A 288358-nucleotide genomic window follows, 5' to 3' on the forward strand; every position below is an offset into this window, starting at 1 on the left:
CCCCTCCCCCAGAGCACAGGCTCGGCGTCTAGAGCGGGAGCCCACCCTGCAGGGGCTCTGGGTGGAGCGTGGAGAGGCAGCTGGGGAAGCAAGGGAGACAGGAGGGAGGGCTCCCCCACAAGGGGCTCCTGCGGGCTGCATGACCAGAGGGAGTGAGTATATGTAAGAGACAATAACAAAAACACATTAGAAGAGAAGATGAAAGCATTCTTCATACATTCTTCCTAACACCAAAGTACAAAAGTAAAATAAAGACTGCTGAGAGCAAAAAAGGAAAAGAAAATGTTCCTGACGTCCAAGCTGGATCACAGAAAGGTTTCCCTTGAGTAAATCGCCACCTTGTGGCAATGAATGTGACTTGCAGGATAAAGAATAAGGGTTTGTTTTTTCAATCTTTGGATTCCAAAAGCAAAATTAACGATGAAAAGGATCTCCCTTACGGTAAGCCTAATTGAAGCAGATGTCTTTTTAAAAGACATCTGACATCTAACCCTTTTCAAAAAGAAAAAAAAGTGTTTATCTTTTAGTGTGCTGACAGGAAGAGTTTAGTGCCTGGTTTAAATTTTATTTGGGGAACTAAGTTCAAAGAGAGATGTCAAACCATTCAAGAGCTTAAGTAACCATCATGTAACCACCGTGTGGTGACAAACACCACTTGCATCTAGGAGACCCACTTTGCGATGCTGTGTCTTATAGACATTATTACATGTGCCACAGTTTGATTATTCATTGACCACTGAAGGACATCTTGATTACTTCCAATTTTTGGTGATTGTGGATAAAGCTTTTATAAATGTTTACATGCAGGTTTTCATGTGCACATAAGTTTTCAGATCAACTGGGTAAAGATGCAGGAGCATGACCACAGATCAGATGGTAAGACTATGTTTAGCTTTGTAAGAAACTGCCAAACCGTCTTCCGCAGCGGCTGCACCATTTTTGCATTCCCACCAATGATAAATGAGAGTGCCCTCTGCTCTGTGCCTTTACCAGCATTTAACATGTCAGTTCGGGGGCATTCAGACACTCTTACAGGTGCGTAGAAATATCCTGTTATTGTTTTGATTTCTAATTCCCCAGTGACAAATGAGGTTGAACATGTTTTTCATTTGTTTACTTCTCATCTGTATATCTTCTTTGGTAAAGTGTCTGTTCAGATCTTTTGACCGTTTTTAAATTTGGGTGGTTTGTTTTCATTTTGTTGAGTTTTGTATACTTTGGATAGAAGTCCTTTGTCAGATATGTGTTTTGTAAACATTGCTCCCAGTTTATGGCTTGTCCTTTCATTCACTTACATCTTTTGCAAGGCACAAGTATTTAATTCTAATAAAGTCTAACATCATTTTTTTTTCCTGGATCATGCTTTCGGTGTTGTGTTTACAAAGTCATTGCCAAACCCAAGGATTGCCTAGATTTTCTCCTATGTTTTTTCCTGGAACTTTTGTACTTTTGCATTTTACGTTTATATCTATGATCCATTTTGAGTTAATTTCTGTGAAAGGTGCAAGGTCTCTGTCCTTATTTATTTATTTATTTATAGCAAATCGATGTTCAATTATTCCAGCACTACTTCTTAAAAGATTTTCCTTTCTCCACTGACTTCTCTCTGTCCCTTCGTCAAAGCTGAGTTAACAACATTTGTGTGGGTCTACTACTGGATTCTCTATTCTGGTCCATTGATCTATGTAACTATTCTTTCACTAATATCACGCTCTTGCTTATTGTAGCTTTATAGGAAGTCTTGAAGTCCACTAGTGTGAGTTTTCCAACTTCGTTACCCTTCCTCAGCCTCGTGTTGGCTGTACTGCATCTCTTACCATTTCATATAAACTCTAGATTCAGTTTGTTGGTTTTTACAAAATAGCTTGTTGAAATTTTGACTGAAATTGTGTTTAATCTATAATCATGGTGAGAAGAATTAACATCTTAACACTATTGATTCTTCTTATCCACAAACATGGAATCTCTCTCCATTTATTTAAATCTTTTCCCTTCCTTTTATCAGCCGTTGTTGACTTCTAATTTAATTGTATTGTGATCTGAGAACATACTCTGTATTATTTTTATTCTTTTAAATTTGTTAAGATATGTTTTTATGACCTAGAATTTGGTCTGACTTGGTGAATGCTCCATGTGACCTGAGAAGAATCTGTCTTCTGCTGTTGTTGGATGAAGTATTTCTTAAATGTGGATTATATCAAGTTTATTGATGTTGTTGCTCAGTTCAATGATATCCTTGCTCATTATCTGCCTGCCGAAACTGTTCTGGACTGAAAAAGTGGTGCAAAGTCTTTGATTATAATAGTGGACGTGTCTGTTTTTCCTTGCCATTCTATCAGGTTTTGCCACATGTATTTTGATGCTTTGTTAAGTGCATACACATTAAGTATTGTGTCTTCCTGCAGAACTGACCCCTTTAGTATTATGTAATGCAGTCTCTTCATTCCTGATACATTTCCTGCTTTGCCTGAATTAATGTAGCCATTCCAGCTTTTTTAAAAAATCAGTGTTAGTATGGCATAGCTTTCCCTACCCCTTTACTTTTTACTTATATGTATCTCTCTATTTAAAGTGGATTTCTTACAAACAACACACAGTTGGGACTAGTTTTTATCCACTGACAATCTCTACCTTTTAATTTGTGTAGACTATTCACACCATGTTTGTAACTGTTTTCTATTTGTTTCACTTGACTTTCAGACCTAATTTTGAATTTGTAATTTTGTATTCTCTCTCTTAAAGGGAGGCCCTTAAAAACTGAAGTCACCCTGCCTGGTATGCACTAAATAACTGTAAAAAAAAAAAAAAAGTGCAAAGTGCACACCAGCCCTGGGGGCACAGGAGGGATGCAGGGATTCAGGGACAAAGCTGTGTTATACCTCCTGCACTGGGTCTCTGCTGGGTGGGTCCAAATCCCAGTTACTGACAAATACTTCAGCCAATGAAAATGTTCCTTTAGTCCAATTCTGAGGGCAGGGGGTGGGACTCCCACCTGCCCTTTCACTGGGCCCAGAGTGGGCGTGGCTTACATGTATGAATGTTTGTTGTCTGGCTCACTTCACTTTGGTCTGTGTTGCCATGACGACCGTGGCTGGGTCGCTGAAGACTGGGTTGGAAACTCTCGCTGCACATTGAAGACTTCGCAACCCCCGAGAGATCGTTCGCGGTGGTTCAATTTTCCAGGAATACGTTTTAACAGTAGGAATAACAGTGTTCTGTGGCCTTTTTTTCTTCTTTTTTTGCACAAATTCTCTGGCTGGCACCCCAACTCAGGCCTCCGCAGCTAGGAAGGATTTCATGAATCCGCAGTAAATGCATCCTGACCGCGGCCAGCCACGAGAGTCCCGTGGGCTGCAGGCTCCGCTTCCACTGTGGGGTGTTCATTTTGCATTGGTGCATTTATTTGCTGTCACTTAGATTTACCTTAAAGGGCGCGGGGGTGGGGGTATTGGGGCGGGGGTCTTTGTCTGAAGCAGGCTTGTTGATCCCGACAGCAGTTTGTCATGAATCTGCGAAGGGGGCAGGCCCCAGCCATTAGTAACAGGGCTTCTGTCTTTGCAGAGCCATGGGCAGCAAGAAGAAGGAAACTGCCCTGCAGGTAAGCCTCAAGGGGCGCATGCTTCCAGCACTTGGCTGGGGTTGGAGGATGAGGAGGATGGTACGGAGCAGGAAGTGCAGTATAGACGTGATATTCTGTTTGCCAACTGTGTATGACAGGCATGTTCTCAAACGTGAATATAGATCTCAGATTCCGAGTGTTGACAATGTTTTTGTGCACCTAAATATAAACAAACATAACATTCGATTTAAGCTCTCTATGTTTATAGTGCTTATGCAGCCTTGAAACTCTAACATGAATTAAAATAAAAGTACAAAACCAAGCAAATGTTGATCAATATAATGCAATGTGAAGTATTTTTTTAATTGAAATATAATTGCAACTTGCTGCACAAATATGACATAGATTCTTCTGCATTTGGGCATGCCTCTATAACTGTGCTCTGGAGACGCAGTTCTCCCATGACTGATCTATTCAATCATTAGCTTATTCAGTGGTGTATTTGATATATTTATGTGCTATGCATTTGTCATATAGAGTGCTTCACTTCACTTGCACCTAAGGCAAGTGAATCCATAGCCAGCATCTGCTCTTTCTTCCTGGTCTTGGACAGTAAGTTGTGGGTGACTGTAAGATGATGGTAAAAACTTACAGGCATGGGCTGTGGAATGGAGAGGAGAGTGCTGTGTCATAAGGGATGTAGGGGATCCAGGAGGCAGATGATCTGCAATATGGGGATGTGTCTCATAGTCAGCACTGCCCATCAGGATAAATGCTCAGGCTATAGGCACCCCCTAGAGAGGCAGGGTATTGAGATGCATAACTTCACTTCCATTGTTCTCAGTAGCACCAGCATTTTGCATGTGAATTTCAAAAGCCTAGTGATTTTAAAAAAAGGAAAAAGCATTGTCACCTGAGGGTAGTACATGGATGGGGTGGGTGTAGGGGAGGGAAGAGCTTCAGACTGGAAGCCTAAAGACTTGATGTATTTCTTGACTCTCAGCCAACTCTGGGACTTTGGATGAACCACATAACTGCCTATCTGTAGAATCGGGATGTTGGGGCAATTATCCCTCAGGGACTTCCATCTTTAATGTTCTAGTAGTCTATAGTTAGGAAACTTGCCATCTGCGTATATTTTACCTGTAAATAAATACTAAGTACCTGTTCCTAGCACCTGCTGTAGCACATACCATGTCCTCAGCCTCTCTGTGCCTCTATAACCTTTATGTAAATGGAAGGGGGGGGGATAATCCATAACCCGCAGAGGGAGCTGTTGTGACAAAACTTCTCTGGACACTTCCAAGCTGGTCTGAACACCGCCTGTGGTAGCTGTAAGATTTGTGCCTCATATGATCCTTTTCATGGGTCTATATCTAGAGAGATAAGTCCCTGTATCCTCTTTGGGACTAATAACATTTTTTTTTCATTGAGAATTTTATTTTCATTTATTTATAATTTTAAGATTTTCTTATTCATTCATCCATCCATTCATTTTTAAATATTTTATTTATTTATTTTTAGACAGAGAGGAAGGGAGAAAGAGAGGGAGAGAAACATCAATGTATGGTTGCCTCTTGTGTGCCCCCTATTGGGGACCTGGCCCACAATCCAGGCATGTGCCTTGACTGGGAATTGAACTGCCAACCCTTTGGTTTGCGGGCTGACGCTCAATCCACTGAGCCACACCAGACAGGGCCTAATAACATTTTTTTAAGCAATTTTTTCATGTGTTTTTCCAGAACTCTTGGGTTGAATGCAGTGCTCATATTCTGAGGAAGGGGGCAGGGGCGTGCCCTGAGGCATCTGTGCTGACTCTCCACCTGGTCAGCACCTTAAAAGCAATGCTCTCGGGTCTGCCGACCCAAAAACCCTGTTCTCTCTCTGGGTAAGACTATGTAGAGTCCCTTCTGTGGCTGAGACAGAAATGACAGGACACCCAGTGACAGTGTAGTTGAAAGGTGCCACACATTCCCCATTCATTCCCTACCAAATGTAGGGAGGGCTTAATGGAGTCTGGCTGTTCCTCATACTGTTCTGCTCCTGCCCTGCTCCTAGGAGGGAGAGTCTTCAAGTGTCCAGAGAGTCCGGCTGCACTGCTAGTGCGGCTCACTCCCTCACAGGGGTGCTCCACAGAGAGTTGCCCCTGAGGACAGCCGAGCCTCTGAAAGTGACTGTGATGAGAGACAGGGTGGGGGTGGCTCTTCGGAACCCTTCTATCACTTTCCTCAGGACTGTAGTTGTCGACCCAGCAGACAATCTACTCATTACAAAGGGAAAGAGAATAACTTCACAGTGGAGGAGCCTGACAGGCCACTTTAACCAAGCGGTCAAAGTGAACATCAGCAGTAATGAGGCAGATGGAAATTGTATGTCACCTGATAGGAGGAACACGCTTCCACCCAGTTCCAACCAATTCCAACAGGTTCTAACCAGCTCCAACCAATCCAAAGATGCACAGCCTGACTGTGATCAGGAGGAAACAGCAGACACACCCAGACTGAGGAACATTCTACAAAATAACCAGTATGCACTCTTCAAGTGTCAAGGTCATGCAAAATCAAAGAAAGACTAAAGGATTTTTTCCAGACTGAAGAAGACTAAAGAGACCCAACAAATCTGGCACATGGTGCTGATTAGAGCTTTTGCTACCAGGACTTTATTGGGAGGACTGGTAAGACTTGAATGGAGTCTAAGGATTACATAGTAACAATATATGTATTTACATTCTGATTTTGATGGTTGTACTGTAGTTACGTAGGGTAATGTATTCAAGAATAATGGAGTAGTATGTTGGCAGTTTACTTTCAAATAATTCAAGAGAAAAAGTTCTTTATATTGTACTTGCAAATTTTCTTTAAGTATGAATTTTTTTCAAAATAAAAACATTATACAAAATATATACTATTTATAAAGAAAGATAATATGTATTTCTCCTTGCATTTAATTTTTGATGTAAAACAGAATACTTTGTAGATTAGAGAAAAACATGAAGAAATGGCAATAAATTCAACTGTCAATGATTTTTGATGTGGATGCTTGCATATAGTTTTTAAAAGATGTGCAAAATGTATGCACCAGCTCCATCCAATCCAACCAGTTCCAAACAACACAACCAGCTCCAAGGAATTCCAATCAACTGCTGAGAAAATTAAGGAAGATTTAATGGATGATGAGAAACATCACATTCATGGACTGGAAGACTTGCGCTAATGTTTCACTTGTTTGTTAAATTGATCCATAGACTCAGTGCAATCTCAATTCAAATCTCTGCAGGAGTTTGTGCAGAAATGGCCAAGCTGGTGCTAAATTGTTTATGGAAATGCAAAGGACCTAGAATAGCCAATACAATCTTGAAAAAGAAAAAATATGGAGGCCTTACACTGCCTGATTCAAGACCTATTGTAAAGCTATAATGATCAGAATAGGGTGGTATTGGCATAAAAATAGACAAATAAGGTCAATGAAACAGAACTGACTCCAAAGTAAAGCCATACTTATGCTGTTAGTTGGTTTCCAACAAAAGTGCCAAAGCAATATAGTTAGGAAATAAATCTTCTGAACAAATTTTGCAGAAACAACTGTAAGTCTACATGGGAAAAAATAACAACAATCCTTCCCTTGCAACACACACAGAAATTAATTTCAGATGGATCACAGACTTAAATGTAAAAATTTAAATTATAAAGCTTTTAAAAGAAAATAGGAGAACATCTTTGTGATTTTGAGGATTCTTTTTGAGGCAATAGAAAGCACTAACCATAAAACTAAAATTTCATAAATTAGACTTTGTCAATATTAAAAACTTCTGTTCAACAAAAGACACTGTTAAGAAAATGAATAGGCAAACCACAATATTGTATCTGACAGAGAATTTTTACCTAAAATATATTAAGGAACCCTCTATGATCTAGTAAAAAGGCCAACTATCCAGTAAGGAAAATGGACAGACCAATGGGTACCTCTCAAAGAAGATATGCAAATGGCTCATTAGTACATTAAATATGTTGAACACTATTATTCACCATGGAAATGAAATTAAAGTCACAATAAGATACCACTATATTACTGTCAATGTGGCTAAAACAAGACTTACGTCACCCAATTTTCGTGTGAATGTGGACCATTCGGAACTGTTAACCTTTGCTGATGGAAGTTACAATGGTACAACCACTGTAGGAAAAGCACTGGAAGTTTCTTGTTCAACTGAACATACATTTACCCTATGTCCCAGCAGTTCCACTCCTAGGTACTTACTCACCAAATAGAAAGGAAAATGTGAACACAGTAAGATTTAACAAGAATGTTCATAAATCTTTATTCATAATAGCCCAAACTGGAAGTAACCTAAATATCTATCAAGCAAATTATGATAGTCATACAATGGAATATGCTCAGGAATAAAAATGAACAAACTACGTAACACGCAGCTACACCAATGGATCCCAATGGATCATATGCTGGTGAAAGTAGCCAAAACGATATGTATATTATTTCATTTATGTGAAGTTTTAGATGAAGCAGAATGAGTCTGTTGTGGCAGGAAGCAGGTGAGGGTTTACCTGGAGTGGGGGGTGACCAGGAGGGGACCCGAGGAAATGCTCTGGGGTGATGAAAGTGCTCTGGATTGTGACGGGCGTGTGGGCACACGGGTGTGTGCACCTGCCCAGGGTCACTGAACTGTAACACTTCAGTTCTGTGTACGTCACTACACATAATTTATATCTCAGTAAAATGTATAAGAAGACAAAGAAAAAAGGAAATGAGTACCACTCTGTGCACAAATATAGATGAATGTCAAAAGTTAATGTTGAATGAAAACAGAAATTGTAAAAAATATCCACCGTATGTTACTATTTACTTATACTTACAGGCACAAGACTATTTTAAATATTGCTTTTGAACAAGTAACAAGTAAAAAATATTTTCTTAAAAATACCTGAGATTTTCTTAGTATAGGGGTTATTCCTAGAAGAGGAGGTAGGAAAAGAAGGAAGGAGAAAAGGGGATTGGGAACAGAGGACAGTTTGAGTTGTGTTTGTGACTATTTCACTGACACAGAGAATGAATATGAATGAAAATGAAGATGAATCTGAAGCAAATATACCAAAGTGCCCTCAGTAATACAGTCCTTGTTCCTCTTTGATGTTAGGTCAACATCAACACCCAGGAGCTTTGGGAGGAAATGCTCAGTTCCAAAGGATTAACTGGTAATTTCAGATAATTGTTGAGATCCATCCATTTCAGAATTGCGAAATGACAGATCTACTATGAAGAGAAAACCTATAATGACCACCATTTTCCTATAACCTTGAATTTTATGAATAAAGAGCTGGGGGATTTCTTTGTATGTATAGATCTGGCCTGATCATCTGCTGGTCAGTTCGGATCAGGACACTAGTCGGTACCGTTGGAGAGCAGGCCGTGGGGTCGCATGCAGGAGAAACAGGTGCCCTCGCACCCCACCCTGGCTCATGCCACTGACCAGACCGAAGAAGACAAGGGCATCCGAGTTCCACCTAGGTCTCTATCAGATTCACTTTCCAGGGGAACAATGTTGACTTTATAAAGTAAATAAAACTCTCCTTTACCAAAGCAAGTCATTTTTAATTCACAGGGGAAAAGGTCAAAGCTGTGTTTATTATCAAGGTAGCTAAGAATTGACTGTCTGCTGACAGGTCACCTTCAGTGACTTCTTCCTTTTAGAATAGGTGGTCTCAGTACAATTGAACTATTTATTGAAGGCTACTCATTATGGTAAAGGGTCCATGTTATGTACATGATTTCCTACCGTCCCTACTTTGTTGTTTTGAACTCAGACCACTGAATTGCTAAGAAGGAGGGATAGCTGTGTTTCCACACTTGCTCATACTCTGATGGGATAACAAATCCTTATAACCATTAATATCCCTGCAAACAGACATCCATCTGAGGGAGGTAGAATGTGCAGGTATAAATTTTGCCTAACATGGAAGATGCTGGCACTCACTGAACCTTCCTGCTCCCCGGTTCTACACAGTTGTCGATGTCTATCAAGGCTGGTGTGGCCCCTGCAAACCCGTGGTGAGCCTCTTCCAGAAGATGAGGATGGAAGTTGGCCTGGACCTTCTGCACTTTGCATTGGTAAGACCCTCTCTTAGCAGAATGTCAGACTATATCATAATAAGAATTAAACATTTAGCCCTGGCGGGTGTGGCTCAGTGGATTGAAGACTGGCCTGCGAACCGAGGGGTCGCCTGTTCCATTCCTGGTCAGGGCACATGCCTGGGTTGTGGGCCAGGTCCCCCTTTGAAGTGTATGAGGGGCAACCGATCTGTGGGAGGCAACCAATGTTTCTCTCCCACATCGATGTTTCTTTCTCTCCCTCTCTTTCTTCCTCCCTTTCCCCTTTTCTAAACATAAATAAATAAAACCTTTAAAAAAAGAATTAACCATTTAAAAACAGGAACAGGAAGAGTAAGCTCCCTTTTTCAGATCATTGACAAGGCATCAGCTGTGGATTTCATATCGGTCAGGATGCTTCCCGGTTTGTCGGGGGATGAAGATTGCTCCCCTGCCCCCCACCTCACGGACAGCCATTCCGGGCCCTGCCGGTCAGGGTGCTGTGCGCAGGGAAGGAAGACGTGCCGCTCCAATGCGTGCTCCTTCCTGGCTCACCAACACCGTGAACTCTGAAGTTTCAGTTTCAGAGTGCAGGTTTTCAAGATTTCTATCCTCTGCTCCACAAAGGGGAACTGTTAGTAAACATTTACTTGGATTCATGTGTGGAGATGAAGATGCAAATCCAAAGAAGTGTGCAAGAGACACTCCAGGGGTTTGAGGTTCACAGACTGAACACAGGAGAAAATACACCTCATGCTAACTTCCCAACGAGTTTGACTTCGAGGACTTTGCGCTCCCTGCCTCCCTGGGGAGTCAGTCGGAGGCTTCTGCAGGGTGTGTGGGGGGAACGCCTGCACTGCACCGCCGGGCGCTGCAGGCGGTCGCAGCACCTTCCGCCTCGGAGCTTGGCCGCGGTGGCGGCCGCGGGATTTAGGCCGTGAGCTTCCTTGTGCTGGAGGAGAGGCTGGGTGCAGAGCAGGAGACACCCTTGTTTCCCTCTCCTTTGTTCCTCAAAAAAGTATATTGCCAACAATTTTTGCCAATATGTTGACAGAATAGTTGTTATGATTCCAATGAAAAAACAACTGGAGAAGCATGAAAGCATGTCAGGGCTTCATCTGGGGAGAGGCAGTTACGGGACGTGTGATGCATGTGCGTGGTGTGTGCATGCATGTGGTGTGTGGCATGGCAGCATGTGTGCTGTGTGCTGTATGTAGTCCTATATGTATGTGATGTGTGGTTGTGATACGCGGTATGGTGTGTGTGGTGTGTCAGTCTGTGATATGCGATGTGGTGTGTGCTGTGCGTGTGTGTATGTGGTATGTGAGGTATGGTGTATGTGGTGTGATATGCATGCATGTGATGTGTATGTGATGCCTGGTGTGTGGTGTGAACATGTGAGTATATAATGTGTGGTATGGTGTGTGTGTGTGAGATGTGTGGTGTGTGAGTGTGTGTGATGCAGGGTGTGTGTGGTGTGTGTGGACTGCCTGTGTGGTTTCTGGCCTGGTTCCTGCTGTGCCCAGGGTCCTGCTGACAGCTGGTTTTCGTTAGGCAGAGGCAGACTGTCTTGACGTCCTGGAAAAGTACCGCGGGAGGTGTGAGCCAACCTTTCTGTTTTACGCAGTAAGTACACTTTCAGAACCAGGACTGTTTGATGGTTGCTTATCATTAGAGTTCAGACAGATGAGTATTCCTGGCCTTCATTCTCGCTGGGAGCCGCCAAGGGGCCACATTGATGCAAACAAGTGTTCTCCTTGACTGTCTTTATTATTTTGACTAAGGACAATGTCCTTAAGTCAAGGCCTGGTGGCCTGAGGGCACTGCCCACTGTCCCAGCAGGGAGCGGTCCCTTTGAGCAGGGCAGCTTCCTGACTGGCAGTACAGGGGAGAGGATAGGAGTCACTGAAGTGCTCCTGGCTCACGAACACCCTTATCTGAGGTTTCACTCTCAGAACAGAGTTTCAAGCGTTCTGTCCTCCGCTCCGTAGAGGTGATCTTACAGCAAACACGAACACTCCTTTATGGGGTGGACGAGCTCTGCATTCACTGTTACTTAATCATAAGATGTGAAGGTTGCTTACAGAAAGTCAGGAATGAGGAAAACTATTCAGACTGAAGATAATTTGGACGTCTTCAGGTGTGACATCCCCACTCCATAGCCTTAGGGCCACTGTCACACCTGGATTCCTGAAGGCAGCTGACTGACCTTCCTCCTAACCCAGTCCAGCCCCCTCATCATACATCAGGGAAACTGAGGCCTATCTTCCCAGGCCTCCTGACAGCCAGGCCAGGTTTGTTGAGTTTGGAAGCCTTTGGGCCACTGCCCTTAACACCACAAGGACTGCAGGTTGGGAGCTTATGGTAAAACAGTATTTGAGCCTTGAGTTTTAATAAGGAGACTGAAGGCACATGATGAAACATGGGTGGGGTAGGAAGGAGAAGTGGGAAGCAGCTGAGGTGAACATGCCCCCAGCCAAACTGACATTGGGGTGATTCGCAGCAAAGCGGGCATCACCACAGTGGTCTTCTTGCTTGAGCCCCTGGGGATGGAAGCACCATCACAATCAGCCATGTTGGTACCTGTGACCAGCTGGCGGGCAACTTTACAGGCTCTCGCCCTGTGGTGGTCCACTGAGGGGCAGGTGGAAATGGAGGCGGACCCACTCTGTGTGAGCTTCTCCCTCCCCAGGTCACTCCTTCGTGAGCAATATGCATAGAGACTGCTGAACAAGAGACAGCAGGACACACCCCAAACGCCACCTCCGCCCTGAAGTGCCCCTGACCACCCAGACGGAGTAGGGAATTACATCTCCCCCGAATTCCGAGCATCCCGCACATCCCCTATTAAAGCAATGATCTTATTTTATCGTAATTACTTGTTTGGCACGATCACCTTTCTGCCTCCACTTGGCTCCCCATTCACTGAGGGCACGACTGTGTCTTTTGACGGTTAGGGTTCATATTCTTTGCCTCGGTCTCGGTACTTGGCAGAGTAAGTGCTTAATAGGTGTAAGTTGAGTAAATGGGCCATGTATAGGCAACGCACATCCTATGTGGCCCTGTCCCTTCCTGAGCTAACTCCCCATTGCCCTGAAGGAAACTCTGAAAGGAGCAGTGTGGGGTAAAAGGCAGAGAAATGGACGGAGGCTGTGGGCCTGGGGTTGGTGGCCCTTGACCTTGGGCACACTCCTGAACAAAGCACTTGGACACTCTTGCTGGCTCTTGAAAGAGATTAGTACCTGGGAAGAAGGTTTCGTGTGGTTTGAGCAGCACATGTGTCCTGTCCCAGGGAGGAAAACTGGTGGCTGTGGTCAGAGGAGCCAACGCCCCACTGCTGCAGAAAACCATCCTAGACCAACTAGAGGCTGAAAGGAAGGTGCTGGCTGAAGGCGGAGAACGGAAAGCGGTAAGGAGGTCACTCGTGCACACAGCAAATTCATGGGTGTGCTCGAGGCCAGCCATTCCCTCCCCTTCCCCCTAATGTTCCTGCAGCTGTCAGCTAGAAGCTTCATTAAATGCCCACCCGGGTCCTCACTGAGAGCTCAGGGGACAGCGCTGTGCCCACTATGACGTGTGCATTTTGAAGTCTTTAAAGAGTTGTCCCCTTCATCCAGAACACTTTAGCTTCTTTTATCCATGTCCCTTTCCTCCCCCACTTCAACTTGTCACAGGGCTTTCTGGGTCACTGACAATGAATTCAGAAATGAAAATAAAGTTATGAAATCAAGAAGTGGTCGGTGGAGTCCACCCTCAGGGTGAAATCTATCCTGGTGACCTACTCCCATCACCCCACATTCCTGAAAGTTTTACTTATGATCCCCGAGGGCTCCTGTCTTGATTTTAGGCATTAACTCTGTCAGGACCATGAGAAACGGGGTCATAACTTGTGGTTTTGATACATTATTGCCATGATAACACAGGCTGAGTTTTTCATAAATAACTGACTTTGAAAAACAATGCACCTTAGGTAGAAGGAGGTATTTCCTGGTGCTTTGAGCATCTGCCAAGGGAGCTTTCCTGTTCAGTGTTCATTGTCAAGGTCTCATATTCAATGCCAAAGAGCAAAGCCCTGTTTTCATAGAATGGATTAGAATCAAATCATACCCCCCACCCCAAGAAAACTGGCAATTTCCCCCCAAGAAAGTCCATCACAAATGCTGGTTCCTCCTCCAGGGAAAACGAGCTCCCTCTGTCCTATGTCCCTGGACTGTGTGGCCAGTCGCTCAATATTTACTTGCATTTCAATTCTTCCTTTGTCTTCTGGCCAACTCCGTGTCTGTATCTGTGCCTGTGAAAACAGGCAGAATCTAAGCCTTAAGATCAGCACGGATTTCCTTGTCTTCAGACACACTCACCACCCTGCCCCCACCGCACAACTACTAAAAAGGGATCTCGTGGTTTCCCAGACTGAAAATCCTGACCCCCTTTTTTTCCTCTGTATTTTGAACCTTTATTGTTTTGGCTTCTGCAGGAAGGATTTGTGGTAATTTCAATTAGTGCTAACTACCTTCTGTTGATGACCAATTTGTATTAGATTAAAGATGAGGTGCTTTCTGAGGAAGAGGAATGTTTCTCCCACGAAAAGGACGATGGTGAAGATGAGGACGTGGGTGAGTGCAGAACCAACGGGCAGGGCGAAAAGGCAAAGCAGACTGAGATTTGATGTTTTTTAAAAAATGTGAGCAGTCAGTTTACCAGTCAATCTGAACTCTGGGAAGATTAACCGTAAAACAGTTTGTCTCTAGTCACCTGACTTCAAACATCATATCAGACCTCCCTGCTGTCCTTTAATGGCATCTGGGGCACTTTTCACAGCTTTCTGATCATGTTTAAATATAACAAGTGTGACTTTCACAGCAGTTACTGGGCATCAAGAAAAGCGCCATTTAATAAAATGGAGGACAGCGACATTAGTATTGCAAATTAATGATGCTGGTGTCTCCTTAGTCCTTATTTGAGCTAAAGAACTCAAGTTTCTTTTTTTTTTACCTTTTTTTTCTGAAGTGTCAGAAAGTCAGCTACACTGAACACCTTCCCTCCCCTAGCCCTGTACCCTCTACTTCTTACTCCCCATGTATCAGCTCACGATTCAACACTGCTGGGCATGGCAGTTCCTCCTGAACTTCCACTAGGAGAAGAACTTGACCTGGCAGTGCGAAGAGAAGCCAGAAGTTGGCAAGGCTATGGCAGGAAGGAGGGAGAGTCAGCGAGGCTCCAGAGGAAACCAGGACTAAGTTCAGGAACCCACCTGGAAAGAGAAGGGAGATTCTGATTATCACGTGAAGTAGTAGGGCTGCTTATTTGTGTGTGGATAATGAGGACAGTTTGAGGTCGGTTCTAACAAGGAAAGAAGCCCAGTTTAGGAGAGCAAGAAAGGTCAAGTGTGCAAGGAAAGATCATTGATTTGGATTTTGCAGGAAATATTTGTTGCCTCCTTTTTCAGGTGATCTCCCGTTTATGCACCCTCTCCCCGCACTTCATTATTGCCTCTCAAATCAAGTCTCTCCACCTAGAAAACAACGCAAAACCCTACCATTGCCCTTAGCCTTCCTCTCCATCACGCTGAGCTTCCTGAACACTGCCCACACTCCTTGGGCCACCCCACCTGCTGCTGCTGCTTTGACCTGCTGATCTGGCCTCTGAGCCTGCTCCTCCTTGAACTGGTTCCTCACCAGGGCACCAGGGACCTTCTTTATGTCAAATCCAAGGGACAGTTTCCAGTCATGTTCTTTTTTTAGAGATGTTATTATTTACTTTCAGAAAGATGGGAAGGGAGGGAGAAAGAGAGGGTGAGAAGCATTGATGTAGGAGAGAAGCATTGATTAGTTGCCTCTCACATGCCCCCAACCAAGGACTTGGCCAGCAACCCAGGCATGTGCCCTGACTGGGAATAGAAGGGGCGACTTTTCAGTTTGCAGGATGACGTCCAACCAAGTGAGCCACGCCAGTCAGGGCCCAGTCATCTTCTGCTGCATCTTTCTGTAGACTTGGATGCCATTCACCATGTCTTCCTTCTCAAAATCCCCTTCTGTCTTGGTTTCTGAGACAGCATGACCTTCCTTGTTCTCCTCCCTCATTGCTGGCCTCTCCTCAGCCTCCTCTTCACACTGGCTTCTTTTCTTTTGCTCCCTTTTCAAACTGGAGTTCTCCAGGCCCCTGCTCTGGCCAATTCTCTTCTCACTGTACACTCCAAGCTGATCTCACTCACTGGTCAATTTAGAAGGACTTTTATTGTAAGAGTCCCTCAAAGTCTGAGTGCTCATAGGATGTTATAGATAGTATGCACAGAAAAATGAAGTTGTTACTTAAAATAACTCACACCTTTGCAGTACACATTTTTAAGATTTTCAAATATTGTCAAGTTTCATCACAAAAGAACTGTAAAAGTTGAGAACAGAAGGTAGATAGGGGGATACAGAGTCTGTGCAGAGTGGAGGTTGTTCACCAAGGTCAAGTTCATACAAACAGGAGTACAACCGGGATGGACTCAAGGACTGGACATGGGCTGCCTCCAGCTTGTGTGGGCCTGAGCAGTGGACTGTGATTATGTGGCATCTCTCTCAGCGCCACAGCTGATGGGACCTAAGTAAAGGACAGCCAGTCAGGAGACTGGTCAGTGAGCTATGACAGGCGTCTTGGCTCCAAACAAGCTGGCCAATACAGTCCTCTCTCGGGAATCTGAACGAAGACAGCGAAGACTGGAGTTGCAACTCAGTCAATGTGCTGGCACTGGAAGCTCATGTCAACTCAGGCCTCAGGCAGGCATCGCTGGCCACATGCCAGGAAAGTTAAAAAGAAGCTTTGACAAAGGAGCCCATAGAGTGAGAGGAGAACACAGTAGTCAGCAGCTAGAGGTCAAGAGTCATGGGAGGGCGATAGGAAGGAACAGAGTAGCCAGGCCTGCCTTGCTTTTGCTCCTGCTCCCCACTCCCCACCCCGCAGGCCTGCTCTTTCGGCTGTTTCTGGGTTCCCAGAGAATCTCTGATCTGCTGGCTACCCCCGCTCTCCCCACTCCCTACTCCCTCCCTCCCAGGTTTGGGTCCCTTGCATGTCTCTGTCCCTTGCAGCCAGGTTGAGGTTCAGGTTTGGAGCCAGACCTGTGCTTACACACAGGTCCAGGTCTGCAGGGGCACAGCTAGGAGGCCCAGGGAGGGAGCCCCAGGAGCTGTGTGCAGAGGCTGTATGGCCCCAGCAGAAGGCCTCCTGAGAGCCTCAAAGATGGGTGCTGTGAGCCCAGCATCTAAAGCACCATCCTTGTCTTGTTGCAGTTTCGTCAGAGAAGACCTGCACCTTGGCAATCATTAAACCAGATGCAGTGGTCCATGGAAAGACTGCTGAGATTATTATGAAGGTAAGGAAGACACTTACCCCGCAGTCTGTCCTCACTCTTCTCTGGTGGAAAAATAGATGGGGCATTGTGCACCCTGTCCTTCTTAGTAGGCAGAGAAAGCTGTGAAGGAGCTTAAACCAAAATTTCACTTGAGTGAGTTTAAATTTTAAATCTAATCAGGAAAGAGAGAGACTTCTGCCAAAATGGAGGCGTAGGTGGAAACACTGTACCTCCTCGCACAACCAAGTTTAAAGACAACAAAGTTTTAGTAACAAAAATGCAACCAAACACAGAAAATTGAACTAAAAGGAAGTCTGACAACAACAAACCATTCAGTCAGACTGGTAAGGGGGCAGAGCCAGCAGTGGAGCAGGGTCGGGCAGGAAAGATCCCCTGGACCGACATGGGTGCGGGCGGCATTTGGCGGATCCCAGGTGTGGGGTAGCAATGGGTGGACCCAGTGAGGGGGCAAGGCAGCAGGCTGACTTTGATCACACATTCATGCACACATAAACCAGCGAAGGAGTGAGCAGTGAGACAGACCGCACAGGCCCCAGCAGCAGGAAGCAGCAGAGGGGGCCGCTATTACCCCTCTCTGACCCCACCCCCACATACAGCATCACAACCCAGTGACTGAGTTGCCCTGCCCTAGTGAACACATAGGGCTCTGCGCTTCATACGTAACAGGTGTGAACAAACCAAAACATGGCTCAAGAAGAACTCAAAGCCCCAGAGCCAATAACTCTAAGTGATCAAGAAATAGCCAACCTATCAGATGCACAGTTCAAAACACTGGTGATCAGGATGCTCACAGAACTGGTCAATTTTACTCACAAATTAGATGAAAAAATGAAGGCTAAACTAATTGAAATGAAGGGAAATGTACAGGGAACCAATACTGATGGAAAGGAAACTGGGACTCAAATCAAGGGAGTGGACCAGAAGGAAGAAAAAAATGGCCAAATAGAAAAGGATGAAGAAACAAGAATTCAAAAAAAATGAGGAGAGGCTTAGGAACCTCTAAGACATCTTTAAATGCCCCAACATCTGAATTATAGGGGTACCAGAAGGGGAAGAGAAAAAGCAAGTGGAAAAGTTATTTGAACAAATAATAAAGAAGAACTGGCAAAGGAAATAGACTTCCAGGAAATCCAGGAAGCTCAGAGAGTCCCACAGAAGTTGGACCCAAAAGGAACACACCAAGGCACATCATAATTACATTACCCAAGATAAAAATGAAGGAGAGAATCCTAGAAGCAGCAAGAGATAAGGGGACAGTCACCACAAAGGAGTTCCCATCAGATTGTCAGCAGATTTCTCCAAAGAGACCTTACAGGCAAGAAAGGGTTAGAAAGAAGTATTCCAAGTCATGAAATCCAAAGACCTACAACCAAGACTGCTCTATCCAGCAAAACTTTCATTTAGAATGGAAGGGCAGATAAAGTGCTTCTCAGATAAGATCAAATTCAAGGAGTTCATCATCACCAAGCCCTTATTATATGAAATGTTAAAGGGACTTATCTAAGAAAAAGAAGATAAAAAAGACGAACAGTGAAAGGACAGCAAACACAGTTATTAACAACCACACCTACAACAAAAGCAAACTAAGAGGACAGCTAGATCAGGAGCAGAACCATAGAAATGAAGATCACATGGAGGGTTAGCAACAGGGGAGTGAGAAGAGGAGAAGGTACAAAAAATAAGTAGCATAGATGGCAGGTAGAAAATAGGGGGTGGGCAAGAATAGTAGGGGAAACACAGAATCTACAGACCTTGAAACATGTGGACATAAACTATAGGGGGAGATTGGTGGGGGAGGGGGGTGCAGCATGGAGGGGAATGAAGGGGGGGAATAGAACAACTGTAATGGCATAATCAATAAAATATATTTTAAAAAATCTAACCAGGAAAAATATGCTGAAGATGAGGTTGCCACTGCTTTTTAAAAAATATACTTTATTGATTATGCTATTACAATTGTCCCACTCCCCTCTTCATTCCCTTCCACCCTGCACACCCCTTTCCACCCACATTCCCTGGCTTTAGTTCATGTCCATGTGTCACAGGTTCTTTAGCTTCTACATAACCCACACTATTCTTACCCTCCCCACTGTCTATTTTCTACCTACTGTCTATGCTACTTATTCTCTGTACCTTCTCCCCACTTCTCCTTCTCCCACTCCCCTATTGCTAACCCTCCATGAGATCTCCATTTCTGTGGTTCTGTTCCTGTTCTAGTTGTTTGCGTAGTTTGTTTTAGGTGTGGTTGTTAATAATTGTGAGTTTGCTGTCATTTTACTATATGTGTTTTTTATCTTCTTTTTCTTAAATAAGTCCCTTTAACATTTCATATAATAAGGGCTTGGTGATGATGAACTCCTTGAATTTGATCTTATCTGAGAAGCACTTTATCTGCCCCTCCATTCTAAATGAAAGCTTTGCTGGATAGAACACTCTTGGTTGTAGGTCTTTGGATTTCATGACTTGGAATACTTCTTTCTAACCCTTTCTTGCCTGTAAAGTCTCTTTGGAGAAATCTGCTGACAGTCTGATGGGAACTCCTTTGTAGGTGACTGTCCCCTTATCTCTTGATGCTTCTAGAATTCTCTCCATTTTTATCTTGGCTAATGTAATGATGATGTGCCTTGGTGTGTTCCTCCTTGGGTCCAACTTCTTTGGGACTCTCTGAGCTTCCTGAATTTCCTAGAAGTCCATTTCCTTTGCCAGATTGGGGAAGTTCTCCCCTATTATTTGTTCAAATAAGTTTTGTAGTTGTTGCTCTTCCTCTTCCCCTTCTGGTACCCCTATAATTTGGATGTTTTAACATTTAAAAATGTCTCAAAGGTTCCTAAGTTTCTCCTCATTTTTTTTCATTCTTGTTTTTTCATTCTTTTCTGTTTGGTTGTTTCTTTCTTCCTTCTGGTCCACTCCATTGATTTGAGTCCCAGTTTTCTTCCCATCACTATTGGTTCCCTGTACATTTTCCTTTATTTCACTTAGCATGGTCTTCATTTTTTCATCTAATTTGCAACCAAAGTCAATCCTGTGAGCATCCTGATCACCAGTGCTTTGAACTGTGCATCTGATAGGTTGGCTATCTCTTGGTCACTTAGTTGTATTATTTCTGAAGCTTTGATCTGCTGTTTGTGCCTTTTTTTTTTTGTCTTGACGTGCCTGTTATGTGGTGAGGGGCAGAGCCTTAGGTGTTTACCAGGGTGGGACAACCACAGTTCACTGGGTTGTGATGCTGTATGTGGGGTGGAGGGTCCAAGAGGAAACAATGGCGCTTGCTCTGCTCTCTGCCAGATTTCAGTCCCTTCCACTTCCCCCAAGGAAATTGGGCCTTTCTGGTGCTAATTTCCATGTGGGTGGGGATTGTGTTTGTTCTAGGTTACTGTGGGTCTCCCCAGCAAACTCTCCTGTGAGACTGGGAGTCTCTCCCAGCACCTCAACCCCCAGAGGTGTTTTCAATGGGCCTTTTAAGGCTTTATTTCCCCGAGCTGGAGCTCTGGATTGTGTGGTCTGTCTCACTCCCCAGTTTCAACTGGTTTATCTGCGTTAATGTGGGACTGCTGGTCAGCCAGCTGCCTTGTGTGCCGTGTCCTGCTTCACAATCGCTGCCTCACTGGGTCTGCTTGCTGCCATCTTGTGCACCCGAGGTGCCTTGCACACCCAGTGCCACTGCTTTTTGTGCCACAACCCCTCTCTGCTCAGCCACTGGACTCCGCCCTACCTACCGGTTTGGATGAATGTGTCTATTTTAACTCCTTGGTTGTCTGACCTCCATACAGTTCAAGTTTCTGTCAGTTCTGGTTGTTACTTTGTTTCTAAATTGTTGTTGTCCTTATTTTGGTTGTGTGAGGAGGCACAGTGTGTCCACCTACGCCTCCATCTTGGCCAGAAGTTGCAATGCTTTTAATGTTGCTTTTCCCATGATCTTCTTTTCTTTTCCAACTCATTTCAATGTGAATTTGAGCTCCATTTACCCTTTTGTTCTGAATTTGTGTATATATATCCTGCAGATCCAGGAAGCTGGGTTTGACATTTTAACAAGTGAAGAGAGAACCATGACAGAGGCAGAAGTACGACTCTTCTACCAACACAGAGCCGGGAAGGTCAGCTCACCTGCTCCTGCACGTCCAATGCACTCACATTCCTTTCTCTTTTGAGTGTTTGTAGGTTGCTATTAGTTTGGGAGAAATAGAGTATTATGAAGAATAAGAATATGAACAGCTGTGAATTGGCTCCCAGAATAATATTATAGGCTGTATCAGGTAAAAGTTCTTTGGTTGCAGGAGGAGATTTTGATTCTACCTTAAGTAATGAAATAAGGAATATCATGAAATGATACTCCATGGCTCCCAGAAACGAAGGAGGAGTCAAGCAAGGAGGTTCTGGGGAGAAGATAAACCAGGACAGTTGCAGGGATCTCAGGAGCAAAACCTCACAGCAGTCACTTTAGCTGCCACTGTTGGAGAACTCAGGTTCAGCCACTCTCCGTTTGTGTCTGCTTGACTCACCTACTTGGGGGGTGGTCTGGTGGGCCTGGCGTGGGTCATAGCCCCCCTCTCCGGTGACATGGGTGTGTGGGAGGTGTGGGTAGACGTTACAGTTGTCAGTCAGACTCGGACCAAGTGATGGGGGAGGGGCTGCTCCCTAAAGGAAAACCGGAGGCCTGCTCCTTGACGAAGGGGAAAGGATTGCAAGGTACTACCAAAAAAAATGATAATAAGTAAATAAATGAAGTCTCAATTACACCTAGCCCTTGGTTATCCAGTGTCCACATGATTTTTATATATGTGGCCTTTTTAACACCCCTACCCAATTTATTATGGTCTCATGTTCAATCCCAAACAAATCAACTCAAAATCTCATCGTCCTGCCTGCAGCTTACATTTGGCTTCTCCGAGTATGATAGGGTGTCGAGAACACCCTTCCCAGCCCCCCTCCCTGGGCATGCTGGCTGCTAGCAGGGCTGCTCACTGACCCCCCACCCATCCTGTGGGTGGTATGGGCCCTGCTCACTCTGCAGGCCCAGGGTCCCTGTCCTGGATCCCTGCTTCCCCTCCCTGTTTCCAGGAGTCATTTGAAAGGCTGGTACATCACATGTGCAGCGGACCGAGCCACCTCCTGATCCTGGCCAGGACTGAGGGCACTGAGGATGCTGTCACTGCCTGGCGAAACTTCATGGGACCCTGTGACCCCGACATGGCAAGGAGGGAGCAACCTGACAGGTGGTATCACAAGCTGGACTCCTTTCATCCATCTCATTACCTGCATCCAAGGAAGCTGAGAACCTTACTTGATGCTAAGCCCAGAATTGTGGGTAACACAGAGGGCTCTCTGATGGCCGCAACCCCCCTCTGTTATGTATTTGGGGAAACCCTGACAGCTTCACCTCTGATCCAGTCCCCAGCCCTTCACTGAGTGTCTCCTGTGGCCTGCCTCCTTGCTGCCTCCTCTGTCCTCTTCTGAAGGCTGCGGCTGGACCCAGGCCTCCTGTCTACTCTGCAGCCAGAGGGCCCCATAGTGTGGTCTCAGGACCACCTGCAACACTCACTCCAGACATACAGATTCCAGGACCCCCGGCCTGCCAAGTCAGACTCTGGGTGGGGCCTAGGAATACGCACTGGACTCAAGGCCCTCCACCCCTACTCCCCACCCTGGGTGTCCTGAGCATAAGCACACTGCTCCATATACTGTGCCGAGCTGCCTTGGTCTGTACCTTGTCCCTGTGCGTTTCCAGCCTGGCACCACCAATGCCAAAGCCACTGTGTCTTCCCTCCCTTAAAGCTTAGAGAGGCCCAGCCAACAGGAAATAAATGAACAAGAGGTTAAGTAACGGAGGCTGTACTTTGTAGTTGAAGGGGCCAGGAACATTCATACATAAGTAGGCCTGGGCTAGTGAAGGGCAGCCCAGTGCTCAGAGCCTATTCACCACAGACTTAGGCAACCCCTTCTCTGAGCCTCTGTTATCTCATCTGTAAAATGGGGATATGAGCATGTATCATGGGAGGCCCTAGAGTGTCGTGGTTGAGATGATTTCAGAATTTCTTCCTCTGTGTAACCTTGGGCCATGCTTTGATCTCTGCCTCAATTTCCTCATCTGAAAAAATGGGTACTAGTGTGGGACCTACGTCAGATGTTGATGGAAGATTAAGTGGACACATGTATATGTATGAAGCATGTAGAACAGTGCTTGACACACTGGAAGTCCTAGCGATGTTGGCATTAGTGGTGGGTACTGGGGGATTAACTGTGCAAACCTATACGAAGCCCGCTGTGGTTGTAGCTTCAATAAAATGGCAGCTCCTGGGCTGATGCCATGACTCATGCCGTTTTAAAACTGGGACTCAGGACGGTCTCCCTCCTGGGGCTGGGGCACAGATGAAATGAGAGCGTGTATGTGAAGCCCCCGGCACTATGCCCAGAATGCTGCCGTGACAGGTTAGATGTCAGCTAGTATCGTCCTGGCTGTTGTTCTTGGCATTGCCAACAGAGAGAAAGCCATTCCACAGAAATGCAGGGTGCTGATTGGTAGCTGGAGACCATGTTGCCAGAGAGCAAAACATTTCTTTTGAAATGAAACAATTGTGTCTTGTACATTTTGCCAATGCTCCCAGTCTCCGCGCTCAGTACGGCACAGAACTGCCCTTCAACGCGGTCCATGGAAGCCAGGACGGAGAAGACGCCCGCCGGGAACTGGCTTTGCTCTTCCCTGGTTTTAAGTTTTCAGACCAAGTTGCAGAAGCCCCCCTGGGTAAGTCATCGAGGCAGGTTTGGCCTTTATTAAATCTTTAGTGAATATGGGGAGGGGTTGGGGGACTGATAATAGCTACATGGTGATCAAGTTTTCAGTGTAATAAGAAATTGTTCCTGCTCAGAAACAGGAGCCATTATATAACTTCAGTAGCAGTCCTGATCAGTGTGGTCTTTTCATAGAGCAACAGTGGTGTTTTTAAATCGCATTACATTTTTTTCCTGCCTTCTTACTTCTGAAGCCATGTTTTCGTTGCAAAGTCACTTTGCATTTTCCTGTGGGAATCACTGGGAAAATTTAACTTACTGAAAGCCTTCGTCGAAGCCAGTCAGAGGCCAGACACCATTCCCTCCCTTCCTCTGTGCCCTGCAGAGCCCACGCGGAGCCTTCGGCCAGTCCCTGAGCAGAGGGTTACACAGAAGGGCCTCTGCCTGGAGCCTGCCGTCACCCTCACATTCCTTAGCCAATCATTGCCAATTCCAATCTTGCTGGCTCATTCCTTCCCAGCCTGGGTGAGAAACCTAAGGAGTCCAAAGTGCATGTGACCTTCCCCATTCCACAAGTGGGAGAACCAGGCCCGGCCCTGCTCCTGCTGCGGAGGTCGCCCGCGTTTCTTGTTTGAGCCTGAGGTGAAGTGGAAGGAGACAGAGGGTGAATATCCTGAGCAAAGCAAAGGATGTAGGGGGAAGGGGAGAGATTTTTGGTAGAACTCTAGAAGCAGATCTGAAATAGTAATAATCTGTGGTGCCCAAATGTTTGGGTTTTAACCAATTTATTTACCTAAATGTTTGGTATGTTCATGGTTTTCTCAAGATCTGAATCCAGCCAAGGAAGACGAGGTGTCCTGAGGGCAGGGTAGGGCTGGACAGGTGCTGGCCCTCATTTCATCCTTGTCACTGCCACCTGAGGGACTAGCCGAGAGTGCAATGGCTTAGGGAGCTGAGAAATCATGGGAGATATGAAGTGTACACACCCAAGTGCACGCTGTGGTTCTTTAAAGCCGGGAGGAACTCTCACTTTGGCGGTGGTGGCACTGCTGTGGCTGGCTTTCCGCTGAGCACCTGCCCTCAGCGAGCCCACGATGCATTTCCTATGTACGCAGGGTCATGGCACATGTGCTTCCTTTTCAGAAGAGTGATTGGAAACAAGTAGGTCTGACTCAGATCCAAGGCTGAGGAACAAGAGTGGATTGGCTGGGGAATACTCGTCATCAGGGCCACTGAGTTGAGCGTTGGGAGATCATGAGGTTGGCTTTGGGCCTCAGGTGACAATGGCACAGGGCACAGACTTTCAGAAGGGTCTGAGCCCAAACCCCATCCCAGGAGTAAGTGCGCAGCCTTCTGCGGGCATGACTTTGAAGCAGCCTCCCAGTGGAGTTGATGTTCTGCCCGTCTGTTTGCTGTGCCCTGCCCTCCCAGTGGGCAGGGGCAGAGTGTGCTTTCAACTGACCCGGCACTTTCTCTGCTAAGGGGCAGGGACCAAGGACACTGGAGACACGCAATCCTGGGTCTGAATCCTGGCTCTGCTATCTACCAGCTGAATAGCCTCTGCAAAGTTAATTTACCTTTTAACCTCAGTTTCCTCATCTGAGAAATGGAAATAATGACAGACCCATTATAGCCCCATAATAATACCTCTGTGATAGTAATCTTCCTCAGAGGGCTGTTGTGAAGACAAAAGATGTCAAGTTCTTAGCTTCGTGCCTGGTGCATATTAAGTGCTCAACAAATGTTACTCGTTCTCTTACTTGTTTAATTTCTAGTCCCTGACGCATGTATCAGGACCTCTCTTTGCTGTCCCTTCGACCCTGACCCCTAATTTTATTGTCTGTGTTGTGGTTAGATCTGCTTTGCCTGTTTCTTTGTGGGTGCTGTGTGGGACGCAGGACTGGGGCAGGGCTCTTTCAGAAGTCCTACAGAGCGTCTGTCACCCCACAGACCACGAGGAAGAATGAGCGGTGAGCCCCATCGAGGTGCTTCCCTTCCCTGAGGATGTGGACTGAATGGATGTGCTGCCTCCAGAGCACCTGAGCCAGGGTGAGGCCCCCACATGAAATGTCGGTGCATCTGCATCTGCTGCACAGAAGGAAACTTCTAGGACTGCATGGAACCCTTCTGAGTGCTGAAACTTTTTTAGCTTAGCTATCTTTCACAAACAATAAAATACATAGTTTCCTGCCTTGTTAAACAGTCTATAAACATACACTTTATACTTTTGGGGGGCTATTTCTAGGATTTCACTGAAATAAGTGGGTATCAAGTTATTACACTCTGCTCAGTCAATTGAGGGGGACACTGAGTTACATAGAACAGTGTTTCCCCAATAATAAATCTACTTTATGAATAAACAGTTTTAGAGCTTAACTTGCTGGAAACTATGAGCTTAACTATGAGCTTGAAAACAGTGCACAGGATTGGCTGTGACGCACCAGGGCACACTGACTTGGAGGCAGGTGAAGATGGGCTGGAAATCCAAGCCGCACACACAGCCCTGTGGTGCCGCCAGACCTGCGTCTCTGCAGAAAACCAGGGTGTGTTCATGAAGCAGTGCCTGGGATCCCACTGGGAACCAGGGTCCACCGAATTTTCGTGACACTCCCTACCCCCATCTTTTTGGGTCCTCATTTTGGCTAAAGCCTAGTTTTAAAAGCTGAGAGCTCCTCACGGACCCACGGACCCAGGTTGTTGCCTCCAGCTTTCACCAAATCACTTGGTTTTGTTGCCCCTCCATGGTCGCGTCCTTGAGAGATACAGGTTTCCAGTACAAAGTGACCACTCTCGCCCCATGAGCATCAACATGCACGGCCATTCCCTCTTCCCAGTGTGCTCTTCCGTCTGGTTGTAAGTTCACTGAGCCCAGGCAGAACCTTTCCTCTCTGACTGAGCAAAAGGCTGTGGTTTTCTACATCACGAGGTGAATGTCAGCAATTTTTCTTCTCCTTTGCTGGCTTTCTCCAAAGAACTTTGCTCCTCTGACTTGAAGTTCTTTAAATGGGGAGTGAGCGCCCAGAAGACCACTCTTGTCAGGGGCATTACTCTTTCCGCGGCCCAGAGCGTAAGGCACTCTGCTGGCGCTGGAGATGGGGTGGGGCGAGTTGGGCTTCACGAAAGTGGAGACCAGAGCCCCCTTGTGATGGGAACACTCGTGCCCATTGCACGCAGACCCCCGTGTGAAACAATGGAGCCCACCCCCAGCAGGATGGTAGGGAAGTCGACTCCACTGTTTCCCACCCCTGGACTCCAGCCCACCATGGGGCTGTGCTTTCCCCTTTGTGAGTGAGCTCAAGAGGGGGAACTCAACTGCTCTGTGCCCACCTCAGAGCTGGCAAACGCTAGAGCCCTACGCCTGGTCTTCCACACCACGGGTGATGTGTGGCTCTGAATAAGCTGCACTGGGGGTGGGGGCACCCAGCTGACAGCTGCCTGATCTTCCCAGAAGCTGGAAGGCCAGGATCTGCCATCACTGGAGAGAGGAATGGAGTGACCAAAGCCTCTGAAAGCAGGCAGGGAGGGGGGATAGGTGAGAGAAGTGGGCCTGGGGTTGGGGATGATGGGTGCTGGTATGTGGGGCAGGGCAGGACAGAGAACTTGGGGGGCACTAGGCGAGAGGCCAGAGTAGGAGTGTTGACATACCCTTCCTTCTTTTAGAGTGGGGTGTTTTTCTCAGAACCCAGAAGGTTCACAACAGGAGTGGGGGTGGTGATGGTGGAGCAGGGTCCGTTTTGGACAGTGGCTAGAATGTCAGCCCAGTCTCTGAGGATGGGACCCGCTGGCAGTGAAGCCACCACTTGGTGTTAAAGCCTCTCAGCTCCTGGTGTGAGTACCTGACAGGGCGGAGGGCAGGCCCAGCCCCAGGAAGTTAAGGAAGGTGGCTCCTTTTAAGAGCTCTGGCCCTCCGCTGGGCAGGAGGGTGGCCTGCCTGGCAAACAAGGTCAGGAGCCGGAGGCTGCAGAGACGGGGGGAAAGGCAGATGGCTCAGGTAGGCCACACATGGCCCTTGACCGGGCGCGGGTGGTGTCCCTCAGCTTTCTCTCAAGCTAGGTCATGGACTACAACTTTTCTCAAGCTGGGAACTGACATGTGCCTCTTCACTCAGCAATGAGGGAAAGTCAGTACAAAGGGGCTGGGGCAACACTAGCCTCCACCCCAGGTGCCAGGTGTTGGGACTGCTCCCTGTCGGATCTCTGTCAGGGCCTCCGTCAGGGCCAGCCCCCCTTTCCTCTCCTTTCTCAGGCATCAATTCCAAGTTTCCCCCATGACAGGGGAATTCCCTCTCCTGCCAATCACCTCACCGTCCCTACCCCGCCCCTGCCTCTGTGCTCTGGGGCAGGGATCCTGGGCTTTCTCTCTATTTTTAGTGAGACCAAGAGACAGGAGATGTGTGTCTGCATTTTAGAGACCAGGAAAAGAAGGCAGCACAGTGTGTAAAGGGGCTGTGGATCCTTGCAGAGGGACAGCTGCTGCACATTCAGGGGAAGAGGAGAGGTCGGGGGGGGGGGGCACAACTTTGGGGAGATCCTGGTGGCTGGGAGTGGCCACCGGGAAAGGGTCTTCGGGCCTTCAGGAGGCCAGGAAGAGAGGGGCCACCAGACTGCCACAGAGGCCCCCAGAAACTATACTGACCCTTGGGCACCAGCCACCCCCTCTGAAATGCAAAGCCACTTTCTGGCTTCTTATTCACCAAAAATCACAGGTTGCAGAAGCCAGTACACACTACCTTCTAATGTTTCCTAATGTTCTAGATATTTGGAAAACAGACTCCTTTATAGAAATTGCCATGGTCTTTCTTGGCTTTTATTAGCATGTGTTAAAATCATATCATCCAAACACTACCAGAAGAACATGTGTTGTTCTGCATAAAGTGCTCAAGGAAAAAAATGCAACTTATGAAATTGGACATTCTTTTCTAGTTCATAAATTTTGGGTTACAATCAGGGCACAAAAGGAGAAACAGAATGCAGTATTAGACAGAGCGAGAAGCTTAGTTACGAACTCGGGTGAAGACACAAGATCACGCCCCATTCCTCCCTCCTCCTTGCTGACTGAACACTGCACCTGTGTAGAGCAGCAAACAGCTTTGTTTTAATAAATACATTTTCCTTCATTCAAATCAGAGAAGTTAATTATAGTAAAGCACTTTTTCTTTGACCATCTGTTTATAGCCACAGGCAAGATTTATCCACAGAGTTGAAGTGTGAAAGTATTCATTGGGCCTTTAGCTTTCTGATGCTATCTGGGTTCAGGATTGTCTCAGCAATTCATTATTGGTTTCCTTGTATTTATTACCTGGTACTTTGAAATACCAACTCTATAGTGTTTTGTGTCTCAAATGCCAACCAAGGGTGTTCTCGCACACTGATAGCTGCACAAAACCCAAGTGCCAGTTGTGATCGATTTTTAAATTAAAATTGGTCTGAAAAAAGAACAACTTAGAAATCTCTGTGTTTGAATCTTGGGTGGTCATGTTGAGAACAGGAAGAACTGCATTAAATACATTTAAAAACATTCATTTGCAACCAGACACATTGGAGTCTTCCAAGGAAGGTACAGGGTGGTGATGTGGCAGGCACTCATGGCCAGCTTCTGGGCCACAGACCACACTTCCTGACCACAGTGCCTTTGACTTTCTTTAACAAAGGGAAAGGAAGGCTGGTTCTATCTTCAAACAGTCAAGAGCAACCTCTGTTGAGTTCACCTTGAAGCTGACCCAGTGGCTGGAGCAGACGCCAAGCTAAGGGGTGCAGAAGGGCTAAGCAGTACTCGCCGTGAAAAGAGCTTATCTTCAGTCCTCCTGGGGAGAGTCCCTGTCTTTCTTTCAAACTTCAGTGCTTTTGGCTTCTTGCAGGAAACAGTCTTAGCCACATCTCTCACTATAATTTCTATTATCATTTTCCAAAAGGGCACTCAACAGCAGTCCTGAGTGACTAGTATGGAATTTGCCACATCTCGCAGAGAAAAACAGCTTTCTAAACTATCCTGCTTTTGGCTTCTTTCCAGAAATGGGTGTGTAGAACATTTTTAAATCTCATAGTGATATATGCTGCTTCAGGAAGCACGAGGCGACCCGACACTGTTTCCAGGATGTGATAAGCTTGAGCATAAGGTTCTATGACTGGTTCTAACTCTTGCCAGATAACTGCTACACCCATGACAGAATTGAGGGCAGTTGAGAGGCTCTGGGTGCCCAGTTCCTGCCAAGGAACCAGGGTTATGGCTGGGCTTTCACTATCAGTAGTTAATATTTCCCTTTGATGCTTCAAAAGACCTAAGCTGAATCTGTCCCCTTACTGTACTCCACCCCGTACGTCTGACTTGAAGTCGGAGAGCTTATTGAGCCAGGCCGATACTGACGGCAGTAAGAGGCTAGCTTACTATTTTGCACAGCACCATGTATTATGCCTGTTACTCAGGCCAACGATAGCCAACCTTTCCTTTTTCTTTTTTTTTTAAATTTTTTTGTTCTTTTATAAAGAAAATCTATGTAAATTGAGGTTCAGAAATGCATATATTTTTTTACTTACAAATATTCATCTGACCAAAATTCAACATAACTTTTATGGAACACTTAACAACTGTTTTGTTTTTAAAATAACATTTCATTCAAACTGTATATAATTCAGTAAAGTTTTTTTTTTTTTTTATACAGCAAGCAATGCTTAAACCCTGGAAAATCTGTAGAAAAGAGATTTTCACACAAAATAAGAAAAGAAAATTTTAAGATACCCCCCTCACACATCCATTCATCCTGACCCACATGCACACGCACACACACAACCGTGTGCACACAGACACATTCATTCTCACTCCCAAAGTGGCTGCAGCATAGGCAAAAAATTGTAGGTCCAAAGGAAAACGATCGATTGTTCTAATAAAGAGTCCAGGTAGTTCGGGAAAAAAACCAAACCAAAACAAAACACAATAGTCCTCTGAGGAAATTACTACCTCAAAAATATGTTCTCAAGATGAATTTGAGATCTAAGCCTACCAAATTGCTTTTGCAAAACAGCTCCCTGCAGTCCAAGGTGACTTGTGCAAATAGAAGGAATCAAATGAGGCTAGTTCCTGTACTTCCTTTAACAAGGACGTGGGATGCTCACAGGTGCCCAGGGTGCTCGAGTCACGCCAGGTACTGCTGCAGTGCCGTCTTGGCCCTGAAATCACAAAGTTCCTTTGGTCATCATCTCAGAAGTATAAATGAGGGGAAAAACCTGGGGCTTAAAGATGGTAGTGGGGAAAGTCTAAAACGTTAGATTTCCCAAAGTGCACTGGGGTGAGGCCAGCCGGGCACCTGCCCTATGGGGCAGAAGTCTGCAGTCAGAGGACACGTCCAACCCAGCTGGCTGCATCCCCCTTCCTGGGGTTCTCAGAAAGGGCTGCACTCATTCTCAGATCTGCTGCAGCCCAGTGACACTGTAGTTTTCCTCTGTCACTGGCATATAGTTGTCGCGGATCTGGAATCATGGCCTATTGCCATGCAGCTTTTATCTAGTGCTACAGAACACTGCAAAGGACACCGAAGGTTTGTGAAACTAAAAACTGACCCAGGAAGGTGTTTAGGTGCTGATTAGAAGGTGCGTGGAAGGGCTAAGAGCTCATGGGAAGGGGCAGCATCATGGTTCCAATGCCTCAAAACTGGTTACAGTCTCATCGCATCTTCTCCTGACGATGACACTGATCGACATGGGGTGTGTGTTTATTATGGTGCCTGAACACTCACGCTCACTAGTTGCAGAGGATCAGGTATGACGTGGGCAGTGACTGGAGCTAGGGCTGAGGAGGCCTCCCTTACTACTCCTGTTATGAGCTTAGCAAAGTTTCTAAAGACACAGCAATTGTGGGAATTAGGAAGTCAGGTTTTAGTAATGGCTTTCCCTTCTATGTTAACTAGGAAAGGCTAACATTTTCAGTTACTATTAGCTGTTGAAAGCAAGTAGATTGGGCATGCAATAAGCTGGACTCACATGCGGTTTCTATACGGCAAAGTAATAGATATGATCTACAGTTTTAAAAGTAGTATACTTAGGGATATTCTTGCAATTATCTAAGACTCTATAAAGATAATAGTTATAATAGTTCAACCCATCAGAAGACTGTCTCCAAGTTATGAGTGAGTTGGGTTCTATAAGGAAATCTTCCTACAGAAAGGAGTTTATGATTGATGTCATGTTACCCCGAATGACCATCCACTTCTCCCCCAAAAACCTGATGCCCTCTGGGCCTGGGGTGGAGAGGGCTGGTCAGCAACAGTTCCTCACCTGTGTTTGAAAGTCAAAGGCTCCCGAAGCCTTAACAACAGAAGAAACCTGAGACATGTCTACTTTAGATAATAGGCTTTACTGTGGCACAGGGTGGGAATATCCACAAGAGGGTTTTGATCAAAACTCTGTATTACTCTTTAAAACTGCCAATTCAGACACCTGGATCTTTCTCAAAGGTTAGCTGAGACTGTGCCCTTATTGTTTGTGCTATCTATTAGTATCTAAGGAAGCAAGGTCATCTTTCCTTAGATGAACTTAGGTAGGGTAGTCCAGGCCTTTATTCTAGAGGTTTAAGTTTAGCAACTGTTGAAAACTTATGTGCCATACAAATTTGAACAATACCAGACTGGTCTAAGCCATGTAGGCCAGGGCTCAAACCTATCCTACATCATGCTGGTGAGGCCTCTTGTAGTGTTCCAGGTCATCCCAAAGGTGACTGAAAGCAGAACTGCAATCATTTCTGAACAAACGTAACAGTGCTACTCAGGGAATAATCTGGTTCTTGGCTGGCAGGGATGGACTGATAGAGCCCATCATTTAAGCCTGCGACTATTACTACTGCTGTGGAGGTAGAAGTGGAGGCCCTCAAGGTACAGCTCAAGTCTAGCCTTCACTTCACGGCTGGCTTTGACTTGCCTTTGATGAGACCCTCGGCAGCCTTGAGCTATAGTTAGTTACTCAGGGATGTCTCCCTCTTCCTTAATGCACTGGACTATAAGCTTCAGGAAGGCACAGGCCCAGCTCTGTGTGCTCCAGTCTGGCACAGACATTCATTCAAGGAAGAGTTATTACCAAGTGCCTCTTCCCTTTGGTGGATCAGACAAGCAGGCTGTCAACTATGACACAGTGTGATATGTTCTATGGGAGCAATGGGAGCACAGAAGGGGTCCCTGGCACAGGCTGGGGGTTAGAGTGGAAAATAGATCAGGCAAGACTTACTGGAGTTTTGAAGGATAAATGGCCATTGTTTAGGCATTCTCTTCTGCTTCCAGGACACCTATGCACCTGATCTCTCTGCCTGCCTCATGGGTACTTCTTCCATTCCTGTGCTGATCTTGCACATCTTTTCCTACATGTTCAAGGACCCCAGAACATGGTCCTTAGCTCTCCTATCTTCTCTCCTCTCTTATTCTCCCTCCATGACCTCATCAAGCTCTGTGGTTTTATATACCATCCAAACTTGTATGTGCAGCCCCACTCTTCCAAGTCCCTTGTTTATTTAACAGGCATCTCAAAGCTGGCATGCCCAAACAAGAATTCTTGATTCTCTCTACCCCCATCCACTTCTCTTATAGTCCTCACCGTCTTGGTAAATGACAACTCCTTATGCAATTGCTCAGGCTAAAACTATAGGTATTTTTCTTTCCTCTCGTTCTTAAACATCTTACATCAAATCCCTGAACAAACCTTGTTGGCTCTACCTTTAGATTAAATCCTGAATCTGACCATTTCTTGGAACTTCTACCACCATCACCCTCATTTTTTATGTACATGACAATAGCCTTGAACTGTTCTCCCCGTTTCCATTCTTGCCCTATTACAGATGATTCTCTACACAGCCCCCAGAGAGATCCTCTAAAAATTCAGATCAGATGTCTCTTTTGCTCAAAACTCTCCAATGACTCCCTATTAAACTCTGAATAAAATCCAAAGTCCTTACTGTTGGCTACGAGGCTCCTTACTTGCTCCCTACCACCTCCCTGAGCCCACTTCTCTCACTTTCCCCCTTTCTCTTTTTCTCCAACCCCTGTGGTCTTGCTGCTATTCCTTGAACATGCCAAGCTCATTACTGCCTCAAGCCCTTGAACTTACTGCCCCTCTGCCTGGAACACTCTTCCTCTAAACATCTGTCTGGCAGACTTGCATTTCATCCAGGTCTTTGATCAAATGTCACATCCTCAGATACGCCTTTACTGACTAATCTGTATGAAAAGAACTTTTCTTATTCTCCAGTCCCTCAACTTGCTTTCTAGTCATAGTGCATCTCATTACCTGCTAGCGCATTACACAGTTGTTTGCTTATTGTCTGTCTTTTGTACCAGAATGTAAGTGCCACGAAGACAAGGACTTACACTAATTTTATTTATATCATTGATGCCTAAGATGGTGCCTGTAGAGCTTAGTATTACAAAACGAACAAATGTCTGTTGAATAAATGGGGGATTCTGAAGAGAGGGGACTGAGATGGCAAATCAAGATGGAACATGAAAGTGTCATACTGGAAGAGGGCAGGTAGGATGGACACAAGGTAGGAAGGGGAACGTAGGGGAGGGGAAAGGCAGAGCCAAACCACAGTGGGCTTCTGAGTAAGAGAATAAAAGAGTGGATGTTTCTTGTATCATCACTGTATGCACAGAAGTGAGTTGAACAGTGAAGGCTGTGTTACAGAGGAGTGTACACAGCAAGGAAGAAACTTCGGCTATTTCGAGGTTAGAGGAATCTCTGGAGATGACTCTTGCCTCCCACATTAAAGGGTGAGCGCTTTGACAACAGGGACTCCGTAGTTGTCACTGCTGTATCCCCAGCAGCCAAGCCAGCACATGACAGGTGCACAGTGAGGTTTTGAGTCAATGCTTTATTAATTAATAACTTCCTTTCTGCTTTCCCAAAGGCCACATGCATGTCTACTCTGATGATTACAGGGATGGAAAGGAGTAGCTTCTGGATCCTCCCAGATACCTACTAAGCTGGCCCAGTCTCGTGTTAATTCAGAGTAACATGAGCATCTTTATTAATTTGCTAATTATTAGTTTAGCTCTTACTCAAACGTCATAGTTGGTTCATGGAAAATTAAAAAAGGAATCCAAGAAGCTAAAAGATTTTAAGTTTGGCCATGTTAATTACTAAACAATTCAAATTCTTCATAAAAGAATCCAATGTGCCCCAAAGCAAGGCCCTTTTGATACTCACTTGTCACAAAGGTTTGAATCTGGTGACTGACTCAGTTTGTGTAGAATATCTACAATGCCCATGTCTCGTAATTTATCCTGGCGTTCTTGTGAACCTAAGAGATTAAAGCTAACAGGTTACTGGGCACATGACCCGGGCAGCTGCTCTCCTTGGTGTACAGTCAACCATCTAGAGCCTGCTAGTGTCCTTCGCTCTCCACCCTCCCACCCGCCTGGCCTCCCCCTCGTTGTGTAGTCAGAACCCCTCCTGCTCGGATGCTCCAACAGTGTTCCTTCCGACCAGTCTCTCTGCCTCTAGACCCTCCCTCCTGCAATCCACCCCGTGTTCTGCTCCTTGATAATTTTCTCCACGGACTGTCAGGTTCAGGTCAGATTCTCCAGCCTGGCATAAGGTCCTCTGTCATCAGACTCCAGCTTTATCATTTCTTTCTGAACTTACCAAGCAAGGTTCTTCCAACCCCACACAGATCTTGTTCTCCTCTTTATTTTCTCTTCCCTCCACTCCACTAACCTCCCAGTGCTTTGTGCTGCATCTCATTAGTACGTGGTAGTTCCAACTTAACTATCTGGTAGAACAGATACAGCTCTGTTCTATCTTCCAACTAGATTAGAACCTTCTGAGCAGAGCCTTGTTTCCCTGGTGCCTGGATGGTACTTGGACTCTAGGGCCTGTACTTAAGAGTCCAGTTTCTCCTCCTCCTCCTTTGTTCTGGATACAGTTGCTCAGCAGGGTAATCCGCCTGGAGTCTTTCCTCCCCACTGAAGAGCTACGGTGACTCACTCACGTACTGACCCCCTCTAGACCCAGTGAACCAGAAGCTCTAGGGGTGGAACCCAGAAGTCCGCATTCTAAAAAGTTCCACCAAGTGACTTCTGTGCAGCCAACCCAGCACTGAGGCCCAGTGCTCTCCTGTATCTGGGGGTTGGAATCATCTGCGGAGTTTTAAAAAACTTATGCCTGGAGCCCACTCCTCAGATTCTGAACTAACTGGTTTGATGCCAAAATACCCCAGGAGATTCTAATATCCAGCCAACATGGAGAACCTCTGACCAACAGAAGCCTCCTGACAGGATGGCGCCTCGCAGCCACACTGCGGTTCTCATTTCTCACCACGGTACCCTCTTCTCCACTCAGCTGATTTGCCCCTGGTCCTTATAAGTGTTCCTCTGCACACAGCGAAAGGCCTATCCTCTCACTCACTCTCACCTCTCGTCTTCTCCAAGTGCGCCTCACTGTCCTCCTCCTCAGCTCTCTCACGGGCAGGGACTGCCACTTCTACAGTGTAGACTCTAAGGTGGGGGCTCAGTGTTAACTGTCGGCTGACTCAGGCTCCTCCCACAGTTTCCCAAGGTGACGCTGTTGGATGCCTGGGACTGGTGAGCCGCACCTCTACACCCAGGATCTCAGGGGTGGCTGCTGCCTTCCCTGAGCGGGACTTTCTTCCCATAATTTTCTTCAGAAGAAATTTCACTAATCTCTTACCTTCTTCTTCATTCCATATGAGGTTTGATATACAAAACATAGCGGCAAGCTGCAGTTTAACATGTGAATGACCCTATTTGATGCAAAAAAGAAAAATAAAAATGGAGGTAATCTCATTTTAGATTATTTTCGTGTGTGTGACATACTATAAATAATCCCAACAGCCTAAAAGTTTGAAGCAGGAGGTTCAAATTCAAATGTCTTGAGGGGCCACAAAGTTAGCAATGATGAGTGACTGGATTAGACTCAAGACAATAAAAAATGATGGAGGACCTGGCAAACTTGAAAGTGAAGCCTTGCCACGACATTTACCTTCAAATTTTGGACACGCTCTGGCTGGCCACATGAAACATCTCTAAGGCCATAGCTGCCATTTGTAATTTACCATTCAGGCCACACTGACGAGGCAATTCTAAGCTTGTGGCTAAAGCTATGGTTTACGTCTATTAGGAAACATTCAGGTCACTAGCAGCCAATAATTGGATAGGTAGACATTTTGTATTTGTCCCTTCAACTACTGATTATCTGATTTAAATTACTCTTATTTTTATAGGAACATCTCCAAAAATAACAAGACTGAGTCTTGCTATTCCCTACAAAGCAAAAGGCTGCTGGCTGGATTCCCAGTCAGGGCACATGCCTAGGTTTCTTGTTAGGTCCTCGGTCAGGGCACATATGAGAGGCAATGGATTGATGTTCCTCAGATTGATGTTTATCTCCCTCTTTCTCCCTCCCTTCCCTTCTCTCTAAAAATAAGTACATAAAATCTTAAAAAAATAAAACAGAATGGAAGGTAAGAACCTATTCTTGTGGAGAATGAGGGCGCTGGCTTGCTGGAGAATCACAGGAGGGAGCCAGGCAGTACTGAGTGCCTCTCCAGGTTGTAAATGTGAATTTAGCACGAACCAGTCGGCCTGGCTCTGTGCCATTCTCTACAGCTGCTGGCTCTGACATGGCAAGCAAAGAGCACACAGGTTCACCCACAGTCAGGGCTTTGCTACACCACATCGACAGACTGAAAAGAGGATGAGTGGTTGATATCCACATTTTGGCAACTAGCAATTCCTGGTGATACAATCAAGGGTATTGTCATAAGAGTTGGTGGCTGAAGTATTTGTAAGTAAGTGGCAAAATGTATTTGGTAGTAACCAGATCAAGGAACAGGTGCCAGAGGGCTAGAGGGTTCACCCACATAAAATCAAAGCCTCGAGGGAAGGCAGGGATTGGGGGATTCTGGGAGAAAGCCGAATGTCCAAGTCTTCACTGAGTAAGAGAGAGGCAATTAGATGACAAGGGCGGGAAGTAGGGTGGATGATAATACTGCCAATGGCAGAAGCTTCTAGGACTTGCTCTTATTTCTTTTTCTTTAAGACAGAAGAGAGTTCCTTGAATCTGTTAGAAGTCCCTGCCTTCTAATGCAAAGCTGGTGCAGAGCAGTGAAAGGAAACCAAGGCCTACCATGTAATACTTGATTTTCTGCAGGATGTCGTCATTGGTCATAATGAGTTCTTTTGCCGTTGTCCCATCTGCTATGTTGGCTAGGATGCACAGTGTCTGGAAAAGAACAAAGGGCCAGCGATCAGGAAAACTCTGAAGTCCCAAGACAGCTCTCTCAGGAATCTGGGCAGTTTCCCAGATTGGATTCTTACAGGTTCCAGTCTGAATGCCCTGACTTCTCACCCCTGGCCGCACTGCCAACAAGAGTAACAATGCCTGAGGAACCCGAACATTTCAGTGTTGTATTTCTGGGCATAAGACATTGCTGGGCAAAGGCACACATGTCTTAAAGTTCATGCTATCACATAAATAAAAGGGAAAACAATTTATTATTATTTTCTCAAACACTCCATTCCTAAAAGAAGCTCCTGTGACTGTCCCACAAGGTTTCTTCAAAGAGGCAGTGTCTTTGGGGCAAGCTTCTGAAGTGTTCCAAGTCCCCTCCCTCTCTTTCCAAATGCTACTTGCTCACAAGCACATGCTCTTCTGGGGAAAGGCCTGAACCCTGCCCACTAGCCATGCACTCGACTTTTCTGAAACCTATTACAGGAAAAGAAGGAAAACAAACTGTGGACTGAAGTTGGAGAAAATTATGTGAATTCAGACTCCCCCGCCCCACCTCTCATCTCTTTCTTTGCGTGATTCCTGACTGATGCTGATCTGGGCTCAGTGTCACTCCCTCCAAGAAGCTTCCCTGACTTGCAGTTCAAGCAAGTGTGCTTACTTTGTGCTTTCTTGGGTCTGTTTTTATCTCAGTCACACCACAGTGAGTGAAATGTAATTGTGTGGAGCCTTCCAAGATCGGGCTCGCGTCTTATTCGTGTTTCGTCTCGATGCCCTGGGGAGTGCCTGCACACTATAGGTGCCTAGTAATGTCTGTTGAATTGCTAAGGCCGGCACTGGCTCAGTATCCCTACTGCAGTCCTCCGCCTGTACTTTAATCCTGCCTCCTGTGGGTCTGGCTGTGAGAGTGGAAGGACAGCTAATGCGGCCAGTCTCTTCCTCTGAGAGTGGGCTTGACGTGGAGACCGGAGCCTGTGCCAGCTGGCAGGACACACATCTTGAGGACAACCACCGCATTGGTACTAGAGGAAGACACCCTCAGAGGCAAATAAATCATGACAAAGAGACCTTGATATGCCCCAGAAGTGGGAGAGAGATGACCTGGGGAAGGTGCTAGATGTCCAAGTGATCTGGTACCTGGTCTGTCAGAAGTCTTGGCAGGTACGACACCCTTGAATTTCTCAGGACAGATGAAGCAGTAGGGGGAATAAACAGGTTGGGACTATTTTCTTCCCTTTTTATTATTAAAAATCACTAAATTTTGAGAAATTTAGAACAGTACGATGAACACCTATGCATACATTACTACCTAGATTCAACATCATAAACACCGCACCATATTTGTTCTAAAGAGTGTGGGTATGTGCATGCATGTGTTTGTTTGTGGAAGTGCTTATTTTTTTACTTTTTTCTGAACCATTCCAAAGAAAGTTGAAAATTATCATGATACTTAACCTCTAAGTACTTTAGAATATACTAAGAATAATGACATTTTCCTACATACTACAATCCTATCATTACGCCTAAGAAAATTAATAATAATGGGTACACACTCTTGGTGAGTCTCTTATGGGAACAATCCTATGAGGGGACAAACATGAGCATAACAAATGGAATTCACAGGAGTAATTAGTTTGGAAAAGAGCTGACAGTCAACTGTTTTTAGGAGGTTCAAGTTCAAGATGATATCAGACTCATGTAACTGATGATTGCTCATCCTACATTCTAGTCCCGTTGGGTGATTGCATACAGTGAGTATCCACTCCTCTCTCCCTCCTTCCCAGCCTATGTCCTAACATTCTTGCAGTCCATGCCTGGCACGATCGGCCTCAGTGATGAAGGCAAAATAAAGACTCTTCTAGTTCTGCTCTCTCTTCATGTGATTATAGAAAGGCTCAGAAAAGGAAGCTTTACAGTAATCCCACCTTCCAAGAAAAAGCCAGCAGGATGATCCTCATCAGTGAGGTGCTACCAGACTTGATTAACACAAAACCAAACTGCAGAGAGTGCAGGCAAGTGATGGGAACAGAAGGAAAGCCTGGCTGAGAGGTGGGCAGGGCGGCATGTGGAAGAATCATAACTACTTTCTCTCCTGTTCTCAATTTTCCACCTATCTCTCACCAGAAAGACTCAGCCCTGTGAGTTGGCCAGAGCACCTGAGAGGAAATAATAGAAATGACTCTAACCATGGATAAGAATTTTAAGGGCTTCATGACTTGGGTATTCCTAGGAAGAGGACAAAATGAATGATAAACACCTTTTTGAACTACCCCACTCTTACCCAGTTAAGACAGAATATAAGGGGGGATTTATGGACATATTCCTCAGAAAAGGCTGGGTCAGCAAAATAAGTGAGTGAGTCCCCTTCTCAGAGTGTTAAAATATACCCACACATACTCAGGCTTGTATAGTATGGCAGAGTGAACTACAGTTCTACTTTGAAGCCTACACACCCCCTACTGTAAATATTCCTATGGAGACAAGAAATCAAATCTTAAAGAGATCTATCAGTTTGTAGGCCAAGCCAGTTTTACATGATACAGACAGCAGAGATAAAAGCTATATACAGGAGACTTCCACCAGATGGAGGCGTAGGTGGAAACACTGTACCTTCTTGCACAACCAAGTTTAAAAACAACAAAGTTTTAGTAACAAAAACGCAGCCAAAACACAGAAAATTGAACTATACTGAAGTCTGACAACAACGAACCACTCAGCCAGAATGGTAAGAGGAGCAGAGCCAGCAGCGGAGCAGGGTTGGGCAGGAAAGACCCACTGGACTGACCCAGGCATGCAACCCAGGCAGCCAAGGATGAATCCCATGTGTGGAGAAGCAACGGGTGGACCCACTGAGGGCGCAAGGCAGCAGGCTGATCTCGATCACACATTCACGCGCAAATAAACCAGGTGAAGGAGCAAGCAGTGAGACAGATCGTGCAGGGCCCAGCAGCGAGAAGCAGCAGAAGGGACTGCTATCACCCCTCTCTGACCCCGCCCCCACATACAGCATCACAACCCAGCAACCTGGGTGGCCCACGCACTGGTGAACACCTAAGGCTCCGCTTCTCATACATAACAGGCGCGAACAGATCAAAACATGGCTCAAGAAGAACTCAGAGCCCCAGAGCCGATAAATCTAAGTGAACAAGAAATTGCCAACCTATCAGATGCACAGTTCAAAACACTCGTGATCAGGATGCTCACAGAACTGGTTGATTTTAGTCACAAATTAGAGGAACATATGAAGGCTAAACTAATTGAAATGAAGGGAAATGCACAGAAAAACAATAGCGATGGAAAGGAAACTGGGACTCAAATCAAGAGAGTGGACCAGAAGGAAGGAAAAAATGACCAAACAGAAAAGGATGAAGAAACAAGAATTCAAAAAAAATGAGGAGAGGCTTAGAAACCTCCAGGACATCTTTAAACATTCCAACATCCAAATTATAGGGGTACCAGAAGGGGAAGAGGAAGAGCAACAAGTGGAACACTTATTTGAACAAATAATAAAGGAGAATTTCCCCAATCTGGCAAAGGCAATAGACTTCCAGGAAATCCAGGAAGCTCAGAGAGTCCCAAAGAAGTTGGACCCAAGAAGGAACACACCATGGCACATCATCATTACATTAGCCAAGATTAAAATAAAGGAGAGAATCCTAGAAGCAGCAAGAGATAAGGGGACAGTCACCTACAAAAGAGTTCCCATCAGATTGTCAGCAGATTTCTCAAAAGAGACCTTACAGGCAAGAAGGGGCTAGAAAGAAGTATTCCAAGTCATGAAATCCAAAGACCTACAACCAAGATTGCTCTATCCAGCAAAGCTTTCATTTAGAATGGAAGGACAGATAAAGTGTTTCTCAGATAAGATCAAATTCAAGGAGTTCATCACCACCAAGCCCTTATTATATAAAATATTAAAGGGACTTATCTAAGAAAAAGAAGATAAAAAATATGAACAGTGAAAGGACAGCAAACTCACAGTTATTAAGAACCACACCTAAAACAAAAGCAAACTAAGAGGACAGCTAGATCAGGAGCAGAACCATAGAAATGAAGATCACATGGAGGGGTAGCATCAGGGGAGTGGAAGGAGAAGAAAGAGACAGAAGGTACAGAAAATAAGTAGCATAGATGGTAGGCAGAAAATAGACAGGGGGGAGGGCAAGAATAGTAGGGGAAATATAGAATCTAAGAACTTGAGACACATGGACATAAACTAAAGGGGGGGATGGTGGAGGAGGGGTGTGCAGGGCGGAGGGGAATGAAGGGGGACATAGAACAACTGTAATGGCATAATCAATAAAATATATATTAAAAAAACTATACACACACACACACACACACACGAACAACTGAAAATCAAAGATATAGAGTATGAACTGACAAACTATGGCCTGTGGGCCAAATCCAACCTATGGCCTGTTTTTGTAAATAAAATTTTATTGGAAGACAGTCATGTCTACTTGCTTACGTATTGGCTATAGCTGTTTTCAGGCCAGATCAGCTGAACAGTTGCTACAGAGACTGAATAGCCCGCAAAACTTAAAATACCTGTCTTGCTCTTTGTAGAAACAGTTTGCCAACCCCTGAAAGAGAGAATAGAAAAATAACGGGAGAAAAAAAAATCAATGAAACCAAAAGCTGCTTCTTTGAGAAAATTTATAGATTGATAAACCTCTAGTCAGACTTATCATGAAAAAAGGAATCACCAATAAAGAATAAAAGATGAGACACTGCAAAGAATACTACAAACTTTAAAAAGATAGTAAGACAATATTACGAACAATTTTATGCTAACAAATTTTAAAATGTAGATGAAATGGACAAATTTCTTCAAAGACACATAATACCTAAGCTCACTCAAGAAGAAAGAGATAACCTGGGTAGTCCTATATAGAGAGAGAAACAGAATTTACAGGTAAATACCTATCCACAAAAGAAATGCCAGGCCCAGATGGCTTCACTAGTATATTTTACCAACATTTTAAATAGAAAGAATAGCAATTCTTCACAAATTCTTGCAGAAAACTGAAGGAGCATCTCTACCTTATCCCTGGGGAAAGTATTACCCCATGATCAAAACCAGGCAAAGACATCACAAGAAAACTCTGTTGTGAACAGAGATGTGAACCATTCCTTACCAAATTTCAGTAAATTGAATCCAACAATATATGTAAGGGATGAAACATAATGACCAAGTGGGAGTCGTTCGAGATTAGTTTTATAGCTAAAACCCAGTAAGTAGAATTCACCATATTATTCAAACTAAAACAAAACAAAAACATATCAATAGATGCCAAAAAAGTAATTGACTGAAAAAAATCTAAGATCCACTCATGATATAAACTCTCAACTAATTAGGAAGAGAAAGGAATTTCTTCTACCTAATAAAGGTATGAAAGATCACACCTTACATATTTAATGATAAACAACTGAATGCCTTTCCTTTAACTTTGGGAATAAGGCAAACATGTCCAATTTCACCACCTCTACTCACTGTATAGAAGTTGTACTAGAGCAATAACACAAGAGAAATGATGCAATAGCATATAGATTATAAGTAGTAAGTAAAATTGTCTTTACTCACGTATGACATCATTTGTAAAAAATTCTAAGTAATCCACAAAAAAGATGAAAAGTGAGTTTAGCCAGACTGCAGGATCAAAGGTGAGTATACAAAAGCTGTATTTCTATATACTGGCAATGTGTGATTGGAAATAAATTTTTAAAAAATACCACTTTCAGCCCTGGCTGGCGTAGCTCAGTGGATTGAGCGTGGGCCTGAGAACCAAAGGATCACAGTTCGATTCCCAGTCAGGGTTGCAGGCAAGTTTCCAGCAGGGGACACACAAGAGGCAACCATACATTGATATTTCTCTCCCTCTCTCCTTTCCTTTCCCTCTAAAGATAAAGAAATAAAATCTTTTAAAAAATACCACTTTCAATAGCATCAAGAATATGGTATACTTAGGAGTAATTTGACCAAAGAAGTGTAATACCTACATACTACGAATACCTGAAAACTACAAAACACTGCTAAGAAAAATTACAGAAAACTTAAATTGATAGGATACTATATTCATAAATTGGAAGACTCAATACTAAGATATCACTTCTCCTCCAATTGATCTACAAATTCAATATAACCACAATCCCAACAAAATTTTTTCTTGTAAAAACCAACAATACAATTATTAAATATAGTAAAATTCACTCTTTCAGTGTTAGTTTTACTTGAAAAAATGTATGGAGTCTTAAAATGACCATTACAATCTGCATTCAACATACACAGCAGTTCTACCTCTTCTCTCCCCGCAATTTTCCTACGCTGTCCCTTGACAGTCAAATTCTTCCCCGGCCTTCAAGCCCTGGAACCCTGTATCAGCATCTGTCCGTTTTTACTGCTGACTGATATTCCATTCTGTAGGTATACCAGTTTGTATTGTCGTTACCCACTGAAGGGATGTTTGGTTTGTTTCTAGTTTTCAGTAATTACAAATAAAGTTGCTATAAACTTTTACATACGGGTTTTTGTGTGAACACAGATTTTCATTTTGCATGAATGAATGTCTAGGGATGGGATTGCTAGGTTGTCTACTAAGTACATGCTTAACTTTCTAAGAAAGTGCCAAACTATTTTCCAAAATGTATCATTTTGCATTCCCATCAGCTGTCTTCATCCTTGCTAGTACTTGTGTTGTCTATTGTTTTAAAAATTATAGCCATACCAAGTGATGTGTAGAAAAATTTCACTGGGGAGTGTCTGTTCATATCTTTTGCTCAGTTTTTATGTTTGGTAGACTGTCTTTTCTATTGTTGAGTTTTCAGAGTTCTTTATATCTTCTGAACACAAGCCATTGGTCAGGTAAATGATCTCCAGTGGAGGGCTTGTCATTTCATTCCCTGAATAGTGCCTTTCACACAGTAGAAGCTTTAGATTTTGATGAAGTCCATTTGCCTTTACTAGATGATATTTTTAGTGTCACATCTAAGAACTCTTTGCCTAATCTAAGATCTCCAAGATTTTCTCCTGCATTTCTTTCTAAAAGTTTATAGTTTTACCTTTTATATTAGGTCTATGACTCATTTTGAGTTAATTTTTGTCTAAGGTATGAAATAGAGTTAAAAGTAATTTTTTGGCAACTGTTACCATGCCAAAAATTAAAAAAAAATTTTAATTGAATTTATTGGGGTGATGCTGGTTAATACTTATATAGGTTTCAGGTGTCCAGTTCTATCACACATCATCTGTACACTGAATTGTGTGTTCACCACCCAAAGTCAAGTCTCCTTTCATCACCATTTATTTCCCCTTTGCCCTCTTCTACCTGCCCCCACCCCCTACACCACCACTTGTTGAACAGACCATTTTCCTCCACTGGACTGCATTTGCATCTTTATTAATAAACTGGCCATTTCGGTGTGAGTCTATTTCTAGATTCTATTTGGTTCTATTCACGTACATGTGCTATCCTTTTGCTAACAGCACACTGTCATGATTGCATTACTTTTATCGTTAAGTCTTAAAAGCAGGTATTGTGAATCTTCCAACCTTGTTTTCTCCCCCCCCCCCAAACTGCTTTGGTTATTCTAGTTCCCTTGCCTTTCCAAGAGATTTTACGATCTATATCTAAAGAAAGAGGTTTCAGATATTTACACCTGTACTCATATTTACCAAAAGTCATGCTGGAATTTTGATTAGGACTGTATTGAGTCTGTAAACAACTTGGGGAAAACTGACATTTCAACATAATATATACCTCTTCATTTACTTAGGTCCTGGGTTGCTTTCATTATCAGTGTTTTGTAGTTTTCAACATATAGATCCTGCACCTATTTTCAGAGATTTCTACATATTTCATTTTTTTCTGAGCTCCTGCAAATGGTAGTTTTTAAAATTGCAATTTCCACTTGATCACTGCTACTATCTAAAAATGCAGTTCATTCTTCTATAATATCTTGTGGCGCTGCTTAACTCACTGATTAGCTCTAGCTTTTCTGATGAGTCCACAGCATTTTCCACATAGAAATTCATGTCTTTGGGAATAGTTTTCCTTCTTTCCAACCTGCGTGCCTTTTCTTTTCCCTTTTTCCTTGCCGTGCTTGGTAGGAATTCCTGCACCATGTTGAATCGGGTTGGTAAGAACTGTCTTGTCCCTGATCTGAAGGCAGTGGTCATTTCACAGTGTGTGCATATCAATTTATCACATTCTACATTTTAAAAACATGCAGCTAATTTTATATCAACACACCTTAATATAAAAGAAAACAAAATTTATCAGATGCTTTTGGGAGGAGTTAAACTTCCAGCTAACAACCAAACACTTTAAGCCTTCCATAGCTGCCTACTTTTAAACCATCACCAAAATCTGTAAGCGTATTATTTGTGTTCTGCCAAAACACATTACTGTTGATGTTGTTGGTCTTTTCTTTTGACCTCACCCAACTCTTGCCTAACCTTGCTTTTACTTTTCAAGTTAGTGGAACTCTATCTAGATGAGTGGTCTTTAATACACGATATTCACTCCTATGCTCTCCAGGTAGAAAATTTCTTTTGAACAATGTGTGTTAACCTCGTTGTTGTATTCCAGTAATAAATCTCAATCGACTTAATTTCAGTGATGCTTAAGAAATTGTACTTTTTCTGTGTTAAATTTTTGTTCACCAACAAACAGTTGTTATTGAATTTAAAGAGAAATCATCTAAAGTATCTGTCTTAAAACAACTTTGTCAAATATACCACCTTTTTTTGTCCCCAAATTCAATCTCAGCTCCTAAGTCCTACCACTCTGACTTTCTGGGTTGTTCTTTAAAGCCTGCTGAATGACTCTAACTCCAGAACTGTCGAACTTGGCAAGTTTCTTCCGTACATGTAAGTGAACAGCTCAATGAATTTTGAAAGTGAACACACCCACAGTCAACACCTATGCTAGATATTTGAACATTATCTCTACCTTAGGTCTTGTGTTAAAATTTTAAGTATGCAGGTGACTTTTAAAATTATAAAATATGTACTATGTTAAAATTATAATAAATTCCAGGAAATTCCAGAAAAGTATTTCCCAAATTGTCCTCTCACAAATACACAGCTTCTGTTTTTTATTTGGTTGTTTTTTTGCCTACCCTAAACCTAACCTACCAAAATTCAGTAAAAAGTAGGGGTAAGGGATACAAACGAAGAACAGAAACGTATAAGAATAAAGAAACAAAAACTTTTTTCAGCATAAGGGATTATTTTATCAGGGAGCTGCAGGAATTTGAGGTCGGAGCATGGTGGTAGAAAGGACTAGAAATGGTGAACCTAAAGAGAGGGTTCACTCTAGAATGATGGGAGGCGGCTGTCCCTGCGGAGACCGAGACAGTGTGTACAGCACATGACAGGGGGAGTGAAACTATACACTCTGGTCATGTTCTCTGTTTCAGAGGGAAGAGTTCTTAAAGAGAGTTTAACGGGTGGCAGAAAACCTTTCTTGGTATAATCAGAAGATATTCCTCAGCCCTGGCTGGTGTGTGGCTCAGTGGATTGAATGTGGGCCTGAGAACCAAAGGATTGCGGTTTGATTCCCAGTCAGGGCACATGCCTGGGTTGCAGGCCAGTTCCCAGGCAGGAGACACACGAGAGGCAACCATACATTGATGTTTCTCTCCCTCTCTTCTTCCCTTCCCCTCTAAAGATAAATAAATAATTTTTTTAAATCTTAAAAAAAAGATATTCCTCAAAAAAAGGGAACACGTACCTGTTCTTTGACTTCAATGTTATGTTCTCCTTCCAGAATAAGAGTGACGGCTTGCATAATCTGCTTTCCATGAGTACTCATTATTTTATCTATATGCTGCAAAACAATGGGAAATCCACAATTATCATCTGGGGAACAAAGGAACAAACCATAGGATATAACAGAAGGCTTCTAAATACACAACTACTTCAAAGAGAACAACACAGCATATAGAACCAGATACCAAAGAACAGGGTGTATTACATTTTAAAGCTATATTTCGCCTTCAACATTTTTTTTTTTGATGACTCGAAAATGAAGAGAGCATAGACTTGTCTTGAGAGAACATAGAATTATAATCACATGGGATCCTCAAGCCCAAACATATGAAAGATGAAAGAAAACAGGCATAAAAATGGGTGAAGGAGATGCGGGAAGCCAGAGACACGGACAGTATGGTATAGTTATACTTGCTATCTGGGGCATAAATGTACAAAGACGACTCAAGAAACAAGTGATATATAAATAATAATACATAATAACATATACAAATATTTTTATAGAAATTAGAAATTTAAGCTCATGAATACAGATACAGTTTTGTGGTTGTTAGAGGTAAGGGGTATGGCATGGGGTGGGGGAAATGAGTGAACTGTTTTTTTTCTTTTTAGTTTATATAATAAACTGAATAAAAGCAACAACAAATGAGGCACAGAGAAGGGACCATTCATGTTCTTTCATCTACATGAATGGCCACCGACTATGCTGCTCAGGGCCCATTAGGGAACAATGAGAGGGACCCCAGAGCAAGGCTCGGCTTCCCCTGCTCCTCCATATACCCACTGTTCTCCACAATGACATCTTCTGAGGTCAATCCAGTACATGTGGGCTGGGGTGTGTGTGTGTGTGTGGGGTTTGGGGATGTATGTCTACAGAATGCCACTGAGGGAGATTCTCTAAAGTGAAAGAATCAGAGGCCTCAGAGATAACTGATTAGGCCATAAGAAAACTCTCCATGGTCAGCAAACCAGGTAAGAATAAAGTAACGAATTAGGACAGGCTTGTACGCAGCAAGGAGGAAGGGGAAGGAGACAGGACAGGCAGTGCAGGAATGAAGGGTCAGGTGGCACTTTGGTGAAGCAGCTTCTAGCACATCTATGCAGGTGACAGGTCTAGACATCAAGTCCTTGCTTCTCTGGGAAGGAGTTTTTCGATCATACTTGGAGAGGAAAGGGAGGGCAATGTCTCACAATGGATATGTAGGGGAAGCTAATCTGGAAACCTCAGTGATTTTACTTACAGGCCGAGTAGAGAGGAGATTTCTAAGAAGTCCCAGTGTTTTCATCAGCACATTCAAATCTGAATCTGATAACAACCGGAATAGCTGTTCAGTACTCAAGCTTCGTAAAATATCTGCTTTTATTTTTTGTTCAGCCTGAAATGCCATATTCTGAAAGGGTTAAAGAAATTTCAAGAATCATGTTTACATTTGCTTTATTAAATTATATAGTAACACTGATTATTTTCAAGGTACTAATAGAATCTGCAAAAACCCCTTAAGTATAAGTCACATTATTTTTCTGATTCCTGTTAATTATCTATAATTGTATCTGTCAAGGGAAAAACAACGGTCACTTCAGTATTTACTCCTTTATTAGGAATATGACTGCTTCCTGACACTGACATTGGAGTGTCTTAAGATTTCTCAAATAAATTGAAAATCCATGACTAGGATACTCTCCAAGAGTATCCATAGTTGCCTGCTGTGTACTTTAATAACAAAATGACCATTAACAACTATGTATATACTGTGCCGTGCATTTTGAGGATGACTTAAAATTAAGGTTTATTATGGAAGAAAATAAGCAGTGGGTCTTGTTAAACTCCACTGGCATGAAACCTGTTGTGTTCACAATCCTATGCTGGGTGTTGACACGGCTGGGCCATGTCACGCAGGAGGCAGGGGCTGTATCCAAGCAACCCACCAGCAAACCCAGATGGCCAGTAGCTATTTTCTCTTTTCTGGATACATTATGGACTATCTCAGCTTCACCTGAAGTTATAATTCCATGTCTGAAGGAAAAAAAGTGGTATATTCCAAATAAGTTGTAAATCAACTTTGGGTACAAAAATCTCTTGTAAACTAGAGACTTATTATAGTACGTGGGTACTGCCCTCCAGGAACTTATTTTTAACTAAAGAGTTAAGATGTATGAAAGATCAAGATACCTAATGATGCAAGGTGGCATGGAAGAGCAAGAACAGTACTGAGCAAGATGTCAACAGACCAGGCCAAAGATGATTCCAAGGTTCTACAGTAAGTGGAGAGAGAACACGTTGGCTGGTAATATGGAGATTGATGAGAATGAGAATAGTCAATGTGGATTTGGGGAATAGGATGATAAATTCAATTTTTAATACTAAAACCGTACACGTCAGAGAGTCCTCAAATGTAGTCTCATGGATTAAGTGATAGAACTGGGAACAGGGAGTCATGTCTGGCTACGTATGTTCCACAGTAACCTCATCTGTTAGTGGAAGTTGAAACCGTGAGAGTGGATGAAGTGCCTGAAACCAAAGTGTAAAGGGAATTGGAAACCGGGAACTGAAATTCTGAGAATGTCCCCTGAGAAAACTGTTAAAGAGGAAGCTAGGTAGAAAAGAAATTAACTCCTAGGAAGGAGTTTCAACAAGAAAAAGTGCTAAAAGCTGGTGCAAGGTTAAGGAGAGAAATAAGTGTGAAGCTACTGGATTCAGTACTTTCTTAGATGATTTTTTTCCATCCCAAAGTTCATGTGGAAAGACAGTGGACATAACCTGGAACGGGGAGAACAGTATGGGCCTGGGACAGGTTCGAGCCCATTTTCAACACTGACTGGCTCTGAGGCCTTGGGCAACTCACTCACCCTCCCTATGTCCCAGTGTCCTTGCTGTAAGGTGGATACATACCAGCGTAACTTAGTGTAAGAAGAAGAGATAAGTATAAAACACCTGCCTAGTGTCTGGTACATGGCAGTTAAACTGTAATTACTATAAATGTGTTTTTAAAAAATCTAGATAGGATTTCAACAAATTTTACTTTATTAATCTTAAGGATAAATGGTTCTTTGGCTTCATAGTTATAAATTTTAAAAATTTATATTATAAATCATTTCCTAGAAACAGTTTATACACAAATTTTATTACCATGGACAGGTTATTCAATCACTCTGTGCCTTAGTTTACTTACCTGTAAAATATACACACTCCCTAGCTTATTTAATAAAGTTGCTATAAAAAGCAAAGGAGACACATACAAAATAGCCATGGGGGTGTGAAGTACAGCACAGATATACAGTCAATAATATTGTAATAACTATGTACGGTGCCAGGTGGGTACTTAAAATATCAGGGGTGGGAGTGGGATCACTATGTAAAGTATATGATTATCTAACCACTATTCTACATACCTGAAACTAATACAAAATAATATTAAATGTAAACTGTAATTTAAAAATAAAATTTTAAAAAACAAAGGAGACACAAAAGTGCTTTGTAAAGTAGGTAGCCCTATACATACATCAGTATGTTCATGATAAGGAAAATTTGTTTTCCAAAATTAGGTATGTCAAGTTAAAACATCTGTCCACTTTCCTTAATAATAAGTAGGACAACAGAGACACACAGTGGCCTAGTAAGTTGCTTATATTTGAATCTGAAAGCTGAATATGGAGTCTTCTAGGTCCTAGGTCATTAGAAAGCTGGACTAAAATAGCAAGATTAAGAAAAACATCCAGATGTTTCAAATAATACATTCTTTAGTTTTACCTTTGAAAAAGCTCTATTCTCTTTGTAAATGATGACATACATAAAAGAGTGAAACATACCATAAGAGCCCAAATTCCATTCACTCGTAAAGCAGGATTTTCACTTTGGGTTAATCCACAAAGTAGCTCTACAGCTCCTGATTCTAAAATTGGCTGCCATTGGAAAGGGAAAAAACAAACACAAAAACACAACAACACAGCTTAATTCAGGTTTGCAAACTAAATGTGCACACACAGTGGCACTCTGCTTATGATTTTGTTCCCACTCTTACCCAAATCCAAGCAACTTTCACAGAGCAGGGAGTGAGGTGGCCATAAAAATCACCTTGAGAGGGGCAAAAACGCTTATTCTCTCTCAAATCTAAAAATACAAATAATCCCGCTTTTCTGGGAGTCCTGAAAGACGCAGGACATAGCCTAATCACCTGTCCATTCTACACACACTCTTTACGATTCCATGATCCAGTTCCACACCCTCCTTCTCAGCATCTTCTGAGAGCCCGTGCTCCTGCTTTGTGTAGGCATGTTAACCCGCTAGGTCGAGAGCTGTTTACAAGCTGGGACTATGAAGCAACTGGCTGATTTAGAATGGAACTTAATATAACCCATCTTCCTTCCAAATTGTCAATCTTCCTCCAAACAGAATTCGACTTTTAGAGCTACTTGCAAGACTACTTCTCAATAATACAAGCAGAACAGTCTTACACTTAACAGTCATACCACGTTTTACACCTAAAATAGCATGCTTTAGCCCAATCACTTAATTTATGACACTTAGCTGAAAATGAGTTTTGTTAATTTTGTAAAAGTTCAAATCCTAGAAGACTGATTCACATCACCAATGAACGCTTAAAAGGCTTAAAATGCTTAAAAGGCCATTTGTCAAGAGGATTCTAGAAAATGTCTTAAACAATTGAGACTTATATACCAAGAAACAGGGCAGTGCGTTTCATGATGACATTTTCAAAGGATACACATTCCTCTACTTGTACAAATTGTGTTATAATTTTCTTTTTATTTTCAGCTAAGGTCAAACTTACAAAGTAGAAAGACTGATACATGGAACTTACATAAATTCTTTTCCCAGATTAACCAATTTTTAATATTTTTCCATATCATTTTGCTTATTCATTATCTCTTTCATTCTATACACCTATATTTGCATTTTTGCTTTTTCAAATGTTTTATTGTTTATACTATTACAGTTGTCCCACTTTTTCCTCCTTCACCTCTCCTCCCCCCACTTCCATAATCAGTCCCCTCCTGGTTGTCCATGTCCATCCATGGGTCCTTCATACATGTTCTCTGACTAATCCCTTCACCTGCTTTCGGTCAGTCCCCACCTCCCCTTCCCTTCTTACAGCTGTCAGTATATTTGCCTTTTTCATCTTTTCTGAACCACCTGAAAGTAGAGTGAATACATCATGCCTTTACCCTTACTACTTCAAAGTGTATTTCCTAAGAACAAGAATCTTCTCCTTACCAAATTCAGAGAAGTTAACATTAAAACAGTACTTTTATTGAATCTACAGTCAATATTCCAATTTAGTCACCTGGCCCAATAATGCTGTTATAGCACTTCCTTACCTTCCAGTTCAAAATCCAGTTTATTATTTATTTATTGAAATATAACTGACAAAATATTATATTCGTTTCAGGTGTAAAACATTCCTCAATATAAGTATGTATTGCAAAATGATCATCAGAGTAGGTCTAGTTAAAATTCATTTTTACACATAGCTACAATTTTGTCCCTTGTGATAAGAACTTTCAAGATCTACTGCCTTAACAACTTTCAAATATACAATACAGTACTGCTAACTATAAGCCAGCTACTTTTAATATGAAAAACCCATTGTATTAATGATCCTATGCCTGCCTTCATCTACCTTACTTTGTAACTAGACCCTCACTATTCTGAAGGTGGATCTGAGGCTTCATGATAGCTATGCAGGATGACCAACGGTGTCACACTGGCTGCGCCTGACTGTCATCAGACCAAGATCCCCACCAACAGGGCAGAGAAGAACTGATGGAAGTGCTGGCATCCTATCTCGCCTTTGTCTCCTTCAGAATAATGATCAGTCTCTCCCCTTTTGTTCCAAGATTATTACTGCTTGTTGAACGGCTGTCTCTGAACTGCCACCCATTACTAATGCCTTCCCGATTACCAGTCAGAAGTCTGTAGGTATTATAATGCAGAAAAGAAGTCCAACAAAAATGGGACTGCTCGGTGCACAATAAGGACAATGTCTAAACCTCATCACGACTGGGCACACCAGAGACACTTCCGCACGACAAAATTAACTCTGTAGGGTTTCCTCCTTCCTTTATTACAGTTGATTTAAATTTTCCCTGTTAGAATAATACACGCTCAAATAACTTACAAAATGGACAAAATAAGGGAAAATATCTCATTTAATCCTTGTCTAAACAACTACCATTAATACTAAACATTAAAAAGATTATTTTCTGATGCCAGCAGTTATCTCCTTGAAATTACTTATAATCTTGGTTTACAAATTGAGTCTTAATTTACTCTTTAGTAAATGTAATTTGAAAATAGTCTATTATTTTTGTAATTAATTTCTTGCATTTGCAGTTGCAGGCAGTTTAGTTACTGTAAACTGTAATATTTTAAAAATAATCTGAATATGCCAGGCAGAATAAAAGGCATAACAGAAAATAATAACCATATTTAAAAATGATTTATTTTGCTGCCCTCCTCCTTGTAGCATCAAACAACTCAGAAGTAGGTTTCTAAAACCAAAGTTCAAATTCCAATGTCAACTACTGTGAAGATTATTTGACTAAGGTTTGTCTTGGTAGGACCGAGCAAGGTCTAGGAAGAGAAAAATCAATACTAACCTCTTTGCTTGGAGAAAATTCAAGAAGAAGATTACATAGCATGGACGATGCTACGACTAGGATTTCATCTGGTGCATTTTGTAAAACCTAGGAAATTTAAAAAAAAGGGGATGCTATTAATGGTTTGGAGACATGGAGGTGAGATCTTAGGAATAAATGAGGAAGAAAAGCCCAATTTATCTCTCACCCTGATTTCCCATATTAGAGAGCTGGTTAGGAAAGACCCACGTGACACCGTGTGAGCCTTTACCTAGTGCTGGAGTTATGACCCTCACATCCATCTTGCTGGAGAAGCCACAGCTCCACCACCAGGGTGGGGTTGTTGCACAGAAAAGCAGACAGACACAAGACAGGCAGCGGTGCCCTATGTAAATAGTCTGAAAACTATGGCACTGGTTTAGGGAAAGTTAGCTCATTCTACTGTAACGAATCAGGCCAATTATGAAACCACAAAATTGTCCTAGGGCCCAGCACTTTCTGAAGTGTCCCTAGAAAGACTTATTTGACCAGGAGCACGGGTGGAACAAGCTGCTGCACAGACAGGGTATGTGGGGAGCTGGTCCTGGAGACTGGAATCACTTAGTCTGGTTCCAACTCTTACCCCGCACTTCTGAGATGTGTGCACGTGAGTACATTTCCTAACTCTCTGCGCTTTTGAGTTGAATTAAACACCACTTCCTTGATAGAACTATCAGGATAAAATGTGACAGAGTGAATAACAAGAGATGCATCATGGCACAAAAGATAAGAACACAGGCTACCGGAATGCCAATTTCAGTTCGGCCACTGAATAGGTATATGAACTCTTTGGCTGTCAAATGGGGATAATAATTGTATCTACTTCATAAGGTTGTTGTGAGAATTAATAAATGAAAAGATTTTTAGAACGTTTTCATTCACAGTACCTACTACATAAGTAAGGTTTTTAGAAAGGTAATGTGTTGCCATAGTTTGTGCTGTCACCAAGCACAATACCAGGCATGTGGCAGGCATCAAGTAAAGTAAATGCCACAGACTCACACTGAACTGAGAAGACAACACAGCATGATGACAAATGTTGGTCACCTTGAGCTTTAATCAGAACCCATTCTTTCTAGATTCTAAGACAGAGGGCTTCATACAGTATCACTTACATGCAATAACCATTCCACCTAAATCCTTTGCATTTGGGACCAGATCTGGATAAGGCTTGTGATCCCAAACCAGTCCTAGGAGCTCTAGCTATGCAAATTGGAAATGGAGAATCACAAAAAACATTTAGAGTTAAACATATCATCTGCTTCTTTAAATATGTATTTGGCTACTTCAGCTAAATCAAATCTGAATTTCTAAAGTTAAGAAAAAGCAAGAATTACAAAACAGAAGCAGTTTTCCTAAGATACTGTTTTAACTTGCCTGTGAATTGTTAGCTAGTTGATAAAGATCAAATCTTATGCATTATGCTGATCTCTGTGTGTGCCACCACCCTCTCTAAGACCCTGGTCACCGTCCCTTGCCTTTCCATGACCTTCCTACATCTCTCCAGCACACCCCGTAGCCGTGCTGTAAGGCCATCTCCTTCCAGAAGCCTCCATGGAGCCCTCCCAGGCAGAAGGCATTCTATCCTCCAAGCAACCACTACCACTGTCTGTGGCCTCTCTTAAGAGCCTTATTACTGTCCACACTGCTCAAATTCTGTGTGGCCATGCCAGTCTCATTTTCTATTAACAAATTTAAGCTTCTAAAGGAATAATCTATATACCTATGGCCTAATTTATCCTGGCCGATATCAACCAAATGTCACAGTACAAAATGGGTGTGAGAATTTCTGTAAAATAAGAGCAGTAATCATTTCCAAAATCACACTACTTAGAATCACTGGTTTAAATATGTGAGTACATAAGAGGCTTTAAAAAGCTGCTTTGCTTGATATGATTCACTTTTTAAAGTATTTATTACTTTATAGAAATTAATGTGCTTTTATCAAGTTTTATTTTCAAATTAGGTAACACCAAATGATAAACTAAAACAAGATAGTCTATGAAATTCTTAAAAGCATTTGCTCCGTGTAGGATAAGATAGAACCTGTGAAACTCAGAAGCTGACATCTAACTTTGACCAAATCGAGTTTCACAAAATATTGACAAAAAATGATCACAGGTACAAATTTTAATTGAAATCAAATGGCTACTCTCCTGTGGTTTGCTAACCAAGACATAAAACATGGAAATGAAAAAGGGTAAAAATCAATAGACATGCAGTCTCTGAAGTAAGAGGAACCAAAATATCAAAAATAAATTACTGACCTACTTCCCAGCTTCTAATGCTATCCATACTTTAAATGTACAACAGAGCAGCAGTTTGATAGTAAATACACCCACATGTACCCAAGTGCACAAAAGCCCTCCAGATTGCTCACCAAACCTTTCGCAGGTAAAAGGGGTGAGAAACCACACATTACTCACTTCTGATTCACATGAGAGAGGGGTACTGAGCTGAGCTATTAGGGAGGAAAACAGGGAATACTTAAAAAATTTTGAATGGACAGAATCAATAAACCAAGATTAAGCTGCTATGAAAAAGGTGTAATCTAAGGTAAAGTGGCAACAGGAAAATCACCCGACTGAAGACAGCACCGTCCGACTCTTCGCCGGTGCTCACACCCCGACCCTGCACTGCAGCCCCGGAGGCCCCATATGCTTTCTGCACAAACCCTAATGTAACATTTCTGCTCATGCTGCTCCTCTCTTTCCACAGTCTTGCTGCCCGAAGCCTCCTGTTTCTACCACACTGATGCTTCCGACTGCAACCTGATGCTTTAAGCTGAAGGCAACCTGATGCTTTAAGCTGAAGGCAAGAGCTCTACAGTAAAAAAGCTGTGGTAGCTTTACTGTGCCCTGAGGCTTTCTTAGCAGGTACTAAAAAAAAACAAAACAAAAAACATAAACAAAAAATTCTGTTGATTGAATGCAAGGTGTTTGGTCACTTAAAGATAAAAGAATGGGCCAGAGGCCAAGTTGACCCATGGTTCTGTAATGTATCAGGAATAATACTATTTAGCAACTTGATATATATTCTGAGTCTCAATTCAGATTTGACATGAACAACCTCCCCCTGCACCAAGAAAAGACCTAAAACCAAAAGAAGTTATTTTGAAGTAGAGAAGCAGGAGGCAACAGCTGTGTTAAAAAATATCAAGGGAGTTCCAAAGACTAAGAACAGATTATATCTGTAAATGGCTGATTCGCCTCCTTTTATAACTAAAAATTACAAAGATGACTGGATATAAGTCCAAAGTGTAATACTAAACACACAGGGAGATCAGATAAAATAACTAAAGTTTTATTTAGTAAAAGAAAACCAGGCAGGCACGTCCCTGTCACACATGAGATGCTGACCTCAGAAACGCATTCTGCAGGTCTAGAACCTGAGACTTGGGGAAATGGAAGTAACTGTTTGACACGGTCTGCACAAAAATCACGTGTACTCCTAGACCACGGAACGCCATCAGCCGGCTACCTCGACAAGGCTCCGTGGGAATGGGTGCCGCGTGCGGACCCTTTCTTTCCTTACCTTCATCAAGGGTTTCCACACGGCGTGGTCCTGGAAACTGGTTCGAAGCTGCTGCACAGATCTAGATAAACTGTGCAAACATCTACAAAGAATAATCAAAATTAGCCTCACAGGAAGCTGAAACTCATACTTTTCAAACACACTGCTTGGCATTTCACAATTACTAACATCCACTTCAAGTATATCCAGACATTACTAATTCTACTACATCAGAAATCTTCATGGGCTTTTTAGACTAGCTTCTGTTTAAAATGTCACACACTGAATTCACCTGAGTAGACTTTCGAGTAACGCCTGGATTCTGTGCTGACTTGGTGAAGGTCCAGAAAGGAAACAGGTTAAACACATGGCAGGGGATTTTTATTCAGACCATTTAAAGCTCATACCTGACAGCAGCTAACCGCACCTTGACACTAGACTCAGACAAGCCAGTCACAATTCGGTCCATCATATTTTCAGTCTCAATGATCTGGAGAAAAAGGTTAATGCTGCATAAATAACAACACAAAGATGACAAATTTCACTGCTTGTAAATGCAAGTAAGATACGTCATTAGAAGTTTAATGGTGTTTTGAGCAAGAGTTTTTACCTCTGGAACCATCATTTTGCGGTGGGGGCAGGAATCTCAGAAAGGCTGGGCTACCCCTAAGGACCTACCAGGCTGAATGAATGACAGGTATAAGGGGCAGATTCTTTGATTATTTAAAAAAAAACACTTGAAACAACAATTACATGGCATAAACAGTGCAGAGATGTTGCATAAACAGTCTTGAGAAAGAGGGAAAGACATAACTGAACTACTTACTGGCTCCTGCCAGCCTGAGATTCTAGGAAGATCAGAGTCCACACTCAGCCTTTATGAAATGAAATCTGTGGATTTCTGACAGAGTCACTCTCTGGCTACTTTCTTACCAAGCAAATGGAACCTAAGTTAAATATTTAGAAAAGTAATCCTTGCCATTTTTCACTATAGCACTAAGCCCTGCTACATGCAATCACAAAGCTTTTTTGAACATTTAAAAACAAGGTAGCCTACAATTTTCCTTCAATAAACAATGTGTACATACAAAATAAATAGTGTGGTGAAGAAATTAAGTTTTTAACTTGTGTGGTCCTAGGGAAAGGCAACATATTAAAAATGCTCGTACAATCAATACAAATATTAACAAGACTTAGTATTTGTTGAGTACTTCTTTGTGCCAGGTGTGGTGTGAATGAGTACATTATCTGATTTGTCCTTTTTTTGGGGCATAATCATGATTCTTCCCACCAGCATATTAAGAAACCGAGGACTTAGGTAATACAAGGATTGCCTGGAATCACAGAGCTGAGACTGGGACCCAGGCAGCTGACTCCAGCTGAAGTCTGGCAGCTGAATCCTTATGCTTAGCCATGCTTATAATATGGTCCTGGTTAGAGGAGTCCTGTGCTCACCAGGTAGTTCCTGATATGGACAACACATTAGTGGGAGTCACTGCTCCCATGGGAAGATCACCTGGGAGCTTTAAAAAACAAACCCCAGGCCAATTAAATCAGAGTCTCCGGGATGGGGAGGTCCAGGGACCTATATGATTTTTTTTTTAAAAGCTCAGGTAGAGTCCAGGATGCCACCAAGATTGAGGATCACTGACCTATTCTAAAATGAAAGGAGTTAGAAGGCTGACCTCAGAGTAGGAGGGTGGGAAATCTGAGGATGTTCAAACCAAATGGGAAGAGAAAAAAAGGAGCTGAAATTAAGGTGATGGGGAGAACACAAACTACTAAGTTCAGGGAACCACACTGTAGCCATAGGGTAGTAATGGTAATTTTTATACAGTGATTTGCAGATTTGTAAGTGGCTAAAGAAAACATACTATCTTGATCTATTCTCACCCAAGACCAAACTTAACCCCATCCTCACCTTTCCGCACATCTGCCCCTTATTCCCATTGTCCCTTCTAGCCCCCCTAAACTCCTCCCTTTCTCACTGCCTACTTTTTTTGACCCTCATATAGCTTTCTCCCTGACCTGGATTTCTCGCTCAGATACTCCACTTAATATAAACACCTTCCTTTCACTATCCTCCCACCAATCATTCCTGTTTCACATCCCAAACTGCTGACAGATGCTACAGTAGAAAATCACCAAACCCAGCCGCCTGGTCTCTCAGTGCATGCCGCCCCGTCTCGGCGGGACCCTCCCTCTGCTCCCCAAGCCTTGCACTCACCTGCAGGAGACTCCCACATGCCCTAGGATGTTTAATTCCTATCTCAAATTCTTCCTACCCCTTTCACGCCCGCAGACTTCTGCATCTACCTCATTTTTGCAGGCACACAGCTTTCTGTTTGGGACACAGTTGTCTAAACATTCTTCTCATTAAAATGACTCCATACTTTTCGTCTTCATTCTTGTTACACTGAAGCTGGGTGCTTCAAATACTTCAAGCTCAAAGCCCTTGCACCTTGATCCAGAAATTACTTCCCCACACCTCTCTTGCATCTTTACTCTGCCCCACCCCTCTGGGTCCTTTCCCTTGGCCTGTGCCACCGCTCACTTTCGCCCCTATTTAAAAGACATACATGGCCCAACATTAAACTCTTAGAGTCCTCTTTCCCATACCTTCCTTAAATGGGTGTTTCAAGGTTCCCTTCATCTCTCACTCTACACATATAACAATGTGACTTCAACATTAGCTTGATATGGACAGTCCTCTGCATTTTAATCTGCAGTTCTGTCCCAGAGTTCTTCCCTGACCTCTGGCTCCATATTTCCAACTGCTTGCTAAACACGATCTGGATGTTTGATGCTCTCTATGTCCCATGTTGAGTTTACCTTCTCTCTCTAACCCTGCACTGTGCCTGCGTGTCTGTTTCTCTCTCTGCTGATGTGTTCATTTCCCCAGTCATCCAAGTGCTAAAATGATGTTAACTCTGATTCCATCTCTTCCAGAATGCCCAGTCAAGTGACTTCGTACTGTACCATCTGTTTATTCCATCACCATTCTCACTCCAATAAACCAGTTAGGACCTGTTACTATTTCCTTGGGGTAACAGTAAAGACTGGTTGGCTGACAGCTTACTTCAGTCAAGCATTAGTCACTGTTCTGGAAACTGTCAAGGCCAAATCAGGACCTTCAGCATGGAAAGGACACTAACCTGGGACAAAAGTCGCAGACACTGGGTAGCACATACTGAAGCCTGAATGCTCCTTCCTAATGGCTTGAGAAATTATTTGTACTTAGGAATGAGAAGTGATAACTTGGGAGAGAGTTGGCTGTACTGCATGTAACTGTATTATCAGAGAATGAAATGGGGATGGGCACACATGGTTCCTCTCCAGGGGGCTCCGGGACTTAGGACATAAGCAAGATTAGAAAGAAGCTTTTGAATAACGTTTACTGGCCACATTCAACCAAAGACGTGAATCTGCCAAGGAAGAGGGGAGGTGCAGCAATCACGTAGGCATGTAAGATGTGCTCTATAAGCTTCAGCAACTCACTGTAGCTCCCGGGGTCTTCAGTAAAATGGAAGGATACAGCCATGATCATTTTACCTCCAATCCTCTGCAATCAGTAGGCAAATGAAAATGACAGTCTGAGCCAAACTATAATGCTTTTCAGAAAGAGCATGGGAAGAAAGGTATTAAAAGAGATGAGATAATGCAGGTCTAGTCAGGGGCTCAAAACCAGAGAGGCAAGGAAGGGCAAACAGGGCACAGCCCCCACCTGCATGCCCACTTATTTATTCAGTGAATATCTGAGCCCCTGCTGACCGCGAGGCATGGTTTCGAAACGTGAAGACACAGTGGGTGAGGGAGAGAGCTGTGCTCCCACCAGACTTCCAGTATTGGAGAGGTGCATGCAATCACCTGTTAATGAGTGCTGCCGCACTCCCTGCTCCGTCAGCGAGAGCACTGTAGGAACACCACGTGCCGTGGGGCTCACAGCTGACAGAGTGAAGTAAGTATCTAGAAACATCTGCTCTCAAGAATGGGAGTTTTACTAGCATTTGGTAAAAGGCCACTAATGGCCTCACTAAAGGCTATTCCAGCTCAGGACAGAGGAGGGCGGAGAACTACATTAGTAACCAATCACGGTAATGTGACAGCGGAGCTCTCAAACTTTCTTGGGGTGTGGTGGCTGACACTCTGAGGAAGTACAGCTGTAATGTGGCTGGTAACCCTCCCCTGAATTAGGCTGTAAAACAGGAGAATTATATGGAGGTCTGCTTTCTTCAGGCACTAGGTCACCCTTCTTAGGTCACAGTCTCATCAAAATGTCTACAGCAGGAGGCCTGGACTTGTAACCCTGCTGGGGTTGCAGAAAGCACACTCCTTGGGTGTCTGGTCCACTTCCATATCAAAATCAAAATACCAGCCTAGGAGCAAAAGAATAAATATATGAAAAATCAGAATGTGAACCTAGGGTTCCAATCCACATAGATCTCCTGAGAGGCCACGTGAATGAGCAACATGACCTAACAGTGGTTTTATATGCTTGAGGACATTGAGACCATCTCAGCAGGGATAAAAGGAGCATTGTGAAATATATACACTGACCAAAATGAGGATAAAAATGTGATTACAAGACAGGGAAAAGTTTGGAACTGAATCCAGAGACAACTTTCAGGTCAGCCAGGAGGTGCTGGCAGTGGCTGCCATCCCAGCTCTTTGACTCAAGTGAAGGACTAACAGAGCCCCAGATGGTTTTTCAAATCTGGGGTTGGAAAGCAGAGAGCAATATAACACGATCTCCATAGTGCCTTTCAATGACCCTGATACTGTGCTGCACAGCCTTGGTAATGACAGAGAGCCAAGTCCTAGTGCCTGCAAAGGATCTTAGGTCCTTCTAGGATGTACGAGCAATGCCAAATGGAGCCAGAAGTTGTTCTGCCTCATTCGAGGTTCTTGGAGACTTCTCAGCCACAGCCCAACACATATGCCCCACGGCACAGCTTGCTGGCTGGCTCTGCTTTGAGAGAAATGGAGACCCTCTATCACACAGACGGTGACAGACTGAACCCTAACAGTGGAGGAGGACATCGCTTTCTCTGCTTTTCCAGGGACCTGGGCTATAAATTTACAGAATTAAATCACATTAAAAACAAAAGCAACTTCCTAAACTGAGCCAGTTTTAGGTTAATGGACCAGATGTTTGTCCATCTCTGCTGGTGTCTGTAGTCTTCGTGACTACACACTTTTGCTATGCTTTTTGTCTCTGACAGTGCAGTTTGTCTCTGACATTGCAGCTTTTGCACGGGCAGATGAGGATCTTTTGGGACAGAAACAAAGACCACTGTCATTGGGACAGGAGATCCCTGTGGTCTGTGGGAGAGAAGTGAAGTCAGCCTAGAGGGTGATGGAGAAAACACAAAACTTAAGATAATCTGAATGCAGAGAGATCCATTGCATACATAGGATATTAACAAGATGGCTTTGGCTTATGAGGGAATTCCCCAACATGCCATGAGCTCTGGTGGACCCACAACTTGTTTGTGACCAAATCAGTCACTATCTTTTCCTTGGAGCATGTGAAGAATTAAGACAGTCAGAGATGATGTCTTTGAAAAAAATAAACAAAAACTATTCTTCCAGTATGATCCACAATAAAGCATTTTTCAGGTACTAGAAACTTCAGCTTGGACTTTGAACCAAGTCCAGAAGAGGATGTGAAAACTGAAACCAGATTCTTGGTGGTGCCACCAAACTTCTCAGAAAATTGAAAGTGGGTTGACACAGAGGTAAGGGAACTGGACAGCAAAGCTGGCATTCTGTTAGTATCAACTATTTATGCTAATGTATACAATGGCCAGGCAAATACAATTTAATTCCAAATGGGCTTTTGTGAAAAGTGCTCAGAAACAGGGTAACAGTTAGGTAGAAGATAACAATTCAGAAGAGGGGGAAAGAATGAAGACTTAAAATCAAACTGTGTATGTTAGAACAGGCAGCCATGTAACATCTAGGAGAATGAGGTATTGAATTCGGAAAGTCTAGTTAAAGCAACAGGGACTAAGCAGCCAAGAAGGATGCAGCACAAGGAGGTCAGGGAGAAAGACTAGGTCTGGAGAGAAAAAAGGATCTACAATAGAGACTGAACCTGTAGGGGTAGGTAGCAATGCTTCAGTCTCATTAGTGCCAATGCAGACGAGTCCAGGGCACACTGAATCTTCCCTCTGAGGGCCCACTTATTTAAGGTGCAGCCCCTCATCTCAACTTTTTCAAGAAAATAAGCCCTATGAACACAGTTCTGATGTCAATGCAATCAAGAGACTGGTTTTGGAAACAGGGTAGAGATGAGGAGGAAGAAGAGGAATAACGGGGTAACATGTCAGACATAAGAGCAAGATAAGCATGTACACCCAACTTATCTGGTAGACTGAGTAGATATCGGTAGGGGTCTGCAAAGGATCCATTCCTAAAAATGGAAAACCAAACTTCTCCTAGGTTTCAGGAAGCGACCAGAGTGATTCTGCCACAAAGTAATTAACTAAAGGACATGATGCTGTGCGTATCATGGAAACGCTTGGCCACCTAAATTATAATTCCTATTATAATGGGAAATGGGAAGGACATTTCCCATTTAGCAAAATGAAGCAAAACCACCACCAACAACACTCCAATAGCACATGGCCTTCCAAGCATCAAGCAAGGGCAGCTGCAGAGCTTGCTTTTAAACAGGTTCAACTGGTTTCTCAGTTTTCCTGCACGGTATTGATGGCAGCAGATGTAACTATCTGAAAGAACTAAACACACTTATGGCTGTTATTTTGGCTGAATAATGTTAAAATCTGAAGGAGTCTTAGAAATAAACTCATCCAACTTCTTGCATTATTCAAGGAAGTCTCTGAAGTCCAGAAAGATTAAGTTGCTGGTCCAGGTTCTCTTAAGCACACTGGGAGAGCTGGGGCTCCATTGTCTTACTTCCCATGTGAGATCCTTTCTACTCACTATGCTGTAAGACAGATTTTTGCTTGGCCTTAGTAACTAAATTGAGATTTGACTTTTAATACTGGGAAAGAAGAGAACTTAAAAATTCTAGGCCAATCAAGATTGGTTACCATAAGAAGCCAAGAGAGGTTATCTTTAATAAACTGAACTGACAAAAAGAAAAAGATACTTATAACAGGACCTCCAAGAGAGGAAGTGACAAATTCTGCCTGGGTTATGGGTACAAATGCCAAGAGTCAGAGAGGATGCAAGCCAATGATAAAAAGATTAGCCAAGAAAACACTGTGAAGAAACCAAGAGAGTAAGATCCACTCACTTTTCTATTTAAATCCCTGATGATATGCATTCTAGAATCAGGATCTAGTTTCAACAGATACTACTAAATGGAACTAATATTCTACTATTCACAGGCCACAGACCACACCTGTTCTAAATGAGAACTGCAGACTTCCCAACCACAGCTTACTCTGTATCTTCGTTAATACTCCAATGTAAGATTTTTTGACATTTTCTTTATTTATTTTTTAAATAAAGGACAGTTTTTCCAAAGGCTTTTCCCCCTCTAAAAGATACACAGCTTCTCTTGAAACAGACAGGTTACATTGTAGAGTTTAAGCAAACGTTTTACGAAGTATTTCTTCCCCTTTTCTCATTCTTCCATTGCTATTTACATCCACATTCATACCAAATTTCTCTAACTCCACAATCTTGGGAGGCAAGAGGTAGGAGAAATAGTGTCTCTCTTTTTAGCCAGAGAACTAGAAGACAAAACCTCCTAAGTGTTATCTGCAGGGCCTCCTTTGGTCCTTTCTCTTGAAGGCACTGAACTAAATTAACATGAGGTTTCTCCTGGGCCTGACGGGGCCTGGGAGCAGTGTTACACGTCACTTTAGAGTGAAGAACGAGGAGGGGGTGCTTATGGTGGGACTATTCTTAAACTTCCACGTTTTTCTTGTGTTTAAGCCTTGTTAGGTGGTATTTTGCAATTTCTACATCAGGATCTGTTCAACTCAATAGATGGGAAACTTTCATTTAATGTTAACTGTGTAGAAGAGCATTCCAAGTTCTAAACTTTTCTACATTTGGGGGAAAAAATGGGGGCTCTCTTGGCCTGACTTTTCCTTCCCCCAAAACCAAAAATATGAACACACTGTGTCAGAAATACTTATAATGTCTAAAACAGATCAATACTTCCTCTATAAAAATATTTCTCTACATATACAAGTTCAATTTTTAAAAAAAGACTACTTATTTTTAGACAGAGGGGAAAGGTGGGAGAGAGAAAGAAACACCAATTTGTGGTTGCCTCTAGCACACCCTCTACTGGGGATCTGGCCTGCGACTCAGGCATGTGCTCTGACTGGGAATTGAGCCAGAGATCCTTTCTTTGGTTGAAAGGCTGGCACTCAATCCACTGAAGCACACCATCCAGGGCAAAAGTTCAATAATTAATTTAGTGGCAGAACAGAACCTAAACAGTCACTGAATTATCCTTTCATTTTAGCACAGAAATAAAAACATTGTAAATTACTACTCCAATGGGAGAACTAGAAACTTCCCCTCTATCTCTGACTGCTTTCCACGGATGGGAACAATGCGCTGAGCAAGAGCTGTGCGACACAAAGGCCCTGCTCAGTCCCTGCTCCTCTACCCTGCCAGTAGGCTGGCTGAATTTTAACATCCAGACATACACGATTTACTCAATAAATACAAACTACTGTGTGCTAAATACTGCTTCCATGGAGCTTAACTCCTAGTTATGAATGTTACACAGTTTGACAAGGAAAGGGTAACAACTATCAAAAGAAGTTCCAAGTTTTTTAAAATGTTGCCTCATGTTTAAATCTATTGCATACAGAAGCTGTCTACAAAGTAAAATGCTGAAATAGCACCTCCATGACATCATTTACTCTGGAAGCCTCCTTCCTTTATAAAATATCAATTTACGATGTAATCACATTTAGGCAGATCCCTTAGAAAAATGTTTTCAATTGACACAGAAGTAGCACAAATTTTGTGGTCAAAACTTCTGAAACAATTTTCATGTTTTGGAAGAAGAAATCAAGAATGCTTTCAAATGAACTTCTTTATAGGGATGGACTCTTTCAGATTCGTTTATATAGACTATTTTAATTATAGTCGCATCTTAATCATACCTAGGTCTAACAGTCATGGCAAAACTGGCTTTTAGTGCAGACAAGACATTTTATACACACGAGGCCTTGGAATTACTACATAGCAATTTAATGTCTCCTCTCTTAGCTACTTTAAATTGTAAGCTCCTACAAGGTACACACCAGTCTTCTGCTTTATTATTGGGCACATAGAAGGTATATCATAAATGCCAGATGAATAAACAGATGTACTTAAAGCATCTCATTACCCACTTTGTACCAAAAAGTATGTGAGATGAATGATGTATTTTTTCTGGTTCTGATGCTTTGTAACCAGATAACAAAATAACCAACCTGTACTTAATACTTTAAAATAAGAACAGGAATTGTAATCAAATGGTTTATGCAACTAGAAGATCACAATAGTGTAACACTCAATGTTATGTCTCCATTTAACGAAACTCTGAAATTAATATTCATTACTTATTTTATAAATACCTCTGTTATGTATCTAGCATTATCACTCCCCAGGTTTGCTTCTTTCAGCTTGCAGAAGACCAAGGGTCTCAATACTGTGGGCAATGGCCAAACGTGGTCCTGCCACGGTTAACGCGTTAAAAATACTTACCAGCATGAACGAATGCTGCAGAGCTCACTTAGAATTCCTTGGTAGACTGGCTTTAAGACGATAACTAACAATTTTACCAAAGATTAAGTCAATGGATTCTGAATTTTGAATGAATTTGTTGTTATTCAGTAACAGAGCCAAGTCCTGAAGGGGTGCTACTTCTGTGGTACCGTCGAAAACCTTCAAAATGTTCAAGGTGTTTGTGTCAACTTGCAGGCTAAGGCTCAGAAATAATTCCTTGCATCTGCCTGATTTCACGGCAGAAACAAAATGCAAAATTTTGACACTGTGCTTTTTAAATGACCACTTAGAATTACTGAACTTTGCAAATATTAAAAAATATAAAGTCATGGTATAATTGTACTGTTGCGTAAAAGTGTAATTAGTAATAAAATCAAGGTATAACAAATGATTACAATGTTCAAAGTGAAATGCTTATTAGCAAGTTTCTGAGATGGCAGAAAACATTTTAAAAAATGGAACTAAATTTTAAAATATACCAGTACTTTAAAATCTTGTAACTTAAAAAATAGAGAAGAATTTACATTTGTTTAAAATTTGAACATACATATTTAAGAGTTTCATATAAATAATAACTCTTTGAAGAAATAGTATTTATGGCAACCAAAAGTCAGATGATCAATACTTGGATGATCAAAGTTAGAATTTGGCTTCCATATTTTCATAACACAGCTATTACCTATGAATTGAACACATCATTGATTTACACTGTGTATTCTATTTAACTTCCAACCACTCCTCCTCCAAGTTTTATGTGGTGCTTTGAAGGACATGCTATAAGCACACAGAACATTTTGAAAACTAAAATTTTAAATATATTCTAAATTTTAAGAGTAAGAAGATGTCTTGTCATTAATAAGAGATAAGCGAAAGAGCGAGCCTCCATACTTCTGAAATACAAATATTCTTTTTACTATAAAGAATAAATAACAGTACTGGAAATTTATAACATAAACTCACTGTATTCATTGCAAACCATTTTTATTTATGCCCCAATGTTATTCAGTTTTTCTAACAGACTTTAAAATATATATTTATTTTTAATTTTCTAATGGAGTCATTTAAGATATTCTAAAAAATGCTTCCATTTACTAAGTACTAACAGGCACCATGCTAAGTATTTTAAATACACTGTATCGTCATCTTCACAGTGACCTTGCAGATATAACTTCTGCAGATAGAAGACAAATTCTCATTCTTGTTTTTTTTTCCCTTTTATTTTTCTCTGCCTATACTTATTTTTAAAAACTGTTCAGTTTAAAAGAAAAAAAATATCCATCCTTGGCTACCTTCTTGATATGTCATATAAAACCAGCATGACTGGATGATCCCCTCAAGGAACAAAACTTAAATTTTTATGTTTTCAATTCTTGAAAATATAAAATAAATGGCAGTTAGAAAACATTAAAACTGACAAAAATATTAAATGATAAATTATTGGTTCAAAGATAACCCCACTGATATCACTGTGTCCATTTTAACTGTTTCCAAATAATCCCTTCAGCCCTGACCAAATTTTTACTGGCCGTTCTTTACTCTTCTCTGACTTACAGGTTTTATTATAAATGTGGCATTTTTAGGCTGTGTCTTACTGCTCTGCATCTCACCGCAATACTTCCTCTCCTCCCATCAGATAATGTTTACACAATGTAGGCACTTCAATCAATCTATGTAGAATTGAATTAAATTACAGACCTTAAAAACCTGACATTCATTAATTGGGAAGATAATTATTTTATACAGACGTATTTTACAGAACAGGTTGATTCCTGAGTCAGGCTAATTTCTACAAACCAAATCATACTTTTATCCCTAGAAAACAAATGGGCCCAGATTCACACTTGTGAATAATATACATTATTTTAAAATGACACATTTAGAAAGGAAAAAAAACCTAAGAAATTATTAAAATTATTTCAAAATTAAACAAGTATCATACCATAAAAAATATTCTCTTTTATCTATATCAAATAAGAAGACGACATGTTCTTGGGATTTTCTGCCTCTTGAAAAAATGGGAATTTCCTGCATTTTCATTATGCTAAGTATAGTGAAACCCCTTGCCTATATGATCAGACTTTATTTCTATTTTTAATTTTCTCCCTTTACATATCCATAGAACTGCTAGTAAAATGATAAAAGTTCTTAATGTAAGGAAGCCCATATACAATCAATCGACAGGTGTTTAATAATGTAATTGAGTGCCGACTATGTATCTGGCAGTGTTGCAGATGCTGAGAATACAGTGATGAACAAAACATAAAAACCCCTGCCCTCACGGAGCTTACACCCTACTCCCTCAAAAGGGATCTCCAGCTAGAATATTAAGTACTCAAAATCTAAGAGGAAAGCTTCCTGAAAGGCTCCATTAGTCAGATACCTCAAAGGAGCAAAGGCTACACTAAGTACTATATTTAAGATTTGTAATGTATATTATTTTTTATCAAAGATAAAAATAACATCCTGTTATGTTTATTCATTTCCTTGAATTTTAATTTATATTTACTATTTCTAATGTCCCTCAAATTATACTTTCTAAGAAATTCCACTAGTTTCTTAAAGAGGGTAGAGAGACAAGCGTTTAAAATTTCCAGCCTCTTTTATGATTGACAGGTACCAACCAAGTGATGCTCTTCAGAGGAACAATTTTCTCTCATAAGAGACTCAGCTTCACAATTACAGGACTGTTTGCCACCGCTGCCTCTGCATGACTTAACCACTGACTGGGGTTTAAACTGAAATGCCAGTACTTGAAATAATTTGTTAGGTACCTCAACTTCTTTTTCACTGTCCTATTAATTGAACTTATGCTTCCCAGTCAGCATTAATATGTGGTAAAAACTATTCAAAACTAGGCTTTCCCCACAGCAGAGATCACAGTGAATTTTTACCTTGCATTGCTGGCAGTATAGTTACTGCTAATGTGCTCTGGACCCTTCTTCCACTGAGCTCGCCATTCCTGCCTCCACCCTTGCTTACCTTAACCAAAATTCTTGATATTCTAACCTGAATATGGCCAGGCCACATCTATTGTCAAGCTCAGTGGTCCACCTTTTCTTGGGCTTCTGCCTCTTCATGGCACAGCCAATGGTAATGTTTTCTATTCTCACCTGCAGAACTCTTCACCCTCCTTCACTCTGACAGGACATCACAGGAAGTGAGGAAATCTGTAACTACGCCACAGAGCGATAAAGGATGTAACGCTAGAAATTGGAATGCCAACTTTGCTCTGCACAGGACACACAGAGATCCAGGCATATTGAAGGAAATGTCACTCTGTATGATTTCTGCATTTTCATTTCTATATTTATTCAACAAATACTTACTGGGTGCTTATTAGGTTTCAGGAATTATTCTATACTTGGTATCTTTTAACGGGAATACACTAACACTGCTCCAGAGCAGGACTGTTATCTCTGACCTGTAGGTCATATCTCAGTCTTCAGTTTAATTTTGTCTGGCCCAGAAAGAAGATGTTGAGAAATGAAATCACAGCGGGCCTTTAGAGGTCTTTAGAAGCAGTAAGATAGAGACATAATTCTACAAAGAGGGAAGGCCTGTATCTTCTCCTTTACAGCTGTGTCCAGTTCTCATTGTCTCTACCTCTTGCTTAGCTTTAGTTTTTTCTTCTTCTTCATTCTGCCTCATTTCCTGAACTGATCATAATAGGGCAATGGAATATATGTTACTTTCTGTATTTACTGAATTACAGTTCCATTTTCAGTTAAAAGGCAGATCAACTGAACATTTCATATTTTTATCCTGCAATGAAGTATTTTTGTAGCTTTTTTGGTTTTTGTGGGTGGGGGCGGTGGGTGGGTCTACAGCCCTTGAAATCTCTTTCAGAGATTCTCCATTCATTAACTCAGTGAACTGAAATTCTATCTTGATAAGCATAAAAATTGTAGTAAAACATAAAATAATACACACTGTACTTCAAAATAAAATAAATATAATCAAAGTTAATAAGGTTTAAGTATAAAAGGTAAAGGTAAATAAAAATCTATCCAAATAATTATGTTAACAAAAAATTAAATAGAAATAAAGGCATTCAAAGGAAAAGTTATCATCATTTTTTATGCATTGAAAATAAGGATTCTCCACTCCTAAGAACATTTTCATGTAGACTTTATCGCAAAATTATTTATATTTCCCATTTTACAATTTCTCTTCAGTAAATGTTATGAATTATAAATTATTCAAACACTTAATTTTCCAGAAATTAAATATCTTCCTAAAAACTGTATATAATCCCCATTATATAAAAATATTACAGTATCTTTTCTTCATCACACAAAAATTATAATAATTATAACTTATTCTTTATTTGTCATCTTTCTACAGAAATTATCCAGGATTTAGACTTACCAGGAAATTATACACATTATAAATACAACTTTTAATAGACTACTAATCATCAGACTATTGTGTTGTATTTCTAGAACATGATATCACAGATTAAGTCATTAATTCCAAAACAACAGTTTATTAACAAAAAAGTACAAAGAAGTACAATGGACATCCTATTCTCCCCAGCCCCCCATTATGGTCCATCTATCTATCTCCCTTTCAGTCCATGGCATGACCTTCTTGAGCTAGGGAATGGGTAAAACACTTCTAACGAGCCCTAATAACCATCCCAAAACAAATCATTATGTATGTTATACAGTCCATGTCAATTTTTAGAAATGTTTTATATGAGTTACCATAAAAGCCTCTTCCTTTGCAATATACCATATACCTACACTGAATGAAACATATCCGAACCAACATCCAGAAATCATGTTTGTCAGACACAGGGAATACCATATGACTAGTATGTTTGCCTTTAAGTAACAGTTTACAGATGAAAGCTTAGAGGTGTCAAGAAAAATTTTCATAGATATTTACTAGAGAACACTTCAAGTCAAAAATATCTTGTTAACTGAACTAAACTGAGGTACATGGAAAATATTCAGCATAGCTGTTTTTTGCACTAATTTTAAATGAAAGCTATTCGTATATCTAATCTTACTGCTTATTTCAATTTTCTTCAAGAATGGGTCCTTTTCAATTTATTTCATTAAACCTATGGTTATTCCATACTTCCTGTCTACAAGCCTGAGAACTTCTCTAATCATGGTAAATTTCCAGTACTTTGTGATTTCTCTTACAAATATCAACCCAGATGGAAAAATTTAGTACTTGCCATGTTCGGTAAATAATTCCCAATTTATTCTTCTTCTATGGCTCATCAAGACAGAACATGTGGGATTACTTTACTGGTGGTTCCTAAAAGCCATGTGTTAAATTTATTAGATTATATATTTTTTTGAGTGGTAGGTTCAGTCTTTTGGTTTGAGGAGGGAGCCACGTCAGAGCTTACCACTATAATTTATTTTTTGCTTAACACTATTCTCATCAAGAACATGAGTTCAGTGTAGGACTAGGCTGTAATAACATAAGGTGCTATACCAGTGATACATTTTGGGGGGACCTAGAAATTCACATGACCACTCACTAAACATAAAATCATCATTCCACAAAGATTTTATTCACATCAAACTTGCACAGTAGCAAAAAAATCAAAACATAACTAAGCCACATATCAAAGAACAATATACAATAGATTTAAATTTCTCAATAGTATTGGAAAGTATTTCCATAAATAACATTTACAATTCTAGTGTTAGGTATTTCAAGGTGTCTGAAGCTTCACAGTGCTAGAATTGATTTTTATCAGAACACATGCAAAAAGGTGCAACACAATAATCCATATTAATGACACAAAAAAGCACACCAGTTATTTGTCATTCCAGCACGGCCATGCCACTCTATGTTCTAAAAACAAACAAACAAACAACCCCCCAAATCCGGGTCCCATTCATTCTTCAATTATGCCTTTAGTCACTCTGCTTTATTATATTCAAACAGTCACTGTTAGTGCTCTTCACCACGACTTTCAGGTTGACGTCACTCCCTGCCTGCTGGCTGTCAGGACTGGGGGACGCCCCTCTCCCAGACTCACCTTCTTCCGGATGTCTTCATCATTTGCTCCGAGAGAAGCATAGAGCTTGAATGCAGCCTGGCGGAGTTCGTGAGCATGTTTTAAGTCATGATCAAGCTATGGGAGGGGAGAAGAAGATATGTTCCTAATCAGTCCACAAATTAAATTTTCAATAAAACCAATCGAGCAGAGTTGAAGGAAAAAAACGTTTAACACCTACTGACATTCTAGTGCTCGCACTGAATTCCTGATTATTTCTGTGTCCTGCTCACACGACTGAGACCTAGCTGTGTTTGTGTCACCATGATCTGGAATACATGCTGCTTCTGTCTAAAAGTGAATGCCACCATATTGGACACTAATATATGCAAAACTTTTGTGAACCTCTGAGCCATAAAAATCCAGTGATCCTAGATGGTAGCTTCAGTGGCACTAATGTTGCTTGCACTGGCTCTCTGAAATGCCCTCCTCAAAAACAAGGCACGCTCAGGCTGTGCTGGCCCTGGAGTATAGCTGACAGCTTGACTGCTGCTACCACAGTGTCTTTGGCGCGTTTCCCAAACATTAAGAGCGGTGCCAACCTAATTTCACTATGTAAATGCCTTTTAGAAACAGTAAAAACTTTTGTGAAAATCCTTAATAAACAATGTATCGCAATAATCATTATTATCTATTACAATTATCTGTGATTTATGTTCAGGGGACTTTTTTGGATAAATTTATTAAAATTACTGGAATGATACAATTAATGCTATCTTTCCATGTGTATAACTGGCTTCTAAGGTATCAATTTTCCATACACCTGACTTATCACCAAACTATCACTAATAAGAAAATAGAAGCATCTTCCCAGGACAATTTTAGTGACTAAGAACCAGTACATATACTACAAGGCATATTAATAATGTAAATAATTTTATAACTAAGAGAGAGAACTTCCTCCAACTGAGTACCACTTTCTTCAAATGATCTGCCTTCCAGAGGCTCACCCTTGTGAAAATACACAGGTGTTACTGAACACAGTCTGAAACCCTCTTTCAAAACCTCCTTAAGAGCTAACTGTCATATTAGCTACAAACCCCTAATTGTAATATAGAGAGTTTGAAGTTAACCATCACTGATTGTGGTGTACGAAGATGGGGAAATCCAGTTGGATGATATTTACAGTAACAAACAAAAGAAAATAAAACAATCCTGAAACTTCAGGGGACTTCTGGCCAAGACGGGTGGTGTAGGTAGATACACTGTACCTCTTTGCACAACCAAAAGGAGGACAACAAATAATTTTTAAAAAAAACCATCCAGAACTGCCAGAAAATCAAACTGTAAGAAAGTCCAAAAACCAAGGAATTAAAGAAGAAACATTCGTCCAGACCAGTAGGAGGGGCAGAGACAGGCAGCTGGCAGACTGGGTGACCCCACATTTGTGTGCAGATAAACGGTGAGGAACAACAACTGGGGGAGTGAGACAGATCACACAGCAAGGGTTCCAGCACAAGAAAATAAAGCCTCCAAGCCTCTCACTGAAAACACCTGTGGGAGTTGTGGTGGTGGGAGGAACTCCTGCCCTCACAGGACAGTTTGTTGGAGAGACTCACAGGGTCCTAGAAAGTACACAAACCCACTCACATGGGAATCAGCACCAGAAGGGCCCAATTTGCTTGTGGGTAACAAGAGAAGTGACTGAAAGCCAGTGAGAGCTAAGCAAGCAGCACTGTTGCCTCTTGGAACCCTCCCCCACACAGGACACCACAATACAGCAGTGTGGGTTGTCCCGTCCTGGAGAATATCTAAAGCTCCACCCCTTACCACATAACAGGTGCACTGAGGAAAAAAATACGATCCAAATGAAAGAACAGATCAAAGCTCCTAAAAAAATACAACTAAGTAAAGAGATAGCCAACCTTATCAGATGCAGAGTTTAAAACACTGGTGATCAGGATGCTCACAGAAATGGCTGAGTATGGTTGTAAAATAGAGGGAAAAGTGCAGGCTATGCAAAGTGAAATAAAGGAAAATGTACAGGGAACCAACAGTGAAGGGAAGGAACTGGGACTCAAATCAATGGTTTGGAACAAAAGGAAGAAATAAACATTCAACCAGGACAGAATGAAGAAATGAGAATTCAAAAAAATGAGGAGAGGCTTAGGAACCTCCAGGACAACTTCAAATGTTCCACCATCCAATTCATAGGAGTGCCAGAAAAAGAAAAAAAAAGAGAAAGAAATTGAGACTTATTTGAACAAATATTGAAGGAAAACTTCCCCCATCTGGCAAAGGAAATAGACTTCCAGGAAGCTAAGAGAGTCCCAAAGAAGTTAGACCCAAGGAAGCACACACCAAGGCACATCATAATTACATTACACAAAATAAAAAACAAGGAGAGAATCTTAAATGCAACAAGAGAAAAGGAGACAGTTACCTATAAAGGAGTTCCCATAAGGACTGACAGCTGATTTCTCAAAAGAAACCTTGCAGGCAAGAAGGGGCTGGAAAGTATTCCAAGTCATGAAAGGCAAGGACCTACATCCAAGATTACTCTATCCTGCAAAGCTATCATTTAGAAAGGAAGGGCATATAAAGAGTTTCCCAGATAAGGTCAAGTTAAAGAGTTCATTATCACCCAGCCATTATTATATGAAATATTAAAGGGACTTTTCTAAGAAAAACAAGATGAACAGTAAAATGACAACAAACTCACAACTATCAACAACCAAACCTGAAAAAACTAAAACTAAAACAAAGTAAGCAACTAGAACAGGAACAGAAATCACAGAAATGGAGATCACATGGAGGGTTAGCAGAGGGGAGGGGACATGGGGAGAATGGAGGGGAAAGGTACAGGGAATAAGAAGCATAAATAGTAGGTACAAAATAGACAGCGAGGTTAAGAATAGTATAGGAAATGGAGAAGCCAAAGAACTGATATGTACGACCCATGAATATGAACTAAGGAAGGTGAATGTGGGTGGGAGAGGGGGTGTGCAGGGCGAAGGAGAAGAAAGGGGGAGGGAATGGGACAACTGTAGTAGCATAATCAGTAAAATATATTAAAAAAACAAACCCTGAAACTCATTTAGGGTAGTTTTGAAGGAAATTCTTAAAAGTAGTTCCAAAAATATTCTTAAAAAATACTTTTTATTTTTTTATTTATTTACTTTTAGAGAGAGGGGAAAGGAGGGAGAAAGAGAGGAAGAGAAACATCCATGTGTGGTTGCCTCTCATGTGGTCCCCACTGGGGACCTGGCCTGCAACCCAGGCATGTGCCCCGACCGGGAATCAAACCGGTTATGCTTTGGTTCGTGGCCTGCATTCAATCCACTGGGCTACACTGGCCAGGGCCAAAAATATTCTGATCAAAGCCATCATTGATAGATTATGGGAGGAACCTCCCAATACATAACGAAGAATACTCATTTTGATGGGTAAGTCCTAAAATACTTATTCTTAACGTTTTAACTACTTTCTAGTCATAACAGATATTAGAATACTGACTGAGACTGGTACACCATGAAAATCATGCATTATTAGCATGTAAGAATTTCTCTGTCTGGATCAATTATTTATCCTTTCATGGTCAGAAAGCACTAGATAATCCATCATCAAAAATAAAGATGACAAAACAAACTAATATTCAAGTTTGGCATAAGGAGATAATTTTTTAAAATTATTATTCTAGTTTTACTGTAATGAAAATAAGATGGCAGAACCTTAATAGAAAGGATAATCTATACAGTAGTTAAATGATTTGCATGTGCATAGGCTAGAAGTTCTCATAACTGTTCCCTCACTCTCAGGTCCTACAAGGTGTTCTATTTGCTTTGCTGGGATGGTCAACTAAGGCTGTTCACGAGGCCACAGTTAGGACCTGCACATGTAAATCTGTACCAGTGAGACACTCTCAGTGTGGGCAAGTAACCAGAGGGTAAATAGATAAGACAAAGAGTTCAATGTCACCAATCAACTCTACTGGGAAAACAATCGTACTGAAGGATGAGCACACACACCACTTTAATACATAAAGGGCAGTATACGTTAATATAAATACCAGTGAAGGTATGCCAGGCCCTTCCTGAGACAGGGAAAAGATATACCCTTGACAGTTTATTTATTTTCAATGTTAAATGCCAAAGGAATGGTTACCTGCCAGATGAATTTTTTTGGAACTCAGGGGCATGGAAGAGGTCAAGAAAATCATTTTTAAAAGTTTACCGTTGGGACCACTGGTATAAAAAATAGTCACATTCATGAAATAGTACTGGTTACTAATTAGGAGGCAATGCTTTGTCTATCATGACCTTCTTAAATACACATTCCCTAACATAATATTTATATCTTTTGCTTAGAGAAACAGGTATGACAAACAGGCTCAGAAAAACAAAGTCAAAGAAATATCTACCTATCCTAAGGAACTTAACAGCTTAGAAAAAGCACAATTTGGTTCTTTGGTCTCAGTCTAAAGATTAAATGGTGGTTTAGCTGTCACTAGCAGACCCAAAGGACAGTATGAAACTGCAAAAAGTAAAGAGAGGAAGATGGCAAAATTTAGAAGAGGCGGCAAAAGAGGAAGACAGTGGTGAACAGTAAAACAAGGCCACTCAATCATACATAACGAGAGATCACCCTTGACTTAAAGAATGACAACAATGCAAGAGAGGTAACTGGGAACTTGAACAGGATGACATAAATATTGATACAATATCAGTAACCAGTTCAGAGACCAGACCCCACTATTTTGGGGTTTTAGTTGGGGATTAGGGATCCAATGTTCTGCTTTCCTAATTATCTTCTTAATAAAAATTTTCTGACAATAAATATGAAACAAACTGGACTCAAAAACTCATAAAGCAACATTATCTATGTTACCAAAGGTAAAAGATTCCTTTATTTAAAAGGGCTTTGAACTATAATTATCAATTGGTTCAAAGTAGTGAACAGTTAAGTAAAAGTTTTACAAAGGCCTTTCTTTAGCCACTGAAAAGGAAAAGAGAACATACCCTTTTAATGTCAGTGATGGCACTCACTGAGCTGGGATACTTGAAATAATCAGCAAGCATGGCAATGAGGTGATCAGTAATGCTAGCAATTCTCTGTAGCTCAACATCTGGTTCAATCAGATAGGCGAGTGTCTCAGCTCCTTCAACTCTCTCCTCTAGTAATCTCTCCTTACTGCACATTCGAACCAAACAAGGCAATGTCTGAAAGGTAGTGAAATTAATTATTTGCTTTTTGGTAAAGGCAAAAGATTGATGGAGAGCATATAGTGACTGAGTCAACTCAATGGTTTTTTTGAGGGAGTCATACTTGTGATCAAATTCTCAATAAAGACTTACAGAGAATAAAAGTTTTTTTTATGTAAAAATATATAAAATTCAGTGCAATTGAATCATTTATGCTAGCACAATAAACTCTAATCATATAATCACAGAACAATAATATAAATTCTAATTAGGCTTTGGGATCAATTAAGACTAAAGTGTTACTCTACAACTTTATAAAAGACATTTCAGAATCCTTAATAAATCATGTCTGATGCTCCTGTACCACATATTTATTTATTTACCTAACTGTCATGCAGCAATTTAATCAGGAACAGTTTTGTCTTAGAAAAAGAATGCTATTTTTTTCTTAGTAAGTAATTTAGCTGGGCCAACTTTTATATTTTGTTTGAGGATTAATACCTACAGTTACAAAAAAATTATCTCTTTAATAATTCAGTGATCTTACCACTACTCAGATTCCATTGGTTCTCCTATAATGCAAGTGAAATGCATTAATTACAGTTCCTATGTTTCCCACAGACCTCCTTGGAAAGACTAATATCTAGTCGTCCAATTTTGTTTCTGAAGTCCTCCAAAAACCTTGGTACTAGTCTTGGGTGGTTATTTATCTACATTAGATTCCCAGTAAAAATACCCCATGTGGAAGTAAAAAACCGAAATGTTATAGTTATAGGAAGACTTCCTCAACTACCATAGTCAACTGTGCTTTGCTCTTTTTTAAGTTCCCATTCTAGCTTTACCACAGTTTAGCACTTTACTGCTTACTATTGATTTCAGGCTCATTCAATCTTTTCAATACAGGCCTGGGCTTCCAAGAGGACGCCTTATTCTTATTTTCCTTTGAACAGTTACTAACATTTATCAATACCAGAAATTCTGGGATTACTGAATTTCGTGCTCATGACTACTACACAAAGAAGATACTATTAACCTAGTTGACCAATGTGGAAGAAAAGGACGAGTAAAGCAGTTATGAAAATAAATTAAGGTCCTTGCACAGAAGTGCTTAGCACTGTATGCAGAATTGTTTACTAAAGCAAACATTGATCTTCTTTTACCCTTGGATCAATTTTGAATGCTGATAGTGAGAGATCCCACATTCATAAAAATGACACATAAGCAATTTATTTATACTTGTTTTGTTCTTTCTAGCTAGTAAGACATTTAATATGTTTAAAATATTGTTATTCTCACAATAACTTTGTGGGAAATATGAGCAGGAGTTGTTGCCTCCATTTTGACAATTAGGAGTCTGAAGCACCAAAATACTAAGGGGTGTGCCCAAGGTTATCAAGCTAGGCAGTGGTGGCAGCGTGAAAATCAGATTCCAGGTCTTGGGACTTCTAGGGCTAGTCTCTTATCTAGGTATTTTTGACTTCTAGATGATTTGGACATCAATAATAATAATTGTATTCACGTGTTATTTTCTCATTCTTTCTCATTATGCCTTTTGATTAATCTGCCATTAGGGTGACATAAAGTCTTTATCTACAGAGCTAGTGAACTATTTCCTACAAAACAATGAAAATTAAAGGTGAAATATATTTTCTGTTTTACCTGAATTTTACATATTTTTACAATTTTTACATCTTCATTATCATAAAAATGAAAAAGGTATGACAAGAAAATAATTATTTCACTTTGACCTTCAAAACATATCTAAAACTAATTTTTAAAAACTACATGGCATTTCATTGAAAAGTAAAGGCACGGTATTTACTATTATTTTATTCTATGCACACATATTATAGTGACAAATGTGTAAAAAAAAAAGGAACGCCCAAACTTATTTTCAACATGTATATGACTGGATAATTTTCACATGTTGTAGAGAATTAATCAGCTCACCTTCAACACAATACAGTTGTCATCTGTCCGAATTGCACCAGCTCTACACATGTAAGTTAAACTGGAATAAAATGGCAGAAAGTTAGTTTTCTTTTGTGTTTTAAAACTTTAAAAGGAAAATTACTTGCCTTTAAGATTTTATGGGCCAAAAATGGGACAATTACTCTCATTTATTTTGAGGGAGGTTTCGACATTTTCTTATTTGAGGTTCTGATAATTTAATAGTCAAAGAAAACTAACTGATATACAGATAGTAAGCCAGATATTTAAAAAAAACACTACAAAATTGTTTTTAAATAAATGGTCTAATAGGTGAATAAATTTTGAAGCTAGGTGCTTGGCACCTTAGAGTTCTTTACACTTTTCTCTACATGATTTTAGGTTTTAATTTTTCCATAATAAAAAGGAAAAACATTACAATATAAAGCTAACAAAGTAAGTTTAAAAGAAGTTGAGATAGTCCAACTTCAACAGCAAAAGTACTACTGAAGAAGCATTTAACTTTTAACATGTATAGGTAGGTATCCTTCAGAAATTAACTATTCAGAAGTTACTAGTGGCTTTAAAAATTAGCCAATGACTTGGTTCTACTGAAAAGCAATTTACCTTCACAATTATATCTGGCTTTGAATAAGCATATAATTACTTTGCATTCCCTAAATAGGTAGTAAACATTAAGCACTTCAGAAACTTGACGTATGAATTTCCTTTTTCAATTAGATTCCTTTAGTAAGCTGGGTGGAAAAAACAAAAACAAACAAACAAAAGAAAATGTCCTAGCTTCTAGGGAATGCAATAAACAAATCAATAAAAATTCTTTACTTATATTGTAGACAGTTGAAGTATTTATAGCTATTACCACTACCTTAAGGTTTGTTACACTACTTATTTTTTTAAGTCAGTTCCATGACAGGACTACCTTACTAATAAAAAATCAAATACTCAGAAGAATCCAACAAAAAATGCAAGTAATATAAAAACATAAAATAAAAATAATTCATGGTTCATGAGTAATTAGCTGAAAATTCCTCATTCTTACCAAAATATTAGAGCCACAGCTTCTTAAATGTTGAAACAAAATCATTTATTTAGCACAGAACCTTAAACAACAGGTATTCAACCTAACTGTTCATGTACTGATAATTAGAGAATTAGCATATATTAAAGGCTTACATGAGCTAGGAGTTATGCTAGTAAGAACTTTATGTAACTATCTTATAAACTGTTACATCTCTATAAGGATTTGTTCTGTTTTGTTTCTTCTAAAATGAGAAAATGGCATTCTCCGAAATCATGCCTTGGTTATCGACGTCAATTAATTCTCACTCCGTATTTCTGTATCTTTACATTTTCGTGGCTTAATACTTTTAATATTTAGCATAATATGTGTTGGTTACTTCTCATCTAATTCTGTATTATTTCAACTGAAATACAGAAGGGGAATATAATAAAGTGATTTTATGTAGACAATCTTAGATGTTATAGGAGAATTCCTGTTCTGCATGCTACTGAGTAAATGAAGTAAAAACTCACATCCATTTAAGGAAATGTGAGACAACTCTATGACTTTCAAATTTCAAAATCCCCAAACAAGACAGGGATTGAGACTGAACTAATCAATCTGTCCAAAAATTCTCTAATATATTGACAAAGCCCTATCTTTCTTTCCACATTGTCTTGTCTTTTACCATTTTGCTGATGTGAGTTGCATCTCAATAGGCTTATCCCTCTGTAACATCTTCACAAAAATTTGTGGTAACAATTCTCCATCAACCAAAACTAGAAATAAAACAAACAACAAGAATTAAGGAATTCTTTAAATCTACAAAGTTTACAAATTAAATCATGTAGGTGCCACTGAAAGTACCAGCCTACCATTTACCAGGGTCATCGATACCTGGGGGTTTTCAAAAGCTAAAACTGAGAAGCATTTCAGTGCTTGCATTCGAACCTGTAAAAGTAAATGAACAATTTATTTAAATTTTGTAAATATGGATTTTAATATCTTATAATCTAAACTCTTCTGAAGAAATAACTATTTAAATCTGCTAGAGTATTAAAGGAAGGACTCAAGGGAATAGAAATAAGACTGGTATATCAGAAGAATGCAGTAAGTTCAAATTAATTTTGAAGTAATGAAAAAGTAAAAGCACTAAAGTTGCACTAAATTTGAACTAGGTAAATCCCTAATCAAATTTAAAAGGACACTGTACAAGATACAATGTTGGTAAAGCAAAGGAAACTTAATAACAATTACCGACTGCCTTTCAAGTGGGACATTTCTTCCCAAACTACAAAAGACAGAACCGAAGAAGGAAAAAAAAGAGTACTCTTGTAGTTGTACATGGGATGGGGATGAGGAAGAAAAGGAAACAAAGTTACAACAAAAGTTTGAAAAGAACTAAACTAATTTAACTTTTAACTAAAACATCTATAAACTTTGCTACCATTCCTCAAAACCAGGTCTGGTCAGGTCTGGGATGAGACCAAGGGTCCAAATTCTTGGCCACATACAACACATTTTACAATCTGCTGGGGCTTCTATGAGAGCTGTTATTTTTTTAGCCTTTCTATTCAGTTTGCACCAGATGATCTAATCCTTACTTCCTCAGCTGAGTCCACATCTGATATTCTTATGTGAAAGCTGGGACTGACAGGACAGGTGGATGAGGTGTACAGAAACATGTCCCTCACTTGGGCAACACTCCTATCCTTGTGAGCTCTTCACCAAGAGCAAACTTTGGGCATCTGAGGTAGGGACAACATACACAGTAGCAAGCTGTAATAAAGCTAAGGACCAAAAGAGCAAACCAGAATCAGTACAAATGGAGAGAAGACAAAAGGAGGACTTCTCTGTTCTGCAGGAAACTCTTGGTATACCCAGCTCTAATGTGACACAGTAAGGACAATGTCCCAGTGTTTGCTATAATTTGCTAGCTGAACAACAATGAAATGACTACAGTTTTACCTAAATGTCTGATAATATATCATGATGATACTTACCTATATATAAGAAAAAGGTAGTAAAAAATTTAATTAACAAATCTGAAAACTCTTGACTTTTTAACTCAAAATACAAAACAATATATTTTATGTTGATATATATGATGCATATGTGCTATAAGACTGAGTGAGTCACTGCGGATAAATAAACATCTCAAATATGAAATCCAAAGTCTTTCCTGACATAGCAAGCCATTGCTCCAATACACTTCAAGGCATCAGCTTTGGCACAGACACCTTAACTGGAAGAGATTATTAATGATCACAGGTGAAAATCAATAGCAACTCATGCCACAACCATATACTGAAAAAAAAAGAGGAAAGACAATACTGATCACAATATCTATCAAGAAATAAAATATGTAATTTTCTACAGCAATATTCTAGCAATCAAATAAAGTATAAAAATCTGGACATAAGCCCTGGCTGGTATAGCTCAGTGGATTGAGCACGGGCCTGCGAATCAAAGGGTCCAGGTTTGATTCCCAGTCAGTGCACATGCCTGGGTTGCAGGCCAGTTCCCAGCAGGAGACCCACGAGAGGCAACCACACATTGATGTTTCTCTCCTTCCCCTCCCCTCTAAAGATAACTAAATAAAATCTTAAAAAAAAAACAAACTGGACATAATGTTTAACATCTTACTTTGTAAGATACTGAGGTTAGTAGGTGAGCAATATTCTGAACTGCACCATGGTTAAATAAAATTGTTTGATGATCTGGGCCCTATAAGAAAAGAGAATACAGTAATATATTAAAAAGAGCAATGATTCATTCCAATAAAACATTTACTTCAATGTAGAAAACCATATTCCATTCAAGGCAGAATTCTCAGTTACCCTTCCTTCTCTTGCATAAACACATTCCCCAAAAAGGAAGGTAGACACTATTTTTAGTCTTGCAAGGGGCTGCCATATCTTACTTCATCCCAGTTATGTAAAATTATTGCCTCCTTCCCTCCTCCCCACAAGGAAGGGAGAACAGAAGCTATCCTGGTACAGGCCCCATGCAATTCTTAAATAGAATTGCAGCAACTATCACAGCAACAGAACTACGAATTCTGCATTTCATGTGCACACCCTCAGTCACAATGGTAGTCTTTCCTACAACTTAAGGCTGATGAACTAGTGAGAATTCTAAAACTAAATAATTGCAAGAGGAACTGGAGCAGGGGCTAACCGGTATCAACACATCAGGCAGTCTGAGCAATGGATGGCGGGAAACACAATACTCCATAACTGAGAAGTGAACATGCTTTGGTTTCTGTTTCTATCTCATTTCTCTTCTTAAAATTACCGCTTCTTAGGGTAGATAGGTGTAGAATAGAGAAGTTCAAGTATTTTATTTTTCATCAACTGTTTTCTACTAATATATTTATTGAAGGTCTTTAAAGTGGCGGAAGCTACAGATTAAAGCAAGGCTTCGAATTTGCCTCAGTTTTTACTCACTGATTTTATGTTCTACCCACTCAAATAATGAAAAGTCAATTAAAGCCAGGACAAAGGTGGTATGTTATACTTATCATTATTCAGAAGAGAAAAACGTAGCTCTGAAAGGTAGACTGCATGTTTGGGTTTATACTGGAAACCAGATACTTACTACTCTGGAAAAAAGCTCCTAGACCAATTTCTCCAACCCACTATTCAGCCAAGTAACAACTATTTTAAGGTGCTCATTCCATCTTAGATCAAAATACCCGTCATTTGAAGTGAGGAGATTAGCATTCATACTTCTGAATAACAAAAGTGCCATATTCTATTTTATGAATAATAATTCTCTAAATATTTTGTATACTATCAAAGAGTCCTTTAAAAAAACTTCAGCAATCTATCTCTTAATTTCTATACATTTCTAACTTCTAATTTCTTATTTTTAATCAGTGCATGATATTCCATGGTTTACTCAGACAAACCCCAATTACATATTTTAGGTAGTTTCTAATGTCTCACTATTATAAGCAATGTTTTGTTGACTTTTATGAAAGCTGTATCTCAGTGAAGATCATTAGGGAATGAGGACAAATTCCCACAGTACAATTGCTCGATATATTTATCACTATACATCCGTTCAGAACAGTGCAAACCTGCCCTTGTAACTGAAAATACTGGCATTCTTAGGACACAGGCTGAAAGTGTGCTCTGTCTTCCTACCTCATTCTCATCCCCGCACCCACAATTATAATTACAGGTACTTATTTACTTGCTATGTGCCAGGCACTGTTCTAAATGCTTTACTTTGAACTGTCTCATTTGCAACACTGGAGAAGCTGGCTGATTCATTATAAAGACAGTGGTGAAAGCAAAATAGAAGCAGACTCACAGAGAGAAAGCAGGCTGACCGTTCTGGGGGAGGGGGCAAAGAGGTGATGGAGGGGTCAAGCAAATAAGAAAAAGAAAGAAAAAACTCATGAGCATGGACAACAACAGTGTGGTGATTACAGAAGGAGAGAAGGGATGGAGGTAAGAGCAGGGAATGGGGGATACGTGGTAATGGAAAACATTCGATAAAAAGTAATAGCAAACAGAAAGGTGGTGGAGACTGTAATCGGGGAACCAAGGAAAAGAAGGGTCTCTTAAGAATCTGAGCCATTTTTTTTCTTACTTAGTAACAAGTAAGTAAGTAGAATAAACTGTGAAGATAAGTCTAAATTAGCCTTGGCTGACATGTCAGAATACTAAAATTTTTTTGCCTTCCTTATATATTTTAACATCCCAATTTAAATACTATTCTACAATGTTTGTAGAATAGCTAAACAGGCAGGGTATTGCCTCTGCGCCTGTACATCATTGTTTTTCTACCTTTGTATTCAGCCACCCTGTTCCCCTGCTTTGGGATAACTTAATATTAAAAGACTTTTATATTCATCAAGATATCTTATACATATACAAATACATAAGTATATTCTTTCCCACTTTAACTCAAATGATTATGCTTATGTATACTATATATGAAGTATTTATATATATAGTACTATATAAATTACATTTACTGCCCTAAACTTTTATTTATTTTACTTTTTCTTATACTATATCTCAGAGATCATTCATATCAGTACATAAGAGCTTTCTCATTTCTTTTCCTTTTTTTTTTGGCCTTATTCCATTGTATGAATGCCCCATACTTTAGTACTCTGTAGTGAGACACTTAGATTGTTTTCAGTTTTATTACAAACATCATGTCAATGAATATCCATGTGTAAGCATCTTCCCTTCCGCCCTCAGAGCTGGATCACTTATGGAATATCTTTACTGATGGAGTTACAAGCACAATGCAATTCTCTGAACAAAACTGTTCCCTGCTGTTACCAATATGAACTATATTTTTTTAATCCTTCAAACTCTTTGCCCCAAAGATTGCAGCAAATATTTATTACGAAAGCTGTTCCTCCTCTTTGTGGCCTTACACAGGATTGTGTAAAAATAACTGCAAGGAAGGAATTAGTGGCTGCAGCAACTAGAAAGGAGGAGCTGTTGTTCGATTCTCAGCAAGTCTCTCTAGTCTCTCCAAATCAACCTGCATGAGCCTGGGATTACGAAGGCAGCATCCACAGGGTATGAGGCACATAAGCCCTCGTGATCTAAAACTCCAAAACACACGAGTCAGGGATTTGAGTAAATGCTTAAGAAATGACAATTAAGAAGTTAGAACTCCACGTAATATTACTACTAGTCTTTTTTGCTTCTTAATGAGATAAAATTTCAAAGATATAAGTATGATTAGCTTCTCATAAAAACACTTTAGTAAACTTTTTCTTTTTCTGTCTCCTCTCCCCAAACTATGTAAATTTATTTAATATTGATACCAGTATATGTAAATTCATAAATCAGTCTTAAAATTCTATTATGAATCTTATATGTAAACTGAACAAATAGAAAATGACATGTTTTTATAATGACAATATAGAAATCATCAGATCAGTTGTTTTAAAAGACATATTGTTAATATCTCAGTAGAGAAATTAATATTGTATTTTAGGCTATTTCTGTTGTCACTGGGTTTATGTTTCCTGAGGTCTAGTTATATCTCAGAATACTTGAATTTGGTCATTTAACTACACTGGCAAATGCTCTTATGAGGCTAAAAGCAAGCTGAGTTAAGATGAATTTCTCTGTTATCTTTAGTTCTATTAGTGGCATAAGGGTTCTATTTAGTTCTATTAGTGAGCATAAATTCCTGCTCAGCCTAAGTTTCTCTCTAGCACAAGAACTTGTGATTTAATGGTTTTCCTTTATCTATGATTTTAGCTAAAACAGCACTGATAAGTTTCAGATGAGCAAGCTTAGAAGTGGTGAGAAGTTTCTAATGAATAATTCTAGAAGTGATTTGGGTAACTTCAGGATTGGGATTTTTTAAACTTCTCATAATTTAGCATAATTTGACATGTAGTAGTTACATACATACATCCTGGTCCAATTTTCAGTGCCCTTTTGGGATTACTGTAGTTATAACTAGTAGATGCTGCGTTCTCAAACACTCAGGTATCAATGCTCAAAGATTTTTAATGAGGCATAGAGTTCTGGAGTATCCTTTTCACCTGCCAGTGCTGGCTACAAGACATCAGTTCATTGTTGGAAGATTCTAGACCCTTTTAAATTTGCCTCATTTTCAGTAAATGAATTGCAACAAAAATGATGTTTTCTCAAAGCCTTTCTTTGCCCACCTCAAAAGATTAAGGAATCATCTGACATCCTTGGTCCTCTGAGTCAGAGCAACCTGAGAAGAGAAACCTAAAAAATGTTTGACAAAAATCTTAAATTCTACATGTCTTAAACAGAATTATGTAGGCTGTGATATTCCTCTAAGATATGAGAAATGGTTTAAACATTTAAATTATAATCAACAGATAATTTTTCTGGAACAAAATTATTTAATTTTCATTTATCTGGGAAACTTCTAAAATGTGATCTGTGATACTCCTAGTTTAGTATATAGGTGTTCACTTCTCTTTCCCTTCTCTTTTATAGCTCCTCAAACTCCTCATTTTGTATTTGGATTCTAAATGATAGGTGAGTAATGTCTTGAACAACTTACAGCATCTTCAGATGATAAACTATTTGGTTAAAAGTTAGAAAATGTATAGAAATTATGAAAGATCTTAAATAATCACCCATTGCTAGCAAAAGAATAACGAGTGTAAACTATGAGGCAGAGTACATCTTAGCACTTCACAGCACTCTTCAGGTTGGGTTCAGGCCCTTTTAATAACAGAAATTTCTTCAACAAAGAGCAGAAGAACCTCCTAGTTCTCCTTGTATGAGATCACTTAAAATAATTTCTAACAATGTGGAAACCGAGGGGGTGGGGAAACCCTCACACACTGCTGGTAGGAGTATAAAATGGCACAACATCTGTATAAGACAACACATGGTAAAGTTACAAATGCACACTCTTTGAGTCGGCAATTCCATTTCTTATGAAACATGTTTCACACAAGGTATTGTTTTGTAATAACATAAGACAGGAGACAAGCTAAATGTCCAACAATAGAGGAGTGGTTAAATAGATTATTGCATATCTATACAGTAAAATATTATATGGCTGTTTATAAAAAATGAATGAGCGAGCTCCTTATGTACTGATACGCAGTAGCCTTCAAAATATGTTAAGTAAAAAAATGCATGGTGCAGAAAGTATGTATGGTATACTTTATGTCAAAAAAGGGGGAAGGAAATAGATACATAGTCTGCTTATATGCATAGATTACCTCTGACAAGATACACAAAGAAGGCACATCTCCTGAAGGCATATAAAGTTTTACATTACAGAGAATATTTATTCCAGTTCTTACTTTACAGCAGTGTGAGAAGATCTGACAGATGTACTCTTGGGTGTAACGGGACCTGCTCAGCAGTGCCATGAGGTGTGGTATCACCGTAGCATCCTGGAATTAAAGGGAAGGAGAGCACAGCAACAAGGAACTTAAGACACTGTGGAGTACATCTAACACATTATTTCTATGAGCAGGTACTGTGCAAGCCTCTTAATAACAGTAAATCAAGTCTGCTTAAGGAATACAGGAAAACAAAAGCAACATGGCCACCAAAACTGTCTGGGCAAAGAAAAAGGAAAAGGGCTTTAATATTTAACCTTAAGGCCCTGGCTGGTGTAGCTCAGTGGATTGAGCACGGGCCTGCGAATCAAAGGGTCACAGGCTCAATTCCCAGTCAGGGCACATGCCTGGGTTGCAAGCCAGGTCCCAGCAGGGGACGCACAAGAGGCAACCATACATTGATATTTCTCTCCTTCTCTCCTTCCCTTCCCCTCTAAAAATAAATAAATGAAATCTTAAAAAAAAAATTTAACCTTAAGAACAGAAAATTCTCAATTTCTTTCCCCAAAATAGCCTACATCCCCATAATAAAACAAAATCATTTTAGTAAGACTTGACAGAAATTTGTTCTGAAACCAAGTGTGAGGTAACTAGTAAGATATAGAATAATAGATAGCTTCTAGGGAGGAATCAGTGTATAAAAATAAAACTTGGCAATTATAACCTCTGAGACATTATAAGTATCAGTGATCAGTAACAATCTCTCATGACTACAGTTAGCTAATTTCAATCTTCACAACAGCAACTTCTCTCTCAGCATACACTCTACCTACTGTTGAAACAACAACATACATGATGGTACGGAAGAAAAAAGAATCCACCCAACCTGCTAAAAGTTTCTCAAGAATTCTTTTTCTTTTCTCAGAATGCAAAAGAAATGAAAAGTTGAAAGGAGATTTGAAATGAATCAGAGATGGAAAGGAGACTATGCTCAAGCATCCTTACCAATGCTGTCAAGAGTCCTAGAGCTGTGCTTCTAAAGTATGAACGTGCATGCCAATTCCAAGATTTTCTGTGTGTGTGCACATTATGACTCTGTAGGTTTAGAGTAGGACCTAAGACCATCCATTATAACTAGCTCCCAAATGAGGCCAATATAGCTGGTCCACAGACCACACTTTGACAAAAGAAAACAGAAGGCAGCCCTAGCTGGTGTGGCTCAGTGGACCGAGGGCCGGCCTGCGAACCAAAGGGTAGCTGGTTTGATTCCCAATCTCAGGCACATGTCTGGGTCGCAGGCCAGATCCTCAGTAAGGGGCGGCCCTGAACACTGATGATGTTTTTCCTCTCTTCCTCCTTTCCCCTCTCTCTAAAAATAAACAAATAAAATATAAAAAGAATAAAAGAAAACAGAAGGCAAGGACAGAAACTTAAAAGAATAGCACTGTTGAGATGAACAAGCTTAGAGTTTCTCTGAGAAAGAAAAGAATGTCCAAGATATATAAAAACTAAGTAGAAAAAGAGGCTGTTGATTCCCAAGTAGAATCTTCCCCCTTCCCTTGTTAAGTATAATCCTGTGTGTTGCCACAAGTAGTTTAAAAACAAAGAAAAACTAAGAAAAACCTCAAAGAAAGTCAGGTACTAAATGCATAGAAAGAAGAGAAAGAAAGCCCTGGCTGGTGTGGCTCAATGGGTTGGACATCATCCCACGACCCGGTCAATTCAACTCCCCGTCAGGGAACATGGCTGCATTATGGGCCAGATCCCTGGTTAAGGGTGTGCAAGAGACAACTGATCGACAATTCTTTCGCACATCAGTGTTTCTCCCCCTTTCTTTCCTCCTCCCTTCCCCCCTTTAAAAATAAGTCAAATCTTTTTAAAAAGGAAGAGAGAATATGGGGGCTGGAAGCAGAAGATGGGGATGTAGGTAGCAGCTAAGATAGATCAGGCAATCTAGAGGAAGATAAAAAAAAAAGCCTCTATTAGGCTCCTAAAACCACTTCCACCTCTTTCCTTTCCTCCATTGCTCCTCTCTCTGTTTTCCTGTTACAACAACCCCTATACTATTCTTCACACCGGGCCCACTTTCTGCCCATTCTGTTATATACCTGCAGTTTATAGGTGAGTAAACAGGAAAAGAATAGTTATAATTTGCCCATTGGATAAATGGAATTTCAAACTAGACATCCTGCCCTTTTCCAATTCAACTGCTATCTTCAGTTTAGTGCCTGAGTTACAACGCAGCTGACCTCTTCAGTATCCAACTCACAGATCACAGTTAGTTACATTGAAAACTTCACTCTGTCGTTATTCCACCCAACACTTTTCATGAATTCCCCATTATCTCTGAGGCATAAAACTGAGATGCTTTGCTCTGCCATGGTTGCTCAGTTGGTTGGAGCATCAGCCCCTGCACCAAAAGGTTGTGAGTTTGATCTCTGGTCAGGGCATATACCTAGGTTACGGGTTCAATACCCAGTTGAGGTGTGTAAGGGAGGCTACCAATCAATGTTTCTTTCACTCATTCTCTCCCCCACCCCCTCCTCTTGCTCTAAAATCAGTAAATATACCCTTGAGTGAAGATTTTTTTTAAACTACAAAAAAAGAGAAAAGAAAAAAAAATTGAGATGTTTCATAATTTACATGTCCTTACTGTGAAAGTCACTCGATGCCCCTGAGTCTTAATTTTTCTCATGTAAAAAAGTTAGGATGGCGTCAACCAGAGTCTTCCAAATTATGCACCATGATTCATTAGTAAGTTATGAAATCAGTTTCGAATGTGAGGAAGATGAAGTTAAAAACAGCTGGCCATGATAAATTTCTCCCTCTGTTATTGGGTTGGGGGTTTAGAAGAAATTTCTAGGGGAGTGATTTTCAACCTTTTTCATCTCATGGCACACATAAACTAACCACTAAAATTCCACAGCACACCCCCCAATATAGGTATAATTTTGATTCATTCACACCAGATGGCTACTGTTGTGTTGGCTGTCATTTTTTATTTGACAATCTAAGGAAGAAGAGGCCAGCGCCCATATGAAACAGTCATGTTTATTCAGAATTGCATGTTTTAAAGATTTTTGAGGCATATCTCTGTGCCTCTTGTGGCACATGGGCTGAAAACCCTGTTCTAGGGTAAAGACCAGTGGCTGTTCAACCTCTTTGTAATCGGGACAATAGGAACTTAGGAAGACGAACTGATGGAATGCTTTGAGGAGGATGTTTCCAATTTATAACTGCTTACAGTATCAGTGGTTCTCAAAGAGTGGTCCAACGACCAGCAGCATGTAAGCTACCTGTAAACTTGTTAGAAATCCAAATTCTGAGGCTCCACCCCAGACTTAGTGAATCAGAAACTCTACAGGTAAGGTCCAGCAATCTATGCTTAGCAAACCCTCCAGGCAATTCTGGTGCATGTTCCAGTTTGAGAACCACTGTAGTAAATGATTTACAGATTTATAAGAAATGGCTCCCTGAAGAATGTCACACAAATCCCTGAGGTATAAAATTACTATGTTTCATCATTCAGAGCCTCCTTGCTGTATGAGGTGACTGACAAATCTCCCTTACAATACTTATGTATCATTGCCGGCCAGAAGAACACATGCCTGATGCGGGAATCACAGATTATGAGGCTACGTGACATGTCCCCTCTTCCTGATTGTTTCCTTTTGCCTCCTGATTCCTTATGTTCTTGAAATATTTGTAAAGCATGATTCTCAGCAAGATCTGATTCATATGTGTCTGATTTGACATTCTGATTCTTTGTGTTAGCTTAGAGAATCACAACCAGCATGTTTTAAAAATGAAAAAGGATATAATAGGAATCAGAGGGCATCACATTTATGGAACTGCTTTGTGAAAACTGCCTCAGGATTCTCACTCACATTCTACCTCACACCCAAATTCACAATATGCACAGTGTAGCAATGGAAAATATATTTCTTACTGTGGATTGTGGATAAGAATATTTGAAAAATATTAGTCTGGATAATTTTCATTAAAAAAGCCCTGCCCTGGCTGGTTTAGCTCGGTGGTTTGGGCTCGGGCCCATGAACCAAACAACTGTGGTTCGATTCCCGGTCAGGGCACATGCCTGGGTTGCAGGCCAGTTCCCGGCAGGGGTCATAAGAGAGGCAGCCACACATTGATGTTTCTCTCCCTCTCTCCTTCCCTTCCCCTCTGAAAATAGATAAAATCTTTAAAAAAAAAAAGCCCAAAGTTATCAGATAAAAAATACTCTCCTCCCAATAAACCCCAAGGTTTTTGAAAACTACTGAATGATTCCACAGATCTTTGAATACTCGCATGCGATTCTAGCCTTGCAAGTAAGCCTCTTGCAAACTGATTCTGCTTCATCTCTCCAAGTGAAGCTAATACTCATGCCCTTCCCACATAAGACTATCCTGCCCACAATCCTGCATATTCTCTTACACAGATTTTCTTAGACTGGCCTCTTTACTCTCTTAATCTTATGCATTATTCAAGACCCAGGTCAGTTTCTAGCTTCTCTATAAAGTTTTCTCTCCTGGATTTAGCCTAGAGTGAACAAAACGCCCTATCACTCATTTAGCATTACATAAATTGTCTTACCTTGTATATATTAAGAGATCAAAATGGGTCTTTTTAAAAAAAACAAATAAAGCAAGCCTGTAAATTCTTCAAGTTCTGAGACTATCTTTTACTTCTTTACAAAGCCTAGATCATTTGACATTTGCAAATTAGCAAGAACTCAAGTATTTTTTGAGATTTTTTAATAATATAACACTGCTGAGTCTTGAGATGCTAAGTAAATCAGAAGTAAGATGTTAGTGAAATATAATAGATGATTCAAAAACAACTAAAACTCACTGTATACAATAACTCCTCTGGAGTGACGGGACTGGTGAAGATGGTGCGCAGGCATCGGAGGCAAGCTTCAATGAACTTCAGGTCTGGGGACAATAGTCCTATTAATAGGAAATAGATTTGAGACATCTTTTCAATCCATATTTAAAACTGCAAACTGTTTCTAAGTTTTACTTGAATAAAAATGACTTCCCTACATACCTTGCAGTAAGGCAGGGATAATATGGCAATCTAATAGAGACTTGACGTTGTTTTCAGTACCCATAGCAAGACTTCCCAATACCACTGCACATTCAGTTTTCAGCTCTGTACTTGAGGTTTCTTGCTGAAGCAAGTATAACAATCTAAAAAGAATGAACTTGATAAACAGAAGAGACTAAAAAACTTAAAAGTGAATTAGCTGAAAGTAATGTGACAGAAAAAGGCTACGAATACATTGTATATACTAAAAATATGGTTGGTAAGTTTATAAAGGGTAGGAAATGGTCATTTGTTTTATCAGCTGCTAATTTAATAAAGAAATATCTGGGGAAAACCTAAAAGAGATTTTTCTTCATTCTGAGCAAAAAGAACTATCATATATTCTTAAGAGTTTATCAGAACTATAAATCTGAGAGTTGTCCAAAGTGGCCTCTGTAGAAACAGCAACATCACAAGTTCATGTTACCTGCCACTTCAGAATGTGAAGACAACCAATGCCAAGTGCTGCTGGGTCTTCCATTCAGACTTGAAATGGACCTTAAATAACCAGAGCTATAGTTCAGAGATCACAGAGGTCTAGTCTAGAGGGACTACTCAGAGTCCTTGTGCAGCTCTTCAAGCAAGGGAAGCTCTCTTCTTTCTCCAGTTCTCCCATTTGGGGAATCAGGGGATCCTCCCATTTCCATTCCAGCCCAGCCTGACAAATAACTACTCTCCAGATTTCAATCATCCACCACGTGTGACTACCTCTCTTGTTCTAAGACAGAACTCTCATGCTCCCTAAAGCATATTTATATAATGACCACTAATTTCCTAAAAAAGGTTACTGACTGCTTTATGGTTACCAAAGTATATATTTGAAGTTGGTTATGATGAAAACAATACAACCATTAATCCCATATCAAAAGATAAAAAAGAACAGGAAAAACCCAAAATACTAAAAATTCTAAATGAAAACTTACAACAACTGCACATAAAACTTAGTTCTGAATAGCAAAGGCAAACAGAAAGTTATACAACTGTCATTATCCACCAAAAGGAAGCTTATTAGGTCATCAGAAGAAATAAACTTTATGTTAACTTAAAAAACAGCAAATTTTATTAGAAGTCAAATAAAGAAGAGAAGAATAAAAAACCAACCAACTCTCTCTCTCTCTTTTAATTTACAAAAAGATTTTGAGAAACCTGAGAAGTCAAAAACTGCCAGGGCTCTGAGTAGATAGGGAAGAATGAATCAGGCTGGTGCAACACATTCTTCTATTGCAGGGTCAATGATCTTGAATTTCTAAGAAGTATTCACACATTCACTTCATAGTCCATTCTCTGGTACTTGGACTTGTTTTATTTCTTACAAATGCTTCATGAAACTCATGAAATTTGAGGCTTTCCAAAAATAGAATAGGCAATACAGGAAAAAGATCATTCTTATGGTTGAGAATGAGAAATACATTAGAATTAGTGTGAACAGCAAAAAAGAAAATGATACCAAACATACCTTGGAACAGCTCCTAAAACAATGAGGTTGGCTTTCTGCTTGTTGTTTCCAATTACGGCATTTTTCATGTCTCTGAATTGAGGGGAAGAGAAAGGGAAGAGAAAACATACATTTTTTGTATGTTGAGACATCACACAAAAAAAATCAAAGATCAATCATTCCCCTTTATCTTTACTATGTAACATCTTGGATTGGCAAGTACAGAAGTCGGTGACAAAGTCAAAAGCATTGACCCTTTTCCCCCTGGAATGCCAAAGACAAGAGAGTGAAGCTGAGGGATGTAAAATAGGTAATGGAGTGGGGGAAGTGGGAAATAGATCCTGAGTACTGGGCAAAAGACTCCCAATGAAAACAAAACCAAACCAAGTTTTTTTTAAAAGGCCACTGAACTTTTGAATATAAAGAAATATATAAAGAATATACACATCCTCATTCACAGATCTGGGAGTACAAAGTAAAAGCAACCAGCCCACAGAACATCTCTGACCTTGTTTAAAGGAGAATGACTTTGTTCACTCTTTCTTGTGACTTCTTATGGACTGAGTATTTCTTATGATTCTATTTTATCTCCTTTATCATTTTATTAACTGTAGCTTTTTGGGTTTTTCATGTTTGCCTTACAATCTATAATGTGCATGTTTCAACAATCTTCAAGGGATATCACCCCCGTTTCATGGGTATTGTAAGAACATTGCAGGTATAATACTTCCATTTCCCCATCCATTCTTTGTGCTGCTACCGTTACACATTTTATTTTTAAAGTAATTAGAAACAACCTAATATAGTGTTACTATGCTTGTTTAAGCAGCCAATTGTCTTTTAAGGAGATTTAAATTTTAAAAAAATCTTTGATATTTCTTTCATATTCACCAGTAATTTTTATTCCAGCTACACTCAGATCTTTACTTCACCAGGAATTAAAATTTTGTTAACAGAGTACCTCTATCAATGACCAATTGGTTCACAAACCCGGGTGGTTTCAAAGGACAGGCAGGGGAAAAAATAGCTCGAAATAAACCTAGTATTACTAATAAAATGTTTAATAAAAAATAATACATTTAATAATTTTTTTAAAATACCCTAATCAGTCAGCAGTCTTATCTTAATATAAAATGCTGGAACACTATGTGATCTCCATACCAGTGGTTCTCAAAGTGGGAAAGAGGGCAGTACAACCCCTTAGGAACATTTCAAAAGTTTGTGAGGTATCTGGAAATTTCTGGTCATAGTTTTACAAATATAAAGCATATTTTACAGTTTAAAAATTATAATTTTTCAGTACTGTACCCACCCTGGAAATAAAAGGAAGTATATACTCTTTGTTAAGAGTTACTTCACTTTGGAAAATCAGATCACTAGCACAGTGGCACTCCTGGTTCATGAGTCATCAATACCATATCCCTACATCAGTCTACATCTGCAGCACCTGCATTTACACTACTTCACTGAAGTTTTCTAATATAGTCACACCTAAGCATTTATATATTGAAACATTATATATTACCTTTTAAAAAATTTCCTTTATATTACAAGGAGGGGAAAGCATTCTTTTTAGAATTATGTATGAGAGTAGGTTATATTATTATGGATTTAATTTCAGCATACTACAGGGGATGTTACAAAATATTTATAAGGGGAAGTTAGGTCTGATAGCACAAGGCCATTGCTATAGAGTCTCAAAGTTCTTAACTCACCCATTTCTTTCTAACCCTAACTAAGCTCCCCTAGATACTTGACCAACATTTCTTTGACCTCCCCTCTTTGAGGTGGCAGGGCAGAACACTACAATATACAAGAATTTTTTGCCAACATTGAACATGAAAATCCTAAAAGAATTCTATAGTTGGCAAACCATGATCTTGTAGAAAAGCGGAGTAGAAAACAGAGGGAGAAAAAGTTACTTTAAAGAAATCAACAAGTAATCATTATAGTCACTATATACTTATAAAACCGACGAAATCTGCTGGCATTAAAAGCCCTGGTATTAATTATATCCTTCTCCTCAATTACCTTCTTAGATTATTGCAGAAATACACTACTATGGTATAGTGCTCTGCTGAAAGCTTATTCTCCTTACAAGTTTGGAATAGCATTTGCACAAGTCGTGAGGCAAACACTGCATACCTGCCCAGTCTTCTTCCACTAGCTCAGTACCTGAGGATAGGTCTATTTTTCAGGACCAGATCTCTCTGTAAACTATTCATCAGACCTTCTGTATGGTCCACAGGGGATAGTAGGAATATTTTTTGTTTATGGGTACTAAACTGAATGAATTTACTGAGGTTTTTACTGAGTTCTGACACATGATGTTAAAATTATGTGATATCAAAGCCTCATTTAGCAAAGCACAGTTGTGGCAGACTGTACATCTAGGCTCCTGCCTCCCTACATAGACTTACTTTGCAATCATCAGCTTATAGACCCTAACCCAGCAGTTTGCCATTTACTCTCATTTATTCCCTTTTCTCAATATGTTCTGCCTGTGGCACTGCAGCACATTCATTTATCCAGCAGCTATCTACAGAGGGTCTCTTTTGTGCCAGGTTCCATTCTCGATGCTCTCTCTATTCTGAAACTCCCAACCATAATGTTTCCCCAGATTTCTCCCATTCTTGCTAAACTAAGCAGAAATGAAGTATTCCCACATTACCATATAAACAATCTTAAATATCTGAAATCATGTCAGAGTAAATGTTTTTACAGATAAAAGCAAATAATAACCCTCCCAAGATCAACTGTCCAGTTTTCTTAATAGTTTGCAAAAAAAGACATGGAGGACCCAGCTAATAGTTACAGAGTAAATCTAAACTAGAGAGAACACAATTAATAAGACGGACCAATGTCTAAAGAAAGCAAGTCTTGTCCTGGCTCTAATAAGTAAAATATGTCTATGCTAGGTAAGGAAGAAGAAATGTTAATGCCCAGCAAATAAATTCTATTCTGCTACTACTATAAAGGAATACTACTATAAGGTCATTTCTATAAAAGAGTTAAACCAAAAAAGATGACAATTATCACATATACCCATCTTCAGCAGTTCTAAGTACAGTATAGGATTCCATTTCAGAGCCAGCCAGATGCAGGTTCTTGTTATCAGATTACAGCTACTCTTCTCTCATCTCTTTATCCCCTCCCTCATACTTTTATACCCTTCCCAGGCTAACTACTCATTTTTCAGGTCTGAACATTGATATCATGTCCTCTTAGAAACATGCCGCAACAACCCCCAGGTCTGGGTTAGGTGCCCCCCCGGTGCCCTCTATCATAGCACACTCATTACTTTGTTAGGATAGAAATCTGTCTTGAGAGGCAACAAAGCCAGCTGACCTGGAACTATCAGAGAAGTTACTATCAGTGGATCATAAAATATGCCAAACAGAAATCCATATTTTTGTAAAACTCAAACTTACAACTATTACCCAAGATGGAAGCACAGGTAAACTATGCAAGACTTATATACTACTTAGAAGTTTACAGAGCATTCCATATTTATTAAAAATAAAATAAGGTATTTTATTTCATATTCATCACAACCTTGAGTAAGATTACACTTTACAGATGAGGAAGTTAGACTCAGCTTTGGGGCTTTTCTCAGAGCTCCACATTAAATGAGAGAGCTGGTCTAAACCCATATTTTTTATGCCAAGTATTATTTCCACTGCCTCTGGTATATCAAGCATTTAGAACAGTCTAATAAAAAAAGAAGTTAGGAAATAGGTTTCCCCTTTTCCTCCTGTGTTTCAATTTTATATTTTTATACAAAATAAGAGTATTTCTAACTATCAGTAAAAGACATACTTTTCCCACTAAATCAAAGAAATATAATCTCATGTCTACCATCTTTTAATGTTGGGGGGAAATGCCCTACTTATATACTATTGAAATTCAACAGTTAGTTTTGTGCTTACCATGTGCTAACCTCTATGAAGGATACAAAAGCAGTATATAATGGAATGCCTGATCTAAAAGAGTTTACAATTTCCTTGGAGAGACCAAAATAGCACTAACAATGTAAGGCTATATTATTAGATGAGTGCTTATAAGGCTGAGGAAAGTAGATGAAAAGGATAAGCTTAACAGGTTTTGAGACAATGGTGAGAACTAAGATGAACTAAGAAAATGGCAAGGATTTTGACAAATGGATAGGGAAAGCAAAAAGAAAAGCCATTCATAGAAGATCATACTGAAAATAAAAACGGCGTATTTCTGGGGCTGAACCAGGAGCCTGGATTGAAAAGAGTGTCCCCTTTAAGATGGCATGAAACATAAAATTAGAAAAGTGATAGGGAGAACAGACAAACTAAAGGGAGGTAGATTAAGGAGCAATCATGTTTTTGATCAAAAAACAAGAGTGAAGAAGGCAGTAACTAAGGAAGATAAGCTGAATGTGGAATGGATTAGAATGTAGATAATACTAAAGTCAAGAGAGACAATGGCCCTTCCTTTGTGGTCCCAAGACTCTCTACACTTATCATTATCATAACATTCACAATCAAACTATGGTGGACTGTCTCTTTAGCTGTCTCCTCCTTCAGACTTTTGGATCCTCCAGAGCAGTGAGTACATTGTTCATCCTTATTAATTCCCACACTAGCATGATGCCTAGCACCTGGTAGGCACACAACAAATGTTTGTTGAAGAAATTAGTCAGTCTATCCAGGTATCTGGTTCTGTGACACTGGTTAGGGTGGCAACCAGAGGAATCATTAATACAAAGGATGTTTGAGGAAGCACTTAAAAAGGTGAGTTGAAGATACAGGAAATGTGTTATGTGACATATCTTGAGTGAGTACTTCAAGTCTGGGTACCTGGGTATAGAGAACACTAAAAGTTTGGAGAATAAATCCAATAGGAAGACAAAGATCTCTCTTAATTTTGGACACACTGAATTATCTCTGAGGATGAGATAAGACTATCCAGATAGAAATGCTAAAAAGTAAGCCTTGGGGATATCCCATTCTTTGAGTACTAGAAAAGAAGAGACATGAATTTGTCAGGGAACATTTTTTTAAAGCTAAAATCTAGCTAGAATCTTAAATTTGCCCACTAATGTGAGGGGGACCCCCAAGAAAAAGAACAGAATTATCTGCTGGAGGGTGGGCCCTTTGTATAACTGGCTTCCACTGCTAGGTGAGTGTACCAGTGTACCAGCTGGCATTGTGAGAGGCAGCATTTGGCTTCAGTGAATTTTTTTGGAAGATTCTCTCAATAAATTTGCTTATTTCATGATGGGGATTTATGAGCACACTGGCCCATACCAGACTGAGTGTTCAGCAGTTTATGACCAAAACACAACATAACCCCTGTGCCCCACTCTCCCTATTCACTCAATCTCACCCTGAGTGACTGTTTTTGTTTCACGTGACGAAAAAAGTACTCAAAGGGAAACGTTTTGCTGATGTGGAAGAGGAGGTGAACCAAAAAACAGCAGAAGCACCAAAAGCCATCAAAATCGACAAGTTCAGAAACTGTTTCAAGCAATGGAAATGTTTCAATAGATCTACTGCATCAATTGGAGGGTACTTTGAAGGTGACTGAAGTTTTAAACATGTAAGAATAAATATACAATTTTTGATAAATAAATTCCATTTAGGGGGCAATTTCCCCTCATATATGAACTCAAGGCACCTAATTTTACATGGAAGCTAACCTTTCTGCTTCCTTTCTTTGCTCTGAAAGAGATGAAGCATAGTGAAGAGAAAGGACTCAGATATTGAAACAATATATACAGTGTCTGCAACAGCATATGTCTAAATTAAGAGTATAATGATAGTGATCAAAACCAAGAAAGAAAGTATACATTGCACAGTGCCATTAAAACAGTAGAAAGAGTAAGAAAAAAATTAAGATCTAGATCTGCAGGAAAAACATAGTTTCATTCAATCAGGTATAAGCATATTTATTCCTAAACAATCAAAATAGTATAAGTTTTACATGAAAACACACTATTATCTAAAACCAGAAAATTACTGAAGATGGGAACCTATAGCTAAAAGGTCCATTACGTCACTTTCACTTTGAATCAGTATTATTTTTTGCTTACCTGAAGAAGCTCTTATTTGTAATACTGTACATTTATTCTTGATCTAATAGATATCAAGTAGCCAAAATATAAACCGGATACTGAAAACTACCATCTAAGTATAAATAAAAGTCTGGCCTACTTATGAACTCACTGTTCATTTAAACATCCATAAAATAAGGAAAAAATACATACTTGTGACTAGCTAGAACAAGGCAAGGTGGTAAATCAACAACTTACTAAATTATTGGGACTTGACAAATTACAAACATAGTCACTGCTCTGTCCCCTTAATTATAATTATTATAATGTTATTTTTGATGAATATAATATTCAAACATCCAAGTACAGTAGGTTTTCTATCATCCAGCATGGTTAGGAAATGAAATATAGTCATATTCCAATTAAAGTTACTATTTCCATATGTGAACTGCCAATTTTAAAAGAACTTGATAATGATGATCAGTAGATCATCAAAATAAGTAAAACAGATGATCAAAAATAACTAAAGTTATGTTTAACAAAGGCTTTAATCTAAGAGGTACCTGAGAAATTTATAGTGAAGTTCAACTCAACTTGGCTATTTATTGTGCACCTACTATATGTATAAATTGAACAGAACTGAGAATTGGCAATATTTTAGTTCATTATAAATGAATGATTCTTATAAATTATTCTATGGTGTAGATTTCTGGAATGTATGTAGTATCAGATACAGTTGCAATTTGTATACATCCCTGCTCAGAAATTAGGAGTTACTGTATTTCACTCCTTAGTTTACCAATATATGATTATAAAGCACCTGATATTTTCTAATAATGAGTGACATTTAATAATTGCATTAAAAATGCCAAAATAATAATAAATAATTTGAATACATGTAATCATTCCAAAGAACATAAAAAATGTGTTTGAGCACTGTGGAATAATATGGCTATATACATTATATATACATAATATGTTACATATAACTATATATATTAAATGGTTTAGAAATATAAAAAGATACATGCAATTACAAACACAGATATTCTAGATATCGAAGTTAATTCCACATATGCAAATAGCTTATCTAAACTATATGTAAAAACTATGTCGGTCTGATCTAGTAATTTTTGAAGACTCTTTCGAGCCTTTAAATCCTAATTCTCTGAATGAACTGTCTCGGAATACACAGTTTCAAACAAGACTCAGAATCACTTCATTTCATTTGGTATTAAAGCCATCTTTGTTTATGTTTACCTATAACACTTTTTAATCAGCTTAACCTATAACACTTTTTAAAAGTAACTGACTAAAAAGTATTAAGGGAATAAATACATGTAAATATATGTATATATTTCTTTATGAGGATATTTGTTTTGAATTATTCTAAAACTTACCCTTTAATTTAAAATTTCTTAAAAACCAAATGCTTAATTTTATGGGAGCTCATATCTTCAGCTCATGTAAGAAAATGGAACCTCCCTGTATCATACTGAAACCAGAGGCACATAATTTCCTGAAAGTAACCACTACTAAAATAACCTTATTTGATCAGTACATCAAAATATACTTCAGAAGACACTTTTTAGTAATGGCCAGTTGGTGAAAACTACAGAATAATTCTACAGTATCCACAACTGTCTGCCTGAGTTTACCAGAGAGATTTGGTCTAATTTTCTGCCTCCACTTCTATTACCTACTTACTGAGTAGGTAAAATGGTCCTTTAATGATGTTATCTACAAAGAACTTCCCTATTATTTTAGGTTAAGGCTATATGCCTGTAACTCAGCCGAACAGATTAGTTATAAACCATAATGAAAACTCACTATTCACCTTGAACTTCTTCAATTTGTTTTTCCTGCTAGTATGTTTTATATGTTCACGATCTTATTGGGAAAAATCAGTTCAATATAGCTATAAAAATAATAAAAACTCTTGTTGTCTTGCAGCTAAAGCTAACTGTCAATTCTTTTATATCTTTCTCATGGGATATTTTGGATTCAAAGCCTATTACTTCAGCCTCTGTCTTCTCCTTCTCTATATTTCATAGGCCACCATGGTTCTTTATACTCAGTGGCCACCTCCCTTCTACCTACCTATTTTGGTCTAGTAATGGTCTCTGGTTGACTCAATAGTGTCTGTGTAATGTGCATAAAAAGAAAGAAACTGGTCAACTCTCTTTTCCTAAACCTCATTTTGATTCCCCCTTTCCTCTATCAACATTGCACTATTCCAATATTAGACAAGATTACTTAAAATTAAAAATATAATTCACTTATTCTCTTGACTTTACTAGGTCCAGCAGAAGTAACACCTGCTTGAGTGTGGATGGCAGGGTAATTAATATTGGTATAATAATTCATAGCTTTAATTTGAACATTTCACCTAAAATGTCATATGGTGTATGCTTTAAGTGTGATATTGTTGTAACAGAATAACATGCTTATGATTTCATAATGGAAGATTCTGTAATGAAAAAGGGGGCGTTATTTGTGTTGGACCCTGCATATAAATTAATTTTCAGACAGTTCCAAAATTCAGAAAAGAATTAAGTCAGAAAAAATAAATATTTCTCTCTGAGGAAAAGAAAGCTTTACCAAATCACACTACAGACAGCCCTATAAGGCCAGCTCTGTTCTGACATAAAATAGAATGATTCTGGGTGATCTGTCTCTTTGAAACTATAAATAGATTTTAGTATTATAAGTAGCAATAATGTTTGCCAGAATGTGTTATCACCCACATTCTCTTCCCTGAATCAAGAATTCTAGCTCTTCTCTCTCTTCTTCAGTTTGAATTGTTTCATCTGTTTGATTTTTTTATTTGCATTTTCCTTCCTCTTCTTTGAGGAAAATCACCTAATTTTTGAAGTTGTTTTAAATTGGGGCCAATACTGACTAACCATTTAAGTGCTCATCTGTAATTTCCACAACATACCAAGTACTGAATTTTGTAAGCCTGGTTTAATTCTTACAACTTGGCACTACAGGCAGTATTACTCTCCCTTTATAGATGATGAGGTTAAGGCTAAAGGAAATTAAGTAACTTGCCTAGGCACACAGACAGTAAATGAGGGCACCAAAAAATGTCAGAACCAGGAGTTCAACATACTGTTGTCCATCTCCATATTCTTTCTACTCCACCAGCCCTTCACAAAAAACCTTTCTTACCTGTCTTAGCTGACAGCTATATGTCTGAAACTTGGTATGTTTTTACGAGGCACTAAGGGTAGAAAACTACACTTGAACTGGTTGTTATAATGCACTCTTTCGAATTTTATATGCTTTACTTGATATTTTATCAATTTTCAAGAAGCTACAGTGTTCTTTAGTAAATAGAGTTTCTGAAATAGACAAGTAACACTAGAATTAGCTACTCATATCAGATACAACTCAAGGTACAAGTCTTTTACACAAAATCCTTGATTGATAAATTTAGTTATTAACCTTGATTGATAAATGCTACTATGGTTATAGCAGCAGTGATAAAAATAATATCATCTTCTACTATCAATCACTGAGCACTTAATGAGCCTGGCATTTTCAACTGTTTATTGAGCAGTCTTAAGTGATTCTTAATCTAGGTGATTCGATTAAATCACTTAGTTATTTCCAGGATTATCAATCTGTACCATCTGATTGCGTGTGGAGTGCCTGCCTATCTAAGGAGAAGTATTAAATTAAACCTATCCCCTCAACTAATTTGTGTATGTAAGTACAACCCAAACTGATTTAACAGATTCATTTAATACTACATTTCCTGGTAATAATCAAACTAGTCTCAAAGAGGCTCATGAAATCATTATAAAGTCTCCTAGTTAAGGAGACAAAAGCAAAGTTAACATATTGAGAAAACATGAAGTACCATCTCCTGTTTCTGTAATCCGAGAGGTTGTGAAGATAAGGTGGGTGTCAAGTATCCCAGATGGGTGTCCATCCAGCTCTTAACTTTTCTTTCCAGTTCAACTTGAACAAACAGCTTTATTCACTTGTATTCAATATTTTGCCTCCGCTTTACAAATCCACATCCCCAAGGTATCCCTTCTACAATGTCTTAGTGGTCAGGGGTGAGAGAAGGGAGATTGGGGTGTGAATAAGAACTGCAGTCAGTAGAAATTTCTATACCATGGTTGAGCAAGAGTCAACCTGAAGGTACTATTGGCTAACACCAGCAGAATGAGAAGAAGAAAGGGACTCATTTGTGCCTTTGCCGCTGTCCCAAATGTATCTCATCCTGACCCTTTTTTGGCTTCTTCCTCTGGACAGCGTGCAGGCCTGCAGGTGCTACGTGGTTTCCGACCCTGTGAAGAGTTTCGGGCTGGACCTTATCCCTTAGAAGTGAGGTGTGGAGAGCAGGATAATCTGCTCTTTAGAAAATTCATTTTTCAATCAGCTGAAATCTTATACTTGTCCCACTTAATTTTTTAAAGCATAATCACCTCAAGTATGTTGCTTAAAAATGTTTCCTCTCATTCAACACAGGGGAATTTTGGAGAAGGGCATTTATGTTATCAAAAGTTTATTTAAATTTTGTAATGAGTGCTTTCTAACTTCTGATATTTAAAACATTACCATGATATTCAAACCTTAGAGACAGTCAATGAATTAACCAAAATCAAAACAAGCAAACAAAAAATCCTCTGAGCTACCCTCCTAATCCTTTCCAATGATAAAAGATCAATTTTATTCTCTTGCTTTTGCTGGACTTTAAAGTCACAAAAGCATTCACCAAAGAAAACATTCTTTAAAAAGTAAAACAAGTACTCTACAAAAAAAAAAAATGAAGCTCACCATGTCAGTTAACAACTATAAAAAGGCAATTTTAACAGTATAATATTAAAGTCATGACTGTTAAGGGGTCTTTCCAAAACAGCAGAGGAAAAGTTATAATCCTGCATTTTCGGAATTATAATATTCGGCAGATTCAAACATGAAAACAAACAAGACTTTTGATAGACTCTTAAATACATACTACTTACATGACACCTTGTAGAACTTTCTGGGGATCAGGGTCAAATAGCCTGTCAACATAGTGGCGACTGCTAGCTGTTACTTCCTAGAAAGTGGGGGGAAAAATTATGACATCTGAAGCCATGCAAATCACAAATTCACAGCATCACCCACATCAATAGCTATATAATCTAACTTAAGGTAGATGCATTAGAATTTCTATAAAATACTTATATTAAATCATTCCGAGAAAAAGCATGTGACAAGATAAATAAGACAAGGAAGCAAGACACCTGGTTCTCGGTGAAAACGTAACTGAACAGTAGGACCTTTGTGGTGAGCCCTGCGAGCTTTGCCAACAGAAGAACAGGGTTAAGTGTTATGAAGCAGTTAAGTTTCTTAAGTAACTGTTGGATGTCACCTACTTATGAATAAGAGATAGGAATGTTGCTTCTGTTTAGTACCCACTAAAAGGAAAGAAAATCTGGCTTTCAGCAAGGAAAAAGGATAAGAAGTTCATGAATGGTCTACCAGGAATAGCCTAGGTGCAAGAGGAAAACTCGCAGACTGATGCACTGTAGCTGGGCTGCTAGGACACATACACATGTAAAAATAAAAAGGAAAACAAAGGAGTTGTCACACTTTCTGTGAGGGGAAGACAACTAAGAATTAGAGTGATTTTTCAGGTCTGAGACAGTTAGCTAGTCTGAAATGGCTAAGGCTGGATAGAAGGGGGAGAGTTAGGGCATAAAGGGCAAGGGGAGACACTTACCTCCTTTAAATTGTATCGTGGGGCTTGCTCTATATGTTATTTCTTGTAATATTTATTTTGGGGAGGTAACAGTGATTTTCTTACATTTAATTTTCAATACTTAACATAATTTAAAACAAAGAGCATTATTATTAGTCCAAGAACCAGAGAAAAAGCATTTTTGTCCCTTGGTTTTTCTTTCTGATGCCTGATGGAATAAGCTCATATACCCATTAGCAAAAAATGATTATAGTGAGGAGAAAATACTTTTCCAGTTTACCCAGAACCCTATCAATAAAAAGTTCACTGCCAAGACACAATGCCAGCTTACGCTCTGAGTCACCAAAAGCAACTCTTAAGAAAAACTACACATATTCTAATTTCCTGACAATATAGTTAATCCAAAATCAAAGCATATTTTCATATTATAAGCTTGCAACCAAAATATACTCATAGTTTACCCAAATACCCACTTTAAAATGTATTCCACTTATAAAGAACAAAGCTGGAGGTATCACACTACCCAATATAGAGCTACAATAATCAAATTATTCTACAGAGCTACAATAACCAAAACAGCATGGTAATGGTAGGAGAACAGATACACAGACCAATGGAATGGAACTGAGAGTTCAGAAATAAAACCACACGTATATGAGCAAAAAAATTTGGACAAAGGAGCCAAAAACACACAACGCAGAAAAGAAAGCCTCTTCAATAAAGAATGCTGGGAGAACTGGAAAGCCACAGGCAAAAAAGTGCATCTAGATTAGTTTGTCATCTTGTAAAAAAATTAACTGAAATGGATCAAAGACCTAAACATAAGAATGAAAACAATGAAGTACACAGAAGAAAACAGAAGTACTAAACTTACAGACCTGGGTCATAGAAAACATATTATGAATTTGACCCCAAAGGCAAGGGAATTAAAGGCAAAAATGAATGGGACTCTACCAAACTAAAAAGCCTCTGTACAGAAAAAGAAACCAACAACAAAACAAAAAGGCAACCAACTGAATGGGAGATGATATCTGCAAACGGCTCCAACAAAGAATTAATATTCAGAATACATAAGACCTCATACAACTCAACACCAAACAAATGAACAATCCATTTAAAAATGGGCAAAGGACCTGACACGCACCTCTCCCAAAAAGTAATACAAATGACCACAGATACATGAAAAGATGCTCAACTTCACTATCTTTAGGGAAATGCAAATCAAAACTATAATGAGATACCGCCTCACCCCTGTTAGAATGGTTACTATCAATAAAACAGGTAGTAAGTGTTGGGGAGGTTATGGGGAAGAAGGAACCTCATTCACTGCTGGTGGGAATGTAAACTACTATAGCCACTATAGAAAACAGTATGGCAGTTCCTCAAAAAACTTAAAATAAGAGTTACCACATGACCCAGCAATCCCTCTTCTGGGTGTCTACCTGAAAAATCTGAAAACATTTATTTGCAAAGATTTGGGCACCCCTATGTTTACTGCAGCATAATTCACAGTGGCCAAGACAGAGAGACAACCAAAGCCTCCTTTAATAGAGGACTGAATAAAGCAGATGTGCTACATATATTCTATGGAATACTACAGCCATGAGAAAAGATAAAATACTGCCATTTGTGACAACATGGATGGACCTTAAGAATATTATGCTAAGTGAAAGAAGTCAGCCAGTCAAAGTTAAGAACCACATTATTTCACTCATTTGTGAGATATAAACTCACAGACACACAAAGACAACAGTATGGTGGTGACTAGAGGGGGTAGTAAAGGACAAAGGGGGCCAAATATATGGTGACAGAAGATGATTCGTTTGACTTTGGGTGACGGGCATACAGTGCAATCTACAGATCATGTACCATAGAAATGTACACTTGAGTTCTGATCAGTTGGTTGGTGTTGCCCTGCAAAGTAAAAAGGTTGCTATTTGATTCCCAGTCGGGGCACTTGCCTGGGTTGTGGGCCCAGTCCCCAGTCGGGGTGTGTGTGAGAGGCAACCAATAGGTGTTTCTCTCCCTCTTTTTCTCTTTCCCTTACCCCTCCCTCTAAGAATACATAAAATCCTTTCTAAAAAAAGGAAAGGGAAGAAATATACACTAGAAACCTATATGAAACTATTAACCAAGGTCACTTCAATAAATTAGAAAAAAAAGTGGCAGCAAAAGCAAGACTGATGAAAATTCTTGTGCCTAACAGGATACCATGAAAATACCTGCTAACTGGGTCTGGTTTCCTCAAAATCACAGAATCACAGAGTCAGAAGGACAAATCCCTTGGTTAACAAATGAGGGAAGATCTTTATCTAGAAGTCAGACTGTCAAATGTGAAATAGGGATGCAAACAACTGTACAAATACATCAAGAGCAACATCCAGGATTAAAATGTGATAAAAACAGGTAACTTTTGTTACTCCATTTGAGCACATGTGTTTTCCTGGCTTTCTAATATGGTAAGTTCTTCTGAGCACCTCAGCCCCTTAGCCTCCCTCCTACTTGGGTGTAATCTTTGATTTTACTGCTCCTCTCAAATATATTTTCCCACAGCTTCTACATCTCTTACCTCTCACTGTGGTTTTTAAAAAGGTATTTGAGTTGGAAATCTATATCTTAAAAAACACAAATTTTGCCCATTAATAGCTATTTTCTTTAGTGTTCTGTGCCTAGTTCATTCAACTTAAAAAGCAGTGAGTACCTACTATGTGTAAGGCACTGAAGGAGACATTAAAGATTGAAAAAATTAGTAAGGCTTGGTCTCTGCCCTCAATAATGCATATTCTATTGTAATTGTGTTTACGTATTTATATTCCCTACTTGAACACAAAACAGATGTATACAAACATAAAGGCAGCACTGAGGAGGGAGTTAATAAACCAGGAGATTCAGTGAGGCCTTTTTAGAGGAGCTGGTTTTGGGAAATGAGTAAGACTGCACAAGAATGGGCAAGGAAAGAAAAAACCAGTGTCATAATCATAGCCATTGGACAAGCAAAGCCAACACCCATATAACATCAGCAAGTATACCAGGTGCTGGAATTGAAAAAGGAGGGAACGTAGACAGGTGACCACAGAATGTAAAACACAAAAGGCCAACCAAGACGTGACCCATCAGTGCAGAGTTCAGATCGGCTTTTGGTTTAAAAGTTCTGTGCTAGGTGCCAAAGAAAGTAAGAGAATTTTATGGCAGAGCTTTGCATTTTAGGAGCTTATAGTCTATAAGGAGGTCAGTCATGTACACAAAAACTAATCCTCTGAGCCACAAAAACTAATCTGGTATTAGTAAGTTGGGCAATACAGTCACTTTTTCATGTTTATCTTACTTTGTGCTTCTGCCTAAAATATTCATTTATTTGTCTGTATGGGACAATTCCTATTATTTTATTGTTTTCTGTTGTAAATCAGGTCATCTCTCCCCTCTCAGCTCTCTTTTCTCCTTTCAAAAGACAGCCTGGATTTGTAAAAATTTGAGAGAGAAGGCAATTGGTACAGATATTAAATAGGTTGCTCAGGAAAAGCCACACCCTTCTCCCAAGGACCCTTTTCTTTTGCCTCTGTAACTTGTTTCCTTAACCAATTTCTTCTATGGCTCACTTTTAATTGCCCCCGTAACTTTCTAAATAAAATTTCTCAATAAACTTCTCTTATAATTTGGGGAAAAATAAAAGAAGGTAACATCTGAACAAAGACCTGAAGAAGGTAGAGGACTAAGTCTTGCAGCTATCTGGGAGCAAAGCTTTTAAGCAAAAAGAATAGCAAATGCAAAGGCTCTGAAATGGGAAGTGTCTGCTGTGCTCAAACAACAGAGACCATCATGGCTGGAGCAGAATGAGCAAAGGAGAAAGCAGGAGACTTTCTGGTCAAAGATGGGCCAGCTGGTAAAGAGCTGTGTTGTCCAATATAATTACCACTACCCTATATGGCTACTGAGCATTTGAAATGTGGCTAGGAACCGAACTTAAAAAACTGTTAACTTTAATAATTAAATATAACTCTAAAAACCAACACTGGCTCTTTCCAGGTGGCACCAAGCCATGGGCATCTCTCGGGACAACTGGCACAAGTACCGCAAGACTAGGGACATGAGAAAGCCATATCACAAGAAGCAAAAATATGAGCTGGCACACCCTGCTGCCAACACTAAGACTGGCCCACACGGCACACATACAGTCCATGTACCAGAAGGTAACAAGAAGTACCGTGCCTTGAGGCTGGATGTGGAAAATTTCTCCTGGGGTATGGAGTGTTACACAGGCAAATTAAAGATTATTGAGGTTATCTACAATGTATCCAACAACAAACTGGTCCACACCAACACTAGTAAAAAACTGCAGCGTACTGAACAACAGCATACTGCTGACAGTGGTGAGTCCCACTACGCACTGCCCCTGGGCTGCATGATGAGGGCCAAACTGACTCCTGAGGAGGAAGAGATTTTAAACAAAAAATGATCAAAGGAAATTCACATGAAACATGATAAAAGGAAAAGGAATGCCAAAATTAGCAGTCTAGAGGAGCAGTTCCAGCAGGGCAAGCTCCTGGCCTGCACTGCTTCAAGACCAGGCCAATGTAGCTGAGCGGACAATGGTGTGCTAAGGAGTTGGGAGTTCTGTTTGAAGAAAACCAAAGTTCAGAAAGGCAAATTAAGTCCTCCTCCCTCCTATCTTAGCTCATGTAAAAAAGGTGTTTGCCGCTCTAGAAAACAAGGAAACAAAAGCAAATGAACAAACACACATTGGATTCATATATTAGAAAACTTTTAAGAGTATTTAGAACTACTTAGGTATGTAAATCTACTTTCTCAACAGCAAACTTTATGAAGCCTAAGTACCAAAGAAGTATTTCCAAACAAAATTCAATATCCAAATTGTGTAAGATACACCCCAGATTTTGAAGACTTGCTATAAAAAAAGCAAAATAATTTCATCAATTATTCCTTGTATCAATTATCTGTGTAAATACTATTTTGATACATAGGTTTAAATAAGACATATTAAATTAATTCCTTCTATTTTCTTTTTACTTTTACAGTACAGCTACTAGAAAATTTAAAATTACATGTGTGGCTTGCACTGTTTTTCCACTGCACAGCACTGGTAAGAGTCCTATTGGTAACTGCAAGAATTTTTATTTTTATGGTATGAGTTGGAAAGCAATTAGAATTTTGGGAAAATAGAGACATGATCTGACTTGTTTTAAAAGGATCTCTCTGGCTGCAATTTTAGGAACAGACAAATGTGTGAAGGGAGTCGGAGAACAAAAAGCAGGGAGGCTAGGTAGGAGGCTATTTCAATAATCAGAAATGCTCTTACTTCAGAGACATGATAGTAGCCTGGACTAGGCAAGAGTTTTGGAGGTAATAAGATTCACTCAGAGGCCAGATAAATGTTGAAGCTGAAATGACTGTCAAATTGGATATGCTGTCAGACTAGATGTGAAATGTAAAAGAGAGAAACTAAGGATAAAACCTAAGGTTCTTGAGTGAGAACCTGTAAAGATTGAGTGAGTTGCCAGTTAATGAGATGAGGAAAATTGTGGGTGGTTCAGGCTTGAGTGAGAAGATCAAAAGTTCAGTTTGGGACATGTTAAATTAAGAATTTTATTAGACATGCAAATGAGAATGTCAAGTTGGCAGTTGGATACATAAGTCTAGAGTTTAGGAGAGAGTTGCGGGCTGGAGACACAAAATCAAGGAGTTGTCAGCATATAAATGGAATGAGTTCACTTAGGGAGTGACCACGGATAAAGCAACCCTTGAAGACTGAATTTTAGAGAACTTGAAGCAGCAGCCAGTGTGGTGGAAGGAAATCCAAGAAGCCAAATGAGAGAATGTTTCGAGGAGGAAGTAATCACAGATGCCAAATACTACTGATATGTAGCTTAAGATGATAACTAAAACCTGACCACTGGATTTAGGAACGTGAAGGCTATGGGTGATCTTGACAATAACAGTATGGGTACAGTGGTGGGGCCAAAGCTTGCTTCGAGAAGATTTAAGAGAGAATGGGAAAAGAGGAATTAGAAAAAGGATATACAAACAGATCTTTCAGGGAGATTCATTATAAAGGGGAATGAGGAAATAGAAGAGTGGCTAGAAGGAGCAGTGGAGTCAGGAGAGTTTTTTTTTTTTAAGATGAATACATTAGAGCATGCTTATTCATTGGTGGAAAAAATTTTAATAGAGAAGAAAAACTGATGGTGCAATGGGGTAGGGGAGAACTTCTGGAACAATGTTCATGGATAATTCAGAGGGAAGGGAATTAACTAACCAAATACAGCATGAAAAGTACAATAACCAAAGGAATTTAATTAGGTGATTATGGTAGTTGAGGGCTTGTGGACATTCTCTGATCAATTCTATTTTTTTAGAGTGAAAATGTAAGGGTGGAGATGGGGCAGGATAGGGAGGTTACTGGTTTGAAGAAAGAGAAGGAATAAGACACTGAATGGGCCAGAAATATGTACTAGGATTGCCAGGCAGCACTAACTCTCTAAGGGGGTCATGATTATAAATGTAAAGTGAGACTAAGTAAGCATGGCTATGTTTTCCTCCAGATACACTAAAATATACAGATGTAAACATAAATAAGAGTTAAATTTAGCCAGGGTTGGATATTCACACTGAGGTTCCTTTCTGCCCATGGAAAAAAACTTAGGAGGGTTTCCAATATTCTGATCTTTCAAGATATGGCTTTATTCTCACTTCGAAAAACCAATGCCCTTTTAAATTACTTTGTGTATAGCCCTGGCTGGTGTAGCTCAGTGGACTGAGCACAGGCCTGTGAACCAGACAGGGCACATGCCTGGGTTGCAGACCAGTTCCCTGCAGGCCAGTTCCCAGCAGGGGACGCACGAAAGGCAACCATACATTGATGTTTCTCTCCCTCTCTCCTACCCTTCCCATCTAAAGATAAATAAATAAAATATTTTAAAAAACAAACAAACAAATAAATAAATAAATTACTTTGTGTATATAGGTTCTAGTAGCTGGAAGGAACTGTATACATGGTGATTCCTCCATCTTCCCAACCAACAGAGTGAACGTGTCAAGTAATCAGCTAAAAACTCAGGGCACACTATGTGCCCACAAAAAAAAAAAAGCTAGCCAGGGTCAGACTATATGACCTCTGCCTTTTGGCAGAAGGTTTCAAACAAATGACCTAGCAAGCCTTCAAAACCCAAACTCATTTTACACATTGAAAACTGTAACAGAGCCACCACATAGGTTGAGGGGCAAAAGCAGGTTTACAGTTGAGAGTATGCAAGACTGTCTATTCTTATACTAGTATTTATCTATGAAGCATTGTATTACTTGTGTTATCTGTCTTACTATTTTGTATCTTTACTTACAATTTATCTTTTAGGTAATGATGGCTGGTAATTTAAGCAACAATCAACAGAAGTAGATACTTAAACCTAGTTTTGCCCACCCTTGTATATTAAAAACCTATTACATTTTATTCTTAATAGCAGTCACCCAAATTATACTATGTGAAAATGTACATGGATCCCTTCAGCATAAAGTTTGTAGACAGCACATTTATGAATTAGCTTCTTCTAAGAGTTGAATCTATCGTGTGCACAAACAAGTAATCATTAAAAAAGAAGTTGGAAATAAATTTCTTCTTGCAAGAAAAAACAGAAACAGGTAATTAATTGCATTCCACTGTATGGAAGCAATTTCCCTTTTATTAGAGTGACCATCTGCAACAGGCAGCCTCTGAGTTGGTCCCCAATGATCCCCACCTCCTGGTACTAATCAAGCCCTGTGTAATCTCACCTTGAGTGGGGACTGGATGCAGTGACTTGATTCTAGCAAATGCAGAGAATGCAGCAGATGCGATGGGATGTCATCTCAGTTCTCTCTGACAAAGCCAGCAGCCATGCTGTGAGATGCCCTCTATGAAGAGGCCCACATGACATGGAACTGAGAGAAGCCTCTCCCTGGCCAAGAGCTGGCAAGGTACTGAGGCCCTCCTCAGTTCAACAGCCCACATGGAACTAAACCCTGCCAGTAACTTGGAATTGGATTCTAACTCAACTGAGCCTTTAAGTGAGATGCAACTCATGATGACACCCTGACTGCAGCCTCACAAAACTTTGGGAGAGAGGCACCAGCTAAGCCACACCTGAATTCCTGACCTATAAAAGCTATGACACAATAAATGTTGTGTTAAGGCAGCTAAGTTTGGGGGTAATTTGTTACACAACAACAGATAAACAGACATTCAAGTTTATCATAGTGAAGGGGCACTGTAATAACTGTCACAAAATAATACACATAAACCAAGAGCTTTGGGCTGCAGGATAACCCTCCCTGTCATCCTTCTTTAGTAATACAAAAGAAAAGAGGAAAAACTTAGATAGTCAGAAAACTGGTCAGACATCCTGAAAAGGCAAACTAGAATAGTCTCCATTTGCCCTTCTAAATAAACTGCCCATGACTGGGGTGAATTAAGACCTTGCATTTTGCAAAACAAATTTTTCAGGAAGGGTTTTGAATGCAAAATTACTAAGTCCCAGACTTACCACGAATAAGCTTTAACTCAAAAAGAGAAGAAGTGTGTTCAACAGAAATTTGGGGGTGAAACAATGAGTGTATTAGACAATGAAAAATTACAATTTAAGATTAATAAGAAAATATCAAACTACTTTTTATTTCATTAAAGTCTTATTTTAAGTATATCTGATTACAGTATGTTCTTTATTTTGAACATACTCAGGCATTACGTGGTAGAAAGAACAAATGATTTGGCATTTATGACTTAGGTTTGAGTCCTACTTTTACCACTTAACAAGCTTTATGACTTAGGGCCAAAATAAAATTCTGAGACTGTTTCTTCGGTTATAAAATGGTAATGTTACCACATAGCTCACAGTGTGGATCAAATGAGATAACATAAGAGAAACCCTTTATAAACTGTAAAAATACCATACAAATACTGATTTCATGGAAATTCTATTTTTGTACAAAAAAGATAAATGGCTTTAACAAGTGTGCTAATTTTCCTCTTGGTTATTCATATTCATGATTAAATCCTATTATTCAGACAAAAATATCTTTTCTCACCTACTACCAACTTTCTCAAAGAGAAAGCTATGTACTTAATACACATTTGAGTGCTAACCTTAAAAACCTAAACTTTTCATTACTTGGGATTTCTAAAAACCACTAAAAATGTATAAAGTAATAATATGTGCAGTTTTTATCACTAACTGTAGGTGTTACACCATGGACACTGAGACAATATAAGATCACAGTTAAGAATACCAATGCATAGTTTAAGTGTAATTGTTTTATATATAGTGTTCTCTCTCCTATACAACCAACACCCCAAGAAGAGACACACAACACCCCAAAAAGAGAAAGGTAAGTATTTTTATAATACTTGACACTTGTTTAGTATGTTACTGTTTGCAAAGCATTATCCTATCCATTTTCTCCCTTAATTCATATCTGTCTGAAGTGTAGAAATTAAAATATTACAAGGGGAAATTGTGACCCCTAAGAAATGAAACTTTAAACTAATAATTGCCAATCAAATTTTAATATCAATTATTTCACAAACTACTAGGGACTTCAAGAAAAAATTGTTATAATGTTCATCATGCAGCACATAAAATCTTGGTTGGGGGAAAAATGAAAGGAATACAACCAAAAAATAGGAAGTTTAAGATCTATTACAGACAAATTCAACATGTGAATATCTTTAATTTACCAGGTGTTATGCTAGGCCCTGGTAATAGAGAGATAAGATAGTCTCTTATTCTCAAGGCATTCACAGCACAGAAAAGAAGCTGATATGTAAGCAAGTTACAATTATAACCTGTAAACACATGATTAGTGTAACCATAAAAGTATGACTGTAAGTAACCATAAGACATAGAAACTCAAAGATACAACCAAAAGAAGTACTGAAATTAGGGGTGGAATGGGAGGTGATGTGTAAGCAGCAAGGATGAATAATTTGAAAGACTAGTATTAACTTGCCAGGTGAAAAGGGAAGGAAGGGAAAAAAAAGACAAGGACTCTAGGTGGAAAGCACAACACATGCAAAAGAGAATTCTGAAGCAATGTGGCGTGTCTGAGAAATGCAATTTAGTATTATTAACGATATGGTATGCACTTAGAAATACAAAACAAAGTTGAAGTGTCAGTCAACAAACATTTAAACAGCTATGAGGCACTGTTCTAGGTAATTAACAAAGATCCTGTCCCTTAAGGAAAAAAGAAAAGCCCACACTTGCAGAGTTTACCTTTTAGCATGGGCAGAAAAATAAAAAGCAATAAACATAATAAAAGTAATATAGCCCTGGCTGGTGTGGCTCAGTGGATTGAGTGCCAGCCTGCGAAACCAAGGGGTTGCTGGTTTGATTCTCAGTCCAGGGCATATGCCTGGATTGTGGGCCAGGTCCCCAGTGGGGGGTACACAAAAGAGAACCACAATTGATGTTTCTCCTCTTCTTCTCCCTCCCTCTAAAAAAATAAATAAAATCTTTTTTAAAAAGTAATACAGAATATTAGAGCGCTATACATACTGATGGGAAAAATGTTTAATCAAAACACTTTTTTCCTTTGTCTTTATACTACAGGGTCCAGCAGAAGGAACACCTGCCTGAGTCTGGTTGGTAGCATACATGAGTATCTTGCATGAGATGGACAATGACTTAAACATTTTACCTAAAATGTCATATGGTGTGCTTAAGTGTGACACTGTTATGTTACAGAATTACATGCTTATAATTTTGTAATAAAAAGGTGGCGTTATCTGTGCAGGATCCTGTATACACACTGTCACAAACTGGGGAAAGGGAGAGTGCAGGAGAGAAAGAGGGAAGGACACTAAGATACACACACTGCTCAGAAAGTTGCATGCTCCCAGAATCTCAGCAGTCCTAAACATGGGCAGCACTACTCTCTAACATACATTTTGTAAGTCCACAGCAGTGGTTTGGCTGTTAAAATGACAGTAGGTGCGACTGCTATCCAGTGGGCAAGGACTAAGGATACTAGGTGTTCTACAATACGTGGGACAACAGGGCAGTATTTCCAAAATACTTGCCACCATGCAGTCATGTAGGAAAAAAAACATTTTTAATTATCCGAGCTTACAATTTAACTCCATTTTTGCATATAAACACAAAATATGTTCCATATTGTTTTACTATACAATTTTCCAAGAATGGAACTCCCATGTGAATAAAGTTGTACTTTATCTTATTAGGAACTTTATCAAACATTGTTCATTTCAGAAAGTCACATTAAAAAAGCCCACTTATTGTATACAAGTAACCATTACATCATACCTATATCAGTCTGTAGTGTAGCAGTCATATTCATAGCCAAATTACATATATTTGCAAATATATCACTAATTATTCTTTCTAGAAGACTAGTACCTGCATATTTATTTATTTAAATGATATATATTAGTTTCCTGCTCTTTCTTCCTTAATACAGCTGGGACATTATGCCAATTCTTAAAAAGTTTTAAGAATTTAGAAGTTTTAAGAATTCATAGTTAACTTATCTATGAATTTCACTTCAGGAAAGACAAGCTGCTGCCACAAAATATGTTTCAAGATAAGGGAGTTAAGTTTGTTACATTTGCGAACCACTAATAAAACAGTTCATGTTCCAGTCTGCCGGGAGCCCCCCAAAACCTGTCTCCATCCCCTAAATGATTTGAAATCAAAATTTGATTTTCCAATGTCTCCAAAACTCTGTCAAAAAAAAAATAATGCTTCCTTTGGTTACTTTGACAATTTTATGAAATGCCAAATTCACAATTATTCATTTTCAAGCCCAGTGATATTCGATGTGTTTGTATTTGCCCCTAAAGAGATTAGGGCTGCCATAATCCAGTATATCAGAAATCAGCATTTACTAACTTTGATATCAGCATTTTACTAACCTGTGCCTTAATTTCAAATCATATGTCTTCCTCTTTGGTTCTGGTGAGATAGTTAAACTCACAACAATCTAAATATTGCTGCCTAAATACTGTTACTTTGAAGAGTTTAATAGTTTATTATACTATTAAACCAAAATAACTACTACACAGTTCTTCCCTAATTTTGAAAATATCTGCCTCCTTCTGGAACAATACAATAAGGATAATACCATCAACAAAGACTGATCTTTTCTTAAAGACAGCCATCATGGCCTTCTAATGTACTCCAAAATTCCCACTTGCCTCCAAAAGGAAGAAAAATAGAACAAAATGCCCAAGTACTATTTAAAACCCAGGATTTGGGGGTTGTTTTCTTTTCTTTTAGTTCTTGTATTCTGGTACACTTTGGGTCCCATTAGAACTCAATCAGATTCTCATTCAATTATTTTAAATGCATCACATAGTATTGCAATTATTTTTATCCTTAAAATTTTTAAATCATGAATTCATTCTTTGGTGTTTCTAGAGGCTCACAGCACCTTCTCTGCACCCCCATTAATAAAGTCCTGCTTTTCCGTAGTGTCTAGCAACTCTGAAAAGTTTATAAATGGCACTTCACAGTCGGCTGGGTCCCATCAGTATATAAGTAATTTGCTTATGACAATCAGGATGCCTGGAGTATAATCTGCTTCAGTTTCACAAACATGATCATGAAAATACTTATCTTCTCCGATAAGAGGCAACCCTGACCTCTCAATAAATAACTGACTGAAAATCAGGCTTTACATGTTAAGAGAACATATTTTTTTAATTATTTGATTTGTTGTTTCTTTATTTTTTCAAAGATTTTATTTATTTATCTTTAGAGGGGAAGGAAAGGAGAGAGGGAGAGAAATATCAATGTATGGTTGCCTCCCGTGTGTCCCTTGCCAGGAACTGGCCTACAACCCAGGCATGTGCCCTGACTGGGAATTTTTGGTTCACAGGCCCACGCTCAATCCACTGAGCTACACAAGCCAGGGCAAGAGAACATATTTTAAAATAAATAATAAATAAGTGCTCATAAAGTCTGACAAAATTCTAAAGTGTAAGGCTGTGCACACAATTTTTCTTTTAATTTAGGTGTTTGGCAATCTGACTCTGGCAATTATATAATGGCACATGACAGTGGGCAATTCAACCTCTTTGATTCTGTTTTCTCCAATTGAAAATCAAATGACAAGAATGAACTAGAGATTATCTGCAGGTTTCTTCCAGGCAAAAATTCCATAATTTTACACCCACACAAAAAGGGATTTTAACAATAGAAAACCCAGGCACAACTAGATTAAAAGGAACATGAAGAGCAGCCTTTACTTTACCTGTAGTGAGTTTTTATTTTATTCATTATTATTTTCTATTTTAATTGTCCAAGTAGAGTTTTCTGCCTTTTACAGTAGTGAGTTTTTAAAGTAATGAAATATTAATATAGTCCTTACATAATATTAACAACTGTTATAAACGTACTTTGGGTGGTCACAAGAACTGAAAGCAATTTAGTATTCATGCCTCTTTCTAATCAGGTACAACCAGACACTGTTTATCCTTTTAAGGTATGGTACAAACCATAAATAGTCATATGCATCCAGATAACATCCACTATTAAATTCTATTTGTTCACTCTTCAGTGTAGACAGGAATGTTGGAAGACTGAGGGCCAAGAAGACATCCCCCCAGACAGAGTAAATAAACTAAATAAGGGTGTATGGTACAAAACAGCATAACCTGGAAGTCTAAGAGAGCAACAACCATCTCTAGGGCATAAGAGTGAGAATGGTTGTGAGGAGTTTTACGAAGACTGACTGACATGTTCTCTGAGTTGGCTGGGGTTCATTTAAATGCCTCCAAAAATAGTAAGCAACTTCAGGGAACCTACTAGGATGCATTCAAATGCCTGTGTCTCAATCCTGAATGAGTGAGGCTTCTCAGACGCATGTGGTGTTGTCCTGGACCATAAGAATAGTTTAAATTATTATTCAAGATTGCAATCATGTAATGACTTGGAGATTCTGGGTACCATCTCTCACGGTATACCTCAGAAGTAGTACTGTCCAGACAGGCTAACTGTCTGCTGATTTTAAAAAGGCCTTATTTGCTTCAGATTCTTAGAGGCATTAAACATCCTTGCCTCGGAGCTATCCATGGTGCTTGACTCAGAGTCAGTCCACCACTTTCAGCAAGTGGTGCATTAGCTTTCCTATCATAATACCATTCAGGAGCTGTCTGATTCATCACCCACATTGTGGCCTGTGACAATCATGCCAATAATTATGAGCCACTTGTGACCTCCATCTAGTCCACTCTGCCTGTGCCCAAACTCACATGTCTGCAGCTAACCTAGTTCTGCCTCCCAGGTCTGCTACACTATCAGCTACACAAAGCCCTTCTGTAGATACAGTACACTTTTGGAAGATCACTAACATACTCCGGGCAACACATTATGGTTCTTCAGAGCCAAGAATCCCACATAATATCTTACATGAGTTTGAAAATGATTTTAAATGACTTTAACATTTTGCTATATATGATTTTGTGACTGACTTTAGGATGAGTAAAGAATAGGAATTGTAAACTCAATTGATGTGAGTTTCAGGGAATCCCTGAACCTCTTGAAAATACGTGATTCCTTGGGCAGATGTATGTTTTTCTGGGAAAGAGGATGTTGAGACTGTTACCCTTAAAAGGTTAAGAACCACTGATAAATATGCAGGTAACTTCCAAATAATGATCACCCCAGTTTCAAGCACTAGACCTTTGTATCTGTGGTATAACAAATATATTGGGTTTTTGTCCCAGTTCCTGGCACAGATCTCATAAAACTATTGGAATTTCCTGACTCATGTGAGTGTCTTTGGTTATTCAGAAGGACCCCTTTTGAGCACATGAGCTAATGCTAATGAAGGATTATGCTGAGGCCCCAAGATAGTGTCAGGATGGAACTCATTACCAGGAAGACCTAGTAATTACAGGGTTGGAACTTTCAATCTCACCCACCAACCTCTGGGAAGGGGAAGAGTGAGGGTGTGCAGATCAAAGTTCTATATAAATTCCTGAATAAAATTTGATGAGCTTCCAGGTTGGTGAACGCACCCACATGCCAGGAGGGTGGTAGACCCGTTTCACAGGAACAGGAGTTCCAACACTTGGGACCCTTTCAGATCTTGCCCTATATATTTGTACTGCTCATCTGTATCCTTTACAATAAACTAGTAAACAGAAGTAAATGTTTTCCTGAGCTTTGTGAACTGTGGTTACAAATGATCGACTCTGAGGAGGCTCTGATTTTAGCTGGTCAGTCAGAAGTACAGAAGAACAACCTGTATTTGCAACTGGTGTCTGAAACGGGAGCAGTCTTGTAGGACTGAACCTTTAACCTGGGGATCTGACATGATGACCTCCAGGTAGATGGGGTCAGAGTTGAGTTAAACTGATTTACAGGAACTAGTATAGAGGACACATGGACAAAGCTGGGGGGGTGGAAATGGGAAGGAGGTGGGGAGCACTGGGGGCTGGGATGGGAGTAGAAGGCAGAAAACTGTACTTGAACAACAATTAAATAAATTTCAAAAAACAAACAAACAAGAATTGAGTTAAATTGTAGAACACCCGGCTGGTGTCCACAGAAAATTTGAGAATTGCTTGGTTGTACTGAAAACACTCCAGAATATGCAACTGTTTATTGGACAACTCTAAATGGATGTCCAGAAAACACTTGCAACTCAGAATGTCTAAAATAAAATTCATTTTTTCTCCTTATTACCCTAACACATTCCTCTCCTAACCCTCACATCTCAGTTGATGATACCACCTAGTCGTAAAGGTGAAAACCCTGTGAATTACCCTTGATCTTAATTATGACACTTTTGTTTTCCTCATTCCCCTCATCCAGTCAGTCACCCCTTACAACTTTTTGAAAGCCAAATAAATTCTTAAAACACTCCTAAAACAAAAGAATCAGGTGTTCTATGATCCTTTTCCAGGTGGTAAAGATTTCCAAATATTAATAGATCCCAGAGGCTAGAAATTCTTCCCAATAGACCACAACTTTATATTTTTTACAGAAAGCATGCCAAGCTCATCATTCCCTCTGGTCCTGTATTATGAACATACTAGAGGGTATTCTAGTATATTTACAATAGAGGATAACAGTATTATGTATATACTACAGGATAAAGCTAATTCCTGATTCTTCTGATGGAAGAATCTTCATTTATGGAATCAGGTCAAAACAGTTTCCTTTATCAAAGAGACAAGCGGAGGCTGTTTCTGAAAAACAGCTCTTAAGTTGAGACACCTTTTCTTCCTATCTAAATGGTTCCAATGATCACAGTAACACTGTTCAATGAAGGCAGCTATTCTCCAATTTCCAAAAAGTAACAAGTTTTCCTTTGTCAGTAATTCCTTATCTTTACCCAGAAGCCAGCATGACAGATGGCACTGCAAAACAACTGCCAACTCAGACATCAAAAAGATATGTCAAAATTGCTGAAATTCCTAGCCCATGACACTATTTTAAAATTCTTAAAGAGAATGAGGATACAGGAAGGCTAGATCTCCAAGTGAAATTGAAGGGACCCAACATGAAGATATGCCTAATTCTTGGTAAAGCTTAAAGGACCTCTTGAGCACTCATTTTCTTAGGTAACAATCTTTCCTTAAAGAGACAGCGAGACATCTGGAAACAATGGACATTAAGCATCTCCCATTCTTCACACATTGCCAATACAGATTAGGAAATCCATACCACCTCCAGATATACCCAGTGCCTATTGGTGCTTTGTAAACTAATGGCAAACTTTAAAATGTGCTGACCATATACTACTTTGCATTTATTAAAAGGCCAAATTTGTGCATATAAGATACCTGGGCTTAAAACCCCACAGAAAACTTTTTTCCTAACTATTGTCAGTTGTCCATGTAAGAGAGCAAATCAATATGCAACATGCGACCAACAGAATACTTACAGACATTAGGAACAGAACAAAATCAAGGAATATCTAGACATGGAATACACGATACAGTTCTAATAGCTGCTTATCAAAAAGGTGTTAACAGTATACTGGGGAAAGATTGTAAAGATGACAATCACAATTAATAAGTGCCTCAGCTGTCTATATCAGCTATACTCTGATTCAAAAGCATTTTATTACCTTGTCTCTTTCAAATAATTACAAAGGGATCAAAGCAAAATGCAATCATCCTTTCAACAAGGTCTTTTAACAATGTACATAAAGTGTATTTTCATTTTAAGTCCAATTATCAACCTTTTAAATTAAAAATATGTCATGCTTTTGGTGTTATGTCTAAGAATTCTTCACCAAACCTAAGGTTCTGCAGATTTTCTCCTTTTTTTTTTTCCTTTAAAGCTGTATTTATTTTTACAATTAAATCTATGATCCATTTTGAGTTAGTTTTTGTACAAAGTGTGAAGTTCAGATCAAAGTTAATTTTTTAACCTATGATTAAGAGGATAAAAAGATAAGCTACAGGCTGAGAGAAAATATTTGCAAAGCACTTGACAAAGGACTCTTACCTAGAATATGTAGAGAGCTTTCAAAACTCAACAGGCAAAAGAAAGTCCAATTATAAACTGGACAAAGACATGAAGAAATACTTCACTGAAATATTTCATTCATATTTCAATAGACTACAGATGGCAAATAAATAATGAAAATACTTTTTACACTACTAATTATTAGGGACATGCAAATTAAGACCATGATAAAAATTACTACACATCTATTAAAACTGCTAAAAAATAATGACAATGTCAAATGCTGGTGAGGGTGCAAAGAAACTGGATCTCTTATACATTAATGGTGGGAATATAAAATGGTATAGCTACTCTAAAAAAATTTGTTGGTTTAAGAACTAAACCATACCATTTAGCAACTGCACTCCTGGCCATTTATCTCAGAGATACCAAAAGTTATGTCCACACAAAAACCTGTGTATGACCATTCACAGCAGGTTGTAATAGCCCAAAACTGTAAACAACCAAAATGTTATTGTGCGCTGGTCTCATCCTATCAATAAGGGATGCTGTGGTTGAACAGGCCTTTGTGGTACTTCTCATGTTTGCAAGACGCCCTTTGGCAACAACCATCAGAAAGCTACCCAAGGGTTTATTCCTTGCAGGACCATGGGGTGAGGGAATGGGAAGCACATGTGCACATGGGGCCTGGGGTTCTGCTTTTATTGAGGTTGAGGCTGGAAGCCTAGGGTTTCACTGGCTCTCTCTTTATTGGTGAATTTAAAACACAAAAACCAGAATTTGAATCTTGGGAAGAGTAAAAACAAATGACCCAAAGGGCCCAATATTGAAATCAACCAAAATCTCTAAAACAAAGGCACCTCAGAGGAGGGAGATGGCCTGGCTCTTTATCTAGTCTGGTGGCTGGCAATGTTTTTTGGAGATAGCCATCCTTGAAGTGAATGCTTCTTCGATGTGGATGCCTCAGCAACGAAAACTGGAGTCAGGCACTTAGGTTACCAAAAAAAAAAAACTGTCAAAGTTTACAGTACAAAGGCCTAAGAGCTGAATGGCCAAACAAATCACAGGACATTCATACTATGAAATACTACCTAGCAATAAAAAGGAACAAACTACTGATACACACAACAACTTGGGTGAATCTCAAGAGTATTATGTTGAGTGACAAAGCCAAACTCAAAAAAAGTCACATACTGTATAAGTTTATTTATGTACCATCATAAAAAGTGACATGATAGACATAAAGAAGAGATTAGTGGTTGCCAGGGATTAGACAGGAGGGGAGAGGGAGTAGAAAGGTGTGACTACGAAGAGGTTGCGTCATCTTTGGGATGATAGACTAGTTGTGCATCTTGATGGTGGTAAGGGTCACACAAATATACACATGTGATAAAATGATACAGATCTATACACATGCTTTTATCAATATCAATTTCCTGGCTTCAATATGTACTACAGTTATACCAAATATAAGCAATGGGGGAAACTGAGTGAAGTGTACACCGGAATCTATACCATCTTTGCAACTTTCCTGTGAATCTATAATTATTTCAAAATAAAGTTTTTTAAAAATGCAATTAATATTAAGTCATCCAAAAGTTTGGGAAACATGAGAGAACTTATAAATTTGTTGTGAAGTGCTAAGTGAATCCCAAGAGCAATATAAATGATCACGGTGCGGCCTAGAAAGAGCTGGAGATTTTGTTCAATTCTCTAAAACAGACAGTTCAAACATTTATTGAGTACCCAGTGTATACAACCTGGTGCCATAAACAGTCGTGGGATTAAGAAAGAGAAATCAATCTACTAAGAAGATATGATAGAATAACTATTAAAAGCATAAGGGCCTCTGCAAAAGCAGTTCCCATTTGCCTGGAATACTCTTCCACTTTTCTGGTTTGTTCTTACTCATCCTTAACTCTCAGCTCATTGTCACTTCAGGAAATCTCCCTAACTCTCCTCATTGCCCTCCACATTAGATCAGATTTCCCTACCACAGGCTTATAACAGCATCCTGTATTTTTCATTTATATACTAACCTCCATTTGCAAACAAAGAACTGTGTGACAACTTGGTATCTACTCCCCCCAACCCACCCCATTAGGCTAAAATCACCAAAAGGGCAAAAAAAGATCTGTGTAGCTTGCCACTGTAATCCTAAACCAACACAATGCCTGGTAAATGACAAAAGCTCAAAGTATATCACATGAATAAATCTATACAAAGCTGTAATTCATATGTTGAGATGATTAAGCAGACAGTAAGTTACTGGGGTTTAGAAGAACCCTAGATCACTTCATCTTGGGAAAGCTAGTTTATATGGGATAGAAGGTTTATGAAGAAGAATAAGCAATCTTATATCCAAAGCTGAAAATGAAATGTCAGCCCTTTGACAATAAAAACCCACTAAAAATTGAAGCAGAGACGTGGCATGTCCAATGAGTTCTACAGGAAAATTAATGTGAAGAATGAACTTGAACTGAGAGGGTAAGACATTAGAGGCAGTAAAAATACTTGAGAGGTCACTGTATGAATGCAGGCACAAAATGTTAAGGCCCTGAATGAGACAGTGACCATGGGAACAGACAGATGTGTGAAATACTAAGAATAAAGAGCCAACAGAACTTAAGAACTAATCAGACATAAGGGCATAAAAGGGGAAAGAGTCTATGATAACTGAAGGGGTTTACAGTGAGTAATCAGTTAAAGAGAGTACCATTAATAAAAATGGGAAGTCATGACCAAGTCCTTTTAGGAGATGAACTGTACTTTATTGGAAGCCATGGATAACATCCACACTGAAGACGTGAGACCAAATGGAGAAAAGTCAAGGTTGGTAGTGTACATGTGTGAGCTGATCACAGTTAAGGTTAAAGGATGAATAAGATCGTTCAGAGAAGAGAAGGTAAAAAGGGCTTTGAATAAAATCCTTTAAAACAACATGATTTGCCCCTGGCTTAAATTATATTTATCAAACTACAGAGTCACTCAGACTGTGAGCTCCGTTGGGGGCATACCCTTGCATTCTCTAAAGTACACATTACAGGGGGTTGTACCTAACTGGCGCACAGTAAGTAACCCATTAAAGGAATCAGTTATTTTCAAGACACCTGCTGATTAATATTTCCTGTTCCACCTTACTTTGTGTTTCAAAAACTTGAAAGGAATGGGCTTCACTTTAAATTAGTATAATCAGTGACTTTAGACCATTTAAGTCACTTATCCAAAGATATGACTTCCCAAAGCTGTAGGACTAAAGAACAGAGAAACCAGACTTGGGGACTGTAAAAATCTTTAAAAAAAAAAGTTTCCAATGAGATTAGAGCTAAAGCAAATCTCCACTCAAGCAGGGAATACTTTTCAAGAAGTTTCTGAATAAAAGTAATCAAGTAATATTTACTGAGGAAGTGAAGTAAATCAAAATGTTCAATTGTATGTACTATACGAGTTGACAATGTACAAAAAGTAAATAAGCTTCAGGTGAAGTGAAAGATAAACAAGATAATAAAAGGGAATTGAGAACAGTGGAGATGCATACTCTCTTAAAAACATATGAGAGAAAAGTCACTGGCCTGCTCTCCCACAAAACATTCCTGGATATTGCAGTCAAAGGTGGAGTAATGGGCTAATCTGATTCAATATTTAGATGAACAGTATTTCCCAGATGCAGTTTAAAAATAAGACAAAGGACTACTAAAATGGATTAGGGGAGAAAACTGCTAACAGCCTACCCCTCAAAAATAAATGACCAAGGCTGCAATATGCGATTATACTCTAACCCTGAATCATAAGCAAATGTCTGTTTTAGGTGCTTCCTGATAGCTGAGTGTATTTGTGGGAGAAGCCAGGGAAGAGAAAAGAAACCAGTTGGAGTCACAGACCCTAGGAACCTGACAAGTCATCTATAATCCAATTACCCTCTTAATATCAGAGTGCCTTCCGCAAGTCTAAAAGATGGTCAACCAGTGTACGCCTGCTTGTTTCCAGCAATAGCAGAGCAAATGGCCTAATTCTGACCATTCAGAATTAGACGGATCTAATTTGTTGCAAAACCCTTCGAAGTTATCGCAAAGAAACTTTCACCTCTGGTCCTGGATCTCTCAAGAGCAACAAAATGAAAGTCGTGTTTTGTTTTTGTTTAAGCTTAACAACAACTAGGTATTACTTCCTGGCGTGTCGATATGTTCTCTTCTTTCAATAATAGGAAAACTGGATTTTCCCTCCCAAGGTCTCCCCTTAAAGAAAAAGGAATGCCAAGCACATTTTCCTTTAGATTCAGGGCTGCAACCTCCCCAGTAGGGAAAAGGGTCTTAACTAACTACACACACTAGATGTTGTAACTGATATGTAATCCCCATTGCCAGGAAAGAAGCTGCTCCAGCCAGTGGCCAAGTGCTGGGACGCGATAGAAGCCACAGACCTGGCCTGGTAGCTCTGAGGCTGTGGAGAACAAGAAGCCCGAATCCCTTCTTGCCAAAGCCGCGAAGGGCAGGGTACGCGCTCCTTCCCAGGCCACCGGCAAGCCCCGCGCCTCACTGGACAGAGCCCTCGGCCCCGTAGAATTGGCATTGCTGAGAGGAATGCTCAGTGAAGCACCTGGCGAATCCCAAACAGTGAGGCCAAACCAGCTGCCCGTTCGCCCAACCACCCGGCCCGCTGGATGCGTACTGAGAACCGGCATCGGTGGGAGCTCCGCGAGTAGACGACTGTGGCTCGGCCCGCGTTCCGTCTATCACATTCGCCCACCCTCTTTCGTTCCCCGGCCCAAAGCTGAGCCGCGGGTGACCCTAGGCGGCGATGCCCCAAAGGCACACCGCGTTTGGGGTAAGTGCTGAGGACCGGGCCGAGCTCCTAGGCTGGCGGCTGCAGCAGGTCACTCACCGAGAGGACGCTCATGCGGATTGGGGTCTCCAACAGGCACGCCATCTTGAGCCTTCCCACCCGGCTGCGGCGGACGCCGGCGCGGGGGCCGGCACTTTCGACAACAAACTGCTGGGCCAACAACAAACACTTCTACAGAAAGTCAGGCAGGTAGAGGACGATAGATCACACTCTAGACACCGCTGAAATACCGCCAGAGCCCGCGGAAGGGAGAACAAAGGGAGACAGTGCCTGGGGCCTCCTTACGAATCGTCGGCTAATAAACAGCAACTACTCTCAGCCTGGGTTAGAGGTGGGAGCGGACAGCAGTCTCCGCATGCGCAAAGAATAGCTGGCGGCCCCACCTGCCGCTCACTGTGGGCGGGGCCTCGGGGGCGGAGTCTCGCTCCGCCTCTACTAGCTTCAAGACGGATTCGTAGCAATTTTCGCGTATTCGTATTCCGAAAAACTGGAGTGCGAAGCCACGCATATAATTTGAAGTTCATTTGCACATTTTTCTCCTTTTTTGCACGAAACTTGTAGCGTCATTATCTCCATTTTACCGATGGAGAAACCGCGATCTCAGTACAGTCTTCTGCCACGAATAAGAGTATTGCACAATCCAACGCTGAAGTGTAACCTGCTTTATATTGTCTGCCCTACCCGCTTATTCTAATCTTTTGTTAAGAATACATACTCTCGAGTCAGAACAGTTGCGTTTAATCTTTGCTACTTCATGTAGCAGCTGCAGTACCTCTGGCAAGCTTAACGTCTTTAAGTCAGTTTTCTCTTCTGTTAAATAAGAGTTATGAGGATGAAGAACTCAAAGGTCTTAGAACGTGCCTGGAACGTAGAAAGCGTTATATAAGTATTAGTATTTCTTCAGCCTCTGGGTCAAGTAGGGGAAAATGGCGGCAAATAGCTGAATAATTCATGCTAAAACGCTCTGACAACTGAAGCCAAATAAAAAATACATATATATTTCTAATTACAGTATTTCTGATTGATTAACTCCACTTCGCCACTGTGCGTGTGCCTGTGTCTACGTACCTACAAAACTGCCCTGGACTTGGCCGGACCGGTTTCACCTTCGTGATGCTCGCAATTAGTCAGGTTTTTACAGGATGGTTGTAATGAGCCTGTTATGTTACTTGTTCTTCCATTTCCATAGCCATTCTCTAACTCAGACTGTTATCACTTCTCCCCTGGACTACAGCAATAGCTTTCCAACTAATCTTGCAGCCTCTCGCCTCTCCTTTGCTTTGCTCCTCACTGCTTCCCTATCTTCTCTGGTACTTGGTTTCTAAATTTATTCTAGCATTACTCATCCTTGCTTATGGGTCTGTGTGTCCCTAACACACTGTCGAGTTTCTGGAAAGCAGGAACTTCATTTTAGATTTTCCTTCTGCTACCACACTATGCCCCAAACTTTAATAATCTGCGTACCATCCCCAGAATCTTTGCCAACCTGTATCCAGGTACTATTATTCACCCCATATTTTTCTAAAGCCAATTTCAATTCATGAAATAGTTTTAGCTTCATCCTAAACTATAACACTCTGTAAAATCAAGTTTATTGTACTCTTTATTCTTATTCTGGTAACATTAACATAATAACCACAAAGAAGTCTAAATGACCATCCATGTATCACTTAAAATCATGTCACATGTCACATACCACATACCACAACAGTGCAGAGCATAACCATTACACAGAGATATCAATTCAATGTTCAGTTGATATTTGCATGATATAAAATTGTTATAGGTGTGTTTGATCCACACTTCATCTATTATCTCAAGCCATACATCCTGCAGGAAGCCTCCCCCCAAGTTTAGGTTAGGTGACTCCTCTCTCACGTCTTCCTTAATCTCTATATTCTTGCCAATAACACAGCGTCTCTAACAATACACTGTGGGTTTTTAAAAATAATTCTTTACTTGTTTGTCTCCCCTCTATACATTTCATGACAGGGACTAGAAATTTTATCTTCTAGGTCTTCTATCTCACTGACTATCATGGAATAGTCACTCACTAAATGTTTGTTGAATGAATTTTGGCCTTAGTTTAGGCACCCCAAAAGGCAGATCCTGGGACAAAGATTTGGGTACTGGTAGTTTATTTGAGAAGAATTTCCAGGGAACAGAATTGATGGATCAGGGAGAGGGAGAAAAAAAAAAAAAGAAGAAAAAGACAATATAAGCATCCATTATTGAAGGCACTGCTTATTTCTGGAGGACCTTTAAGAAACATGCAACATGCCCATATACATCTTGAGGTTGGAACATTTATTTACTACTTTTGTCCTGTACAAACTTGTTGACAGGTTTTTCTCTGGGGCTGTTAACTCTGTATCCTCCTGAATTGTCCTTGTGCACAGAATAGAGAGGACTTCTTTACCTGATGCAAAAAAAGCGCAATCTGTGAGCAGAAGTGTTTCATAATGGAGAAACAAAGATAATTTAAGCAGTTGTAAATCTGATCTTTTCACCATTTTCATTTCAGTAATGGAATCTAGAAGTCATAAAACCTATAAAGGAGAGATATTGTGTGTGTGTGTTTTCTGAAATTAGAAAGTCTAATGAAATGTTTGATGATTTTAAGATTCAGAGGCTAGAGACACCATACAGAACTCTTTCATCCTTCTGAGTTTTGCTTATATTTAGTGGGATCACTTCAGATGAGCACTCCTTAGTTTTTCTGAGTGTGCTGCCATCTGATGGTGGTAGGTGTCATAATCACCTGGTTCAATCATAAGATGCAGGTAGCAAGGATAGATGTTTTTTCCTGATGTTTATAACCTTTTACAAACTAATTGAAGACTCATTGCTCAGAAATCTCCATGGCTCATTCATTTACTTAGGAAAGTTTCTTCCCAATATGTCACCATATCAGCATGGTCTTCCAGAACCATCCTACATTTATTCATAAGTATCCTACCACCCTCACCACAACATTTCCAACCTCCTTTCGCTGCTGTTTTCAATCATCCATCTTTTAAACACAACTCTTCCTTTCTGTGTCCTTTATTTTTCTTCAACTCTTGTTTGACTGTATTTTATTGTCAAGTCAATTTGTTTTTCCAGAAAAGGCCTGTGGATATTTTCCTTCCTGGACTTTCGTTTTGTTTGTTTTTTTTAAGTGGTTGGAAACACCAGCTTATTGCTTCTTCCTTGAACAGCATCTTGCCTAATTACAATGTATAAGAAAACAAAACACATTCTAGATATTTTCAACAAAAAGCTTACAAAATGGCTGGAAAGACTAAAGATGCAAACAGGGAGGGAGAATTGTATTTGGAGTCAGGGACATCAGGAAGTTCACCACCACGGAAGGAGGCTGGGGTGCTAACCTGCCACCATCATTGCCAAAACCAGAAGAGAAAGAAACCTTCCTTCTGTCTTCTAATCTCTGACAAGAAGAAAAAAGTGAGATGTTGTAAACTTTTAAAAAAAATGCTGCTGGAGAATGGGAGAAAGAAATGTTAGGCTGTTAATAGTTGTGGACAAGTGATGACAATTCCTGTAATCCCAGAAGTCTCTGCTTCTTATTTACATATGAACTTTCTGATCTATTGCCCAAAACTAATCCACAGGAGTGTACATTTTAAAAAATATATTTATTTATTTTTAGAGGGAGGGAAAGGGAAGGAGAAAGAGTGGGAGAGAAACATCAGTATGTGGTTGCCTCTCATGTGTCCCATACTGGGGACCTGGCCCGCAACCCAGGCATGTGCCCTGACTGGAAATTGAACCGGCGACCCTTTGCTTCACCTGCCTGTGTTCAATCCACTGAGCTACACCAGGCAGGAGGACATTTTTTTTGAGGACGCCGATGCACCTATCCCAGAACTAGCCCCACTTCACCTTCTTCCATTCCCTTTGTCTATAGCTAATCTAAATCCTTTCAGAAAGATTAACATCTTTCTGCCCCCTATTTGATGTACTAAAAACACTTGGAAAATTCTGGGACAAAGGACATATCTTTCCTGCCTAGCCATGCTGTGGGTAGTTTAGGCCTTATACCCCAAGCCAGATCTTTTTCCCTTTGTTAGAAATGTTCCTTAGTAAAACATTTCTTTTAAAACAACTTTTAGCCTTGGAAGTTAATGTAGGTTTGTTTGTTCAATGGTTCACAAACATGTTTCTCATTTGCAAAACCTAATTCAGACCTCAGCTAGCAAAGGGTGTCTAGGAAATAGAATGTAGTTACTTTTAATTTCTAGAACTGGAAATACATAGGTGGGCCAAGAACTATCTCCTAGTTCTTGATATGTAAGTATATATCATATGTTCATGATATATATTTATGATTTCAGTGTGTTTACTTAAAAAGGAAACCAGAAAATCCCTTATATAACCAGATTAAAATTATCAAAATCAGAAAACTAATACTGGTCCTGGCTGGTGTAGCTCAGTGGATTGAGCACCAATCTGTGAATCAAAGGGTTGCCGGTTCCATTTCCAGTCAAGGCGTATGCCTGGGTTGCAGGCCAGGTCCCCTGTAGGAGGCACATGAGAAGCAACCACACATTGATGTTTCTTTCCCTTTCTTTCTCCTTCTCTCTAAAAATAAATAAACAAAATCTTTAAAAATTTTTTAAAAGGGAAAGTTAAAAAAAAGAAAATTAATACTGATACAATACTAATTTACAGAGCTTATTCAGACTTTGCCAGTGGACCTAAAAATGTCTTTTATAACACCACATTGCATTCACTTATCATAAATCTTCAGTCTCCTTTAATTTTTAATATTTCTCAATCTCTTCTTCTATTTCATGATTTTTTTATTAAAAAAGGCAAATTTTTTAAAAAATCTCAATTTTAGTTTGCTAGCTACTTTTTGAGACTAGATTTGGGTTATATATTTTTGGTAGAAATACAATAGACATACTGCATGTCATATCAGAATGCATATGATGTGGTTTGTCCATTCCTGGTGAGATAACCTTTGAACACTGCTGAAGTGGTATGGCCTGATAACTCTAGTGTGAAATCCCTCTTTATCTTTGTTACATTAAGTATCTTTTGGAAAGATATTTTGTGACTATGTAAGTAGTTTCAAATAATAGATACATTGAGACTGTGTAAGTATCCTACTACTCTTCAAAGTTTTACCCAGTAGTGCTGGCATTCATTAAAGATTCATGCTTGAAACAATTATGATGAAGATAATGGTTATTGCGATGTTTAAACAGTGATTTCTAACTCCAACTTTCTTTCTATATTTATCAATCAGCTGAAGGGGACCAACGTTTTGCCACCCAAAGCTGCTTTTTGGGATATTGATTTTATCTGGTTATTAGAAAACAAAAGACTTGGGAAGCAATTTTGGCCCCGCCTCTTACTTGCCTAAGAGATCCAGGTGGGAAAGCCTGCTTCAGAAAGGAAAATTTAGGGTGTTCCCCTTAGCCTAATTTCAGTATGATAGATGGGAAAGATCCAGGCAGGGGCCTGTAGCTAGATCACCCTTTGTCACATTGAAACAAGAATTTACCTGCCATGTATGTTCTGTGTAAATTGCTCATTTCCTTTAAAATTGCAGGTCCCTGGTCTCCCTTTCTCCTTTGGCCAAAAATATCACATATGCCCAATTTTACCTCACTGTTTTTGAAATTTTCATGCTTATGTGAATTTATCATACATGCACCTATTCAGATCTCATTTTCTTTTTTTTTAATTTTATTTATTTATCTTTAGAGGGGAAGGCAAGGAGAGAGGGAGAGAAATATCAATGTATGGTCGCTTCTCATGCATCCCCTGCTGGGAACTGGCACTTGCTGGGAACTGGCCCCTGCTGGGAACTAGCCTGCAACCCAGGCATGTGCCCTGACTGGGAATCGAACCGCGATCTTTTGTTTTGCAGGCCCATGCTCAACCACCGAGCTACACCAGCCAAGGCCATTTTCTTTTGTTGATCTGTATCTATTAATTTGATTATTAGCCCAGCTACAAAAATTTACAATGTGGGAACAAAAGCATTATTTTTTTATTCCACGCACAGCATTCTTCTATAATAAGAACTCTTTTTTCCCATTATTTATTTTTTATATCAGTATGTGATAATAGATTCCTAATTTATTCAATAGGCTGTATCTGTTACTATTAATATCCATTTTGGTGTTTAAATTGTTTCAGATATGGTGAGTAGAAAACCTTCCATCATTATGCTTTGACATCCCAGATTCTCTGAACACGTCCTTGCTTTCTGGCACAAGATGCTGTAGGCTCATTTTGTACTTTTTCTGCCCTGGAATCAACCACTTCAATAAGCACACTTGATTTCTTTTAGAGGAGAATAGTATTTATAAACTAAGGTCTGGTTGTGCCTAAGAAGTTTCAAATAACAGTTCTGCTCAGCCTCATGCCAGTTTATGCTTTTTCAACATGTTTCCATAGTTGACATGTGATTCCTTTTTCATCTTGCTTATTGTTGGATGCCTGTATTTACATACAGTGTTTGCTCCTATAGACTCAAGGAATTTCTTTCCCATCACATCTAAGACCTGTTTGTTTTCACCATGGAACCACACACACAGTTTGAGAGCACCTTCCTGTTCTGTGAGTAGCCCTTCACATTCATCAGAAAGAACTATCTTCACTGTTTGTTCCTTCCATTTTTCTCCAACGACCAACCCATTTCTTCTCATTCAGAATAGAAGGGGGGTGAGGCTTTCTATTTAGTTTGATGCTCTCTGGATTTGAGAAAGTCAGTGAGAATTTTCAGGTCTGCTGATTTCCTCATCGGGTGTAGATTGGGAAGAGTAGGTGGCTGAGCCAAGATGCACTTATTTGTTTCTATTTATAGCCTTTTATTTCTTTCTTTGACTACAAAATTTTGCATGTTATGGCATTAAGTTATTATTTTTTATCCATCACAAAAGAAAAATTCAAATCAGATTGCATATTAAAAATCTGTTGTAAAATACACATGAAACTTCAAGGAGATACCATTGCACACCTAACAAAATCGGTAAGATGGAACAGATAATACCAAGTGCTGTTGAATATATAAAATAATTGCAATGCCCTTATATTAGATAGGAAAGTGAAAACAAGTACGGGACCACTTTGGAAACTGACATTATCTATTAAAGCTTAACATATACCTACTCTATTACCCAGATTCCATTCCTGGGCATAATAACCCAAGGGAAGTAAGTGCCATATCCACCAAAAAATTTTATAAGAATGTGCACAGTGTCTTTTATTCATAATAGTCCCAAATTAGAAATCATTCACATGTTCTTAAACAGGAAAATATATAAATAAATTGTGGTATTTTCACACAATGGAATATTACACAGCAATTAGAAATAGCATATTATGTCTATATCTACAGTATAAGATTCATGTTTGAATGTTGCAGACGTCCAGTGAAGAAAGGCAGACACTACAGAGTACTTAGTGTACATAGTCATGGCTGCATAATATTTTGGTCAGTGAGGAACCCCATGTATGTCAGTGGTCCCACAAGATTATAATGGAGCTGAAAAATTCCTATCACCTAGTGACACTATAGCTGTTATAATTTCATTGCAAAACACATTACCCACATGTTTGTGGTGATGCTAGTTTTATAAACAAACCTGCTGCACTGCCATGTATAAAAGTATATGTGCTATAAAAGTATAGCGCATAAAATTATGCACAGTACATAATACTTGATAATGACAATAAATGGCTACATGACTGATTTGTATATTTACCAAACTGTATTTTTATCATTGTTTTAGAGTGTATTCCTTCTACTTATTAAAAAAAGTATGCTCTAAAGTCGTATGCATGGCTTATGTTTTTAAAAAAACTATATGCACTGTTACATTGGGAGAAGCCTCATAGATTTTACCAAATTTCTTGATGGCAATCACTTTATCTTGTGTTTGATTTAATATCATGTTGTTTTGTATAGTAACAGGCTGTACAGGTTGGTAGCCTACGAGCAACAGGCTATATCACACAGCTGAGTGTATGTATAGTAGGCTATGCCAGCGATATTCAGCTGGTCTGCTGGAGCACACTGGTGTGCTGCAAGAATTTTAAAACATGCAACCCCTGACTGTTGTGTCAGGAGCACTGACCTCTTTTCTCTTAGATTGTCAAATAAAAAAAATGACAACAGCCAAGACAGCAAGAGCTGTCCTGTGAGAATGAATCAAAATTATACCTATTTTTGTCAGATTGGCAAAAAAAATTTTTTTCAGCATGCCATAGATTTTTAATAGTTAGTTTTTCTGTGCCAGGAGATGGAAAACGTTGAAAATCACTGGGCTATGCCAGTAGGTTTGTGAAACACCTGTGAAGTTCATGCAGAGGAAATCATTTACTAACACATTTCTTAGAATGTATCCCTCCCTGTTAAGAACTGCCTGGCTGTATTGACATTTATATGAAGTTTAGAAACAAGTGAAACTGATCTATGGAGACAGAGGTTAGAATAGTGCTTTCCTTTTGGGGAAAGGGGCTTGGGAGGAAGCACAAAGGAATCTGTCAGAATGATGGCAATATTTTATATTTTGAGATGGGTGGTGGTTATGTGTGATTATATATGCAGAAATACATTAAAATGTGCACTGAAGATTGGGTTTGTTCGTGTTTCTTTAACTAAGTTAGCCCTCAAAATTTTTTACATGTAGAATAATGATCCAGAAAAAGACAATTCTTGTAGACAATTAAATGGAAAAAGTTAAATTTAGCAATATCATAAAAAGCATAGATTCTTATATATTTGGAAATATACAGAATGAAAATGAAATGTTAAAAATAATTGAAAACATTAGATTTCCATCTCTTTTTTTTAACCCTCTTGGTCCATTTAAATATTATGAAAGTTAAATCTTCTTTATAAGTTTGAAAGAAATTGCCCACAAATCAGACTGGGTACATTGTCTTTTAATGGATTTATGTTTTGACAACTTTTCCAGTGTTGTTTTATTGCTATTGTTCTGCATATATTTACCTCATTTTGAATTAATTTTGGTGTCTTTGTTTCTAGAATATTATTTATTTCTTTATTTGTTTTTTTTTTAAAGTACTTGACTTTAGGACCATGAATGAGAAGGTCGAAGTTAGGATTATGATTGTCATTGGTGGCAGGTTACTGAGCGCCCCATTTTTGCTCCTGTGCTGCCCCCTTTGTGTTTACTGCAAGTTGGCCAGCATCTTGAGCAAACTGACGATCAGTGAGCAGCGTGGAGTCAAGAGGCAAGCGACTAGGTGCCGAAGTCCGTCAGACTCTAAGGCCTTCGGTCCGGAGAAGCTGCAGTCTGCGCCCTGCCGGCTGCCGGCTCCCGGCTCCCGGGGACCCAGAGGGCGGCGCTGCGGGAACCGCCTCCGGAGACAGGGGCGCCCCCGCGTCTCCCGGTCACAGGCCTGTCTTGCGAAGTACATTGTCCATGCCGGGGGTGGGTTGGGGAAATATGTGCAGAGATTGATTAGCTACCCTCTGTATTATCTTGATTAGATTCGCCGAAGGTGTTTTATTTGTTTGTTTCTGTCTCGGCCACTCATTCGACAATTGACAGTTCGCTCCTTTCTCTGGACGTTTTCCAGACTCTCCTCTCCTTTAACTGAGCTTGCTGTTTAGTCATGCAAACAACAATTTGCCAGGAAAATGTACAGTCCCTGGCAGCTGAGCAAAATAAAACAAACAAAAAAACACTCATAAGTTTAGAAAATCTTTAGAGGGATAATTTTAAAATCCTCAGTGAGTTTTTACGTTTTATTTTAAAATTATATTAATTTTTTTGCTCTTCATTTTTTGTTTGTTTAATTTCTAATTTATTTTCAGGCGTTTATCTTTGCCCTGAGAGCTTCATCCCAGGCAATTAGCCAATCGCACCTGCTCATTTATTTAGCTTGGTTAATTTTATCAAACTAAACTCTTATCTCTGGGGACTTCAATTTTTATTCTTTTTACTATAGTCGTAATTTTTGTTATCTGTCGGAATGCTAACACTGAAAGACCCGCGAAGACGCGCGCAGCAGAATCCAGTGGAAAGCTCTTCGGAAGCGCGGAGTTAATTCTTTAATCCTGCCTTCCATCGCTCTCTCGCGAGATTTGAAGCCGGAAGTCAATTAAAGTGCCGGAATCTCAACGAGCTGGTGGCTCTGCTGAGGTTGGCGGGAGCTGAAGGATCAGTCTGATCTTTGCTCTCCGACCTGGGCTTGCTCCGCTCCAGGGTGTTGCGGACAGTTATCCCGCCTCGGGACGGCAGGATGCGGGTGGCTGTGGCCGGCTGCTGCCACGGCGAGCTGGACAAGATCTATGAGACTCTGGCGCTGGCGGAAAAGCGGGGCCCCGGGCCGATAGATCTTCTGCTGTGCTGCGGCGACTTCCAGGCGGTGCGCAACGAGGCAGACCTGCGCTGCATGGCGGTACCCCCCAAGTACCGCCACATGCAGACCTTCTACAGGTGAGGTGCGCGGCACGGCCCTCCGACCCTGCGCCGCGAGGTGCGACTGGCCAGCAGTGAGGAAGAACCCGGAGTGTCCTCGACTCCCCTCTGCCACCGACTAGCTGTCTCCCTTAGTTCCCCGTCTTTGTTCAAGCTGCGCGTCTCTCGGAACCTGCGTTTAGTAAATGTCACTTTTCTTCTCTCCATTCACCTGGCTTATCTTTCGGAAGGGGGTCGCAAACTGAGGGCAAAACGAGAAGGAAGTAGCTGACAGGTTAATCAACTACTTGATAGGTCCCTGTGACTAGTTCATTTAATGGTCCTGGAGTTTTAATTGGATCCCTGCTATGTGCTAGTACCGGTTCTAGAAGCTAAGGTTATAGCAGTGAACTAACAAAGTTCGTGACCTCATTGGCTTGAAACTCAAAGTGGCAGCCCTTCATTCTTAAGGACAAAGATAGGCAAGTTTTTAAATTGTTTATTTTATTTTTCAGTTACAGTTTACAGTTAATATTACTTTGTTTTAGTGTCAGGTGTGCAGCATAGTGATTAGACAATTATATACTTTACAGAGTGACCTCCCATATGGGAAATTTGTTTAAAAAGAGCTTTTTAACTTTTCAGGGTGAGCTCAGGTTTTTCCTTAAGACTTTATTTTTGCTTTTCTCCTATGTCGAATTGTATAGGCACATCTAATTGCTTTTCTCTATGCTTCATTTCTGCTATGCAAATGGGCAACTTTACTCTTATGTTCTAGGTATTACTCTGGAGAGAAAAAGGCCCCAGTTCTCACAATCTTCATTGGGGGAAACCATGAAGCTTCAAATCATTTGCAAGAGTTACCCTATGGTGGCTGGGTAGCACCAAACATTTATTACTTAGGTATGTGTTTGTGGGTAAGTCCTTGGTTTGACAGGATGGAAGGGTCTTTTAAGATTTGTATACCAGTTGGGGAGTGTCTTGAGATGTATAGTGTTTTGGGAATCCTCTTAATATGGAAATTTAATTCAAATGGTTAAGTAGGTACATGAAAATATATCCATGCTTCATCTAGTGTTTTAAGCAATAGTTAATATAACTGCGAAGACCTTCCACACTGTTTTCACTTCCTTTATTTTTCCCTCACTCTTTTTATTAACTTAAAAAACTTAAAAGTTTTTATATTGGAAATTGCTAAACATACACAAAAATAGATAATAGTAGAGGCTTTCCCCACTATCTGAAAGTAGAGTGCTTCTATGAACACTTTCATAAGGGGAAAACTTTAATTAATTTACATGCAAAAATTTTATGTTAAACATACACAAAAATAGAGAATAGTACAGGTTTCCCCCACTATCTGAAAGTAGGGTGTTCCTATGAAACTTTCATTAATTTACATGCAAAATTTTTGAGTGTTCTCAGACCCAGAAGATAACCTACCAAATCCTACCAGTATGCTTAATCACATCCAGTATTATGCTGAGTGTAGCTTTCTTTCTTACAAGCTCTCTTAGACTTTTGTGCTACTGTAGAACACATCTAACTAATGGATGCACAAAACAAATCCAGATAAAGCACAGATGCTTAGACCCAGTTCAAAGCTATGGTGGCTTGATGCTGACTGTAGTTACTGGGGAAGGAGCTTGGTGGGGCCACTCTCCCTGTTCTGGATGTGCACTGCAGAACAAATGCTGAATGCTCTTTTGGCTTTTCACCTTTTTTTGTGTGTGTGCAAGCAAAAATTCTCTTTGCATTTCTTTCAGTTACTTAAAACAGGTACTAGTGTAGGTGTTTCATAAAAGTACAGTGGTGTAATGCAAATTTTTGAAAAGCTGGGGACACCTGTATAATGAATCGTTATACCTATTAACTAGCTTCAGCTACTATTATCCTTATTTCAGCCCATTTTCCTCTAAACTATTTTGTGGGAGAATGTAACGGGTATTTTAAAGCAAATCCCAGCCATGAGATTATTTCACCTGTAGATACTCAGTACATATTTTTAAGTGATAAGGATTTTTAAAAATACCATTTCTACGGTACCATTATTACACCTAACTAAAGTAAGAGAGTAATTCCTTATTATCTGTTGCCTAGTTCATGTTTCAATTTCCCTAATTATCATGAAGATATCTATTTTACAGCTTACTTGTTCAAATAGGATCCAAACAAGTTCCACACATTTCATTGCATTGTCATGATTCTGAAGTCTCTTAGGCAATAACTGTCCCTTTTCTCTCTCTCCTTCCCACTCCATGCCATTTCTTTGTTGAAGGAAAATGGAAATTTTCTTGTAGAATTTCCTGCATTCTGGATGTAGCTACTGGAATTCACTGAATTGTTTAACATGTTCCTTTTATCCTCTGCATTGCCTATAATCTGCATTTCGATTTATAGACCTGAATAGATTTAGGTTCCATTTTAGTCCCTTTAGGGCCAGGAGTGTCCAACCTGTGGCCCACAGGCCACATGCAGCCCGGGATGGCTGAGAATGGGGCCCCACATGAAGTTGTAAATTTACTTAAAACATGTGATTTTTTTTTTGTAGTTATGAGTTACAATGTATTTAATGTGTGACCCAAGACAACTCTTCTTCCAGTGTGGCCTAGAGATGCCAAAAGGTTGGACACCCCTGCTGCAGTCCTTTTATCTCTTTACTGAAAAGTTTATAGGTATTTTTGAAAACTACAGAAGTTTAATTCCTATACTTCACTACTGATTGATGAACTTTTGACAACTGCAACATCATGAAAAAGTGAAATTGCCTGATGATGATTATTCAGAAATGAAATATAGAAACTGCCTGTTCTTTATACCTTATACCAGTTGACTTTCAGATATATAACATATAAATCCATCATAGGACATTTTGGTCTATTCCCACACCCCACCCTCGTATTCCATTAGGTGCCAAATTATAATGCATCCTATCTTATTTGTTTTTTTCTTCCTGCTTAATCTCGTGACTGATCTGCTTCTAGGCTTCTTCTCCCTAGTCTACCTTCTGTATTGTTGGCATGTTACTATGTAAAAGAATAATCTCATCATGATACTTTATTTTCAAATAATTTTAGGACTGCATGGAATTCTAGGCCTCTAAACTGTTCATTCAGTTAGTAAAGAGATTGCTTTTGCCTATAGTAATCTTATTTAACTGTGTAATTTCTCAGGTTTGGCTGGTGTAGTAAAATACCGAGGTGTAAGGATTGGTGGAATCTCTGGTATCTTCAAATCTCATGACTATCGAAAAGGTATTGTTGTTCTGAATTGTTTTTAAACTTTGAAACTTGCATGCCCCAGGGTAATTTAAGCATAATATATAGTATGACTTTTACATTGGATTTTTTCAATGCACTGGCTGATTTATTCTTAAATTTATATTATAAAATATGATATACATAAATTTATATTATAAAATATGATATACATATGGAAATATAGGGGACACTAGAATGTATTATCTGTGTATCCACCATCTAGCTTTTATCAACTCTTAGTATTCTTGCCATTTTTAGTTTTGATTTTTAAGAAATATTCCTGACTAGTGTGGCTCAGTTGGTCTAGCATTGTCCTGCAGAGCAAAGGGTCTCCATCTCCAGTTCAATCCCTGGTCAGGGCACATGCCTGGGTTGCTGGCCACATCCCTGGTTGGGGCTGTGCAAGAGGCAACCAATTGATGTTTCTCTCACACATGGATGTTTCTCTCCCTCTCTTTCCCCTCCTTTCCCCTCCCTTCCCCTCTCTAAAAATTAGTAAATAAATTTTAAAAAAGAAATAAAACAGTATAGATAAAATTGAAACATTATTATCAGTGCTGCTCAATCCCATTCCTCTCCTTTTATCCCTCCCTTTCTTCCTGAGGCTGTCACTATTCAGAATTTGGTGTTTACCAATCACTTGATCATTTTGTATTATTACCATTACCATATATGTAACAGCTTTAAACAGTGTATTGTGTAGCACGTTTTCACCTTCATATAAGTGTGTCATTTTGTATATATCTTTCTGCAGCTTCTTTGTTTAATATGTTCTTGAAATCGATGTTGATACATGTAATTCTAATATATTCATTTTAATTTGTGAATAGCGTTCTGTTGTATAAGTACAGTTGATCCTTTAACAATGCATGATCAAAAATCCATGTATAAATTTGACTGCCCCCAAACTTAACGTGTCCCTTGGTATTTGGGAGGGATTATTTCCAGGACACCCCATCACCACCACTGATGTGGATATTGAAATCCATGGATGCTCAAGCCCCCTATGTAAAATGGTGTAGATCAGTACGTACGTTTGGCCCTCCACATCTGCACTCTCCCAACTCAGACCAAAAACAGTACGGGTATTTATTGAAAAAAAATCATCTGTAAGTGGACCTATGGACTTGTACAGCTCAGACCCATGTTGTTCAAGGGTCATCTGAAAACCACACTGTACTTATTTGTCCTATAATATCTGAATGAATTATACCTTGGTTTTAAAACTAAAGGAATAGCTTGGATTCACATATGATTAAACATTTTCTTGAATTAAATTGGTCACTTAAAACTTACATCCTCAGTGTAACTGTTAAGTTACAAGTTTGTTCCCAATGCCCTGTTCTCCATGATTCTAAGCTATCTCCTACATGGCTGGTGAGCGTGCAGATTGGAAACAGTCTTTGGAGGGACAATTGGTAACTTCTGTGGACATGATAAAAGTCCTCCAGCTCAGGAGTTCTACTTCCAGGGGTGTATCTATAGGTAGATTTCACATGTGCAAAATGATGTCTGCAAATTTATTTATTTCAGTTTTATGTGTAATAGCAAAAGGTAGGAACTAGTTAAATACATCTTGATATATAACTATACAGTATCATGCTATGAAGCCATTAAAAATATAAAGGGGAAAAAATCTATGTGTAACTAATAGGAAAAGAACTCCAAAATAAGTTAAGTAAAAAAAAAAAAGGCACAGAGCATGTATAAAGTCTACTGCTATTTGTATAAAAAGGGGGAGAATAAAGGCATAGGTAAATTATATGCATAGATGATATTCCCGGAGTAACAAAGAAACCTGACTCACATCAGCTGCCTCTGGGTGGTGCTGCTGATGGCTGTGGGTTAGGAATAGAAGAGCCCCTCCCATTGTTCTGGCAATTTTATTTTGGTAAAATTTATATGCTATTGTAAGCATATAACTCAATGGTTTTAGTAAATTTATCGAGTTACGCATTTAGATTTTACCACCATCTAGATTTAGACTATTTCTATGACTCCTAAAAGTTTTTTGGCTATTTGCAGTTAATCCCTGCTCCTGCCCGCCCTAGGCGTCCACTCGTCTGCTCTCCAGGAGGAACAGTTTTTACTCTATACCTTTCTGAAGGTATTTTTTAAAGTTTGTGAATAAACACTATACTCCAAAATGAAATATAATGTAATTAAAAAATCACAAGCCCCCAATTATCTAGAATTATAGTTTATGATCACTTACTAGTCAAAAGTATCAACATATTAAGAGCACTATTTTTTACAAATTTTTAAGAACCAAAAGCATTGGTAACAGACATTAGTTTTAGGGAAATGTATATATCTATTTGTACTTGCAGTACTTAAAGGTGCTGAATCTTGCTTATTTCTTTTCTTCCATTGAAGGTCATTTCGAGTGCCCTCCTTATAATTCCGCTACCGTAAGGAGTATATATCATGTGAGAAATATTGAAGTCTATAAATTAAAACAGGTATGTAAAAAGTACATTATGGCAGACATGAAAAAAATGTAAAAGGTACTTTGATCAGTTTGGCTTATTACTCTCATGAAGAACTAAATTCAGTATTTCTGAAATGTGGATTTTGAGTTTTTAGGAGGTTCACATATGAACATTAAAATTTTTTTGTTGTTATAAATTTATTTTAGTGAGTAAATAAAGCATTTAATTCATGACTTCAGATATTTTTACTTAGGATAACACTAAAGAATATATAGAGAGAATATATATATGGAAATAAAGCCACACTTTAAAGAAAATATTAAAACATTTTATTTTAAATAATGGTATCAAGTAGAAAATAAATAATAGTAAAGGTGACAGAAATATGGGAAAATCATGAAGATGGTATCGAAACACCGGCTTAACTGGAGAGTTGGCGGAGCTAGGTTTTTGGCTGAGAACCCATTCAACACCTGACCCTGGGCTAAGCAGTTTGCACACATGGTGTTTCACGTAATCATTGCCACTCAAATTCTGTCACATTAAGGATGAGAGGCCGAGGCTCAGATAGATAAGCACCTGCCCAAGATTTCCCCAAGTGATGAAGTGGTAGAGCGAGTCTGAGTGAACTCGGGTACCTGCCACCATACCACACAGCCTCTGTGGGAGATTAAGGATGCTTGAGGGCATTTCTTTAATGCCCCGCTCGTAACACTTCCTTATTTGGAATGCTTTGTCCCTTTCACTAGTCCAAAGCCCACCAGTCTTTGAAGACCCAGTTTAGATACCACTTTCCAATCAGTGTTCTAGTTTAAAGTCATCACATTTCACTGAATTTTCATTGCACTTATTGTCCATATTAATCATTCAGTGGTTAGTCATATCTTTTTTATATTTTGTATTGTCTTAACAGTTACTTATTTAAGTTTAGTTTTCTAAGTATTTGTTTCAGATTACTTGCAGGTGCTAGGATGAGTCAAATATAGACTATACTTTGTGTCCACCATGAAGACACCAGCTACCTTAAATATATCTGATATGATTTATGTAGTAAAGAGAGGTCTTTTTGGTGTATACTATGTGAGTCCATTAGAAAAAAAAAGTAGATTTTATCTTTAGGTTTACCGTATCATTTATGTTAGATGTCTTATGAAATCTGGTATCTCTGGATTGTTTTGTGTGTGTGTGTGTGTGTGTGTGTCTGGATCTTAAAAACAGTTTCTTTACCAAAAAGGGTTATTACATATTTTAGAATTCTAATGCTAAAGACATTGGCTGATTGGCAGTTTAATTGAAGTGTGCCTTTTTTGACCTGCCTTCCTGGAAAATAACGATGATTTGTGAGGCAGAGAGAAAGCTGTTTCTTTTTGCCTCTGTGAGTGAGTAGGTTAGGACTTACATAAAGATCCTTAGAATGCATTACACAAAAATTCAGAGATCTAAATGGGTAGGTGGTTGTGTGGTGGTAGAGAGAAGGAAGGGGGATTGCTTGTGGTTCGTCTGTTTTTAAGAGTTGTGTGGGGTTTTTTTTGTTTTTTGTTTTCTGTTAAAGCTGAAGCAGCCTATGGACATATTCTTATCTCATGATTGGCCAAGAAGTATATACCATTATGGAAATAAGAAGCAACTTCTTAAGACTAAATCTTTTTTTCGACAAGAAGTGGAAAATAACACCTTAGGAAGTCCTGCTGCCTCGGAGCTTTTAGAGCACTTACAACCTACTTACTGGTTTTCTGCCCACCTTCATGTGAAGTTCGCAGCCGTGATGCAGCATCAGGTAGAAAACACAGTATTTATTCTTTCAGTTAATAAACACTGAACATCCATGGGCTATGCACTGTTGACGCAGCTGTAAAGTTAAAGAAATGCAAGGTAACATCCTTTTGTGAGTAACTCAGTCTCCGGTAGGGGGAAGAGACAAGTGAGCAATGATTATTAGTGCAGTAAGTTTGTCACTACTAGGGTGCGGTGGGAGCACCTGAGCTGGGGATTGGTGACATGGGGGTGTGGAGGGAGAGCTGAAGAGAGAAGCTTGTCCGAGGGAATTGGTGGTACCAGCAAGAAGGAGATGATGAGGGTAATCTAGGAAGAAGGACCACAATGTGTTCGAAGGCGGAATTCTGAGCACACGGTGCTTTGGGAGCTGCAGCTAGTTCCCTGGGCTGAGGTACAGACACTGGAACAAGATCGCAAGTGCCTCTGGGCCATGCTCTGGAGTGTGGGTTTTCACCAGGAGGAATGGGGAAAGTTGGAGAGTGATGAAATCAGGTTTTCATTTTCGAAAGGTTAGTTTGGCAGCAGGACAGGAGTGATATAAAATAGGAGGTACAGAAGACTATTTAAGCAAAAGATGAGATTCTAACCTAAGGCAAAGGGAACATCGAGAGTGAAGCAGGGTCTAGGGAGATTTTGGAAGTAAAATCATCAGAATTTGGTCATGGAGGGAGGAAGGAATCTAGGATGACTTAAGTTTTTCTTGGGTAACTGCATGGATAGTAGTGTTTGATGGAAGATAGAGAATAAATATATGCCTATTAGTAGGCTTTTATGGAAATATGTAGTTCTTTCTCTCATCTCTGATTCCAGCTGGACTCTGATTTTCACATAAAATATTTCAAAGGGAAAACATTTAGAAAATGCTGGGTTAACAAAGTTAGTGATTTCTTCTCAGAGGCTCTGTAGAATTTCTGAGTCTTTACTGTGCTAATGGGCATTGCCTTACTCCAAAAGTGGGATGGGATTTCCAGTGCTTCCAGAACTTACTTGACCAAACACTTTTCAGTGGTAGAGGTACACTTTATGTTCCTCAAACACAGTTTGGAAGGTTCCGTCTCGAAACATTCCTGTAGGCCCCTTCTGTTGGGGACTTATTCTCCCCAGTTTCACTGGGAGAAGGAGGTGAGGTTACTCCTTTCATTGTCCAAAGTCCAAGTCATCTCTTTATATCAGTTGCCTTTTCCGCATCTGTTTCTTAGGCTGCTGACATGCTTGGATTTTTATTGAAATATTTGATTTGCCACCCCCCCACTCCATCTCCTGTTGTCTGCCAGACACTTGTCTCTCTGTATTAACAACATATCTGATCCATTTTCCTTGGCTTTGCAACCTCCTCTAACGCTGCCAGTGTCCTCTTTTAGCCCTGCCACCAACACAAAGATGACATTTCTTCAGAACTGCCCTGCAGCCAAGATCAGCCGTAGTCCCTGTGTCTCCCACCTCCCAGTCCCTCTTCACAAGTGAATTTTGATACCTGGTCCTCAGCAGGACGTCCCACAGCTTGTTTCCTTGTAGTTTTCCCTCCATGTGTCTTACTATTTTCAATGAGTCATTCTTTTCACTGCTTCCAATATGACCTTTATGTTTGTGACCCCTTACATATTTCTTTCTGACAATTGATCTTTCAAAAAATAGCTTTATTGGTGTGTTATTTACATAAAATTTGTTAGTTTAAGTGTATCGTTTAGTATTTTTTTGTACAAACACAAGATAATGTTGAGAATCTTCCCATCACCCCAGAAGACCCTCTGTGTCTGTTTGCTGTCAGTCCTTGTTCTCACCCTCAGTGCCAGACGACCACAAATCTGCCGTGTGTCTCTGCGGGTTTGCCCCTTCTGAACCTTTCATATAAATGTAATTATAAAATGTATCATCTTTGGCATCCGGTTCCCTGTATTTGCTTGTTTTTGAGGTTCATTTAGGTTGTAGCACATATCAGTATTTTATTCATTTTTATTATTGAATCGTATTTCATTCTCTGGATATTTTGCGTCTGCCTTTGATGTCGTGTCTAAGAAATCTCTGCCTGACTGTAGGTAACGACGGTTTCTTCTATGATTTCTTCAAAGCTGTGTACTTTGAGTTCTGCCAATTTACTTTTAAACTCCTCTGTTACCTTTAATCCTTTTGTTATGTGCTTCAATTTATGTGTTAAGTGCTTTGACTTAACATTATTATCATCCTTATTTTCTGCTTTAACTTTTGTAAGGAGACTGAAGCCCAGAGAGTGTAGAACTAACTTGCTTTGGAAAAGTAACAGTTGTTCCACTGACACACAACTTTGTGTAACTGAGATTATTTCCATCCTATTCAATGTATGAATTATCTGTGATGTTTTTACATTCTTAACCTAAATCATGGTTCGTATTATTTAGGCCCAGGATGAAGGACAGACGGCCAAAGCAACCAAATTTTTAGCCTTGGACAAATGCTTACCACATAGAGACTTTCTTCAGGTAAAAAGAAAGTGAAATAACTTTGAAATATAGTTTTACTCTTCCAATAATTAAAAAATTAATTTTTGTTTTCTGAATTATTAATTAGTGCTTTTTGTAATTTATGTTGTCTAAGAATTCCTTGGGATATTTATATTACATTAATATTTTTAGGCTACTTAATTAAATTCCTTTTAACTTTTGTTGTTGTATTGAAATCCATAGAATATTATTCCTTAAAATTACCAATTTCTTCCTGTAGGTAATAGAGATAGGTCATGACCCCAATGCTCCTGCTCACTTGGAGTATGATATTGAATGGCTCACTATTCTCAGGGCTACAAACAATCTTATTAATGTGACTGGGCGCCTATGGAATATGCCTGAAAATAATGGTCTACATTCAAGGTAAGTAAGTGCGACCTTACTTAGGACTTGCTCTCACCAAGCATGAAAGGTTTTTGTGTCCTCACCCCCTTTTTTATTTTGATTAAGGGGAAAACTGTTAAATGAGTATAAGAATAATTGAGGTTTTATAAGAAAATAGATTTTTGAACATCAACCCAAATAAGTGTAAGTGAATAAGTGTGCATAAAACTATAATGTGGTGGAGATTTGGTTCATATATTAAAATAATTTGTATTTGCTTTAGGATGTAAGGACAGCTTTTTCTACTAATTGTTTCTATTTCAAAATGGTCCTTTACTAAATGAATTATAATTTTACTAAGTGGAATTTAGATATATGGTTTATTTTTCATCCTTGCACCTGAAGTTTATAGTTAGATTTCATCATTTATTATCTGAGGGCAGTAGAATATAAAATACCCTTTTGTTCTTTTATAGATGGGATTATAGTGCAACAGAAGAAGCTATGAATGAAGTTTTGGGAAAATTGGATCGTGACCTTCAGGTTCCACTTAACTTTAGTGTGACAGCTGCTTGCTATGACCCAAGCAAGCCACAGACACAGATGCAGCTGGTTCATAGGATCAATCCACAGACTACTGAGTTTTGTGCCAAACTTGGCATCACAGACATTAATGTCAGTCTTCAGAAGGCCAAGGAAGAACACCACTTGTGTGGTGAAGATGAAGAACAGGATGAAGCAGGGAGTAATGACTCTGGAGAAGATCCTAGTGAATATAACACAGACACATCTGCCCTGTCCTCTGTTAATCCCGATGAAATAATGTTAGATGAAGAAGAGGAAGAGGAAGATAGCTTTGTGAGTGCACATAGTGATGTGCATACAACATCCCTAGAACCTTCTTCTGATCAAGCTTCTGACTTCTCTGCAAGCTTCTCTGATGTCAGGATCTTGCCAGGTTCCATGTTTGTTTCTTCTGATGATACACTGGGCTCCCCGATGGGCAGAGAGGAGAAACCTGGCGAGGCCGTGGAGTCCGGAGATGGGAAGGACTTAACTGCAGTGCCGTTGAAGAGGCTGAGTGACGAGCAGGAGCCTGAACAAAGAAAGAAAATTAAGAGGAGGAATCAAGCCATCTATGCCGCAGTAGATGACGATGATGCAGCATGAGACAGTTTATTTGTCTTAGTGTATATGTACATTTGTGATTTTTAATATTATATTTTTAGAGTTGGGTTTTTGACTCAGGACTGAACTTTATAATGATGAGGTTACATGGAGAATTGATTTTGCCTTTAGGCCTTTATATATTTCAGATACAAACATATTAAAATTTCATCTATTGACTTGATTGAGTACCCTTTTTTTGAAGATGGATATTACTTTCATTTGTTTCAGCAAAACTTACTGAATACCTACTTTGTGCCAGGCACTCTCCTATAAGATGGCACTATAAAAATGGCTAACACAGCTTTTTTTTTTGCTTCCAGGAATTACTACTACCATGAATATTTCTGTTAATAAAATATGGCATATTTCTATTTTGTTTTACAAGGTTAAGTCATTATTGTATGTATAATTATGTATGGTTTCTTTTCATGAATTGTAAATATTTTCCCTGGTTGGCTCTTAATGTTTGTCAAATGAAATTGAAGATGGGAAATAAGATTTCAGGAAATTAATTACTTTAAATGCTGAACATTGGTAAACATAAAATTTTATGCTGAAGTGCTGCAATTAATGTAACGCTCTTGATTTGCACGTTACATTTCAGCCTCAGCCTTCATTTTAATGTGACTGTCGTGCACATGTCACGATGCGTAGGTTGTTTTTGGCACAGTTCAGCTTCATGTTAATTATGAGCAGGGATGGAGGTGCACAGTGCTGCTCTTCATGCTGCACAATGGCTGCCAGTATTAAAGTATGTGTGAAGAGCCGTGTGGAGAAAGTCCACCTCTGTCCTGCCCCTGGGGAAACTGCCTGAGGAGACTGTGGCCCTGCACTTCGGGTCAGGAGTCATGGGACCCAAAGCCTGTTCTAGGCTCTCCCATTCCCACAGTAGTGCAAGTCCAGGAGACGATCTAGAATGACGGGGCGATGGCTGCCCTTTTGTCAGCTTTTGACTCGAAAACAGTCTAGGACTTTGGGATTTTGATCTTTATTGCCTTTCATTTTTTTTGTTGACTTTCTTATTTGTGAGTTAAGTACTTAATTCACCTACTTTAATTCTCTTTATTTATATAAAGTATTTAAAAGCTACTGATTTCACCATCACTGATTTAATTAAATCCCATAAAGTCTGACATTTAGTATTATTCCTCAGAAATTCTTAATTTAGATACAAGAATAAAGTACATAATTAGATATAAAATAAGTAATAGCTAATAGATGGTGATTCTCAAAAGAAATGGATAATTTCTATAGCTTACGCATTAAAATGAAAGCACAAATGCTAAAAAATAAAGAGAAATAGCCACTGAAGCAGGGTATTTACATAAACATAAGATTACTCTGTGTAGCTTTATACAATATATATAAATTTGATGAATGATTAATTTCCTATGAAAATCAAATTTTCTGAAATTTATCCTATTAGTGATAGAAGGTAAAAACATTTCCATAGAAAGAATGCAGAAAGTTATCTAAAGATTACCCCTACATCCCTGGCTGGTATGGCTCAATGGATTGAGCAGTGGCCTGCAACCCAAAAAGTTGCCAGTTCAATTCCCAGTCAGGGCACATGCCTGGGTTGCAGGCAAGGTCCCCAGTGGGGAATGTGTGAGAGGCAGCTATATATCTCTCTCATTGATGTTTCTCTCCCTCTCTTTCCCTTTCTTCCCCTCTGTATAAAGTAAATAAATAAAACATTAAATTTAAAAAGATGATTGCTATTAAAGTACTTAGCCCAGATGGTTTCAGGAAGAAACTACCAAACCTTTTAATGACCAGATAATCCCTAATGTTATGCAAACTTTTCCAAAATACAGAAAATGAAGGAAAGTTTTGTTTTATATGAAGCAAGTAGTGTATAACATTAAGACCTAGATTTGATAAAAATGACACACAAAACAAGCCAATTTCACAGACAATATTAAAGCAAAAGTCCTAAATAGGAATAAAAAAATTAAAATATTAGCAAACAATCTATACTATATTTCCAGATCATATAGCATAACTGATACTTTGGCAAACTTCAAGGGCCAGTTCTGATTTCTTTTTGAATAGTAAAGTCTAGTCTAATAGGGAAACACTGTCAGTTAAGGAGCAAGACGAGGACACCTGCTACTTCTATCACATTTTAACATTGTATTGATGGAAAGTGCCATCAGACAAAAGGAGGAAGGGACTCAGAAATGCAAAGGGGGCACATTCATGTGTTAAAATATTTTAACTTCCATGGCTGAAAGTCTTTTAAAAGAAAGAGTTTATTAGGCAATTGCTAGCCAAAGAGACCAGTCGTGGAGAATAGAGTTGTAAGGAGTAACAAAAATAGTATTTTCCTTCTCACTTTCTAAGTGTTGGGAACCGGTCTGCCTGGTTTCAGAAGCTGTAACCCGCCAGGGCTAAGGCTGGGTAAAAAGACCTTGGGACCATAAGACACTAAGGAGACTAAACTTATCCTCCCGGGAGGGGCACAACCTCTGCCCCCTTTCCTTCACCCTGCTTGACCCCTGGAGGATGGCTGGTTAGCCAAAGACGAGTAAGATTCCTCAAGGGAGGGACAACCTAAGACAGGTAGTCACAAAGGGGCCATCAGGGAAAGACTTAGGGGACTATAGAAAGGGGTGATGGACCTTCACCCCTTTGTCATAGCTTGAGTCCTCATTCTATCTGTAAAAAGTCTCCTAATCTTTTGGCTGCCCACATTCCCCCCCCCCCCCCCCCCTTGACTCAAGCCTGAAACTGCCAGAGGCAGGTGTGGCCCTGTGCTACATTGCCGGAAAATGGGGGTTTCTGGGGCAATCGGGCCCAAGAAAGAATGCATAAAATTCTGTGAAACCTGCCTTGTTAAGAATACCCTCAATTTAAATGTTAAAAGCCCAAGCATAAAATGAGTTTGTTTCCCAGAATTTTATGGCCCTTTGGCATCACTCTTATCTATTTTACCCTGACTCAGAATAAACCTGACCCTGACTCAGAATAAGCCCTTGTAGTTCTTTGAATGTTATCTATTCCTTGATTATTACTTCCTGACAATGATTGATGAGCTTTACCTATATGCCCCAGATTACTATGCAAACTAAACCCCATTGAGAAAAAGGCTTGAGGCCCTTCTCTGAAAGACTGGCCACATTTCCTCCCCAAGCAGATCATGTCTTGGTAGATTTATTCTCATCTGCAGTGTCTGGAAGGGTTCTGCAGGATGGAGTCCCCCTACACCTAAGTTCTAGCAGGGCTAATTATCAAGTTACCAAATTAAGAGGAGAAAATTACATTTTAATACATGTGCATGGGAAAGTCACATATGCATAAAAATTCCAAAGCTGGACAAAATTGGGCATGTATGTTATTTGGGACAAAGGAGAAAGTGGGAGGGGCAGTGATGGGATTTCCAAGAGAGCTAAAGATTTACAGGTGGCTGAGGAAGAGCAGAACACACATGACGGGTAAATTTTTGCCAGGCAATCCAGAAAAGAAAGACACGGGGAAGAGGGTGGTCGACAGGCTCTGACTTAGAGTCTTCCTGTCTAATGCTAAAGTGATCATATTAAGGTTCTCTAATCTCTTAGACAGGAAAGCGGGGAGGGTCAAAGTTTCTTTCTGAGTTTTTTGTTTCTTAAAAACCAGCTTGAAATCAATATCCCCAAAGCCTAAACTCTTGGTCCCCTTCAGACTAAACCACCAGTGGCATGACTAGGTAGGAAAGACATGTCCATTGTTCCAGAGTTTTGCAAGTATTTTTATACATCAGGTAGAAAGCAGGAAGATGTTAGCCTTTCTGAAAGGATCGACATTAGCTATAGACAAAAGAATAGGAGAAGGTGAAGTGGGGTAAGTTCCGGGATAGGTGCATCAGGGCCCTCAAAGAAGTGTCCACGCCTGTGGATTAGCTGTGGGCAGCAGATTGGAAAGTTCATGTGTAAATAAGAAGCAGAGGCTCCTGGAGTTAGAGGAGTCGTCAGAGCTGGTCCATAGCTATTACTAAGAAGCTAACTGCTCTGTTTCTCTAATTCTCAGGCAGCTGGGTTTTTTGTTTGTTTTGTTTTGAATTTAGAACATCTCAGAATCTTTTTTCTTATCACATATACAGATCACTTGATAGCTTAGGTAGAAAACACAAGGATATCAAAACTGAAACTAATACATTAAAGTAAGCACATATGCGCTGGCTGGTGTGACTTGGCAGATTGAGTGAGTGTCAGCCTGTGAGCCAAAGAGTCACCGGTTGATTCCCAGTCAGGGCACATGCCTGGGTTGAGGGCCAGGTCCTCGGTAGGGGATACGCCAAAGGTAACTAACATTAATGTTTCTCTCCCTCTTTTTCTCCCTCCCTTCCCCTAACTCTAAAAATAAGTAAATAAAATCTTAAAAAAACAAAGGTAGTAAATAATAAAATGTAAAATTAACATAACAACCCAACAGTTTTTACAGACACAATTACTAGTGAGTGACATAATATAAACAGCAACAAAACATTTAACATGAAATGTGCAAAACTTATACTGAGGAAAACCTTAAAATACACCTGAAAAGTACAAAAGGAGACCTTAACAAATGAAAAAGATCTTTTATTTTTGGATAGATAGACTGAACATTTTAGATACTAATTCTTCCCAAGTTAGTATATAATTTTAGAATGATTCCCAATCAAAATATCAATGCATGTTTTTTTTAAAGTTTGCTTTTTGTTTTGTTTTCTGGAGCTAGATGAGTTGATTTTAAAGTTCATGTGGAGAAATAAGTTTAAACAGGGAGAAGAAAGCAGAAAGTTAACTTATATGTGAAGTGCTGCTCAAACTCTAACTTAGTTATCAGAGAAGTGCAATTAAAGCAGTGGTGAGAACCTCGCAGGGACATTGGCGTACTGCTGAAAGCTAGCTGGTCACCAGCCCAGAACTGGGTGACGGGCACATGAGAGCAATGACCTTGGGGGCAAGAAAGAGGCCACACACTGGTCCAGCAGCATAGACCCTCCTTCCCAAGACTGACCTAACTCCTCTGCCTCTGTCCAACTTGTCAGCGACACAGTCCTTCAGATGGTGTTAGTCCTTGAAGACCCTGGCTGGCTACCTGGTGCCCAGGTGGCCGATTACATTAGGCCTCTTCCAAAGGTTTATCACCACAGGAATGAATATTCTGGATATGAATTTTCCTTTCCTGCCTGCAAAGCTTCAGCCACCGCACTACCTGGACTGCTTGACCCACTGACGTGGAACTTCATATAGCACAGCATTTGTCTTCGGGCAGGAGTCACTCTACAGTGAAGATGCAGGAGTGGGCTCATGACCGTGGGATCTACTGGTTGTCTCACGCATTTCACCATCCAGAGGCAGCTGCCTGGAATGGCCTTTCTGGAATGGCTGAAGTGCTAGCTTGGAGAAAACACTCTGAGAAATGAGGTGCCATCTTTCAGAACACAGAGTGTTTATATCAGTGCAGAGACCTATGTGTGGGGCTCTGTTCCTATAGGAACAGTGCCCGGACCCAGGAACTAAGGGGTATAAGTAGAAGTGGCCCCACTGAGCCCCACTCCTAATGACCTATTGGAGGACTGTATACTTCTGTGCCTGCAAATCCAGGCTCTTCAGTGTTGGAACTTCTGATCCCAAATAGACTGGTTGCTTGCCAGGTAATAGTGCAAGGGACTCACTGAATTACAAACTACCAAAGGGCATGTTGGACTTTTTGTGCCTAGGGACTCCTGAATAACTTATCTTTTTATGTCACAGCAGCCAGGAGGAATATAAAGAGGTCCACCATGGGGTCTCCTGGTGCTCCCTGTCTCCCCTATAACTATGAACAGGCCTGTGAAGCAACCCCGAACTGAGAGAGGGTATGACTATCAAGAGCTCAGGCTTCAGGGAGGTGAGCTGGGTGGACAACCAGCTAAGCTACTGACATCTGCGGAGGCAGCTCTGAGGGTGAAGGGAATTCAGAATGGATATTGGAGGAGGGAGCGGGCTATGTTGCAGCTCTGAGTTCAAGTACAGTGACAGGGGCTGTAGCTGGTCCCTCTAACCGCCTTTATTAGTTTCCCCTCAGGAAGAAGGGCCTGGGGGAACCAGGAAACACTGACACCAAAAACTACGTGGAGAAGGAGATCTGTGTAAGCCCAAAGGGTGCACTGTGGCAGCTGTGAGTATGTACCTCCCAGGCCTGTGTCGGAGGGCACATCCCTGACCAAAGGCCCCAGCTGCTGTGCTGTGAAACGCTCCACTGAGCTGTGCCCAGGCCGCCCCTCTCACAGGCTTTTCCCAGCCACAACTGTGAAGCAAGAATACTGAGGTAGACCTGCTCCTGGGAGACACAGCTCTCCGTTAGTGTCTGATTTTGGTTCGAGGACTCCCTGATGGCTTTGCTAAACCTTCCTGAGACAAGGACAGCCTTGGGCAAGGCAGCCCAGGACAGTTCTTCCCAAGCTTCTCTCAGACTCGCCCTGCGATTTGACAGCTGCCCAGCCTCACACAGCTCCCGCCCTATTTCCTCTCACGCAGGCATTTCCCCTAATAAAATCTTGCACTGTTCATCTCTTCTTGGGGACTGCTTCCTGAAGGATTTGAACTAGCGCAGCTTATACCACAAGGAGAGAGAAGAGTCAAGCATGACTCCTTGCTTTCCAACTTGGGAACAGGGGGCACGTGATGGCCAGGCACTGAGATGAGGGAGACCAGGGTCCTCGGTTTGGAGAGGAAAGGCAGAACAAGAGGACCGATTGAGAGGCATGTGGAAGGACAATAGGAAGGGAAGACAGAGGTCTTAGGCAGGGAGGACAGTTCCACCTGTTACAGGTTTCTGTTACAGATGAAGTTTTCCTTTCCCTGCTGGAGGCCTGATCTTAGTTCTCCAAATCTTAAGAGCAGCTCCAGTCTCCTCCATGGCTCAAAGACAGATTCTCATGAAAACCTATAGAAGGAGATTAAAGAGAAGAAGCTTACTGTGGGGCTTCTGTCTTAGCTAGGGCTGCTCTAACAAAATACTGCAGACTGATGGCTTAACCAACATACATTTATTGCTCACAGTTCTGGGACTGGCAAGTCCAAGATCAAGGTGAAGATCAAGTTCCTGGAGGGCATCCTCTTCCAGGTTTATAATAGCTGCCTTCCTACTGTGTCCTCACATGGCCTTTCCTTGGTGAATGCTCCTAAAGAGAGAGAGGGAGAGAGGGACAGGGAGGGGGAGAGAGATTTCTCCATCTTCTCCTCCTTGTAAGAATCCCACCTTCATGACCTCATCCAAACCTAGGGACCTCCGAAAGGCCACGCCTCCAAATACCATTACACTGGGGCTTAGGGCTTAACCGCCAATTTTGGTGGTGGCGGCGGCGGCAGGGGGCACAAACATTCAGTTTATAACAGTTTCTTTCAGCCATATTGGGTGGCTCTCTTTCTGGGAGTCCCTCAGTGTTTATATAAAGTTCCCCTGCCATGTGGACACTTGGCATAGGTGGCTTTAAGATACTTCCAATTCCTTACAGAAAAAAGAAACTAAACGCTGACTTACAGAACTTGAAAGCAAAGCTCGTACATGCAGCCCTCATGCTCAGACTGGAGCCCTGTTCTCTGGTGGCTTCTGGCAGACCCCGTTCTTCAGCCCGAAGGTGGTGTCTGGCACACAACCACTTCGCTGAGAGCAACGGTTTTCCCTTATCTCCCTGCCCTTGTCCCCCGTCCCTTCTTTTATCTGCAAGTACAGTTTAAATGGGGGGAAATGACCGGTTGATCAGAGTAATTTCCAGAATGAACCCAGAAATGCATTCTTCACAGCTGGGCATGGCTTTGTAAGCAGGAGCAGGTTGGACTGGTGAGACTGAGAGGAGTTAAAAAGCACTATTGCCAGAAATGCAAGGCTGGAACCATTTTCTTAGAAATGCAGAATGGTTTAAAATAGTGTCATGGGACCAGGGGATTTTGTGCTGGCATGAATTCACTGATTTCAGTAAAAAGAATTCTCTTTTCAGGATTTAATGTTGTTACTGCCACGTGTCAACATCCTTTAGTTATTCTCACTTGGGCTCCCAAGTGTTAGGCCGTAGATTCTACTTCTGCATGAACTGCCTCTGTTCACTCAGGTAAACCCAGGTCTCCAGTCTTTGTTGCAGCTTCAGAACAGTGGGAAAGGAATTGGCAATGTCGATAACACACTGTGTATTGGTTTTGCACTGTTAATAGCTGAAGGCTTTGACAACTTTATCAGTCCCACTTGCTTAACAAATATGTTTAAAACCGGAACTGTGGTTCCAAGGGCTCCAAAGTAAACAGGACAAGCATTGCTGGCTTGAATATTTCCTCCTTGCAATAAATTGGAGTTCAGAGAAGCTAAGAATTAAGAGGTGCACTTTCCATGTATAATTCAGTTTAGCAAACATTTATTGTTAAAAATTCCTTTAACTTTTCCTCCTTGATACAGTGAGTCCTTTATAGCAGAGGGAGTGTAGGCCCAAACACAGAAGTTGACCCACTTGGGATTATCAGAGCTTATCTGCAGGGCAGGAGAGCTACAGAAACCTCTGCTCTGTTTCGTGGTTTTCCTCCCTATACTGCCTTTTCTTTAGAGAAGCTCTGAACATCCAAAGAACAGTATTGAAAAATAAAGAGAATACTGAAATAATATTGAATATAAAAAACCTCACTGATTCACAAGTTTTCCCCCCAATCCTGTCCATTTATTTGGGGCTACATCGATTCACATTTCCTGAAGTCTCATCAGTCAGTAACAATCACGCAGGCTCCAGAGTCCACTGTGCTGACCAAGTCTGGCCTACGTTATAATGGAGGGAGCAGGAACTCTCTCACAGGAGGCAAAACATGCTGGGAAAGTAGACAATACCGGGACACCTAGGTGGCTTTCAGCAGTGCATTCAGACCTACCCACTACTCGAAGATGAATAACTCTGCACATCTCTACTCAGATATCTACTCCTAGGGGTTGCTTGGCTGTCCAGAGAATGCCTGGTTGGTGTGGTGAAGGCGGTTGGAGGAATTTTGAACAGAATTAATGTCATGGAGGGTCAAAGAGCAGGGACCTCCCTTTGGGCAGGTAGTAGCAGGAGCTTCGCATCACTGCCACCCAGGATAAAGGGACTAATACAAGTTACAGCCCCAGGTTCTCCAAAGCCTCCTGGGAGCCTCTAAGGACCTGTGGCATCCAGGTAAGGAGCTGCTGTTGTGGCACCTGCCCACACAGACAGAAAGATAATGTGATACAGGGCAGGTAAGGCAGAGAGAGGAGCAGAAGGAAGGGAAGGCAGTTCCGTTCACACCAGAGGGAAGGCTGAAGGGATGGAGCTGGGGGCCCTGGCAACTTCCTGGCAGAGTGGCACAGAAGACAGGAGTCCTCTTCAGAAAGACTCAGGAAGGACATCAGAAAGGTGATGCTATAAAGGTCCCAGGTACCAGTGACTGGCTGCCAGCCTCTGTGCACATCTCATCAGCTCTCACACAAGGCTGAGGACTTCCTTCTTAAAGGTTCCCAGGGAAATGGATTTCACTTATCTGAAAACAACAACTTAATGTTTGTCACCAGAAAGTCCAAATACCATCTACAGTAACAGTGTTCTATTTTTCTCTCCTTGTCCGTGGTGAAAGTGAGAGTTGCTTCTTTTGTTTGCAGGGCCTTCCACCCCCCAGTGAGCCAGAGGTCAGGCCCTTCCCACACTGGGCAGAGGAGCCGGGGCAGTTCTGGGACTTGCCCTGGTGCCCTCAGCCTGTGGCACATGGAAGCATGACTCTGAGCTCAGGGCCCTTCCTACCCCCTACTCAGTTCTCAGTCAGGCAAGTCCTACTTTCTGTGTTTGGGATGCATCACTAATGCTCACTTTCAGCCACGTGACAAAGACCATCATCTACTTCTCTGATCTCTGCCTTGACTGCTTGTTCAATGGTTTCGGCCATTGTGCAGACAGTTGGGAGGCACCGGGTTCATGACCCACCTGAAATGCAGGCCCTAGGAATGTGTCACTCAACAAACGGAGCCCTCTAGTTATCCCAGAGCAAGGAGCCAGAGCTCTGCTCTACCCATCCACACCCCCGCCCCCAACCCAGAAGAAAAAACAACCCGTCCATCCAATGCCAGGGAACTTTGGAAAGATGCCAAGGTGCCCTGAGCCTAGAAGTGAGGAGGTGCAGAGAAGAAATTCAGCTCCAAATGGAAAAGGAGTGTGTGCAGACCCTAAGAGCTATTCCTGGAAAGCCTCGGGCACATAGAAAACAAGAAGCCATCAGTGAGTGGGCAGCTTTACCTCCTTTGATGTAGGACCTGCTGTGTCAGAATCCAAAGTCTGCTCAGGACGGGACTTCCCTGGTCACGCTGGAGCACCCAGGGGGGCTGTGGACACCTGTTCATGGCTGAGGGAAGGCTCTGAACTGCAGATAGACAACTCCTGGAAGGAGGGCGGCTTTCAAAGAGGATCACCACACACTCATGTCAGGGGCACTGGGGAGCAGACCACAGGAGACCGACACCGGCTGTGGACATGTGGGCATTGCCACCTTGTGCAGGACAATGAACCTCACTAACCTGTGAGACCTCACAAGGGGGACCTCAGGGCAAAAGGACCCTTGTTGAAGCCACTGCAACTGAAATTGGAGAATGAATTCTTGTTCCAAGTCATTAGGACGTTGGACTATGGGGTTGTCCATTGCTTATTTGTGGGGATGAATTTCCTTCCTTCTTTTTCACCCAGACCTTGCGTTTGCACAGTTTGGACCAAGTTACAGGGTTGTCTGGTAATGAAACTTTCCCAGTCTCTGCCCATGATTTTGACTGAAACAAAATTGCACAGGTGCAGTATCTTTTGGTTCCAGGGTTATATACAGTCAGTCTTCTCCAGGTGAAATCATCACCCTATAACCCTCCTGAGAGATGCACAGATAGACAGAATTTAGCACGTGGGTCACCTGAAAAGTTGTGTGAAGCCCTTATTGTTTTTAAGTCTCTGTGTTTGGGGGAATTTACTAAAGGGAGGAGCTTCTTGTATGTAGTGTTAATCTTCTGCCAATGATTTACTTCCACCAGTTGTCGAATTGGAAGATTAGGTGGTGATTTATCAAAAAGCACAGCAGAAAAAACTTGTCATCGCTGAGAACTCAGGTATTGGCAGCTGCAATTTTCAGGCTAATAGGTAAGCTCTGATTCATTGGTTTTGTATTTTCTAAAAGAGTCATGTGGAATTCGAAAACAGACCACTGAAAAAGTGAGACCTCCGTTCTTCTGAAGTCAGTCAGAGTGAGAGCTAACACTTCCAGAGGGGGGAGGGGACCCGGGGACAGAGAGACCCAAGTTGGACGCAGGGCTCTGCTCACTGTGTGGTCTTGGCACGTAATTTAACTCTAACCTTCAGTTTGCTTCCTTGTTTAATTTTCTCCTTAGTTCTATCAGTTTCTCAGTAAATTATCTTGAATTTTTTAGGTGGGTAATCATGTTTTCTACAACTACTGATGCCTTTACCTCTTCTTTCTAGTATTCATAATAGACATTCTTTTCTCTGATTTCCTTGCTTTGGTTAGACGCAGCAGCGGTGTGCTGAATGGAAACAGTGGTAATAGACAGACCCATGTCACATTCCTGGTCTTAATGGAGATGTTTTAAATGCTTCGTATTAAGTATGATGATTGCTGTATGTCCTAGTGGACATGGTCAGCTTAAGCAAGTTTCCTTGTGCTTTTTAAAAAATTATGTGTGGATGTCAAATCTTATCCTGTTCTTGGCTTCTATTCCCCAAAATGATCATACAGCATTTCTTCTTTAAGCTATAAGATAATGCATGCAATCAATAGTTTTCCTATGAATGAACTAATTTTTCTGTTTTGAATCACCTTTAAATTTTCCAGTTAATCTCTAGTTAATGCATTTTTCTTTTTAATATTGTGGGACTTGATTGGGCTATATTTTATTTGGGATTTAAAAAATGTAAGCTTCAAAGTCGCATTCTTGTATTGTTTTCTGTGTGCTATCTTTGTCTGGTTTTCTGAGAGCAATCCCTAATTAACCGTGTTTACTTGAAGGCGCGGGCCAGGAGGGAGAGGTGGACATGCTGAAGGAGCTCCGGCTCTTCCTGTTGGCCATCCTGCTGCTTTCCTGCGGCCTCCTCTACCGGCTCACCCTGAAGTCCAGCTGCCTGCTCTCCTGCCTGGCCTCCAACAAGTCCCAGCAGGGGCTGGGAGCCCTCCTGGGCAAGGGGCGCAGCATTGTGTTCCTAGAGACCTCTGAGAGAGTGGAGCCTCCCCCGCTGGTCTCCTGCGCCGTGGAGTCGGCTGCCAAGGTTTATCCTGAGCAGCCGGTGGTGTTCTTTATGAAGGGTCTCAGTCATTCCATGCAGATGCCTCCAAACTCCACCTCCCCAGCCTTTTCCCTCCTCTCAGCAATAGACAATGTTTTCCTCTTCCCTCTGGATATGGAAAGGCTGTTTGAAGACACACCACTGTTTTCATGGTACACTCAAGTAAGTGTTCACAGAATCTTGGAGGGGCTGTGTTGGGAAGAACCACAGAAAACTAGTCCAACCTACTCCTTTGATAGATGGGTAAACTGAGGGTAAGGACTCAGTGTCAGAGGTGGGACTAGAACCCAGATCCTTTAACTCTTGCCTGGTCTTCTTTCCACGGTGTTGAGCCCTGATTCAAGTAATCGAGAGACTTAAGTTAGACTCGTCTTTAGCCTGCTGTCTTTTGCGTCCAGCTTTCTACCTGAGTATCTGGGTTACATTTGAGACTGTTCTTAACTGAATGAGTTTCTGTACCTTTTCTACTGTCAGTTTTAAACTCATCCATGTTAAACTTCTTTGCATCTGAAGGGGAAACTAGGCAATATTTCACTTGAAAATTATGTAAATAGAAAACCCATAAAGGATCAGGTGGAGCGCAGCTATATGAGATTGGGTTATGGTAAGATGATCAAGAAACTGGTGGAACTGTCAGGAATTTTGTAATCTTCAACTTAGTAACACAGCATAATAGGAAAATAATATCTCAATTAAACATTTCTCTCATGAGGACCCACAGTCGGGTAGCATTTTAAGGAAATTGCCAACCACTGGATGACTCCACTGAGCAGCTTCCACTGCGTAGTCTGGTGAAGACGGAAACGTGGGGTTAAGTACTCGAACCTTGTGAAGCAATCACGTTATTTTACCTATGCAACGCCCCTCCCCTGATCTATTTAATGAAGATATGTTAATTTTAGAAATAAAATTGTTTTTTAAAAGTAATTAAAAATTGACATCCACATACATGATAACATTTGCTTGCCATATAAAGCCCTAAATTCTAATCCTAGGCTAGATCAAAAGTCAGAAAGCCTTTTCTCTGGAAAGATCCAGAAAGTCAGGACTTCAGGTTTTTCAGGCCAAGAGGCACAATTGAGGCCATTTATGAAGGCACTTGTATTAATTTCTTCTGGGTGCGTAACAAAATGTCACAACCTTGGTGACTTAGGAGAACAAACAAGTGTTCCCTCACAGTCATGGAGACCCGAAGTCCCAAGTGAGTTTCACAGGGTGCATAGCAAGGAGTCGACGGGGCCCATTCCCCACGCTGTTGGGGAGTCTCTAGTCTCTAAGAGTTTCCTTCCAGCGGGGGGCGGGGGTCACTGCAGTCCCTGCCTCCCTCTGTACACCCCTTGTCCTGTGTGTGTGAACTCTCCCTCCCCCTCACTATGTAAAGACACATGTAATTGCATTTAGGACCCACTGAGATAATGTCACCATCTCTCTATCCTCAGTTTATCTGCAGGATAAGACCTTACCTGCAAAGACCTTTCTTCCATAAGGTAACAGTTGTAGGTTCCAGGACTCAGGACCTGATACCTTTGCATGGCCATTATTCAGCCTACTGCAGTATTCATACCTAAAACAGGGAGACTCCCCCAGCCCTGCCTGATTCCCCTGGGGCTTTCCTGGGTGGAGGGCACCCTGGTCCCTAGGCACTGTCATCTGGAGACATTTTGTAGACTAAGGGGCGGACTGAGTGTACAAGTGTGTGTGTGGGGTAGGGGGGCAGGCAGGGAATTAATCGATTTCACTCTTCACTCTGTGACTTTAGATCCCAGTCTTCCCACCTGTTCTTCTAAAAGCATGTGTAAGTTTCAAAGAGGGACCTGTGAGGAGGACGTGGAACGACTCACCAGACTGAGATTTCGCTGCAGTCGCCAGCACCGGATCCTAACAAATGGGTGGCGACTACTGCGGCCCTGGGCAGCGGCAGGACAGGACAGGCTGCAGTCAGGTGCTGGTAGGGGAGCAGGACCCAGTACAGGGCACAGGCCTGTTGGGTCGCTGCGGTCTCAGTGCTCTCCTGGGAGAGGGTGCTCTAGGACCGTACAAGACTTGGCTGTCTGCTGGCTCAGAGCCTGGCCTCAACTAACATAACTTAAACTGTGCTCCTTGGGAAAAGAAACCTCTACTCAAATTGTTTTTGGAGATGCTACACACTACTCATTTCTCACAAACTAATTGTGCGCTTAAGGCAATTAAAGGCTCTCTGTAGTTCTGAACCAAAGAGACTTTGATTCATACCAGCATTTTACAAACTTATTTGAGCATGTACCCACTTTCAGGATGATGAAAATGTTTTCTTGGAGCTAACATTTTATACAACACAATTTGGGTTTCTCTAAGTTCAGCTTTGCTATGTTGGGCATTAGAGAAAAGATGGGCCTTGGGACACGGCTCTGAGGTGTGTCTTCCCCATTTAAACCTGCTGGGCGCTGCACCAGGCTGAGCTCACTCCCCTTGAGGCAGGTGGGTGTGGCATGTTCTGATCCAGTGAGGCCACCTCAGGATCAACGGGGGCTAGCTGTTAGGGTTGGCCTAATGTGTCATCAGCGGCTGGTGACCACCAGGTGTACTGCACCGATTTGGCATCTGTAGCCTTTGAAGATGCCTAGGGTTGAGTCCTGTGGGGGAGGGAGAGAGTGAGGAGCCAGAACCCCAGTGCCCTGTCTGGTGCTCACCCTGGGGGCAGCTCTTGGGTTTTAGGCTGATATCAGTCCAATGCCCACATTCAGGCCAGCTTCTGTGTCTCTGAGTCAGTTTCCTAACCATCACTAATTTACTAACTAATCAACACAGTTTCTGCCAAAACCGTTTTGTTTAAATAAGTAGCTATCTGGAGCCAGATTGCCTGGGTTCAAAGTCAACTTCTGCCTGACTTTGGACAAATGACTGAATTTCTTGACCCTTTTAGTTTTTCACTTGAAAAATGGGAATAATCATAATACCAATCTTTAATAATTGTATAGATTATAAAAAACTTAAGACAGTCTTTGATAAATTTTAGCTATTATTATTTATGAAGACTTTAGCAATTGCATGTAATATGATGATGCGAAAAACTCTTGTGAAGATTTCTGCAAAGTGTTAGTTAAATTGTTTCATTTGGCTTTTTATTTTTATTTAGTTATTTTTTAATCTTTTTTTTCTGTTTTTAAATCGTTGTTCAAGTACAATTGTCTCCATTTCTCCCCCACCACTCCTGGCAACACGAGCCATCCCCACCTCCCACCCTAGATCCTACCCTCCTTTCATTTTGTCCATGTGTCCTTTACACATGTTCCTGACAACACTTCCCCCTTTCTCTCCATTGTGCCCTCCCACCTCCCCTCTGGTGACTGTCAGTTTGTTTTTGATTTCAATGTCTCTGGTTATATTTTGCTCGCTTGTTTGTTTTGTTGATTAGGTTCCACATACAGGTGAGATCATATGGTATTTGTCTTTCACTGCCTGGCTAATTTCACTTAGCACAATGCTCTCCAGAGCCACCCAAGCTGTCACGAAGTGTAGGAGCTCCTTCTTTCTTTCTGCTGCGTAGAATTCCATCCTGTAAATGTACCACTGTTTTTTGGGGTCCACTCATTTACTGATGGGCTCTTAGGCTGTTTCCTCATACTCAGCTATTGTAAATTGTGCTGCTATGAACATTGGGATGCATAGGTTCTTTTGAATTGGTGTTTCAGGATTCTCAGGGCCTAGTCCCAGCAATGGAATTGCTGGGTCAAAAGGCAGATCCATTATAGTTTTCTGAGGAAATTCCATACTGCTTTGCACAGTGGCTGCAGTCGTCTGCATTCACACCAGCAATGTACTAGGGTTCCCTTTTCTCCACAAACTTGCTAGCACTTATTGTTTGAATAGTGTAAAGTGGTATCTCGTTGTGGTTTTTTAAAAAGATTTTATTTATTTATCTTTGGAGGGGAAAGGAAGGAGAGAGGGAGAGAAATATCAATATATGGTTGCCTCTCGTGTGTCCCTTGCTGGGAACTGGCCTGCGACTCAGGCATGTGCCTTGACTGGGAATCGAACTGTGATCCTTTGGTTTGCAGACCCGTGCTCAGTCCACTGAACTACACCAGCCAGGTCTCAATGTAGTTTTAATTTGCATCTCTTTGATGGCAAATGATGCTGAGCATCCTTTCATATGTCTCTGGTCCCTCTCTAGGTCTTCTTTAGAGAAGTGTCTGTTCAGGTCCTTTACCCATTTTTTAATTGGATTGTTTGTATTCCTAGAGTGGAGTCACGTGAATTCTTTATATATTTTGGAGATCATACCCTTGTCTGAGGTATCATTTGCAAATATATTTTCCCATACAGGTGGATCCCTTTTCATTTTGCTGATGTTTTTGTTAGCCATGCCAAAGCTTTTTATTTTGATGAAGTCCCATTTGTTTACTCTTTCCTTTATGTCTCTTGCTCTTAGGGGCATATCAGTGAAAATATTGCTGTGTGGGATATCTGAGATTTTTCTGCCTATGTTGTACTCTAGGACTTTTATGGTGTTGTGATTTATATTCAAATCTTTTATCCATCTTGAGTTAATTTTTGTGTATGGTGTAGGTTGGTTGTTGAGTTTCATTTTTTTTGCGTGTAGCTGTACGGATCTCCCAACACCATTTGTTGAAGAGGCAACTTTTACTCCATTTTATGCTTCTGCCCCCTTTGTCAAATATTAATTGACCATAGAGATGTGGGGTTATTTCTGCATTCTCTATTCTGTTCCATTGATCTATATGTCTGTTCTTATGCCAGTGCAAGACTGTTTTGATTACTGTGGACTTGTAATATAGTTTGATATCAGGTATTGGGATCCCTCCTACTTTGTTCTTCTTTCTCAAATTGCTGTGGCTGTTCAGGGTCATTTATGGTTCAATATAAAATTTTGAAAAGTTTGTTCTATATCGGAGAAATATGTCATTGGTATTTTAATAGGGATTCCATTGAATCTATAGATTGCTTTGGGTAGCATGGACATTTTGATAATGTTAATTCTTCCAATCCATGAACATGGTATATGTTTCCATTTGTGTCTTTCTTAATTTCTTTCTTCAGTGTTATGTGGTTTTCTGAGTACAGGTCTTTTACCTCCTTGGTTAGGTTAATTCCTAGGTACTTCATTTTTCTTGTTGCTATATTCCTGATTTCTGTTTCTGATATTTTGTTGTCGTTGTACAAAAATGCCTTTGATTTCTGAATTGGTCCTGAGAGGAGGTTAGTGAGGCTTCCATTCAATCCTCTGCCATCTCCCCTCTTAAAGCTCATTTGGCTTTTAAAAAAGTTAAATATATTGAGGTGGCATTGGTAAAGGGGTTTCCAGTCTACATTTCTATGACACTAGGTCTGTATATTCCATGGTGTGCCCCCCACTACAGTGAAACCATCTTCCATCACCACACATCAGGCCCCCTCCACCCCTCACCCCCTTCTCTCTGGCAACCTCCACGTTCTTGTCAAAGCCAAGGGTTGCTGTTTAATCTTTTAATCAACATATTTCAATGTAGAAAAATCTATTTTGTTTTCCTGCATTCAGAGTTTAGCATTCATTTGGGAGCCCTGCCAATTATTATGAGTTATTTTTATTCTTTTAAAAAGTATTTCTCTTGTTGCTCACCTTGTAGCACTTGCAGTCATCCAGTCTTTCCCACCCACATCCACTCCATGGAAATCAGATGGCTTGCTCTTTGCCACGTGTGCAGGACCTACCACTTCTCTCACCTCCTCCACTATTTTCCTCCTTTGGCACCACCTCTTTGCTGGATAATTTCAACAATCTCTTAACCTGACTCTTTGCTTTTGCCTTTGCCACCTCCCAACCCCCAGCCCTGTCTGCTTTCCACAGAGCAGTGAGTGGGGCCTTTTGAAGATTAATTCAGATCATAGCCCTCCTTTCCTCCAAATCTCCCAAATAAGTTTAGTCTTCTTTTTATGTTTTACTTTTATTTTTTAATATATTTTATTGATTATGCTATTACAGTTGTCACATTTTCCCCCCGTGAATCCCCTTCACCCTGCATGCCCCCTCCCATCCACATTCCCCCCCTTTAGTTCATGTCCATGTGTCATACATATAAGTTCTTTGGCTTCTACTTTGCCCATACTATTCTTACCCTCCCCCTGTCTATTTTCTACCCACCATGTATGCTACTTGTTCTCTGTACTTTTTCCCCCTCTCTCTCCCTCCTACTCCCCTGTTGCTAACCCTCCATGTGATCTCCATTTCTGTGGTTCTGTTCCTGTTCTAGTCGTTTGCTTAGTTTGTTTTTGTTTTAGGTGTGGTCGCTAATGATTGTGAGTTTGCTATAATTTTACTGTACATATTTTTATCTTCTTTTTCTTAGATAAATCCCTTTAACATTTCATACAATAAGGGCTTGGTGATGATGAATTTCTTGAATTTGATCTTATCTGAGAAGCACTTTATCCGCCCTTCCATTCTAAATGAAAGCTTTGCTGGATAGATCAATATTGGGTATAGGTCTTTGGATTTCATGACTTGGAATACTTCTTTCCAGCCCCTTCTTGCCTGGAAGGTCTCTTTTGAAAAATCCGCTGACAGTCTGATGGGAACTCCTTTGTAGGTAACTGCCTCCTTATCTCCTGCTGCTTCTAGGAGTCCCTCCTTCATTTTAATCTTGGGTAATGTAATGATGATGAGCCTTGGTGTATTCCTCCTTGAGTCCACCTTCTTTGGGACTCTCTGAGCTTCCTGGACTTCCTGGAAGTATACATTTTTGCCAGATCGGGGAAGTTCTCCTTCATTATTTGTTCAAATAACTTTTCCACTTGTTGCTCTTTTTCTTTCCCTTCTGGTATCCCGATAATTCAGATATTGGAACATTTAAAGATGTCCTGGAGGTTCCCAAGACTCTTCTGATTTTTTCGAATTCTTGTTTCTTCATTCTTTTCTGATTGGATGTTTCTTCCTTCTGGTCCATTCCATTGGTTTGAGTCCCAGTTTCCTTCCCATCGCTAGATTTTCTGTACATTTTTCTTTATTTCACTTAGGATAGCCTTCATTTTTTCATCTAATTTGTGACCAAATTCAACCAATTCTGTGAGCATCCTGATTACCAGTGTTTTGAACTCTGCATCTGATAGGTTGGCTATCTATCTCTTTGTTGCTTAGTTGTGTTTTTTCTGAAGCTTTGATCTGTTGCTTGTGCCATTTTTTTTGTCTTGATACACCTGTTACATAGTGAGGGGTGGAGCCTTAGGTGTTCACCAGGGTAGGGTAACCCACAACGCTGGGTTGTGACCATGTATGTGGGGGAGGGGTCTGAGAGGGAACAATGGCGCTTGCTCTGCTCTCTGCTGAATTTCAGTCACTTCCCCTGCTTCCCACAAGCAAAGTGGGCCCTTCTGGTGCTGGTTCCCATGTGGGTGGGCTTGTTGACATTCTAGGACCCTGTGAGTCTCTCAAGTGAACTTTCCTGTGAGGCTGGGAGTTTCTCCTGCTGCCCTCTCAACCTCCACAGGCATTTTCAGCCAGCGGGTTGAAGCTTTATTTCCCCACCCTGGGACCCTGGGTTGTGTGGATCTGTCCTGCTCCTCCTTTATTCACCTGGTTTATCTGCACAGGGATGTGGGACTACCCGGTCTGCCAGCCACTGCCTTGCTGGCCAGCTGCAGCCTTGTGCACCCCATTCCACAATTTGCCACCTTGCTGGGTTCCTAGGTGCCACTTCGCCCCTCCTACCAGTCTGGATGAATGTGTCTTCTTTAACTCCTTGGTTGTCAGACTTCCATACAGTTTGATTTTCTATCAGTTCTGGTTGTTTTTTGTTTTTAAATTCTTGTTGCCCTGCTTTTGGTTGTGCAAGGAGGCACAGTGTGTCTATCTGTGCCTCCATCTTGACCTAAAGTCCATAAATTTAGTCTTTATCCAGCCCACATAATCCACCCTCCTTCTCTACTTGCCACCTCTCTGTTCTCATCTCCTACCCCTCTTCCCTCACTAGTCTGCTTTGACCACAGTGCCTTCCTCCCACTCCTGCCTCAGGGCTCTAACACTAGCTGTTTTCTCTATCTAGAACCTCCTTAGAGGTGTCAGCACAGATCACCTACCCACTTGCTTCCAGTTTCTGCTGGAACCCAAGTACCACTGTGTTCCACCCTGCCCCCTTCAAAGCCCCCTCACTCAGCTTTTTTCTTTCATAGTCCTTACGAATACACAACATGTTACAACCCATTGAAATCGACTCATAGAGTTCATTGTGACATCCCTCCTGGGTTTCTACTTTACTTTTCCGCTTCTTTCATTTAAAAAATAATAATTTCATTTAATCTTTAAAAGCCACTAAAGTCTTCCCATGGATACTGATTGCTGTCAACTGTTTATTTAAGGTCAACTTTTTGGGGTGGAAGAGGTAAGTTTGGTAAATTCTCAAAATTGGGCTTTTGGCCAATAGAGATTTTGGAAGCTGACTTGCTGGCCCCTCCCCAGCCCCTAGACCCTGGCCTCCTGCTGTGACCCCTGCCCCCTTCCCTGCTGCTTGGGGCTGATTCATATCTGCTCCTGCAGATCAACGCCAGTGCACAGAGAAATTGGCTGCACGTCAGCTCAGATGCGTCCCGCCTGGCCATCATCTGGAAGTACGGGGGCATCTACATGGACACTGATGTCATCTCTGTCAGGCCCATCCCCGAAGAGAACTTTTTGGCTGCACAGGCTTCTCGGTATGCTAGTAATGGCGTGTTTGGATTCCTCCCCCACCACACCTTCCTGTGGGGGTGCATGGAGAACTTTGTTGAACACTACAACTCTCACATTTGGGGCAAACAGGGACCTGATTTGATGACGAGGATGTTGAGACTGTGGTGCAAACTTGAAGACTTCCAGGGGGTGAGCGACCTCAGGTGTTCGAACTTGACCTTTCTACATCCAGAAAGATTTTACCCCATCCCCTTCCCAGAGTGGAGGCGCTACTATGAAGTCTGGGACACAGTCCCCATCTTCAATGACTCCTATGCCCTGCATCTGTGGAACCACATGAACAAGGAAGGGAGGGATGTGATTAGAGGCAGCAACACGCTGGCAGAGAATCTCTACCAAAAACACTGTCCCAGGACCTACAGGGACCTGGTTCAAGGCCCAGCTGGCTTGGTGACTAGGAAGTTGGGTCCAGGAAACAAATAGAGCCAATGCTGGTTCCTTGTTGCTACATCAGGAAACTAAGCCACATTTCCCTTGATTGCCACTTCCCCTGGGGCGTGGGGCCTTATCCACAGGTCACTCGTGATTAGCTTCCCCTGCCTGACATAGAGAAGTCCCAGAGAACTCTGGCCTGGTTGTCAGGCACTGACCCTGGTGCCACCAAATCATGTGTATGTGCTATGGCAGAGGTGGCACCTCAGAGGGTGACAGCTTCCCAGTGCAACATGATCTATTCCTCTATCAACTCTTGGGCTCCTTCGGACATGGAACGGAGCCTGGCACATGACAGTGCTCCAGAACTCGAGTGTAGTGCATGGCAGGTTGGCATCAGCTGAGGCTGGAGTCTTTCTCTTTGGCCTCACCAACAAGAAAGACTGGGGTACATGTCAAGTTCACTTTCACACAACGGCCCTGCAAAAGAGGGCACTGAACTCATGCATGGGGAGATGGAGGCTGGTGGACATTGCAAAATCAAACAGGCACCCCCACAGCTACTTTCTGCCCACTTAGTTGGGAAGAGAGCTGGCAAGGAAAGGCGCCCCACAGATTTCCCACTGTATGAACTTGGAGGACACTCCCTGACTTTCAGAGCCTGGGCTGAGCCTAGAGATGCTTTCGCTAATTTGGTTCTCAGAATGACTGTGCTCAGTAGAGTTCATTTTTCCCACTTTACAGAGAGGTTAAGTGACTTTCCCAGGGTTGCACAGCTTGGGAATGTGGAATGTAAATGAGTCGTTGACTCCAGAGCCCATGCTCTTCCCTCCCCTGCAGTGAACAGGAGTCGTCCCTGGAGAGAAAAGCATACCCTGACCCTGAGAGTAGGAGAAACAAGATGCCCCATCAGCACAGATGCACACAAACCTTCCTACTTGGTCCTGGTCCCTGTGACACCATTTGTTTAAAAAAAGCATCTTAAAAATTTTTGAAAAGTGTACACACCATAATGCTTGCCATTTTAACCATTTTAAAGTGTGTAATTCAGTGGCATTAAGCATGTTCACATTGTTGTGCAAACAACACCACTATCTGCCTCTAGAACTTTTTTATCATCCCAAAGTGAAGTTCTGTGCCATTAAACACTAACTCCCCACTCCCTGCTCAGTGCCTCTCAGCCCTGGTAACGACTATTGTAGTTTCCAGAATATCTCTATGGGTTTGACTATTTAGGTATGGTATATAAGGGAAATCCTGTAACATGTCTCAGAATTCCACTCCTTTTTAATTAAATAATATTCCTTTGTATGCATGTACCACACTTTTTAATCTCTTCATATGTTGATGGACACTTGGGTTGCTTTCACCTTTTGGCTATTGTGAATAATGCTGTTATAAACTTGTATGTGCAAACACCAGAGTTTCTGCTTTCAATGCTTTTGAATACACAGCCAGAAAGGGACCTGCTGGACCCTATGGCAATGTTGTGTTTAATTTTTTGAGGAGTTGCCGTTCACTTTTCCACAGCAGCTGTACCAGTTTTTACTCCCATAGGCAATGCACGGGCTTCTGATGTCTCCGCACCCTTGCAACATGTGTTCCCACAGGATTTTGCTTTGGCTGCCCCCAAGATACAGAGTTTGGCAGATTGAGGCTTCAGTGGGAGAAAGGCCTTTAAAAAATTCCTGGAAATGTGAGTCTCAGTAAAACCAAGGCTGGCTATGGGACGGGATCAAGGACTGATATTGGAGAGACAGAGCTCTTTGGTCCTGGGCTTCACAGCTACAAGCACAGGACAAGCCAGGAGGTTAGGGGAGGGGTATAATAAACATGAGACCAAGCCTGGGACTAGCCCAAAAAACTAGAGTGGGGCCAGACCAGGAAGGTCCCTTTAGTTTAGGGCTGGTGCCTTGGATGTCTGCTCAAGATTCCGCAGGTACCCCTGCTTTTGTGCCATTCACATGGATCCTGGATTTTCCTAAGGGATTAAACGTGGCTTCCCTCCTTTCCCTTCCTATCAGATCCAAAAATAGCTCATCCTAGAGGAATGAGGGGAGAGACTCCACTTCTCATAGTGGGGTGGCAAGCCTGCCTGGGGAGAGTGATTCCATGGACACCTCAGGCCTCAGCTACTGATGCCGAGAGGTTCTCTTGTCCCTGTTCCGTTGGCAGCAACGAGGAGGCCCACAGCTCTGTTTCCACCATCAAGAGTAGGCAGTTTCCAAGGGTTGGGAAGCATCCCCACCTGGAGCAGCCAGGTAGAGCCAAGTGGATTCTGGCAATGGCCTAGGGCAGTTGGAAGCTATTGGGTGCTGTTGAGCTGTTGAGCACAGCTGAGTGAGCTGGGAGGCAGGGACAGGCTGAGCTGGGGAGCCAGTAGATGGGGAACTCTGTCCAGTCTCTTGGTTCCTGAAACAGGTAAGCCAGGCAGTTTGAGAAAACTGCCAGGAATTAGGTCTCAGGCACAGCTGGGGAACAACTGTGCAGTTCCAGTAATCTGTGCCGCCAGTGGCTGGAGGCTAAACATTAGCACCTCCAGATGCCCCTGAGGGCTACAGATTGATATTTAAGAATCAGACAGAATTTCATTAAAAAATCAGCTGTTTGGTCAGTTTTATAGAAGTTGGTGGACAGGTTTCAAAGAACTGCAAAGTGTCCAGGAATTGTTTCCCAGAGTGATTTCTGTCTTGTGCAGTGGTGAACCTCCCTCACTGGGAACGTGTGAAGTAAGGGCTCCCTTCCTTGGCTGTGGTTTGCCCCAGGTAGAAATGATCTCTTGAACAAAGCAGTGAGTTTTGAAATGGTAGCATAAATACCATTCTTTTGAGTCCCACTAATTCATGACATTGGTCTGGGATTAGAACGATTCTTGAGACCCATCAACGTATCAAGGGATGGTTGACAAAGCTTCAGGTTTTTTAATGACAGTCATTTCTGCCTGTGTTCCTCTTCCCAGAAGGGGTGGGGGGAGCAGTCCCCTACTCATTTCCTGTGGAGAAACTGAGTGTTCCATCCCCTCCCCCACAGGGTATGTGGTTTCCAGGTAACCAGAAACATTCTAATTTCACTTTGTCTTCTGGACTCAGTTGTGAAGTTGAGTCTGTGGAGATCCAGGGAGAATTGAAGGTCTCCAGCACTTACCGTGTTGTGATTGGTTGTAAACTTTCAGTCCTTCTGGTCTGGTGAAGAAGCCTCAGGTACTGTAACTTCCATAATGAGAAATAATTGATGTATCATCACCACCATCATCGGGAGGTGGTTTGGCATACTCCAAAAGCTTCAGAGTCAAACAGAACTTTACTTGAAGGTTGGCTTTATTACTTAGTCGCTGAGTGATTTGGGGGAAGTCCCTCAGCTTTTTGAACTTCAGTTTTTTCACTTTTCAGTTGGGACAAATGACAGCTACATACAAGGCTGTAGGATGGCTATAAGTAGTTCTCTGAAAGCCTGGCACATAGATATATAATAAATGGCAACTGCTGTCATCATCATAATCCTCAATCTCCACGGTTTTGCTCACCCTTTGATGTCAGTGTTAGGACAACTGAGAATTAGACTCTTGGGATTTCAGTGGAAGACAAGAGTGCAATTTTGGGGTTAGTAAAAACCTCATGAACTAGGACCACTAATTCAGAATGTTGTATCACTGGGAGTGGGGCTGCCACCATCAGTTTTAGAGAGTGGACTCAGAGTGTCAGTATGAGGGATTCAGGGCTGCTCGGGAGGCAGGCTACAACCCTGTGCTCACATCTCGACAGTGAGTGTGGGCACTGCGGCTTCTCGCTGGTGAGTCTGAACCCACCCACAAGGGCTCCTGAACTTACATTAGTGGCCAGTAGGATTAAGCAATGAACAAACCAATCACTTTACTAAGAATGAATAGCCTTTGACTCTAAGAAGCCCAAATTAAGGATTGCTAACTCTATTCTTATTCTTTCTCCTACTTCGTGCTGGTCCATAGCCTCACTTCTACAAGACCCCAAGAATATAGAATTTTGAGACAGATAATCTAAGATTTTGACAATTTTGATTTAGTTCAATAGCAATCTGGGATGCAGGTAATATGCCTGGGGCTAGAGTCCAACAGATGCGAATAAGCCAAGGCCTAACCTTGTGGCCTCACAGATGGAGGACTTGGAGGTGGGGTGGGGGGAGAAGTGAGACAGAAACATCTGCTGTATGTGGTCCCTCTTGGTTCTTCCACAGCACCCTGTCCTAGCTCCTATCCTGACACCACTCTGCACAACAATTTCTGTGTGGTTTTCCATCTTCCTGGAGAACAAACTCTGGAGCCAGACACCATCACTTATTAGTGGTATGAATGTGGGAAAGTCATTTGCCTTCTCTGTCTATCTCTCAGTTTCTTCATCAGTGTCCTGGGTTGTTGTGAGAATTAAATGGAATAATACCTGTAAAGCTTTATGTGTGTGTGTGGAACAAGCTTTGGAGAAAGCTTCACAGGTTCCTTTGATGGAGCTGGAGGCCATGATCCTGGGGTGGCCAGGAAGGACTGCCAAATATTTGTGAGAAGTCTCTCACTTGACTATGCATGGAAGATGCCAAAAGACAAATTGAATGAGCCTGGCTATGTGTTATATGCTGACATCCACATGGAGGATGGGAAGTCCAAGGGGTGCCTTGTGGGTTAAGTCTGAGTCACCAGAGGTGGGGGAATAAGCCTGCTGGAGATGAATAGGATGAAGCTGAGTGGCTCAATGACTAATGTTCAAATTGATGGAAATGCCTAAGTTGTTGCCTTTTTAAAAATCAATACCAGACCTCTGTACTGGTATTTTTTGTTGGCAACCTTTTTAATTTGTTGGTGAATATATAAAAATATTTTAAAAATTCAGTTGTTTGTTGGGGTAATTTGAATTATTTTTTTCATCACTGGGGTTCCATTTGACTATTTGCATTGAGATTGCTATGTGTGTGATTTTTTTGGTAGTTGTGACCTCTTTTTCTACCAGGCTCAGGAAAGTGGCATTAAATGCAGGAAAAGTGCCAGGTATAAGGAAAACCACAGTATAAGCTTGATGATAAATGGCAACTGGTTCTCTGTCTTCATGTCCAAGATACAATCAGACAGCAGTTTTTCAAGTGTGGTCCCTGAACCAGCAGCACCAGATTCAGCTGGGACCTGGTGAGAAATACAGATCTCCAGACTTACTAATTCAGAAGCACTTATTGACATTGAATATGACTTTGATAAGAAATATGAGTTCCTCAAAAAAAGGTAGACATCAAGTAATATAGTAAGTGGGAGATGGAGCTAGGAAGGTGGTCTGGAAAGAGTTCCAAGCAATCTGTGAATGTCTCCTTAGGAATTTGGAATTGGCCCATGAGCATCCCATAACACCCATTCCCATGTGGATGAAGCTCAGCAGTGGATGCCTCTTTAAAACAGGGCATTATGCCCTGGCTGGTGTAGCTCAGTGGATTGAGCGCGGGCCTGCAGACCAAACAACTGCAGTTTGATTCCAGTCAGGGCACATTCTTGGGTTGCAGGCCAGTTCCAAGCAGCGGATGCACGAGAGGCAACCACACATTGATATTTCTCTCCCTCTCTCCTTCCCTTCCCCTCTGAAGATAAATAAATAAAATCTTTAAAAACAAAACAAAACAAAACCCCAGGGCATGCACTCCCATTTTGCCACAGTGCCTAGCACTCCCCGACCCAACACTCTCTACTGCAGGGGTTCTCAATGAATAAGTGTGGAGATCTGTATTTCTCACCAGGTTCCACTGAATTTGGTGCTTAATTGTACCTTGCACATCAAAATGGAGAATCAGTTGCCATTTATCATCAAATTTGTGCTGTGGTTTGTCTTATACCTGGCATGTTTCCTGCATTTAATGCTACCTTCCTGGGCCTGGTAGAATTTGGATTTGCAATTTGTGTAAGTATTGGAAGGTTTGTTGTAATGGTCCCAAGAGACGGGTTGACAGCAAGAAAGAGATTTGGGAGTGTCTGCACACTTACAGCAGGCCTATGGTAGCTGAAGCTGTGGGTAGTGTGAGCTCATCCCCAGAGAGACAGAGCAGGGAGAGATGGGTATGGGTGAACAGTAGAATATGACAGGGACATTGGGATACTCAGTCTTAAAGGAGGAGTGAAAGGAGGGTAGTAACTGTTTAGGAAAGAGGCTGGAAGGAGCAAGGTGGGAGGAGAGGCGAGAGACCTGGTGATGGAGTACTCTAGGCCTTATTGTTAGAGAGAAAATTGTGAGCAAACATCTGAAGAATAAAGCTTAACTAGGTGAATAGTGAGTTTTCTGGTGAGTTTCCAGGTCTGAAGGTGGACAGAAAGCAGATGTCCTGTTACCCTGGGCCACAGCATGAACATGCTTGGTAACCTGCTGTTGCTCCTGGTGCAGCTTGTTGTGACAGTTGTTTCTGAGGTTCTGGTGACATGGTGGTAGCTTGAGCTGAACATGGTATCATCTAATCCACTTCCGTTTTGTTCTCTTGCCTTGCCTTGCCTTTTATTTCCTTTTTTTTCAAATAATATGACACATTAAGTAGAAGTGTGCCAGTCTTCTCCTTATGGCCATGGTAGAGGTACTTGTGGCTGAAGGGCTTTGTTTTTTGAGTGCGCTGGGGAAGTGTGTCTGAGAAAGAAGCATGGGAGCCAAAATGGGTGAGTGGCATCCTGAGGGCAGTCCCACAGAGGAGGATTGGTCCAAGAAGGCATGCTACAAATGCAGGGGAGTGAGCGAGTGAATGAATGAGTTTGAGGGATAAGGAGTGATGCTCTGATCAAAGAAAATTTTTAGAACAAATGGTTTCAAAAATCATGTTGGGTGTTTCAGAGTTCACAAGTGTTAGAAGCAGATGTATCTCCAACTTTTTTTTCATTCTGGTTTTGCTACCTGGGACAAACCACTTAGCTCCCCAGAAATCAGTTTCTTTGCCTGTAAAATGGGAATAGCAAGAGCTGTTTGTAGGTTTGTATTTAAAGCTGGTATGTGGCACAAAGGCTGGTACTTGCTGCACTGAAGCTGGTGTTAGTACTGAGTTCATTCCCTTTGCCTGTCCTCAGTTCCCGCAGCACCCTGGGGGTCTGGAGGGCAGGGCTCTAACCCCCTTTCCTAAAAGAAGACAGAGGCTTAGGGAGGTCATAACCTTCCCTGGAGGCCCTTCCCCTCTTTGCAAACTCACCACTACCATTTCTTCAAGGCCTTTCTCCTTCCTCGGTGACCTTTCCCTTCTCTTTCCATTGCACTTAAAATTCTGAATCACATGATCTAGAAAGGACTTAAGGATAATCATTTGTACTTCTTGCCCCAGAGTATAAGTTCCTCAAAGAAAAAAATTATATTTTTTTCCTTAAAAATGATGAAAGTAATAGATGATGATGCATAGAACTTTGAATAGTATGGAGAGGTAGAAAGAGAAAAACAAAGGTCCCCTAACTTTCATTCTCATGCCCAGAGGTAATGATTTGTCTACTTTTATAGAAATAGTTTATGCTTATGAGATAATGTATCATATATCATAAATTCATATATTTTACTTAATTTTATTATACATGAATGACAAGTATGAATGATTCATATATATATATGATCATCATTTGTCTGTGGAAGGCCTGTCTATCTATGTAGCTGTTAATCTGTGTAACTATTTACAAATCTCCTATCTATGGACCACCCTTCTGTTCATTTATTTATCCTCATTTCACACTTCCACTTAGCTCTTCCCACATAGGCAACCATTATATTGTGATACCTATATATATTCAAATATATCTCTATATATTCATACATAAAGATATATGTGAGACATACATATATCTTACATTTATAAGATATTAATATATAATTTAAAAAGAAACAAAAGTATGTATATATATATATCTCCACATACATATGCACACACATACACATATAATCCCATTTTTCTCTATCAGTACATATAAAGCTGCATTATTCTCATTAGGGGATGCATAGTGTTTCATCATATAGAGATAACATCTCTGTCCTCTATCATACCTTGTATTTTCCTTTCTCATACTTTTTATATTTTGCTATTACAAACAACACTATAATGCTAACTTTTACACAAGCACCTTACACACTTGTATGTATTTATAGAAAAATGTTGAGTTAAAATTCGTGTTGCTCTTGCCAAATTACAAATTACAAATTTTCAAAGAGAGAGAACAATCTCTATGCCTAGCTAGAAAGTGGAGATTAGAATCTGGGACTTTGACCAAAAACTGGAGCTCTTTTCAGGAAACCATTAGGTGTGATAAAAAAAGACCATCATGGATTGAGTTCAGTCTGAGTGCAAATACACAATCACTGTCTTAAGTCCCCCTCCCTCCCGCCTCAGGCAGTGGAGGACGCCATCTCTCTTACACCCTCCTAGACAGAGCATAGTCATGTGATCACATCTTACAGCCAGGGAAACTGGGCAATGCAGCTTAGCCCTGTCCACTACAATCTAGTAATTGGAGGACAATTGGGGCAGGGTGTTGGGGAGTGTGATAGACCTCAGGTGACTGCCACCCATAGCAAGATGTAGAACTTTATCCTGAGGTCATTGTAGGATGACCTCAGGATAGGAGCAACTTATACAATGGACAGTTTTCTCTGAAAAAGACCTTTGGCAGTTGCCTTGGGCATGGGGGATTAACTGAGGACATACTAGGTGCCAGGCACTAGGCTGGGAGCTTCACCTGCCTCATTCCTAACCACAAAGTGAGCCCCGTAAGTCCCAATATACCTAGAAGGCTTGAAGATGTGAAGGGATTTGCCCAAGGCTGAGAATCTGACTCCACAGCCGAATGACTGTAAAATCCACACCTTTACTTTTCATGGCTCTGGCCATGTCGGTGTGTAGCATGCACACTGTAGCTATTGTTCAGATCCTTCACCTCACCCCAATTATGCTCTTGGTGGCCAGGGACATACAACCAATGCACCTTGCCTAACTTGGACTCTCTTTTTAATTTTCAGGTCCTATCCAGCTCATTTGCTGGGTACAGTGGCCTTGGTGGCACCCTCCCAAGGGGGTCGCCCCAGGGCTTCTGTGACCATGCAGTTTCTTGCTATCATTGTTCAGGGTCCCCATCATTCCATCTCTGGGGCCTACACCATCCCTCCCTTCAGGTTCCAGCCTCGCAATAGGAGCATGGACTGGAGGCGTATGAGTGTCCTGGATGTGGACCGTGTGACACAGGAGCTGGATGTGGCCATCTTGCAGGAGAACCTCACTGACATCACCTTCTGCATCTTTGACCAGGAGGTATGCAGCCACTGTTCACAGCCTTTGGACCAGGCACTGCTCAATGTGCTGTGCCTAGCCCAGCTCACCATCGAGTACCTGATGCACTGACAGGACTTCCTGATGACCAGAGTTACCGAGCTGGAGCTGAACCTGCAAGCCAGCCTGAGCCAGCTGTCACAGAGTCAGCAGCAGCTGGACTGCCAGACTGAAGAGCTCAGGGGTTTGCAGGAGGAAAGGCACCGGCAACGCAAGATGATCAAAGACTTGCAGCAGCTTCTCCAATGGTCAAGTGGCAAGAGCTACTATATGGTGAGAAAAATCAACAGGGCAGGGAGAGTGGGAGGCCTGGGTACCTTGCCACTGGGCCACCTGGGCAACACCATCCCCTGGGCCCTGAGGCTGCTATGGGCCATAGTCATTGGTTAAAAAAGACTTGAGACACTGTTCATGACCAGAGGGCCTGAATGTCTGGTTAGGTTATATCTACTACATGTTGGTATAGATTCTACAGGTGTGGCAGATGTGTGTGTGAAGAATATGTGTGCATAGAGTATATTTTTATGGAGAGGTTGTGTCCAAAGCATGCTTGAATGTATGAAGGGTATGTGTGTACACTTATGGAAGGTGTAAATCTGTGTGTCTGATGTGTATATGTTAATATTTGGAGGGTACGTTTGTGTATGGTATGTATATGTAGTATGTGGTGTGTAATGTGTGCTCATGAGTATGTAGCAGTGTGCATATAAAGACATATTTATGGTTGTGTGAATGAGTCAGAGTATGCACATGTCTAAGGGTGTGTGTATTTGTGGTAGGTGTGAGTGTATATGTATGTATGTGTGTGCATGAGAGCTTTATGTGTGCATATAGAGAGTGCTGTATAAGGGTGTATGTAAAAAGTGTGTGTGTGTATGAGATGAGTGTGTGGCAAGGGACTGGTAGAGCGAAGCCCATTCTGGAAAAGGATCTTCATTATTTAACATAGAGACAGTTCATGAGCCCGACTGTCATGTGAGCATTAGCATGTATTTCCATGGAAAGTGTGGTGTGGGGACAGTTGCCCTGTAATAAACTGTCATGTTAGCCAGGCATAGAAGATATAGTAACAAGTTGTGGTGGTTCAGATTTTCGAGAAATTCATAGTTTGAGGGTAGGTGGGACAGAAGGAATCATTTCAATAGAATGGTAACTGGTATAATTGATGTATTGTTAATTATGACATGAGGGTCAGAACCCTTTCAGTAGTAAGTGACAGACAACATTCTAAGCTGGGTTAGGCCAAGGAAGAACTTATTGGTTGATTTAACTGAAAAATTCAGGGTTATGGCAGCATGAAGGTGTGACTTTGTCCCAGGAAGAAGATGGCACCAGAATCTCGTTTCTTTCCCTGAAGCTCTTGGCAGTTCTTCCTCAGGGTGGATTCTTCCTCCCACTGTGAGGAAGATCCTGACCCTGTGGTAGCAAGTTGGGCCACAGTAATGCCATCTTCTCATTTTTCAGGATTTAAGGCTGCCGTGGCAGAGGGCCAAAGTTGTTCCCAGCACCCCAGCTAGTAGTTCAGTGTCTCAGTGCCTCAGCCAGTCTCAGGCTTCTGGGAATGCAGGGCTCTGATTGGCTTTGGTCTCAGTCCCCTGTTTCATGGAGCTGAGGTGGACTGAAGCCCATGGCTTGAGAGTCAGGGAAGGGTAACTCCCCAGAAGAAAGCTGGGTGCTCTTATCATAGAAAGAGGGTATGGCTAGTATACTTCCAGAAATGAGCAGATGTCCTTTGTAGGTGGAGAAAGTGTCAAGAGAGATGCCTGAGAAGCTGTGGGAGCAGAGGTGGGAGAGGAAGAGTCTTCTTGAGGTGGTGTTTAAACAAGCCTTGAATGTTGAGCACAATTTTGTGAAGGAGTGTTATAGGCAGAGGTAACCAAGATGCAAGTGTGAGAGGGGTGCTCAGGGTAATGACACTGGACTGCTTGAGGTGGCTTTGGGCAGGAGACTGGTGAGAGGTGTGGCAGGAGAGGAGAGCAGAGCAGAGCCAGGTCGTGGTGGCCTTAAACGTGGTGGGAGAGAGTGGATTTTAGTCTGAAGGCAGTGGCAGCTGTCCAACTTGAGCTGCCTGGCTTCTGAGTGGGCTGCTTGGGGTGGGAATGGGGAAGCAGGTAAGGGTGAGATGAGGGGAAGGACTTGAAATGTGGAATAAGATGATTTCTAAACTATTCCCCACCCTACCCACCTTGTATTGCTGCTGACAACTAGACAACATTTGTATCATTTTAGAAGTCCAGAGTGGGCCAAGTCTGTCAATCCAGGGTGTGTGTGTGGGCTTGCATTCGACTATCAGTGATCTCATCATATTGTAGTTGTATGAATCAGACCTAAGTCTATTTTTCCCTGTTATATACGCAGTTGAGAGGGAAGCATTCTCGGGCTGGTATGGAATACCACAAGCATCGTGGACCCAGTTCTTCATGTGTTTCTCTGCCAGCCTCATCATGTGACTTCTGCCTCATGGTCCAAGACAGCTGCCTAAATTCCACCTCCCAAGTCCACATTCAATTCAGCAGGGTGGGGCAGGGGGAGGAATATGTCTCTTTCTTGAATGACACTTCCCAGGAGTTGCATATGCTGCTTCTGCTTGCATGTCAGTGGACAAGAGTTAGTCTCATGGCCACACCTGTTGGCAAGAAAAGACAGGACATACAGTGTTCACTCTCATCAGCTTTATGACCACTAAAAATCAAGGTTTCTGTTGCTAAGGAAAAGGAGAAATGGGTATCGGGAGACCACTGGCCATTTCTGTCATATTTGTCCTTGTGTAAAGACTGCAGGTAATCTTTCCCCGTCCTCTATTGGCTGGCAATGGCAGCCCACAGTGCAGTGTTGAAAGACAGTTTCAGTTTCACAGTGAAAGGATGATGTAGATGGCAGTGTCTAAAATATGTGAGGAAAGTGAGGGGGAATCAGAGATGCTGTTATTAGCTAGCCTTGTTTCAGTCGGTATCAACCCTGGGGTGTGACCTCGACCCTGGTATCTTTTAGAAACCTTTATGTTATGGAAAATTTCAAACATATACAACAGAGTCATATAATGAACCTTCATTTGCCCTCCACCCAGCCCCATAGTTACCAACTTGTGGCCAATGTTGTTGCATTCATTCCCCTACCTGCTTGCCCCCACCCCTGAACTGTTTTTGAAGTATATTCATCATATGATTTTCTCTGTAAATATTTCAGTATATATCTCCAAAAGGCAAGGATCTCCCCTTTAAATATAAACACAATTATCATCATCACATCATAAAAGGCCAACAAAAATTTGTTAGTATTCACAGTTCCCTAGGTTACTGGTAGTGCTTCAATGCCCAGTATATATGTATATCTGGAGGGTGGACATGACTGCCTTACTCAGTAAATGAGTTTTTTTGTGTCTGAAGCAGCCCGGGAGTCCCAAGGTAATGGGAGCTGTGACATAGGGAGAATCCCAGGCTGCCTCAGGGGACTGACTCCTGCACTTCCCACCGCTTCCCCTCTGTGTAGTGCCATCTGTGTGAGGAGATGTTCCCCAGCGCCTCCTATCTCCAGAGCCACCTTCAACACAAGCACGAGGGCAAGGCTCAAGGAGGTGAGTCCAGGTGGCTCTTCTGGGACTGTGGAAGGACCTTGACTGGAATTCAGTGGGTGGTGGCACATACATCACCTAAGCTGCCCTCGGAACCTCGTCATACATTGGAGGATGGGATGATCCCCCCATCCATCCTGGAGATCCTACTTGGGGCTGGGAGGGTTTCTGACCATGTGTGTAGAGCTAAAGAGCTGGGAGTCACACAGGTAGGTTCCAGTCTTAGTTTTGTCCCTTTCAGTTCTGTGACTCTGGTCAGTGCTTCCCCCCTCTGAGTCTTAGTGGCTTTCACTATGAATGGGGCAGTTAGACTGAATGAAATAGAAAGGGCCTTCCTTCCTCTCCTTCTGGGAATCGGCTGTTCTCTGATGCTAACTATGAATGAGGTTACATGCGGTTACTGAGCAGTCAGCCCAGTTCTTTGACTTCATTATTACATAATCTGATTATGACATGATCACTTTGATTTTACTGTTTCAAATTCCATAGCAAGTGACAAAGCTGTATGTTTATCCATAGAGATATTTGCATGCTGCGTAAACATTTTTAAGGGTTAATCAGAAATAGCTGTTAAAACATAAAATATTGACTTGAAAATGTAAATATAAACATTCCATAATAAATCTGTTTCTTATTTTTCCCTCATCTTAATTTCCTTTTCAAAGAATAGACTTAGAGATTTAAAATAGCACCATTTACCTAGTCACTGTGCATTTATTACATATGTAACTCTTCTTGCTTCTGTATTGGAGGTTGTTAAAGAAAAACAGATTTTCTACTTGTTATAAATGGAAATTTACATTTCCATTTTCATGGCAGAGTTATTTGCAGTAGCTAAGATGTGGAAGTAAGCCAAATATCCATTGAAAGGTGAATGGATCAACAAAATGTGATATATACATATACAGTGAAATATTATTCAGCCTTAAAGAGAAAGGAAATTCTGACACACACTGCAACATGGCTGAGCCTTGAGGACATTGTGCTAAGTGAAACAAGTCAGTCACAAAGGGACAAATACTGTAACGATTTTAGTTATAGGAGGTACACAGTATCATCAAACTCATAGACTCAGAGAGTAGAATGGTGGTTGTCAGGGGCTGGTGGGAGGGGGAATGAGAAATTACTGTTAAGTCATTACAGAGCTTCTTTTTTTCAAGAGGAGAAAAGTTATGGAGATGGATGGTGGTGTTGGTTGCACAATGTTATGAAAGTATTTAGTGCCACCTACAAATGGTTTAGAATGGTAACTTTTACGTTCCATGTATTATACCACAGTCAGGAAATCAAACAAATACCATAGATATAGAAAATTTAACTACAGGAAGAGAGAAAATAAAACTCATGGACAATATACCTGCAGTTAACATTTGGTGTATTCTCTGTGATTATTTTTCTGTCTACATATGTAATTGCACAGTATGCAGTATTGATTATTGTTTATTTTCAATGAAGTATATATTATATATTCCAATGTCATTAAATCACCTTTGTAAACATGATTTTGATAGTTGAATGGTATCTCATCAAACAGCTACCATAATTTATTTCAAATTTGAATTATTTCCTAATTTATATTGGTTGCTCCAAAATTTCCCTGGTATAAACCACATGATGATGAACACTCTTGTGTGTAAATCTTTGTGCATATGCCTCATCATTTCCTTCAGTTAAAGTGCTGTAAGGAGAGGGAAACCCTGTTCCTAAGGCAACTCTGCCATGTTAATGTCCAGGACCTTTTCATTGGCTTCTCAGCTCTTCTATTCTACACTCACCTCAGGTCACCTATCAACCCAAATCAATTTATATTGCATCTAAAAGTGCATATTTCCAAAAAGCCCAATATAAGAAAAGCCATCTCTGTCTTTAAAGAAAGGCTTATAGTTTTAATAACAGTGCCACCTACTGAATAATTACTAAATGTACTTACAAAAGTAACAAATGTACAATTGGTATCTTTTTCATTAACCCAAACCCCCCGTTGCTTTATCAATATGCAGTTTAGTTAGAATGTTCTTTTATAATTAATTCTGAATCTTTTCTTTAACTTAAAAAATTTTAAGTACATACTTAAAGTAACCTTGGCTAAAATATTCTATCATAATGCATGTTGCCTTTCTTTCACCTGAAATTTAAAGCTATCAGTTTAAATGCCATTATTTTAAAAAGTGGAGTTACAACTACAATTAATTCCATCACTTCACACTGCTCTCCGACTGCAGTCAGGACACATGAACATGTTCTTTCTATTCATAGTGTGTGCACTGTTGAAAGTTCTGCTGCTGCTGCTCTAGTAACTCTGCACTCCCACTTCTCTGAGTGAGCTCTGTCAAAGGAGTTCTGTTAAATGACAGTGAGAGTCCACATTTATTGAGCATCATGACAGACACTGTGCTCAGCACTTTGCATGATCACGTTTCATCCTCACAGCAACCCTCCGAGTTAGGTGCTATTATTATGTCCATCACCAGTTGGGGGAAATGAGGGTCAGAGAGGTAGCATCATTTGCCCAAGGTCAGTGTACAAGGAAAGTGGGAAAGCAGGTCTCAGACCAAGGTGTGTGATTGATGACACAGGTGAGGGACTACACTCCACTGACTTTTCCCCCTAAACTTGTCACCCTCTGCTTGCATGGACCCCGCAGAGAAACAGAAGCAGGAAGAGTCTATGGAGGAGGTGGTACGAGACCTGCGGGCCCAGCTGACATCCACTCAGGAGGAGCTGACAGCCCTGTTGAAGCAGCAGCGGCAGCAGCAGGTGGGCACAGAGAAGAGACAGCAGGAGACTCTGTCATGGGCGGACCAGAGCCCCGGGATGTACATGGATCCCACAGGGCCAAGCTCTGCCTGGTTCCTTGGAGCTGGAAGTCAGAGCTAGGGTGGCACCTTCCCTAAGTGAGAAGTGATTTTAGGTCATCTGGGAGGGAATCTTCAGTTATTTTGCCAGGCCTATCTGGCCAAAATAGAGCAGGGAGTTGGAGTTTCCTGCATTATTCAGCACCCTGGGAAGGTGTTGAACCTGAATGTTGACGTCTTACACTGCGCTCTCAGCTTTTTGAGGATGAAGCATGGGTGTTGTTGTGACAGCTCCAGACTCCAGCCCAGAGGAGCTTCTCAGTAAATATTTGTAAGATGAAAATACATAAATTGTCTTACTCCATTTTTTATTCGTTCCCCATTCAGACTCTCAGCATGTCTTCACAGAGCACCAATCATGTTAGGCCCAGTCAATTCTGAGGACCTGAAAGACAGAAATGACACAATCTCTATCCTGAAGGGATTTGAAAGTTCAGATCAAACTCAGCCCACTCCAAGTGCAAGCCATGGGGACTGTGGGACAAATGTTCTAAGGGTCTCCATAGTGACTTGCATGACAAGGGGCCCAAGTACTTTCTCAGTAAATATTTGCCATGATTAATGATTCTATTGTTAGGAATTAATGATTCTGTTGTTCTTGATGTTCATTGTAGGAAGCAAAGACCACCTGTCAGAGGGACAGAGACGCTGAAGCCATGTTTGAAGAGTAGACAGAAGAGCTCTCTGAGGAAATAGACCAACAAAAACAAGTCTTTTGGGATGAGCTGAGAAGTTCTGTCCTTCCTAATTCTCCATTAGAAGGGGTACCCAGTGGAAAAGGCTTTTCAAATTTTCTTTGTTGAAAATGTGCTTCTCTGTTCTCAAAATTCATTTCCTTGGTCTGTGCTAGTTTTATTTCCTCAGGCACTGTGGGGGCTCAGGGACTGTGAGGCTGGATCCCGGAGGCCAGTGCCTGGGTTTTCCTCTCTGCTCTATCCCTCACTGCCCGTGTGACACTAGAGAATTACTGAACCTTCCCGAGCCTCAGTTTCTTTTCTGTCAGATGGGTTGCTGAGAGAATGAAATTAGCACAGAGCACTTAACATTATCTGGTATACAGCAAGAACTTCCTAGATATTATTCTTCTGTATGCAAAGGTTTTTGTCACTGGACACGAAATGAGGCAAAATTTAATAATGTGTTTTTCTTTCAACACGAATTTGCTGAGTGCTGGCTGCATGACAGGAAGACTGAGGGGCCTATGGAGGTCACACACAATAGCTAACATTTATCGACTGTAGCTATTGTTTCGATCATCTGTGCAGAACACCTCATAGACATTAATTTCTAACCCTCCTAACTATCACACACCATACCACTCTCAAAGTAGGTACCTCATGAGCTTATTAATTTCCTTTTTCAAATATTATTAACATTCTTCCTTTACAGGTAAAGATGTGGAGGCCACATATCTTGCTCACACAGCTATTAAAAGACAGAGCTGTGCTGGGGTTGGAACCTAGCTCTTTAAACCTTAGAGTTCCTGCTTTTCTACTGGATGAACTATCAAGTTTATTCAGGAACCCTTTATTAAAGTTATCCCAGGACTGTATCGTAGCATGTAACCTGTATGACTAAAACTGTCACAGGAGATAAGTTTTAAGAAGAAATATCTTCAGAATGTATTTTGCTCCTATGGGTCATCCTAACATCCAGGAGAATCTGGTTTTTAAAAATGAACTAATAGTGTTTCTCATAATCATTCCATGTTTTGCCTAAAAAGGCAACCTTACTATAAGGGTATTGTCATGGGCTACGCCCGAAATCTTGGGGGCTCCATCCTCTCACTCTGAGTGGAAAAGTGGAGGGTGGGAGGTAGCGAGGTTGAAGTGAGAGCTCTGTGGGTATTTACTGTAGTGACCAGGACCCTCCTGTCTTCAATGTTTCCCCAGTGTGGTCAGGGATGATTTGGGGAAGTAAGGTGTTACTTCCCCAAATGGACCTCATGCATCTAACCCCAGCTCCTCAACCCTCATTTTCAAGGTCATTTCAAACTTTCTGACTACGTCCTTCCCTGACAGGGTGCGGGCTCACCAGGCATTCGATACCTAGGCAGGAATTTGAATTTGGAGTTGTTCAGAAACCACCTCATCAAAGGTCAAAGGGTGACTTTCAGTTAGGAAATCCTGAGTTTTGGTAAATGAGAACATAATTTTTATGTCTGTAGTTTCCTTTGAACTTGAATCACATTCTCCTGAATTTTAATTCCACTGAAGTATAGGAGCCAAAATGGATTCCAAATTCTGTGTAGGTGGATAACCAGTTTGTTAATACATTTTTAAAATTCTGTGAAAAAAACAAAACAAAACACCGAGTAAGATTCCATTGGGAGTGATTGTGAAAAACACTGTAAGATGGTCCATTTTCTGCTCTTCTGTGGGAACTTGCTTCTCCCGGGTCAGACCTGATCCCTTCGGAGAACAGAGAAGGAGAACCCAGACTGGCGTGGATGTTCACAGGTGTGCTGATATCTAATGAGGGCAGGTGGGGGGTTGTGGTTGGGGTAAGATGTACCTATCTGACTCTGCTCCAGATGTAAAAGACAGAACCAAGGCTAGGTTTTCATCTAAACAAAATCATGCCCTGGACTTTTCAGAAACCGGCGGCCCCACAGCCCCACAGTGTGATGTGCTCCAACCTCGAGTCTCTGCAGGATGCAGAGTGCGAGGAACTGCTTGGGCATATACTAGGGCTTGAGGCCCTGAGAATACTTAAGGAGGTAAAAATTCAGGTGAGCAGGGTCCTGTGTATAAGTTCTTTGGCTTCTCCATTTCCTGTATTATTCTGAACACACCTCTGTCTATTTTGTACCTGACAATTATGGTTCTTTTAATAAAATAAATACATTTAATTTAATTTTTTAATTTAAAGAATATTAACATATTAGCTCAAATTATAGTTTTAAGGGTGTTACACATGTTTCATAGTAGCCTTTTTAAATTAAATCTTGTTTATTCTTATTCTGTTACAGATGCCCCAATTTTTGTCCCTTTTGCCCTCTTCTGTCTTTCCCACCCCCCACTCCCACAGCCAATTTCCACACTGTTTGTTGTCCATGTCTGTGGGTCATTCATACGTGTCCTTTTTTCTAGTCTCTTCCCCTTTTTTTACACCATTATCTGCCTCTCCTTCCTTTCTGGTCACTTTCAGTCTGTTCCATGTTCCCTTGCCTGTGGTTCTATTTTGTTTGTTAGTTCATTTGGTTTATTAGCTTCCTCTTATAGCTGAGATTATATGGTATTTGTCTTTCACTGACTGGCTTCTGTTAACCCCTGCACCTCTTCCATTGTTCTTCCCTTTCCCCCTCCCACCTCATAACTCTCCAAATGATCTCCATATCTATAATCTGTTTATGTTCTGGTTGTTTACTTAGTTTCTGTTTTTCAGAATCAGTGGTTGATAGTTGTGAATTTGTTTCCATTTTACAGTTCATAGTTTTGATCTTCTTCTTTTTCTTAAATAAGTCCCTGTAACATTTCAGGTAATAATGGCTTGCTGATGATAAACTCCTTTAGCTTTACCTTGTCTGGGAAGCACTCTATCTGCCCTTCAATTCTGAGTGATAACTTTGCTGGATCCTTGCTTTTCATCACTTTGAATACTTCTCACCAGTCCCTTCTTGCCTGCAAAGCTTCCTTTGAGAAATCAGCTGATAGTTTTCTGGGTACTCCTGGTAGGTAACTCTGTGCTTTTGTCTTACTGCTTTTAAGATTCTTTATCTTTAACCTTTGGCACTTTAATTATGATGTGTCTTGGTGTGGTTCTCCTTGGGTCCTACTTGTTTGGGACTCTCTGTGCTTCCTGGACTTGTATGTCTATTTCCTTCACCAAATTAGGGAAGTCTTCTTCCATGATTTTTTCAAATAAGTTTTCAATTTCTTGCTCTTTCTCTTCTCCTTCTGACATCCCTGTGAATCAGATGTCAGTATTTTTGGAGATGTCTAGAAGGTCCTTATAGTATCTTTGGTTTTCTGAATTTTTTTTCCTTCCTGCTGTTCTGGTGAATACTTATTTCTTCTTTACGTTCCAAATTGTTGATTTAAATCCAAGCCTCCTCCCTTCTACTGATGGTTTTGGTAGATTTTCCTTTATTTCATTTAGTGTAAACTTCATTACTTTATGTTGTTGCCATACTCACTGAGCTCTTTGTGCATCGTGATCACCAGTGTTTTGCACTCTGCATCTGATAGATTGGTTATCAGCCTTAAGTTTAGTTATTTTCCTGGGGTTTTGTTCTGTTCTTTAATTTGGGCCATATTTTTTTTCTCCTCAATTTGGCAGCTTCCCTATGTTTGTTTCTGTGTATTAGGTAGAGTTACTTTGACTCCTCAGTAGTGTGTCCTGTTGTTGAAAGAGCACTGGTAAATTATGTAGAGTGAAGCCTTAGGCAATAGGCAGGGCAGGGCAGCCTGCATCACTACTTTGTGGCTCTGTATGGGGAGAGGGCTCAAAAAGAGTCATTAAAAGAATGAAATCTTTCCATTTGAGACAATGGATAGACTTAGAGGATATTATGCTAAGAGAAATGAGCAGACAGACAAAGACAGATGGCATATGATTTCATTTACAAGTGAAATCTAAAAAACAAAATAAATGAATAAACAAAACAGAAACAAACTCATAGATACAGAACAAATTGATGGTTGCCAGATTGAAGGGGATTGAGAGGATCAATGAAACAGGTGAAGGGATTGAGAAGTACAAATTGTCATTTCTAAAAGCAGTCACAGGGATGTAAAGTACAGCATAGGAAATACAGTTGAAAATATAGTAAAATCTATGTATGGTGTCAGGTGGGTTCTAGACTTATTGGGGTGATGACTCTGTAAGGTATATAAGTGTGTAATCACTATGTTGTATATACACTAAAAACTAATATAATAGTGTATGTTGACTATAATTGAAAAATAAAAAGTAATTATTGACAGGTAATCACTTACTATTGCTACTTTATTGTTTTCAGACTTTTTTTGAAGTTACTGTGTTATTTTCTTTTTCTCTTGCTGTCTTCCTTTGTGTTTTGATGCTTTTTTTCTGGTAGTGGTATGTTTTGATTCCTTTCTCTTTTTATCATTTTTGTACCTGCTATAGGTGTTTTTTGTGATTAGTATGAGGCTTCCATAAGACATTTTATAGTTCCAGATGTCTGGTATAAGCTGAGAACAAGTGAACTTCAACTGCATACAAACACTCTACCCTTTTACCTTCTCTCCTCCCACTCATCCTGGTGTCCACGAGACAGCCAGTAGCCTCTGTGGCCACTTGCTGAGATTTGTGTGTAAAAACAACCCACCAATTTCAGCCATGCCAACACCCTCTGTTTTGGGGGCTGTGAGAGAGAAGTGGGTTTCCTGGGCAGCATCCCTCATGGCTGGGTCAGTAGTTGGATGTTTTATCCCATGTGGAAAAGTTTGTAAGCTTGAGGAGGTCCATCTGGGCACTGAGCTTTGCTGTCTTGAGTGAGGGTTGATGCACAAATGTGAAATAGTTCTTCTCCTGTCAGTGCATTTCTTCTCTGATTATTTTGCTCCATCGAGGTACTGGAAGCTTATGGCTGGATTCCCAGGTTCCCGTAAAGGCCATCTCATCTGTGGGTGGTTTGAGATCTGAACCTCTTATCCCACCACCTTGCTGACAGTCACTAGTGTTTTTATGTTTAAGTCTTTGAACCACCTATACTTTCTTTTGGTTAAAGATATGAAATAAGGATCCAAGTTCATAGCTTTTTTTCCCCAGGCACTTAGTTACTTGTGTAAACACTGTTAGTCAGCAATTCATCCTCCCCCAGACTAAGATTCCATGTTTTCTTCTGTCTGAACTTTCTACTCTTTTTCCCATTTCTGTCTTCATAATGATGAGCCAGGACTTTTTAATTCTGTAGTTTTATAATATATATATTTAAAAATATTTTAGTTGTTAATTTTTAGAGATGGGGAAGGGAGGGAGAGGAGAGAAACATCAATGTGTGGTAGCCTCTTTTGTGCCCCCTACTGGGTCCTGGCCCAAATGTGCCCTGACTGGGAATGGAACTGGCGACTTTCTGGTTCACAGGCTGGCACTCAATCCACTGAGCCACACTAGCCAGGGTCATTTTATAATATATTTTAATATGTGAAGGAGCTGTAATTTTTTTTCAGGGAAGAAAACTGAGGAGGACATTTCATGAATTGGAAAAAGAGCTGGCAGCTAAAAACAAAGAGGTAGTTTTTATTGGGTGGTTCATGGGGGAGCTAGGTTCCCATGATCTCCTCCCAGCATGCTGATCCCCTGCAGACTTGAACTGGTTGGCAAGTATTTTGTTGATGATATTGTTCTGGGTTGCTGACCTTTATCAACACCCCAAAGGGTCAGCTGCCCACAGTAGTTTCCCTGGCCAGGAATAGGGGACTCCAGGCCTTCTCTTCAGAACTCCCACATCAGTTACTCTGTGGTCCTTTGGGCAGTGACCCCAGGAGGCCCTCCAAGGAGGCTTTTGCCATAAGCCTCTGATGAGCTGCCTGGTCATTTTGTGTTCAGGCCCTCCTTTGAATTCCTACCTAGGAGAGAACCAGGTATCTGTGGACCTCTGTAATAGTTCAGTGGTAGGACCAACGGAAGGGCTCAGATAGCAGGACCAGTGAATAGAAAGCAACAGGTTTCAGGGTAGAGAAAACAGTGTCACTAAAAATGCCCCTGAGGAGGAGGCAAGTTGAAGAGGAAGCCCATTAACAGCAGCCTCAGGTTCTGCCTACAGAGAGCTCAGAGGGTCAAAGTGCATGAATCAGAGTGGGGCACATAGTAGCCAACCCACTGCAGTAATCCCACCTGATGTATGTATTACATTTGAAGTGCTTTAAAATGGAAAGTGCATTTACTTTTATTACTAAAGCAGGAGAAATATATTAAGGTATTCTAAGTCTCCCTATCTTTATCTTCCTGTCCTCTATACCCACCATCCACAGGTGACCACTTTCGTTCTCTTTTTGCATATTCTTCTAGAGTTTCTTTATGCAAATATAAAAAAATAGTCTCATTTTTTCTCTGCTCTTAACTAGAGGCAGCATGTTAGCACATTTTCTTCACCTTTTGTGTTCACCTAAAAACATCCATTTGATGATTCTGAATGACCTTCACTTCCCTGCCCTTCTGTGGGTGGCCACACCAGAGAGACAGCCTCTGTGTCCCAATCTTTGCAGCCTGAATTCAATTGTCCCTTCTCCTCAGGCACAGCTTGACAATGTTTCCCAATCTGGAAGGTTGTCAGTCTTGTCAGAAAGCCACCTGCCCAGGTCAGAAAACCCTCTACCCTGCTTCTAGTAACATCCTGAGCAGCGTTTGCCTACAGGGTTGGCCCCCACAGCTGCAGGGTGCTCAGAGGTTCCTGTGATACTGACTGACTAACCACCCTGTGCCCACCAGCTACAGGACGAGAATCAGGAGCTGCAAAGGGAAAACAAGATGCTGCAGAGGGAAAATGACAAGTTGCAGAAGGAAAAGGACAAGCTATACAAGGTGAATGAGATGCTACGGGAGGAGAGTGAGAAGGCACAGGAGAATGAAAAGGTACAGAAGGAGTACGAGAAACTACAAAAGGAAAACGAAAAGCTACAAAGGGTGAATAAGAAGCTACGGAAGGTGAATGAGAGGCTACAGGAGGAGAGTGAGAGGGTACATAAGGTGAGTGAGAAGATACAGGAGGAAGGTGAGCAGCCAGTGGGGAAGGAAAAGCTTTAGAAGAAAAATGAGAAGCTCCAGAAAAAGAGTGAGAAGCTACGGAAGGAAAACGAGAGGCTGCATGACATGCTTTGTCAACTACATGCAACAGCTTCCCAATCCCAGCAGCACATTGTGTCCCTCAGCACCCAGATGCAACAACAAGCCAGGCTCATTACGTCACAGGAGATGGTAAGTCTGCCCTTCCTCCCAGGCAGCCTCTTGTGCCCCTAAACCTCTTCCCCTCAAGGGCCTCCTTAGATTTTGGGCTTCCTGCTATTGATCTCATTAGTCAGGTTCTTTAAGGAGGGAGGAATCTTTAGGCTTGAGGGGCACAAAGGGGTGAGGATACGGCCTGCCTCCCTCCAGGCTGAAATGTGCCTGTTGTCCTCAGGGGCTGTGGGCAGCGGGGTTCACACTGATATCAGGGACCATACTCAATGCCAGCACCCGCTTGACACTTGGCTTGTTGCTCCACGTAAGTCTCATACCTGCCCTTCAAGGCAGACTTACCTTCTCCTCATTGTCATTTGACATATAGTGAAAGAGGCTGGAGAAGTCAAGTGCCTCACGGGAGTCCACACAGGGCACTCTGTAGTGCCAGGGGGCAGATTCAACACCAGCCGGGCAGGTGGGCTGCAAAGTTTGTGCTCTTCTCACTGGGTTCTCAGACCTAACTTCTTCACCAATAGACTTCTGATAAATTAACAGCCTCTGAGGCAGTGGTTATATAAACTAGTTTGATGAAAAAGCACCCCTCTTATTTACTAAGCACTGCTCTCCTAAATCTGGCCCTGTGACTTTTTGCCTATTGCCGAAAATCTCTGCCCAGCCTGGTTCACCTCCCCAACCTGAGCCCCAGGTCTGTAGAGAAGTGTATCTTTCCCCTCCTGTGGCCTCAGGTCCTGCCCTGGTTCTGATAACATTCTCCCCACAACTTCTAGAGGCTGAGCTCCCACTGTCCCTGTCTAGTCTACTCTTTCTGTACTTGCCCCCCCTTGCTATTGATGCTTTTTTGTTCTCCCAGCCACACTTCACTCAGTCACGTATATTGCCCTCTCCTCTGCTGTTTATTTCACTGTCAGCCCCCAAAACAGTAAGCTCTTCAGTGCTGTGGCTGCTGAGGTCTCAGTCTGCAGGTTTCTTCCTTATGTTAGCAAGAACTCTTTTTTGTAAATGTTTCAGTTAGGAATGTTTTGGCTAAACAGAAGAGAGTCAGGTGCTTTTTTAAAATTGTAACACCAAATGAGGTGAGTGTTTCTGGCCTTGTTTTAGCAGCACATTTATGCCATTGGAAATCCAGACTCTTTTTCTCTTTTGTCTTTAGTTTTTTTCTTGTGCTTGCTCTCATAGTTGCAAGATTCCTGCCATAGCCTGAACTATCACTACCATATCCTGTAGAAGAAGCTGGTGAAAAAATCTTTTTCTAAGACTTTTGCTAGGATTGTATTGATAACAGCTCTATCTCATGTATAGCTATAGCTTCAAGGGAGCCTAGAAAATAAATAATTTGTTTCATATTGTCTAGAATAAACGGAGGCAAAGGGGGAAACAGTTGGGTGAATCTTTAGCCAGTAGGTAAAAGAAAACAACTCAAGCAGAAAAAAAATCTGTTATGAGGGTAGATACGGTGTCCCTCATAACTCAATGTAGGTTCCAGCCAAGATGGAGGTGTAGGTGGAAACACTGTACCTCCTGGCACAACCAAATTTAAGGACAACAAAGATTTAGAAACAAAAACACAACCAAAACAGACAGAAAATTGAACTGCACCAAAGTCTGACGACAACGAACCATTCATCCAAACTGGTAAGAGGAGCGGAGGAGATGGCGGATGGAGAGGGGTCACAGCAGGAAAAAGCAGTGGCTGCGAGACTGACCCAGGCATACTGGTGGCAGTTGTCAGATCCCAGGTATGGGGTTGCAATGGGCAGACCCAGTGAGAAAGCAAGGCAGCTGGCTGACCACAGTCAAACATTCACACGCAGATAAACCAGGCCAAAAAATGAACAGTGAGATAGACCATGCAACGCAGGGCTCCAAGGCCAGGAATTAAAGCCTAAAAGCATTGATCAGAAAAACTTTCAAGGGTTGAGGTGCTGGGAGAGGCTTTCAGCCTTACAGGAAAGTTCTTTGGAGAGACACACAGGGTCCTAGAATGTACACAAGTCTGCCCACCAGGGAACCAGCACCAGAAGGGTCCAACTTGCTTGTGGGAAGTGGCAGAGGGGACCAAAATCTGAAAGAGAGCAGAACAAATCCCCTAGGTCCCTCTCTGACTCCGCCCCCACATACAGCATCACAGCCCAGCCACTGGGTTGCCTGGTCCTAGTGAACACCTAAGGCTCTGCCCCTCATATGTAACTGGCATGAACAGACCAAAACATTATGGCTCAAGCAGAAGAACAGCTCAAAGCCCCAGAGCCAATACTTTTAAGTGACAAAGAGATAGCCAACTTATCAGATGCACAATTCAAAACACTGGTGATCAGGATGCTCACAGAACTGGTTGATTTTAGTCACAAATTAGGTGAAAAAAATGAAAGCTACACTAAGTGAAATGAAGGAAAATGCACAGGGAACCAATAGTGATGAAAAGGAAACTGAGACTCAAATCAATGGAGTGAACCAGAAGGAAGAAAGAAATGACCAAACAGAAAAGAATGAAGAAATAAGAATTCAAAAAAATGAGGAGAGGCTTAGGAACCTCCAGGACGTCTTTAAATGCTCCAACATCCGAATTATAGGGGTACCAGAAGGGAAAGAGGAAGAGCAACAAGTGGAAAACGTATTTGAACAAATACTAAAGGAGAACTTCCCCAATCTGGCAAAGGAAATAGACTTCCAGGAAATCTAGGAAGCTCAGAGAGTCCCAAAGAATTTGGACCCAAGAAGAAACACACCAAGGCACATCATAATAGCATTACCCAAGATTAAAATGAAGGAGAGAATTCTAGAGATAAGGAAACAGTCACCTACAAAGGAGTTCCCATCAGACTGTCAGCTGATTTCTCAAAAGATACCTTACAGGCAAAAAGGGGCTGGAAACAAATATTCCAAGTCATGAAATCCAAAGACCTACATCCAAGATTGCTGTATCCAGAAAAGCTTTAATTTAAAATGAAAGGGCAGATAAAGTGCTTCTCAGATAAGGTCAAGTTCAAGGAGTTCATCATCACCAAGCCCTTATTATATGAAATATTTAAGGGACTTACCTAAGAAAAAGAAGATAAAAATATGAACAGTGAAAGGACAGCAAACTCACAGTTATTTACAACCACACCTAAAACAAAAGCAAACTAAGAGGACAGCTAGATCAGGAGCAGAACCATAGAAATGAAGATCACATGGAGAGTTAGCAACAGGGGAGTGGGAGGAGGAGAAGAGAGGAGAAGGTACGAGAATAAGTAGCATAAACAGTAGGTAGAAAACAGACAGTGGGGAGGCCAAGACTAGTATGGGAAATATAAAATCTAAAGAACTTGTGACACATGGACATAAAGAAAGGGGGAATGGTGGGGGAGGGGTGTGCAGGGTGGAAGGGAATGAAGGGGGGAATAGGACAACTGTGATGGCATAATCAATAAAATATATTAAAAAAAACCAACCACACCTATAACAAAAGCAAACTAAGCAGACAGCTAGATCAGGAGCAGAGCCATAGAAATGGAGATCACGTGGAGGGTTAGCAACAGGGGAGTGAGAGGAGGGAAGGGGGGAGAAGGTACAGAGAATAAATAGCATAAATGGTAGGTAGAAAATAGACGGGAAGACTTCCGCCAAGATGGAGGCGTAGGTGGAAACACCTTATGTCCGTGCACAACCAAATCTAAGAACAACTATTTTTAACAACAATAAACGCAACTAAACCACATAGAAAATCGACAATACGGAGTCCGAAAAAAAACAAAATGCTCAGCTAAACTGGTAAGAGGGGTGAAGCCAGCAGCGGAGTGGGTTGACCAGAAAGATCCCTGACCTGGTGGTGCGCAACCAGCCGAAGGCACGGATCACAGGCGCAGGCTAGCTACGGGTGCACACAGGGAAGAGGTGCGGCTGGCTGGCTGCGGTAGGTCGGGCATTTGCGTGCAGATAAACCAGTGAAGAGGCAAGCATTGACACTGCACGGCACAGGGCAGCAGGCTTGCACAATTCCGATCAGATAAACAGGCCGAGGCGAGTGGTGGGACAGACTGGGCTAGCTGGGAGGACTGCCAAAGCTCCCTCTCTGACCCCGCCCCCACATATAGCGTCACAAACCAGCGACCTGGGTGGTCCCACCCTGGTAAACAACTAAAGCTTCGCTCCGCTTACTTAATGGCGCAAACAGACCAAAAATGGCTCAAGAACAACTCAGAGCCCCAGAGCTGATAAATCTAAGTGATGAAGAAATAGCCAATCTTTCAGATGTACAGTTCAAAATACTGGTTATCAGGATCCTCACAGAACTGGTTGATTTTAGTTACAAATTAGAGAAACATATGGAAGCTAAACTAATTGAAATGAATGGTAATACAAAGGAAATCAATAGTAATGGAAAGGAGATTGGGACTCAAATCAATGGAGTGGACTAGAAGGAAGAAAAAAATGATCAAACAGAAAAGAATGAAGAAACAAGAATTCAAAAAAAATGAGGAGAAGCTTAGGAACCTCCAGGACATCTTTAAACATTCCAACATTCGAATTTTAGGGGTACCAGAAGGGGAAGAGTCACGAGTGGAAACCTTATTTGAACAAATAATAAAAGAGAACTTCCCCAATCTGGTAGAGGAAATAGACTTCCAGGAAATCCAGGAAGCTCAGAGAGTCCCAAAGAAGTTGGACCCAAGAAGGAACACACCATGGCACATCATCATTACATTAGCCAAGATTAAAATGAAGGAGAGAATTCTATAAGTAGCAAGAGATAAGGGGACAGTCACCTACAAAAGAGTTCCCATCAGACTGTCAGCAGATTTCTCCAAAGAGACCTTACAGGCAAGAAGGGGCTGGAAAGAAGTATTCCAAGTCATGAAATCCAAAGACCTACAACCAAGATTGCTCTATCCAGCAAAGTTTTCATTTAGAATGGAAGGACAGATAAAGTGCTTCTCAGATAAGACCAAATTCAAGGAGTTCATCATCACCAAGCCCTTATTACATGAAATGTTAAAGGGACTTACCTAAAAAAAAAAGAAGATAAAAAAGATGAGCAGTGAAAGGACAGCAAACTCACAGTTGGTAACAACCACACCTGGAACAAAAGCAAACTAAGAGGACAGCTAGATCAGGAGCAGAACCATAGAAATGAAGATCACATGGAGGGTTAGCAACAGGGGAGTGGGAGGAGGAGAAGAGGGGAGAAGGTACAGAAAATAAGTAGCATAGACAGTAGATAGAAAATAGATAGGGGGGAGGGTAAGAATAGTAGGGGAAATACAGAATCTAAAGAATTTGAGACACGTGTTCATGAACTAAAGGGGGAAATGGTGGGGGAGGGGTATGCAGGGTGGAGGGGAATGGAGGGGAGAATAGAACAAATGTAATGGCATAATCAATAAAAAAGTTTAAAAAAAAGAACTGGTGACACATGGATATGAACTAAAGGGGGAATGAGGAGAAGGGGGTGTGCAGGGTGGATGCGAATGAAGGGGGAAAATGGGACTACTGTAATGGCATAATTGTTAAAATATATTAAAAAATAAATAAAATATTAAAAAAAGAACTCAATGTAGAAGAGCAGCTGAGTGTGGGACTAAGCTAGAACCGGGGACATAAATATGGTCAGAAGTTTTCCTCTGCTGTGTTTCTTGTTCCTTCCTTTGTTTCTAATTCAGTTTTTATGTTATTTCAAAGATCAGCTTTCATTCCTTATGTGTTCCATGTGAGAAAAACAAAAAGTGAACAAAGAAAAGAAGACCCAAACCCAAACCAGTTGGCTGCCATCATCTCTTGGCTTACACATTACCAGTCCAGGATTCCCTGCCCAGACCTGGACAGTCAGCTTTGGCTGTGGTGTGGGGTCACGCTGTCACATGTGTCCCCCTACCTATATGGAAGGGTAGCTGAAAGCAGTTCTGGCTGCCTGTTGCTACAAAGGCTAATACTCAAGAGTCAGGTGTTGATGTACAGTCCATTCTGATAGTGTAAGTGATGGTCCAGTGTGCATCATTTTGGTTTAGTCATCCTGGCCTCATGTCATCCTGGCTCCATGCATGAATGTCAGCCAACCTGGAGCTGGGATGTTTGAAGGTCAGAGTCTGTATCTTCTGAAACTACTTCCTAGGAATTTTACATGCACATGTTTATCAATAAGCTACATATTACTCAGAGTCAACACTTACAGAAACAGTCCCAAAAGAATGGTGGGGTGGGTTACAATATCCCACCACTGAAATTTTCACTGTAACAGAGGAGGAATAAAAGCACTTTCTGGAAAAGGGGGGTTTGATCATGTGGTTCAGTGACTGTCCACATCACTCCTCCTAGCTCCTAGGGGACATCATTCCAGATGCCCACATTGCAGTAGGGGTGCCTACCTTGCCCTGTGTGCTTCCTACCCATTGTACCACCAGTACTGACTGTCCCACTCTGATTCCATGGGGCTCCTGACCTTCCAACCATAATTCCTCTCTGAAGAGGAGGCATTCTTGCTTCCCTACCAGGGGAAAATTAAGCATGGTGCCATTCTGGTTGGTGCCATTCAACCTTGGTGCCATCTGACTCACACAGACATTATGAGATGCATTGTGCTTTGGGCTGGTGAACTGTGAGCACCTTCCAGTTTCCAGCAGGTGTTAGGGAAGTAGTGGCTGTCCTTTTTCGTTGTGCTAGACAGAACCACTGCTCAGAGCAGAGTTCCATGCTGGTTGTAACCTGCTTTGTTCTACATCTTGGCAGACCCAGACCTCGTTGCGCAGGAAGGTGAAGGGTAAGTCTGCATGGGGTGGTTTGTCACATTCTTGGCTGCTGTCTTGGCCTTTTCTCTTTCCTATCCTTTACCAGTCAGTCTCTAGGATGAGGCTGAGGGCATGTGGTGCCAGGCTCTTCAGCTGGGCAAAGGACAGTGAGAAGAACTTTCCATTGGGACAGAGAGGGCTCCGGGTGCTGAGGGTGTTCCTTGCAGCTGCTGGGTTTCTTACCTGGCCTTTTCTTCTCTGTGGAGAGATGGAGACATGGATAGAGGAAGATTCTTGGGGGCAGTGTTTGATGGTCAGGGTCCACGAACTGGATCTTTTCAATTCACCTTGCCTGTGGTTTATTTAGGCCATCGACCTTGACCTTGTTCCTGGTGTATAGGAAGTTCACCCCAGATCTGTATAAATATGGCCTGATTGGGATATTACTCTCCTTTTTTGGGTACTCTGGTGTGCTGGTGTGTGTGCACATGAGTGTGTGAGTGTGTAATGCAGTGTATGTGCTAGCATCTAAAGGCAGGCAGTAACCTACAGGCCACTGCTCTCACTTGGCCTCCCCTTATGAAACTGACCCCTTGTACTCCATCCACTCTGCCTCCCCTTTCCTAACCTTATAGCTACCCTTCTGCCTTTTGTTGCAAATCCACAAGTCTCCTCCAATGCCCTGCCTTGAGGCTAGACATTTCCTTCCTTCTGAGCTGATTTCCTTTGAAATCAGCTCAGAGAGGCACTATTCTTGTGGCTTCTAACTTCCCGGTCCTGGGGTTCGAATGAGCACCATGTGCTTCATCAGCACTTCAGATTCATTGTCTCACTACCCTGTCCCCATGGTTTAATGTGGGGTGAGCATGGATATCTTCATTTTCCAGAAGAGAAGACTGAGGCTTAGAGGGGTTCAAAGATTGGCTGAGTTGTGTCCAACCAGTGAGGGGCAGGGCTGGACTGTGAACTCTGCACCTTCAGACTCCAGTGTGTGTGGTTGTGATCACAGCTCCCGCCTGCCCCTCTCTGGTGCAGAAATGACCAGTGGACTTACTTCTCCTGACTGGCTTCCACATGCTGTCCCACACGTTCTCTCAGCTGGGATGGGGTCCAATGCAATGGAGCCACTAAGTATTCTTTCTCCTCAGGGAGCCCTAAGGACCTGAAGACTGTGAACATAAACAAGAAATCTTCCATAGAAGGTAGGACCTCATTTTCTTTTGTGGTGACCAAATCTGACACAGAGTTGCTGCCCTCTTCATTATTTCCATGGTCTCTTCTTGAGTTTATCTGTCCACCTGACCCTGGGGTGAAGGGAACTAGAGGCATGAATGCAAGGACCGTACAGTGAGAAGGGGGTCCCCTTACTCCCAGACTGCAGGCTCCCCCTGTGAACTGTGGATTCAGCAGGGCTGGGGTGGGGTCTGAGAATCTGCATTTCCCACAAGTTAGCAGCGGGGGCCCATGCTGTGGCTCATACTTTGAAAACCAGTGCTCTGGAACCATTAGTTCTCAGCTGTAGCTGTGTCTCAGAAGATCTGGGGAGTTTTAAAAGTAAATATGAAGGGCAGGGGCCCACCCTCAAAGATTCTGATGAAACTGGCTTGAGGTGGAGCCTGAGTGGTTCAGACTTAGAGCCGGGGTTGGTTACCACCATCAGGTGTGACTGTTTGAGGGTTTCTCATGTGGCCCCAGCATCCAGCACTGACCTGTTCACACTCATGTGACTTGTCAGTAAATGTCCCCTGAGTGAATCCAAGAGCTGGTTCAGTTCTAACTACAGTGGCTCCCACCACTGGACAGAAAGTGCTCTCAGGGGTGGGGAGCTTCCCTGACTGAGCCTAGATGTCCCATTCTCAGCAGTCGCCACATTTCATTGTAATTGCTAGTTTTGTTACCCTGTGGGTGGGTATTTCTTAAGCTGTGGTCTATGGCTCACCTCCACCAGAATCACCTGGACAACGTAAAATGCAGATTCCAGTCCTTCCCCAGACTGATGGAATCAGCATCTCTGGAGGGGGCTGGGGTTGGGAATGTATGTGCCTTTGAACCTTTTTGGATTTGGATGTTTACTACATTTGAATTGGAGGGAGATCACCTGACCTAGACAGGAAACATGAAGAGAGCAGGAACCTGTGTATCCTGTACACCATGTTGTACCTGTAAAAAGATGAAATTTGATGTAGTGATGGGGTGAGGGTGTCAGGAGGGGGCAGTTGTGACTGCAGCTGGCAGCGGACAGGGCCTGGAGTGTGGGAACAGAGTGGAGTCAGGGAAAAAGCTGTTGCCAGGACTCAAGTGTGAGGCAAAACCTTGCAGCCCAGTTGTCCTGGGAGCAGGACTGAGCCCTGATCTTAGAGGTCTAGACTGGAAGGGAATAAGAGTCCTGAATGTGGGTAGGAGGTCTGGGCAGTGGTGCCCAGGAACAGGAACACCACAGCTTCTGACCCAGGATGGACACGTGGACTGGGTCAGTGGCCCTGAGTTCAGGAGCTGAAAACCAGGACCCCAGGAAAGGGAGGGCCAGGTGGGTGCAGTGGGGTTTTGGGGATGGAGGTTTCAGGTAGCCGAGGCTAACCTAGGTGATTGTCTTATGTTACAGAGTCAGAGGATTCCCAAGATGAACAGCAGGAGGAGCTGGAAGCTCAGGGGCAGAACATCAGCTTGAGGAAGTTGTTTGGGCAAACCCTGGGGAATGATCTGCAAGAGAGACAGGAAAGCACAGGGAGAAAGAGAGTAAGTGCTGGGGCCACTGTTACGATTCAGGTCGTTCTTAAACCGACGAAGGGGCCATGTTTGTTTACATTGTAGGCTTCTTCATTTTATTTGTTCCAGCTGGGGCACCTTTGGTGTCTAGGCATGGAAATGCATGAATCTTCTCTTCTCACGTCCCAGTGACAGTGGGGTCTCTCTCCTCTGATTCTTCCAATGGTTGCTTCAGATGCCACCCTGTGTGCTGACCTCTCTGTGCTGACTGCTCATTGGTTGCTTTCTACCTGGTCTCTACTCCCGACTGAGGGAATTTAATTGGCTTAGTCTGGCCTTGCATGGGTCCCTGGGTGAAGTGTGCATCACTGGTGCACCAGTGGGCACACACACTGAGCACGTGGCTGTGGGTGAGCCAGGCACTGAAAGCCTTGTTAGTACAGACTAGGAGTTGAATGCTGTTGCTTCCTCATGCTCCTTTTTAACCAGAGCATGCATATTTTTGTTAAAGGCTTCAATGAAACCTCTTAATATTGTTAAGTAAAAACACTTATTATTAATAAAGATGGACATGATGTCACTGAAAATACTATCTGTGTAGACTCGGATTAGTAGAAGGGTGGGCACCTAAATTACTTCAGTAATGATACTTTCACCTGTGCCTGTTTCTAACTGCTGCTTAATCTAACTTTGGCCCAATGTTCAAGCCTGATTAAAACATTTCTTTAGTGAAACTAGAAGAGATTAGTCAAAGAACACACATGCATATACACATAGCTCATGGACATAGACAACAATGAGGTGAAGGCCAGAGAAGGCTGGGGACTGGGGAGGTGGGTCATGGTGGGGGCAGGGAGGGAATGGGGTACATGTGTAATAATGTCAACAGTAAAAAAGTTGTCCTTCTAAAAAATAAAAATAAAACCTTCTTTCTCACCTTGAAAGAATCCTCATGTTGGATATAGATGCCTCCCAAGAACTTCCCATGGGCTCTGGGTAGATGTCAAAGCTCCAAGCAACTTTCAGAAGGTCTTAGAAGGGTATCTGGCATTTGTTTTTGGAAGTAGTTTTTTCAAGCATTGGTAGCCACTAATATCGACGTGTCTGGCATAAGGATAGTGCCTGAAGTACGAAGAGGAGCAAGCCATGGGCTCCCATCTGACTGTCAGGTGATGGAAAGGCACGCTCTAAGATTCATATACAGTGATGTCAGTAGAATTGTGTGCAGCCCCTTTTATACCATCTTGCTCTGCACGTTTTGCTGAGCCTCCCAGACCTGCAAGCAGCACCCTTTCCACAGCGTGTGAAGCTGCTGCTTGCTCTGCTCTGCTGCTCTTGTCCTGCTCATCCAGTGGCTGGTACTGGTCCCAGTGGCTCCCGGGTCAGCAGCTGGGTTAGAGGCTTAGGGGAGCCAGGAGGGGCACCCCTTATCTCCAAAGGGGAAATTCTGTCTCTTCTAGGATGCAAAGGAAGTCCCCACGAGGACTTTCAGACACTCAATGAAGCAGAGCGGGGAGAAGGAGGGGAAGTTTTCTGCGTGGTTCAGCAAGGATTCAGGTAAGCTGGTGAGAGGGCTTGCTTGGGGCTCTGACCTGGGAGGGTCCTGGTTTGTTTGCACATGCTGTGGGTGGTTCTGAAGGGTGACACGGTGGTAGGGTACTCACAGGTGAGTGACTTTGAAAGCCCTCTGTGGGGGAAACAGACTGGGGTGGGGACGGCAAGGGTGGATACCAGGGTCCCCCAGGGAAGCAGAGGACAGCCAGAGTTCCAGCAGGTGGCCTGCCCAAATGCTTCTGCTAGGATTGGCAGCTTAGCTCTGCTTTGCTTCACTTGCTTTGACCACAAGTTGAACTTTGCTCCTACAGGGAGAGCAGCTCGGTGGTTTTTAGGCTCTAGAAAAAGAGCCAGGCAGCGCTGGTAGAAGGCCCACAGCCTGGGAGCTGCGGCTGCAGTCAGGTAAAAATCAATGAACACTTCTGAAGCAGCGGGAGGGCAAAAAGTTGGGCCAGTCCTGCCTGTGGTCAAATCCTCCTGCAGAGCTCAGACTTTTCCCTGTCTGGTCACTGCTGCTGCTTTGCTCTGGGGGGTTATGACAAGGGAAGACAGGTGGTTCTTGTCGGGGTTAAAGGACATGGGCAAGGAACCTCCAATGTCCATTCTTAGTTACCTTTGGGAACAAGGGAAGTTGTGTTTCTGGGTTTGGGGGCCTCCCCAGTTCTAGAGGGTTCCCATTCCACTGGCTACTGTAATTGGAGGTTTGGAGTGGGATGGAGGGGGTTCAGTGGGTCTGTGTCCACCCATGCAGGGTGATACCCCAGCACCTTTCATGGCGTCTCCTCAGCCATGGACGTATGTGGCCAGAGGGAGGTCACTGCTGTGTTCTCCCTGTGTCCAGGCAGGTCCAACCTGAGTCCTTCATGTAAAGGAATTTTCCAAAGTATGGCCTGGATATCATAGGAATAGGAAAAATAATTTTGTTTGGTACATGTATGAATAATTTTAAATATTAATCCTTTTTCTTGTTCATGTGCATTAGAAAAATATTAGTAATAGCCATCTGTGAACTCATGGAAATTATTTCTTAGACAAGCATAAAGTGGGTATTTCATATTTAAAGGTAGTTTCACTTTATGCAAAATGTCAAATAAACAACAGAACACTTGGTATGAGAATATGCTAAATTGTGTCCATAATATGGGAAAGTCTGTCCGGTTTAAGCTTCTGATCTTAAAGTGTATAAGGAAGGGACAGTTCTTAGTCTTGCAGAAATCAGAAGAAGGGTATTTGTCCTGCTCACTAACTTGACTTCCATACTTTCAATTGAGTTCCTAGCCCTCTGGCTCAAATGTTCATTCATTCATTCATTCATTCATTCATTCATTCATTCATTTCACACAGTACTTGTTGAAGTTTGTCTCACTAGGACCTGCTATCTTCCCTGGGACACAGGACTCAGTGATATGAAGGAGTGGAGCAGAGGGTGGTGGGAGTGCAGAGGAGAGAGGGGACAAGCAGTTAGGAAAGATGAATGGGAGCCCCCTCTGGGTCCCCATCCCACCACCCTCAGTTTATCACATCTGCAAAGACCCTTTTCCAGAGGTAACAGGATCCAGGATTCAGGACCTGATGTCCCTTTGCATGGCCGTTATTCAGCCTAGCTCAGAATTCATGTCTAAAACAGAGAGACTCCAGCCCACCCTGCTCCAGTCACCTGGGGCTTTCCTGGATGGAGGGCACACTTGCCCCTAGGCACTGTCATCTGGAGACATTTTCTAGACTAAGGGCAGGATTGAGTGTATGACTGTGTGGGGGGGGAGGGGGAGAAGGGGAGTTAGAGAAATTAATCAGTGTCACTCTTGCCCCACGTGACTTCAGATCCCAGTCTTCCTGCCTTTTCTTCTGAAGATCCCAGAAGTCTCAAAGAGGGACCCGTGAGGAGGAGGTGCTCACCAGACTGAGATTTCACTGCAGCTGCCAGCACAGGGTTCCTAACAAATGTCCACTACTGTGGCCCTGGGCCGGTGCAGGGCGGACCACTATCAGGGGTGGGGGTGGGGAGGGGCTTGGGACACGCACATGATGGAGAGCAGGACCAATGAGCTGGCCTTGGTCCCACCAGTCTGCCCTGCTGCCCACCTGGCTCCAGAAATCTGCCTTGCAAGATGCTGATCACTTCCTGGCCACCATGCTGCCTCTGGATGTGTAGATGAGACTTGGACTTCGAATTATTATTTCCAATGATTACTCTGTGTTGTATTTCCCTTAGATAGTTAAGAGTTTAAATGTGATATTTTTTTCTGTTCTACTTTGAATAAATAGCATAGTTACTGTGTGTGACTCCTGTGTATTCCTTGGTGCCTGGCTGCTCACCTTACTCACAGGGAAGACTATGTCAGGAACAGATGCTCCTGGCACAAATGCTTGCAGGATCCCTGTGGGCTCAGTGCCCGACCACTAGAGGGAGCTCCAGGACTGTACAAGAGCAGGCAGCCTGCTGGCTCAGGGCCCTACTCAACTAAGGTTACCCAAACTGTTTGCTCCTTGGGACAAGAAATCTCTACTCAATTTATGGTGGGAGATGCTACACACTACATTCACTTCTCAGAAACGAATCATGCACACAAGGAGATTAAAGGCTCTGAACAAAACAGACTTTCATTTGATTCATACCAGAATTTTTTTAAAACTTATTTGAGAATAGACCCTCTTTCGGGATGATGTAAATATTTTCTTGTAACTAATGTTTCATGAAATACAGTTGGGTTTCTCTAGACTGTGCATCATCTTTGCTGTGTTGTGTGTTAGGGACAAGGTGGGCCTTGGGACACAGCTGTTAAGTGTCTGCCCCGTCCAAACCTGCTGGGCACTGCATCACTACCTCTGGGGTAGGGGCTGGGTGTGGCATGTGCTGACCCAGAGAGGCCACCTCAGAACAGCCAGGGGCCAGCTGTTAGGGGTGGCCCAATGTGTCATCAGCTGCTGGTGAGCACCAGGGGTGCTGCACTGATTTGGCAAGTGTAGCCCCTGAGGATGCACATGGTTGAGTCCTGTGGGGGAGGGTTAGGGTGAGGAGCCAGAACCCTAATGCCCTTTGTGGTGCTCACCCTGGGGGCAGCTCTTGGGTTTTAGGCCAATATTGGTCCAGTGCCCACACTCAGGCCGGCTTCTGTGTCTCTGGGTCAGTTCCCTAACCATCACCACTTTACTAACTAATCAACACAGTTTCTACCACACCTTTTTATTTGAATATGTAGCTATCTGGAGTCAGATTGCCAGGGTTCAAAGTCAACTTCTGCCTGACTTTGGACAAATAACTGAATTTCTTGATCCTTTTAGTTTTTCACTTGAAAAATGGGAATAATCATAATACCAATCTTTGATAATTTGTGTAGATTATAAAAAACTTAGGATACTTTCTGATAAATTTTACCTATTATTATTTATGAGACCTTCAGCAATTATATGTGATGCAGACACTGGCTCGCAGTGTCCATGGTGTTATGGATGACACATGAGACAAATTCACATGGACTACCGAGTCCTGTGGAGGAAAAGGGACGGCACAGCTACTCCCTCAATGGGGGAGCACCTCAGAGCAGCCTGGCCACTCTCTCACGCCCCAACCCTTGCTTGGACAGGCTTTTATTGGGTTCAATTAACACAGGAATACAGGTAAAGTTCATTAATCATTATCAGGCAGTAAGGATCAAATAATAGATAGTATACAAAGAACCACGAGGACCTATTCTGAGTCAGGATCTATTAGCTAAAGGGCTACAAAACTTTGGGAAACAAACTCATTTCCTGCTCAGACCCTTATCATTTAATTGAGAGCATTCTTAGAAAAGCAGGTTTCAGGAATTTTATATATTCTTTCTTTGACCTGATCACCCAGGGAACCCGCCCTTTCCAGCACAGGGCTGCACTGCCCTCTGTCATTGTTTTAGGCTTAAGTCAGGCAGAGGAAGCAAGGTGGCCAAGAGATTAGGAGACTTCTTGCAGACAGAATGAGGACTCAGGCTTTGTCAAAGCTGAGGGACGAGGGTCCATCACTCCCTTTTACTATAGCTTCCCAGCTCCTTCCCTGGGGCCTCCATGTGATGGTGCCTGTCTTAGGTCATTCCCAGCCCCACCCCCCACCCCCCTTGTGGAATCTTATCAGTCATTGGCTAACCAACGAAGCACTGTGGGCCAGTTATGGATGAAGTAAAAGGAGCAGAAGCAGTGCTCCTGCCAGGGAATTAAGCTTTGTCTCCTTAGTGGCTTATGATCCGAAGGTCACTCACTCAGCCTTAGCCATGGAGGGGTTACAGCTTCTGAAACCAGGCAGGGTGGTTCCCAACAGATATGTAATATGATGATGTGAAAAACTCTTGTGAAGATTTCTGCAAAGTTTTAGTTAACCTATTTCATTTGCCTTTTTATTTTCATTTATTTTTTAAATACTTTTTGTTCTTTTTTAATTTTTGTTCAAGTACAGTTGTCTCCATTCCCCGCTACCATGACCTCAACCCTAGCTGTTCGCACCTGCTACCCTAGAAATTACCCCGTTTTGGTTTTGTCTGTGTATACATGTTCCTTGACAACACTTCCCCCTTTCCCCCCATATGTCCTCCCACCTCCCCTCTGGTGACTGTTAGTTTGTTCTTGATTTCAATGTCTCTGGTTATATTTTGCTTGCTTGTTTGTTTTGTTGATTAGGCCACATACAGGTGAGATCATATGGTATTTTTCTTTTACTGCCTAGCTTATTTCACTTAGCACAATGCTCTCCAGAGCCACCCAAGCTGTCACAAAGTGTAGGAGCTCCTTCTTTCTTTCAGCTGCATAGTATTCCATCCTGTAAATGTACCACTATTTTTTTGGTCCACTCCTTTACTGGTGAGCTCTTAGGCTGTTTCCTTGTACTTGGCAATTGTAAATTGTGCTGCTAGGAACACTGGGATGCATAGGCTGTTTTGAATTGGTGTTTCAGGATTCTCAGGGCATAGCCCCAGCAGTGGAATTGCTGGGTCAAAAGGCAGTTGCATTTTAATTTTTTTGAGGAAATTCCATAATGTTTTCCACAGTGGCTGCACCAGTCTGCATTCACACCGCCAATGTACTAGTATTCCCTTTTCTCCACAACCTTGCCAGCACTTGTTTTTTTTTGTTAAGATTTAATTTATTTTTTAGAGAAGAATGGAAGGAGAGAAGGAGATAAACATCAATGCATGGTTGCCTCTTGTGCATTCCCCGCTGGGAACTGGCCTGCAACCCAGGCATGCACCCAGACTGGGAATCGAACCGCAGTTGTTTGGTTCACAGGCCTGCACTCAATCCACTGAGCCACACCAGCCAGGGCAGCACTTGTTTTTTGTTGATTTGTTTATGATGCACATTCTGATCAGTGTGAAGTAGTATCTCACTGAGGTTTTAAATTGCATCTCTGTTGGCTAGTGATGCTGAGCATCTTTTTATATGTCTCTGGGATCTCTGAATGTCCTCAATGGAGAAGTGTCTGTTCAGGTCCTTTGCCCATTTTTTAATTGGATTGTTTGTCTTCTTGGAGTGAAGTCACGTGGGTTCTTTTTTGAATTTTTATAGGCACTTTATTTAGATGGCCAGTAATCTGAGAAGACGGGTTTGCACCCTAACAAAACCATCTTACTATTTTTTTCCGAGCTAGCATTTCTATAACAGGGAATAAACGAGGTGCTTTGAGAGGTTTTGAAATCCAGGGAAAATTAGGTGGAAGCAAACTGCAGCATTCGTGTCCTGGGAAGTTAGCTGTTCCCAGAGGCAGGTGGCTGTCTGTGTCTCCCCGGAACACAATGGCCCAGATGCCTCCACTTGTTCCATAGGTGGTAATATCTAGTGGTGCCCCAGGAGGTTGGCTATTGTATCCCAGGAGCCAAGATGATCCTTATCTGTAGTTTCTGAAACAAAAGCTTTAACATATGCTTTAGCTACTAGACATATTGACTATTTACCTTAAACTAAAATTTTCCAACTCTTGAGTCCCCTATCAATCCCCACCATTAGCATTAAACTATCTTATTTCTATGAGATCAACTTCATAGGAAAGTATTCATTTTTTTGTTGGGCATGCAAGCAATGCAGCAAACCTGTGTGGGAGAAGTCTTTTCTATAGGCAAGCTCAGCTAAGGTCTGACTTGAATGTTGTACATATTTCCTTACCTTAACTTATTGATCTATATACATTTCACCACCCCAAGCATAGCCTGAAATGGCCACCTGTACACAATTTCATGAAGACTCAAGTGAATCCCACTTTCATGAGCCACTCTTATACTGAACAGTGTAACAGGTAAAGGTTGATGCCAATGGGGATGAGTTTCTTGGCACAGCTTCACTATATTTTTCTTCAAGGTGTGATTCATCTTCTCTACCTTCCCAGAAGCCTGAAGTCTCCATGCCATTTGGAGTCTCCACTGGATTCCTTCTGTGCAATTTCTGAAACAAAAGCAGGTCCATTATCACTCTGAATGTTTCTAGGGAAGCCAAAGTGAGGAATTCTTTCCTTCAGTAAGGCTTTCACTACCTCAAGGATTTCTCCATTCTAGTAGGGTAGGGTTCTACCCATCCTGAAAAAGGTGTCAACCAAGACAAATATTTCCACTCTCAGACCCTTGGCATCTGAGTAAAGTCTATTTGCCAGTCCTCAAGTGGGCAGTGTCCTTGGTATTGTGGGGATCTGTCCTGGGGTTGTTCTTCTGGCACACAACACATCTAGCAATTACTTTTCGTATGGCTTTAGAAATTCCAGGTCCTGTGAGCCACAGTTTGACATAGGTGGTCAATGAGTCTCTTCCATAGTGTGTGGCCTCATGCAAATGCTTCATGACTAGCTCTACTAAATGTTCAGGAATGTACTACATCTCCTTTCTTATTGTCTTTTCCATCCACTCTCAGGACCTTCTTCATCAAAACCCCAACCCTTAGCTTTCTCTGAGTCTGCAATGGAATATTCAGGGTCAAATTATGACAAATGGAGAACAGGTACCAAAGTCATTATAAACATTTCTTTAGCAGCCTCTTTTGCTGCCCCATCAGCCAGGTGGTTTCCTCTGTCCACTTCAGTGTCCTCTTTCTGATGCCCCGGGCAGTGCATAGCTACCACTTGCAAAGGTACCTGAATGGCCTGTAATACTTTAGAAATTTCTGCTGTGTGCCTATTCTCCTTTTTATTTGGAGTGTAACAGTTCTTTTTCCTTCCAGATGGAACCATGTGATTGCAAAATTAGGAAAGTTTCCCTGGAGTCAGTATACACATTCACACTTTGTGCCCAACAGTTCCAGTGCCCTCATCAGTGCAATCAGTTCAGCTTTCTGAGCAGAGGTTCCTGGCAGCAAAGTCTTAGCCTCCACTAACTCTGTTGAGAGCAACAACTGTATACCCAGCCTCTCTGTTTCCTTTGTCCACAGAACTGTTTCCATCTGCATAGACAGTCCAGTCTGCTTCTTCTAGAGGATGGTCCTGTAAATCAATTCTGCTAGAATACTCTTCATCAGTTATTTCAGCACAGTCACATATTAGTGTAGCCAAGTCAGGCTCTGGGAGAAGAGAGGCAGGATTTAACTTATAGTTTTGAGAGAGCCATTGGGATTGTCAAGAAGAATGGCTTGGTACCTGCCCCTTCTTCCAGCAATGAGCCAAATTTTTCCCTTTTGCTCCAGCAGGCTCAACACTTGCTGGGGTGCAAAAGTGATACAGGCTGTCCCAAAGAAAATGTTTCAGCTTCCTGTAAAAGCTCACAGATGGCTGCCACAGCTTTCAGGCAGACTGGCCACCCCTGGACAGTGTCATCTAGTTTCTGTGACAAGTATGCGATGGGCTGTGAAATGTCACTAAGTATTTGGGTGAGGAATCCTAGGGCAATGTCCTGTCTCTCATGAGCTTACAATTGAAAGAGCTTCAATAGGTTTGGAAGCCCCAAGGCTGGTGCAGAAGCCAGCTGCACCTTCAGGGACTCAAAAGCCTGAGTGCACTGCCTTGTCCAGTCTAAAGGGTTCTATTCTGGTCCCTTCTGAGCTTTATACAATGGTTTAGTGATGAGCGCAAAGTTTGGAATCCAAATGCAGCAGTTGCTTGCCATCCCCTGGAATCTCCTTAACTGTTTCCTGGTATTGGGAGGGTCCTTGATTCATTGCCTGCACCATATTCAGACTTTTCTGCTTAGGGATACTTTTCCCCTTCCCTGAAGGAGGCATCTCTTATAATAGTTGAGAGAGGAGGGCCATTCCCTTTAGGGTCCCATTTGGGCTCAGTTAGATGTAATGCCCTGGGAAGGCTGAGAGCCCCATCTGGATTTTCTTGGAGCATCCTCTGAGCCTCTTCATTTGCCTTATCCAACACCAGCCTCTGCTTATCGCCTGTAAATAAAAGATTTGATAAGGCTTGCATGTTTGCCCAATTGAGGTGATGGGCGTCAAAACCTGACAGAACCAAATCAGTCATTTTAGCAGGATCATCCCTATGAGAAGGGTTTAAGTTTTCCTTGCTTAACAGATCTGATGTAGAAAATGGAGCATGTGCCCAGTAATATCCAGTTGGCTGGCCCTCTGGCCCTACTCCCACTGAAAGTTTCCACAAAGGATATTGCCCTGCCTCAGTAGGGACATCTATTGCTCCATAGAATACCTGAGATTTTCCTGCCTATGTTGTCCTCTAGGACTTTTATGGTGTCATGACTTACATTTAAGTCTTTTATCCATCTTGAGTTTATTTTTGTGTAGAGTGTAATTTGATGGTTGTTTCATTTTTTCATTTTTTTTACATGTTTCTACCCAGATCTCCCAACACCAATTGTTGAAGAGGCTATTTTCACTCAATTTTATGCTTCTGCTCCCTTTGTTGAATATTAATTGACCATAGAGGCTTCAATTTATTTCTCGTCTTTCTATTCTGTTCCATGGATCTATGTGTCTGTTCTTATGCCAGTACCAGACTGTTTTGATTACTGTGGCTTGTAAGATAGTTCAATATCAGGTATTGGCATCCCTCCTACTTTGTTCTTCTTTCTCAAAATTGCTGTGGCTATTTGGGGTCATTTATGGTTCCATATAAATTTTTAAAATGTTTGTTCTATTTCTGCAAAATTTGTCATTGGTATTTTAAAGGAATTGAGTTGAATCTGTATATTGCTTTGGGCAGTATGGACATTTTGATAATGTTAATTCTTCCAATCCATGAACACAGTACATATTTCCATTAGTTTGTGTCTTCCTTAATTTCTTTCTTCAGTGTTGTGTAGTTTTCTGAGTACAGGTCTTTTACCTCCTTGTTTACATTTATTCCTAGGTGCTTTATTTTTCTTGTTGCTATATCACATGGGATTTTTTTTCTGGTTTCTGTTTCTGATGTTTTATTGTCAGTGTACAAACATGTCTTTGATTTCTGAGTATTGACTGTTTTGCCAAATTTATTCATTAGGTTGAGTAGTTTTTTGTTGGAGTCTGTAGGATTTTCTATGTACACTATCATGTCTTCTACAAACAGTGACAGTTTTGTTTCCTCCTTTCCAATTTGGATGCCTTCTATTTCTTTCCCTTGTCTGATTGCTGTGGCTAGGACTTCCATTGCTATGTTGGATAAGAGTGGTGAAAGTGGGCATCCTTGTCTTGTTCCTAATCCATTGTTATAAACTCTATTTTTCCTCCTTAGTGGTCACTTATCTTTTAATTTTGCTTATGGATTCCTTTCTATAGGGAGGTTTTGAGTTTTTATATACCTAACTAATCAATGTTTTATTTTGTAATTTCTTTCTTTGTTGTCAAAATTAGAAAGGTTTTCTTCATTCTAAGATTAATAGATGTTCATCTTCATTTTCTTTTACTTTTATTAAATGTTTTAAAATTCGAATACTTAATATATCTAGACTTTTGGGAAAGATGTGAGTTGTGACTTTAGGGATCTATTTTATTATTTTCCATTAGCTTGTTGTCTCAACATTATTACTAGACAATTCATTCTTTCTTCACTTTTAAAACTATCCCCTTTACATAATATAAATTGTTATATGTGTTTGAGTCTCTTTTGGACTTTGTATGTATTAATCTGACTATTCAGGCACTGGTATTACAGTGTTTTTAATCATGGAAATGTTCTTATCTTGCAAGACAAAAATGTCCTGATTATTTTTATCTTTCAGAATCTTTATATTGGCTTCTTTTTCAAAGTTGGACTCATACCATATTCTTATGAAGGCATCTCAATCCCCATGTATGGATGAAGGTGAATGACTCTGGCATGCATCTACAATGGCATCCTAATTAGAACTCTTATTTGAAGTTGGGTCTTGACAAAACTCTCTCTTCAATTTTTATTGGTGGGGGTTTCTTTGAATACTTCTAAGTAGAATGCCCCATTCCTCACAATTCTTTCCATTCTAGATTCTCTTTTGGCTTGTTGTTTGTAATCTGGTATTATAAATTCCTGGTAGTGCAGGGGTGGCAGTGTGCTGTAGGTCTTGTTAACAAAAAGTTTCACAGGTGACCCAAGGCTACTGACTTTTCCTTTGCCAAGTAAGAACATAAAAGGAAGTATGCAACCATCATCACCTACTAACTCTATTATATTATCATAAAGTGTTGTATAACAGGAATTTTAATACCAGAAAAGTAAGGTTGAGGTCATCTTGGAATAAATGACAGGACTCCCCAAGAATAGACACTTGTCCCCTCACAATGACACACACCCCTCGTTCTTCTCTTTTCACCTTGGACAAATGAAAACATGGTGTGTACCAGCTCTGATCCACAGCCTGGCACTTGGGAAACACTGAACTGGTTTGTATCTATGAACCATGATGGCTCTTACATTCTGTGATTGCATGATTCAAGATAAAAAGGAAAGATTTAATTTGTTGTATTTTCTGAGTTAACTTCAATAGTGAACTGAACTTATGACATTGACTACAAGTTTGAAATAGGTTTACGGTTATAATCTAAAAAAGTTTTTTTACCACCTAAAAATCTGAACCCACAATTTAGGGAAGAGAAGGTGCTTTGGTCTCATGGTTGGAACCTGGTAGTGGTATGTGACTAAGATAAAGATTAAGACCATTTTCAGCTCAGTAAAATCTGAAGTCAAATGCATATTATAATTAGTTGATTTATATACTACACTCAAACTCTAAGTTTGTAAAGAATCTAAGTAAAGCAACCACTAAAGTCAACAGAATATCAAGTGTGATTCTGCACTTTTGTCCCTTCCCTGTGTCTGCACAGAGCTACAAAAATCCATCAAGTCCTTGCTAGACTGTGGAGAAAAGGAATCACCCAGCCCTTGCCTGGCCTGCACTATGTCTCTTTTCATGTGTGGCTCTTACAAGCCTGTCTCTCTGCTGGAAGTAATGAAACAGGCACAATGTTTAGAAAATGGAGCTGCCAGGCACTAACATTTCTAAGTTCTGATGGGGGGAGAAGATGTGTTGCTGACCTTTGTATCACTCATGTCAGCACTGAGCAGACATTCCCCACCTGACAAGCTGAACCGGGAGAATTCCTACTCACTGTGCCAGGAGTATCTTCATACTTTATTCCACCTAATGACAAGACAAGAGAGAAGAGTTAACCTAAGCAAGGAGCCAGACAGAAAAAATGTTTCCAAGAGGTAGAGGGTGGTGAATGGAAGGAACTAATCCCAGAATAAATAATGATCTGAACCATTCTGCAACAACCACTAGTTGTTCCTTGTTAGGCTCTCATGGAAGTTGAAGCTGTGTTTCATACTCAACAGAGACCATCAGCAGAACAGATCAAATGGGTGGTCTGAAGGAGGGGGGAGCTGCCCACTGCTCATTGATTTCATGATTATGACCGTAGTCGGAGACTGTACAGAGGAGATGGGTGAGAACTTGGGCCTGATAGCTAATCATGAAGGGTCTACTGCACCATAAGATTCGACAGCCTTTTTTTTGCATTGGTTCGGTACAATATCCAGATAAAGTCCTTTGAGTTCCTGAACCGGAAGTGACATGTTGATTTAAGTGTGTCCAACTTTTTGGCGTTTCTGGGCCACACTGGAAGAAGAAGAGTTGTTTTGGGCCACACATTAAATACACAAACACTTATGGAAATTGATGAGAAAAAAAAGGTTTTAAGTAAATTTACGATTTTGTGTTGGGCCATATTCACAGACATCCTGGGCTGCATGTGGCCAGTTGGCCTCTGGTTGGACAGTAGCCTACTGCTTCAGTTGTATTTTGTGCACCATTAATCAACAGGTGCCTACCACAGGGTGGCGCTGTGGGCCACAAAGTGGATGGGTTTTTAATGGGGTGGGCTTCTGTGCAAGAGATAACTACGGTTCTCCCAGCCTGCACCTCTACTCCAGGACAGGTGGGCAGGAACTGTCAAACGGTCTTATTTAGCCAGGCAACCCCCTTATGATTAAAAAAACAAACAAACAAAAAAACCCACCAACACTTTTAAAGATAGGGTATATAACAGGAACTTGTCTTGCTTTCCTTCTTACCTTTGTGGTGCCCAGGCCTAGCTGAGAGCCTTGCAGGGAACGGCAATCACTAAGTATCGATGTGTTTCCAGAAATTGTGCTCTCGAGAAGCTCACTTTTAGGTTTTCCCCATCCTGGGAATATCCAACATGCATGGCCATTCCACATTCTGAAAAATCCTATGACCCTGTTGCTTCCTCCATTGCTAATATTTCTCTGGTTTATAGATACATATGATTGATTTGTTCATACCTGTTGCGTCTCATTCCCCATTCAAAACATTTCTTACATATGCCCAATCTTAAGAGAATCTCAGCTTTGCCTGACGTGCCCTTGAGTTGCCCTTGAATTGCCCATTAATCGTTCCCTACTGCTTAACTTTCCAGAACGTACACATAACATCATCACCACCTCCACAACAGCCACCATCACATATTCATCTACATAATTCTGGGGATTGTTGCCCATTTGAGAAAGCAACTCCTATTGTAGAATGAGTGAGAAGGACCTGAAGAAGGGAGGAGCTCTGATTCAAATCCTGACAGTGATGAAACTGTTCTGTGACCTTGGGAAAGTCGTGTTCACTCTGTTTCCTCACCTGTAAAGCGAGGAGGTTGGCAGTGATAGTCTTGTAGACTTACAGTGTTCTAGAATCCCACAAATGACTTAGGCTTCAGAAGTTCACTTTTACCTTTAAAAAGGTTAGTCGATTTACTAAATGTAAACTGAAAGTCCTTTTGATATTTAAAAAAAATCCTATTTCTTTTTCTTCATTCTTTGAAAATTTAGAGCTGTCTCATTTTATAATGCCTAAAGCCTATATTTATAATCTGCATCTATTTCAAGGTTCTGAGCCATTTGTCACATAATTGTCTCTTTTTTCCTTTAGAATTAGTTCTTTTGTGGTTAATGCACATCAGAAACAAAATGACTTTTGAAAAAGCCCTTTAGGAATTATGTGGTTCCCAGCTGTACTATAAGGGGCCCACATAGCTCTGTGAGGGAACTGGATCTCAGAAGGGAAGCAGCCACATTCTCGCAGAGAAAGAAGCCACTGAGGTCAGAGGGAGACCTGCAGTGGCGGAGATGGTAGTTTGAGGGTGGCCTTGAAGAAGCCAGGAAATGGTAGTCTGGTCTGCAGAGTGGAGGAGCTGATGAGCATCCGTGAGATGAGCAGGAGGTGGCAGGTCACAGGGTGGGTGAGAGCTGGGGGTGGATGCAGGGGAGGTTCCATGTGTATGTAAGCACCCTGGGCCCTCTGGGGAGGAATATGACCTTACCCAGGACCCACCAATGGGCAGATCTAGGTATATTTTTGTTTCACATATAAATTACAATAAATTTGAAAAGTTTGGGGAAGGTACTGCAGCAAAAAATAGGACTTTCTATTAGTCCACGGAGAGTATAATAATGGCTTGAACCATCAATATTTGGAATGAGGCCATATATGTAACTGATCACATAATTTTATTTACTAGCTGCTTCAGGATGGTGGCAGAATACGTAGGTTTAATACCCCGTAAACTTTTTAATTTTTCTTATTTTAGAGTGTGGATTTAGGCATTCTCAAGACAGTCTTCAGTCAAAAGTGTTTGCTAATCTCCATGTAGAAAGGCTTTGGGGGTAACCATCTGATCGAGGGATAAGGCACCAGAGGACCTGTCTTGAAGTTGCATGAACTTGGGGAAATTTTATGCTTTTACTTGCATTGTGTGCCATTAGAGTTCAAAAGTAAAAAGATTTCACTCCATTCTTGAATGATAGAATATTTAGGTATAAAATGCTAAGATGGTAATTGCTATCCACTGTAACATTGAAGATATGATCCGTTGTGTTCTGGAAAAGTCTATTATCAACCCAAATGCTGTTGCTTTGTAGTCAAGCTGCCTTTTTTATTGATTTAATTTTATGATGTTTTCTTTATTTCTGCAACTCTACAATTTCATCACAGTGTTTATAAGCATGAACTTATTTGTTTTTGTCTATACTTACTGGAATATAGTGTGATTTTAAATAGGAGGAATCATATCTTTAAAATTATTTAAAAAACAATTGATATATGCCAAAAAGAAAGGTAAAGGTAAAAGAAATTAGCTGGATTTTCTAGAAGCAGTTATAGGATTTTTTCCACATAAGATTGGCCACTTTCCTTTAGAAGCAAATAATAACAACTTACACTGATTTAGTACTCACTGAGGTACTATTATTCCCCCACTTATAGGGTGGAGTACTGAGGCTCAGAGAGTTTCAAGGTCACATGACTATAAATGATAGTGGTGGGGTTTGAACCCAGAAAAATTGGCTTTAGTAGTTACTATTTTTAACTATATTGTTAGATTTCCTCTTGACATTAGCTTAAAGTTCTCCAACATTTAGTCTGTTCATTTTTCTTTTTTATAATTTTTATTATATTTGAGAAGACTCCTGCTGGTGGAGGGTTAATGAAGATTATTTGAAGGGAACATAAACCTCTATAACCAGGTTCTGTCCTCAAGTTCGTGTGCACTTCCCCAAGCATGTTTCTGTCCCACTGTTCCCACAATGGCCCCTGCTCTGCTTCAGAATTATGCACTCTTGGAACTAGTATAAAGGACACATGGACAACAACTAAGGGGGGTAGAAGTGGGAGGGAGGTGGGGAGCACTGGGGGGTGGGCTGGGATCGGAGTAAGAGACAGAAAACTGTACTTGAACAACAATTAAATTTTTAAAAATAAAAGAAATATGGACTTCTGCCCAGAGAACCTCTGAGCCAGGGGTGTCCAACACATTTTGGTGACTCTGGGCCACACTGGAAGACAAAGAGTTGTCGTAGGCCACACATGAAATACACATACACTAATAAAAACAAAAACATTGGTGAAAACTGTGAAGGAATGAAGTACAAACTGGCAGTTAAAAAATAGTCATGGGAATGTAAAATACAGCATAGGGAATACAATCAATGATGCTGTAATAACTTCGTATGGTGCCAAGTGCGTACTAGACTTATCAGGGGGATAATTTCATAAGTTATATAAATATCTGACCACTATGCTGTATACTTAAAACTAAAACAATATTAAATGTCAACTGTGAATGAAAAATAAAAACTAAAACAAAAAAAACAAAAAAGAAAGCAAAAATGTTTTAAGCAAATTTATGATTTTGTGTTGGGCTGTATTCATAGCCAGCATGGCCACATGCAGCCTATGGGCCATGGGCTGGACACCCCTGTGTGTGCAGGGCCGTAGGGAAATAATTTTCATGGGCTGTGTACATAAACAACTTGATTAAAACAAAGAATTACAGAGCTATGGGCTCACCTGTAATATAGTGATTTATCCATAGCAATGTGGAAAAATGGGTAGAGAAGGTATACTTAGGGTTTGTTTATTGTCCAATCAGTGCCTGTGGAAGACTCTGTAGTGTCCTGGCACCAGCTCATCCTGCTCAGGTCCAGGAACCACCGCTTTGTGGTCTGTGTTGCCAAACGCACCATTTCTGCCTAATTTTATATTCCTCGCCATGAAGAAAAGGTAGCAATGCTGCCCTTACTCTCGACACTGGCTGTTTGTATTGAAACATCACACAGATCTACTTGTCTCTGCAGTTTCCTGATACTTGCTATTTAATACTGGTTACACTGTTACACAGGATGCTGCACATGCATCAGGCCACTTTTGAATACTGGCTGCTCATGACTCTCTTCAATGCTGTAAAATTTGCTTGTTGACAAGTACACAGGAAAAGGAGAAGGATTATTTTCTGATCCTGTTAAATTTGCCACTTGGAATTTTATCTATTTACTTATTTTACAGGTTTAGCATAATTCTAACTTTGAAAGATATTTTTATTGAATTTATTGGGGTTATATTGTTTACTAAAATTATATAGGTTATTAAGTGTGCAGTTCCATAGTACATCCTTTGAATCATGTGTTTACCACCCCAAGTCAAGTCCTCTGTCACCATTTATCACCCCTTTACCCTCTTCTACCTCTTTCTCCCTACCCACCTGTTTTTCTGGTAATCACGGTACTGTTGTTTGTGTCTGTGAGGTCTTTTTATTATTTTGTTGCTTAATCCCTTCATCTATTTCATCCAACTCCCTAATCCCACTCCCCTTTGACAGCTGTCATACTGTTCTCTGTATTTATAAATCTGTTTCTATTTTATTCATTAGATTCCACGTGTAAGTAAAATCCTATGGTAATTGTCTTTCTCTGGTATTTCATTAACATAATACCCACTAGGTCCATCCATGCTGTTGCAAAAAGTAACGGTTCTTTCTTTTTTATGGCCGAGTAGTATTCCATTGCATAAACGTACCACAGCTTTTTAATCTATTCATGTACTGATGGGCACTTGGGCTGCTTCCAAATCTTGGCTATTGTAAACAGTGCTGCAATGGTCATAGACAGTTCCATTTTTAATTTTTTGAGGTAACTCCATATTGCTTTCCATAGTGGCAGCACCAGTCTGCATTCTCACCACCAAGATTGCATAGAGTTTCCCCTTTCTCCACATCCTTACCAGCACTTGTTGTTTGCTGATTTATTGATGATGGCCATTCTGACAAATATGAGATGATATCTCACTGTAGTTTTAATTTGCATTGGTCTGGTGACTTTGAGCATCTTTTCATGTTTATTAGACATTTGTATGTCCTCTTTGGAGAAACGTCTACTCAGGCCCTTCGCCCATTTTTTGATTGGATCATTTACTTTTTTGTTGTTGAGTTGTATTAATTCTTTATAAAATTTGCATATTAATTCCTTATCAGATGCGTCATTGGCAAAAATGTTCTCTTATTCACGTGGGTTGTCTTTTCATTTTGTTGTTGGTTTCCTTTGCTATAAAAAGTTTCAGTTTAGTCCCATTTCTTTATATTTTCTTTTTTTGAATATATTTCATTGATTATACTATTACAGTTTTCCCAATTATCCCACTCTATTCCCCCACTGCACACCCCCTCCCACCCGCATTCCCCTCCTTTATTTCCTGTCCATGGGTTGTACATATAAGTTCTTTGGCTTCTACATTTCCTATACTATTCTTAAGCTTCCCCTATCTATTTTCTACCTACCATTTATTCTACTTCTTCTCTGTTACTTCCCCCCTACCCCCTTCCACTTCCCTACTGGGAACTCTTCATGTGATCTCCATTTCTGTGATTCTGTTCCTATTTTAGTTATTCGCTCAGTTTGTTTTTGTTTTTAGGTTTGGTCATTAATAGCTGTGAGTTTGTTGTCATTTTACTGTTCATATTTTTTATCTTCTTTTTTGTAGATAAGTCCCTTCATCATTTCATATAATAAGGGCTAGGTGATGATGAATTCCTCTAACTTGACCTTATCTGGGAAGCACTTTATCTGCCCTTCTATTCTAAATGATAGCTTTGCTGAACAGAGTAAGTTTAGATATAGATTCTTGCCTTTCATGACTTTGAAATGCTTTCCAGGCTCTTCTTGCCTGCAAGGTTTCTTTTGAGAAATCAGCTGATAGTCTTATGGGAACTCCTTAGTAGGTAACTGTCTCTTTTTCTTTTTCTGCTTTTAAGATTCTCTCCTTATTTTTAATCTTGGTAATGTAATTATGATGCACCTTGGTGTGTTCCTCCTTGGATCCAACTTCTTTGGGACTCTCTGAGCTTTCTGGACTTCCTGGAAGTCTATTTCCTTTGCTAGATTGGGGAAGTTCTCCTTCATTATTTGTTCAAATAAGTTTTCAATTTCTTGCTCTTCCTGTTCTCATTCTGGCACCCCTGTGATTCAGATGTTGAAATGTTTAAAGTTGTCCCAGAGATTCCTAAGCCTCTCCTCATTTTTTTGAATTCTTGTTTCTTCATTCTGTTCTGGTTGAATTTTTATATCTTCGTTCTGTTCCAAATTGTTGACTTACATTCTGGTTTCCTTCCCTTCACTGTTGGTTTCTTGTACAGTTTCCTTTATTTCACTTTGTATAACTTTCACTTTTTCCTCTACTTTGCAACCATATTCAACCAATTCTGTGAGCATCTCAATTATCCGTGTTTTGAACTGTGCATCTGAGAGGTTGGCTAACTCTTCATTGCTCAGCTATATTTTTTCTGGAGCTGTGATTTGTTCTTTCATTTGAGCCATTTTTTTTTTTTTTTGTTCTCAGCGCACCTGTTATGCAGTCAGAGGCAGAGCCCTGGGTGTTTACCAGGGCAGGGAAACTCATGTGGCTGCATTGTGACACTGTATGTGGTCCTAGAGGGAAACGATGCTGCTTGCTCAGCTCTCTGCTGGTTTTCAGTCACTTTCCACGCTACTCACAAGCAAACTGGGCCCTTCCCGTGCTGATTCCCAGGTTTGTGTACGTTCTAGGACCCTGTGGGTCCCTCCAGTGAACTATCCTGTGAGGCTGGGAGTTTTACTGCCACCTCAACCCCCATAGGTTTTTTTAGTCAGAGGCTTTGAGGCTTTATTTTCCCTCACTGGAACCCTGAGTTGCGTGGTCTGTTTTGCTCCCCAGTTGTTCCTCCTGGTTTATCTGCACCCGAATGTGGGACTGCCCAGTCTGCAAGCTGATATCTCATCTCGTCTGCCAACCACCACCTTGCCCACCTTAGTCCTCCAGCCACTGCCTTTCTGCGAGTCCTCTCCACCTGCTGCCCATCTCTGCCCCTCCTACGGGTCTGGATAGATGTTTCTTCTTTAGCTCCTTGATTGTTGGACTGCCATACAGTTTGATTTTCTGTCAGTTCTGGTTGGTTTTTGTTTTTAAATTTGTTGTTGTCCTTTTTTTCGTTGTGCAAGGAGGCACAATGTGTCTACCTATGCCTCCATGTTGGCTGCAAGTCCTGTTTATTTTTTTCTTTTGTTTCCCTTTCTCAGGGAGAGAGATCAGAAAAATTACTGAGCCAACAAATGTCTAAGATTTTCCTGCCTATGTTTACTTCTAGAATTTTTATGGTTTTGAGTCTTACATTTAAATCTTAATCTATTTTGACTTTATTCTTGTGTATGGTGTAAGGATGTGATCTAGTTTTTTTTTTAATGTATCTTTAATTTTCCCAATACTGTTTACTGAATAGACTGTCTTTACTCTGCCATTTGGAATTTTATAACACAAATGTAGAATGACACATCTTCTGACCATATCTTCTTTTGAATTTTTAAGGCTTTCATCATTGCATTTCTAGAATGTATATCTCTTTCAGTGTTGACCACACTCTCACTTGCAGAGAAGATAGGCAAGGGGTCTATGGGTAGAGTGAGAAAAGCAAGGCTTAGTCATTGTGCCAGTCATGTCTGTACATTCTCCCTCATAGCTTAAGAATGACCCGGGAAAACACAATGTCACCACAGTGGTGGGTGGCAGGAGAGGACATAAATCAGAAGGGTTCACTTGTGTGACAGAGCAACAGTCTCCAAAGCTCTGTGAGAATATAGTTAAGTGAGACTATCTTCAGAGGACTGCTGTATCCATGGCATGGAGCTTGTAGGGCTTGGCTAACCACTCTGGGTTCCAGCAGTGGGGAACACACAGGGTAAATGATACCTGCTGCAATCAGATGTTGTGGACCTGAGGCAGCACTGATGCTAGAATGTAGAAGGTTGAGATTTGACACATGGACCCACACATGTGGCAATGAACTTTCGTATTTCAGAGTCCTGAACTTATTCTGTGAAAAATGTGTCACTCAAAATCAGCATGTTAGCCTGATTTTAGGGGCCTGATCTTGAATGATCCCATAGAGAAATACTGTACCAACTAATAAGAGTGATATGCTTGCCCGGCTGCTGTCCTAGAACTGAGGGCACACAGGCACAAGTCCCAGAGCTCCTTTGGACATCTGGTTGACTCTGATTTCAGTGTAGATGTCAGAGAGCACTGAGAAGGGGAAAAACTGGGACTGAGACCTCTGTATCCTGGTCTCAGCTTGAGGAGCCCTCTCAGATGGCACTCCTGGCTGCAGCCAGTTCCAGTAACTGGGGGCTGGGGAAGGGGAGTTAGTGCCAAGGAAGGCAGTAAAAGAGCAGAGCCCCACCCAGCTTGGGGCCCCCTTGCCTCCCCAGGGCTAAGCCATGTATTGCTCCTTCCTATCTCCTCACTGAGATGACTGCATCTATTGCACATTTGCATCTGTAGAGTTGAGCCCTAGCTCTCTGCGCACTGGGCCCAGGCATAGAAGTGAGAGTGTTTAGATGGGTTAAGATGAATGTGGATTCTCCAGTTCAAGTCTCCTATTTGATGCATTCACCTCTTCACCACTTAATCTATTAAAGTAAGTACTGTCTTGAAGTCATTCATTTTGTTCTTGACCATAGTCTGTACGCATAATGAGGAAAGGGTGTTTCCTCCATCTACAGAAGTCTGTCCTAATCTTGGCCTTCACAGGTATCCAAGTGAGTGGAACTTTTCTTTCTTGATTTACCTGGAAACTTTCCATTAAATGTTTGTTCTTGGCTTACTTCAAAGAGGTCTCCTTGGATAAGATCTTTCAACTCTGGAGCTATTGTCTAGTGAGTGTAAACCTGTGGATATGTGGTATTTTGAGGCTGTTGTGTTTGTGATTGTTTTTTTTTTTTTGCATATTATTCCTGTGACATACCGCACATTTCTTGTTTGGATATGTTTCATGTTACAGTAGGTGCTGGATTCCTGATTTAACAGAGCAGAAAATGGATACTCTAGTGATCTGACCAGGTCAGGATTCCAAAGCAAGAATTCATACCCTGGGGTTATACCCTGGGATCTACTCCCTGAAACTCACACCTTGGGATCATACCCTGGGACTCATACCTGGTAAGCCTGGCTCTACTCACATGCATCTGAAGCCCATAAGCCAGTGGTGCTGCCTGGAATCCCTGGGTCCCTGAATCCCTGGAAACTAAGCTACATCTTTCTTGGGATTAAATTTAGTTGAATATAAGGGGATAAAAGTTAAGCATTTTAACTGGTAAATAAACAACTCAAAAAATTACAACAAATATAGACATATTATAGAGCAGAAGGTAAGAAGCACAGGAGGCTCTCCCTAGAGCTTTGCAGTTGGGTCTGGCCCTCCAGGTCTCCCAAGGACCAGTTTCCCAAGGCTGAATTTCCCTTGCTTTTTAAAAAACTGTTTTTATTATCAAGATTTAGTCTATATAACATAAAGTTCACCACTTTAAAGTGAATATATAATTCAGTAGTTTTAATATATTCACAATGTGGTACAACCATCTCCACTCTTTCTCTATATTTAAGAGGTTCTTTCATAAAAAAAAAACTTTGGTTACTGAGAATTGGCGATTTCAGTAATAGGAGATAAGGAAAAAACTTTATTTTGCGGGGGTGGGGAGAAACTTTGGGTGGCCCAATACCGGGTGAGTTTTCAGTTCCTATTCAAGTCCTTCCACTTAGGTAATGATCCTTCTCCCTACTAGAGAGGCGGCCTGTTCCTTGAGCATTCATGCTGCACTGTGGATGGATTATCACTAGAAGAACCAAGGATGGGGTCTTCCTGCCATAGAAATTAGTGAATCATGAAAGACTGAACAGCTTGAGAGAGCAGAATGGGTCGGACTTGCTTTTAATCAGGTTTCAATGAAGAGACAAGTGTCTTGTCAGTTCCCTCATTTGGGGACACATTTGTCCTGGCATAAGCAAAGCCAGCACTCTGGGAGATTAACCAAAGTCTGATCCAATGTGAGTTTGTGCCTTGGTAAAGATCTGCAGTGGGATTCCAGGCTGTGTAGACAATGGCCTTCCTCTTACTGTAGATGCCTGGCTATTCCAGGGGGCCAGATGTGGTGGTTATATCTCTTATCACTTTTCATGCAAATTCATGAGCAGGCTCAGCAATGGTAACTCCTCTCGTCATTCCTGGCCAGTAGCTCTACTGAATGAGGACATGGGAGGAGGAATGCAAGTCTCTGAACTACCTCATGATTTAAGATTCTTTTTTTTGCAGACAGTCCCGAGATTCTTCAAGTAACCATATATTTTCTCAAGGCCGTATAGCAAAATCTTGTTAGTTAGATCTTAGATTTCGTACTTCATGCCCATTGTAAGTTCTGAGAATCTAGTATATAGAAAAATTGCTCCTGTCCTTTTGAGAAATGGTAATTTACAAAGCTGTGAATAATAGTAGCAATTCTTTATAGATTACTTACCTTGTGCTAGGTGCTTTATACATATTATCTTTAATCCTCTCCACAGCCTGGCAAAGTTGGTACTAGCCCATGCTGACTGGGCTACTAAAGCTCAGAGAGGTTAATAACTAGCTAACTTTTTTTTTTCCTCAGTGAAAGCCTTTATTTTTATTTATTTTTAATATAATTTTTCTAATACAATTGACAGTCATTTTATATTAGTTCCAGGTATACAGCACAGTGGTTAGATAAATAATATATCTATCACAGTGGCCCACTTTCATATGACTCACTAGGCAATGTTATGACTTTAAATTTCTCAGGATGCCTCCTCCCACTTTCTTATGAGCCATATTTGTCCTTTGGTCCTATGTTGTAGTTCATTGAAACACCTTGGGCTTTGAGTAAAATCCCAGCTCCACTAATCACTAGGTAAGTGGCTGGGTAGGTCATGTAACCTCTCTAAGCCTTAGTTTTCTCAGCTGTAATTGTGATAATGATGATTTGGGAGGTTCTTATGGGAATAAAATGAGCTGAAACTCTTCAAAGTCCCTAGCATGGTATTGCAACATGGTATAGCACATTGCATAGCACAGCAGAAGCTCAACAAATGATACTTCCTTCTTTATTCTTCTCTGTACCTGTCTTGGCACCTGGTACAAAGTAGGTACTCAAGAAATATTTGTGAAAGTAAATTCAAAGGCTTCTCTGTGGCCTTGTTTCACAGAGACATTGTGAATTTGGACCCTCTCCAAAAGCTCCCTGAAAGAACAAAAGAAGCTTTGAAACATGTCAAAGCTACTTATGGTTAAAATCTTCAGAACGAAGCAGGGAGACAAGAATAATACTAAAAACAACAAAAGTAATAAAATTCTGAAGTTAAATTCCCTAGGTGGAGTGCTGTTGTTTTTACAGAAATAGTATGAGTTGAGGATTGTCAAGTGCTCTGAACCATAAGGGACAATACATATGATGAGAATGGCTCTTGGGTTTGGTGGATTGTTTAACTGTGATGAGATTGGTTGGAGACAGTACATTTTTGTAAGTGTATCTTTGCTTAAGAGTAAGTAAAAATATAAGATTTTTGAATGTATAACGTGGGGTGCTGAAGGGAGGGCATTTTCACTGTGATGAAGGAACTGGTTGGCTGAGGTCCATCACAGAAGGGACTGAGGAGGGTGGGTATGTGGAAGGTGTGCCGCCATTCCCCAGCCAGTTCCACAACAGATATTGTTTATTGATCATGGTATTCCCATATGCCTCAATCTTTCTAACCACAGTCAGTTGGAATCACTCTCAGTAGGAATTTAAGATCCAAAGTTGGGGGGAGGGAGAGGATGGGGACATCTATAATAGTATAAACAATAAAAATAAAGTAGAAAAAACAAAACATAAAAAATCCAACCATTTGTTGTGCCTGGTTCCTAAAAAGGGTTTTTGTGCCCATCTAGTGCCCAATTTTCCACTTCCCAGGAACCTTCAGTCCAATCTCCTGACACAGACAGACCATGGCACAAAGCTACCAGCACCTCTCAGTATGCCATGGAGCTTTTGGTTAGGTGGTTGTGCAGTGTAAGTAGCCAAATATTGGTTAAGTTACCCCAGGCCAGCACAACATTTCTCTGCTATGGGGATTAACACCCCTCCCTCCCACACGTAGGGAGGAAGGACCAGCTTTTCAATCTCCCCAAGGTGCAACTGGTTCACTCATAAGGTTGGGGAGGAATAAACAATAAAGGGGAAATTCCTCTGCTGGGCACATACACACTAGAAGCCAGGATGACACAGGGGGAGCTGACAACACAGGCCTGTCTGTCTGGTCTGAAAAAAGGGTTGGATTAGATAAAGGACACAGAGCCTCTGGAAGACCTAGGAAATGGATTGGTTAGGGAAAGGGCCCAAAGCAAGCCTGTGAAGAATTGGGAAATAAATTGATTATTTTGAAAGAGAGCCTGGTCCTTGCCAAGTTTGAGATAATACGATCTAAGCTTAACAAAGCTTGCTCTCTCTCTCTCTCTCTCTCTCCCTTAGTAATGTGTTTGCCTCTGTGCTTGCACGTTCTCACTCCATAGCAAGCCACACAGGTCTACCAGCTGCCCGGGGACTAGCAGCCATGCCAACTGTGGGGGTGACTTTGCCTACAAGGTCCCCCTGTCCACCATGATGAAAGTAAACACTAGCAAGACATGATCTGCTTGGGGAGGAAAGGTGGCTGATCCCTCAAAGGGGAAGGACCAAAAGCCCCCTGCTCAAGGGACTTTTATTGGGTTTGTTTGAACAAGAATACAGGTAAGTATCAAACAACAGATAGCATTCAAAAAACTATGAGGGCTTATTCTTAGTCAGGGTCAGATAGCTAATGAGCCATAAAACTTTGAGGAACAAACTTCTTGCTTAAACCCTTATCATTTAAATGAGAGCATTCTAAACAAAGCAGGTTTCACAGGGTTTTTACATATTCTTTCTTATGCCTGATTTACCCTGGATACACACCCTTTCCAGCACAGGGCTGAAATGCCTTCCCCATCATAGGTTTTTAGGCTTAAGTGGATTAGAGTCAGGAAGTCCCCATTTCTCCCAGGCAGAAATGGGGACTCGGGCTATGTCACAATAGCCAGGGGATGAGGGTCCATCACTCCCTCTTTGTCGAAGCCCCCTGGGTCCTTCCATATGGCCTCCCAAGTGATCATGTCTGGCCTAGGTTGCTCCTCTCTGAGGGCTCATACCTGCCATGGACATCAACCATGCTTTGGGGGCAGGGAGATGAAGCAGGGGCAGCATCTACTGCCGGAGACCAGCTTTGTCTCCTGTGGCTCGCATTCTGGAGGTCGCTCACTTAGCCATGGGAGGCAGTTACAATTCCTGAAACCAGGCAGGGCAGTTTCCAACAGCCAACTCCAAGCAGGCTCTAAGCACAGGCCTGGGCACAGCACCAGAAATGGTGCTGGGAACAGACTAAACTAGCCAGATGGGGACAGAGACTAAACTGGACTAAGCCTCGTCATAGCACAGAATTTCCGGACACTGGCGCTGTTTCTAGGCCTGATGAAGACAAGCCTGGACTTCTTCCACAGCAGAACAGAGCTGAACCTGGAACAATCCTTTGTGTTTGCTACAGCTTTAATAAACCTTACCACAACACCTCAACCTCCCATGTGTGGGTCCCCAGGAATGCTCTTCTTGTGACACCACAAGGATTCCATTTCCACCTGTAACAGTTGTAGGTATTTTTCACTTTTTTTGCCATGTGCTTGATCTAGAACTCATATATAAACAAGTCTATGCACACTAGATTAGAGGACAATCAAAATGACAACCATCACACTGCATCCAGAATCATCCCTACTCATTCTTGAAGTTAACTTGTTCTTCATCACTTTTCTTCCCTTGAAATGGCGTATTTAGGACACCTTCAGTCCTCATGCTCCCCAAGTCCATGTGGCACATGGATATTTGTGTGGGAGTTGTAACTGCCCCCACCCCCACCAGTGGTCTCTGATGAAAGCCTCATGTTAGTTTTGATTAGGATGTATTTGCTTTAAGTAATAGCAATTCACAATTAAAATTGGGTTAAGCAATAAATAAGTTAATTACCATTCATTACAAAATGTTCAGAGATGGAATGTCTTCAAATGAGGAGCATAAATTAGAAACCTGGCTCCACTTTCCTAGGCTTCTCTTGTCCTATCCTCCTCCATGAGTTCGCTTCACTTTTAGGCTGGTAGCAACCCGGCTTTAGTACTTTCACTCATCATATCTAGTCACAATTTTCCTTAGAGAAGAAGAAAGTATGCGTGTGTGTGTATTTGGGGGGAAGGGGATTTCTCTTTTGCTGAATTCTTATTTGGAGTAAAGAAATCAAAGAATCCTCCAACAGACTGTTTTTTATGAATCAAAAGTTAAAAGTGGATCATACGCTTTTTCCTGTGTACCAATCACTGGGAGGGGGTTTAGTCACTATTATTGACTTACACCAACAGAATATACTCCTGGGCTAGGGATAGGGCCATAGGAGTGAGAGGTGGATACATTTCTTAATAAAAAAAAGTAGTAGTAGCAGAAAGGTTGTAGAGTAGGCAAGTCAGCAGTTTCTGCTCTGCAAGGACAGAACTGATAGGATCAGAGGCAGACCCTTCACAGAGGAATGACAATTTTTCTCTGGCTAATGGTCAATCAGTCTCTCTTGAGAATTCAAACCAGAGAAACATAGATTATGCTTTGTTTGTAGTTTATACTGAACTAAAAATTCATACAGTTGAGTCTGGTAGGAAAACCATTTTTAGTTGATGAGTAAGCAGAAGGTAGAGAAAGCCAGAATCATGGAATGGGTTTTATGACACTCCATACAAAAAGACATGTTTGCATTCCAGGGTAAGCACAGTGTAGGTTTACACTGTGCCCTCTGCATGCCTACTATGTGTATCTTTGCAGTTCTCAAACTACTGAAGGAATTCCAGAGGGATAAAGAGCTGGCTGCCATGCTAAGCTGATGATGGCTCTTCAAGGTCCACTTGTTCTTGACTGTCTAGATAAAATCCTCACTGGCATTTGCCTGGGATTCCCCTACTCAATAGGATCCATAGGATCTCTAGTTCCTCAGACTTGATTCTTTTTCACTGGAAGTATCCTGAGTGGCTCACGCAATCTCTGGAGAACAGTGACAGCTAAAACTGCCAGTATCTTTTATGTTGGTTCCTTGAAAGCCTTGATCATAGTTGCTACTCTTTATCTTGCCCATAATTTGTAATAATGGTTTAACTGGGTATAAAATTGTAGTTTGACATTGTTTTCCCTCTGAACTTTGAAGATATGATTACAGAGTTTTCTGGCATTTTTTGGTGCTAATGTCATTCTCATTACCATGGGCTTGTAATAAATGATTTTCCTCTTTGCTTATTTTGCTTTTCCTCTTTGCTTCTTTTCATCAGGAAAAACTGTGTTTTCAGCACCAAAACTTATGTCTTTCTTCAGTTCTAGTGGTATTTCCTCTCCTCCATGCTGACTGTTCTTCTTTTTAAAAATTGAATCAAGTGCACATTAAAGTTCCCCATCCCATGTGCCATGTAGCTAAAGTCTTTTTCAGGCATTATACTCCTTTTTTTGTGTGTGTTGTGTCATTTTCTTTACTTGTTCTTCTAAGTCTCCAATGCTGTGTCTAGTCCACTATTTAACTTAACTATGATTCTTCTATCACTGAGTATATTTTCCATCTTCAGCATTTCATTTGATTCATTTAAAAATACCACCTATTCTTTCTTCTTCAATTCTCCTTGAGAAATATTTAAAGTGCATTTATTTTACAGTCTCTTATGTTTTTCCATTAGATCCGGAGATGTGATTTCTCTTGGTTGTTGCATCTGGTGACTGCCTTCTCATGACTTGTTTTTCTCACATGCTTTATAATTTTTATATTTACAAAATCTCTCCATGTGATAATGGTTGAGAACTTATGTTCTTGGCCTTGCTGCCACACAGCTTTCTTCAACACTTTCTACTGTCTCAACAACTGGCAGCTGCTGGCCTTTGTTCAGCACCTGACATTGCCATAGCCAGGATCTGCGATTCCCTTGGCTTTTCCAGTTTGGCTCCTAGGTGCTTGCTGCAGCAACCATCACTCACTGTGTTTACATTCTAGACAAGAAGAGGGAGGAAGGGTAAAGGCCAGGGGATCTGACTTCTACTCACATCTCATTGGCTGGAGTTGTGCCTTGTGCCTTTGCTAAAACAAGGTGGCTGGAAAAGTGGCCATTTAAGCTTTTTCAGATTCTACAGTAGAAGAAGGCAGGAGCAAGGAGGTTTGGGAGTGCCTGTGAGGTAAGAAAACATGTGTTGTGTCTTTCAAAAAGTTTGTGATTGCAAAAATAAAAATTACATGCCCATTATAGAAAATTTAGAAAAACAGACTGGAAGAAAACAAACTTAACCCAATCTCAGCACTTAAAGCCAGGAACTGTTAACAATTTGATGCATTTCCTTCCAGATTACTGTGTGTTTTCCCCACAATTCAGATCATATTGTATTTACAATGATGGATCTGACCTTTATTTATAACATGAAGTAATGAGAGATTCTCCATCTGTTGTGAAAAATTTTGGACATTTCTGCAGTATATTTCATTATGCTGCTGCACCATATTGTAACTTCCCCCTTGCTGTTAGGATTAAGGTCCTTTTTCCTTTTTCCAGTTTTACAGAACTAAAAACTCTGCGCTGAACTTCTTTGTGCTCACAGCCTTTCCCCCTTTGTTGTATTTATTCATTTATTTACTTAGTGAAGAAGGGAAGGAGATTTTTAAAAAAGGTTTGGTTTCTGCTTATAAGAGCTTTTTCAAAGAGTGGAGATTCATTTATGTTACATATCATCATGAATGAACACTGTTCTCCCATCTTTTTGCGATGGTTTGAATCAAGGTACTGTGTGAAATATGTGTTTTTCTGAAGTCCAGTGATTCATTTGCACCTCTGTGGGGTGTTCCTTGTGTTCTCGTTCTCATGTAAAAGGTACTGGCATTTTGGCTTCAAAAACAAATGAAAAATTACAAACACAACTTGTGTTTGATTTGGGCCTGGGCTAATTACTTAGGAACCATTTAGCGATAATGGTCTCAGATAAATGCTCTGTGGAACTGCAGTTAATCAAGGCACTGCTGATTCTCAGAACTATGCAACCAACAAGGGACTGAGGCAAGGATTTTACGTCTAGATGCCAAGTTTAATGCAAAATATCAACCTCCTTCTCACATTTACAATATATATAAGTAAACCTGAGGGAAAGGATAATAAAATTATATAAATAGTGTTAAATAAAAAGTTAAATTTGCCACATATTCCAGGTCAATAAAATGACTGTAAGGGGGAAAAAAAAACAACTTCAGGCAGAAGACTGATTACATTGTGCTGTTCAGAACTTCTTAAGGGCAAAAGAATAAAAACCCATCAACTTCCTGGGTTTAAAGTTAATTATTTGTCTTAAAATGTTATTCTGTAACTTGGACATCTGTATTATGACTTGAAAAGCCCGGAAAATCAAATTATACAGAAAGCCAGAAATTTCACCAATGCAATATGTTTGCTGGTAGTTTTGCTATTTAAAGCCTTTTTTTCACATATTGCACACATACTCTTTTTGTAGGCACAGACCTGGCAGTGATGAGAACCCAGCCAGTGCAAAGAACTTTTATTCTGCAAGTGGAGAAGTTATTTGTTCCATATGGATTAAATTTTGTTTTTTAAGAAGTCACAGCCACTTTCTGTGGGATTCCTTGCACCTGGGAAACATGTAGCTGGAGTGATAACAGTGCCTAGTTCCTTTTCACATTTTCCACACACCATTCTTCAGCTGACAGTTTTCTTAGCCATGGAACCAGAGGGTTTTTTTTTTAAGAGCCAGAATGATATCCCTTGGGCTGATTCCCAGGACTGGGACTCCAGGATCACAGAGAATGAACATGTAGAGTCTTGGAGTATGTTGCCAAAGAGGCTGCAAGGGTCATTCTGACACCAGCTCTCTGGCGAATGCTTCACTGAGTTCTGTCGGCTCCATTGGCTGTGCCCCTTTGCAGAGGGATGGGACTGGTCTGTCCACACAAAAGCTAGGGTGGAAGGTTTCTGCCAGCCCTCAGGAAAAGATACTGCCACAGACACTCACAGTTGACTTTCAGAACATCTTTACCCACATTCTGACCTCCTACCCCATCCCTCAACATGTTTGTTTGCAGTGGGACATTTTTGTTTCTCTCACTCTCTCTTAATTATGACTTAACTCCTAAGACTTGGGTAAACATTCCAAGTATCATAAGGGGCTGGATGGCTGGGTGGCCTGTGCTCCACGATGGTATTTAATTCACCCTTCAGCCAAGCTCCGTTCTCCTTACTGAGCCATTGCCATGGCAACAGTCCTCCTTGGGGCAATAAGTATGGGTGGCAAAGTCCCAGTGCTTAATATGTTTGATGTTTTACCTTTCGAAAATTCTTTGGGGAAATTCAAGTTGGCTTCTTGAACAAAATAAATAAGTTTTTTATTGTCAACAAAGGTTAAGGGCAGCAGCCCTGATAACAGGGAAAGCCTGGACTGGTCAACGACCTGAGACCAGAGTGAGCACGTCACATCCAGTTCCACTTGAGACAAGAAAGGAATGGGAAAACTCTTAATGGTGGTGGAAACCGACTCGGGTCCCAGATAGTACTGGGGGCTCCAGCCTAAGATTAAGGCTGACTTAAAATGAACCTCAGCCCAAACCCAATCTCAGTAAAATTTGGGTGGCTTTTGGCTGCTGCCACTGGAGGGATCAGGGATTTCATTTGCAGAGAGTGCAATTCGGAGGCCCTGGGCCTTTCCCTACCCTTCCGGAGGGGCATCATACCCCAGTCCTCTTTAGCCTGGAATCCCTTAAAAGTGCACATAGGCTGCACAGCATCCTGAGAGCTTTGCAGAGGCTGAATGTGTCAGCTCAGCAGGAAAAGCTAGCCTGATGTTCTCTCTCATCCTTGCCCTCTGTCTGTTCATCATTTACAATAGATTTGCTCATTTGACATTTTTTTAAAACTTGAGGATTAAAGATTGAAATTTTATAGTTGAACATTATTTTAAGTATTATGCCTCTTGGCTTACTAAGCAAAAATTTTTTGTTTAAGTAAATTTACTCCTTCCTTTCGTTCTCCCTTTGTTCTTCTCCCCCTCCTTCCTTCCTCTGTTTGTATATGTGTATTTTGCCTGTTCAGGGGAATTCCTTCTGGCATGTTGGACAGAGAGTGAGGTGTGGAGCCAGACCCACCCTTTCTGGAATGTTCTCCTGTGAGCTATGCAGCCTTGGCACAGGATGACCAGATCTCCTAGAGTGCTGGGGGCGGAGGGGTTTCCTGGCATGCAAGACTTTCAGAGCCTGCAGAGGCACTCCAGGAAGACGCACTCAGCTCTGAGACTCCCACCTTCACTTCCTGAAGCTTAGAAACAAAGAACAGAAGCTGTTCAAATGTGACATAAGCATTTTTAATATTTAAGTAACAAATCCATGCAGGCCAATATTCAATGCATATACAATAAGAGACACGAACAAAAAATAATTACAAAGCACAATCTAACTACATGGAGACTTTTAAACAATTAAGTGTTGGCTGGAGAATGTGCTCATTAAAAACCCAACTGAGCCACATCTCAGTGCCTCAGGCCCGACCAGGGACTTTCTGGTGGTGGGAGGGAAAGATCACTGTGCCTCCAGGCCTTCAGCTCAATTGCTGAGGACACTTTACAGTCTCCAAGCCCTAGATTGTTCAGCTTCTTCACCCCAACATTTCTTCTTGAATTGTTTTAGTGTTCTTCATTACCCTATCTTTGACAGTGAGTTCCGTGTGTACTCTGTTTGATGGGGCCTAAAACCATTGCTGTCTCAGTGAGAAGGGTCTCTGAGTTTACTGTTTTCTCTCTCGATCGACACAATTCCTTTCTGTTCAATGGGCCACGAGCTGGCCTTTCCTCAGATGTAGTCTGTGCAGCCTTAAGATTCCTATGAATATTCACCCATCTCCTTGGGGGTCGCTTGTACGTGATCTATTGGCGCGAGGACATTTCCGTCTGCCAAACAATAATTCAGTGGTCAGATCCCTCCTCCCACCCTCCAAATACCTCAGTTTTCTGGGGGGCCTGTTCTGGCTCTGGTGCTGGGATGGGATTCTGGTGGCCTGGGAGGAGTCAGGCTTTCTGCAGCAGTGATGTAAACGCCGGGAAGGTGCGTGGCTGCAGAGAGCTTCCTGTTCTTAAACACTCAGTGGTCTCACCACACCAGGTGAATTCAGTGACAAGAACTGCTCTCAGAGTGACAAATGTCACCACAGTGCCAAGCACATCTGCTGTCATCTGGCAGTGGCCCGTGGCCTCGAGAGTGTGGACATGTAGCACTTGGATACCTAACAATGAGTTCAGGCTCATCACTTTTCAGAAAAATAACTAGTTTCACCTCACTTCCAAGGACCCGTTGTGTTCCACCGTTTGGTTTTTACATGGGTTACATTGGCTCTATCATTATAATCCAAGTCCTGGAGACTTCAAAGGGAATTAGGACCAATGAGCATTTTATGAAATTTGAACTTAAGTATGACTTTTTACACTGGAAAATATAGACAACATCAAAGCAATTAGTTTTTCATTTTCTTCTTTCTATGTGTAGGAATGAGGCGAATTCACAGAGACAGTGTATCATTTTACTAAGACATTATTTATTCTAGCTCTATGTAGAATACAAAATATATTTAGAGTACCAAAAATCCTCTTCTCATTCTTCTAAGGATACCTTTTGGCCTGTGACAGAACGGGGACATAGTGGGGAGGTCAGGAAACCCTTGGGAGAGTCCTGCTGGAATTAACAGATGCTCCCAACCCCCTGCAAAATTATGAAAAGTCTTGGTTTCTTCACCCCGAAATCACTTTGGTCCAGGTAACATTTAAGATCACAGCCTAAGAAAACTTGGATAATAAGCTAGAGACATTACAAATAATTTCCCCCATCACCTCTTCAATCAGTGTTTATTAGTAGCCAAGTTGGGCCAAGGGGAGGCAAAAATCAAATGGCAGGAAATGATGTTTTTTGACAGACTTTCTTTTTTCCCTTTCAGATTTGTTCTGGGGGATGAGTTGAGAAATACAGAATCAATGAGATATTGGTTAGGATGAGGAGGGAGAGTCTATCTAAATCATTCGAGTGTCTAATAGGAATTCAAACCACATTCTATCATCAGATTAGGAAGGTTATATTAAAAAAAAAGAAACATAGGATCACATAATGTGAGCTACAGCCTTAGTCTACATCATATCTGATAGCTCAGCTGTTTTGTGATGGAACATTTAGAGACACAGACATTTGGCTAAAACCATCTGGCCTCACCGTAGGTGAAATGTAGGCTTTTCTAACTTCATTGGAGAGTCAAAAGCAATCAGGGATCAAGGTAAAACGTTCTTCGTTTGGGGGTGAGCTCTAATTGGGGTTTTCTTCTGCCCATGCCGAGGTGTCTTGGAGTGCTACACGTAGTCATACTTGGAAGGATGAGATTGTCCCTCGTCCTCTGTGTGGGCGCCCCCATCGTATATCTTCTTGTTTTTGGTGTTGGACCCAAAGCCAGTGCTAGCCTTGAAGCCTCCGGTCCTGTAGGCGACGTTATGGCCTGAGGCATGATAAGACACGGCTTTGTAGCTGAAAGAAAAAGAAACATTACATGACCATGGATGTATTTGGTAGGAGGACAAAGCACCTCACTTACCCTGGAGTGTCTCAGGGTTAGCACTGAACGTCCAGTAGCCCAGGAAACCCTTCCACCTGGGCAAACTGCGAGACATGGTCATTCTCCGTTTCGGAACACTGGTTTTTGGACCTCTGCAGTGGAGCAGAATTTCTTGCTTTGTATTAAAGCTGGTAGTTACTGACTGGTGAATTCCCTTTGTTAATCAGTTAAAGTGAAGCTGAACCAGAAACAATGCCCAGGGGCATGTGGTACGCCGAGGAATCACAGAATTGGGAGCCGTCTATGTGCAGCCCTGTCCTCCAATCTGCTCAGTTGATGGACGAGGTAACAGAGGTCCAGAAAGGGCAAATGATTTTCTAGTGGTCGCAGGGCTCTAATTAGCAGTAGAACCAGCCTGCAATCCAGGTCTGCCATCTCTGGGCACATATATGGCGTTACAGCAAAGTTTCTCAACAGCAGTACTATTGGCATTTGGGACGAATGCTTCTTTGTTGTGTGGGCCTGCCTGTGCATTGTAGGATGTTTAGCAACATCCCTGGCTTCCACACTCTAGATGTTAGTATCACCTATCTGCCGCCTCCAAAGATGTAACAATCAAAGTATCTTCACATGTTGCCAAACATTCTCTGGGGGAAGAATTGCTACCAGCTGAGAGCCACTGAGTTACAGAATATCGGAGCTAGAGGGACCCCAGGGACGTTTTTGTCCCCTTCAAATAGGATCACACCTAAATCTGCTCAGGAGGAAATATTCCTGTTCTGTTTTATCTGTTCCTCATAAAAGAGAAAGTTCATCCTCAACAATGTTATTCCATATGCCCAGACCGATCCTCCTGGCTGCAAATTATATGTTAAAATAGACTCAGATGAAATGTCTGATTGCGTTGGGTTGGGGAGACTCACTTGCTTTCTTCAGGCACCAGGCCCCTGCAGGCGATACACATCACCACGCCCCCAATGAGTGTGAGGCCTCCAGCGACCCAGCCCACGAACAGAGCTGAACCAAAGGTGTACCTGAGTGGGGAGATGATGGTTATGAATGTGGTCAACTCACCTCTCCAGGTTCCACCCACTGCACTAGACCATGCCTGTCCTGTTTCCCCCTTTGGATTCCACACCTGTCCCTGCCCACGCCCCTGGAACACACACACCTTTGGGCCACCAGCAAGTGAACAGGAGCCCTGGAGAACAGCACTGGCACTGAGGTTAGCCAGCAAAACAGCAGGGAGATTCTTGGACTTCTTAGATCACTGAGGCATAGGGCTAATTATAGATCTCTAATCTCAGAGAAATATCTCAGGAAGTCTCCTTTCCCTCCCTGTCACCAAAGGGGAGTATAATGATGATTTAACCAGAGAGGTTTGAGAGAATCAGTATTGAGTTATTATTTCTGAAGGAATTTTGGTCCCTTGAGTTCTCACCATGGGCCAAGAAACATTCATTTCACCCACCTCCATTAATCCTGGCCCCCATCCCTGCAGGGAGAATATTGTCTCCATAAAGAACTAAATTGATGGGACCATCTTACAGATGAGGAAACTGAGTCTCGATAGGCTAATTAACTTTTCCAAAGACCTGGAAGGACATGGCATTGCCAGGATTCACATGCAGGTCACTCTACCACCAAAGCTTTCACTGTTAATCATTCAACTATACTGTCCTATGTGCGTGAGGAGTGAGGTTCTCTCCCTCAACTTAGACACTCTTGACCAAGGTTAGCAAACTTATGTACCTACCTTGGACGGGTAAGAGACTTAAATAAGTAACGCGGGCTGCATGGAAGGAAATATTTCACTCTCTTAACTCTATTATATGGGGGTAGGGGGAGACCATAGACATGATGATAAATGACCTCAGAGTTGAGCACTTGAGTGGTGTGGGGACTGTGGCAACCAGAGAGTGTGAGCCCTGGTCAAAGGGCAGCTGCCTCTCAGCTGCAGATTCTTGCCATAAGGAATGAGGGTCCAGTGCTGCCAGATCTGATTTTTCTTTTTATAAGAAAGTGAAAACAAAAACGATGTGTGTGTGAGTGTGTGTGTCTATTATGAAATCTGAGTGGCTAAATAAATACACATGAAATTTGTCCAGCAGGTACAATGGTGCTCTGCCCAGGTCCCCTCTGTTTCTTTAGCCATTTCAGTGTGTCACCCCCCACCTCCTGTGTTCGTTTGCCTGTGCCATCCTGTCCCTGTGACTCTCCCTGGAGTTCTGGCTTTGGTTCAGCTGCTGCAGTCACTTTCCCCACCTGCACAGAGGCTGACGGCGCTGAAGCGTGAAAGACCCCACAGCTTCCTGGGATCAGGCTGAGTCCAAGACTTCATCTGATATCCCCCTTTCCTATCCTGCTTGCCCACTCCCTACCCTGTCTCCCATCCTTAATAAGTCACTCATACATGGATTCTCAGGATCTGTTTCTCATGATCCGTTTCTGAGTAACCCAACCTGAGACACTTTTAATTTTAGAAAGTAGGTAATTAATTCAGGTTATAAAATGAGACATTTAGGCTAATACCTTGCAAGATGTGTACAGGGAAAGGGCAGTTTGTAGCTCTGGTCCAGGGCTTAGGCTCCGCCAGTGTCAGACACAAAGCGATAATGGCAGAGTTGGGGGACAGGAAGAGGGGACTAAATAAGGCACCAGAATCAAAACCCCATCAATTGACTGCCTAGGTCTTTGTTGGCAGCTGTGCTGTCTGTGCAGAGAAGATAAAAAGACACAGAAAAAATACTGCCCATCCATGGGGGCAAAGTTCAGGGAGGCCATTAGAATCCTCCAGTATCAATCTCAGGACTGAAGGTGGACGCCCAAGGGAGAAGGGCAAGTTCTAGGGAGATGGTGTGAGAGGGAGATGGCCACCTAGCACTGGGTGTCAGGTGGGTGGTAGGTGGCTCCTCAGGGCAGGGACAGTGACACTAGGCACATAGAAACTTTGGACAAGGTGGGCCCTTCCAATTTGCCTGTGACAGAAAAGGTTTATAGGAAATGGGACTTTCTATGCCAACACCGGGCATGTCCCAGCTTATTTCTAAGTTGCTCTTGTAACCCAGAGTACATGGGAGCACCGTGGAGGTGAATTAGGGCAACTACAGGGATCACTTCCTTCCCATTCTTGAAGCAAAGCAGAAAGGTGAATGGGGACAGGAGTTCCAGGGAACCAGAGAGTAAATGGGTTTACCTTGTCCTTGTACCCTGCCTGCATCTCATGATGGTGTGGCTGGAGAAATACCAAGTATATTTACCACATAGATGATGGGTCACTTAGCTATAATATTCATATTGCTCTTTCAGAACAAGGTCTTTTTCCTTCAGGACTTTGCTGCTGCTTCTTGCTATGAGAAATGTCCCTTTGAAGTGGCTAAATAAATACACGTTAGAATTGCTTTTCCATCTTTTAAAAGTTCTGCCCTCCTTCAGACACCAAATTATAGTGAAGTTTCATCTCCCTCTGCTACAGCATAACTTCCGTGAGAAGGGGGAACTTGTCTTTATCCCCAGCACTCAGAACAGTTCCTAGCCCATAATAGGTGCTCAATACATTTGTAGAAAGAATGAATTAATGAATGAAAGAGTCAAGTCAAATGAGGATGAAATGTTACTTTACTGCATCTTGCACTTATGCTGCATCTTGCTCATTTTTATTCAAGCTTTTACCTGTCCCTAGCCAGGTTCCCATCATGGACCAAAGATGCGGGTTGATGCTCATTTGCATGCCTCAGTTAATAGTGCCTGTTTTCATTGCTACCACAATGGGGCCTGTGTAAGAGTGTTAGATAAATACCGAGAACTGTTGCTGTATTTCAATGCAAATGTCAGATCAGCCTCAACTCATATCACCAAGGATATTTCACTGAAATGAAGGTTATGAATTTACAGATCATTGTTGATTTACAATATGGCATGGCTGTCTCTGATAAATCTTTGCTGTTCCAGACATTGACAGTCACATTAGGCATATGCGTCTAATCAGATTTTTACAACAATATTCCCCATGGAAGTCTGAGACCCAGATTAGGAGGTTACCTGGTTTGAACAGTCTGCACCATCCCCCCGAGGCCAGTGTATGAGTTAGCTGTAGACATCCAGAAGTTAGTAACCAGCATGTTGGCAAACACAGACACTCCTGCAATTACACAGAGACCTGCAGACCAAGAAAAAGAAAACTCTGGCGTCAGCTTTTAAGGGATCACAGTGTTTCTGAGGCAATGTATATTTAAAGAAGTTTAGATGAGCAGGCCACAGAGCATTCCATTCCTATGAGCGTTGATTATTGCATTCCCACTATGCACTAGACATCATGCTAGGTACGTAGGCTCTTTTCTCTCTCTAAATGTGGAGGGGCTTGTATATGTGTACAAAGAGATTTTCCATGCATTTTGGGACCAATGGTTAAAGTACAAATATTTGGGGTTTGTTTCTCTGACAATGTCAAGAGTTCATCCCTTAAATCATTTTCTAGAATCTTACCAAAATTATGCCTTTAAGGGTTGAGTCACATGACTACCTTAAGGTTGGAAATCTCTTGTAATGGGACTTGGGTGGCAGCTAAGAGGGACCTTAGCACTCATGATAATTCTGTAGAGTGTCACTGGGCTTTAAACTCAGATCTCGAATCTCAGTAGAAAAAGCTTTGAACTATGTTCAAACCACACTCGGCAGGGAGAAGCTGTGTTTCCTTTGCTAGAATAATTTTGCTTTGACATTCCCAGAAGCATGTTTGACAAGCAGAACCCCCAGGCCCTAGTTTACCTGAGATAATAAACATGATTCCAGAGGTCAGTGTCATTTTGGCTTTGGCAGAGTCCTCCATGCTGCCAATGCGGATGCACTTCAGGGCAAAGATGGATATCAGGAGGCTGATGGCACCCAGGATGATGCCCACAATCATCAAGGCTCGCACCGCCTGCAGCATGGCTGTGGGACAAGGGGCAAGATACAAGCAGACAGACAACGTCATCTCGGCGTGATTGATCAGGCCCTGGTTTAATAAAACCAGGTAACCACAACCAACAAGCACCAAACTCCTGAGAAACAGCAAGTCCATACACTGTGACATGAACCTAGTTAAAAGGGAGATGGAATTGTGGGAATTTCAAAACCATCACTTGCAATCCTCTGATTGATGAAGAACATGCATGGAAATGCCTGTAGAATGAGACAATTATGGACAGTTGCAGCTGGGAGGGCCAGTGGAATTTATCTATTTCATTTACTCATTTTAAAGCTTGATATTCTGGGAACCAGGAAGGGGTAATGGCATGACTAAGGTGACATTAAAAATTATTGATAGATCTTACAGTAAAACTGAGTTGCTTTGACTTCTAACCCAAACATCTGCTTCCCTAGTCTTTCCACATATTCTCAATGTTTTTATAGTTGTGTCCAGTTTAGGAAAACCCAGTATTCATTTATAGCAAAAAATGAAGCAAGGTCACTAAGTGATTTAACAAGGGTACTATATTTTTGCCTCCTTCCAAAGGGACTACTAAGGTCATGGTGAGCTGTAGGTTTTGGGTACATATAAACAACACTATATCGATCTCAGGTTTTCAACATGACCATGGTTTACCAGGAGTTTCCTTTCCAGCAGTCAGTGGAAGCTGTAGGGCCTGCTGGGATTCTCCTGTAGTGACATCCCCTCCAAACACATCCAAGGTGGTTTTTCTAAGGTGCCCTTAAAGTGCATTGACTGATCTCCACAGTTTTCTACTGAGCCCCATGAGTAGGCATGGGGTGACAGTAATTAACAGGGCAGACATGATCTTTGCCCTCATAGAGCTTCCACTGAAGTGGGGAAAGACAGTCAGTGACCATATCCGCTGCAAGCATACTAAATCTTACAAAAGGAAGACAAATGAGCCCTAGCACGAGGAGTTGCAGTAGAGTAGGACTGAAGAACTGTGTGACACAAAGCAGAAAGACACACCGTAAATGGGAGGGAGGTGGGGAGCATGGGGCGGGGTGGGCTGGGATGGGAGAAATAGACAGAAAACTGTACTTGAAAAATAACTAAATAAAAAATATTTATAGAAAGTACTAAAAAAGAGAAAGTTACACCCTATTCTAGTTGTCATAGCAATTCTGCTTTTGATGGGAAGTTGTTAAGAGCTTTTCCAGACATTAAAAAATTTAATCCACACCCAATGCCCTGCAATGTAAGTAATATTATTACCCCTATTTTATAATTGAAAAAAATTGAGACTCAGAGGTTAAGTAACCTACACAAAGACACAGAGCAAGGGAAAAGGAGAGATGGAGTCAGACCCAGAACTGTCAAAACAGTTATTTTCTCACCATCATGCACTGCTTTGAGGTACCTTATCCTGGAAAACCCAGCAGAGGTCTGGCTGCCATCAAGGTACAGGGATCTGTATTCTCCTAACAGAATGTATCCTCCAAACTTGGAGACCTGGCTATAAAATGTCATCTTCTGAAATGGATGCTAAGAATATGTAAAGGAATATTCTCAAAAAAAATCTGAGGAATAACCTGTCTCAGGAGATTATTTATAAATGTGATTCTATAGACAAGGGAGTCCTGGGAGGGAATTCTCTCCAATCTCTTTCAGAAGATTTCCATCTCAAGTATGGCCAATATTCACTCTAAGGTATGTATCATAAAGCAATTTATCATGATAGAAGAATAATCAATCAGTGAATTACAATGAAAAAAGATATGTAGACCATGTGGAATTCATGAAGAAGCCTTCTTCGGTGTCTGAGGAATGGAGGCTATTTTTCCCCCAGGTATCTCCCTGTATAGAGATGATGGTATCCAGCTACTCTAGGCTTGTGCCACTGACCTCTACTCATTAGGTTCTGATTCTCTTTTCTCTAAATTAACTTCTGATTTTATCTTTGCTTCTCTCCTGGGAAGAGAATTCTATAAGCAGCCATTATCAGTCTTGGTCCTATTAGCAACCATATTTCCAGAAATGTGTTGGTTTATGGGGTTGATCGGTCCTCCAATCTGACCATTCCTGGAAATACTGATAACAGTGTCATCTTGGACTTGAAACTGAATTCTGATAGTAGAGCCATGATGACCCCCACTAAGGCAAAGAGAACTCACAAGAGCCCTGGAGTGGCCCTTGAATCCATTCCGAATATAGGAAAGCTCCAGTGTGTCTGTCACCTGCGACCTCCCAAGCCTTACCTGATGGGTTTTGCTGGGCTGTAAGATACTGGGAACAAACACCCACTCATTCCCTCATTGGCAAATGCAGGCATGTGTCACCTACTTGCATATTCATTTGCATCTTTCTATATTCATCCAGCACATGTTGGTGTACTTTCATAGTCAAACAACACACTCATATGCTCATCCATGAAGTCACTCATTCATTTATCAGTATTTTAAAGCTCAAATACTCTGCAAAACCCTTTGCTGATTCTGTAGGAGGTACATGGGAAGGGTGGTAATGCTGGCAGGTGGGAGGTGACAGCACTGTGAGCTTGCCTGATGTGAAGAGTTGTGCTGGTGTGCCATAGGAGCCCCCAGGTACTGGAACCCTGGCCAGTTTGTCCCAGCCAGCCTTGACTTAGGCTCTTTCCTCTGCTAGTCAGGTTTGCATGAGAAGTCTTCATTTCTTTCCTGCTCTTTCTTGACCTCTGGATTTCTGATGGGCAGTGACACCTTCTTTGAACCAGGGGTCCACCCTGACATTGAGCTCCTTCTCATATTTGGCATCTCCTTCTAGCTTACTCCTACCTCTTTTTTTTAGCCTGCAGTTGAAAAAAACACAACAGTGTTTATACCTTGTGGGGCCATTATCAGAGCCACAATTCAGCCTGGATGGAGGAACCAAGGTCTTCCTTGCTTTGAGGGACCCCTTGGGAGGTTCTTCTGAGAACCCAAGTTGTAATGGAGACAAATGCCAGGAAGTAGGAGAAAATGTTTTCCACCACCCATTGCTATAATCTCCCTATGTCTAGTAATGACCATGGAGATACATGGTGGTGACCTGAACCTCCGTTCCAGGTAGAAGATTTTATGACCTTGGGTTCTAATCCTTTTCCATATACTGGTAACCAGAGAAACTACTCCTAATGGAGGTAAGTTTTTCTTTTAGCTATTCTGTCTCTTATCTAATACTCTGAGCAAGAGACATAGGCTTATCAGCTGATAACAGGTGAGTCAATGGGCTCTAAAGACTCATTCCCTGCACCAAAGGTGTGACTACAGCATTCTTTCCAATAAACAATGAGTCATTATCAGACATGAAGGGTGGGCAGGATTCAGGGTTGACAGAAACGAACAGAAAAATGGGACTCAGTGTTCTTTCCCTGTTGCAAAATTTCTTATTCTCCTGAAATGAAGTGACAGGCAAATTGATCTCAGGTGTAGTTTCCAACCCAGGCTGCACCTCAACATCTCCTGGGGAAACTTTTCAAGAAATATTAATGTTTTGGCTCCAACCCTAGAGATTTTCATTTGAGTATTTATATTTGTAAAGATTTTTTAAATTGTTCTTTTATTACAGTTCTCCAAATTTTTCTCCCTTTCCCATCCTCCACCTATCCCATCTCACACTCTTACAGTTAATTCCCACACATAAAATTGCAAGAAATGATTTGGAAAAACAGACCTTGAGGGGGCTCAGGAGGAGGTGCTAGGGTGGGGAGTTGAGAGGAAAGAGTTTCCAATGGCTGATATCACTGAGATGGCTGGGTGATAGGGGTGGGGATGATGAGACAGCAAGTCATCAGGAACCAAAGGCCTTTGATAGAGGTGGGGTAGGGAGGGGAGATGACCCATACCTTTGGATAGAGCTTGGCCTCAGACTGGAGGCAGGAAGAGCTAGCTGGTGGAGGAATCCAAAGGAGAGGAGCCCAGAGGAGGCAAGTCTGAGGTCAGACCTCAGAGGTAAGGCCCTTGAGAACAAGGTGGAAGGCCTAGATTTTCCATAGATCTCAGGAAACTAATATGGAGGTCCTTGTATCTTAAGAAATCCTACAGAATGATGTGATGCCAATGATGTAAATTGTTAGGAAAGTCATTTAACCTCATTGAAGCCTAGTTTTCTAAACTCTGGAGTGGGATAGAGCTATTGTGAGGATTAGATGCTACTCAGCATCAGCATAGAAGTAAGGTGGCCTTGTAAATATCAGTTCCCTTCCCTTCTCTAAAAAGAAGTTACCTCTCTCTAACCCCACATGACTTTGACTTGTACTATGTGCAAACCTGGATCCTCTCACACAGTAATGAATGGTTGAAGATTTGAAAAAGCCCTGGGTCACTTCCAGCCAAGATGGAGGCATAGGTAGATACACTTTGCCTTCTTGCACAATCAAAAGAAGAACAACAAATTTAAAAACAAATACCCCCCCCCCCCAGAAATGATAGAAAATTAAACTGTATGGAAGGCTGACAATCAAGGAGTTAAAGAAGAAAAATTCATTCAGACTGGTAGGAAGGGTAGAGACAGGCAGCCAGGGCAGAAAGGACACACAGCAAGGCTGCAGCTAGAGGATCAGGCATTCCACATTTGCATGTGGATAAACTGGGAGGAACAACTGGGGAGCAAGAAAGACCATGCAACCCAGAATTCCAGCATGGGAAAAGAAAGCCTCAAAACCTCTGGCTGTAAAAACTCATGGGGCTTGCAGGAGCAGGAGAAACTCCCAGCCTCACAGGAGAGTTCATTGGAGAGATCCACAGAGTCCTAGAATGTACACAAACCCACAAAACCACCTACCCAGGAATCAGCACCAGAAGAGCCCAGTTTACTTGTGGGTAGTGGGGAAAATAACTGAAAGCTGGCTGAAAGCTGGGCAAGCAGCATTATTCCCTTTCTGACCCTTCCCCAACCCATATACAGCATCACAATGCAGCAGTATGGGTTGCCCTGCCCCGGCCAATACCTAAGGCTCTGACCCTTACAATGTAAAAGCTGTGCCAAGACAAAGAAATATCTCCCAAATGAAAGAAGAGATTAAAAAAAAATAAAAATAGAACTAAACAATGAAGAGATAGTCAACCTATCATAAGCAGCATTCAAAATATGGTAATCAGGATGCTCACAGATATGATTGAAGAAAATAGAGGAAGAAGTGAAGGCTATGCAAAGTGAAATGAAGAAAAATATACAGGGAAACAACAGTGAAGGGAAGGAAACTGGGACTGAAATCAACAACTTGGATGAGAAAAAAGAAATAAACATTCAGCTGGAACAGAATAAAGAAACAAGAATTCAAAAAAATGAGGAGAGGCGTAGGAACCTCTGGGACAACTTTAAACATTCCAATGTCTGAATCTTAGGGGTGCCAGAAGGAGAACAGGAAGAGCAAGAAACTGACTACTTATTTGAACAAATAATGAAGAACTTCCCCAATCTAGCAAAAGGAATAGACTTTAGGAAGTCTAGGAAGCTCAGAAAGTCCCAAAGAAGTTGGACCCAAGGAAGCACACACTAAGGCACATAATTACATTACCCAGGATGAAAGACAAAGAAAGAATCTTAAAAGCAGCAAGAGTAAAGGAGACAGTTACCTACAAAAAAGTTCCCATAAGACTATCAGCTGATTTCTCAAAAGAAACCTTGCAGGCAAGAAGAACCTAGAAAGCATTCAAAGTCATGAAAGGCAAGGACCTAAATCCAAGCTTACTCTATCTAGCAAAGCTATCATTTAGAATAGAAGGGCAGATAAAGTGCTTCCCAGATAAGGTCAAGTTAGAGGAATTCATCATCACCTAGCCCTTATTATATGAAATGATGAAGGGACTTATCTACAAAAAAGAAGATAAAAAATATGAACAGTAAAATGACAACAAACTCACAACTATCAACAACTTAACCTAAAACAAACAAACAAACAAAACAAATAGAACAGGAACAGAATCAGAAATGGAGATCACATGGCAGGTTATCAGTGGGGAAGGGGAGAGGGGAATGGGGGAAATGTACAGGGAACAAGAACAACAAATGCTAGGTAGAAAATAGGGGGAGGTTAAGAATAGTATAGGAAATGTAGAAGCCAAAGAACTTATATGTACCACTCATGAACATGAACTAAGGTGGGGTACACTGGTGGGAGAGGGAGTGCAGGGCAGAGGGGAATAAAGGGGAGATAAAAATGGGACAAATGTAATAGCATAATCAATAAAATGTACTAAAAAAAAAGAGAGAGAAAGAGCCATGGGTGAAGGAGTGTGTAGGACAATAGGGAAAGAAGATCTGAGAAAAAAAGGAAAAGAAAGGCTTGGACCAAAGAGCCAGGAAGATCAGGGAAAACAGGCTCAGGATTGGCTAGCAATGAACAGGAGAGCTAGGTGATAGGTGGGCAGTGTAGGTGGCTTGATCCAGATAGTCAAGGGTGGGGTACATCTTTCTGATAGCTGCCTGGAGCTCCTCAGCTTTTCAGATTTGTGAACAGAGTCAGGAGCAGGGTATATGCTCAATGCTATCAGAGTGCTCTGGGTTTGGTACAAAAATTTGTAGGATCCTGTTCAACAGAGATGTGAGGAGGCTTCAGGGAAGGGGTGATATTTGAGCTGGACCTTGCAATGGGAAGATTTGTGGAGATGACAGTTGGGGTGGTAGAGGGGGGCATTTGGGCAGTTGGAGCAATGGGTATCCAGGACAGAGCCCAGAGTATAGTAAATGGACAGGGAGAAGGCTTGGGGCAGGGGAGTACAAAGAGATAGGCCAGGGAAGGTAAGTAAGGGATTTAGGAGGGTCTGGCTATAAGGCTATTATGTATGCACCTGATTAAGCTGGGAATAGGGAACCATGAGAGCTGTTTGGGTTTTTGAAATATCTAGGGAGATAAGAACTGAGGACTGGAAGTTGTTGATTGGAAGATTCTGCCCAACCTTGTGCCACCATCAAAAGAGTAAATACTCTAAAGAGGTGAAGGATGGAAACCAGATTCAGAAAGGTTGAGAGTGAGAGGTGGTAGACAAATTTAGCCCTTTAATTTGGTAGTCAGTGATCCAGGGAGAAACAGAACTTGATAATGACCAGAATCAAGATTTTCAAGGAAAGGCGGATATAAGCATAAGTGAGGAGGAGAGATGAAAGAGGCAAGAAGGAGAGGGCTGGTCATCCGGGTGACCAGACAGGATGGTGGGGGGCCTACAGAGCCCTGGTGGAGACCGGCCTTGGACAGGAGGGAAGGAGGGGATCTTGTTCTTCAGAGAGTAGAGATGTCAAGGGGTAGAGGAGGAGAGTTTCCCCTGGTAAAATAGAAAAGACAAATGAGATTGGTAGCAATGAGGCTTGGCCATTTCAGAGAGCAGAAATATCTGGGAGCTCCACACATGGAAAGATAAAGAATGATCAAGACATCGATAATGAGTGGTGAGGCTCTTTGAAGAGGTTATTGAGCATGAAGTCATGGGATGTCATGCCTTAAATTTGGATATGAGGTCAATCTTTTTTTTTCCATTTAAATGTTAAAATTAAGTGTAGCCAGCAATTCAACAATCCATCTCCTCCTTCCTTCTAATCTCTCCCCTTACACTACAGCACAATCCCTCCTTCACTGGATTTCTTTCTTGTCTCTGGCCAGGTTCTTCCTCCTCTCCTTCTCTAAGCAGGTGTTTTGTCTAGTCTGTGGCCCTGCTGGTCCTGCAATATGAGTGGCTTCCAAAATATGGGGTAAATAATCCAATTTTTCTATTCTGTTTCCCATCTTCTATTTTGTCCTGATAATATAAATTGCCTTTCACAATTCAGTTTCAAGGACTTCACAGGCTCTTAACAGTGTCACGCAAATTTGTTTCCATCTATCTGTTCACAAGGCATTTGTTTCAGAGAGGCAAAACCAAACACTATTTTCCTTTCCTTACCAAACTCACCCTGGACACTCCTTGGAGCCACTGTTTTATTTTCTCTTTTCTTTACTTTCTTCTTTTTTTTTTTTAAACACAAGTAGAGCTCCCATAATAGCCAGAACGCAAAGTTCCTATGATGCATATTTAGTTCATCTTCAGGAGTGAAAGAATGTAACTTTTATCATTATATTTATATTCTAACATTATTATAATATGATTATAATTCTATAATTATATCTGACATGCATTGTTTTTTTAGGAGTGCCTACCAGAGCTTCTCACCACAAATGCAGAAAAAGAATATAATTTAATGGCAATATTTTTTAGCACCTACAGAGATCCAACTTTTCAACAAAAAATTGAATTGAATTGAAAATTAAATAAAACTAGCTCTCAAAAAACTTGCTAAGCCCTAAGAAAATATTCACCATTCTACCACCTTATACCCACATATGTGCAGGCAGGAGCAAGTTCCATGCACATACATGCACACAGTTAATTTTCTCCTTGAGGAACATTGGTCTATTCTAGAATCATGAGCATGCCTTTACAATAGACCCATTCTTTTCATGACCTGCTTCCTCACATCCAGTTCTTTTGACTTGATCTGAATTCTCTGATTTTCTTCCCTATGTATATTGCCCTTTCTGACTTGGGACCAACTCTTCTTATTCACACCTTGCATTTTGAACCAATCCTGCAAGGGTCACACCCAGAGATAGAAGCATGACTCAGTCCCAGCGGTAATTTCCGAGGTCCTTCTGGCTGCAGGGCCAGCTCATAGCCCCTTCCTGCTCTCACCTGGTGGGGGCCCTGGGTATTGCTCAGTGCCTACCTGGAAGGCCCAAGATGGTGAAGTAGGGCCGGCATTCAGTGAACCCTGAGCTTTGCCTCACGCAGCTCTGCCAGAGCCCTTCATACTGGAACACGGAGGTGACAGGGTTGTCGTACAGGTCTTGGGTGCTCCATGTGTCCATCCCCGTGGCAGCGATGCAGCCCATCAGGCCCAGGATGGACAAGAGGAAGCCCACCACTTGGTATGTGGTGGTGGACATGGCTTTTGCCTCTGGCACTCTGGCTGCCGCCTTGGCACAAGCTGCCACCTTCCTCCTGTGGAAGGTGTGGTCCTACGGTGCTCCTGAGGGGAGCCGCTTAATCAGATGGTTTCTCTCAGCTCTTGGTGTTTGCTCACAGTGTTTTCCTTAGATAGTTCAGTTTCACTCTTGGTTCAAGGGCATTAATTTTTCATTTGTTAGGGAAGCGGCTCCAAGAGGCACTTGTCTTGCTGATCTACGCAGGCCCAGCTGGTGTGAGCACAAAGCGGGCTGAGTGGACACCCTCTGGCTCTGTCTGGAGCACGCCACCATCTGGGGAAAAGCTGAAGTGTCCATCACAGAGGAGAACCTCCACAGCTCTTCTGTGAGGCCCTGTTCATCTTGGAAAACCCCTTTGGCTGACCTCACTTTTAAAAAATGGCCCCAGGAACCTCCATGTTAAACAAGATTTCCACATTTTCTTTTTATAACTATTAACAAGTTTTCATTCATATCTTTCTATTTTAATATTATAGAAATGAATAGAGTGGGTGTTATATTCTCCCCCATATATTTTTTGGGAGGTTGAGTCAAGTGAGGAACAAATATATTAAGGAACTTGTTCAGACACCTTGAACCATGGATGCTTTAAATTGGCAAAAGTGGAGCTCCTACCTCAACTTCCTCTCTTGTGCTCTTTCTGTTTCCACATGGAGAGCTAAGGGCAGACTAAGTTGTCCCCACTTTTCAGAACAAGAAGCCAGATCCTAGAGATATGCTCTTGGTCCACAGGTATTAGAAGTGGGATGAAAAGATGGGAGGCATCCTGCTGACCTCCTTCTCACCCTTTCACTGGTGCCACAGAACCACATGAGGACCATGTTGCAGTCACAGAAGGTTCCACTAAGGCCAGAAGAAGAACCCAGGTTGGCTGGACCAAAGACCCTGCCGGGTTACTGACAGACCTAGGATCTGCTCCTGACCTTGTACAAACCATGCAGTGTGCTGGGGAATTTGGGGTAAACTACCGAATTTAAGAAAGTCACAATGTCTTCTTTTGTAATGTGGGGACTAAATTAGGACACTTCAGAGCCCTTTCAGATCTCCATACTTGCCTTCTCCATTTTGCAGAAAAATTTTCACTGCAGTTGGTGAAAGTATCAGGAATTATTTGATCATGCAAAAGAAAGACTTAGCCAGAAATTAGCCATTGCATTTTGTCTACCATATTTGATTTTTTTTTATAGAATTAGTTGATCTGCTGCTTCCTGTAGGTTATGTGTGTCTTGCCTCTCAATTCAGGTACATTTTAATTAGAGCTTCTTTAAATTTGAATTTCAAGGCCCTGAACACACACACACACACACACACACACACACACACACACACACAATATCTAATCTGTATGAGTTCTCCAGGAAACAAGGCTGAGCATCTGGACATTTCAATGTTATCTTTGGTGCACCCAGCCATTGCTCTCACGGCTTTATTCCCAGCAAACACAGAAAGCAAATATGGAAAGTCTCCTTCCTAATTTGAATGGAGGCAACACTTTCCTCAACCACATATCTTGCTTTAGGTTCTGTGGTCAGGGTTAGTAGAGAGGGAAGCATGAGCCAGAAAACCCAAAAGCAGAGAGTAAGCCAGAGTCATATACAACTTAGATGATAGTGTTGTTGGCTCTGTATCCCCGGAACTGAGCTACAAGGCCAGGTCTAAAAGGTGGGGAGGGGGCAAGTAGAAAAAGTGACTATGGTCTCTGCTGGTGGACACAGATTGACCAATTAGTTTGGAAAATATTGGAATAATTCAGGAATGTTTCTGTGGACAAAGTCCAGTGTACTTTTATTTCAACCAAGACATGGGCTTTTTCTTCATACAGAGATCTATGAGAGTTTGGTTTTAAGTTGTTCATTTTATGACATTTGTCTAACAATCCCCCACCACCACATTGATTATAATACCAAAATAATAAATTGATAATGAAAAAATTAAAAAAATACTTTATTACAAGTTATCTAGTTTCACTTCCTCTTCCCTATGTAAATGTTTTTATGCAAAATTTAAATATTCAGGTATAGTGAACTAAGCTTTGTTTCTTGTTTGAAATGTCAACAGAGACTTTATTTTTTTGGAAGAAGGAAAAGCTAATTTAAAGAGTAGACTAAAGCCACTATACCTAGGTAGAATATTACATGAGTAGAGAGAAATTGAAAGTCTACACACTTTTTTATGTGAAATAAATATGGACACATTTTAAACGATCTGGAAGATGGGATTCTTCACTTCCCGGTGAGATCCTGTGCTCTGAATCGAGTGTGTTGCTGCCCACCTGTCACTGCCAAAGAGTGAATGGGCTCCACAGAGAAAAGCTCGCTTCCTCCTTCACAGCAATAGATTTTGTTAAAACATATTACATGTATCTCTAAAATACTAGTAATTCATGGTCTGATTGTGTTCACTGTAATAAAATTGGTACAACTTTGTTTAACCACCTTTAAAGTGAAGCAAAATGTTTTGCTGACTTCTTAGGGAAAATCACCCCTATATTCATGGTTAAATATGGTTCTGGCAGTGCCATTTCAAATTATAAATTTCCAGGAGCTTATATTATTTCACTGATAGTGGAGAAAACATTTTCTTCACCTTTGCTCTACCATTTTTTAGGACTATAAATATAAAATCATACGTAGTAATTAAGCAAAATTGGCGGTCAAATGGCAATGTAAAATAAAGTATGGGAGGAGTAAAATTTTTATATGATTAAGAAAATCAATACATCTATTAATTTAAAAAGTATATTATGACATTGTACAGGGAGAGCAAAAGTAGGTTTGTTAAATGATACAATAATTAATAAATAAATAATGATACAAGACTAAACTCTGTGTTTCCTGTACTCACAACTGTGAACCTACTTTTCCCCCACCCTGTACATCTCTAATTTCTGATTCCATCTTTTGGTGCTCATGATAAAACATTTGGAAGTAGAAATAATTTTAACAGATCACTCATAATTTTAAATCCTAGACAAAATATTTAGAAAATGTTCTTTTTATCCCTTCTCTGTATATAATTTTTTTATTCTTCTATTATTTATTTTTCTTTTTTCCCATTGTGTATTTATTTATTTTTAAATTATTTTTCAACTACAGTATTCTTTCTTTTACTCCCTTCTCAGCCCCCCCGTGCCCCCCTCTAATATAATTTTTAAAAGGTTGTATTTATTTATGTTTAGAGAGGGAAGAGGGAAGGAGAAAGAGAGGGAGAGAAACATCAATGTGTGGTTACCTTTCACACGCCCCCTACCGGGGACCTGGCCTGCAACCCAGGCATGTCCCTTGACTGGAAATCAAACCAGTGACCTTTTGGTTCACAGGCCCATGTTCAATCCACTGAGCTACTCCAGCCAGGGCCCTTCTCTGTATATAATTTTTACCTGAGTAAGAGGTTATACCATTTGATGATTTGCTCTTTTCACTTAATTGCATACATGTGCAATTAAACTCTTTGTAAATATCATTTAAATATATTTAATATTAATTATTTAATTTGATATGAACAAAATAGTATTTTAATATGAGCATAATAGTATTCCATTACATAGAAGTACCATTATTCATCTAAATATCATCTATTCCTTCTAAAATTTATTTTATTTTTTAAAATTACAGTTAACATTCAATATTATATTAGTTTCATGAATACAGCATAATGGTTAGACATTTGTATAACTTAAGAAGTTATTTCCACCTCCTCAGTAGGTCTAGTACCCAGCTGACACCACATAGTTATTACAATATTATTGACCATATATTCTCTATGCTGTACCTTACAGCCTCATGACTATTTTGTAACTGCCAATTCATGCTTCTTAATCACTTCACCTTTCTCACCCACTCCTAACACCCATCTAAAAAAACAAAATAAACAAACAAGCAGCATCTATTCTTATACCTCACCCCAGTGTTTTGGGGTTTTTTTGTGTGTGAAAAACAATATTATGCTCAACATTTTTCACGCAACTCTTTGCCAGAATTTCTGATTACTCTTATGGGGTAGATTCCTAAGAGAGGAATTAAAATGTCAATGGTGTGAAGTTTAAAAAATATTTTGTGTAGAACTAGATATTTTTTCTATAAATTTTATTCCTAGCAGCAGTATTTGAAGGGTTTTTTTTTTTCACTACACCCATTGAGGGTGGGTTCTAGGCCCACAGAATCCTGAGGTTGCATTGAGCTTTCCATCAATAAGGTGGAATGTCTAGAAAGATGAAACGCTGTGTGACTGATGCCTTCACTCGTCACCTTGTGTGAGTATCTAAGTCTTGACCTTACAGTCAAATGGCGAGTGTCTGGTGGGGAAAGCCCAATTTGGTATTTCTAATTCTCCTTGCAACATCACCTTAGATCAATGTCCCTCTCAAGACTGATATATACATTTATGGAAGAAACAAAGAACTAAAAAATAAAAATGACAAGTTTATACTTCACCTTACTCTGTTACCTGAGGGAAAGACACTTTCAACATTTTATACTTTTGAGACTTGAGTTTTTCTTCAAGTAAAAATGACTAGTCTATTAAGCAAACAAGTGCACAACCCTTGTGTAGTTAGTACACCAGTCTGGGGAGGTGGATGTCCCAGTCCACACACCTTTGCCTGCCTGGCAGAGTTCACTCGCCACAGAGGCCTCTATGCGGGGGGGAGCCCAGGGTCCTGTTCCACGTGGCTAATATTTTCTGGAGGTCAGGAACCAGGAGCCACAGAGGAAGACTCCATGTAGCTCACCACGGAGAGACATAGCACTCAGTTATTTTTCGCTGGCCCTTTCCTCTGCCCCATTTCTGCTGCTGCTATGTGCTTAGGCTTTGCTGGAAGCTGGGCCCAGGCACGAGGGGGGGTCTGGGGATGGATTCACAGTCCTCAATTCAGGAAGGAAAATCTTAGGGCTAGAAAAGGAAGTGGCTAAAGTCTAGGCCTCCTGAGTCTTATTACTGTGGGTTACTGAGACTCAATGCCATGGCTCATACAGAAGTTATTTTAAAATTAGGCCCCTTGGGAAGAATAGGGCACCATCAGTTAGGGGAATGGGAATTCTGACATCTCCAGAAAGCTCTTCTCCCTAAGGTTTCTGTGGGCCTGTTTTTACCCTGGTGGTGGGAGCTGTTGCTCTTCCTTCCCCAGCAGGTCCCTCTGTGGTGCCTCAGGCAGAGGCCCAGTGTCCCTCCCCGGTCTGCCAGTTACCAGCCCTTACCTGGCAGCCCCAGCAGGGTGAAGTAACCTCGGCACTCAGTGAAGCCGGAGCTCTCTCGGACACAGGAGCGCCATAGCCCTTGGTAGTTGAATACAGCTGTCACTGGGTTGTTGTACAAATCCTGGGTACTCCACTGGTCCATGCAGGTGGCGGCAATGGCACCGGCAGTCCCAATCAGTGAAACTACAAATCCCAAGCCCTGGCAGGCAGTCACGGCCATGGTGGGGTGCAGCGTTGACACAGAGCACCACACTAGAGAGGGACAGCCCAGTTCTGAGAGTGTTGAATGTAGGGATAGAATTTTCTCTCAAAGGCTGGTGCCTACGTCACAAATGGGCCGTGAAATGGAGGGGGAGACTCAACAGTGCCACCTGGGCTCACCCACTCCTTTATCTACCTGTGTGAGATAATTTCTACAACACGGTACCAAGACCCATTTGTTTTCCACCATGTGTACACTCTCCTCACTGTTTACCTTTTGAGGGAGTTTCTTTCCTGATTAGTCAGGTTCCCCTCTCTAGAGGGTAAAGCCGGTGCAGAGGGCACTGCCTGAAAGACCCAGCAGCTTGGCCAAGCAGGGCCTCCAGGTGCTAAGCCACAAAATACTTGGAGATAAAGGGCTTCATTCTGTGGCCCTTCCAAGGTGCCACTGCTGCTTTAATGAAAAAACCTAGGCAACGCTAATTATGAGGCAGGATGAAGTACAGTGATTCTCGTTAACCATGGTAGTTATGTTCTATAGAGTCACCAGGAACACTAAATTAGCAAATGCTGACTCATTGCCCCTAGGGGAAATACAAGGTTAATTTTCTGTGAGCCTCTGGTCACATTTTCATCAACCAATCAATAAATAATCTTGTTTTATGTATGTTTCTGTTTAAAGATACCCAATTTAATATTTAGTGTTGATTCATTAATACTAAACTAGTTGCCAACCTAACTTTAACTCATGCCTGAACGAAGCTCATTTAATGCAAGCTTTTCTCTGTAAGGTGCATAGTAGCTTTTTTTTTGTGTGCTTGAAAACACTAGACAGCACTTCAGCACTTTAAACAGATTTATTTCACAAAAATGTGAAAAACATGGCACCAAATATACTGTGAGAAGGACACTTGATTATAGTAGAAGAGCTGAAGCAAGAGGGTGGAGCTTTGCCTAGTTCCACCTCAGGTGAGAACATGCACCTCTGGCAGCTCAAATTCTTTGTCCTCTGCACGTGCACACGTCCAATAATAACTGAGGACATGTTTTGAGTATTGATTTTGGGGTTAAAATGAATTTTAGTGACAAGGTAAATTTGAAAATTTGGATTTGCAAATAATCAACTGCACTTATAATGATGGAACCAAAGAGTTAACATAGTCAGCCTGTCTGCAGTTTTTGTGGCATCGACTCTGCCTTTAGCAGAGAGACCATGGAGGGGGCAGGCAGCAAAGGTAAGCAACAGGAAGGCCGCTGGGCTCTGGAGCTACACAGCCTGGGTTCAATCTCACTCCACTGCTGACTAGCTGTGCGGGACAACAGCTAAATCACTTAACCTCTCTGAGCCTCATTGTCTTCACCTCTACAACGAGATAATCATTTTTCTTCCTGATTGTTTTGTGAACTAAATGTGATTATGCACATGAAATGCTTAGCAATATACTCCAATAATAATAGCAAATACAGTTGGCCCTCCATATCTGCAGATCCCAAATCTACAGATTCAATTAATCTCAGGTGGAAAATATTCAGAAAAAATAGTTACATCGTTGTTGATGTGTGCTATGTAATTAGGCCTATGATGGTAGTGTCTGTACTAAACATATACAAATGTTTTCTGTCATTATTCCCTAAACAATACAGTATAACAAATACTTACATAGCATTTACATTGCATTATGTATTATAATTATAGAGATGAATCAACAGTGTGGTGATTGATGTAGGGGGGTGGTACTAGAGGACTAAATAGTAATGGAAAAAATACAATAAAGATTAAATTAAGCCCTGGCTGGTGTGGCTCAGTGGATTGAGCGTGGGCCTGTGAACCAGAGTATCACGGTTCGATTCCCAGTCAGGGCACATGCCTGGGTTGCAGGCCAGTTCCCAGCAGGGGACCCATGAGAGGCAACCATACATTGATATTTCTCTCCCTCTCTCCTTCCCTTCCCCTCTAAAGATAAATAAATAAAATCTTAAAAAAAAGATTAAATTAAAAACACCAAACAAAGTATATTGGAGGATCTACATATGTTATATGCAAATACTACACCAATTTTTATAAGCAACTTGAGAAACCATGGAGTTTGGTATCTATGGGAGTCCTGGAATCAAACCTCTGTGCGTACCTATCAATGACTTTATTACCAGGGCAAAGTGACAGTAATATAATAAAAAGCTTTGGTGATCGACTAATCAGTCTTACATTATATTTCTTCACATCAGTCATGAACTGAAGCTTAACTTCTCATACAAAGTATTTGTAATTATAGAAAGGCTTTTAAAATTTTTCATCCAAATATTATCCTACCTACTTTGAACCTGGATTCAAGTCTCAACTCTTTTTACTAACTCACAGAATTATATTATACATTGTTGGTTAGCCAACAATGAGGTTGGTTGAAAGAGGACCTCAAGCCTCATGTGAGAACCATAGTCATGGCCAATACCTTGATCTAAGCCTGGTGAGACCTTGAGAAGAATATTCAACCACATCATGCCAGACATCTGACTTACAGAAACTGTGAGATAATACATGGGTGTTTTTTGAAGCTGCTAAGTTTCTGAGAACTTGTTAAGGCAACAATTGAAAACTAACAACAGGTAATTAACACATTAAATCAGCTGAACACTAATCTGAAAGAACATAAGGACCCCTATGTTCATTACAGCAAAATTTACAATTGCCAAGATATGGAAGCAGCCAAAGTGTCCATCAGTAAATGAGTGTGTGGGACATTTACATAATGGAATACTACACGGCCATGAAAAGAAGGAAGTTTTGCCCTTTGTGACAGTATGGATGGACCTGGAGAACATTATGCTAAGTGAAATAAGCCAGTCAGAGAAAGACAAATACCATATAATTTCATTCATATGTGGAATCTAATCAACAAACTGAACTAAAAAGCAAAATAAAGACAGACTCATAGAGAGCAGGTGACATCTAAGGGGGAGAGGTTAGGATGTGGAAGGATTGAGCAAAAAAGAAAAAGGACTAATGGACATGGACAACAATGTGGTGATTGACAGGGAGGAGTATAGGGAAACTAAATGGTAATGGAAAATATTCAATAAAAATATTGAGAGCAAAAACCAATAAATCAACTGAAGTTAGCATTCACAAACTAGAAGATAGAACTGAGAAAATTATGTCAAATGTAGATAGAAATAAAAAAATGGAAAACATGAAAGAGCAAAAAGAGATGTGGGGGATAGAATGAGAAGCTCCAACATATATCTAATAGGAATACTGAAAGAAAAGAACAAGAGAATGAAAAAAAGACAATATTTGATAAGATATTGGCTAAGAATTTTCAAGAATTGAGAAAACAATTCCATATTAGGGATTTACAATAGTTTCATGAAAGGTAAATAAAAAATCAACATCTGGTTGTATTGAAGTATCGCAAAAACAACTGTTGGGAACTGCCCAGCCTGGTTTCAGGAATTGTAACTGCCCCCCATGGCTAAGCGACTGACCTTCAGAATTCGAGCCACAGGAGACAAAGCTTGTTTCTGGCAGTAGATGCTGCCCCTACTTCATCTCCCTGCCCCCAGAGCATGGTCAATGTCGATGGTGGTTACAACCCCTCAGAGAGGGGCAACCTAGGCCAGACATGATCACTTGGGAGGCCATCATAGAAGGACTCGGGGGGGGGGGGGCTGCAACAAAGAGGGAGTGATGGACCCTCATCCCCTGGCTATTGTGCCATAGCCTGAATCCCCATTTTCATCTGGGAGAAGCACTTCTTGACTCTAATCCACTTAAATCTAAAAACCTATGATGGGGAAGGCGGTGCAGCCCTGTGCTGGAAAGGGTGGGTATCCAGGGTTCCAGGGTAAATCAGGCCTAAGAAAGAATACATAAAGTCCTGTGAAACCTGCTTTGTTTAGAATGCTCTCATTTAAATGATAAGGATTTAAGCAAGAAGTTTGTTCCTCAAAGTTTTATGGCGCATTAGCTATCTGACCCTGACTGAGAATAAGCCCTCATAGTTCTTTGAATGATATCTGTTGTTTGATCCTCACCTGCATTCTTGTGCAAAAAAAAAAAACCCAATAAAAGCCCCTTGATCAGAGAGCTCTTGGCCCTTCCCCTTTGAGGGATTGGCCACCTCCTCAAGCAGATCATGTCTTGCTAGTGTTTACTTTCATCCATGGCAGATGGGGGTGGGGGGTGGGGGCGGAGGACATGTGGGAAAAGTTGCCCCCACAAACAACAAAGATAAAGACAAAAACCTTTTAAAAACCTGAAGGAATTGTAGCCATTATATTAATTGCAGCAATAGAAATCAGAAGATGACAGAATTAAATCTTTTAAAACTGTGAATAAAAACAGCTATAAACCTCAGGTCAATGAGGAGACAAGCCACAGATAGATTATATTTGCAAAAGAAAAATATTTGCAAAAATATTTTTATCCAGAAAATTTTTGAACATAAGATTCTCACCTAAGTATGCAAAGCACTGTTAAAACTCAACCACAAGTAAATGAATGATATGATTTTAAAATGAGCAAAATATCTGAACAGTACTACATCCAAGAAAACATATAGATATCAAACATCTGAAAAGATGCTCAACATCTTATACTGCTAGGAAATTGTAACATAAAACAAGATACTACTACTTACCTATTAGAAAGGCTAAAATTCAAAACACTAACACAAAACCGACAAAGATACGAAGCCACAGGAACTCTTATTCTTTACTGGTGGTGATGCAAGATGGTACAGACACTTGAAAAGACAGTTAGGCAGTTTCTTACAAAACTAAACATACTTTTACTGTATGATCTAGCAATCATGCCTTTTGATATCTACTCAAGTGGGTTGAAAATTTATGTCCCCATAAAAGCCTGTACACAGATGTTAATAAAAACTCTATTCATAATTGCCCAGACTTGGAATTAACCAAGATGTCCTTCAATAGGTAGATGAATAAATGAACTGAGTAAGAAAGATCAGTGGTTGCCAGGGGCTCGAGACTCAGGAGGAGGGCTGCACAGGAGGAGCACACAGGGTTGTTAGGGCAGTGAAGCTATTCTGTATGATACTACAATGGGTGAGCACATGTCATCATACATGTGTCAAAGCCCACAAAATGTACAACACCGAGAGTGAGCCCTAATGCAAACTATAAATTTTGAGTGACAATGAATATCAATATAAGTTCATTGATTGTAACAGACATATCACTCTGGCTCTGGATGTTGATAGTGGGGGAGGCTACGCATGTGAGGGGGGAGGCCCTGTACGGAACCTGTACTTTTCATTCGATGTTGCTGGAAACCTAAAACTGCCTTAAAAATAGTCTATTTTTTAAAAGAAGGCTGAATTTCATATTTGGGTTGATACCTGAGTGGAGATAGAAGAACAGCTCTGGAAAGGGCCGATCAGAGAACAAGAGTTCTAGGGGCAGGAAGTTAGAATGAGAGGTGGCCACGAAAATGTAAAATCTGGGGAATTCTGGGCAACCTTGGAGTAGGCAGTAGACTTTCCCAAGGTGTGGAAGGAGGGCTCAAAACAGTCTCATTCAGATCTTCAGGGACAGGGAAACTCCTAGGGGAAATCTCTGTTACGTGATAAGCAGGAGCAGGGGTCACATCTTGGCGATGTGCTCAGTCATGGGGAGGACTCAATTCAGAACACACATTCAAACTCCCAGTGACGGGGTAATTGTGAAGCCTGAAATGGGAAGAGAGAATTCTGACTCAAAAGGCCCTTCCGAGACTTCGAGGCTTGCTCCATGTAGCTCTGCCCTTCTGGCCGCCAGAGGTAAAACTTAGTCCTGTGGCCAAGAGAATACTCCTTACCTCTAACCTCCTGTCCAGGTGGTCAGTAGTCAAGGATCCTTGGGAAACTTGTGGGAATTTTTCTGTTTTCTTTTCTTTTACCAATCTGGGAATCAGAGGCAAAGCCATCTCAGTATGTATGATAATGTGAAGAAATTCATGGCCTAACTCTGGCATTGTGAGGTTTTATTTATACAATTTTATCAAGATGAAATAGAGAATATTTGTTATTCACAGCATAGAAAATATTTTTAAAAATAATAGACTGAATACCACTATGTCCAGAGGTCTTTAAGCACCTTGTGAGCTCTGAAAAAACAAACTCAAACTTCCGGAAGTAAGAGAGCCAACCTGCTCCTTCCAGGTGAAAAGTCCATCCCAGATTCTGTAGGAAAAACTCAGCCTATTCTTGACATCAGCTCGTGCTGCCAAGTCAGATATGACTGAAAGAAATCGTCATTGGACCCTGAATTTCAGCCTAATGTGGGTGTTTCAGGGACAGGATTCAACCACGTAATGAGTCATTTCTATTTGGTTTGGCTTGTGGAAGGAACAAGATAACAGTCCCCTGGCTGTGGAGGGGGCGGCGGTATACATGATTCAAGTGCTCCACTCCATTTCAGTCTCAGGAGTTCATTATAAAACCAATAAGCATGACCAACCAAAATACTGCTCAACATTCACTGGCTTTTTAGACCTGGTTATGTTTTTGAATCCTGGTTTGAGTGTTTAACAGTATATAGAGTTTTAATACAAAATATTTGGAAAGGAATTTGAACATTATGCATCCTCTCAGGCAGGACAAGAATTAGGTCCCTATTTGTTCACCAAGCAGAATTTTAGTTGGAAAGCCCAAAGCTTGTTTCCTTTGGTGACAGAGCAAGATGCAGCAGAAATATGGACACTATCTACTTTGTCCATGTTGCCAGCATATGCCAATGTCAAGGTATATCCTAACTGTAGAAGGCTCTTTGAGGACAAAAGTTCTGGGACAGAACCAGCCCTTGGCATGTGTGTGATTACCTCTCAAATGACCCTCAGACTCCTCTGATCTCACCTATCCACCTTTCTGTGAGATGTCCCTGCCTCACTGATGCTCAGTGCCCCAGGCTTCTCATGCTCCCTCCAGATCTAAAATCTGCTGTTGCTATTAGGAAAGAGATGTACAGCATGAGGATTGAATGGCAGGGCTTAGTTTGTAACCTCTTCGGGACTATTTGTATTTTACCCCATGAATCAACGTCTCCTCACTCCACCTTAAAAGCAAATCAAACAAAAAACAAAGCATTTTCTGTTTGCTGGTGGTTTGGTGATCCCAGACTTGTGGATTGTATGAATGAGTAAATTTTCACATAAAAAAATTAACGTAAAAGAATGAGTCAATTTTCACATAAAAGATTTCACATAAAAAATTTCAGGACCTAATGATGACTGCCAGCTTCTGATTTCGTCTAGTAAGGACATTAACTAACTAGCACAACCATCATCATTTTTAAGAGAAAGAATATTTTAATATAAAAATGTAGAAAACAATGATCTCAGAATAAAGAACAGCTGTGGACAGCCAGGACATACACATATGTATTTATGTTCTACATTCTCCTCTATTTTTTCCTCATTTCTTTTCAGATGAGAAAACCCTTTTCATGGGCCAGCATGGTGTGTGGGTCTGTGTGGATGCAGGAGCCTGGAGCCAGAGGGCTAGGAGCTGCCCTGTTGCCAGTGAGAAAATCACGGCTAAGTTTTGTTGAGGGGGAGCAGTGCTAGGGTACAGGCACCAGAAACATGACTCTCTGGGTGAAGGTAAGGGTGGAAATTTTGGTGATTCTGAAGGGAGGTGCTGACTTTGGGAGAAGATAGAGGTGGACAAAGATGGGAGATCTTGAGGGCTCAGGATGATCTAATTAAGGGAAGAGGGAATGGGGTGGGTGGAAGTAGGTATGGTATGTCTGGTGAAAAATCTTTCACATCAGGTATGGAAAAACAAGCAAGCAATGAAACATCCCTTAGGACACTGACTATGACCTAACAGGGGACTCCAAATTGATTGATTGATTGATTGATCAAGTGATTGATTTCATGTGATTGATTTGATTCATTTCACAGATGCATTTATTTAAAAAGCAACTGTTGAGCCAGGCAGGACATAAGCACTGAGAATATGGAAATGAATAAGCTACAGTCCTTGTCCCCAGGCGTGCATAGTTACTTATACATTATATATATGTGCTACTATGTTTATGTATTACATTGTAAAACCTAGCCTAACACAGAAATTAAAGGAAGATAGTAAAAAAGTAATTGCACATAGAAATTCTGAAATTATCTTCCTGTACACCAGGGGATTGTTTCGTCTGTCCCAGGGCTGTGTGCATTTCCTATACAGAAATTATTGGCCCGAACCGTTGCGAGCATGTTGAGGGAGCCTGGCAACCAGGAATGATGATGGCTTTGGAGAGGAAGTATCACTCTAAGGCAGGGGAGTAGATGTGGGCTCAAAGAGAGAGTGGCCTATGTTTTGTGTGTCCGAAGACACCATCAAGACACTGAAAAGATAACCAACAGAATGGGGTGCTGTGAGAAATCATCTTATTTAAGAATTAGAAATCAAAATTTTGATCGGAAGAATGCGTGCTAAAGAAAAATATGCTGCTAGTCCCTGGGGGAAGATTTCTGTATGTTGGGCTGGTAACAGGGAGTGCAATGATGCTTCTGAACACTCCTGAACAGTCCTGTGTAGTGACAGTGTTTTACAAACTGGAGTTTGTGTACATGAACTGAGGAGGAGTTTTTCCTCCTGACTTTTGAATAGTTGAAATAAAAAAACCTTAAAATGTAAAATCAAATCCCATTTAGTTAGTATAGGCAATAAGAAGGGAAGCAGTCCAGTCTATGGGCAGTGGTTGGGGTGATGGTCATCGAAGTCTTCATTTACCCAGCAGCGCACACCTTATCTGAGCCAGCACTCAGAATCAGGAAGCAGTGGTTCTCTGTGCTTCCCACTCTCAGGAAGAGGGTGAGACGAGAGAGCAAACAGGGAGGGAGGGCTGGTTTCTGTTTGACTAGCTGTAGGTGCACAGGGCTCCCGCCTCCTCCTGCTACTCAACACACAGACTGCATGTTCACCTTTGGGTGCTTTTACTCAGGGGAGCTGAAAATATACTCAAGGAGTTTCTCAGTCATAGGGAAAATGAAAGCTCCAACCTGCATTTACCTTCACAGAAGTGTTTCTTTAAATGACAGTAATGTTTTCCTTTTTATAAAAGTAATGGTAGACAATGTTAAAGAATAAACAGATTGGAAAATCCAAAACAGATATAAATAGGTGGAGCATAGGGTTTCCAGGGCAGTGAAACTACTCTTTATGATACTATGATGATAGATGTCATTATGTATTTGTGTAAACTTACAGCATGTAGAACACTAAGAGTGACCATGATGTAAACTATGGATTTGGGGTGATAATGATGTACTAGTGTAGTTCATCCATTGTAACAAATGTACCCTTGGTGGAGGATGTTGGTGATGAGAGTCTCTGTGTGGCATGGGCGGGGGGGCTGTGGATACATGAGAAATTTCTGTCTCTTCCATTCAGTTTTGCTGTGACTCTGAAACTGCTAAAAAAAAGACTAATAAAAAATTAAAAATAAAAGGAAAAATTACAAAAAACTCAAAATAAGAAAAGCAGAGAGAATGAAACAATAATCTGTGATTCTACCACTAATATTTTGTTAATATTTTGGCCTTATTTCCTTCTGGTCTTCTCTCCTTGAATACAATATTTTTAATGTAATTGGGATGATACCACATATACAGTTTTTATCATTTATATTTATCAAAAATATTTTCTTACTTCATTCAAAATTCATTGTAAGCATAATTTTTATATTTCATTTTGTAGATATACCATATTTGTTTAACCTTTCCCCTATTGTTGAATGTTTAGGTTATTTATCTTTAGAATGGAAGGGAAGGAGAGAGGGAGAGAAATATCAATGTATGGTTGCCTTTCATGAGTCCCCTTGCTAGGAACTGGCCTGCAACCTAGGTATGTGCCCTGATGGGGAATCGAACTGCGATCTTTTGGTTTGCAGGCCTGTGCTCAATCCACTGAGCTACGCCAGCCAGGGCCATCACTGTTTACTTTTAACAGGCGCTATGATTTTTGAAATCTTGATGGGTGTAGGTTGAAAATACTAGCATTTGAAGTGTAAGTAATGGTCTATTTCACTAGAGACAGAGGCTCTAATATTCCTTCAAGATAGAGTGTATGTTGTTCTGAGCACCACCAGAATGAACACTAGAATTACATAAATGTTTATTACCTACTATTCTTGGGGAAAGGGTGATATGGCCGTCGATCAAAATATAAGTGTGTGTAGACTGAGAATTCTACTGAGTATACTGATGGCTAAGGCGCATTTATAGGGGGGAGGTGTATGCCTGAGTCAGAATTGTGTTTCTGCATAATCCCCCCCCCCTTTCATAAGGAGAAATGAATGGAGTATTTTCAAATAAATGATGCGTTTTATTTTTAGTATGAGTATGCTTCAAATATTGTGTGGGACATATTTATACTAAAAGTGTACTACATATACTAAAAAGTTTACTTGTATTTATCTGAAACAAAAATTGAACTGACTATCCAGTATTTTTATTTGCTAAATTGGCCGCATATGTAATTTAAAATTTTCTAGTAGCTACATTTAAAAAAGTAAAAAGATAAACAGGTAATATACTGCATTTAGTTCAATATATACAAAATACCACTTCAACATGTAATTAATACAAAAATTATTAATGAGATATTTCACAGTCTCTTTTTGCACTGTCTTTGAAATCCAGTGTGTATTTTACATCTCAATTTGAATTAGCCACATTTCAAGTGTTTAATAGCCTCATGTGGCTAGTGGATATTGTATTTGGACAGTGAAGGTCTAGATCTCCCCCAGTATTATTATTTCATTGGTCTGAGCCATAGGTACCTTTTAATAGCTCCCTGGTGATTCCAATGAGCACCCAGTAGCCGCTGGGCTCCGCAAGGCTGCCGGGTCCCAGATGGTTCAGGGTTGAGCAGCAGCAGCCACAAGAGGGAGCCAGACGCCTGGAGTAAAGGCTTCTCAAAGCCTCCTAGTCTTCCCTAGGCCCGGGACTACAGAAATAATGTGCGAATCCACAAACACAGTGCTTGGATCTGTTCTTCAGTTTTCCTCTCATGGGCTTTCCTAGCCAAGGTTTCCCACAGTGTGGGCCACCGCTGCAGACCTCTGTTAAATTGCTCCATGATTATTCCTTTCATCCGCAGTTTCTTCATCCCTCCTCCCTCCTGCCATCATAAAGGTCACTCCCCTTGTAGTAGGGTGGAAAGGGGCAAACACTAGGCCAGGGCCCCTCCAGATTGGGGTCTGAAGTCCAGCTCCACTACTGACTGGCTAAGGGTCCTTTTAGTGCATTACATAAATGCTTTTAGCTTCCTCACTGGTGTGGAGATAATATCAATCTCCTCTGCATGTTGAGGAAGGATAGCTGTGGTGTTATACTCAGTGCCCAGGGTGTGCTCATAATAAAGTTAAGCTAAGTAGCTGCCCAGGAAATAACAGTTTATTTGCCCCTGCCCTACAGATATGTTGGAGGTAATGTGATACATCTAATATATTAGCCCCCAAACTCTCTGTACCACAGGATTACCTAAAAAGCTTAGGAACATGTCTTATATCCTGATCCTCTCTCCCAGAGATTCTGATTCAGTAGGTTGAGGGTAAAATCAGGGAATATGGATTATGGATTATGAATTTTAAAGAAGTTTATCAGGTGATGCTGAGCAGCCAGCCTGACGCTAGTTTTGTGGGTTGTTTGGGAACCACTGACTTCTGGAAGAAACAAGGGATTTGAACAGGGGTCCTGGGTTTGGCGTTTTGCTTTGCTGCTTGTTCAGCTGTGGCATTTTTAAAGGAGACTCATAAGACACCCTGCTCCGGAGGTGATAATATACACAGGGCCGAGAAAGTGCTGTGCAGCCAGGGTCACTCCCTTCCCCTGCCCTCTCCCTGTTTCCTAATTCCCTGGACTACCTATCGTGTCTTGTACAGACCATTCTTTCTCTTCTCCCAGTTGCTGCCCACTCCTTTCCTGCCACTTGGGATGTCCTCCTTCTCTTTGTCCCTCCCCTATCAGAGGTAAACCAATCAAACCAAGTCCCAGGCACTTCCCTTGGAATTCAGATTAGATTCTGTTTTTGGTGTCTTATTGCTCTACTCTGTTTTTTTTTTTGTCAATTTCTTTGACCAAGCAATGAATTTACCATTGGCCCATTTTAAATAAGACATTTCCTATCTCCTTACTACTCCTCTCCTGCCACCCCAACTTCAAGAAACCAGACTTAGCTGGCAGGTCTTCCTGGGAGAGGAAGAGTGCCACAGGAGAGGGGAAGAGGAGAAATTCTATGTGCAGAAGACAATTTCACCCTCCCTTTTAATTATGGGCTTCTGGCCTGAAATAAGTTTGCTCTACAGTAAAACATGTCACAAGGCTAAAAGACAAATGACAAAGGGTTAATGTATTAATAGGTCTTAAATCCGAATGATATTAAATCAAGTTTGGAGTTTTGATTAGTATCATGGACCAACCATTCTGATTTTTGATTTGAGACAGTAATTGTAACTTAAAGTGGCTATAGGATTGTCTAACCAAGAGTGAGCAGAAAAATCATGGGCCTGCTGCAGTGTTCCTCTCATTGCAGAGGAGATTTATACCCAATGACCAAATTTTAAAGTGACAATAAAAGACCCCAAAAAAGTTGCATTATTATTCCATCAACAGTGTTATATATTCAATGCACTGGACACACTCAGTATTCTGTGACCTCTTTATTTTTAATTTACTACACATGGAATAATTTTTTTATACCATTACATCAAAATTTACCTCAATCTTTTAAAAGGCTGCATAGTATTCCATTATGTGATTATATTATAATTCAGTAAATCAGTTCCTTATTAATGTATATTTAGTTGTTTCTATTTTTAGTATAAAAGCAATGATATCGATATCTCAGAACATTAATCTTTTCCTGCTTGTTTTATTATTTCCTTAGGATAAGCTAAGTTGAAATATCTGAAATGAACCTAAAAAAGATTCACATTTAAAATTTTGATCATTTTGTTCTCTCAGAAAGTTAGATCAGCTTACACTTAATGTGCTTAAATGATTATTTTACGTATCTTTAAAAACTAAGGATTATCAGTATTTTTATTACTTTCAAGAAAGAGTACATGGAAGTGATGTCAATTTTAACCTGCAATTCTTTGATTGTTATCCAGCAGTAAGTACATTTTCCTGTATTTGTGGACATTTTAATTTTTCTTTTGATTCTTCATGTTAGTGAATAAAGTTTTAATCAGATTAATAATTCCATTACAAGACTGTGTTTTAATATCTTCTTTTAGAGAAATTAATGTCAAATTGATGGGCAGAGGTCTCTACCCTCCAATTATATATAAATTAATGCCTCCAATTACTGTTTTAGATTAGAGTGCTTTTCAGATTCTTATCTTTTGTATAATTCAAGGTTTTATGGTGTGTCTATTTTTTTTAGAAGAATGTTAGTGTAGCATGAAGCTCACTCAGAAATAAGGTTGTGAATAGGGCCTTTCGTGGGTATGAGAGCTGCTTTCTTAACTTACCTCTCTGTAGAATCCACTCATTGGTGCTAACATTAGGCAGTCCAAATCTATTTGACACAATCTTTGGAGGATGCTTATGAAATCTAAAATCGGGTTTGCTAATGAGATTGAACTCAATTATTTTTACAAGGTAACTTAAAGTATATACAGATGGGTCCTGTGATCTATTTCAGTGTACTCTTCACCAAGGAGCTTTTTGAAAGTCTTCACCTTGGATAATGAATAGAATGGCCATTTCTGGCCCATTGGCAGTGACCAGGTTTCTGGGGCCTCTCTCGGTCTCAGCAGCTCTGCTGTGTCCAGGCACATGCTTATATAAAGTGTAATGTTCTCAGACATTTCCTTCTCTGTCTGTCACGTGTCAGTTCAGTGTAGGAGTCCAGTCTAACCATGAGAGTAAAGCTTCCCTCCAGTGTTCTTTGCAAAATGCAGCAAAGAAGCTGAATCCATAGGCTTCAGGCCCAACAACACTTCCTTTCCCAGTGTCCTCTCAAACCAAGTCTTGAAATAGGTCTTTCCCTGATCACGGATGACTTCCCAAACAGGTCCCATAGCTTTCCCAATTACACATAGACACTAAAAGATCCACAAATTAGAGTGACTGAAAAACAGTCGCACTTCAGTAATCAATGTGTTGACTCTAACAATAGTGTGCCCAGTACATTTGACATCCACAGAAGATCATTTGTTAACATTTTCTTCCTCTATATGACCAAATTATTTTCAGCAGTAATCACAAAAGGAAGCAAAGAATAACAATAGCCAAAGAAGAAGCCTGGACCATGAAATCTTAAAAATCAAACTTCCCCATATAATCATGCCAGTAAACAAAAAATAAATTAAAATGAAACAAAAAAACACAATAAAGAAAAGGGGAAACATCATGAATTGATACTTTCTATTGGCATTAATTTTTTTAAGAAGGAAAAATTACACTGTAGCTTGTACTCTGTTTTAAATTTTAAACACAAGAAACTTCAAGTGCAGTCATAGAATGACAGAATTGAAAAAAACACATATTCTTTGTCTCTACAATAAACGTGCTATCATGGCTTATTTTAAATCTACTGACTAAAAGCAGAAATGTGTTGTAGCGCAGAAGTTGGAAATATTAAACTGTGTTTGCCTGAAGCAAACACAATGATTCCGAAGTCCTAAGAACTTATTCTTGAAACAAATACGTGTAGCTAAGTTCCAGTGTGTTGGGCTGACTGGACAGTAGGGACCTTTCTGATTAACTTCTATGCAGAAAATGTTTATTAAAGGAGAAGTAAAAAAGTGCCAACCTGAAGACTACATATATTAATATTTAATAAATAAGAGTACAGTAATTGTTAACCTATTAGACCAATGACAGATATTTTGGAGAAGGAGAATTTTATCATTGACATTATATAGGATTATCACATGATGATGCTAAAGAGCAGACAGACTTTGAGCACATTTTACTATTGTTTTTAAATTCTCTACAGATGATGCCTCCCTGATGCCTTGATACCACACAAACTCCTGAGTTTGGATTCAGCCTTCAGGAGAACATAGGAAGAAGATCCAAGTTTGTGTCATTGAGTGAAATGGAACTCAAAGTAAAAATTATGCTCAGTTATTAAAGAATGGACAAAGTTGTTTTCTTAAACATTTGAGTCTGTGCCTGGAAAATTGTACTCAGAGAATTGTTATTCCAGGGACCGCCCCCTGGTGCTGTGACATCCTCTCTTTCTCTCATTGAGCCCTGGATCCTCTTTCATGTGGTACAGTTTCTATCACACGGGTAGAAGAGATTGGAAACTTTTATTTTGGACGGAAGAATTAGTTCTCAAGTGGGACCCAAACTCAACACAGATGGCCCCTGGGGCAGGAGCATGAATATGTAACTTCAGTACCCAATCTGCACAGAATCCAAGGGATGTCCATGCTCAATGTCAACACAGTTGCCGAGGACCATTTCCTCTTCACTCCCCTCCCCTTGTTAGAGGCATTTCATGCCTTCATCTTCTTTGGCAATTCCTGGCCTGAGGCTGTCCTAGGGAACTAAAATGGCAGGTAGGCCACTGATTCAGTGTCTTCCTTCTGAAAAGCTTTGATCTACAGTTTCTCTGGCAGAGAGGGATGGACCTGCAGTTATAAAAGAGGGTCTCTCTCACAGGGCGATGGAAATTTTCCTGAATAATGAAATCCAATATGGCTTTGCATATGACCGCTGGTGAGTGAGTCTTCAATCAGGATGTAACTTCGGTGGTGCTTCAGCTTGCAATTATCTCTGAAGTCCTCAGGGGGAGGCACAATCGCTCTGGTCCCCCATAGGGCCTGATAACTCTCCAAGGCCTCCCTGGGGATGCAGTGCTCATGCAAAGGAGGCGCTGCAGCAATTAAAGAAGGTTTTCTCCCTGAGCTCTGGGGTATATTTATCTTCAAGCTAATGTTACAGTTGGTGCTTCCCTTTGCCAAGCTTCATAACAATCGGCCTCCCATTTCTTCACAGCCTCATAATGGAGTGAGAGGAGGGTTCAAAACAAAAAGAAACCTAGAAACCTTCCTTCTAGTGACAGGGGAAGAATGCTAGTTGAATATCATTAGATTCAATAAGTCAGCCTTATTTCAAAGGCATCTGGTTGACCTTTCTTGGGTCCTGCTGAAGCTGTTACCTAGAAGAAGTGCTGGGCCTTTTGTCCTCAAGGGCTGGCAGGAGGGAGGCTGGGCAGCCAGCATGATGCCCTGCTGGACAATGGGGAACATTGACGAAGTGCTCCCATTTATTGGCTGAGCGACTGCATCAGTCATTCATTCACAGGCACAAGGTCTAAATTGCAGAACCAATTAACAGCACTAATAGCCCTTGCCTGAATTAATCTTTGAGACAAAAGGGAGGAGAAGTGGAAGTGCTATTAGCAAATCAAGCTGTACCATCCCTGCTTTATTGCGGAAATCTCAGTGTCTGTATGTGGCTATTGTGAGCTGACTGCAATTACAGCCCTCATTTAAAAATGATTAAGTGGTTATAATTATTTTTCAATTAAAACTTATATCTTCCATTTATGCAACATTTTAGACTTCAATTAAACTTCTTTTTAAAAGTGCCACTGAACCAGAAGTTTCCTGTTTCCTCTTTTACCAGGAAACCCTAAACTTGACCCAGATAGAATTTTGATTTCCAACCTTCAGAATTCGTTTCACTAAATTTAGACATCGTGATGAGTGTTACCAAGAGACACAAAAATTTTGTGGTGCCTGCTAGAAGCGACCACCAGCACTACCATGGGTGTGGGGGGACAAAAAGACAGTTCCAGGCTCTTTCTGAAAATTTGTGACTACTGAGGAGAGAAGGGTGTTCTTGCCATTGGAACATAGTGTGTCTATAAGAGTTGGCACATGAGGATAAGTATTTTTTAAATAAACTTTATTTTTATTTTTGATTTTACAGAGAGGGGGAGGGAGGGAGAAGGATAGGGAGAGAAACATTGATGAAGGAGAGAAATGTCAATTGGCTGCCCTCTGTATGTGCCCCGACTAAAGACTGAATGCGCTACCCAGGCATGTGCCCTGACCCAGAATCAAACCAGTGACCTTTCAGTTTGCAGGATGATGCCCAAAGAACTGAGCCACACCAGCTGGGGCTGAGGCTCAGCATTTAGAGCAGGGCTCTCAGCTGTGCTCTTGTGACAGTTATGAGAACTGTAAGAAAGGAGTGAAGATTTGAGCAATTTAATTCATTTAAAAATTAGAATAGTTTCAGGGTTCTCCCCTTAACATTCCTCTTATTTTCCTTTACTGTGTCTTCATGAGGAGAGAAAGAAATTGGTAGGAATTACACATAAACCACAGCTTATTTTACCTTGTTGCTGCTCATAACAGCAGCACATATTTGGAGTATAATCCTCATGGGGACATCACGGGTCATGTGTGTGGTGGCAGAAAAAGAGGTGGAGAATTTCTGAGGTCTGGAGGTTTCAATCAGGACTGTTTCACAAAGCCCTGCTCACCAACTTCAGGGAAGCCCAGAGCTGTGAAAATCAATTCTTGGCCTCAGAGAAGCAGTGTAAGTTGTTTGTTGTTATCCTAACACCAGCTAAACTTAAACTTGGCCTCTTATTTTAACTGGACATGCTGAGTTAATAACCTCAGTTTTATTCTGTGCTGTCTGTAGAAGACCCACAAGCCATGTGTCGTAAGTTTTAAATTCACACAATTAAAAGGAATTACTTATCATTCTTATTCCTTAGTAACAAAGTCCTGGTTTCTCTGACCTAATTCTGGCCCTGGTGAGGAAAATTGTGTTGCAAGCAAAGGAAGGCATTGTCAGTACTGAAACCTGGAGGCCGTACCATGGACTGGACCCTGTCCAAGAAACTCACACAAAACTGATGGCCCCTTCCTGCAAGGAAGAGATGCACTAGTACAATATATTTTCCCTTAAAATTAAATAAAATAGATACAGTTATTTATGCTTGTAACATAATGTTAATTATAGAAGAAGAGATGATTTTGGCAAAAAATCTAATCAGATCAAATTACCTATAATTACTGTTAAAGATTTCAGGTAACACCTTTTATTATCAAAAAGTTATTTATAATGAAAGGTAGATAGCAATATCCCTGTCACCTTGAGCATCTTATTGGCTCATAGCCACAGGAAAGATGTCCTGTGCGATCTTTCCCCTGACAGGGCTCACTCCAGGTTATGGAAATGACCAAGGATTTTACTGAGCTCTGTGTGATTGTGCCCAGGGCAGAGAAACCTACGAGGACCTCTAGGTTCATTGGAGAGCAAGGAATTGTACTTGGTGCAGACAAGCAGCAAAAATAAGACAGTAGTCAAGACCCAGGAGCAAGTCAAGAACCAGGTCAAGAACCTCAGGATTTTTTTTTTAAACACAGGATGCACAGTACTGGCAGTGTGGTGAAGACCATGAAGACCAGGAGAAACCAAAACATTTGGAAGTGCCATTTCCCAATTAATATTTTAATAAAGCTTGTTACAGCTGAATTTTTCTTTTTAATTTTAAATGTGTATTTAAATACTCTATATTATGTCTCTATTATTTCCTACTGAACTAACCACTTTGTATCAGTGATTTTATACAGTTTATATTACACACCTATAAAGTAGCTGTTATAAAGCTAAATTTCTGATGGGATTAAAGAAGTTGTTGAGAGAGGCTAAGAATTTAGCCCCTGGTCACATAGCTAACAAGTGGCACCAGTACCACTCTTCTTTATCATAATGCTGTGTAGGAAATTCGACATCTGGTAGGGACTTTCCTCCCCGGCCTCCTGCCATCCTATAGTCCCACCCTCCCCACCCACCCACCTTGTTCCTCTTCTTCAAAATAGTCATTGATTTTCTTGGCCCTTTACTCCTCTATCTGAATTTAAGGATGAGCTTGTCACATTCCATAAATAAAACCCCTGTTGGGATATTGATTGGAATTACATTAAATTTATAGGTTACTTTGGGGAAGACTTGACATCTTTATGAGATTAAGTCTTCCTATCTATGAATGTGGAGTATGTATTTATTTAGGTCTCTTTCATGCGCTTCAATAATATTTTATATTTTTCCATAAGCACATGTATTTATTTCAAAACTCCTTGCAGATTTTAATATTTTGGTATTGTGAATGGGATCTATTCTATTATTTTTCCTACTTAATTGTTACTATTATATAAAATTTCAATTGATTTTTTAAAATATAAATTTTTTCTCTAGCAAGTTTGCTAAATTCTCCTGTTTGCAAATAAAGACAGTGTTGCTTCCTCTTTTCAATTCTGAGGTTTGTATCAGAATTGAATTGCCTGTGTTCAGCATAATAGGGGTTAGAAGCAGTGATGTAGGATTTTTGCCTTCTTGATTTTAAAGGGATACCTCTAACGTTTCACCATTAAAGTATTATTTGTTCTAAGTTTTAATAAATGCTCTGTCCCAGATTTTTAAAAAACTGCTTTCTGTTTCTATTTATTAGAAGTTATTTTTACTCCTGAATGTGCTGAATTTCATCATATCTTTTTCTGCATTTATTAAACAAAGACACTGAAATAGAGAACAAGGGGGCAGTGACCAGAGGGGAGAGGGAAGGGAATTTAAGGGGGAAAAAGGGAGGGATTTGGAGGAACAAGTATGAAGGACACAGGGATGAGGACTAGGGGGGGAGAGGGGAGAGGAAGGTGGGGAGCATCGGGCGGGGGGCTGGGATGGGAGAAATAGACAAAAAACTGTACTTGAAAAATAACTAAATAAAATTTAAAAAAAGATGACCACACAGTTTTTCTTATTTAATCTGGTATTGTGATATATTACACTAATACATTTCCTTGCATTCTTGGGATATGCCCTGTCTTAACAAGATGTATTATTGTATTCAATTTAGTGATATTTTACCTAAAATTTTCTATCCAGTTTTATAAATAAGATTGATCTATAAGTTACTTTCTTCTTTTTTTCCTTCCTTGTTTTGTTTTAGTACTGAGAGTATACTTACCTTCCTCCATGAACTAATTTCCATCATTCTATATCTTTCCACTCTTTGAAACAATTTGTGTATTATAAAGATTGTTTAGTTAGCACACACTTACTGCATATTCACTGTGTGCCAGTTCTTCTAATCCCTGGGGATATGGTAACAGACAAGTGAAAGTCTCACTTTACACATTTCTTAACATTTTGACGAAACTCCCCTGGATCTCTAGGTCTTTGGGAGTGAAGAAGACTTTCAATTTTCAATTCAATTTTTAAATAGTTTTTAGTTTGTTCAGGCTTCCTGTTCTTCAATTTGTTTTTAAAAATTTTCCTAGGAACTTTTCTAATAATCCACTTACCAATGTATTGGGGTACAATTATTTATGCCAATACATAATATTCATCAAATATTAATTAAATAATGTTTTTTAATCTCATCGTAGGTATAGCATTGTCTTTTTTTTTTTCCTGTAGGGTCCAGTGGCACAGCCTCCCCTTTCACCCAAGCTGGGTGTGCCCCCTGTGTGGGCTGAATACACCCTCTTATTATAGTTGAGCCTTCATTGCTGCTGGCAGGTTAATGAGGGGGATTTACCCAGGCCAGTCAGCTACAAGAACTGGCTGATACCACTGACAACCAACTTCTGTCCTCCATGGAGGATCGGCTATGCAGAGGCAGGACAGTGGTGCTCTGGTGTGGTCATAGTCGTCCACTGGGTGGATAGGGTCTGAGGTTTCCTGGGAGATGCAGGCCAAGGTCAGCTCCAAATTACATTCTGCTGGGGCCACCCTGCCTAAGCAAATGAAGCAATCTGAAATGGCTTCTACATGTGCTGGGCTTGAAGGTTACCAGTCAAAGCCAAGCTATGGATCTAGACTGGCTGCTGCTAGTGTCAGTCCTGGAGCCAATTAGCAGGAGGTAGTGGGGCTGGGCACTTACCGAGCCGGCTGTTGCATATTTGATAAGATTTAGCTAGTTGTGAAGCATAAACCAAGACCAGTAGTTCAGGAGGTTCCAGCCAAGATGGAAGCTTAGGTAAGACATTCTGCTTCCTCACACAACCAAAAGGATAACAACCAATTTAAAAACAAAAAGCAACCAGAACCGCCAGAAAATCAAACTGCATGGAAGTCCAACAACCAAGGATTTGAAGAAGAAACATTCACCCAGCCTGATAGGAGGGGCAGAGACAGAAAGTTGGGATGGAGAGGATGCTTGGCAAGGTGGTGGCTGGCAACCCAGGGTCAGTGAGGTGGGAGCTAGTGGGTGGGATTTCCCACATTCATATGAGGATAAGCCGGGAGGAATAACTGGGGAGCAAGACAGACCATGCAATTCAGGATTTCAGAGCAGGAAATAAAGCCTCAAAATCTCTGCTGTAAAAACCCATGGGAGTTGTGGTGGTGAGAGAAACTCCCAGTCTCACAGGAGAGTCCGCAGGAGGGGCCCATGGGATCCTAGAATATATACAAGCCCACCCACCTGAGAACCAGTACCTGAAAGGGCACAATCTACTTGTGGGAAGCAAGGGGAGTGACAGAAAGTGGAGTGAGAGCAGAGCAAGCTAGCAAGCAGCCTTGTTCCCTCTCTGACCCCTACCCATGTACAGCACCACAACTCAGCATCAAAAGTTGCCCCACCCTGGAGAATACCTAAAGCTCCACCCCTTACAATGGTCCAAATGAAAGAAGAGATCAAAAATCCAGAAAAAGAACTAAGTGATGAAGAGACAACCAGCCAATCAGATGCAGGGTTCAAAATACTGGCATTAGGGATGCTCACAGAAATGATTGAGTTTTGTCACAAGATGAAGGAAGAAATGAAGGCTGTACAAAGTAACATAAAGGAAAATATACAGAGAACCAACAGTGAAGGGAAGGAAACAGACTCAAATCAACAATTTAGAACAAAAGGAAGAAGTAAATATCCAACTGAACAGAATGAAGAAACAAGAATTCAAAAAAATGAGGAGTGGCTTAGGAACTTCTAGGACAACTTTAAATGCTTCAACATCCAAATCATAATGGTGCCAGAAGGAGAAGAGGAAGAGCAGGAAATTGAAAACTTACTTGAAAAAATAATGAAGGAGAACTTCCCCAATCTGGCAAAGAAAATAGACTTTCAGGAAGTCCAGGAAGCTCAGAGAGTCCCAAAGAAGTGGACCCAAGGAAGCACACACCAAGACACATCATAATTACATTACCCAAGATTAAAGAGGAGAGAATCTTAAAAGCAGTGAGAGAAAAGGAGACAGTTACCTACAAAGGAGTTTCCATAAGACTGACAGCTGATTTCTCAAAAGAAACCTTTCAGGCAAGAAGAAACTGGAAAGAAGTGTTCTAAGTCATGAAAGGCAAGGACCTACATTACATCTAAGATTACTCTATCTAGCAAAGCTATTTTTTAGAATGGAAGGGCAGATAAAGTGCTTCTCAGATAAGGTCAAGTTAAAAGAGTTCATCACCACCCAGCCCTTATTACATGAAATGTTAAAGGGATTTATCTAAGAAAAAAAGAGACAAAATATGAACAGTAAAATAACAACAAACTCACAATTATCAACAACTGAACCTAAAAAACAAAAACTAAAGCAATGTAAGCAAACAGCTACAACAGGAACAGAATCACAGCAATGAAGATCACATGGAGGGTTTTCAGTGGGGGGGGGGAGAGAAGGGGAAAATTTACAGGGACTAAGAAGCATAAATGGTAAGTAGAAAATAGACAGGGGGAGGTTAATAATAGTATAGGAAATGTAGAAACCAAAAAACTTATATGTATGACCCATGGACATGAACCAAGGGGTAGGGAATGCAGGTGGGAGAGGGGTTGCAGGGAAGAGGAGCATACAGGGGAGAAAAAAATGGGACAAATGTAATAGCATATTCAATAAAATATAGTTTAAAAAAAGACCAGCTATTTGTATGGAAAAGTCACAGTTAACAGTTCAGGTAGACCCATGAATTGGGCGAGACAGAGGCTAAGGGCATCTCCAGGGCAGTGTAAGCAGTGTTAGCCAAATTGATGGAGTCTCAGATATGGCACCTTCCTGCTGACTCTCTGGGTATGTTGGGGGAGGACCCAGAAAAGGAACAATGGCCTCTGCCTGCCTTTTTGTACAAGATAAAGCTGTTTCCCCAGCTCTCACCTTGATGCCAGATGCTTCAGTTCTCACTGTATGCCACTGGTGCCTTTCAAGCTACAGCCCTGATGCTGGAGCTCAGACGTAGTGAGTCTGAGTAAGTCTGTGTGTGGGTTCTTTAAGGGGAACTGCTTGGGACTCGAAAAGTTTCTTCTACCATCTCAATGTCTGCTGGTTTTTGCAGCCAGAAGTTATGGGGACTTATGTTTCTGGCACTGGTACCCTGGACCAGGGGACCTGGTGTGGGGCTGGGACTCCTCACTCCTGAGATATCCCTCCCAAATTTTTATCCACCACATGTGGATGTGGGACCAGCCTATTCTGCACCTGCACCCTTCCTACCAGTCTGAATGAGTGTGGTTTCTTTAATTCCATATTTGTCAGACTTCCATTTAGCTCAATTTCTGATGCTTCAGAAAGTGATGGTTCTATATTTTAGTTGTAATTTTGATGTGGTTGTCAAGCAGGTGAGCCGTGTTTACCTATGCTGCCATCTTGACTAGAAGTCTCTCATGGTAATCTTTAATGTTAGGATATCAACTCATTATTCTGAAAACCCTCTAGAAAGGAAAATGTCAGCATTTATTCTGCTTTTCCTTTACCAACTATACCTCAATGTAACTAAATAGTTGAAGAAAAGTTCTTTTTTAGAATAATTTTAGTTACTAAATAAAGAATATTTTACTTAGGCCCTGGCTGGTATAGCTCAGTGGATTGAGCATGGGCCTGTGAAGCAAAGGGTCACCGGTTCGATTCCCAGTCAGGGCATATGCCTGGGTTGCATGCCAGATCCCCATAGGGGACACACAAGAGGCAACCACACATTGATGTTTCTCTCCCACTCTTTCACCTTCCCTTCCCCTCCTTCTAAAAAGAAATAAATAAAATATAAAAAAAGAATAACTTACTTAGGAGATTACCACATATGCAGCTCTTAATGACCAAATGGAAGTGGGGAATGGTCCTCAATAGTTTCTGAAATTTCCTGAGTTGATGCATTAGTAGTACACCCCATCACCTATGATGTATTCCTGCCCAAAACCCAAACCCTGATTGAATTAGCTGTCAACATCTAACTACTGAGAACCAAGGAACATGTTAAATGACCCCATGAGGATTGAGTCAATAAAATACAGACTAGAAAATAAGGAAAACACCAAGCTTCTTAAACAAGAAGAAAGTGAAAGTGAAATTTATAGATTAAAACATATCTTAAAAACAGGCAGACCAAATAAAGTATATGGACCTTGTTTAGAATCCTAATCCTAACTAGCTAACTAAAATATTATTAAGGAATTATTGTTAGTTTTTTGAGGGGTATGATGATAGAGTTATGGTTTGCTTAAAAGAGCAAGGAACATAAAGCAAACAATAAACAAATGGGGTCTCATCAAAATAAAAAGCTTCCACATGGCTAAAGAAAACAGCATTAAAATGAAAAGTGAACCAACCATTTGGGAAAATGTATTTGCCAATGATACCTCAGACAAGGGTTTGATCTCTAAAATATATGAAGAACTCACATGACTCCACTCTAAGAAGACAACCAACCCAGTTAAAAAATGGGCAAAGGACTTGAACAGACACTTCTCCAAGGAGGACATATAGAGAGCCCAGAGACATATGAAAGGATGCTCAGTATCTAGCCATCAGAGAGATGCAAATTGAAACCACAATGAGATACCACTTCACACCATTGAGAATGGCCATCATAAACAAGCAATAAACAACAAATGTTGGAGAGGTTGTGGGGAAAAGGGAACCCTAGTGCACCGTTAATGGGATTGCAGACTGGTGCAACCACTGTGAAAAACAGTAGGGAATTTTCTCAGAAAACTAAAAATGAAACTGCCTTTTGATCTGGCAATTCCACTGCTAGAATTATGTCCTAAGAACCCTGAAACACCAATCCAAAAGAACCTATGCATCCCAGTGTTCATAGCAGCACAATTTACGATAGCCAAGTGCTGGAAGTAACCTGGGTGCCCATCAGTAAATGAATGGATCAAAAAGCTATGGTCCATTTACACAATGGAATACTACTCAGCAGAAAGAAAGGAGGAGCTCCTACCCTTCTGCAACAGCATGAATGGAACTGGAAAGCATTATGCTAAGTGAAATAAGCCAGGCAGTGAAAGACAAATACCATATCATCGCACCTTTTACAGGAACCTAATCAACAAAATGAAAAAGCAAGCAAAATATAACCAAAGACACCGAAATTGAGAACAGGCTGACAATGACCAGAGGGGAGAGGGGAGGGGATGATAGGGGAAAAGAGTGAATGGTTTGCAGGAACAAGTATAAAGGACACATGGACAATAACAAGGTGGGTGTGGAAACAGGGGAGGGAGGTGGAGAAGGCTGGGGTGGTGAGGAGTGGGGGGAAAAGGCAGAAAACTGTACTTGAACAACAATGAAAAATGTTTAAAAAAATGAAAGATGTTTACTCTGTAGAGATACATGTTGAAGATTTATAGATGGAATGATATGATATATTTTGCTCCCAAGTAATCCAAAATGGTCAAATGTTAATAGAGGTCGAAGCTGGATAACGAGTACAGAGAAGCTCATTATACTCCTCTCTACTTTTGTTTGAATTTTTCTATAATTAAAAAGAACACATCTAAAGTTTTAAATTTGCCTCTAGGTAGCACTTCAGCTTCATCCTACAAGTTTTCCAGGTAGCACTTTTATTGTTTTTTAGTTCTGAACATCTTTCAGTTTCCAGTGTGATTTTCTCTTTAAAAAATGAATTGTGTATGGATGCATTATATACATATATGCATACATATGTGTATGTAAATATATGGACATATATACATGTCTATATACACACATAAATACTTGCTTTGCTTTATATACTTTAATGATATGTTTTATACATTACAAACTTGTTATTATTTATTTCTAATTTAATTGTGTTATATCAAGAAATGTCAGTATTGTATTAATTTTATTCTTTGAAATTACTTGAGACTTCTCTTGTGACCTAATACAATGTCAAGTTAAATTTTTTAAAAATAACAAAAATAAACATTGTACTTAAATTTGTAAAGAACAGCATTACTTATTTTGTGGGTTCAGAATTCTCCAGAATTCTTCTTATATGTATCAGATCAACTTGCTAATTTTGTTATCTTTATTCTTTTTTTTTTTTTTTGCTCCTTTTGTTTGGCTACTTTAAACAATAGCCATTTTTATAATTCTGGTTTTATTTATTTATTTTATTTATTTATTTATTTATTTTATTGATTATGCCATTACATTTGCTCTATTCCCCCCCTCCATTCCCTTCCACCCTGCATGCCCCTCCCCCACCATTTCCCCCTTTAGTTCATGAACATGTGTCTCAAATTCTTTAGATTCTGTATTTCCCCTACTAATCTTACCCTCCCCCCTATCTATTTTCTATCTACTGTCTATGCTACTTATTTTCTGTACCTTCTCTCCCTCTCCTTCTCCCACTCCCCTGTTGCTAACCCTCCATGAGATCTTCATTTCTATGGTTCTGCTCCTGATCTAGCTGTCCTCTTAGTTTGCTTTTGTTTTAGGTGTGGTTGTTAGTAACTGTGAGTTTGCTGTCCTTTCACTGTTCATCTTTTTTTATCTTCTTTTTCTTAGGTAAGTCCCTTTAACATTTCATATAATAAGGGCTTGGTGATGATGAACTCCTTGAATTTGGTCTTATCTGAGAAGCACTTTATCTGTCCTTCCATTCTAAATGAAAACTTTGCTGGGTAGAGCAATCTTGGTTATAGGTCTTTGGTTTTCATGACTTGGAATACCTCTTTCCAGCCCCTTCTTGCCTGTAAGGTCTCTTTTGAGAAATCAGCTGACAGTCTGATGGGAACTCCTTCATAGGTGACTGTCCCCTTATCTCTTGCTGCTTCTAGGATTCTCTCCTTCATTTTAATCTTGGCTAATGTAATTATGATGTGCCTTGGTGTGTTCCTTCTTGGGTCCAACTTCTTTGGGACTCTCTGAGCTTCCTGGATTTCCTGGAAGTCTATTTCCTTTGCCAGAATGGGGAAATTCTCTTTTATTATTTGTTCAAATAAGGTTTCCGCTCGTGACTGTTCCTCTTCCCCTTCTGGTACCCCTATAATTCGGATGTTGGAACGTTTAAAGATGTCCTGGAGGTTCCTAAGCTTTTCCTCATTTTTCTGAATTCTTATTTCTTCATTCTTTTCTGTTTGATCATTTTTTCCTTCCTTCTGGTCCACTCCCTTGATTTGAGTCCCAATTTTCTTTTCATTACTATTGGTTTCCTTTGTATTACCATTCATTTCAATTAGTTTAGCTTCCATATGTTTCTCTAATTTGTGACTAAAATCAACCAGTTCTGTAAGGATCCTGATAACCAGTGTTTTGAACTGTGCATCTGAAAGACTGGCTATTTCTTCATCGCTTAGATCTATGGGTTCTGGGGCTCTGAGTTGTCCTAGAGCCATTTTTGGTCTATTCGTGCCGTTAAGTAATCAGAGGGAAGCCTTAGTTGTTTACCAGGACCGGGCCACCCAGGTCGCTGGTTTGTGACGCTATATGTGGGGGCGTGGTCAGAGAGGGAGCGATGGCGGTCCT

The 288358-nt window shown here is 41.0% G+C and overlaps 6 protein-coding genes and 2 pseudogenes across 12 annotated transcripts; 5 read left to right on the plus strand and 3 right to left on the minus strand.

Annotated features, from left to right (window-relative positions):
• The first annotated feature begins 3045 nt into the window (after positions 1–3045).
• NME9 (NME/NM23 family member 9) lies at positions 3046–26035 on the plus strand. 3 transcript variants are annotated; one of them, XM_037139432.2, is made up of 12 exons: positions 3046–3198; positions 3562–3598; positions 8712–8769; positions 9579–9682; positions 11216–11287; positions 12954–13070; positions 14199–14274; positions 16933–17015; positions 21017–21109; positions 22074–22228; positions 23618–23754; positions 25692–26035. In XM_037139432.2, the coding sequence occupies exons 2-12, from the start codon at positions 3566–3568 to the stop codon at positions 25706–25708; spliced, it is 945 nt and encodes a 314-aa protein (XP_036995327.2). In that variant the 5' UTR covers positions 3046–3198; positions 3562–3565; the 3' UTR covers positions 25709–26035. The 3 variants fall into 3 exon arrangements, with proteins under 3 accessions (XP_036995327.2, XP_053524906.1, XP_036995326.2); XM_053668931.1 differs by lacking the exon at positions 25692–26035 and adding an exon at positions 24127–24354; XM_037139431.2 differs by lacking the exons at positions 8712–8769; positions 25692–26035 and adding an exon at positions 24127–24355.
• A 3283-nt stretch (positions 26036–29318) lies between these two features.
• ARMC8 (armadillo repeat containing 8) lies at positions 29319–130291 on the minus strand. Of its 3 annotated transcripts, XM_037139433.2 has the most exons (22): positions 130045–130290; positions 107013–107089; positions 96027–96098; positions 94532–94674; positions 94334–94431; positions 89501–89593; positions 84358–84438; positions 82587–82662; positions 82400–82490; positions 80712–80772; positions 78579–78779; positions 73603–73698; positions 58292–58374; positions 57906–57987; positions 54354–54440; positions 51546–51638; positions 48980–49129; positions 47701–47796; positions 37862–37957; positions 36404–36476; positions 34922–35015; positions 29319–30904 (listed from the first exon to the last, which is right to left on the minus strand). In XM_037139433.2, exons 1-22 carry the CDS (start codon positions 130087–130089, stop codon positions 30871–30873), a joined length of 2022 nt encoding a protein of 673 aa, XP_036995328.1. In that variant the 5' UTR covers positions 130090–130290; the 3' UTR covers positions 29319–30870. The 3 variants fall into 3 exon arrangements, with proteins under 3 accessions (XP_036995328.1, XP_036995330.1, XP_036995329.1); XM_037139435.2 differs by lacking the exon at positions 78579–78779 and having other exon boundaries at positions 130045–130291; XM_037139434.2 differs by lacking the exon at positions 107013–107089 and having other exon boundaries at positions 130045–130129.
• On the plus strand, positions 111771–112460 carry LOC119044870 (40S ribosomal protein S8-like; annotated as a pseudogene).
• Positions 130292–139202: 8911 nt separating the features above from the next.
• Positions 139203–152022, plus strand: DBR1 (debranching RNA lariats 1). 2 transcript variants are annotated; one of them, XM_037139436.2, is made up of 9 exons: positions 139203–139407; positions 139948–140438; positions 141178–141302; positions 143573–143653; positions 146036–146121; positions 147644–147868; positions 150243–150323; positions 150565–150710; positions 151148–152022. In XM_037139436.2, the coding sequence occupies exons 2-9, from the start codon at positions 140242–140244 to the stop codon at positions 151839–151841; spliced, it is 1635 nt and encodes a 544-aa protein (XP_036995331.2). In that variant the 5' UTR covers positions 139203–139407; positions 139948–140241; the 3' UTR covers positions 151842–152022. The 2 variants fall into 2 exon arrangements, with proteins under 2 accessions (XP_036995331.2, XP_036995333.2); XM_037139438.2 differs by lacking the exon at positions 139203–139407 and having other exon boundaries at positions 139783–140438.
• Positions 152023–163860: 11838 nt separating this feature from the next.
• On the plus strand, positions 163861–173364 carry A4GNT (alpha-1,4-N-acetylglucosaminyltransferase). Its single transcript, XM_037139277.2, has 2 exons — positions 163861–164271; positions 172619–173364. Exons 1-2 carry the CDS (start codon positions 163861–163863, stop codon positions 173231–173233), a joined length of 1026 nt encoding a protein of 341 aa, XP_036995172.2. The 3' UTR covers positions 173234–173364.
• Positions 173365–182227: 8863 nt separating this feature from the next.
• On the plus strand, positions 182228–221744 carry DZIP1L (DAZ interacting zinc finger protein 1 like). Its single transcript, XM_053669046.1, is given in 10 exon segments — positions 182228–182728; positions 185945–186029; positions 188671–188842; positions 195036–195081; positions 196631–196765; positions 203453–203483; positions 204600–204653; positions 206054–206187; positions 207618–207714; positions 221665–221744. Coding segments are annotated over 10 exon segments (1335 nt in total).
• A 13958-nt stretch (positions 221745–235702) lies between these two features.
• On the minus strand, positions 235703–237534 carry LOC128628010 (cysteine-rich PDZ-binding protein-like; annotated as a pseudogene).
• Positions 237535–239169: 1635 nt separating this feature from the next.
• On the minus strand, positions 239170–260790 carry CLDN18 (claudin 18). 2 transcript variants are annotated; one of them, XM_037139439.2, is made up of 5 exons: positions 260498–260790; positions 246181–246345; positions 245455–245572; positions 242337–242447; positions 239170–241385 (listed from the first exon to the last, which is right to left on the minus strand). In XM_037139439.2, exons 1-5 carry the CDS (start codon positions 260715–260717, stop codon positions 241214–241216), a joined length of 786 nt encoding a protein of 261 aa, XP_036995334.2. In that variant the 5' UTR covers positions 260718–260790; the 3' UTR covers positions 239170–241213. The 2 variants fall into 2 exon arrangements, with proteins under 2 accessions (XP_036995334.2, XP_036995335.1); XM_037139440.2 differs by lacking the exon at positions 260498–260790 and adding an exon at positions 255044–255265.
• Between the last annotated feature and the right edge of the window lie 27568 nt (positions 260791–288358).

This window comes from Artibeus jamaicensis, unplaced genomic scaffold, assembly GCF_021234435.1.
Source record: "Artibeus jamaicensis isolate MK-2021 breed Jamaican fruit bat unplaced genomic scaffold, CSHL_Jam_final contig_519, whole genome shotgun sequence".
NCBI classification, from domain to species: domain Eukaryota; kingdom Metazoa; phylum Chordata; class Mammalia; order Chiroptera; family Phyllostomidae; genus Artibeus; species Artibeus jamaicensis.

Coding starts and splice junctions, on each gene's coding strand:
- NME9 (XM_053668931.1), top strand. CDS start 3,566: ATGGGCAGCAAGAAGAAGGAAACTGCCCTGCAG. Junction 3,599..8,711: donor AGAAGGAAACTGCCCTGCAG/GTAAGCCTCAAG, acceptor CTTTGATGTTAG/GTCAACATCAACACCCAGGA. Junction 17,016..21,016: donor CTGCTGAGATTATTATGAAG/GTAAGGAAGACA, acceptor TATATCCTGCAG/ATCCAGGAAGCTGGGTTTGA.
- ARMC8 (XM_037139433.2), bottom strand. CDS start 130,089: ATGGCGTGCCTGTTGGAGACCCCAATCCGCATGAGCGTCCTCTCG. Junction 49,130..51,545: donor ATGGAATTTGGGCTCTTATG/GTATGTTTCACT, acceptor TAACCCTTTCAG/AATATGGCATTTCAGGCTGA. Junction 36,477..37,861: donor AGAAAATCAAGTATTACATG/GTAGGCCTTGGT, acceptor TGCATCAAATAG/GGTCATTCACATGTTAAACT.
- DBR1 (XM_037139436.2), top strand. CDS start 140,242: ATGCGGGTGGCTGTGGCCGGCTGCTGCCACGGCGAGCTGGACAAGATC. Junction 141,303..143,572: donor ACCAAACATTTATTACTTAG/GTATGTGTTTGT, acceptor GTAATTTCTCAG/GTTTGGCTGGTGTAGTAAAA. Junction 147,869..150,242: donor CAGCCGTGATGCAGCATCAG/GTAGAAAACACA, acceptor CGTATTATTTAG/GCCCAGGATGAAGGACAGAC.
- A4GNT (XM_037139277.2), top strand. CDS start 163,861: ATGCTGAAGGAGCTCCGGCTCTTCCTGTTGGCCATCCTGCTGCTTTCC. Junction 164,272..172,618: donor TGTTTTCATGGTACACTCAA/GTAAGTGTTCAC, acceptor CTGCTCCTGCAG/ATCAACGCCAGTGCACAGAG.
- CLDN18 (XM_037139439.2), bottom strand. CDS start 260,717: ATGGCCGTGACTGCCTGCCAGGGCTTGGGATTTGTAGTTTCACTGATT. Junction 245,573..246,180: donor AATCATGTTTATTATCTCAG/GTAAACTAGGGC, acceptor CTTGGTCTGCAG/GTCTCTGTGTAATTGCAGGA. Junction 241,386..242,336: donor CTGGTGCCTGAAGAAAGCAA/GTGAGTCTCCCC, acceptor TTTTTCTTTCAG/CTACAAAGCCGTGTCTTATC.